General features: G+C 40.6%; 11 protein-coding genes, 1 long non-coding RNA gene and 1 pseudogene across 24 annotated transcripts; 11 read left to right on the top strand and 2 right to left on the bottom strand.

Moving 5' to 3' along the window:
• Positions 1-2,720: 2,720 nt before the first annotated feature.
• On the top strand, positions 2,721-26,971 carry smtnl2 (smoothelin like 2). Its single transcript, XM_084950569.1, has 10 exons — positions 2,721-2,824; positions 3,121-4,062; positions 20,127-20,208; positions 20,759-21,019; positions 21,105-21,167; positions 21,248-21,308; positions 21,393-21,515; positions 21,601-21,724; positions 24,246-24,397; positions 25,969-26,971. The coding sequence occupies exons 2-10, from the start codon at positions 3,385-3,387 to the stop codon at positions 26,093-26,095; spliced, it is 1,671 nt and encodes a 556-aa protein (XP_084806695.1). The 5' UTR covers positions 2,721-2,824; positions 3,121-3,384; the 3' UTR covers positions 26,096-26,971.
• A 1,238-nt stretch (positions 26,972-28,209) lies between these two features.
• LOC146374268 (homeobox protein SEBOX-like) lies at positions 28,210-32,240 on the top strand. Of its 2 annotated transcripts, XM_084951534.1 has the most exons (5): positions 28,210-28,439; positions 29,143-29,334; positions 29,415-29,475; positions 30,014-30,219; positions 31,295-32,240. In XM_084951534.1, exons 4-5 carry the CDS (start codon positions 30,070-30,072, stop codon positions 31,994-31,996), a joined length of 852 nt encoding a protein of 283 aa, XP_084807660.1. In that variant the 5' UTR covers positions 28,210-28,439; positions 29,143-29,334; positions 29,415-29,475; positions 30,014-30,069; the 3' UTR covers positions 31,997-32,240. The 2 variants fall into 2 exon arrangements, with proteins under 2 accessions (XP_084807660.1, XP_084807659.1); XM_084951533.1 differs by lacking the exons at positions 28,210-28,439; positions 29,143-29,334 and having other exon boundaries at positions 29,373-29,475.
• Positions 32,241-35,226: 2,986 nt separating this feature from the next.
• On the bottom strand, positions 35,227-38,057 carry vma12 (vacuolar ATPase assembly factor VMA12). The gene is made up of 6 exons (XM_084950872.1): positions 37,656-38,057; positions 37,428-37,501; positions 37,117-37,206; positions 36,038-36,080; positions 35,849-35,961; positions 35,227-35,741 (listed from the first exon to the last, which is right to left on the bottom strand). Exons 1-6 carry the CDS (start codon positions 37,837-37,839, stop codon positions 35,646-35,648), a joined length of 600 nt encoding a protein of 199 aa, XP_084806998.1. The 5' UTR covers positions 37,840-38,057; the 3' UTR covers positions 35,227-35,645.
• A 504-nt stretch (positions 38,058-38,561) lies between these two features.
• poldip2 (polymerase (DNA-directed), delta interacting protein 2) lies at positions 38,562-50,233 on the top strand. 2 transcript variants are annotated; one of them, XM_084950871.1, is made up of 11 exons: positions 38,562-38,783; positions 43,929-44,004; positions 44,921-45,018; positions 45,123-45,222; positions 45,443-45,518; positions 46,738-46,845; positions 47,235-47,371; positions 47,584-47,610; positions 47,700-47,825; positions 48,527-48,606; positions 48,699-50,233. In XM_084950871.1, exons 1-11 carry the CDS (start codon positions 38,599-38,601, stop codon positions 48,811-48,813), a joined length of 1,128 nt encoding a protein of 375 aa, XP_084806997.1. In that variant the 5' UTR covers positions 38,562-38,598; the 3' UTR covers positions 48,814-50,233. The 2 variants fall into 2 exon arrangements, with proteins under 2 accessions (XP_084806997.1, XP_084806996.1); XM_084950870.1 differs by having other exon boundaries at positions 43,923-44,004.
• Positions 50,234-51,265: 1,032 nt separating this feature from the next.
• Positions 51,266-118,461, top strand: lrrc75a (leucine rich repeat containing 75A). Its single transcript, XM_084950493.1, has 5 exons — positions 51,266-52,399; positions 63,866-63,994; positions 86,659-86,771; positions 110,358-110,631; positions 111,189-118,461. The coding sequence occupies exons 1-5, from the start codon at positions 52,148-52,150 to the stop codon at positions 111,786-111,788; spliced, it is 1,368 nt and encodes a 455-aa protein (XP_084806619.1). The 5' UTR covers positions 51,266-52,147; the 3' UTR covers positions 111,789-118,461.
• A 2,803-nt stretch (positions 118,462-121,264) lies between these two features.
• Positions 121,265-131,884, top strand: crk (CRK proto-oncogene, adaptor protein). Its single transcript, XM_084950221.1, has 3 exons — positions 121,265-121,826; positions 122,525-123,114; positions 128,948-131,884. Exons 1-3 carry the CDS (start codon positions 121,607-121,609, stop codon positions 129,083-129,085), a joined length of 948 nt encoding a protein of 315 aa, XP_084806347.1. The 5' UTR covers positions 121,265-121,606; the 3' UTR covers positions 129,086-131,884.
• Positions 131,885-132,803: 919 nt separating this feature from the next.
• On the top strand, positions 132,804-142,945 carry ywhae1 (tyrosine 3-monooxygenase/tryptophan 5-monooxygenase activation protein, epsilon polypeptide 1). The gene is made up of 6 exons (XM_084950222.1): positions 132,804-133,046; positions 134,434-134,633; positions 135,874-135,980; positions 136,151-136,357; positions 136,760-136,896; positions 141,735-142,945. Exons 1-6 carry the CDS (start codon positions 132,983-132,985, stop codon positions 141,785-141,787), a joined length of 768 nt encoding a protein of 255 aa, XP_084806348.1. The 5' UTR covers positions 132,804-132,982; the 3' UTR covers positions 141,788-142,945.
• Positions 142,946-147,653: 4,708 nt separating this feature from the next.
• On the bottom strand, positions 147,654-159,609 carry LOC146374261 (uncharacterized). The gene is made up of 4 exons (XR_014802255.1): positions 159,518-159,609; positions 152,382-152,465; positions 152,032-152,181; positions 147,654-148,224 (listed from the first exon to the last, which is right to left on the bottom strand). It is a non-coding gene; the product is annotated as an uncharacterized LOC146374261 (long non-coding RNA).
• On the top strand, positions 152,198-212,233 carry LOC146374260 (unconventional myosin-Ic-like). 3 transcript variants are annotated; one of them, XM_084951379.1, is made up of 33 exons: positions 152,198-152,291; positions 152,455-152,631; positions 191,311-191,466; positions 192,047-192,162; positions 193,718-193,916; positions 194,339-194,419; positions 194,683-194,862; positions 195,844-195,942; positions 196,475-196,585; positions 197,704-197,775; positions 197,973-198,092; positions 199,335-199,408; positions 199,590-199,695; positions 200,810-200,890; positions 201,612-201,703; positions 201,848-201,942; positions 203,029-203,075; positions 203,158-203,238; positions 203,751-203,856; positions 205,287-205,404; positions 206,260-206,373; positions 206,518-206,594; positions 206,694-206,762; positions 206,864-206,948; positions 207,514-207,673; positions 207,801-207,884; positions 207,971-208,064; positions 208,140-208,195; positions 208,273-208,408; positions 208,540-208,610; positions 208,711-208,808; positions 208,953-209,052; positions 209,843-212,233. In XM_084951379.1, exons 2-33 carry the CDS (start codon positions 152,542-152,544, stop codon positions 209,867-209,869), a joined length of 3,195 nt encoding a protein of 1,064 aa, XP_084807505.1. In that variant the 5' UTR covers positions 152,198-152,291; positions 152,455-152,541; the 3' UTR covers positions 209,870-212,233. The 3 variants fall into 3 exon arrangements, with proteins under 3 accessions (XP_084807505.1, XP_084807508.1, XP_084807507.1); XM_084951382.1 differs by lacking the exons at positions 152,198-152,291; positions 152,455-152,631 and adding an exon at positions 159,618-159,749; XM_084951381.1 differs by lacking the exons at positions 152,198-152,291; positions 152,455-152,631 and adding an exon at positions 180,504-180,618.
• LOC146374262 (uncharacterized) lies at positions 152,657-159,253 on the top strand (annotated as a pseudogene).
• Positions 212,234-216,206: 3,973 nt separating the features above from the next.
• LOC146374259 (large neutral amino acids transporter small subunit 4-like) lies at positions 216,207-244,394 on the top strand. 2 transcript variants are annotated; one of them, XM_084951383.1, is made up of 15 exons: positions 216,207-216,420; positions 218,428-218,650; positions 222,751-222,970; positions 223,061-223,116; positions 223,274-223,350; positions 234,094-234,186; positions 234,378-234,511; positions 234,925-235,136; positions 238,098-238,241; positions 238,351-238,368; positions 238,601-238,727; positions 238,809-238,941; positions 239,310-239,383; positions 240,840-240,963; positions 241,063-244,394. In XM_084951383.1, exons 2-15 carry the CDS (start codon positions 218,491-218,493, stop codon positions 241,222-241,224), a joined length of 1,734 nt encoding a protein of 577 aa, XP_084807509.1. In that variant the 5' UTR covers positions 216,207-216,420; positions 218,428-218,490; the 3' UTR covers positions 241,225-244,394. The 2 variants fall into 2 exon arrangements, with proteins under 2 accessions (XP_084807509.1, XP_084807510.1); XM_084951384.1 differs by lacking the exon at positions 238,351-238,368.
• Positions 244,395-245,630: 1,236 nt separating this feature from the next.
• LOC146374258 (phosphatidylinositol transfer protein alpha isoform-like) lies at positions 245,631-259,119 on the top strand. Its single transcript, XM_084950504.1, has 12 exons — positions 245,631-245,798; positions 248,257-248,287; positions 251,102-251,247; positions 251,599-251,690; positions 251,890-251,897; positions 252,009-252,083; positions 252,778-252,861; positions 255,452-255,529; positions 255,646-255,756; positions 255,867-255,989; positions 258,184-258,235; positions 258,328-259,119. The coding sequence occupies exons 1-11, from the start codon at positions 245,782-245,784 to the stop codon at positions 258,229-258,231; spliced, it is 813 nt and encodes a 270-aa protein (XP_084806630.1). The 5' UTR covers positions 245,631-245,781; the 3' UTR covers positions 258,232-258,235; positions 258,328-259,119.
• Positions 259,120-259,713: 594 nt separating this feature from the next.
• Positions 259,714-276,718, top strand: inpp5ka (inositol polyphosphate-5-phosphatase Ka). 8 transcript variants are annotated; one of them, XM_084950502.1, is made up of 14 exons: positions 259,727-259,936; positions 260,327-260,408; positions 265,573-265,677; positions 265,755-265,863; positions 265,958-266,074; positions 267,584-267,759; positions 267,918-268,029; positions 268,126-268,235; positions 268,345-268,371; positions 271,174-271,405; positions 273,300-273,437; positions 273,513-273,596; positions 273,698-273,802; positions 273,939-276,718. In XM_084950502.1, exons 2-14 carry the CDS (start codon positions 260,338-260,340, stop codon positions 274,026-274,028), a joined length of 1,476 nt encoding a protein of 491 aa, XP_084806628.1. In that variant the 5' UTR covers positions 259,727-259,936; positions 260,327-260,337; the 3' UTR covers positions 274,029-276,718. The 8 variants fall into 8 exon arrangements, with proteins under 8 accessions (XP_084806627.1, XP_084806628.1, XP_084806620.1 ...); XM_084950501.1 differs by having other exon boundaries at positions 259,714-259,936; positions 273,300-273,614; XM_084950498.1 differs by lacking the exons at positions 259,727-259,936; positions 260,327-260,408 and adding an exon at positions 263,610-264,010 and having other exon boundaries at positions 273,513-273,614.
• Positions 276,719-288,358: the final 11,640 nt, after the last annotated feature.

Below are 288,358 nucleotides of genomic sequence, written 5' to 3'. Positions count from 1 at the left end.
GGAGCTTTATCAACTTAACAGCTTCATGCTTGGCAGTACAAATAGTTTTCAGATCGTTCCTGTGTTGAAGGCATTTCAAAATAACAATGGCTTTCTTCTCTTTTTTACTCTTTACTTTTTTCCAGATGTTGGGCCCTTGACAAGTGTGATATATGTTAAACCATAAGTGTGCTATATATCGCAAACCTCAGATATCCTTCGGTCTGACCTAATCCACACTTAATCACTTGGGGCAACAGCACTGCATACGGGAAGAAGTATATGTGCAAATGTGTCTGTAATATCAACAGATAGTTACGCTGGCTGAAGACCAGATGAGAAGAAAATCAAAGCATATATCCTTCTCCCTTTAATAATCCCAGTGGACCTGTACAACCTCAGCTCTGTGGAGGCAGAGCCAGTCAAAAATGTTTGATGACTGTAAAACAATGAATAATCTCAAGCGAGTAAGTGAGTAAGACTACACTATGGTGACTACAGCTGAGGTTTTTGTATTTCATACCTTCTGATTAAACAGCGCATTACCTGCTCACTGATACTTCCAGTAACAATGAGTCAGGGCCCCACTTGGACCCCACAGGTTGGCTTCAGGGACTTTCAGTGTGCCCTGGGCAAAATGAACAACAGCTTGCCTTCATTACAACAAAGCTGAATTTAATTTTATAATGTAATGAGGCAATGATGTCACAAAATGAATGGTAGATGTTGCAAAGCCAGATTTTCTTTCTTTGAGCTTTCTGTAAATACAACACTAACAAGATATTATAAAGCGGATGAGGTGAAAGTGAGCCAAAATAAAAACAAAGCAATGAGCAGCCACATTTACTATATTCATACTCCTTTAATCAGTTGTTACAATTCACTGTTACATAGTAACAGTGCAGTTCAACTCAAACATGGATTAAGCATCAAACTGGCTTATTTGTAACTACTGTTACTTTAATAATTAACTAAAGATTTTGAAAGGACAGAATGCTGCATTAGTGCCGCCATCTGGCAAATGAGGTAAACAGTACAGGAATGTCAGAATCTTTTGTACAAAGCTCTGGTTGGAATTTAATCCATTTGTGTAATAATAAAACTCCACAAGATTAAAAACACATGGTAATTTAATCCAAATCGTGTTTTCTTGTTTGTTATCTTGTTTAAATGGGCAAAATCAGAAAGCACAAAGAGAAACAGGAATCTATTCTAGATGGTGATGTTCGCAGTGATTTTGGGTATTTTTGATTTTGGTATTCAATATTTATTTCTAACACTGGCAAAGAACTAATTCATTGATGAGCACGGCAGTTTTCATTAGATCAGAGATTTTGGCTTTCCATTCTTTTATTACATAATGAAGATAGTAAGCAGGAGGGTGGAGTAAAGTATTAGCCTGACTCTGTTTGTTGCACATGCACACACACACACACACACACACACACACACACTTGTTATCTTTTGTGGAATGTTTGCTGTGTTGGGGTCTAATTACAGGGTTGGGGGGGGGGGGGGGCTCAGCCTGTGTCCTCTGGCCATCAGGCACAAACTACAATAGGACAGATTTTCTTTTGAAAAGTGACAACATCTAGGGAAACAGTTACCTGGCTTCACTTAATCTCTAATCGTGATATAAAACCTAGTCTTCTACCTCGTAAAAAAACAGATTCCAGGGAATTTCATGTATAGTGGACACAAAGCAGCATAACAGCAAAATGCTATGTGATTGTGATGATTTGGTAATAAATGGCTAGCAGATAGTGTAGAGCAGCGGTCCCCAACCTTTTTTGCGCCACGGACCGGTTTATGCCTGACAATATTTTCACGGACTGGCCTTTAAGGTGTTGCGGATAAATACAACAAAATAAAACTAGTACCGGTACCGAAAAAAAGAAGATTTATTCATAACACACGTGAAAAGACCAAGGAAAACCGAGTTAACGATAAAAACGATAACAAAATAACGCTGAAAACCGATAAAAACCCTGAAAACTATACATTTCACGCCTGAGCCTCAACTCTCGCGGCCCGGTACCAAACGACTCACGGACCGGTACCGGTCCGAGGCCCGGGGGTTGGGGACCGCTGGTGTAGAGTATCTGTAGCAGAGCTTTTCACTGAAAACAGCTGCTTGCTGTTTTGATAAATGAGCCTGATGAGAGCCTTAGACTGGAAATTTGCAGACCACAGACTCAGTTTTATAAGTTGAAAGATGCTAAGGCTTTAGCACAGAGCTGAAGGGAATTGCAAGATTAGTGGAAAATTATTTGCGGGTTCTTCTCTATAAGTACAGCAGCACACATTTCAAGTATTTCAACCAGCTGTATGAAAAACAGAATCGTCAGTTCAGCTTAGGAGAATGTCAATGGTGTTTATAAAAGCAATTTGTTGTGAGTGGCCACTATATAATACGTGCAAAAAATACATTCAAGTTACAGGCTTTGATAAACACGAATACTCTATTTTACAGCAGTCATATTTCATTGTTTCTTCTTCCAATATCGTCTAACATGTATACATTTAAACAGGGAAAACTTGCTGTAACATAAAGGGTAGTAGGAGTAAGACAGTTTAGACAGTGTTAGGACATAAAATCTACCCACTGCACCGCCCCGCTTCCCCTCCCCTCACATTTACTACTCTTTGCATGCAAGTTCTCCACTCCACCACTACCCTCCTCCCTTATCCCTCCCTTTCTCCTCCCTCCCCAAGGCCAGAGGAGTGATCAACCTTTAAACAAACCAGAGAGCCAGCAGAGCAGAGCAGAGCTCGCACACCCTCACACACAGACATACAGCTGCCGAGGAAAGTCTGGTGAGCTGTAGCAAAGAGCAAAACCGAGGTAGGTTTTTTGCAGCTGTGGGTGAAGATGACCTCATCGTTGTGTTTCTCAGCAGCTGTAAATCAGATCTGGCTCAAAGAAATGAATGCTTTTATTCTGTTCTTCACAGTTCTTTGAAACAATGTAGCTTTTTTCAGTCTGAACTTTTGCTTAGAATCACGTTTGCTGTGTCAGTTTTTGTTAGATATTAAATTTTCCCCTAATTATCCTCCACAGACAGTCATCTCAAATGAGCTTCAGCAGATCTTTGAAGAGTTTAACAGTGTGTTTGCATTTTATTCACTTTGTATTTTCAGACAGAAGCTGGCGTGAAGTTGGTACCTGGAAAGCAGACCTTACTGAGCATCCTACTCGGGACGTAGCTGAAGGAGTGGTAATAACACAGACCAGTCCTTTGCAACCCCTTTCAAACTTTCACCTCTTAACTCCTGTCCATCAGTCCCCACCCCCTCCGGCAAAACTCTCAGATCACTGACTGAGGCAGACAGTCACCAGGGAGTCATTAACTTGCAGACTATCTGGCCTGTTCCCAAGGGTCAGCAGTGGTGGCATTTGTGCCAATGGAAGCCCCAGCGGTGGGTGACATGGGAGAAGTGTGCTGCCCACGATCTTGCTCTCCAGAGGGCGAGACTGTGTGTGCAGCACTAGCCCGTTATGAGAACACTCTAAGGGATGCCATCAGGGAGATCCATGTGGATGTGAGTACTTTTAAACTGGGTATGGAGCGTCGTCTGGAGGAGACGAACAACTTGAGTGGGCCCCTCGGACGAGCCGTGGTTCATCTCCAGCAGGAGAATCGGCAGCTCAGGAGTCAGCTGGATTCTCTGACTCGACAGGTGGAGCTACTCAGTGGCATCACATGTGACAGGAGCACCTTGCTGAACAACAACCACCACACACATGCCCAAAACCACAAGAACCACCTAGATGACATTGAGGAGAATCACCATGAGATAAAGGAGGTGATCTACGGAAAAGGTGAGGCTCACACGCAGAGTCAGGCTCATCTACACATGCAGACCTCCACCTTGGGAAGCCAAGCCCAGACCTACAGCAGCCTCAGCAATCAGACTATCCCTGCATCCCCCCCTGCCACTTTTTCATCCTCCTCCACCTCCAGTAGTCCTCCAGCTGGCTCCAGAGTTTCCTCCATGGTGACAAGCCCAGTGTCTGGGAGCAGCCCCTCCATCACCCGCTTCTCCAGCCGAGCCACTTTTGCTGTGTCCAGCAAGACCAATGTGAGTACTTCATAGAGCAGAAATCCATTCATGAAGAGTTCTTTAGTGGTTCAGAGGTTTTTGATGTCTAGAGTGAACAAATGTGCCGAATGAACAAATGTGAAAGTTCTTCAGTCAACCTTGCCATGTCGCATTTATTTTTATTTGCACTGATATTGAACTGGTTTTTATTGACAACAGTAACCATCAGCAACCTGTCAGGGAATATACATTTTTCCGTTTCTACCTGTCTTGGCCTAGGCCTATGTGCCTCTGTTACCTTAAAATGTTGTGCTAACTTAGCTAACTGCTAACTGCCATTAGCATATATTAGCAGATACATTTATATAGATGGTTATATATCTGTAGTTCACAATTTCAGTTTATCTGTTATATTATTGGTAATAACTGAAACTGTAGACACATTTAAATATCTCAGTTTTATAATTACATTTGGCTAAACATAGAGTTTTAATTTAGCTAGCAGTTAAATTGTTGTAATATTACTGCAATATATACTGTTTCTTTAACTTTTTAATTGTTCCTTAAAAAGTTTCTTGATTGTTCCCTGGCAGTAACCCGACTGAAAATCATTGCTTTAGCCTGCAAGGGAAGAAATGTTACACTCTTTCAAGGAATCTATTCCAAAAAAATGTACACTTGATGCCCTCCAGGGTTCTTGTAGAAGCTCTTCGCATATTTTTATCTACTCTCTAGTTTACAGTTCAGATTTGTCATGTACTTTGTAACATGAATGGAAATTTAATATAGTGCAACTGCAAAGTAGCAGTAGTTGCAATGGCCACAGTGGTAAAGACACAGATTTATGAGTTTAAATGAAGCAATGTTGCATTGTGGGTGTGTAGATGTGTCATACGAGGCACTGGCTATGTCACTGTGGTTGCACAATAGCCCTCTGCCAGGATGCTTAAGGATTTATGAAGTGCAGTAACATGAGTCAAGAAGGCTCCTGGGAGGTGAGGTTAGTGCGGTTGTGTGGTTTTTCAGACCTGTACCAAATATTTGAAGTCAGCATTGTGAAATGTCGGCTCTGGTTAGTCATTATTGCCTTAGTCCTGCATGTACCACGTTTATCCAGTTTTGGTTTGATTTTCATGTCTTAGCTTCACCTGAATGATTACATAGTTCTCCTTTGGTCTTGTGAAAGTCGTTTGAAACTCTAATGACTGCATCCAGAAACTGGTGGGTGAAGCTAACAAAACAAGCTTGTTCTCTTAGTTTCTGTAAAGCTGATATTTTTCCAGATGCCAAGAATGTTTTAGAGCTGGTTTCATGATGTGTCCATGTGGGTTACATCACAATACATCAATGAGTCTGTGAGTCAGAGTTTTAGTGTTTTGTGCTTTCTGAGCCATTCCCAGTTATTTTAAGTTCAACTTGGGATGCAGTTCATGAAAGTATGTCTTCTGTCTTATGACTGTTCTTAACCATTTACATCAGCTGGTTTTGTTTTCCTCCTTGGCTTGTTTAGCCTCTGATGAAACCAAAAGAGAATCTCCTGGCTTTTATCCATCCTGTGGTTTCTGCATCACTCAGCCGGTTGATGATGAGCGTGTGGTTTTCCTGGCCTTGTCCTCATGATAAATTTATGGGTTCCTTAGAGAAATAAGGAAACTTTCTAAATATTTAGGCTAGACAGCAGCTTAAGACGATCAAGATGCTTTTTAATGTCTTCCCGTTCCTAGGCGATTGAGTGGTTTGGAGTACTGATTATACCCTTCAAGTATTTGCAATTTCAGAGCGATAGAATTAAATGGAACTTGAGAATATTAAATGCATTTTTAAGGCATGCACCAATCTTACCTATGACCCCCAACTTATCCCAGCTGAGAGTGAGTGAGATACACAAGTTGCCCTATCAAAACCTAAACTTGTTCAATGTGCTTACATTTATGTGATTGTATAGTATATTATTAAAATCTTGGTTCTATTTTTTTTCATTTTCTATGCCAAAGATTTTTGCAGAGCAGATGTTCGCTTTGCTGAACTCAATGACCACCATTGTGAGTCCATCAACAGTAGATAATATGTGAAGTCACATGTCAAGCTGTTACTAGTACTTTAAAGTGACATTGGGAAACTTGTATGGCAGGAGGAGGTCCTGAGAAGACACACCATAAAGTTGTGGAAAGTGTGACAATCATGAGGTTAGTATTAAGTCTGCTTTTTATTCAGAGCAGGGCAGCTCCCAAATTGAGCCTTTCCTGTGCACTCAGCGCTGACACAAAGCTGGGAGATACACATACCATCATGGGAAGTAGTAAACACATTGTATGGAAACGGCTGACATAACTAGTCAGCGTTTTGAAAAAGTGGTTATTTACATCCAAGTAATTAGAATTCCAGGTTATGTCAACTGGACTGGCATTCAGATAGTTTGAATGACTCACTCAATGCAGTTACACTACACCACATTAACACACATGATCATAAAGTATTTATCTCACTCCTATGAACATATGAGAGGCAGTTTAGAACTCCTTAAACATAGACATGGACATGCAGCATCCAAAATGGTAGTCAGTGAAATTAAATATTTATATTATTATTTTATTAATGTCCAACAGAAGTTAGATGTTGGCTTTATCAATGGAGCCATCCACCACCAGCTGGCACCTTACTCCTTTGCTGGCTTCTTACTACTAGTACTTGAAAAGAAAGCTGCTGGTGCTACCTCTGCTAACTTTAACCACATTCAGCAAGTTAGCATTGCGCATGTGCCATCTGCTGCATGTTGAAAAGTGCCACACATACTGTAGCATTTAAAATACGATTTGGTTCACAAAGAATGTCATTGACAGCTTCAAAAATACACATGCACATCAATCAGAATGTAACTTTAGCATTTTAGACCAGCTGACTTGTCTGATCTTTTTTCTTCCTTTTAAATAGGCCAGAGCATCACTAATTTGAACCTCTCACATCTTTGGGGTCTGGTTTTCTCCTTGCTATTCTAGCGTGTCATCTTGCCAAGATCTAAAATGCTAGATAGAAAAGGTGGATGTAGAGTTTTTTATAAGTAAGGAAGGACTTGACCACCAAATTAAGAGTAAATAGTTTCTCCAAAAAGCCCCAGATTTCATTGTAGGATTTACATTGTGTTTCAATGGCTTTTAGTGTCAAAGAGCACTATATTTCTATATATTTATATCTCCTTACAAAACAAATAACTAATGAACAATTAGCTGGAGAGCAGGACTTTTGAAATAATTTAGTCTGTGTTGACAGACACACTGTGCAAATATTTTGTGAGAACCAAAGATAACTTTGGGTCCTCATACCAACTGTGATGCACAGTGGTCTTAAGAAGTCTTGCAAATCCACCACGGAATGTCTCAAAAGAAATGCAGCATTATGGAAGGAGCTCCATTGATATGTTGCTGGGGAAACAGGCAGTACATGCAAGACAAGCATCTTGCATTTTTACCTCGAAGGGTCATCAGAAATTACCTACAAGCAATTTATTTCTGCTAAATGGGCACTGCTAGCTTTTGAAGCCATGGGTACACCTATACATGATTACATCTGTTGATGATATGATATTCATGCAGAGTTACAAGTCTTACAAAAACGTTAAAAGCACTTGCACACTTTATGGTAATAGCTGTTGCTCCTGTATCCGTGATTACCAAACTATGTCGTGGATACAACAGAAGAATGTTATCTTCTGTGAAATCATGTGGTCAGAGCTAAACAACACAAGGGCACCTTTGTTTCTGTGTATCTCTGCTGTGGGAGATCCCCCACTGTCAGCCACACACAGCAGAATAATGCATGTGTTCACAGAGGTTGGCTGTGTGTGCTCTGTGTTGTGGTAATTAGCTTCATGGCTGCTGTTTGAAATCATAATTGCAGCTCGCTCAGGTGCCACATCCTCACCTGGCTGTCGAGGTGAGATGGGGAGGATACGGTGCATAGAGTTCAGTTTCTGTTCAAAAATATACAAAGACTGCAGGCATACTTAACAGCTCGTGTCCAGGCTGAAGCTATCTGCAGCCAGAGAGATGTGTACAGGCGTGTCGTCTTCCATCCTGCTGTTACTCCTCACCATCAATGTACATGCCAAGCGGTCACAAGCAGACACACGCACCTGTGTGCACACATTTCACCTTCTCTCTGGTAGTGAAGTGAAAGCACCTGCAGCATGTATCTGTGAGTGAGTTATGAGCGTCTTTATTCATGATCAGTCTCTTTTTTTTCGCTGCGGTCTCCCTTCTCTTTAAAGAAGAAGCTGAGTGGAAATTTATGTATTTTTATTTTCACTGAGGTTATTAGTCATGTCCATCTGCCTCATCAAGATGATCATAACTGTGTATATGAGAAGTTCTGTTTCATCTGATTAAGTTCAGTGAAATTCGTTTAAAATGGAAACACATTTGTGTGTGTATGTGTGTGTGTGTGTGCGTGCGTGCGTGCGTGCATGTGTGTGTGTGTGCATGTTTTGTTTTTTTTGTTTAGAGTGGTGGCTGTTACCAATGATGACCTCAGGTCGTCGTGCTCCAGGACCACTGTTGCAACTGATTGAGATGCTACAGCTTTGCAACTTGGTGATAGGGACAGTTAAATGTATTGGGAGATGTTTTCCTTCAGCCTTTAGAACGTCAGATGAGATACTGAAAAGCAACACAGTCCACAACACTCATTCTATGTTTGACCACAGGATCATTTTTGAAACCAAAAATCAATGTTGATCTACTAATTTCATTGGTTAGGTTTGCACAACAAAACTACTTCAACAAAAATTTGTGGTTTTGGATGAAACAGATTATTTTACATTGTTAACTATTTTAAAAAGAGTCAGCATTTTAGAAAGCCTTTCTCACAGAAAGAACAAATTCTCCACTGTCTTTCCCCAGTCACAAAGCAGCATTATTGGTCAGTGGCAATGCACAAACAACAACAGAGTTGTGTTTTTTCATTAGCTAGTGGCCTTTTCTTCTTAAAAATAAAATCATCCATTTACTGCTCTTAACTATAGACTTAAAGCCAAAACAGTCTTATATCAGACCATAAATAAGCTTACTAATGGTCAGTTTGGGCAGTATTTTGGTCATTTTAGATGGCAGTCTATGGAGACCACTACAGGAACTGAAGCTGATGTTTGCTTTGCCTTTATTTTTCATCCCTGGAGGCTCTCACTTGTTTTTAGTGTGTGGAAAATGGGTGTGCTTGATTTATGACTCACAATGGAAAAGCTGCATATTGGGCAGTTGCCGATGTGTTGTTTTCATGCACCATCTAAAACATCAATAAATCATTACCAGGCGCATTTTGAGGTATTTTTGTTCTTGTCAGCAGTCTGGTACAAATTCAACAAAGGATTTTATTGGTGGTGGCAGACCTAGCAGGAAGCAACGGGATTTATGGGAAATGTGGTTTTAATTTTAAAGAACATCTGCACTCTACCACTGCTTCAAGACAGAAGCTATCCACTGGCTCAACCCATGTCTTATTTTACAGCAATTATACCAAGCTCCTAAACTTCATATGACAGTAATAATATACTGGCAAGCTGAAGGGAAATCTTGTATATTTATTAGAGTTTCAAGCAGCTAAGCTGTGGTCTAATCTTTAGATTTGTTACACCCCCTCAGTCCCTCCCCATACACCCGTGATCTCCATCTCCCACTAACATTATAAAATCCAGCACTGATGCTATCTACACAGTTGAGCAACAGACCATTGTAGCAGTCAGCCTACACTCTTTTAGTTTAGTCACAGACTGAGAAGAAACTGATGATTGCATGTTCAGGGCATTTAAATGCACTGACCCAAGTCCAAACTGCAGTACACATCCTTTGCCAGGATTACTGCCTGCTGCTGCACTCATTTAGCAGTAAATTAGTAAAAACCGCAATAGTATCGTTCTCGCTTTGTATGCACACATATAAATTATGCATATATGGTGATACAATGTACACACACACCATGTTAGCCAACTTCATTTTTCTGGGTTCGTTGTAGTTTGATTTAAAAAGTAGATCTATCGTAGTATTCTTTATTTTCATGCCACTAATATAGCCAAAGTTTGCAATAATAACATTAGCAGATATTAGATGTGAGTCCATCTGCTTTACGCTCTCAGTTTGAGACAGTTTCAGGGATGGAGCTGCAAAGGGCAGTTTTCTAAAGGAAATGGAAAGAGAAACAAAAATGGCTTGTTTTAAATATCAGTTCAATGCATCCATCCATTTTCTGGGTGGCTGGGTCACAGAGGAAGCAGCATGAGCAAAGAATCTACCTTTCCCTACCCACCTCCTCCAGCTTATCTGGGGGGTACACCAAGGTGTTCCCAGGCTAGCCAAGAGATATAATCTCTCTGGCGTATCCTGGGTCTACCCCAGGGGCTTTTTATGCAGGGACATACCTTGAACACTCCACTTTAACTGGTTCCTTTCAATGTGGAGGAGCAGCAGTGCAACCCACAATTGCATTCCCACCTCTTACCAGATCAATTTACTTTTATGTATATAGCTCCAAATCACCAAAACCTCATGTGACTTTACATTGTAAGGTAAAACCCCTACAATAACAGAGAGAAAAGCCCAACAATCTGATGATCCCCTATGAAAAAAAAACACTTGGTGACAGGAGGAAGGAAAAACTCCCTTTTAAAAGGAAGAAACCTTTAGCAGTACCAGGCTCAAGGAGGGACAACTATCTCCTGGATTGTGGAGGTTAATGGAAGAAGACAGGACACAAGACACACTGTGAAAGAGATTAATAATAACTAACTTTACACAGAGGACAGGCTAACAGAGTTTTCCAAGACCCAGTCTAAGACCAACAGGGATTATTTGAAACTCTGAATTAGGCAACAGTGATTAACCCTCTTGAGGCAGGCGTTGCCGATTTGCAACAGTTAAAAACTAACAACCTGACTCCACATACATATTTTATGAGGTTTTTTTACTCAGAAGTACCACTGCAGGACTTTAATTTGAGCCTGAGAGGGTTGCATTGTCCAAGACTTAAAGTTAATCGGTTTGCTTAATTACTTTACTCAAATTTTGGTCAGATTTTAACAGACTGAAAATGTGTGTCTGGGTGCAGAAAGACAAATAAATGAGTTAGAAGGCTACACTGCAGGGTAAAGAGCATGGTGTTGTATACTTCTGTGATAAAGACAGCTGACATTTACACACCCGCCTGTGGCGACTCCCCACATTCTCTGATAGCCGTGACGAACAACTCCTGATATCTGTCTGCCATCCATACATGCATCCATCTATCTATTCTCTCTGTGTGGCTCTGTGGCCCCTTCCTCACCCTTTAACCTTCCCCCATATTCCCATCCGAGCTGGGCTGCACTTTAAGGCTGGATTCCTTGCACCAACACCCCATCCTCCTCTTTGTGGCTATTAATACAGTCATGAGTGAGACAGAAAACAGAGTTTAACCTTTTAACATCCACCAGGTCACTAGTCCCCTAAACACCACTTCATTTTTACAGGAAGGTATAGGGTTACTTATGTCCACACCTTAATATGGGATTTTCTCTTATGTAGTACAACTAAGTAGAAATCTTAGACCAGAAGCACTGTAAGGCCAGAATGACACTAGTGGTGGATGTTAAGAGATCATAACTCATATCTTGCAGTCAGTTATCAATACACAACATATTATAGAAGTATGTCTACCCTCGTGATTGGCTGTTATTAAGCAGGTTTAGAGGTACACACTGCTTATCAGAGTTATTTTGAACAATTATTCTCCTAAACTGAAGCTATTGAGTCTGAACCAATATGGAAATGCAGAACAAAAACTGAGGAACAGCTGAAAAGAAACCAAGTATTGTGTGCACACGTGTGTGTGTGTGTGTGTGTGTGTGTGTGTGTACACATGCTGGGGGTTTAACAGAGGTATGCAGCCACTCCCAGACTACCCCTGGCTCTCTTAATGACTTCCAGACAATAGGCCGTGTTCCCGTCATCATCTCTCTGGAAACAGGTTAATAACTGACCAACCAGCCTGTGGGACCACTCACTCTCACTGCCCTCTGGAAGTCAGCTTCAGGAGATGATAGATTTTAAGGTTGCCTCTTTGGCTATCTCAACTCAGTCCCATGCTGGGAATACTTTACAGATTTCATTTAGCAGCACTCTGGCTTTGTTGTCTTGGAGCAATGCGCAGAAGGTACTTTAAGGAAAACTGGTTTTAGGGGTTAGGTGACACTTTGACAAGGTCCTGGTGAGAGTGCACAAAAATTTACATGTTTTTTCAGAAGTACAGTCTTCCGGCACAGGCAGCTGAGCCTGATGTTTTAGCTGCTTTGGACATTTGGGAAATTAATAGATACATACTTGGTGCCACACATCCACTGAGTGTTAACTGGGCATAATTCATCACATATTGGCACTGGAATACTTAAGTGAGGTGATTAGTGAAGCGGCCTTCCTTTTTCACCTCGTTCTCTAAACATAACAACGCACCTGTCTGGTGTATTCAGCTGTATGCTACAAACGAGAGTGAAGGGAGAGGAGATCCAGACCGTTCATGTTCACCAACATAGTAGAGGTCAGCATGTCAAACTCCCCCGTTTATGCTGACATCCTCTGCCTCATTGCCTGGAAAAGAGGAGGATGGAGGAGGGGAGGTCTTTATTGCTTCCACATGTTGGAGCGAGATGTTACTGTGAGAAATGTCCATTTCCAAAAGCCCACCTGGACCCATTTGTCATCAATACTTGGCCTGAAAGACACAGAACCCACTGTGTTCTTATTCCATTATTCTTAAATCACAAATGAATCCGACGTAACCACCAACACACAAGGAAAAGCTTACAAATGTCCTTTTTTGAGATGCGGCAGGTAGTGGATTGTAAATTATACTCTTAACATAGCCTACATTCACCGAACAACAGGTAACTATTCACTACATTTAGCCACGTTTTATTCCTTTGTCTCTGAGAGACACAGGATTATCAGAAAATTCAGAAAAGTCTGAAAAGCACACGTGAAACCACATGCTGGCAGCAGCAGCTAAGACTGCATCTTGCATTCAGTGGTGCTATGTTAGTGAAGTAAACCTTTCCCTGTACAGTAATTCTCACCTGCAATTAGGTTTTTATATTGTCTCAGTTCAAAGGCTGTGCATATTTTCCACTCCCAACCCTAAGTGGTGTTCCCTGGGATTTTTCTTTAAGAAATTGCAGGCTGTGTGAATGTATTTGAAGAACAGGTGATGTGAGTGTGTCTATTTCCTTCAGAAAATGATTCCTCAGTAGACCCCAGTAAGGAAATTACAGAGTTGGAGTCCTGTGTAACTGTTTCCTCTGATAGCATCACAGTAGCTTCTGTACATGATAACATGCTTCTTGCTTCATATGTTTCTGGACAGTTTGCTGTTATCTGTATTCTGCTTTGACCTTTTTCTTGCTGCTATAGAAAAATGGAAGGTCACATTCACAGTGATGTATGATAATTTGCAAGCTCTGTAAAAATTTACAATATGTAGTTTATAGTCCTGTATCGCTACAAGCGCACAAGTCTTCACTCTGTAATCATGTGTGTATTCATGGAAATCTTTGCGTTTGGGCATTTGTTTTGCAAATAAGTAGCTACTAAAGTTAGGTAATGGGTAACACATACATACACACACACTTTCCTTCACACTAGCACTTGTTGGAAGGGCGCCAGCTTGCCTCCATTTTTTAATGGTTGTTCCTTTCCTCCAGCACTCAAAGGTCACTCTAAGAGAGTGAAGGACAGAGGACGGCTTACAAGATGGAAAGATGAAAGAACAACAGATATAAGAAAGACATTTAGCTATACACCTGGGCAGCCAACCACATTTTAAAAGCAACATTTTCTGAAGTACCAGGACACTGCATTAGCATAATTTTTCTCCTAGAGAACAAAGAAAGTCAAGTTAGGGTTGACTGTGATGGCTTGGAACTCAGAGAGGGCTAAAGCACAAGATGTCACCAAGCAGAGCAGTTTATCTTTGGCCTCAGAGACCCTGATGACTTCATTAATTGGAGATAAATTATCTGAAATTCAGGAGCGGGACCACGCCTCCAGACACGCACCTTGCAGGTCTTATCTATATATGAGTCCCCCCAGTTCTACAAGTTTTTCGTTCTTATCTTTATGCTCCACCCTCCCACCCTCCCCTTTTTCAATTCTTTCACTTCTTATTAGTACTCATTAGTACATCGGGATCTGCCAGGCCGGGGAGCCACCGCCAGTCCTCTTCAAGGCCTTCCCCAAAACCTGAAAACTTCCAAGAACAACTTAGAGACAAAAAAGAATTGATAGTAGATCAGTGTCAATTGATGAGTTGTAGTCATAATTTAGGTATCTAAATTATTTTATTTTTAGTTGACTAGATATCATAAAATTATAGCAGACTAAATCTAAAGTTGATTTGGTTGACTAAAATAGAAAGTGTAAAAGTCTTTACCGTTGAGAGTTGCTCCACACAGTTTCTTTGAAATCTAATGCAAAAAGTGTGTACCTATGTCTCCTCTTCTCTTCCTGTGTAGCGTTTGGACCACTTCCAAAAAAGATTTTCGCGAACATTTTCATCTTGTTTTATTTGTAGATACATTTCATCATCATTTTTGTCCTCATATCATCCTTAGATGATAAGTTGATACCATTCTCATGTTAGTATAGTTCACATAAAGCCAGAGAAAGCATGAGGTTGACTTAGCATAAATGACTAAGTATTGAATGTTAGCTAGTACAGCTACTGCTTGTAACGCTTCTGTAAAATTACACATTTGTGTTTACCACAAAGCCAAAACTACTTAGATGTAACATGTTCTTAGTCAAATTTAGGGCAGTTGAGGGGTGCTAAACTTTGCAACTACAGAGAGGGTCAGCTAAATGTTAAACTAGGTCAGCATGTTGGGTGAAAACTACGAAAAAAATTCCGAATTTCCATTTGTGGGTACATGAGGATGAAATAAAAGATGTTAGTGGCATTTAAAAGTACAATAAATGTGAACATCCAAACTGCTCCTTTCCTTTGATATCTAAGTTGGCTAAATATTAAGCAGACTATTCGCTTAAAGAAAATGGACTGGTGCTTTTCCACTCAAGCGAACGGTCATTTTTACTATAAGCTTCATTCACCCATCCACCCATTCCCATCCTCACCTCACCCCGCACCCTTTCAGAGTCTTTATTAAGGTGTCATTGATGAAGACGCTTCTGACAGCTAAACAATGTCTTGTGACTAAACACAGGATATGGCGCTCAACCATCACCCTCATACCTCGTCCTGTTTGAACAGACAGGTTTACATGCCGGGTGTGTTGTCCCAAAGCAACAGCTGACATTTGCAAATATTCTGGTATATACTTGCACTAGAGGAGGGATGGTAGCTGTCTTCAGTTTGAGCTAAATTGCAAAAAAAATTTACACAGTTGTAATCATTAGATGTGTGAGTTTTTCTGAAGGTTGACAAATAAAATATTTAACTGAGTACGCTGATTTCAAATCAGCTATTTGACTGGGGGTTAAACGAAATGATAGTGTTTTGTACAGTTTCCTTCAGTGGAGGTCGGACACTTATCCACGGGGTACCTCAGAGTGCAAAAATCTAATATGTTCTCCTTTTCCTCATATTTCCTCCTCTGTCTCTATTCTCACACTGGGGGCTTCATTACATTTTCTGCTCTGCTTTAACAGTTTGGTCCAGATATTTTTATAGTTCCTCACTCACGATGCAGTGACGCACTGGTGGATTTGTTGTACCTCTAAGAAAGAAAAAGGAGCTTTTATAAATGTGAATATACATGTGCGTTCATGCATATTCACATTTATGCTAATAGTTAGCAGTTACCTCTGAGCTTTAACATCATTAATGTAATTGTGCAAGACTAAAGCAAAACAAGAAAGCAGACAATGTAAGCTGACCTCCTTAAAGTCCATCCACTTTGGCTTTCTCTGTGTTTTTATGATTCCTGCTTACAGCTACTATTATACACGTGTCTGCCAGTACAGGGAGACGTGACTGTTGGATGTTAAAGGTTCATGAATCTGGAACCAGAGGAGGTGATGATGTCTTTAAAATGTGAGGCCTAATTAACAAGGATACTGGATTTCAAGCAGATGCTAATTCTTGGCATGGGTGTAGTTATGCTGAGTGTCATGGCACAAAAATACTGCATTTGTAGGTGGCCTGTCTAGCAATAATTTAATTGGCTGGAAGTGGTTAAGTCTAAATCTAAACATACAGTTTAAAGTTAGTTCAGGTGACTTTTAATGAAGATTTGGATTGGGAGCTAAACCATGCTCACAACACAGACTGTAACAGCATTTGCATTTTTATGTGAAATACAGGTTCAGCTCCTGAAACTACTTCAGGGGTTTCATGAAATCATGGAGCAATCTCGCAAAATCGTAGATTTTTACATAGCTGGGAGTAATGATGTCCTAGTGAGCTATGCTAATGCTAATCCTGCTCAGCAACTTGAAACTCTGTAATGTTTGCTTGACCTCATTGTCAGTGCTACATGCGTATTCACTCGTGTGTGTATAAATATTAGCTGTGTAGCAGCTGCTAACCTGAGTCTTGACCTTCGCTGGTCAAAAAAATACCCCTAAAGAATAGTACTAATATTTATCTACTGCACACTGACATTCGAAAGACTCATCACGTTACAGACGTTAAGAACATTTTAGTACTTCCAAATGTTAGGAGACACTGTCTGGCTGACATCCAGCTTTTGATAAAATATCAGCACATCAAGTGCAGAGTAATCCAACAGATATCAGCTGACTGATTTCCTACTCATGAGGCTCTTGTGCCAAAGTGTTTGTTTAACCAAATGCATGCAGAAATGTGATGAGTGCGGCCTGTCCTGTGGTCTCTGGTCAACCTTGTGCCACGTGAAGTGTGCAGAACACAGCGTTCAGCTGCGCGCTCTGCCAGCAAATAAACCTCGAGATACCAGAGAGTTTACAGGAACCTCAGCAGCTATGCTCTCATATTTCCCCCTCTGACCTAAAGTGGACATCTGATGATCTGAGTACTTAAGCCGGGGAAGCTCCCCTCCCCAAAGCCAGACATTCTGCAATTTGTCTCCCTCCTCCTGCTGGATAGCCAGCTGTTTCCACCTCACTACCCTTATTCCCAGCCCCTCTACACTATTTCCCATCATGGAATATAAAATCACTCCCTGTCTTTTGCTTTCCTCACTTTATCATACATTACCCTTATTGAGTGTGTCATCACAATTTAATAAAATAACACCACCCCTATCCGTGCACACATTCTCTCTTGTTGCCTTGCTTTCACACACATGACCCAGCAGCATTCCTATACGTTGAGCTCACTCTGTCTATCATGCACACATATACACGCCCCAAGATTTCCTCAACTGAGCACAGCGTGCTGTCTCACAGCCAGAGCAGCACATTGTATATACATGTATGTACAGAGGGGATGCAGAAGTTTCAAGTTTCTGTCTTCTGAGACGTTGCCTTGTGGCAGAAAATTGAGGTTGTTTCTTTATTCTTTAGGTGTTGTTGGGGTTTTGTTTATGGTTCCAACACCTAAACACATTATCCAGTGAATATACCTCCACTGTATTGGGTGGGTCGAGATCTCAGCAAACCGATGGCTCCAGACTGCTACAGTGAAGTAATAAGCCGTTTTATTCTATAATTTGGGTCATTTCACACTTGAAAATTCTTTCCAAGGTTTTAAAGTCTTGACAGTGTTTGCACTCTTATTTCCTTGTTTGAATGTTTATATTCACATCTGCTCAATTGCATGGCGACGTGCATATGTGCTACGCTTTTCTGGGTTTTCTAGACCAGCAAAGTGTTGATGACGCTTTCTAAACAGCGTTTGTGGCCTCAAGCTTTTGGCTTGTAAAGCACTGATTTAAGATAAGACCCTGGCTCCAGACCAGCTGCCAAACTGCCTGGGTGAAAAAAAGTTTTATCAGCGGGTAGATAGAGCTAGATATTTTGTCTAAGGAGTTTTGAAGTCTGAAACAAAGTTAAGCAAAAGTGAATTTTTAAATTCAGTACAGTTTGAATGTATAATGCCAGTTCACAGCAACAGTTGTAACAGAGAGCTTCATAGGTAAACACCCTAAAATATTAGAGAGAGAACCCAAAAGATGAGACAGGGAGTGAGAACTCTCTGGGGGATGCTGGGGGATTCCCAAGATGCAAATGAGTCTTTCTTCTTCAGTCACCTTCTTCACTCACTTTGTGTTTATACACCTTTCTGCATTTAATTATTGGTTATTACTAATCTATGGCCCTCTTCCATATGAATTCTTTGTCCTGTCTTCATCTGGTAACCCCCATCCCTCCCTGAGCCTGGTTTTGCTTGTGGTTTTTGTTAAAAGGGAGTTTTTTCCTTCCCACAGTCGCCAGTGCTTGCTTGTAGGGGTTCATGTGATTGCTGGGTTTTTCTCTGTTTTTCAGTAGTCTTTACCTTACAATCTAAACTGCCCTGAGGCAACTGATTTGGTGCTATATAAATACAATTGAATTGATTTAAATTGAAAATTAAAACATGGCAGAAAGTGGCAATTGTGGGAAGGAAGAACTTCCTTTGAACAGGAACAGGGAGCGACAGTCATCTTTTGTGAAAGATTAAGCTATCAGGGAAAAAAGGATTAAAAATTTAATGGAGTGAACAGAAACTGAAAAATGCTTCCAAGCACACTGATGTTATCTAAACACACAATTGGTGCATCAGATGCATCACTGAAGATATAATGTTTTCAGTCAAATGCTGTGCAGGAATCGGCCCTGTCTACTTAATTCCACTGTGACAGCCAAGTCTGAAGTACAACCAGCTGCTCAACAAGCTGTGGCTGCCCAACATGGCTGCCCGAAGGTGCGTTACGTCTGTGAAGAGCTCTTTCAGGATCACTTAGGGTAAAATTTGCACATCATATATAACATTTTACAAAAATATAAAATAATAGAATTTAACAAGGCCCGAGGGAATTTCTATACGATCGTCATAATAAAAGCTACAATAGTAGATTAAATTTGATATGATGCCATTTCAGACATTAACTATCTGAGGCAGTTGCTGACACAGGCGAACTAGAGACCTGTGACCTTGAGCAAATACTGTCAGTGCTGCACTGTTGACCTGAGCAGTGTTGCTCTGACGATAGTCACACTAAACTCTGCCTATCTATCTGACAAGGCTACATGGAAAGTACAGCAACTTTGGCCACAACCAATGTGGAACAGCAGCTCCATGCATTAAGCGTGTGAGATAGAGGTAAGGATGGTGATTAGTTGTCCCATGTGGCCGACAGGGTGTGGTGAGAGAGAAAGGACAGCCTCTCCTTAGCTACAAGACTGAACTGATTCCAGAGGCAGGAAGGAAAGTGGGGTCACGTAAATGCTGAAATATGAACTCTGGATACTGATGATGTTTGACATTAAAAACTTGATCCCAGTCACTTTAGCACTCAGAACCGGGTGGATTTTGGCTGTTCTCCCATCCCTGAGCACGTCGGTGACATGCAGCTCCCGATTTAAAACAAAGACTTTCCGAGTCTTATCAAAGGAGGGGGGAGACGAGCATGGAACAAAGCATCCCTCTGCCTCTCGCACTTGCAAGCTTCACTGAGGTCCATGTGCAAAATAAATGGCTTTGAAGTGCACTCAGTTGTGGCGTGCCAATTTGTTTTGTTTTGTCTGAAGCTGTGTCAAAAAAAGCCATATGTTGGAGAAAAAGTTGAAAACTTGAAAGGAGTGAAAGAGTCCAACAATGACTCAGTGAGCATCTGGATTTCTTTTCTTCTTTTTTTTTGTTCAAGCCAGAGGAACATGAATTGTCTACAATCCAAACATAACATATTGGTGTTTGAAAAGCTAAACGTGAAACTAAGAGGAGACTAAAAAGGTGACCAAGTGCAGTTTTTAGTCCACTTGGGAAGGCAATTCCAGTAGACAATCAGCTGATCAATCCTACAACGATTAAATGGCAAGAGTCTTAAGTTGCTGGTTTTCATCTTACGTGTATGACATTGTGTTGTGGCAGTGAAGAAAAATGGCCCTCCTGTTTGTCACAAATGAAGGTCAAACATAACTTCACGTCTGTTGTTGGCATGCCGTGTGTTTCAGAGCATTGAGCGAGAGGAGCCAATTGAAGTCGACCCAGCCCCGACACATTCTGGACAGGAAAATGGACACGCTGTTTCTAAAGGTAATCACACAGCTATGGTCTCACATCCTCGCAGTGCAGCTTGTCCCCGCAGTTAATGATAATACAGTCACAAAGCATTGTTTCAGGGAGTTTCCAGTTATTTTACCCAGCGTGCTTAGCCAAAGGAAACAGATTTATGATGTTTTGTGGCTATAGCGTTAGGAAGTGTATCATTTGTAGACCATAAAAATCAAAGCAGAACCATTTTTGGAACAGAGTGGGGGGAGTGGGGGAGTTATCAGCTAACACTAGCACCTTAAGTAATCTATATTTACAATGTAAGAAGGTAAGGTTAGGAAAGTCTATAATACAGTAAGAAGGAGACACAGTGTTTGTACTTTTTCTATAAGTCCCCAAATATTTACAGTTTAGTTTGTGTCTAATTTCTCATTTTTGAAGTCTCCTTTGTGTCCTTTCCAATTCAGAGGAATTCATGGTAAATGTTGGGGAATGACAGCAAGTTATTATGAAGTGCTGTCTGTCTTTCTTTGCTCCTAGATTGTATCTTTAGCATGCTTTATCAGCTTTTTATACCTTTTCATCCAATCAGAACATTCAGTGCTGGTACATGGAAAGATCTCTCCACCCACTGACTCTCCACATGAGCACGCTCCCATTGTCACCATGCGGATGCCCCACCTCCCCATTACTGCTACAACCAAGACAGCAGAAATCAAAAGCTCACCCATTGTTCCAAGTAGCCCTGCAAGTCCTCTGACCTCTCTGGCCTCCTCCGAGCCCTCACCTGGTGGCCAGCCAGCTTCTAGCACCACCCTGCCCGAGCCAATAGAGGAGTCTCCGATACAACCAGGTAGCTGACAGTTAAATCATGAAGTAATGTTATGACACATGAACGCAGCATAAATTGTAACTAAATTAGAATTTCCTTTGAGCAGCACCTTCTGTAAAATCCTGGACTCCTACACCTATCAGAGCTTTGGGATCTCCTTATCTTCAGGGTGAGTCATTGTTTCAGAAAGTTCTAGACATAAAAGTATTGCAGATATGCATAATTTACTTTTTGCCTTGTCTATTCCAGAGAAGGCAAATTCAGTTCCTGCTAAGTCTGTGACCTACTCAGGTCTACGGGAGTCTGACAGGTAATTGGATGGCAAACATCACACTCTCAGAACAGAGAAAGTATCTTTTGCTTTGTCTGACACTTGTGCATTGTCATCCTGCAGTGACGGCTCCTTTGGGCAGATGGGAGAAAGGAGGCGAGAGCTGGTGAGATCACAGACTCTGCCCCGTAACATCGGTGCTCAAGCCCGTCGAGCTATCTTTGAAAGACTGGATTCTGAGGCCAGGTGAGAGCATCGCAATGCTACCTTTGGCAGCACATCAACACAGCAGTCTTATTTATCTTTGTTTCCCCTTTCTTTCTGTGCGCAGTCGTCTTAAACCAGTGGAGTCGAAGCCCAAGCTGAAGCGCTCTCAGAGTTTCGGGGTGTCCACTGCCAGCAGCATCAAACAGATCCTTCTCGAGTGGTGTCGCTCCAAGACCATTGGCTACCAGGTAAAACACTCATTATCATTAGTCTCACCAGCCAATAAAGCCTGGAGGGGAACATGTCACACTTTTGTAAACGTATATGTTTTTTAAATGTATTAAATTATCTGTAGCTATTGAATATTTTGACAAATAGGCTTAAACACTGATTTTCTACTTTTCACCTTCTCCAGAACAGATGATGGTCAGTTACCTTCGTCAACTGTTTCCTGCTCTCCACACAGTCACTGACATCACTTCACTTCACCATAGCACAAAACAAACTTTCAGAGATGTGCACCACATAGATAATCCAGTGTGCCTGAGTATATTTCAGCCAGTTACTTTTTTCTTCTTTGTTTATTTTTTTTGTTGCACTCTAACGTAGTGGAAAATTGACAACATGTTCGTGTGCTGATTAGATGTTTGCAGCTGTGCTTTACAGTTGGAAGCGCAAGAACACAAGGCTGCTAATGGAAGACACAAGTACATTCATACTGTCCTCTCCATAATGTTTTACAGCTGTTGGTCTATCCAGTTTGACTTTGTGGTAGTTTGTAAGGTTGCTTCTCGAGCCCCACAAAATCCTACTAGCAAGTGAGCATACTACGTTACACAGCGGTATAAGGATAAGTAGATAATGGATTACTAAATGTCATCGGAATTTTTGCATCTAGGTTCTTGTGTTTTGTGTTTTTTGATCATCCTGGCATTTTCAGATTTTTTTTATAAATGACTTGACATAAGGAAGTCATTGAAGAACAAGGCAAATTCATAGGGTAGAAAACAGGCCTTGGTAAAATTAGCTTTCTCTACAAGAGTTAATAAATACAAGAAGGTAGATATTAACCTTACTTTTATGTGTTTCCAAATAAAATAGTCCTAATTAGCTCAACGTTTTGACAAATAGACTAATTAATTTTTTTCTGAGAGTGACATGGTGTCCAGTACAAAGCAGTGGGCAAAGCAGCAATTAGCCCAAATTAGCATATTAAGAAAAAAAAAGCTTCATGACCCTAAAAAATTACACACCAGACACATATAATATTTTGTGTGTTTATTTTATTCAGATCCAAATAAACAGATATAAACAATCAGACCTCTACATTTGAATACACAATGAGATGGAAATAGTAAAATAATCACACCCGCTGCTCCGGTCAGTCAGCTCTCTAAAATGATTACTCTGTCTCCTCAGATGTGATCCCAACTCTGCCAACATGAGGTCAAACTGTCCCACTGGCATCCTGAAATATGTATGAAAGTAGTCATGATACAACTTCAACTCCTGGATCAAACCGTGAAATCCTCCCTGCTGCTGCCTTCTTGCGAGAATTGGATAGATCCAGAAACTGTTTCTTCTTTTTCTTGTCATTTTTTCGCAGTGTGATGAGTGTGTAAGGGCATTTAGGAGCTTGAAAATACAAGTAAAGTCATTTGGAGGTGGTTTTAACCCCGGTGATGGTAATGACCCACACCTTTCCTGACGTAATGACTCACATGATCAATAGCGGGTCAGTAACCAAGTCCAAAGGGAACAACCTCTACTCAGGTTTAAATACCTGGGACTCTCCACCTTTTTTTTTAGACTGAAGAAGCCTCTTGGATGAGAGACACATCATAAACTTAAAGAAGTCCAGTCCCATTCTTTTTTTTCAAGCTCCCAAGACTACAATGACGTGTATGACTAACTTAAAAACTTTACAAACTAGTGGCTAATGTCACGCTAGCTATATCCATCTTTCATACACGTTGACACTGAACTAGAGCTCCTGGAGCTGCTGCTTGTTTATTGGACACACGTGACAGCAGTTCTACTGACTGACTTATAGGACTCTTGGAAGTGACACAAATAATTGTACTTCCCCAAATAAACTGGACAGGGTACATAATGTGTGTCAGAGATAGAAAACTATAAATTAGAATACTCGACCTAGATACATGCAGCTGTTTCATGCTGATTTACCCTGTTGGTACACAGAGGGACTGCTAATGTGCTTACTGTGTTCCTTTCAACTACAGTAGCAGTGAGCATCCTTGTGGTAAATAGGTGCATCTAATTGCACATGTGTGTTTTGCGGAGGTGTGGAGGCGTGGTTTATGCTGAGGTCCCAAAGTGCAAAGTGACACTTTGCTGCACTCTGAAAGCCTTTTTTCTTGACTGCAGCCTGAGCCAGCTGCTCCATGTGGTTTTGGTTACAGTCAAGCAAGCAAGACTCTTATTAACTTGTAGCAAACTCTTACATACACACACAAGAAGAAGAGGGAGACGTTCATTCGATTACGTGACGTGTTGCATTTCATTCAAGCCAAACTCCAGACCAATAAAGGGGTATCCTTGAAACAGCGTGATTTCAAGAGCACATCAGAGACTGAGAGAAGCAGAGCAGGGGGAAGTCTGTTTTAGCCATCATAATTATGGGCTAGACGCCGGATGGGGAGACGGCTTTATGAAGCTGCAACACGTCACGTGTCTATCTTTTACCTCTCACTGCTCTCCTAAATGCAGTATTCTCACACACTCATCATCACTTCTTCCTGTCCTCAGAACATCGACATCCAGAACTTCTCATCCAGTTGGAGTGATGGGATGGCTTTCTGTGCCCTGGTTCACTCCTTCTTTCCCACCGAGTTTGACTACACCTCTTTGTCACCGGCCAATCGCAGGCACAACTTTGAGCTGGCCTTTGGAACTGCAGAGTGAGTGATAACAATATGAAAATAGGCTGTGGATATTTTATTTTTGAAGATATGACACAGTGCTGCTTCACAAGCTTAAAAAATACACTTTCTGTCAATTCGTAGGTTTTACATATTATATGTAGAAGACATTATGTTTGTCATTCTTACCAGGTCTTAAATTATATTCTTAATGACATTCACGTATATTTTATTTTTAACAAGACACTACAAGAATGTTTTTTTTAATTTCATTTTAATGTTTATTATCTTCTCTCAAACATCATGTTTATTTTCATTCTGTTTTTTTATTTTATTTTATTTTTCATTTCAATATTTCATTTAGTTTTGTAAAACCAAAATATTTCCTTTCATTTTGCTTTGATGGAAGGTTAATTCACTAAAAAAAGATACGTTTTCACATGGCTCTTTGCAGTACTATAAAAAAAATTCCCTTCCACAGGAGGAGGAGGATAGATAGTAACCAATAACCAAATGCACTTGACTAACTGATCAGAGAGTGTGAGCGCATCTGTAAAAGCAGGTGTGTGTGTGTGTGTGTGAACACAATGTCACAACCTTCGCAGGATTAGATGTCCAACCAAATTCTCTCAAAGGTCCAGCACTCAGAGAAACTGCAAGAAACCCAAGAGCTCAATCTCAACATGTTAAATTGTACAGTAAGCTAATTGTGTTTGACATAAATTAGCCCAGATGTCACAGTTTTCCTTTAACTTCCTCCCACTCTCGTTGTGTTACAAACACAAACAGTTATTAGTTAGCTGGAGCTCAGTTGTGGTGTCTGGATTCTGCTAATATGGCTTTAAAAGATTTATGAGCCTTAACTCCATCAGCCATGCATGTCTGCTTTATTGTGGTTGGATGTTTCTGAATGGCTTTTCTCTCTTGGTTTGTTTTATAGCTCTCCACAAAGACCCAAATGCACGCGTTTTAAACGATCATTACTCCTGCAGATCCAGTCCTTTTTATTTCTCCATGCTTTTTTCCCCTCCCTTTTTCACATTTGATGAAAGGTGTGCATTCCTTTTCCCTGACCAAATGGCTTCATAAAGCCCAGCTTATTATCCCACTGCACTACACAGACCTACAGCGTGGACGTGCAATACTTGATTAAAGACAAGTTTATTTTGTGCCTGCAGCAGAATTAAGCTGTTTTGACTGAAAAGCATTATTCAATGGGTTCAGTGACCAGCTTTAGACTTGACCTCTTAAAGAGATCTGAGACTTACAGGACAGTGAATACACATATCAGGATGATTACATCCATCATGTCATTCTGTAACAAACTGTAACAAAACATGTCTGTTAAAAATCCATTTTCAGCAGCTTTACAGGTTCAGAACGCGACTGGCTGCTGTGTATTTTTTTGCATGATACAGTTCAGTCCTGTAACTCATAAAATCAATAATTAGGTAATAATTAGGTAAATAAATTAAGTATAAACTGAAGGAGTTTTTTTTTTAAAGAAAAACGTCAATCTTCTTCTTTAGAAAGTTAGAAAGTCCACTCTTTGATGCCACTTCTCTAGCCTTCCCTTTTCTTAACTTGTCTTCCTTTATCTCCACCTCCAGAACGAAGGCAGGCTGTGACCGGCTGATTGAGGTGGACGATATGATGATCATGGGCCGTAAGCCAGACCCCATGTGCGTCTTCACCTACGTGCAGTCCCTCTACAACCACCTGCGGAAGTTCGAGTGACGCTCAAAGACCTCTTTGAAAACATCAACATGCTATCAGCTAATTTCTGGTTTGCTGTCAGGCAGAGGCCTCTGCATGTAGGGCTGGTGGACAGAGCTGGCACTTTGGAAGGACTAGGTCACCCCCAAGTGGTGGATAAATAAACAATCCTCTACTGTGCAGCAGGAGAAGCAGCCCAGAGGGGAAGTGCTCACAGCTTGGGTCACTGACAGAGTGGACAGTGTTTCATCCATGCTGTGTATGAACAGTCATGAAGATGGATTAATACACAGTGGTCAGCAGTTTTTGTGTATGTTTGTGTGGTTTATATTTAGGTTTTTACTTTGTGTATGAGTATTTGTGTGTATGGCTGAGATATACTAGAGAGAGAGAAGAAATGTTGCTGTGTTCATTATTGTCACACATGCTTGTAGGTTAACCTCCATATTAATTTCAACCTGTGGAGAGGTATGTCTCAGAAATGTCACATTCCGTAAGGCTGTACGTCCGACTGTTTAGGGCATGTATGACGCAATGTTGTAGAAAATAAAATGATATTTTGATATGATGGTGAGCAATCTTTCAATCCACATATGCTGGATGACCCTTAGATGATGCTGAAATATGGAAAACAACATCAAGAAATTTTACTTCTCTGGGGAAACTTTTTTTTTCTTAATATCTACTTCTATATTATGACACAAGTGAAACGAATTTAAATAAACAGTGAAATTTATATGTTGCAGTTTTTTTTCTATCCTGGATTCATTGGGAACTAAGCAACGCTAAATTAATGGTCACTCAAGTTACAATGAAAGAGTAACATAAAACATAACAATTGCAAATAGTTGATCATGTGATCAGACTTTTGTAAATCCATAAAGTTGTGTGATTGTTTGGGTCTGTGTGGTTTTTAAGTGTCTCTTCCAGTTGTTGGAGCTGATTGCAGCAGGACAGCATCGGTTTCCAGACCATCTGCAATGTGTGGAGATTTTATACTATGTGTATGATATGATCTTAGGTTCCTCCACATCGTACAAGCTCAAATATATTACCTAAAGATCGATTCTGCTTGGAAGTTCCAGCTAACTGGATAGACTTTCAGTGTTACTTGGTCAGAAAGCCATAGTGCTGTGCTTCTGTCTCTCCTAAATTATAACAGCTGGCAGGTCAGGTTTGTTGTTATGACCATGATCTTCTTCAAAACCTAACCAAGTAGTTTTTAACCACATTAGCTTGACAGTTGAGTAGAAGATTAAGTATAAGTATTAAGCAAGAAAAAAAAAGAAAAGAAAGAAAAAACAGCAAGTGAGAAAAAGCAAGTGTAAAACACAAAGGGATGCCCAACTCATGAACAAACCATGATCCAACCTCATAATGTGGACTGTGCCTCACCTCTAGAATGTAAATTATCTCATGGGAACTGTAGGAGCAATGTAACGGCAGACGCAGAAGACAAAACCTACTATGTGACACCCCAGGATAGTTGGGATTCCTGCTTTTCTTGACCTGGTTGAACAAAATCAGCACAAGTTACTGAAAAAGACTGAATAATAAGATTATTTTTCCATTATTGTCTTTCCAATGTCCAACTAGTGTTGACACCAAACTGTGTAATGGAAAGGCATCTACATATATTGTGTTCTCACCTGAGAACAAGCTTTAAACAAAAACATGACCCTAACACCTGTACATTCTCAGAAATAGGGCTAAAGTGAAAAGTTCATTATTTTTCTTACATAACCAAACTCCCTACAGGGGGATTTAAAATTCAAATAAATATTTCCCATGGGCGCCGTCAGGGGGAGAAAAATTACGGATTCTAAGCGCCCGTAACTTTATTTTATTTTATTTTTTTAACAAAAATTATTAGCCCATCAATATGGCTTCCATACATGACCATAAATGCGGTTTGCTTCAAAGGTGTTTGTTTCCTAATATTGGTTTTGTTTTGTTTTTCGAAACAAAGAGTAAATCCAGTCAGTCTCTGACCCCACCTCCCCCGTCCTTATTTCGTGATTTGGTTTAGTCCAGGTGCACGCGCTGACGCTGAGCTTTGGAGCGGTAGGAAAAGAGACAGGTCGAAATATACTTGTACATGAAAGAAACTGCTTGACTTTCCTAGTGTTAGCTAGCTTACCTCATTTCTTATTTTATTATTTTTATTATTTTTATTATACTTTAGTCAACAAGTAATTGGTGCAGGCAGACCTTCTGTACATATGTAAACTAAATCACATATCTGCCGGCTTGCTGCAAGAACCAACAGATCAAACCTCTGGCTCAGGCTTGGCTGTCCCACTCATATCACCCCACACCCACACACCTGACACTGAACCAGCCTCACTGATATCTGAAGAAGCAGGTGAGTTATTTTATGTCAAACATGTGTCTAGTTGCAGCAGGCCTCTTGAGAATTTTTTTTCGGTAATAATAATACATTATCTTTATAAGCCACATAAACAGCATTTTTGAAGGAGTGTGACTGTTGCAGGTGGTGAGCGCTTTTAGTGAGCAAAAACAGATTAAACCTATTTGAGTTCCACTAGGTCTCAGGGCAGAGATATAGTTTAGTTCAATAAGGTACTTTATTTTCTGTGTGTGCTCACTAGTTTATTTCAGTGTTCAGATGTACTCTGCAAGTACAGCCACACTGTTTACTGGTGACATTTATCACATTAGCTGTTAGCTTGAGAAGGACGATGTGGCAGAACACAAAGATTATCAAGTGTCATAATCTTACATCACATGAGATGTTTTGTTTGGTGGGAGGGGGGGGGAAAGAGGTCATAAAGACTGCAGCAGATTAAATAGTCTAACGACCTACTTGGAAAAAATGCAGAATAATTTAATGTCCTGTGTACGATATTAAGATATATATATATATATATATATATATGTATATATATATATATATATGTATATGTGTGTGTGTGTGTGTGTGTGTGTGTGTGTGTGTGTGTGTTTCTGCAAGATGGACTTTAAAGAATATATGATCTGTATCATGATGACATTTGGCTGAGAAAAAAATAAATAAATGTAGGCTCATTTCTGAAATTTTCTCTCAGGACCTATAAAAATGACTCTATAAATGGTGCCTGAGCAGGTCCGGAGGACTTAAAGAGGCAGGAAAACAAGTCAGTAAGTAATTGGAGATTTAGTGGATGCAGAGGGCTGGGTGTCCCATCTGATCTGAACGCGGTATAAGAAGCTCCTGACTCCTCCTCAACTCTCAGCATCGGTGAAGGCGAGCGGCAGAGGTGTGTTTGTGTGTGTGTGTGTGTGTGTGTGTGGAGTTATGGCTCTGTTCATGGACTCAGACTTCTCTTTACTCAAGCAGAACCAGCAGAAAGACCTGGCAGATTTCAAGGCATTATTCGGAGAACAGGAACACTCAAAAGGTGAGTCACAGAGAGGAAAAAAGACTTTTGACTTTCTGACCGGCTGCTTCATAGAATCAGCTTTTCCCAACAAAACTCAATGAATGGTTGAATTATATTGTATATTACAATAAAATAATCTAATAGGATACAAGTAAACAAAAAGATGGCTGAGAAAATAAATCTGAAAGTTATTATTATAAAAAAAATTTATTCTTAACAGATACACATATTCCTAGGTTCAAGGCTATAATAAAATGTATTCTATAAAGTAAATAATTTCTAAATTACGAAATTATTTTTTTTGTTCTTTAATTTCTTGTTAATAAATAAGTGTAATAATTATTATTATTATAATATAATAATGATAACAATAGTTATTATTACAATCCACGGTCAAACACAAAAGAACCTAAATGTTGACAAGTTTATGGGTTGTGATATTTTCCATCACCACAACAAGATTTCCCTTTCTGAAAGGCTGTTTATTTATTTATTATAGACCATTATTTTTTCAACTGTTTGACATTTTTCTTGATATTTGCATTGTAATTGGAAGATGCCCGCAGTGGGAGTGCCGTATCCTCTCCGGAGCCGGACAGAGGCATCGGTTTGATGGAGGGTCAGAGGAAAAGGAAGAGGACCATCTTCAGCCGTGCGCAGCTGTCTGAGCTGGAGCAGGCCTTCGCTGTGACCCCCTACCCGGACATCACCCTGCGGGAAAGGCTGGCCGCGCACACACACCTGCCTGAGAGCAAGATACAGGTGAGGCTGCTGGTCGGATGTTCAGTCTGAAACTCCAAGTTTCTCCTAGCCTATTTAAAGTGGCTGTAATGAAACAACTTACTTATTTTAATTTAATTTACACTATCTTGACTGATTTGTTGTTGGTCACGATGAACCCACAGAGAATAGGTCTCCTTTAGACCACGGAGACAATAATTGGGACCACTACAGCAAAAAAAATATCTTCAGTACATATTTTATAGCTATTCTTTATAAATGATACTGTTCTTCTTTTTCTCAATTAAAGATCAAAATCATTAAAGAACTTAAAATAATAACAAATGAGCCCATATGACTATATATAGACTATATATATGACTCATATAAGGATAGTCATACCTGAAGTTAAGTCTGTTTTAGGCAGGCAGAGGATGATGTGATACCCGTTTTCTCTTTCTTTTATATTTACCAAGCATCTATCTGCCTTCTTTCCTTCTAAATATCTCTGTCCATGTTCTGTGTTCCTTTATGAAGTAAATGTTTATGTGTGATAAACGTTTTTGTCACACATGAAAACTCCAATCAAAGTCAGGAGACAGCTTAACCATGTCACATGTTAGCAAAGTCTCAATGTTACCCCAGCATAGGACCGGAGCTAACATGTCAAACAGCATTATAAAGTTTCCTCTACTCTTTACTGTTAATACTGTTAAATACTTCAGCATTATTATATCTGGCAGAGCTTGTATGCAGAGTCACAAAAGAGGGTAAAAGTGTGGAGAGGATGTAAGGAAATTAGGAACTAATCCCAAGTTGATCTAATGCTTTATTGGATTATGAACATTAGAAAGAAAGCATTTAGGTGCACAAAAAGTGTTTGTGTGAATGGCTGAATGTGGCATGTTGTTTAAGATGCTTTGAGTGCTCAAGTAGAGTAAAAAGGCTTTATATAAGAGTCAGTCCATTTACCAAGACAAGAAAATTACAACCCAAAGAATCTATCTAACCCCAGTATTTGTTTTGATGAACATGGTACCCTGAGCAGAATTTGGATGCATAAACTGAAATTGGCTATGTAAGACTAATTCATTATAAATATTGCCATTTCCCACAGGTGTGGTTCCAAAACAGAAGAGCTAGAAGTATTAAGACCGGTAGACTCTCCAAGTCCACCAAGTCTGTCCTTGGAGTTAGAGGTTTTGTGGATCCCTCCTCCGGCCCTGCGACTTCCACGTATTCAAACACTCTGGCAGACATGTTCAGGCCAGAGCAGAACCACTCCTGTGAGGAGGTCCCGCAGATCTACTCCGATTGGATGCAAATCTACAGTAACCCCATGTCATCGCCACCATGTTCCTCATCCCTCCATCAGCAGTCCACTCGTAGCTGCTCCAAACCCTCAGAGTCTCGTCTCTGGGAAGAGGAGTACCACGGGCAGCAGCAACAGCACTTAGGAGCCTCACTCACTGGTTTCATTCCTGGTTCGTTTCATCAGTCCATCACCAGGCAGCCTCACCACGCTGCATCTACATGCTCTTATCAGGCCTTCAGGAACTTCAAGTCCCGGAGCTTGGCTCCATCTGGACCTCATCAGGCACTGTGCAGCGGAGGCACTGGAACTGGAGGTCATGCCTCAGTAGATCAGGTTGTCCCTTCCCACCCTCAGCCAATGTACTGGGAAATCTCTCAAGGTCAGGGACAGCACCACCACCACCACCACCATCATCACCCACAACTGGGACCACAGACCTCGATGGGATATATCTCAGACCTGATCTATAACGCTGCTATTGTTACCAATTTTCTTGAATTCTGATGAATGTATCAAAATCTGTCCTGTGTTTTACCACAGCTGATAAATTTCAGACAAGGCTGTAATACTGTGAAGTAGAGTAGAATTGTTACAATGCTGATTTGTCCAGTTGTATATTTTATGTTTTGAATTATGTCTTGTATATTTTGGGGAATAAACTGAGGCAACTGATCAGTTTTGAATTTTACTGTTACTTGTCAAAAACAATTGTTCTTGTTTTTATTTTAATAGAATTTGTTATTGTTGTTGTTATTTTTAAAATCTAATACAAATTAATTAAAAATGTTTTTTTTTTAAAGTTAGTTTTTAAAAATTTCTGATAGTATAAACTGCATTTTGTGAAGCTGGAAGTAAGCACATATGACAGTGTAACATGAAGCTTGTTTCATGTTTTTCTATAATCAAATAATACAACCGCAAATCATATTTTCACATAACTGTTCAGTTGTGTAGTTTATTTTGTTCAGTAGCAATACAAAGGTATTATTACCAAAATATGCAGAAAATATCAGTTTATTGAAATTATTATTATTCATTATTGTTAACTGTATGTTGTGTTTTAATATTGTAGCTTGCAAGGCTGGAACTACTTTACAGTACTAATATTACCAAAAACCCCAAATTTTTTATCTAGTTTTGAAAATAAATAATATTTAGCGAGCATCATAGATTAAAGTGAAAAAGTTCCCATTAGTTAGTACCACTGTAGTTCCCAAACTTGAAGCCTCATAAACTTGTAACATGTACTTTTTGTCAGTATTTTTTATTAAATTTAAGTGTCAGTTTTTAAGTAAGTCAAGTTTTTATAATCAAGTCACTTATTATATCCTTTTCAACCACTATATGCTACAGCTAATGCTTTATCATGCAGTTTTATTTAACCAAGTAACAGTTTGCCTACTAACAGTAATGTATGAATATGAGCCAATGTGAATATATCATATCTGCTAGTTTTGCTTATTAAACAACTTTTGCAATCATTTATTCAACCCATTTATTAGTGTTTAACTGTTAGTGGGCTAAGTCTAGCTATGTTTACCAGTTACCTATTACTTTTAGGGGACAGCATGGCTTTAGGTAATATCAATTCTCTAACAATTAGCTATTAGGGTATTTTGGCTAATAGTTACCTAATTCCAACTAAGTGATTTTAACATTTACCCATTAGTTTTAGCAGCTCACCATAGCTTTTAGCTTATATTCTTTTTCTAGACATTTATCAAGTAGTTTTAGCATCTGTACTTTTTATTATTTGGGCTACTTTTGGCTAACTACTTGAAACTGATAGTTGTTATTAACTGTTTCATATCTTTGTCAGTGATGTCATAGACAGTATAAAGTCATCAGCCAAAGCAGTATCTTTTGTAATGTATTTAGTTCAAGCACAATCTTCAAGCCCCCCCCCCCCCCCCCCAAAAAAACAACTACTTGAATCACACAATTTGCCCTTTACCCACAGGGTATGTTGATGTCCTATCGGCATTTTTAATGAAACTTGTTCTTATTAACATTTTTTTAAAGAGCCAAATACACAAAGCTCATGACATTTTGAAAATGTATTAATAGCAGAAGTTGTATAACCTATGGTCAGATCTGAGAGATCTCTCCATCAGAGAGATACTGCTGTATATATCATGGTTTCTCCTCACGGAAGCCAGCTCCTGTTCTCCTACTGAACCAGGACATGTTTAATGCTGTGACCCCAAGAGTATTATTTTTCAAAACATCCAGATTAAAATGATTCCTTGTGGTAGGATACCACGACAGGAATAATTATTTTCTAAATCAAAATATATTTTTATCATATCTCTTTGTGCTGTAAGTATCACAGGGTTTACATGGCCTAAGGGGAAGGGGAAAAATGAAAGCAAAATAAGAACTAAATTAAAGTCAGAGCTCTGGGTCTATCAGCTTACCGCCTCTGTAATTTGACCTGGATTTAAGTTTTGAAATATTACATTAGAGGCATAATACAGAGGCAAATATGACAGACGGGAGTGCCCACTGTTTGTCCAGAGCTGGACAGAGATCTCTGCATATCATAATCATTTTTAATACCAAATAATCTTTCAATAAACCTTTAATCCTGGTGTCAAATCTCAGATCTTAGGAAGAGACTTTTTTTTTGGTATTCCAGGATGCAGTCACATCTTTTAATCCTTCCACTGATATGACAGAACTTGAGGGGGGGGGGCATAATTTATAGAACTATGAAACCTTATCTAGAGAAGGGATCAGTAAAAAAGGATCTTCTTCTGTGTTGTAGGATACATGGTGTTATTGTTCTCAGCATGATGATCTTAAAGCACAGCTACTGTACTGGACAGTAATCGGTTGTTTACGTGTTGTTCGGCTTGATATTTCACTTCAAACCAGATACAGTAAGCACAGATCAGGAGATTATTATTAGCACATCTGTCAGGTGGAAACCGTCCAGTAAACATTATGACTGACCATTATTACTGGCCACAGATGGTGACTTTTCCAGAAAAGTCAACACAAGGACATCCTCATGGCAAAACAACAAGCCAAATGACTTAAAGTCTGTATACTAGCTTCTTTTGATTGTTTAAAAAAAAACTTGCATTTGTCATTGTTGGTTAGTTTTCTCTGTATATGCATTGGATCTGCCAAATATATTAACCTTGTTGACTGGTTTTGACGTACTGGAAAATATGACTCTCTCAGTGTCAGGAGACAATGTTCATCTGTTGGGTCACATCACTTTTGTGCTGCCCAAGTTTTCATAGATGAAATAATAAAAAGCTAAAGGTGGTTATATATCTGAAAAGTTGTAAGTGCAACGAAGACTTCATGGTACCAACAACTTGTCCAAAGCATACAATTTGGCCTACACCATGTGAAATAGGCTATAGACCCCTCCAACATTGCAGGTTTTAAGAACTTGGAGTATCAATGTTTTCATCAAGGTAATACCACATTTAATGCGTGCAGGTGTCCAAGATACAAATCTCCCCACTTGGCAGCCCTCTTAAAACGCTTTGGGACATTTATTGTTATTTGTTACTGGACTGCATGATCTAAATTAAGCTATAGTTCACTGTTTATTGTGCATGTGCCAAATGTCACCCATAAGATTTTTTTTTTTTTTAAAGGTTGTCATCCGTTGCCACCTCAAGCTGCTCTTTTGTCTTCCCTGGGCTCCCCCCTTTGGTTGTGATCTACCAACAGCAACAGGCAGAAAATCCACAAATGGACATCTGAGATGAATGGACTGTTTTAGATGATTTATTTGATAAAAATAATATGAAATATGATTACATCTCAGAGCAGAAAAGAACCTCATCATTCATTTTACACAGCAGAGAGGAAAAAACTACGCTGTAGTTTTAGAGTAGAAACAAAAACCTGGGAAATAAATACAAAGTATTTTGAGTATTTTGATTTCACTAGAAAGGGATGCAGAATGTCAAAGAACAAATACTTTGGGGCTTGGAACCATTTCTATTTAGAAATTCTCAGGACGTTTTATTTTTTCATCAATAATTCCTGAAACAATTCAAAAAGAAAGAAAGAAAGACCACAGAGGTTTCAGAGTGAGCGTTCTGCTCTGAAACACGGGCTTGGCTGTGGCTGCCAGAGGCCTTACAGACTCCTGCCTACAAGGTGTTGATTCCAAAGGTAACAGCTGCTATGGTTCCCCTAGGTCTCCCTCCATGGTCCGGACCAGGACATACAGCTCAGCAAGCCCAACTACTGATGCGGCGATCACCGCTGAGATCACCCGCTGCAAAACAAATGTTGGAAACTATTTCAGTAAAGCAAAACAAGAACGTCACAAAATACAGAGAAGTTTTATAATGGGACGGACAGCAGCAGGACCGCTTCTCTTACCGCCGTAGTCTCAGTGAACAAGTACTGACTGCCCATGTAGGAACAGGCAAAAGCAGCAACTATTGTAACCAGGAAGTTGAATATGGTGACCACAACTGCTTTGACTGACCGCACTGCAGAGAGAGAAGGCACATAAGCTTAGGATGCACAATCCAGCCTCTATAATGAGATGCTCAATAGTACACTCACCCTGCTGTCCGAAATCTGACAGCACACCATGGCGGTTGATTTCCTGGAAAATCAAACAAAAAAAGAAAAGTGTTAAATATTTTAAATATATAACTTGTGTGTGAACCCCACAATCAATATCAGCACTTTGGAAAAAATGTGCACATTTTCTCTGTCTTTGGAAAAATGCATCATTTTAAAAAAAAATGAATGAGAACAATTTAAAAGACAGGGTTAAGACAACGGAAGAGAATTCCACAGCCTTGGTGCCTGAAAAGCCCAATCCCCATGTGTTTTGAAACTAGTACGTGGACCAATAGTACCTTCTGACCTGAAGACCTAAGTGCTTGGGAAGATGCATGAGGTTTCAACAGGTCAGAGATATACTGGGGAGCTTCACCATGTAGAGCTCTAAAAGTTAAAACTAAAATTTTAAAATGAAACCTAAAGTTTACTGGCAACCAATGAAGAGAAGCCAAAACTAGAGTAATATGTGACCTCTTCTTAGTGCCAGTTAAAAGTCTTGCCGCAGCATTCTGTAAAGTCTGAAGGCCATCCAAAGCTGATTTGTTGAAACAAGTAAAAAAGACCGTTAATACAATTCAAATGAGAAGAAATAAAAACATGAATAATCATCTCAAGTTCTGCCTTTGACACCAGTAGTCTGAGTTTAGACATGTTTCTTAGATGATAAAAACAGTTCAGAACCAGTTGTTTGGAGTGACTCTCTGGCAACATTGAACTGTCAAATATGACACCCAAATTTCTATATAATTTCTATAAGATTTGCAAAATATTCTGTTCTGGCATTTTTTTTTTATCATGTCGTTAAGTGAGAAAATAGACTTCTTCAGATGTACATTATGAACCTCAAGCTTGGAATCCATCCATAAACGTTCTAACTTGCATTCTATCTATATTTTTTTTATTTGCATTACATCACCATCCCATCGTTTTAAGAACTGGCATGGACGAGGATGGTTTGTACTCCTCACCATGAGAAAAAAAAACATCCAAACATTTCAACAGCACACCCAATACGTTCCAGTGTATTGACCCTGAAATGGCAAAGATGCTTTTAATATTAACAAAAAATGTACCTGAGCATTGACATTTCTTGTGATCCTTTTGTATTCTTCATTGGCTAGTTTAGCTTTAATCTTCTCAAGACGGGCGACCAGCTCAGGGTTCTGAAGTGAGAGGAAGAAGTCACAGTTTAGTTTTTCTCACTACACTGGCTGGGCCTCCTGTGAAAACACTCTAATTACACGGGGCCAAGTTGCAGAAATTACTACATGTTAACACTGCAGTAGATCTACAGATCTATGGTCTATCACTCACATGTGAATACAGTGTAACAGCAATGGATGCGCATGAGTGTACATCACAAAACGTGCAGGAATTTACTTACCCTAGGAGGCTTCACGATTTCAGGCAGGTGAAGCGAGCTATCCTCCAGCAACTCATGCAGGTAGAATGGATGCCCTGGATAAATGCAGCCACGGTAAAAAATGATATGAAATTGTACACACACACACACACACACACACACACACACACACACACACACACACACACACATACATACACACATATATATATATATATAATTCAGTATTTTGTTTTTTCTTTTTTTCACCATTGTCCTGAAGATACTTCTTGATCTTCCTCGCTGTACTGAATGGCAGGATTGTTGGTTCCGGTTTTTCAAGAACCTCCTCCAGCTCTTCTCCCAATGCTCGAGGAAGAGCTGACTCCGACTTTCCCAGTAAATGTGTCACTTTATTTCTGAATTTATCCCCCACCACAAATGCAGAAGCCATGATGCGATTGCACCAAAAATTAAACGAGTTTTTTCGAAGCAACTATTTAAATAACGTTTTCTATCAAACCTGGCCTCAATATAAACACGGGCTTTACTTTATATCTACTGAAATGTACCGTTTAAAAACGAAACCCAGCATCTGCTAAAAACAAATAAAAACCCTGGTACGCAGCCATATTGCTTGTCTTGTGACAGGCTGACGTAATCGCTCACGTGACCATCTTCCTGACGTTTTATTTATGGTTTTTTTTTCTTTCTTTTTTGTAAAACCTTAGTCATATATATATTATTGTGAAAAACGCCAAGACGCCAATACGCCAAGTTTATAATAATGATTTCTTTCATTTTTAACTTAAACGTTTGTCACTACATGACACCTTACCTTGTGGTGCCTTAAAGGACTCATCATAAACTCGTAAAACTTACCGTTTTTGCATTACTAAGCTTTGACACAAATTTAAGCAACAGTACTTTTGATGGGACACAACTTTCCAACACTAAATTGTCCCAAACTACCGGTTCGCAATCAGCATTTTAACCAATGAAATGGTGGAATGAAAATAAAGGAGTGTTAAACTTTTATTTTCAGACTACAATGAAGGTCATATTTGTTGTAAACGAAAATAATTAAAAGAAGGTTACTGAACATTAAGTGTTTGGTTCTGTTATTACAGTCGTTCCATGAAGGCAGCTCAGCTATGATTGGCTCTCAGCGCTGGAGGACAAACGAGTGTGTGACTGTGCTAGTATAGGAAAGATGGCGGCTAGTGCATTACGTCGAGGGTTGTTGAGTAGTGTCAGTAAATACAACAAGACGCATGCTCACAGAATACTGAGTGTCGTTGACACCAGCTGCGGGTTCGAGGCATACAGACCGCGGTTACTATGCCGAGCTTGCGGCCTGCCTGACGGTGTTCAGCAGAGGAGGTTTATGTCGTCACGGTAAGAATCCTCAACTGTCCTCATATGCCAGAGCTAGCATGCTAAAGACTTTAGCTAAGCACGAGCTCTTCAAAATGGCACCGTTAGTTAAAGACACTGGCCATGCTGCTATTAAGTGGACAGATGCCTGTAGGTAGATGATACCTGCATAGTGAGTCCGATGTGCAAATGAATTGGGACTCAGAACAAGGGTGATGTGCAGAGCTGTTGTAACCACAGAGGAAGAAAGCTGATGAGCCATACCATGAAGATATGTGAAGCAGTTGTTGAAGTTAGGTTATAAAGAGAGGTGGTGATCAGTGAGCAGCAGTGTGGCTTCAGAGCACTACAGATTTGATGTTTGCTTTAAGAGTGTTGATGGAGAAGTATAGAGAAGTTCATAAGGAGCTTCACTGTGTCTTTGTGGATCGGAGAAGACGTGATTGGGTGTTACTGGAACTGTGGTACTGCATGAGGAAGTCAGGAGTGTCAGAAGTATAGGAGGGTGGTGCAGGACATGTATGAGGGCAGCCAGACAGTGCTGAGGTGTGTGGTTGGAGTAAAAGGTGAGATTTACAACTGAGATCAGATCTGGGCTCCTTATTTGCAGTGATGATGACAGGCTGACAGTTGAGGTCAGGCAGGAGTCTCCGTGCCATGTTTGCAGACAACATTAGAAAGCGAGGTGTGATCTGTAGTGAGAGTAGGGAGCAGGTGGTAGAGAGCCTGGAGAGGTGGAGGTATGCTCTGGAGAGAAGAGACATGAAAGTTAATAGAAGCATGACAGAATGCATGTGTGTGAATAAGCAGAAGGCAGGTGTAAGAGTGATGCAGGCAGCAGAGGTAGTAAAGGGAGATGTTTTAAAATACATGGGGCCAGCTGTCCAAAAAAGGGGAAGGATTACATGGTAGTAACCGAGACCTGCTGTGATGTATAGTTTGGAGATGGTGGCACTAACATAAACACATTTGGCAGAGCTGAAGATGGTAAGATTTTCATTCGGAGTGACCAGGACGAAGACCTCAGGGGGACAGCTCAGTTTGAGCAGGTTGGAGGCAAAGCTAGAAAGGTGAGGCTGAGATGTTTGAACATGTGCATAAGAGAGAGAAAGCTGATTAACTGGCTAAAGTACATTGAATATGGAGCTGCCAGGCAGGAGGAAAAGTTGAATAACACATAAAAGATTCATGGATGTAGTGAGTGAAAGAGAACATGGTGTGACAGAGGAGAATGCTGGGATATGGTGAGATGGAGGCAGATGATCTGCTGTGGCGACCCATGGGTACCTCGAGTTTTTCCACGTACAATAGTTGAAATGTCTTTATTGTAACCATCGGGTATCAATTTGCAATAGCAATATTAAGCTGTCTGCATGTAATTCGCTGAAATGTTTTTTTTCTCCCACACGCTGCAAATGCATTTTTAATCTCCCCCTTCTTTTCTACCTGGCGCACTGCACTGAACATGCATGTTTATATTTTACCAGATAGGAAAACACTGCAAATAAAATGCTAAATAAACCAGCTGTGATTTCCTGTGACTGTTCTTGGTCAGTCGTTTTTGTAGTCACTATCTAGACTTTTGTTTCTGTAATTTGAGGTTATCACATTTTTTATTGTATAGATTTTATACGTTATAAGCATAAAAAGCACCCTTTTCATTTCGGTTGTTTTATATTGTCTTGTGAATTATTGCTTGATGTCCTTTTTTGTTGCTATGATCTTTTGTTAAAGGTCTAGTGTTGACCACAGAGAGACTTACTGTGACTGTAGAGTCATTTGTGAAAAATCTCTGTGTAGAACTAATGGTTAAAAAGTAGTTGAAATAAAACCTTTCATTTCATTCAGTTTTTTTTTTTTTTATTCAAAGTAGGGAAAAAAGAACATTGAATGGTCGATTTGAATGCGTATACCAGTGCAATTTTAGGCTCTATATGGATTTTGGAGGTTAAACATATCACAGTGTATATATGGTGATGTAGCCAAAAAAATATTGTGATTTTAGATTTTCCTCATATTGCCCAGCCCTACTTTAGGGTCCATCTGAAAGAGGAGGATTTACCAACAAGAAATGAAGAATGCACAGATATTGGCTGTTAAGTAGCTTGCCAGCATTAGTTGAGCAGCACTTGATGTTGTTACTGCTTCCAACCTATGGCGTCAATTCAGTACATGTTTAACTACACAGTAAACATTTGGGAAGATTCTTCTTCAGTGGTTTGGCAGTTTTAAAAGAATTTAGTAGCACAAATATAGGCATTGAAAAGTTATTCAGCAATATCTGCGTTATCCTGATAGTGTTTGTATTATTTCCTTATTATTAATGCTGGCACTGTCATTTTAGTGAAGAGAACAACTGAGAGACCCTTAACACATTTGGTGCTGCACAGGCTGCAGTTTGCAGGCTGCACAGAAGCACTGTCTTATTAACATCATTTAGACACCTGTTGGCTCCCTGTCAGTATCTCAGTTTCGTGTGTTAATGTTTGCCTCTCCTGTTATTTAGGACTTAAATCAACCCAATACTTAATCGTTGATGATTGGTGGACTGATCTTATACAGTCAGACCTGGTAATGGGAGAGTTACCTTGGTGTAAATGAAGTTAATTGTCTTACTGCTGACAGGCTTGTACCAAATATTATATACTGAAACTAAAAATGGAGTTGTATTAACCGCCGACAGCATTGCAGCAACCACAAAAGCAGTATTTCTTTAAGATTAACACTTCATCTAGTTATTCTTAATTTTAAAATTGGGCATATAATTCCCCAGGTCATTATCAGGCCTTAAAATTCAGTACAGGCTTGCAAGTATTAACTGTAAAGCTTGTATAATATTGTAAATTTATACATGACTTCAGCGATCTAATGTACAGTAAGACTGGCGAGAAGAGCCGTGAGCTGACATCCAAGCACTCTGCAATCTTTCCCTGTCTCTGCAAGACTGGGATGTATCAGGAAGACTCAGTAGCAAACACAGGCAGGATTCAGAGATGTGTGCTTGGAAGGAATCCAGGCATGGACTAGCTGATTAAAAATATAAATATATATGAACTGACATTGTTTGTGCTCAGGAAAAAAATGCTGAAAGGATGTGTGTAAACAGGAGTGCCAGTGAAGTTGATGTTAAACAGGTTAACGTGTCATCTCTAGTAGAAGCAACAGCAAAATTAAAGTTTCAGATTAACTGGATCAGTATGTATCTGTAGCTCAAATTTATAATGGAACTGCTCTGTAAACTGGGAAGTGCTGATATGACACAAGGAACAGAGCCGCAATGGAGACAATAGAAAAGAGAGCCAGCAGACAAGAAAGTACAGTTGTGTCAGCTGAAGGAGGAAGATGAAACACAACCTACTGTAAAAAAAAGACCTATAGTAAAGCTCCCAAGGAGTAGTGAAGATTTTAACTTTGCTTACTGCTCATGCTTTTATTGTACTGTAGCTCTGGCTTTCAGTCTTTTCCTAGATATTCTAAATGTTTATTAATTAGTTGTGTGGACAATGAAATGGTTAGCTCATTATTGATTTCTCAGCTTTGGTTTCACGTCCTCAATGGTCACCAGTGAAAGCCCAAAGATTGCAGGTGTGGACAGAAAGAGAGGCAGAGTGTGCTTGATTTATCTGTTCTGTGAGAGAGAGTAAAGGTGGGTGGACAGGTGGGTGAGTGCCCACACGCTGGTTGGAATAGCAGCGGTGAATCAGCACACTCTTGTATCGTTAAGATTTGTTTATGCAACCTTTTCCTTGTGTAATGATATCTGATGACATACTGATATTTTTATATTTTTACCAAGCTTTTCTGTGATATGTTGACTGCTCAATGGCACAAATCCCCAACCCAAATGAATGGATAGTGACATGGATAGTTTCTGTTCTTGGCAAGGCGTGTTGTTGACAAGGGCTAGCTGTTGGCTGAGGCTGGGTCCAGAGTTTGTAGCAGTGTGGCTAAATTTAGATTGTGGACAGTGTATCGACTTGTCTCAGATTGCTGCACAAGTAGAAAGTGAAGAGGAGCCCAGAGGGGTTAAAGAGTAACTTAGGCCAGTTGTGCATGTTTGCATAGGCTCATTCTTGTTCTCATCATTTGACATCTTTAAGTGTTCATCCATATTCTAAAGTCTTTGGGCTGGAGGCTATCCCAGCAGCACAGAGACTGCACCACCCTGACCTCAGGGCAAATACTGCATTCTCTTGTTTCTTATTAGTGGGACAACAACCCTAACCTGTTTTGATAAAACATTGTCACCAAGTGGTTACAGCTTTGCAGGTTCGTATTGCAGTTAGTTCCCTTTTTTTTTTTTCAAAAAGATCTGCACTCAGAACACTCTTTCACAATATGGTTTACCATCTCCACCTCAAGACAGATTTATCTGGTAAACTCTGGCATTTTAGCACTGAGTGGCCATTATACCCCCTGCAGTTTTTGGCACTTCCACGTTGACTCAATTTTCAGCCCTCTCTCGTCATGATTGACATTTCTGCCTGGATTGCATCTGAACTTGGTTTGTCTTTCAAGCAAAGTTGAGATGGTCACCCATCAGAACTGAGTACAGTATTGTCCTCCCGATCTTACCCAGAGGTATTCATTCAGAATCTGCATGTTCATTGTTTTGTAACCATATTTCTAATAAAAACAGCTTACCTTGTGATTATTCTTGTGCAATACAACTTGTCCAACTTGGTGTGTAATATTAAATCTCCCCATCCATATATCCACCTCATTAATCCCTGCTCTTCATTTCTGTTGTGAAGATTAGCTTTGCAGGAAGCACAGAATAAGAGTGTTATTTATATGAAGTGACCAGCTGTTGTTATCGGTGCCAACACGTATTGTTTGTTTTGTTCTGAAATAATGATGGGGGCATGGAGTTTGAGTCCAACTGTATTTGAACAAAACACCTCAACGGTCAAGTGTTAACAATATTCTCAAACTGTGATTGAGATCAGGGCTGAAGAGAGTCTGCAGGACCTGTCTTCCTATAGTGCTTAATGCATATTTTTCCATAGGATGGCAAATTCCAAATTGCTGTCGTTGCATCTCTGGAATTTCCCGACCCGGTGTGCTGTCCGATACATGATGATTTGTTGGTTCAATTTTTGTGCAGCATGCAGACCCACACAGAGTTCAGAGTGTAATGATGTTGCCTGTTTTTGGCAGGAACAGGCCTGAGGGGAAGATTCTAGAGACTGTGGGAATGTTTGAGGCTGTGAAGCAGCACGGCAAATATGAAACAGGACAGGTAAGACCTTCACAATTTCTTCATGCTTATACCGAAGCTGGTTTGATGATCTGGTTTCGCTCATGTTCCTTCTCTTGTATTAGACAGATTGACTAACATAAATTTCATAGGCCCTTCTACTGCACACGGACCATTACAGTGTTACAGAGTTAGATTACTCTGTAGCCTTGGTGAGTTTGGGCTAGTGGCTCATGAAGCAGTTCTCCGCCTGCTGCAGGTCACAGCAGACCTTCAAAGCAGTGCACTTGGAGTTTGAGAGTGGGAAGAGGCTCTGGACCAAAAAAAAAAGTTCCATATGAGAATATTACAAAAAAATGTTAAAATTGGGGGCAGAATATACATTTTAGAAGCCTGCCCAGGGAGGCTGCATGTGGAACTGCTTAGTTAAAATAACTCCCAGAGATGAATAAGAAATGCCCTTTGACTACCCTGTAAGTTTCTTTTTTCTACAGAGGTGTGGGTGTGTGTGTGTGTGTGTGTGTGTGTGGGGTTTTTTTTTGTTGTTGTTTGTTTTTGTTTTACTCCCTTGCATGACTTTCTTTCTTTGTTCTTTAATCTTATTACTTTAGTGGTCAGACTTTAATTCCCTGCTCTGGCACTGTATGGTGGATCTTAAGTAGTGCAGAACAAAGCAACAGTGTGGAGAGGATAGAAACAGCTCTGCTCCAGTGTTCAGCATTACTGCCCATACCTTTATCTATAGTTATACATGATGAACGACGCCAGAACAGTGAGTGAGAGAGAACAGGCCTTTTAGACTATGAAACAGTTTATGTAACTCAGTGTTGTCCATATAACCTGTTTGCATCATCTCTTCTAGTGACTGTAATCCCATACAACATTGTGTGTATTGAGCGTCCTACATGTATAATTTCTGAAAGCCTTATCTCGTTGTTGTTGTCGGGCTCTCCCCTAGCTGTTTCTCCACAGCGTGTTTGGCTACAGAGGCATCGTCTTGTTTCCATGGCACGCCCGCCTCTATGATCGAGACATCACCCCTCCCATGTCTGACAGGTAGGGTGGTCTGGGCTAAAATGCCCATCTCAGCTTGACTTTCTGGGCCTCTGCGTGGTTGTTTTGTGTGTTGTGTACTGAATTTGTAGTGCTTCTTCCTGCAGCAAACCTGAGCCCCCAGGGGCCCACGGCTCCAAGGAGGTGAAGGGGAAGACTCACACTTACTACCAAGTCCTCATTGACACCAGAGACTGCCCTCATATAGTAAGTATAACTTGTGCTTGTACTGAGATCAGGTAGTTATTCAGAGCGTCAACCACTGTCTTGAGCTCAATTGTGGATACAGTCTGTGTGATCTCAGGCAGTGCAGTGAGTGGAAATGTTGCTAGGTGACAAACCCTCCACTGTGGTGGACTCAAACTGTAGGTATTTATTAGTGTTGAGGTCTGCAGGTATGTAACTGTTGGTCTGTGCGCTGTGACAGTCTCAGAGGTCCCAGACGGAGGCAGTGACGTTTCTGGCCAACCACGATGACAGCAGGGCTCTGTACGCCATCCCAGGTATGCACACTGGTCAGGAGCCACTCACTCATACATCTGACTCACATTCTGATTGTTTTTCATTTATTTCTTATGGAGGCTTTTGTCATAATAAAAGACGGGAGATAGCTGGTGATGTCTATCTTGGGATCTTACAGTTGGCATTAGAAACTGGCGGTCATACTTTAAGCATTAAATTTGAGTCTGGCCAGAATAGAGCACACCTTATTTTTACACAGTCACATCCAACCTGCTGTCAGAGAGAAAAGGGCAAAAAAGCAGCTGGTGTTATTTTATCAGTGCTGAGGAAATTACGTAATTGACTCAAAATGTTCAAATATTGAATTCTGTGAAAAGAGCATTTTTGATAATGGTAGTTATTAGGGCTGGGCCATATCATACCGGTCACGGTAATACCGGTATAATGTTGGGCAACGACAAGAAAATGAAATATCCTGATAGAATACGGGTAAAACGCGCATGCGCTGTGCCTTTGTTTTCATACGCACATGGCGAAAAAGGCACGGCGGCGACGGAGAATGACAAGGGCGAAAGCGGATCGTTGAATGAAACGAATGAACCAGAATTGGTTTGTAAAAATGCTGCAACTTCAGTGGTGTGGAACTGGTTTAGCTTTCGTCCATCAGATACACAACAAAGCACAATTTTTGGTAGAGCATGCTAGCGGGCCGTCGTTATTACCGTGTTGTTTGGAAAATACGGCACACTTAAAATCAATCCTTTGATTTTTCTGAAAGTCGACAGTGACCCTAACCCTGGACATTGGCCGACATATCCTCAGCATAACAGTGTATAATATCCACAAAACTTAAAAAGAGCTTATACACACGCAATACGGTAATATTATGTTGAAGCACAGTACGTATCACTCCGCGAGGCTCCTCCCTACGATAGACGTAATGCTCCGACAACCCATCAAGTGGTGCAATGTCCACTGGAAATGCCTTTAGGTTAAACTGTCAGCAAGGAATTTGCATTTGCACTGTTACATTTTTATATAACTTTAATGCAAAAAACAGCTGCTTGTTTAAGTGAAAATACATTGATGGTTTATTTTGCACTAATAAAATTGTGGAGTTGTAAAGTATTTTGTCTAGTGTCAATTATATCGTCAGTTATATCGTTATCGCAAATTTTCAAATGTATATCGTGATAAATATTTTTGGTATCGCCCTGCTCTAGTAGTTATGATGGTTCTGTTTCTGGCTGTCCTCTTCAGGTCTGGACTATGTGAGCCATGAAGACATTCTGCCTTATAACTCCGCAGAGCAGGTCCCCATCCAGCATGAGCTGTTTGAGCGCTTCCTCATGTACAACCCTTCAAAAAGTAAACGCAGATCTTTTTTCAGCTCTGTGGTTTTGTATAAGTCCACCAGGTTTCTTCTATATCTAACAGATGTAGTCGACATGTTTCCTTCCATAGCATTGTTGTTTCATAAAGTTGTGACAGACCTACATATCTTATGTATGTAGGTCTTATCTTGTAAACATGACGATCCTCTGGGCAGTTTCATGAATAAAGGTGGTGGTAATTTCTGCAGGATTGAGTGCTTGAGTGGCAAGTTTTGTAATGTTAAAGTTTATGCCTCCTATGTGAAACTGTCATTTGTAGTTTGACTTTTGGTTCCGATCCTTATAAGACCCACTCAATGGCCACCTAGAATGCCTAAGAAGCAGACTATTTTTAATGTGACTGTTTTTTGTTTTTGTCTGTAGCTCCTCCATTCACAGCCAGAGACACCCTTAAAGCATGGCAAGAGAAGAACCACCCCTGGCTGGAGCTCTCAGACGTCCACAGAGAGACAACTGAGAACATCAGAGTCACTGTCATCCCCTTCTACATGGGAATGAGGGTAGCTGGATCTTTACGGATATTACTTGTATATTATTTGTTATTGCAGCACAGCCTGAGCCCCACCACCTCACAGCTCAAACACTTTTCATTGGTGTTATTAGGTGTGCTTCGCAAGATGTTGGCTTACAGCCTGTTTCTTTTTAATTTGTAGGCTTAAATGCTCCTCTGTAGTTTGCTTGAAATCTAAGGTTAATTCTTTGTTGTCCTTAGGAGGCCCAGAACTCTCATGTTTATTGGGTGAGTAGTTTTATATTTTATCATGTAAATTAAAGACAGTGAAACACAGAAATAAACAGCTCAAATCTGTTTGTGTTGTCTTCCTGCAGTGGCGCTACTGTATCCGTCTGGAGAACTTGGGCAACGAGGTGGTTCAGCTGAGAGAGAGACACTGGAGGATCTTCAGCCTATCAGGAACTCTGGAGACGGTCCGAGGACGAGGTGTCGTAGGCAGGGTGAGCATGCTTACAAACACGAGCAGAACCACAGACAGCAACGAGATGTGGAGTTGGACAAACGCAGCTGGCCACAGAACGACAGACACGATTAGCAATTAATCAATCCCTCTAAGATAATACTATTACATTAGTAATATTACACACCATATATGCATGCATGTCATATATTATATTATATTACTTGTTTTTGACACTGGGGTATGTAATAGACTATGTGCACGTTAGCATATGCTACTTCCGGTGCGGAAACTCCTGTGGGGAGCTTTGTTTACGGTCCAAAACAAGTTAAGCAAATGAATGAATCAAGCGGTGATTTACATTGGATTATAGAATTCTGATCTCATGCTTCATAAGACGTGTTTTTGGGGGGTCCTTTAACCAAACATAGTCCACTTAAAGGACATCTGAGATGTAATTTTTTTTAAATGTATTCTTTCATTACGTATCATAACATTGCATATTACATATCATATTAAAAATAAACATGCATGACTGCTGCAAAGGCCTCAACACCAGAGTATGAATGATGAATCTTTTCAAGCCCCCAGTTCTGATATGATACAGATGCCTTGGCTCCGCTTGTCTGTTAGTATTTTGGTCTGATTCCAGAGTTGAATGAACAGACTGTCGCCCTGGCTGTGAGGAGGAGACTGTCGCGTTTGTTTAGAAATGCTCAGCTCTTTGTACTTACCTAACAGGAGCCGGTGTTGTCTAAAGAACAGCCAGCCTTCCAATACAGCAGCCACGTGTCTCTACAAGCCCCAAGTGGTCATATGTGGTGAGTCTACATCTACCTCTTTCTTCACATGCTATAAAATCCAAAGTATCTTCAGCTTTTCTCACTTAATGTTTTTATTATTGTTGTTTTAGGGGAACGTTTCGCATCGAAAGAACTGATGGTTCCCACTTTGATGTCCGCATTCCTCCTTTCTCCCTGGAGAGCAACAAGGATGACAAAGCGCCTCCTGCTGGCTACACATTTTAAGTGTGTGCTACCACCGTCAAGCCCGGGATACGCTGCCAGTCCTGCTTGTGTCATTATCTAGAGTTGCCCCTGACTTGTAACATTGCTTCAGCCTTCAACCTGAGTCTAGCATCAGGAAAGCTAAGCAAAGGGGAAATTATTAGCAGTTTCTAGATTATCTAAATGCAAGCCCTCCTTGAACATTTTCTGCCCCCCCCCCGCAAGAAAATTCATTTAGGCTAGAAAATCAATCTGCAATCCTCTGCACTGGAGGAGATCTGCACAGTGAAGTGGAAGAGAGCTGAGAGTTTGGAAGGTGAATTAATGCTGCCAAGCTGGGCTGGTTCTGACATGCAGTAGCTGAAATATTGACCAGTTTATTTTTATACATGATGCAGTACTCTTGTCCTGAACCCTTTTTCGTTCTCCCCCAATTGTTGTTGTTTTGGGGTTTTTAGACACTTAAAGAGACAGAGAACGTGTCAAAGTGTGGGCCTGTTAGTGTAAAAGTACATAAGATTTACTGTGTCACAACAATGAAGCAAACTGGAAGTTTAAAAAATATCTCACCCTGAAATGTCAAAAATGAAACCACATCTCTATAAATCTAAAGTACAGAAAGTCAAAAATGGCAGCATAGCAGTATTTGGTAGTTTAGAAGTGGTCAGCAGTTACTATCTTGAGTTAGTGCAGAGTGGTCTGTCTGCTTTGCATATATTAATTTGCTGTTGGCTAAAACTTCCCCAGGACACCAAAACTCGAGTCATAGAGGAAAAACGTTAAACCTGACCCAGATTTGTTCTAATGCTGCTGTTTCTGCTTGGGGGGGGGGATGATGATGATGATGATGATGATGATAAAAATAAAAGCTGCCATAAACATTTCCAGATGAAGAATTTGGGTATCAAACTCTAGAATTCTTCACTTGTGTGATCATTTAGGTGTCAGTGATTGGATAAATGCCTATAACTAATGGTGTGTTATTGATGTAGATTTTTGGAGATCTGATTTCTAAATGTGCTTCAGACACTCTGAAATGCATCCACTTTTGTTCAGTGTTGTTAAGTAAAACTAAAAGTCACAAGGCTAAGACTTGTGAACCCTCCTCCTGCTGGTGGCAGGTCAGGTCCCCACTGACTGTGAACAGAAGCAGCTCTCTGTGGAGTCATCAGCGATGATGTTACCAGAAGAAGAGTTTTGTGTGCAAGATGTCCGCCTTCCTCTCCGCCGTCTGCGCCCTACAAAAACCAAACCGTCATCTTGATCCTGTGCACATGTGGATGACTGTGACTTTGTAAAAGAGTTATGAGCCTAAAAGTTGTAAAAGAGGAAAGAAACTAACTTGTTTTTTTTTTGCTTTGATAAAGTGATTTGATGGTTGAAATACTACTGTAAATACCGATGTAATTAGAAGCAAAATAAATACACCTTTTGAACAATATTCGGACTTTCTGCTGAGTTTGAGCTTGTGTGAAGCTATCAGACTTGCGTAATTGTTTCCTGTATGTGGGCAGGAAAATTGGCTTAAACCTGAGTCCCTAGTAACCGGTGGTTGCCAGGGGGTCACCAACCCATCTCTAGGGCTATTTGAGAGAGTCACTATCTAGCTCAAGAAAAGTAAGGCCTTACCACAATTATTAGGGATGCTAAATATAACCACATTGATGTAATGGTTCCACACAGCTGCCACCAGATGTCAGTGCAGGTCTTTCCCTGGAAGTATAAATAACTGACAGCTGTTTCAATTTGTTTTTTGGAGAAAACACTCATGTATGTGTTTTAGTTTATGCCAACTAACTAAAAAAACAAAGTCAATTAAAACTAGATTTCAAAAAAACTTGTAATTCCATATAAACTTTCAAAAAAAATGCTTTGATATGGAAATCATTTTGGCTGACACTTAAAATTCTAGCAACAGGTTTAAAAAAAAAAATGTGGGCAGAAAAATGTGATGCTAAGAACACCTGACAGTAGTTCACCACGATGAGCGTGGGTATAGAAAAGAGCACCCCTCCAATTATGTGTCAGGACTCAGGGAGGTGCATCCTTGAGCCTGGTTCTACCGAGGTTTCTTCCCCTTACAAGGGATTTTTTCTTTCCCACTGTCGCCAAGCGATTGTTGGGGTTTTTTCTGTGGGCTCTTTATTTTACAATTTAAAGCCCCTTTAGGTGTGATTTAAATAAAAGTGACTGCACAGAGCAGTGCACAAAGTAGATCTACTCTAATATTAACTTGTATTAACTTGTAAGTTGGTGTTGTGGTTGACAATTTCCGCAAAAAATAAATTTAAAAAAATTGTTAGATACAAAATGCTTAAATCAAGGTCCACTATTGGCCGATTTTCCTAGAAGACTACAGTTTAAAATGCATGACTCATCTCGACAGATACACCCTCTCCATTTCTGCCTGTGAGCAGTGCAGCTACAAACCGACACATTTTGAATGGACTCTGGTAGAAAAACCTCCCCCGCGGAGACGGAGCGTCAGCGCCGTGAAACTAGACACTTGGCAGTGCTCATACCCTCCCGGCCCTCCTCCTGCCTCTCCTCATCACCCCGCCAGGAGGAAGGAAGACTTGCGGTCACGTGCACTCGCTGCGCGCCCCCGTGCACTCGAACAGAGGGTGCGATACATAATTCGGTCCCGGGGAGGGGACACCTCAGTCCGGCCCCTTCTGTCAAAGCCCGCTGAGCCGCAGCCTGCACACAGCAGGACGAGGCGCGGATGCGACTTCTGCTTCCTGCCTGCGAATGATGGAGAGTGAGGCCGGGAGGAGGACCAGCGCTGCTTTTGTTGCAGGTACAGTGGGACTTCCAGCGGCCGAGGAGGGACAGGGCAGAACGAGGAGCACCGCAGACGTAAACACTGCCATGCCCTGCTTCATGCAGCAGCGATCCTCCGCCCGCTGCTCCTCCTCTGCTCCAGGACAGAGCGCTGTGTTCTAGAGGACAGCTCGGGAGGAGGAGGAGAGGGTAAATATTTGGTGCTGAAGTTGGGTCGGGGATAGGAGGCTGTCGCTGAGGCAGACTCACTGCTGGGGTTCCCCGGCAGCCTGACTCTGCTGAGTCCGCGCTCTGCGGCCATGCGGCAGGCAGCATCCAAAGACCTGTTCCCTACATGAGCTCCAGCTCCTGTGAGTAACAGCACAAAACTACCAGCGCTCCTTCTCAGCGTATCTGCAGTGTTGTGCTGTACTCTGGGAGCAGGCACACTTTCCACATTTCACAGAGACGTGATGAGCTGCTGACGTTTTACTGAAGCAGGTGTCTGACACGGGAATCAAAGCTGCCGCTGCATGACTGCTCTGTGGGACCAATCTCTTTGTTGCCACAGTTCACATTAAGAGGCAGCACCATGGGTGCCAAGCAGGCTAAAGGCCAGGAGCCTGCAGGAGCCAGTCCTCAGCACAGTTGGAAGCGGACACCCACCAAGGAGCGGGGAGACATCTTAGCCTCCCTCATGCTGAAGTCAGGGGACAGGCTGAGCCGTAGCGGGACGCCACCGCCACCCTACCAGCGCCGCATCGGCATGATCCAGGAGATGATGCTGATGGCCAAACAGGGCAAGCAGGATGAGGCCACGGAGATGCTGAAGACGCTCCGACAGGTAGCCGCTTAGTCTGCTGTGTGAATGATGCTTTTTCTTTCTGCACACTTCCTCTGTTCTTTCCTGTCGTGCTGTATTACCTTAAGTTAATGTCAACAGTGATGCTGAAAGAGAAGCCAGGCTCAGACTAACCGCTGATGCTCACTGACTGAAGCCATTCAGAGACTGACTTCCTGCATGCCTGATGAATTGACGTCCTCCCTGCAAGTATGCCTGGCAGTGCCTGACTCTGCTGCATGGGTACAGAGTGGAGAGAGTGCTGTGATTTACAACCTCTCTCAGTCTGGATGCTGCTGTTGCTACAGAGAGAAGAAAAAGCCCAACAACAGGCTGGGAGAATCTGGTGTGGCGAGAAACAAAAGGGAAGCAGGAGAAAGAAAATGCCACCAGTTGAATGGGATGATGTGGAGAGCGGCAGAGAAGGGAAGGGTCTGAGGATGACAGGGGTAAAATTCTGAGAAACAATCTGTGTGTTTATTACTGTGACAGTAAGGAAACTAAAAAGAGCAGATGAAAACAGTGAGGGAAGAAACTGATTTCGACACACTTCGCAGAGCCCATACACTGGCAGTGTTTATAGTTTATCCCCTCGTGACTCAAACTCAGGGAGCAGCACCTGAGGCTTATAGACACATAGCTTCCCCAGATTACTGTTTGGACTTTGGAGATTTTCATCAGAATTGTTCTGTTACTATTTACTGATCAAAGCTCTATGCACTGGTGGCAGATGGCAGTGATAAGCAAACGTTAACACAAAGGTCTGTCTCAGGGTGAGATCTAAAACCTGCAGGATACCGGCCCTCAAGGCCTGGAGTTGGGGACCCCTGCTCTAAAACCTGTGTATACCAGGGTTGTCCAACTCCAGGCCTCAAGGTTTTAGATCTCACCCTGGGTCAACACACCTGAATCAAATGATTAGTTGATTACCAGGTCTCTGGAGAACTTCAAGGCATGTTGAGGAGGTAAAATTTAGCCATATAAATCAGCTGTGTTGGCTCAAGGATACATCTAAAACCTGCAGGACACTGGCCCTTGAGGCCTGGAGTTGGACACCCCTGGTGTATACCTTTCCAGATGTGCTAGCTACCGTTTTGATAGGCAATAATGCACCCCAGTAGCACCAGAGATGCTGATAGCAAGGGCCCTCTCCTCTTTAGTTTGGAGGATACGCCGTCCATGTTTCCCACAAAGAATTTTAGATTTGGATTGATCTGAGCAGTTTTCTACTTTCAGTCCATTTTAAATGAGTTTTGGGTCAGAGAAGACAGCAGTGTTTCTGAATCATGTTCACATATGGCTTCTTCTCTGCATGACAGAGCTTTAACCTGCATACGTGGGTGTTCAGAGACAGTGATTTCTGGAAGTGTTCCTGATCACGTCTGTCAGTGCTGTCTGAAGGCCTGAAGGTCAAGGACATCCACTACAGGATTGGACTTGTCCCTTGCTTACAGAGATTCCTCCAGATTCTTTGAGTCTTTTTGATGATGTCATGTACTGGAGATGATGAGATATTCAAAATCTTTGCAAATTTAGAAGTCTGGACAGTCTGCAATTGTCTACACTTCTGAGAATCACTGGCTCTCTCAGATGATCTTTTAATACATTTTCAACTGATGTTTTACACAAGTAACCAATCAGTGTAAAAATGTTCCTGAACTTGTTTCTTGCTAATATTTTTTATGAAATAGTCAAATCTGTTCATTTAAATCTTCGATATGCCTTAGGTATCCCATTTCGAATCAAATATGGATATGTGAGATTTTTAAGGCGTTGCATTTTGTATTTATTTACACTTTACTCAGTGTCCCAACGTTTTCGTAACTGAGATTATACTTTATGTTTTCACATGCTGAAATAATAGTGACACAGTGTAATATGCAATGTTTTGTAGTTCATGTGAGGTTGTGTCTAGCTAATTTCAAGACGTGGAAAGAAACAATTTTTGTTTCCATGTAAACAAATTAACGTTAATACGCTGGTAATTTGGTCATCTAGTAAGTTTTCTCCAGGCTGTGATCCCTAGTGTGGGATCTAATGAGATAAGCACTTCCAAACAGACCTGAGACTTCCATCTAGAAAGACTCATAATTCATATTTTGTGCATAGCTTTTTCCCCACTTACACTCCAGTAACCACAAAAATGGGAAAATGAGGCATATAAGATGTTGAAATGAACCAGAATGCTTACTGGTTTACTATAGGTCCACAGAAAGTTTCAGGAAACTTAATTTTTCAAGAATTAATTTAATTGCTCAAGTTGATTTTTTTCCCAACAGGTACAAGTTCCTCCAGCACTTATTCTTTTATTTTGTTATTATTGGTTGTTTCTGTTTTCTGTTTGTTTGTTTTTAGAGATTTTCCACTTTAGAAGCAGCTTATATGGCTGCTTCAGGTACCTCTACCTAATGGCAATCAATTTAACCACTGTAACGGCCACTACTATATCTACAAGATCTCTATCAGCACCTTGTTCTTTCTCATGGTGTCAGTAACAATAATAATCAAATAATTATTATTTATGTTATTATTTATAATAATTTATTCATTATTTTATTTATAATAAAATGTATAGCCTAGCTTAGTGATGGAGGATTTAGGCCATTTGTTGTAATGCTGAGTGGTGGAAAGAAAACGTCCAACTAGCACTGAGTAATCAGTAAACAGTAATCTGGGGAAGCTGTATGTCTATAAGCCTGAGGTGCTGCTCCCTGTGCACCAAATAGTACCAAATAGGTACTCAGGGATGTTGGAGACTGAAGGATGTGGTCTGTATTTCTTTATCAGCAGGGTGTTCCAGCTTTAGAGGCCAAACGGAGAAGGCTGAAAACAAACTGGGTTGCCTTACATTTGCATTAACATAATAGAGATAATAACAGGTTTTGATGTTGGGTCATGAAGGCATAATTGGAGGAGTTCCAGTAATATAATGATGATATTTAGTTTCATGTTGCGGAGGGCCTGTGCTCTGCCGGAACAGTATGTGACGGACAGAAACAGGATGAATTGGATAAAGACAATTACTATGAATAAAGGGAAGCAGGAGGAGAGAAAAAAGAAAGACTACCATTAGTGTTCAGCTAAAGCAGAGGACAGACAAGAAGTGGTGGTGAGTGATTTCAGAGACAGTGAAAGACAGCACTTAGAGGGAAACATGACAGAGAGAGAGAGAAAGGAAAGGGAAACAAGGAGAGATGAAAGTGAAGCGCTGATTTTGAAGAGTGTGTTGGTTACGAGCGTCTCCTTATTGTTGCTTGGAAACAATGGCGATAAACTGGCGAGCTTGAATCAAGTAGACATTGATTAATGAAACAGGAGCTCTGTTAGGAGATAATGAGGAGGCTTTCTTCTCAATCACTGCTCTTCACTTAACTCGCAACCAAAAACTGGCATCTCTCTACACCGTTCGCCCCCGGGCCCCCTCACAGCTGATCGCTTAACTGTAAGAAAGAGCGCCGGAGCGTGCTTTACTGGCGCTAAATTTATCTGGCAGGGTTCCTTCAGGTGTTTCCACTCAGCTGCATGGGATTTTTTTGAAGCCATCACATGTGACCAGGGTTTCAGTAGTAGTAGCAGCAGTGGTGTAGCGTTGCGGTTGCCTCTAATGTCTGAAGATGCCAGTCAGCTGCTGAAAGCCTGTGGAGCTTAATGCAGGGAGTAAGTCTGGTTCACCAAACTCTGTTTCATCACAAACATGCGATGAAAGAATGGCACCTGCCTTGTGAGGAGGTATCCCATAGATCTGAATAGTGGCAGTGATGTTAGAAAACACAAATGAAATTCAAATCTACCGTTATGGATAAGGTTCGACTCTGACATGTGCTGCTAAAATTATTTTATTAGAAATGTGATGAGGGCTGAACAGAAAAATGGCAAAAATGATTAAAACAAGCATAGATTAAATCCACATCAAGGAGAAAGGGATATTAAGATGTTTCAACTCTGTGTATGACACTGAAAGAGTGGGAAAAAGAAAAAGTAAGGATGTAAAAACACAGGAAAACCTTCAAAATAACCAAGGAAGTGAACTGTAAAGGACACCAAGACAAAGACCGTGACTTCATGTTACAGCAGCATGATTTGTGTCCAGAGCCTCCAAAGATTTGCCGTTTTCCCAGAACTGCAGAAGTTCTCTGTGGAGTTTTGTGCTGTTTTGATAAAGCACGGCATAAAAGAGTGGATCTGTCTCCATACATTGCACTGTTGTTCGCTCAGACATCTTTTATTTTTGTCTAATCAGCACTTGAGGGGCAGTGTCTCAACGTGGTGCCATTTGATTGAATGATTCATATTGTCCGCGGCTCTTTGAATCACCATGGGTTGAGTCCTGCCGGCAGTGCTAATAAGCAAATTCAAGATCGGTCGTGCACCATTTCAATAGAGACAATGACATGGCAGTCAAAACGTCATGAAAGAAGCCCCAACAGTTACATTAGCTGCCCCTTGTTTTATAGATAGAAAAACAAGATTAAAAAAAAATAAAACTCTTTCCCTCATAATTGTCATAATAAACTAGCCAGTTAACCTGTTTATTAGAAGAACAGACTAGAACAGACTCGCCATTGGATTAATAAAAATATGATAAAATAAATCTAAATAACAAAAATTAGAAAAGAAAAAAAAGATATAGTCATGTGAGAATTTATTTTTAATGTCTGCATACATATAATAGTAAAAACTATCTGACTACCAATATATGATCAGCATATACTTTTATGCATAGATTGAATATAAAAGATGGCTGTGGTAATGCCAAAGTGTGTGAATCTTGCATTCTTTCAAATGGCCAGCAGGGGGGGACTCCTCAGGTTGTATGCATGCCTATGAGAAAATGGCCATCAACTTCCTCAGTGATTGGTTTATGGGCTCCATCGCTACCTTAGAGTTTTCTTCAATAACAGCATGATCTACATTTTATAAACGATGGTCCTCATTAGAGTCCACAAAGATAATACATCAGGACATGATTTAGGGTGAGCCTATGTTGTAATTAACAGGTTGATACTGTAGACTCATACGTGCTAGGTTAATGCTGCCTGTCTGGGCCCTGGACACTGTCTTAAAAGACAATCTTGTTCTCAAGAGTTTCATTTCCTGGGTGAATAAAGGTTCTGACTCTTAGCATTTGTTTCAATGTCTCACTATGGGATGCACCTCCCTGAGTATTCCTCAGAAGCATGTATCTCATTCTGCCAATCCTGATTGGGTGTTGATTGCCACAATCACATTGGGCAGAGCCACCCAACCTTTAAATAGCTTGCACTGTTACATAGTCGGTATTCAAAAACCTATTCTCATTTCAGGGCATATATCTCAAGCTAGCTAGCTTCTTAGGTAGCCTAAGAAGCTAGCTAGTTTCATAGGCTAGCTAGCTGTCCACAGACAGGAGTGTTGGCTATTTCGCGTTGCCGGATGGTAGCTAACTAACGGTCTCCAACAACGGCTAGCGCACCAAGCTGGCCTGTCGGAAACAGATCCCTTGTTGCCCTCAGCCAAAACTGCGGCTGATGGTTTCGACAGGGAGGGAGTCGCGGAAGCCGAACCACAGGCTGGCACCATGTTAATAATAAATAAATACATAATCGACAGTGTCTGTGAAGGTTCTCAGTCATCCAGGTCATCGTAGTCTAAGGAGCTTGGAAAGAAAAACGTCTGGACTTCTTTGAGTTGCTTGAAGATGTTTCACCTCTCATCCGAGAAGCTTCTTCAATTCTAACGTCAAATGCTGGAGAGTCCCAGATTTAAGTCTTAGGGGAGTGTCCCCCAAGAGGGTCATGAACCCCCTGTTGATACTCTACCTAATCACACTAGCCAAGGGGTGAAAACGGGTGTGGGTCACAATCAGCCAAGGTTTCAGGTGAACCCGCTGTGAAACCTAGCCCCACCCTATCATGTGATTTCCTGAGGTCAAATGGTCCAGGATGTGAGTGGGCATTAAGGTGTCTGGGAAAGGATCTCAAAACTGGATTATAGATGGCAGACGGTTGGTGTCGTAAGCTACCGCCTCTGTTCAAAGATGGTCGTTTACAGTGGACATAGATGGATTCTTTCACCCTTCTTTCAAACCGTGTCTTCTCTGTCCAAAATGTGAACATTGGCATCCTCGAAAGAGTGACCTTTGTCAGCCGAGTCTTGTCCTGTCGAGGTGGCTCTTCATCGACAGTGACAATCGACAGTGATTGCTCCACATGTCATTTCGTGTTTGTGCAAGGCTGTTAAATATGGCATTTATTTTCTTATTCTTTACCAAATGTGAGATCCCGGTCCAGATTCTCTTACAAAAATAACAAAATGGAGGCCTGTCTTGTCAGAGGTGGCGCATACTGTTTGGTCAGGATGTGATTTTTGATGAGGTTCAACATCTGCTTCATATATAGCTCCACCTGCCTCTGTTGCCATTTCCTTTTATTTAGCAAAGCGCTGCACTTGATCCATTGTGTTTGTGTTTGCCGCGTCTCTTCAGCTCCACCTTTGTTAATATTCAGCCGGGTTCCAACCACTGCTTTGATGTTGACCGATCCTAATTAGTGTGGACTTTGCTTTCACTTGAACTGTTCTCAGTATGCATGTGTGTGAGTGGCTATGCATTTGACACACAGAGGCCAGGATATTAGACTATGCATTTTTATGCTTTGTCATGTATATTTCATAAGAGGGTAACGTTAATAATGTAATACATTTCTGGAGTGAATATAAATGAACGCACACGATAACAATGATAGTGATTATTATTATTTATATGTTTTTTCCATAATGATTGTCGTAATAACGACAATGTAAAAAAAACCAATGTAAAAAAAAAAAATCTTTCTTCTCTCGAGCTGTTAACTAATAGAAGTATCACACACACATACAGTTTCTCCTATCACACGCTAAATGTTCCCGGTTATTACCACATCCTAATGAGTTATCCAACTATCTTTGGTTTTTTATTTTTCTGTAAGTGCACTGTTTGTCCCCGTCTTGTCCTTTTCCCCCCCTGTTCTATTGTTAGTGTGGTATTGAAACATGAAATTAGGCTCTTGGAGAAACTTGGAAGAATTCTAGAAATATAATCAGTGTCCTAAACCAAGTTCTGCTGACAGATTTTTTTTCTTCCAGTCACTTGTTAGCGTACTTCACAGATCAGACCTCATCGTTAGTCCAGAGGTTTGTAAGCCAGAAGTCAGACATTGTGGAAAGGTTTAACACTAGCCAATTATTTTCAGGCTACTGTCGCTGACCACTATAGCATACACCTGTTGATGAACTAATCATACGTTTCTCTTATGTGGTGATTATTAACTATTAATGCCACCGTTATCTGAAAACACAGCCGCTGATTAATGTCCCTGTGTGTGTGTGTGTATGTGTGTGTGTGTGTGTCAGTCGAAGCTGCTGTCATTATTTGCAGCCACTCCTACGCAGAACAATAAGCTGCATGGAAACCTCAGTGAGTCATAGCTTTCTCTAGGAGACTGAGCATCCATCAGTCTCGCTCTTACCTTTTCTCTCATTTCTAAAGGTCGGTCCTGATGCCACTCAGCTGGCAATAAACTGCCTGCAAAACAAATCCAAACACACATGAAAATATATCTGCACTTACCTACAGGCTAAAAAGTGTCTGGATTCTTGTTACACACATTCTTTCTCTCAGAGCGTCTTCCAAGCAGCACTCTAGCATCCACACAAATAATAATGGTCTAGATAAAAAAGTTAGTAGAGCAAATTACATACTGGATACAATATGCATCCTGTTACACGGGACATATACAGACCACACATATAATGAAAATATACAATTTCAACATTTTCTTTATGAAGCGCATAAATCACGACTATAAATCTGAGCTTGAAGTTTGATCTTGGGGAACGCTAACTTTACCCCAAAGTGAAATACATTTTGACAAAATCCCAAAGTGGCAAACTGTTTTTGCCCAATATTTTTTCCTGTATTTTATAATAAAACACCCCCCCAAAAAAAACAAAACAGAAATCCTGCCCTCACTATCAGTTGGTCTCACAAATGTTAACTTTGCAGTTCAAAAGAAAATATACCGAAACTATATTTCTTTGCAGTTATAAGTATATTAAATGGTAACTTTTTTTTTAGTAACTATGCACTGTGTGCACAATTATTAAAGTAAGAGTAATAAAACAACTCAGAATTTACATATAAACATTTCTGACATGTCAAAGAAAATCAGTGACCAATATAGCTACCCTCACAAGCCTTCCATTCATGGAGTCTGTCAGTTTCTTGATGTGTTGATGATCAACTTTTTGTGCAGCAGCAACCACAGCCTTCCAGACACTGTTCAGAGAGGTGTACTGTTTTCCTTTACTGTAAATCTCTTGTTTAAGCAGGGCACACAGGTTCTCAATAGGGTTTAGGTCAGATGAGGAAGGGGGGCCATGTCATTATTTTTTCATCCTTAAGGCCTTTACTGGCTAAGCATGCAGTGGAGTACTTTGATGCATGCGATGGAGCATTGTCCTGCATAAAAATACTAGTCTTCTTGAAAGATGCAGACTTTTTCCTGTACCACTGCTTGAAGAAAACTGGGAGTAAGTTTGATTATGAGGCCATCTTCAACCTGAAAAGGTCCAGCTAGCTCATCTTAATAAATACCAGCCCATACCAGTACCCCACCTCCACCTTGCTGGCGTCTGAGTCAAAGTGGAGCTCTGTGTCCTTTACTGATCCAGCCATAGGCCCAGCCATCTGGTCCATCAAGAGTCACTCTCATCTCATCTAGTGATGTGTCGTTCGCGAACGAAATGGCTCTTAGAGCCGGGTCTTTGACGTGAACGACGCGAGCCGGCTCCTTATCGCGAGCCATGTTTTTTTTTCTCTCTCTCTCTTTTTCTCTCCCTCTCTCGCACTTTTTTCCGCTTCACTCCGCATGCGAGCCTTGTGCTTTGCGCTGGGAAGAGGGGGGAGGGGTGGTAGTTACACTCACAGTAGCACAGGAACAGAGCTGGAGGGAAAGAGAGCCAGGGACAACAACATCACATTAGAAAGGTATAGTAATCATCCACAACTATTTTCAGTTGCAGATGATAAAGGATTCAGAAAGTTTATTCATGCAGGCCCATATGACAGAGAATGTGCATCTTCTTTTTGTTTTCATATTTTAATTTATATTTAATTGTGTTGTGGTTTGCAGTGTTTTGTGTTGTTTCACTTTAAATTTGTTTAAAAGGAAAAAGCTGAAAATTTAAATAGTTAAAAGTTGAACTGTGACAAGTTGTTTTTTTGTATTATATGATTTATTTATTACATTTTATGTGGAGTGAATAAATAAAAGTATATTTACGGTGGCCCCTAGAGACAAAGCACGTACAAACTCCAAAACACGTACAAACCCTGAAGCACGTAAAAACTCCAAAACACGTACAAAACACAACAGAAGTGCTCCAGAATGCTACGCCCAGTGTTGAGCTTTTGTTACCTAGTGGCTACACAAGCCAGCAAGTACCAACGACCGGATTTGGTGTGTGGTAGTAACAGGTAAATGAACTTTTTTTTTAAATTATTTGAATATATATGAGTGCTTGTGTAGAAATACACAAACAATACACATATGCTTTCAATTGTGTAATTTAAGTGATCTAGGTAGCTCTGTTTTGGAAGTTCAGTTAACGCTAGAAATGTGTTTTGGAGTTTGTATGCGTTTTCTCTCTAGGGGCCATTGTATATATTTATATATAAACATATATAAATAAAACCACTTTTTTTTTTTACATTAGTAATTCCTTTTGTGCATAATTTCATATTATTGTTAATAATAAATTAATTAAAGCAACAAAACAACCTGAAGAGCCGGTTCGGAGCCAAAAGAGCCAGCTCTTTTTAGTGAGCCGAGCCGAAAGAGCCGGATCTCTAAAAAGAGCCGGAAATCCCATCACTAATCTCATCAGTCCATAAAACCTTTGAAAATCTTCAGATATTTCTTGGCCCATTCTTGATGTTTCAACTTGTGTGTTTTGTTCAGTGGTGTTGGGGTTTCAGCCTTCCTTACCTTGGCCACGTCTCTAAGCACTGAACACCTTGTACTTCTGGACACTCTGGGTAGGCTGCAGTTCTGGAATATTTTTTTTCTCAATACATTTCTTGCGACCCTGTTTGCTGTTTGCAACAAAACATTTGATGTGGTTACACCCCAATATCTAGCTTAAAGCCTAAGCTTTAAGCATGGTCATTAGCTTTGAAAGTGTGATATTAGATAAATTAGTTGATCTGATGATGGAGCTTGAGGAGAAGTTGTTACTAAACCCTGAATATATGTAAAATATATAGGCTAATGCTTTGGATGGTAGCAGAAGGACATTACCATCCACAACGTCTTGCCAGCAGCACAGCTAAAAATGAGCACTCAAGCAGAAAAAACTCAGAGTCCTAGAGCTCACTCGTGGTCTGCAAAGCGTAAATGCAGAATATTTTGGTGTTCCAGCGTTTTCTGCTTTGACAGGATCAAGCAGGAAATAAATGTAGTATTTTAGAACTACAGTTATGTATTTGGGAGCTGGACCAGACGTTTACAGAACAAATTTGTGCCTAGATTAAACCTTTCCCCTGCACACTGCACGAGCTAGAGCAAAATGTCAGGATTTCTCACAATCTAATTGGCAGATTGCCATGAAATGAGCACATTCATGCTACCAAGAAAGTGACCTTTCCTTTACTCCCACACTCAGGACAAACTTTACAATTTTTGGTCCCGCTGTTAGTTAAGTTCTAAAAACATCAAGATTGACAGTAGTATTTGTGTTACATGGAGCACTCTCATACTCTTGTTGTACTTGTTAAAAACCCAAACATAAAGCTTTGCTAGTGTTTTAACCTTTTAATTTTGTTCCCAAACAAATCAACTTTTGGTTGCTTATAATGGAACATGATGGATAATGTAAATGATTAATGTCATCAGTGACTTGAGCTCGAACAAATAGCATAGCATGGTTGTTTTGCTCAGTTGTACTGCATCCAGCATAGTCAGTGACAGGAGCTTTTCCTCAAAATACTTTCAACTGTGGCAGTCTAATCCTCTCCTGCACACTTTCATGTGGCGTTGTCATTCATGTTGACTTTTGAAGTTTTAACAAGACTGCTGTTCATGCGTGAAGCTCTGCCAACAGGTTTATGCTTCATTGGCTTTGATGGGGCTTGAGATGTGACAAATTTTGTTTTTTGGCCTCCTCTCCAGAAACCAGACAGTCAGACAGCAGGAAGCAGTTCAGAGGGCTTTAATTCAATGCTTTAGGGGGTCAGGAAGTTTAAAAAGCTGCATTCAGAATGTAAACGTCTTTGACATACTCGCTCGGACTTACATATGAGGGAATGACTGAATTCGTAGCAGTCATGGAACCTGTATTCGTTTCTCTTTTTTCCCTGATTTTCTTTCCTTTTTTAATGTAGAGCCTGTTTATACGAAATGTGCTACATAAATATATTGCTAATACATATGGTCTTACTTAATGTGTGTGTAGGACCTAGGCATGGAATCAACATCACTGGATGACGTGTTGTACCGCTACGCCAGCTTCAGAAACCTGGTTGATCCCATCACGCATGATCTGATTATCAGTCTGGCGCGATACGTACACTGCCCCAAGACGGTAGGACAAACACACACACACACACACACACACACACACACACACACACACACACACACACACACACACACACACACACACACAGTGTAAATAAATGTTAATAAAACCTAGTACCTCCTACTGTAAAGGCTCCCGGGCATGCTAACATAAACACACACACTGTCACTGACTGATGCTATTTATTGCGTTGCTGCTATCAGATGATCTCCTGACTCATTTCTTTGATACTATTTGGTTACGGAAGTGCTCTAAAGTGGCTGTGTATTATATGTGCGTCCTTGAGGGAACTACTGCTGCTTGTGTTTGTTCACTCATGTAGTCCAGTGTGTCACTGAAGGACAGAAAAGGAGAGGGAAAGAGAGCATGGCAGCAGCGACGCACAATGAATAATGCGAGGAAGAAGGAGTGATGGAGATGAAGATAGGAATTCAGAGGCCTGATATGTCATTTCAGTACATTCTGTTGTGAAACACTGTTGCCCTGAAGCTGGCTGCGCTAAAAGTCTTTTTTCCAGCAAACACTGACTCCATTTCAATGTTCTCAGCCTACGATGATGCAGAAACATTACTGAAACGATTAACTAATTGGTATAATCTATATGTGTTGGTGCACTTTTGGAAAGATCAAATTAAGCTCAAAAGTAAAACTAGATTACACAACTAGACAACAAATGGATCAGACTCACTTTATAGACAGACTTCTTTAATGAAAACATTGTGTACAGTGATCTGTAGTCTGAGGGAAAAGGGTAAGGTATAAAATACTCACTTATATCACTGCAATAAGGTGCATTGTGGGAGAAATGCTTGACACACTGTGTATAATCAATAGGTTTCATCCATCTTTTATATACAGTTTATGAAACTGACTTGCTCTTTCCCCATTAAAGTGATTTTTTTTGCCTTGCTTGCTGCTTAGAAACAAAACATGAAAACTTGAAGATTAGCATTATTTTTTTTTTTTTAAAGTAAACTAATATTAGCATAGCATTGGATGTAATAGCACCCTTTCATATTGCTATTAGACAGCTATCTAAACCTTCCGACATGTAGTACAGAAATATACTGCAAATGTGTACCAACATGTACACAGTTTGCAGTTTTCTCTGCTTATCTCATGCTTAAATAAGCCAGGGAACTTTATTTTGAAGAATAGTTGGTGCACCTTTGGAAAGATCAAATTAAGCTCAAAAGTAAAACTAGATTACACAACTAGACAACAAATGGATCAGACTCACTTTATAATGAAAACATTGTGTACAGTGATCTGTAGTCTGAGGGAAAAGGGTAAGGTATAAAATACTCACTTATATCACTGCAATAAGGTGCATTGTGGGAGAAATGCTTGACACACAGCTACAGTCAAAAAGGAGGGTACTGTGTGTGGTTCATAACAGGGAAATGGATTTTGTCTGAGAAGAACAGAGCAGGAATGAGAAAGGGTGTTGTTCAGTGAAGAGAGAAACACAACATAGTGTACAGACAGAAGCACAGAGAGGTGTTATCTCACGTGTTTCACTCCGGCCATTCTTGTCTGACACATTGCATCGCTGTTCTTTTACTTTTCTGACCTGGTTGTCAATAACAGTGTTTATTCTTTTCTTTTTAAATTATTGAATAGATAGATTATCAGAGCAGGCAACATTTTTCCAGTCTTGGAAAAAAATGTTGTATAGCCAGGGATTCAGTTCTATTCACTTGCTTCAATGAGGCATTTTCACCAGAGAGCTGCTGCTCACTGGATATTTTCTTTTATTCAGACCATTTTCTGTAAACCCTAGATGATGGTTCTGTGGGAAAATCCAGTGTCTAACATATTGCAACCAGCCTTTCTTTCACCAAAAACCATGCTATGCTCAAAGTCACTTAAATCCCATTTCACCCCCATTCTGAGGCTCCAGGTTTGAACTTCAGCAGGTTGTCTTGACCATGTTTACATGCCTAACTGCATTACTGAGCTGCTGCAGTCTGACTAGCTGATTAGGTATTTGAGTTAATGAAGTGGGGCCAGTGAGTGTGTTATGTTTGTAAGGCTTGGATAAAACAGCCTCTCTGTATTCCCTTGTGTGACAGCTAATTATTTTTATTGAAAAACAATTTCACACCTTGTTAAGGATAAATGTTTTGTCTTTGGCTGCATGAAGATCTAATTTGAGCCTCTCAGTAAAACGTTATATGTTGTCAGATGCTCAGTCCTGTATATTCGACTGTTTCATTAAGCCTTCTTTCCTAAGGGCAGATGAACTGGTTCGGCATATATAAGGTGATATTTAATCTTGATGTTTTTATAGGCATTTGACAGGTACACGGCAAGAGTGTGAAAGTCAACTGAAACAGTAAAGTCTAGGTAGACTTGTAGCAAAACCAAAACTATGAACTACAAAAGCAGAGTAATATAATATTTGACAGATCTTTGACTGTGTGAATGCACTTTCTTTTATTCCGGCATTTGTCACTGCAGCCCTGAGAATCCGGGCAGTTCCACACACTGGTCCACAGCTTCCCCTACACAGGAAATTCCCATCAGGCAGCACCACAAAAGCAAAAAGCGAGAGAAACCAGAGACCCCTTCCACCCAGCACTCAACCTGCTCTTGCATAAAGCCGGCTGCTTTGAGGCGGACTGAGCATGTTTTCCTTAGCACAATGCGCACTGAGTGCTGCACTTCCACTTTATTTTATACTGTGGTGGTTGTGTGTATGGCTGCTGCTGCTGCTGCTGCTGCTGCTGCTGTTATATTGCCGGTTGCATTTTTTTTTCCAGTATCAAATTTCTTGATGAAGCTTGTCGGATAGTATAAAAAGCAGTAATGTCAGTGGAGTATTAATCACACTGTTTATAACTAAACAAAGGTCCTGAGAACCTTTTAGCTAAGGACAGGATTAGCAGATTAGTGCGTAAACACAAATGGAATTGTCGAGTGGATAATATTATCCAACATCCTCTATAAGTGAATGAAAGGGGAAACGGACCCTGAAATACATATCGAGCTTCTGTTTTTCAACTAACAAGGAAAACTAAACATCAGAAAGAAAGCACACTCCTGGATAATACTGCCACTATCGATAATAAAGCAACTCCCACACACGTAGATATGAACACATTACAGTCAATCCCAGATGAGCATGTATTGATTTTACAGTAAATATGAGATCAATCAAACTGCATCCTATTCATCAAGTCAAATGTGGAGCAAAGTGACCTTTCATTAAAGGTCCATCTAAAGAAGCAGGTATATATATTAATGTGCTGTGTTGTGTTACTAAATGTAGTTTCCCAGACAGACTGCATGAGCTATTATATTTCTGTTTAATAAAAGTTGCTGCATGTTTCATTTTATACAATTAAAGACCCACAAAGAAGAAAATGAGCATATTTTTTTTTACCTTTATGGTATAAATTCTATGAAATTATGAAAATGATTAATCACGGAGGCTGCACTGTCAACACCAGTGGTGGTGGAAGTTTAAGGTGGACTCTAGGGGAGGACCAGAAATCTACTGAAACTAGTTTATTGGTACTTGAGCCTGTAATTGCTTCCAAAGTATTGAGCAAAGGCTGTGAATACTATTAATACTATACAGGGAGTGCAGAATTATTAGGCAAGTTGTATTTTTGAGGAATAATTTTATTATTGAACAACAACCATGTTTTCAATGAACCCAAAAAACTCATTAATATCAAAGCTGAATGTTTTTGGAAGTAGTTTTTAGTTTGTTTTTAGTTTTAGCTATTTTAGGGGGATATCTGTGTGTGCAGGTGACTATTACTGTGCATAATTATTAGGCAACTTAACAAAAAACAAATATATACCCATTTCAATGATTTATTTTTACCAGTGAAACCAATATAACATCTCCACATTCACAAATATACATTTCTGACATTCAAAAACAAAACAAAAACAAATCAGCGACCAATATAGCCACCTTTCTTTGCAAGGACACTCAAAAGCCTGCCATCCATGGATTCTGTCAGTGTTTTGATCTGTTCACCATCAACATTGCGTGCAGCAGCAACCACAGCCTCCCAGACACTGTTCAGAGAGGTGTACTGTTTTCCCTCCTTGTAAATCTCACATTTGATGATGGACCACAGGTTCTCAATGGGGTCCAGATCAGGTGAACAAGGAGGCCATGTCATTAGTTTTTCTTCTTTTATACCCTTTCTTGCCAGCCACGCTGTGGAGTACTTGGACGCGTGTGATGGAGCATTGTCCTGCATGAAAATCATGTTTTTCTTGAAGGATGCAGACTTCTTCCTGTACCACTGCTTGAAGAAGGTGTCTTCCAGAAACTGGCAGTAGGACTGGGAGTTGAGCTTGACTCCATCCTCAACCCGAAAAGGCCCCACAAGCTCATCTTTGATGATACCAGCCCAAACCAGTACTCCACCTCCACCTTGCTGGCGTCTGAGTCGGACTGGAGCTCTCTGCCCTTTACCAATCCAGCCACAGGCCCATCCATCTGGCCCATCAAGACTCACTCTCATTTCATCAGTCCATAAAACCTTAGAAAAACCAGTCTTGAGATATTTCTTGGCCCAGTCTTGACGTTTCAGCTTGTGTGTCTTGTTCAGTGGTGGTCGTCTTTCAGCCTTTCTTACTTTGGCCATGTCTCTGAGTATTGCACACCTTGTGCTTTTGGGCACTCCAGTGATGTTGCAGCTCTGAAATATGGCCAAACTGGTGGCAAGTGGCATCTTGGCAGCTGCACGCTTGACTTTTCTCAGTTCATGGGCAGTTATTTTGCACCTTGGTTTTTCCACACGCTTCTTGCGACCCTGTTGACTATTTTGAATAAAATGCTTGATTGTTCGATGATCACGCTTCAGAAGCTTTGCAATTTTGAGACTGCTGCATCCCTCTGCAAGATATCTCACTATCTTTGACTTTTCTGTGCCTGTCAAGTCCTTCTTTTGACCCATTTTGCCAAAGGAAAGGAAGTTGCCTAATAATTATGCACACCTGATATAGGGTGTTGATGTCATTAGACCACACCCCTTCTCATTACAGAGATGCACATCACCTAATATGCTTAATTGGTAGTAGGCTTTCGAGCCTATACAGCTTGGAGTAAGACAACATGCATGAAGAGGATGATGTGGACAAAATACTCATTTGCCTAATAATTCTGCACTCCCTGTAGTATTTCTGTAGTCAGACAACAGAATGATTATGACACATAGCATATGCGTCATAATGTCATTTCATAGCTTCATTAATAGAAGTTTGTCTATTAAGTTGGAATGAAGTTTTAATTTCTGTTGGGTTAGTTGTTACAACTTCTAAAATTAGGCTACACCTTTTTGTCTTTGTAACTATTGTGGCATTTATTTTTGACATGTTAGCTGTAAGAATTCAAAATCAGAAAGAAAAAAAATATCCAAGTGACAAGAGTCCCAGTGACATTGCTATGCATTGGGTAATTGCTTATTAATCATGGCTGACTGTCAGATATCTGTTTCAGTGTTAATGGAAACTGCATGTGGTAATAAGGTCAACATAGATTTAATGAGAAAATGAACCATTTAGCATAAACTGTAAGGAAAACTAGTAGCTAAATTGTTAGCTTAGAGGTGTAGCCTGTCAAGGGTGTAAATATCCATCCGTTCTCTGCCGCTTATCCTTTTCAGTGTTGCGGAGCCTATCCCAGCTGTCTTAGAGCCAGAGGCAGGGTACACCCCAGACAGGTTGCCAATCTGTCGCAGGGCTAACACATAGACAGAGAACCATTCGCACCTATGGGTAGTTTAGAGTTTCCAATTAACCTATCCCCACTAACTGCATGTCTTTGGACTTTGGGAGCAAGCTGGAGTACCCAGACTATGCAAACACATTCCCATCAGGCAGCACCACAAAAGCAAAAAGTGTCTTCCCAAACTCCACACAGAAAGACCTGATGGTGGAATTGAGCTCAGCACCTCCTTGCTGTGAGGCAACAGTGCAAACCACTGTTCCACCATGCTGGTTTTAAATAGGTATTATAAATTTGATTATTTGAAGTAGTAATTTGAAATAATCAACTTGAACCAGAGTTGCCTTGAGGTGAAATATCGAAATAAAATTGATCGAAATTCATTGCAATGATATCAATTACCAGCAGCTGTCACTCCTCAGCGCTGCACATAATACAAAGCTGCGTTTCCACATGAAAAGATTAAGAGCTGCTGTGGGTGTAACAAAGAAGTATCCACTGTGTAGCACAGGCGCTGATGCATCTTTTACTGCTGTAGAAAAGACAGAGGAAGCAGTAAATTATGTAGCCTACCTTAAAGAGTGAACAGTGGGAACTGATACCAGCTGAACAATTGAACATGAAGATTTTAGGCTGATTCTTTTTTTTGTTGTTGACTTTGTAAAAAAAAAAAGTCTGTTTACTCTTCCTGTCTGTAAAAAGATATATTTTCTTTTGTAAAAAATAAAAAATAAAGTTGATGGTAACAGTAGGGTAAGTACCATAGAGATAAAGATGAGCATAGATGCTGTATTGTCAGTTTAGGTTGGGAAACAAATGTGTGTCCAGAGAAATGCCAGTTCATGCCTGTAACTCCAGTGTTTATCAGGTAAATAGAACCTCCAACCGCCCCGCTTCCCACAGAGTTGTTATGAAGTGAAGCCTGTCGTTTTTTATTTGAGGCTGTAAACATGCAGTTTAGTTGGAAGTTTTGACATGGGAGTCTTTAATGAATGACTCACTTGTGGAAGCGGCGGTAACCCTTGGCTTCATTTTTCTACCCAACAGGTTCATACTTGCTAATTATATTTATTAGCAAGCTCTACAGTTGTAGCTTGAGTCTTAGAAAAAAAACATATTTAAAAATAGGGAAATTGGGGAATTTCTATAGGGAAATTTAGGCCTGAAATAAATTAACAGTTGAGTTGGTTCGGGCATCTGACTATGATGCCTCTTGGACACCTATCAGGCATGTCCTACTGGGAAGGAAGCCTCAATACAGAGCCAGGACTCAATGAAGAGATTATGTCTCTTGGCTAACCTGGGAACGACTGTGTATCGCCCTGGATGACCTGGAAGAGGTGGCCGAGGTCAGGGAAGTCTGGGCTTCTCTGCTTAGACTGCTGTGACTCCAGATAAGCAGTAGAAGGCAGATAAATGGATGGATGGATGGAAATAAATAAATCAACAACAATAAAATGTTGTAATGATGTGAGAAAGTTCACAACCTGGAGCTCTACTTTGGATTTGATCAGTAGTTGATAAAACTTGTGAAACTGTACCAACTGAATTATAAATTGGCTAGTTGCACAGGCTCCATGCACCACTAGTCCCTGATTTGATTTGATTGATTAATTATTTATTAATATGTAGACATTTTAGGAGGTTTATGTTGAAATAAACCTGCCAGCACATATTTCTACCATATTCCAACCATACTTCTGCCACCTTTGACAGCTCTGCCACTGAAAGAGCCCCAAGCCAGCTGAGAGCTGATTTTCAGCACATTCTGATAACTCGCTAATCCTTCCTGCCACATACCCTGCACCTTTTTCTAAATACAAGCACACAACAGCTGCTGAAGACCAGCCGCAACATCCAAATGCACACATTCATATTTAAAGTTAAGAAACATCCATCATTAGCACACGTATATGCATGCTGATACAAGCCTGCAGATGTGCTAAAGGATTTGACTTGATTAACAAAAAAAGCGTATGCTTTAGATATATGTGCAGCCGCTCAAATGCTCACTTGCTCTCACACATTTGGTGTCACAAACAGCAGCACAGCAGCCTCCACAGAGTGTGTGAAAGGTCTATTCATTGCTGTGTGACTCCAGCTAAGTGGGGTGACTAGTGAATCTTTACTTAGAGCAGCGGAAAGCTTCGCTGCTTTATCACTGCAGCTGCTCCGATTCGCTCTCTTTCTGCTCTCAGTTCTTTTACCTCTTTATTCCTCCTGTTTCACACCTCTTCTGTCTGCTCTCTTAATTTCTAATTTGTCTATGTGTTGTTCCATCTATGCGTCTGTGTCTCTACTTTTCTCGAGCTGTGAATCGAACAGCTCAGCTTGACTTTGCTCATAATAACAGTATCTGTTCCTGGATGTGTGCGGGTTCATCTCTGCTCATATTGCGGTTAGTCAAATGTCAGATATTTGCCAGTCTGTCACCTCATCACATTATCAGATTTGAATTATTTCATTTACTTTTCAAAATGTCAGCTAGAGCCATTCTAATTCAAACACAGATAAAGGTGCTTTTTACAGCGTGGAGCTATTTGAAGAAGCTAGCAGCGAAGAGGCGATTCAGAGTGCACCAAGCATAAGAAAAAAGTGATTGATTTGTTTGGTTTAACCCATGACTAACCTTAAGACTTTCCATAGGAGTGCTTTTATCACCATGAAGGTTGTGTGGCTCAAATCCACCTATCCAAGCTGTTTATGCTCGAGAGTTAGAGCCACACCCCACGATCCTGTACCACACAGGTTGCGTAGTGAATGTAGCATAAGCGACTCGAATTTAGGAGACCAGCGTCACAGCCTAATAGGAAGTGTATATAGATAATCTAGATCTATATAAATGTAAGAACTAATCATTTGGATCACAGGGATTGGTAATTGTCGTTAATTGAATCATTTCTATTTCCCCTTTGTTAGTTAACATCCAGTCCATGTTATGTTATTCCATCAAATCAGTAATTTAATAACATAATATAAATTGTTCCAAAAGGCACCAATTACCTGTGTTGGTGCACCTGTCAATCAAAGTACCCGTGCTCCTAACTTTAGCATTGACAAAATCCACCTGAATGAAATCACCTGTATATAGTCGTGGCCAAGACTTTTGTTAGTGACATTTTGTCATTTCAGTTTAATTTAAATTTAATTTTTATTTATGTATTTTTTGACATATTTCTATAATATTGTGTGGAACAATTGCAAGGATTTCAAAACAGTTTATTGACAAATGAATAAAAATAGTTTTATCAGTGGTTTTATAGTTTAATAGTTGCCAAAATGTTTTTTTATGTAGGAGGCTAAAACAGTTTTATGGAACAAGCTTTCAAAGCTGTTAAGATGGGCATTTTAACATGGGTATTGATGGGGATTCTCATTATCTACTGTTTACGTTACTCATTCATTATATGTATGCACGTGGAAGATTTTCAATTAAATGCATGCAGACACCAGACTGTACAGACTGTCTGTAGTCACAACAAGATACCGTGTACTCAGCCACCATTAACTCTCTGTTCCTTCTTGCTGTTTCTAAAGCCTTCATAGAGTTTACCAGTCCATTCCCTTGAATTATTAAAACATTTGCTAATGCAGAGACCAAAGAGCAACCCACTGAGTCCAAGCGTAAAGAATTTATTTTACTTTAGCTGGCAGATTGGACTGGAAGGTGCAGATATGGGTTTGAGAGAGTTGGCAGCTGGGCAAAGCTGGATTATAGTTCTTAAACCAAGAATCAGGTACATTTATTGAAGTCTTGAGCCTTACAGTTCACTATCATGTGCATGTATCATGCAGATATGACAGATTGGCAAGGAGTGGAGGAGAAGCTGGGTTTGAAATGGTGCAGAGTCTGATTGAGGATGAAGACTGATCGGAGAGCAGGTGATTGTGTGCCACCTGCAGACACGCTCACAAAACAAAATGGCAACAACAAGGGACACGTGGAAAGGTTTACAGACCTCCCTGCCGGAGAAGGCATACACCTTGGACCATGACAAAATTATTACCACAGATCTCAGTTATTACCCAAACCAGGATATCATTTATGTCGCAGTGATGTGCTCATGAATGTAATTATATATTTCAGTAAAATGATAAATGTGAGCTTGACTTTTAGCACGATACAAGTAAAGACTCATCAGGTAAGGACTGTGTGTAAGTTTGATTAAATTCTGACCAGTACTCTAAGAGGTGTAGTAACTCTTAAAGTGAAATGTGGACAGACAATGGATGCCTCACTATGATATGAGCTCATCACTAAAAATGACTAAAAGCATGATGATGAAAGGTGATTTCATTGTGATTTAAAAGATCACACATAGTAGGTTTTACAGTGTTGCTAGTTCGCACATTCAAGCATGGATGTTCATCAGAACAAGCAAGAAACACACCCAAATGAACTCAGTCTCTGCATTCAGTCCTTTAGGCTATGTTCACACTGCAGGCGAAAGCGCATCAAATCCGACTTTTTTGACCCTATGCGACTCATATCCGATCATGGTATGACAGTGTGAACAGCACAAATCTGATATTTTCAAATCCGACCTGGGTCACTTTCGTATGTGGTACTGAATACGATACATATCTGACGTTTTAGAAAGCGACTGCTGTTTGAATGGTCATGTTGCATTAAATCCATCTTTTACGTCACTGACACAAGACAGACGCCATTTGTCAGCGCACAAAATATATTACTTTCTAAGAGATTATTAGTAATGGCCAAGGATATTATTGCTCAGCATGAAGTTTGTCTGACAAAGAATGACTCATAGCACGTAATGTCACAGTCAGTAGGAAATTATAGTTTCTAAAATAATAATTTCTGTGCTGAGCTTTTCATTTCAAGCGGAACTAATGTGCTTATTAGATGTGTTTTTACGAACTAAATGTGAAAAAGCAGTGAATGTCCAATTCTGCCTCCTTGAAAGCAAAATATAAAGAAATAAGTGGTGGCTCAAGACTTATGCACAGCACTGTAGGTAGCTCTGCAAGGACTTAATGAGTGATAACTCCCTGAGATCAAACCACTGTTCCGAATCAGCTATCTGCTAGGTCTTCCCCTGCACCTCCTGACCACTGAAACAAGAGCAATAAGATTGAATTATCCAAACAATTCATCTGCAGTACAGAGGAAATGGTCATTTGGCAGAGCATGAAAAATTGGACCAAAGTAATGGTTCCATTTGTACTGTGCAAACTAACCTCATCAGCTGCTAGCCTGCAGGGAAGAGGTAGAGATGAGGCAGACAGATAAATAAAAGGAGGTGGGGGTGGAGAGTAAAGGATGGAGAGGTCATTAGTTCTCTGGAGACTGGAAAGATTCACAGATGTGTTCTGTATCAATAATGTAACAAGGAAGAGGAGAGAGGGAAGCAGGACACCAGAGGATGAAGAAAGGAAAAAGAGGGGGAAAAACACAACACACAGAGGAAGTAGAGAGTGAAGGAGGGAACAGATGAAGGAATTGTGATAAGTGGATGCAGGAAAAGGTGGAAAGCATGCAGTGAGGCTGGAACACTGCTGCTGTTCCCAACAACACAGGCTCTCTCTCATTCTCTCATGCTTTATTGACACCATGAGACCACTCTTACAATAAATACCAAGAGTGCCAGTAAAAAAGACCACACAATAAAAACAAGGAGAAATTAGGGTCAAATATTTGCCTATAAATAATAATAGTTGGTTAGTATGAACGATGGTTCCATAGTGCAATGGTTAACATATTCAAAATCCCAGCTTGAGACTGGGAGGAGACCCCGGGGTGTGCGTTGAGTAGGGATGGGTATCGTTTAGGTTTTATCCGATACCGGTGCTCAAACCGGTGCTCAAACCGGTGCTTAAAGAATGGAGAACACAAAATTGGTCCAAAAACCTCTCATGTTCAGCTGTTTTTTTTTGTAAAAAGATAACAATGTTAGCTTTTTCTGCAGCTATAGGGGATTTATGGTATCACTCTTGGCTGGAAGCAGTGCTTAAACAATGGAAAAAACACAAACTTTGTCCAAAAACCTCTCATGTTTAACTGTTTCCCACTTTTTCTTTGGTCATTTTAGCCTTTTTGGCCAGGGTGAAGGGAGTACCTGCCATCAAACAAGAAGACAGCCGCATGTAGCTATGATGATGTTTGCTAGTTCACCTTACATGCATTAATGTAATAACGTGGTTAGCCTACTCAACGTAAATTCCACACGAACAACATTAAGCTACTCACGCAGAGAAGAACGGCTGCTGCTGCCATCGTCATCCGTCATCATTTCTGCTACACTGGCAGGGCTACGGGCCAGGACTCTACTCTTCGGGTTTTTGGGGGATGTTGCTAACTCCGGGTCCGATAACAGGCACCACACCCGCAGTAGATGTGCTCGGTGTGAGGTCTCGCAGCAAGCTATCAAATACGGTGCATTTCTCAGCTTTTAAAAAAAACGCTATGCGTCGCCAGGTGTTTCATCGGATTTGAGGTGTTACCTCTTTTGACAGTATCACAGTATCACCTTAAAGCACTTGTTGCAGGCTGCTGAGTTTGCATATTTTGCTGTGAAGTACAGCCAGACTTTGACCGCTTCGCCTTGGGCATTTTTAATCTGTAGCTCTGCTCTAAAAGAACGTACGTACCTGGACCCGCCTACTGTCCTCGGAAACGTAAAATGATTGGCTAGAATCTAAAGTGTATGACATCTCAGGAAAAAAAAGCACCGAAATGTGCGCTGCTTTTCGGTCTGGTTAATACCGTTTATGTCAGAACCGGTGCCATCATGGCACCGCATACCGGTACCCATCCCTAGCGTTGAGTGTAAAAATGTGTGTCTGATCAAAGATGTAGATCCATCTGCTGTGTGACCCTTTGTAAAAAGGGAGCAGCTGATAGAGGGTGCTTTGTTAGTATGAAACTTGAATTCAAACTTTTGCCTTTTTATTAGATCAAAAGTCACAGAGTGTATCTTACAGTCTGGAACAACAGAAAGCTAATAAGGTGTGCATTTGTTTCAGTTCAGGTATCAATAAAAGTTTTTTCCAAAAGAAAGCAAATCAAAAGAGCAACCTTGTAATTTCAACACTGCAACAACACCGAAACTCACTCAGAATATTTAAAACAAAAACCTGATGCTGCAATTAGTCCATCAGCTACAGCCCTGTGCAAAACGTTTTCACAGAACTCAATCATGTGAAAAACTACAGCCAGCTTGTCCTGGCTTGTAGAACCAGTTTAGCTATTTTGTATTAACATCTTTAACATCTGCACTTCATCTTGGATGAATTATAGCCCACGTTTATTTACAACATTGCTTATGTCACAAATGACGGAACAGACTCAGGTGCAGATTTGGAGTAAATGGCAAAGGTTTATTTACACACAAAAAACACCAAGTGACATATATGTATGTATACATGTATGTATGTATGTATACATGTATGTATGTATGTATGTATACATACATACCGAGCTATATATCCTTCAAGCTCGGGTCCTCTACCGGAGGCCTGGGAGCTTGAGGGTCCTGCGCAGTATCTTAGCTGTTCCTAGGACTGCGCTCTTCTGGACAGAGATCTCCGCTGTTGTTCCCGGGATCTGCTGGAGCCACTCGCCTAGCTTGGGAGTCACTGCAGCTAGTGCTCCGATTACCACTGGGACCACTTTCACCTTCACCCTCCACATCTTCTCGAGCTCTTCTCTGAGCCCTTGGTATTTCTCGAGGTTCTCGTGTTCCTTCTTCCTGATGTTGCTGTCATTCGGAACCGCTACATCGATCACTACAGCCGTCTTCTCATGTTTGTCTACCACCACTATGTCCGGTTGGTTAGCCACCACTATTTTGTCCATCTGTATCTGGAAGTCCCACAGGATCTTAGCTCGGTCATTCTCCATCACCCTTGGGGGCATCTCCCATTTTGACCCCGGGACTTCCAGGTTATACTCGGCACAGATGTTCCTGTACACTATGCCGGCCACTTGGTTATGGCGTTCCATGTATGCCTTGCCTGCTAGCATCTTACACCCTGCTGTTATGTGCTGGATTGTCTCTGGAGCATCTTTACACAGCCTGCACCTGGGGTCTTGCCTGGTGTGATAGACCCCAGCCTCAATGGATCTTGTGCTTAGTGCTTGTTCCTGTGCTGCCATGATTAGTGCTTCTGTGCTGTCTTTCAGTCCAGCTTTGTCCAGCCACTGGTAGGATTTCTGGATATCAGCCACCTTCTCTATCTGCCGTGCAGGGGCCTGTCCTTCCATGATGGTTCCTCGCCTTCCTCCACTTTCTTGGGTTTCTGCTGCCTGAGGTATTCACTGAGCATGCTGTCAGTTGGGGCCATCTTCGTGATGTATTCGTGGATGTTCCTTGTCTCATCCTGGACTGTGGTGCTGACACTCACCAGTCCCCGGCCCCCTTCCTTCCGCTTAGCGTATAGCCTCAGGGTGCTGGACTTGCGGTGAAACCCTCCAACCCTCCCCTCCGTTCTGACTACCTTCCCTCTCTTTGTTACCATCCGACTACACTTCTCCAGCCCGAACGACATTCAGATGTCATTGCTGTATATCCTGGTTGTGTGGATCAGTGAATCGATGTCTCGTTCACTCTTGGCATACAGCTTGATGTCATCCATGTACAGGAGGTGGCTGACAACTGCTCCATTCCGTAGTCGGTATCCGTAGCCAGTCTTGTCAATTATCTCACTGAGGGGGTTAAGGCCTATGCAGAACAGCAGTGGGGACAGAGCATCTCCTTGGTAGATCCCGCACTTGATGGTGACTTGTGCTATGGGCTTGAGGTTGGCCTCCAGTGTTGTCCGCCACATCCCCATTGAGTTCCTGATGAAGGCTCTCCGGGTCCTGTTGATCTTATATAGTTCTAGGCATTCCAGGATCCAGGTGTGGGGCATTGAGTCATAGGCCTTCTTGTAATCAATCCAGGCAGTGCACAGGTTGGTCTCGGCTGACTGCTCTGTCTGCCAGTAGCTGGTGTTTTGCGCCTCTGGTATTCTTGCCCATCCCTTTCTGTGCCCCGCTCATGTATTGACCCATGTGCCTGTTCATCTTAGCCGCTGTGATGCCTGACAGGAGCTTCCACTTGGTGCTGAGGCAGGTTATTGGTCGGTAGTTGGAGGGGACCGGTCCCTTCTGGGGGTCCTTGAGGATCAGGACTGTCCGGCCTTCGGGTAGCCATTCCGGGTGTCTCTCGTCAACTAGCAGCTGATTCATTTGTGCTGCCAGGCAGTGCAGTCAGCTTCTTCAGCCAGTAGGCGTGAACCATGTCAGGGCCTGGTGCTGTCCAACTCTTCATACTGGAGACCCTTTCTTGGATATCGGCCACTGATGGTTACTGGACCCTGTTCGGGGAGGTCGCTGTGGTCTGCCACTAGCCACTGAGCATTGCCGTTATGGGTTGCGTCCTTCTCCCATATGCTCTTCCAGTATTGTTCTGCCTCCAGCCTTGGTGGTGCTGTTCTCATATTGATCCCCTGCCACTGAGAGTACACCTTGGCTGGTTCCGTGGAGAACAGCTGGTTTATTCTCTTGCCTTCTATCTCTCTGGTGTACCTCCTCAAGCGACTGGCCAAGGCTGTGAGTCGTTGCTTGGCAGTTTCCAAGCCTCAGGTATGGACAGCTTCCTGTACATCTTAGGCACCTTCCTCATCGCGCCTTTCTGCAACTCCGATAGTTGGCTAACCTCCCTCCGTGCTACCTTGATCTTAGCCTCTAGCCTCCTTCTCCATGGAGGGTACTGCTCCTTGTGATCTCACTGATCACTGCTGCCGTATTTTAGATCAGCTTGTTAGTGTCGGTAATCGTGGCTGTAGGTATTGTCCGTAGTGCTGCATTAACATCATCTAGCAGACCTTCTGAGGGTACTTCATGTAATCTTGGTAACCGGCTACGGGGGGTCCAGGTTTCAAGCTTGGCCATAATCCTATCTTTCAGGTCAGTTCCTCTCGCACTCAACGATCCTTCTCCTATCGCACTTGGGGCTTAGTACCCAATCTCGGGTGGGGGTGATGATATCTCCCCCCTGACCTGGCGCCCTGGCTCCCCCTCCCCCATTTATGTTGTACCTCGTCAATCTCTAGCTGTGAGAGCAGTCCCTTCTTTCGAATGTTGGAACACTGAGCTACTAGTTGTTTCGCCGTCATTGTGGATGTTGGGTATCGAAGAATCCATAGGTCCCTCATCCTATTCATGTAACCCCTTCTGCCAGGGTTACTTGCATAGTAGCATTCCAACAATATATATATGTGTGTATATATACACACATATATATATATACATATATACTAGAGGTGCAACGATACACAAAATTCACGGTTCGGTTCGGTTCGATACTTTGGTGTCACGGTTCGATATTTTTTCGATACAAAAAAAATGTTCATGCCTTTTTAATTTGTCATTTATTAAAATTATAAATATATATTTTAACTCAAAAGTACAGTTTTTAAATTTAATGTTGCTGAAACAAAAAAGTAATAAAAAAAATAAATATATCCCAGGGCTCGCAAAATTTCAAAATCCCTGGTAGCCCTTCGGGCAGGGACTCTTCAGTTTTTGGTAGCACAAAATAAATTTAAGTAGCCTGAATTAAAAAGAGAGAAATTTTTTGATTGATGTTTTGTTTTCTGTTTTGTTTCCTTTACAATATTATACATTAAAGTATAATATTGTAAAGGAAACAAAACATTAATCAAAAAATTGTTGAAAAACAAATTACAACATTGTATAAAAATTACAATCATCAACTCAAATACTTCGTTCTAATTAAACAGAAATTTCTATGAACTTGTAAGAACTGTGTAGGACATGAATCAGTCTGTGTCAGATCCTGAATTTGAAATTTCCACTGGAGTCACGGGTAAGAGGCAAGTGGAGCCAAGATCTAAGCCATTTGCTTTTTGAAGTTTGCAAAGACTGCTAAATTTTGCCAGTGGTAGTTCACTCTTTGCAACATAGTACGCTGTTCTAAACAGATTTTCAGGTTTATTTTTAGTATGTTATTTGCAATTGGTGTTTGTTCTGGGAAAGATATTGCAGACTGAGCAATAATGCATTTCTTGCATTTCTCATGGGTTCTAATGGGGGCCTTTCTTAAAATGACTGGTCCCAGTAACAAAGGTGCAGAAATCGAGGGAAAACCAACAACACACCCGGCAGAACATTATGTTATTTTACACGGGTGCACATAAGTGGTCCGCATGTGCGCATTCGCTGTCAAAATAAAAGACGCGCACCAGATAAGAAGTTGCAACGCGCGTTTGCGTCCATATAAAAGGCACTGTTTTTGTCCGCTAGAGTGGGATTTTCACAGCACATTCTGCACCACATCTCTGTGCGTTCATCATTTGTTTGAAGCCAGCTCACCTCCTGCAACCACTTTTCCGAGAATACGTGCTTCTTTTGTGGTTCGGACTCCTTCTGACATTTCTTTGGAGGTGGAGGAACACCAAAGTAATTGCTTAAAGGAGCTTGCTTCTTCGACATCTTTAAGAGTTCTAAACAAATGTCTGTCCTCCTCCAGAAAATCTTATGTACGCAAACACGCGTTGCAACTTCTTATCTTGTGCGCCTTTTTTTATTTTGACAGCGAATGCGCACCTGCGGACCACTTATGTGCACCCCTGGTTATATAGCTCATCATATTGCAGCCACAGAAATTCTTTTGTCCATGAAACCATAAAGCTGCACTTTCTTTTTGCCTTATAGTCTGATTTGTCATAACTTTTCCGTTTTGTGGTAAGCTTTTCTTTGGCTGTCACTTCTTCACCCTGACCTGTCTTATTTGGCTCAGCAGAACTAAAATATATATCCTGCTGCTTTTACACACGCACTCACATAACGCTCAGCGATTCTCTGCGCGATCAACCTCTCACATGTTTAAGCTTGCTGCGGGAGATTTCACTTGTCATGTTTGCATAGTAAGCTAACGATTGATAAGACGATGTCAGAGGAATTGGTGCGCAAATTACGTCGGGCTAGCGATTTTGCGAGCCCTGTATCTGATTGAGGAATCACTCATCTTTGGAAAAGAGAGTTTATTACAGAGAAATGGCTCTTTCCAAAATAAAAGCTATACTATACGCTTCTTCTGGGCTATATTCTCAGCAGCATATTAAACATATCAGGTCCCCATAAGGAGAATCATGTGCTAACGGCTGTCTAAATGACTCGGGTAAAGTTTGTAGCATGCGTGCTTGTTGTTTTTGTCTGCTTCCACTTGTCTTTGCACTAGGATGATGTCGGAGTAAATGTGCAGTCATATTTGTTGTGTTCCCACTAGTGCTGTCAGCGTTAATCTCGTTGAAATGACGTTAACGCCACAACACGGCAAATCTCCGTTAACGAGCTACCGCAGATCGCCCCGTGCGTGGGGCTGGACGGCCAACACGTTAACGAGCTAACTGCGCTAACACACTAGTTCCCACCCATGTAATTGAGCATTGCGTGGCACATCCAACATACTGTTTTACTTTAGTCCATGACGCGCTTACCTTCAGGGTCATACGTCACATGAAAACCAAAATAATTCCAAACGCCTGATCTGAATGAGGGTGGGGGAGGTTCAATTTGCCATGTTGCAAGGAGAGCTTAACTTCTGTCTCGCTAGCTTGCCCTGCGCTCTTCCTTCTGACGATGCTGTCTGTGTTGAGCGCTCAGTGGATCTGGGCTCGACAGTGCAGCCTAGGCGGAGTAGTCGAACGCAGATTCACTGAGCGCTCAACACAGACAGCATCGTCAGAAGGAAAGTTGATAAAATAAATTACAAATTTTGTATCGTTCGATACATACGAGAGTAGGAGAAAACAGTAACAAATATCTGTAGCCTCACTGAGCCAGCCGGTTAAACACAGGGAATGTGACAGTTTAAGCACTTTGAGTTTTGCAGGATTCATTGTTGCACAGTTCAGCATTTCAGTCAGGTTGAGGTGCTAGCTGTTACACTCACTGTGGCTCAAGTAAAGCACAAGTTTAAACATGAGTGTTGATATGAATCAATGAATCAAAATCAAATGAGTCGAAACAAAACAAAAGATAAAAAAAAAAAAAGAAAAAAATACTATGGGTTACATTTATCATGCTGAATCTCGAAAATAAGAGCTTGTTCTGTCACAGCATGCGGGAATCAAAAAAATCTGAATTTACACAACAAAAATGCCATGTTTTTTTTGCCATGTTTGACCACACATACATTTGCAGAACATGTTCACAGTTTCTCAAAGGAAGTCATTATCACTTCATTTAATTTGAGAAATGAATTTTTCCATCAGCTCTCCTCTGGGCAGAGAGTCAGTAACTTTCAAAAGCAAGAACATAGTTTTTCTTTTTCTCCTTCCACTTTTTGCCCTTCGGCTTTTAACCTAGTCGCTCACAAACATCCATCCTCACCCCACAACAGGGGAACATAGAAGAGCTTTTTTTGACATCACCCTCAACCCTACCACCCCCACGCCCCCCTCCTCATCCCCCAACTCTCCACCATCTGTTTTGTACTGGATAACAGGGGACCTGACTAACCACCTGAATAAATGTATTTCAGTGTGGGTGGAAGTCTCACATACACACACAGCTACGATGTAGTGGAGGGTTTGGGTGACACCGTTTCTCAAATTGCTTCCTAGTTTCTATGATACAAACTAAGAAGCCATCTCTGGGATTATATTTATGAGTCACCATTATTTTGCGTCACAAGCAACAGATGTAATTTTACATGTCACTCATCCAAGGCCCTGGGAGGACTGTACCATTGTAAGAAAGTCATGAACATGCTTGGTACATGACATTTTTCTGTTTCATCAAAAAACATTTTAGAGTGCCACACTGAATGTAAAGGTGCAATTCAGACACTCAGACTTAATGACACAATGTGATTGTGATGCAGCGCACCAAATGGTTTGATTATGGGCAGCCAATGAGCACACCCTGTAGAGTTCTAGTCCCCAGACTTGTGTGTGTGTCTGTGCGTGTCCTGTCATATCAGAAACTTGACAGAAGGTGTGTTTAGTAATTCTTTGCTCCAGTGGTCCTTGTATCCTTGAATTATATCAGTTCCTGTTGGCTGCTGTAACACCTCACTGCCCTCTTTTATTCTGTGGTGATGCCATGTCAGACGTGACATTTCCTCTCTGTTCCTCATGTCAACTTAGCAACACCCGTAACTGACATCAAAATCATATACTTGTTGCATACAGTTTGAAATGTACATGCATATGTATCACTTGAGTTCATATGTGGAATAGCTTCATAAGTGATGACTGATGCACATACATTATAGAGAGGCCTATTAATGCCACACTGGCTGAGGGACCATTCGGTAGCTCCTTGGCAACCTAAAATCCTTGTGAGCTCCTGCAAATGAGACACAACTGAAATTCAGATTTTGATTTGCTAGGTGGCTGGTGTGTAGGTGGAACTGGTAACCTGTGTTGGTCTAGAATCAACACTGCAACTGACCAATCATGTTGTTGTGATGTCATGGCTTTGTAATGTGGGGGGGAAAGAAAAATGGGCCTTTGTTTATATAAAACTCTCTTTTGGGACAGAGGTAATCATTTCAAATGCTTTCTCTATTAATTTTACAATAAGTTTGCTGTTAGCCCAATTTACCTATGTTGATTTGTTTATTGTTTGTTCTTGGCTAATGCTAACTGGATTATCAGATGTCATTGGTCACTTGCAATAATGATCCTGGACGAATATTATTATGATGATGTGGGAAGAACACCGATACTGGGATATCAAATGTTATGGTTGTGGTCAGGGAAGAAACATGTACAGTCACCAACAGGCCTCTTGTCCTTTGTTAGCAAAGGGTTATATATTTCTTTCCTTTGACATACTAAGCATAAATTGCTGGCAATGTACAGAATGTACATTGCAGAATACAGAATATACAGAATATACAGAATGTATAGAATTCCCCAAGACCTGGCTCTCCCAAACATGGACAGTATATTAAACAAGGACATAACCTTTGTGACATCCATTGGTTAGTGAATCCATTTGTGAAGCTTAAAACTGAGTACTTTGCTGCTATCTTGGCATTTTGAAACCAGACATGATGAAAAATGGATCTGACTGAGAAAGCGAGGGACACTGCACATACATTGTCAAACTTGTGATTAATAAATCATTAGCTTATGAGCAAACCCTGATTTATCCTCTTTAAGACTCCCATAAGATCATCAAGGAAATGTTTGCAGAGGTCACAGAGCATGGAGCCCGAGGGTTGTTTTCACTTCTATACACCTGAAGCTCTTCGGCAGCAGATGCATCAACCCCTGCAGGTCATTAAATGGTATGCAGATTTAAGACACTTCCACATTGCCTCTTGCTTTTTAGACCCAGAAACTAAATCAACTCTTATATAAGGTCTATTATACTAACCTGTAAAGACCTGTTGACAAAAGAATGCAGGAAATTAACAGAAATGTTGTTAACCACGATAGATTGATAGCTATTGCTTTGTTTTGTTGGTAACACTCTTTATCTGATGCCATATCAATGCAGCATTAAATATCTTATGCTTCCAATTACTCTACACTGCATTTGAATTGTTTGTGAAATATATCACAACTTGTTTTTCTAGCAAAATCCAGTGATGGCAAAAAAGGCCACCAGTGATAGCGTGGGTCTAGATGTTTGTATCTGATACCACTCTGGTATCAGGGTACCTCAAAGACAGCACAGATACAGAAATTGTTACAGGCTGATGCAATGTTAAATCACAAATAAATATTCTAACGTGAGAGCATTTTTTTCCAGTGGTATGAAATGTATACATATTCAATTCAATTCAATTTTATTTATACAGCGCCAAATCACAACAACAGTGGCCTCAAGGCGCTTTATATTGTAAGGTAGACCCTACAATAGTACATAGAGAGAACCCCAACAATCATATGACCACTATGAGCAAGCACTTTGGTAACAGTGAGAAGGAAAAACTCCCTTTAAACAGGAAGAAACCTCTAGCAGAACCAGGTTCAGCGACCGGTTGGTGTAAGAAAAGGAAGACAGGATAAAAGACGTGCTGTGGAAGAGAGCCAGAGATTAATATTATAATATATTTATCTCTAATCTTGTATGTAGACAGTATAACCTATTTTTTTATGTTTATTCAACCAGTAAGTGACTAATCACAGTGTTAAATCTGCTTCACCACAAAATCATTACACTGTATCACTGACACGATCTCACAACCAGCAGACAAAGAAATGTTAGAACTCAAAAACTGTATATAAGCCAGGGGTCTCCAACTCCAGGCCTTGAGGGCCGGTGTCCTGCAGGTTTTAGATCTCACCCTGGGTCTACACACCTGAATCAAATGATTAGTTCATTACCAGGCCTCTGGAGAACTGCAAGACATGTTGAGGAGGTAATTTAGCCATTTGAATTAGCTGTGTTGGATCAAGGACACATCTAAAAACTGCAGGACACTGGCCCTCGAGGCCTGGAGTTGGGGACCCCTGATATAAACGATGGATGTAACCATTATAAAATCACTTATTCATATTGGGGCTGCTTTGTTTAAAGTAATTTCTCATTTAAACCAACAGGAGGATATTTTAAGGATAAATTAAAGGAGTTATGATGCTATATCAGCTAACAGTTTTGCACTTTCTACATGTTGATAATGCAGGCTGTCCTTCTAGCCTAAGCTGTTTTACAAAGCTTGGTTTAAAAAGCACCTCGGAAATATGTAAAACAAATTATGCAAGGAGCAGTGAAAAGTACAATTTCAACATTATACTATATACACACTAACAAGAAGGTGCAAAAACTACACTTTAAACATAAATATGCCGTTAGCTGGTTCCTCTGGTATGCTGACTTGCTAGCTCGTTCTTAATTTTTGTCATTGGCTGGGCATGTAAATACCAATAGAACTGATGTCTGTGAAAATAAAGCTACAAAGCAAAATTTTTCTTATTTTCTGGCTGCCGTCTGTAATTAAGCTGATATTTTGTGCCTCTGTCTGTGTGTGTCCAATAGGAGGGAGACTCTCTTGGGGCGATGGAAAAGGTTTGTCGTCAGCTGACCTACCATCTCAGCCCCCACTCTCGATGGAGGAGACAGGGCCTGCTCAAGAGGAAACCTCAGGCCTGGTGAGTGTGTGTCGTACAGCATGTATCTCTGTTTTTGTTAACATCCTAGTGTGTCACCAGTGTGTCATCATCTGCTGCCCCTTTGGATGCCAAAGAAAAGCTCTGTGATGTCTGTGTCTCTTTATTTTTTCACTCTCTCACAAACACAGTTGGAGATGAAATCTTTCCTCTCTGTGTCACCTTCACTGACTCACTTACCCTGTCGGCTTCAGAAGACCATTGTTTTTATTTATACATAATTCCTGAGCTGTGTTTTTGTGTATTGTTTTTCTGACTTTCAGTCCCAGTTAAAATTGGAAATATTGCTTTACGAGTCTGTATGTGTAGTAATTTATTTGATTCCCTTTGCATTTCAGCACTTAGCTTTCTCACCACTCTTCTTCATTGCACCTGCATCATGTGGAAAGTCTGTATTTACACTGCAGTGTTACAGAATATGCAAATCAGTTATCAACACCAAGTATAAACTACTAATCCATATGCTTCTTTGGCTCAGCTCCAGTACAGCCATTAAAGATTAAATTCTCTAAAGCAATTCTCAAAATGAAATTTCCAATATAAGCTGGGTCCTGCATTACCACAGCAGTTTCTCAGTAAATGTGCTATATATGAAACACTCAAGGTAATTCATGTACTGTATACAAAGCATATATATACTTCTCTGCTCTCTGGTGCACAACATGTAGTGATACTTGATCTGCAAAGTGCAGTTAAACATCAGCAAAATGCGTCAAAGAAGGAAATTAAAGGCTAAATCCTGTTGTGGACTGTTTTAATAAATCAAAGCCTGTTTACAGGTGTTTAGGGTGCACTGCTGCATATGTGGAAAAAAGGTTATTTGAATCCTCTGGTTTTGAAGGGTAAAGGGAGTATCTAGAACTTTCTTAAATGTCTGGTGAGTCTGACTTGGTTTATATAGGAGTCCAAGTCAAAGGCTAGAATCTTCTGAATCTAAACCTTATGGATATAAGAGCTATAAGAAATACTCCAACAACTCTTTCCTTTGAACCTCTGGCTGTGTCGCGACGTGTCACTATTTTATTGTTGAATCGTGAACTCAGTTAATATTTTTTTACTTGAATTGTCCCTTCTCAGCTCCTCTCTACACTCCACTTTAATCTTGGTTGTGCTGTCAGTAACTATTTTACCAATAAATACAATCTCTGTAAATTTTATAGAGCCTGCCAATATTCATTTAACACAGAGCTGTGTTAAATGACTGTCGGCAGCTGACGTATCTGATATCCCTGCAGCATCATAATGTGCTTTTTCAGGATCAACATTGTTGTGATGTCATAGCTTTGCAGGAATGTAGGAATATAAAAATTTCTTCTGGAAGAAATAATCGGCATTTCAAGTGTTTTCTTTATTCATTTATACATCATAATAAATATTTTTATCAAGTTAGGTTTGCTGTTAGCCAAATTTAGGTTACTCATGTTGGTTTTCTAGTAATAATTTTTTTTAAAGTATTAGCTAACTTCTTGGCTAATGTTAACTGTTAACATCACATTGGTCAGTTGCAATCTTGATCCTCGACCAAAGTTATGATGATGTTGGACCAACACTGGGATATCAGGTCATGTGTCAACAGGCCCGACCACGACCATAAGAGGACAGAGAGAGACAGCAGAGGTTACAATTAAACAATGAAAAGCATACATTAAAAGAGAGAGCTCAGCTTGATAACTACAGATTTAACTAAGAAGTGCATGTAACCAAGTGTATTACCACATCAGTTATATACTGACAGATGTACTGTAGGTTGTTTTTTAATTTTATGAATCAGGTCAACAAATTGTTGCCGCCACTGGGAGCTCTTGGCAGATTTGGAACATCGCAGCAGCCTCAGCTTCTGGAACTTTCTCTAATTTTGGCATCTTACCACTTTTAGTAAGCTGCACTATGTAAACCTGATGTTTCAGGTCAGTTTTTGTTCCAAAATTTACTGAAAAAACAAATGTTACAATAATAACTTTAAAATTTGGAATTCTGTATTCTTTATGGTTTTCTTTTCCATATTTCAGATAATCAAAGTGATGGATTTCTGAAAGCGTGATCATCTCCAGCCACCATGAGTGTGATCTAGTTTATGAATGTTCCAGCTGTGCCCTCAGAATCCTTTAGTAGGACAACCAGGATTTGACCTTGAAAAATCCTCTGGGTGCTTGGACAAACAAACTGACTTCTAACACTTTCACATAGTTCAGATGCTGGAAAAGTGTGGGAATAAGTCCCTCCCTCAAGTGACGGACCTCAGGGTATCTCAGGGTCTTGCTCATGAGTCGGGGGAGAGTGACACAAGAGACTGACAGATGAATCGTAGCAGTAATGTGGATGATGTAGCATTTCATTGCAGTAAAAAGAAAGCTGAGTTTCAAGGTCAAGCTATCAATTTCCTACCTTTACCTGTAACCTCAAAGTGTTGGTAGTGACCTACAGGATGAGCCTGCAGCCGAAGCGCCCAAAAAGAGTTGCCTCTATAGGCAAGGGCTTGTTAGAACCTCGGGGCATATGTTGTCTTTAGAGCACTCAGACTACTCAAGGCCTCTCTCATTTCAGCCCACAACATCCTTAAAGGCTAACACCTCAACTCCCATAGAGGGAAAAGAAGCAGCATTGTGCTGAGGCGTCTCAACTGCAGTGATGTCTGAATGTTTGTATAGCATTTAAGGGAGATTTAATCAGTAATAAATTTTATCCTGTGACCTGTAACCATGTTCGGTTTGCTATTTAGCCCTTTGCTTACTTTAGCTCAGTCAACATTGTTGTACCAGGGGGTGGCCGAGAAGGCAGAGGCCAGTCTTTAGACTGCAGCTCCCTTGGCCTGGATCTGCAAAGCAGTAGAAGGTAGATGGATGACTAAAAAGTTACTCTATAATCATATTTGTATCCATCATTGTATCATTGAATCGGGTTTTTTTATCCTAAAAACTTGGAAAGTTGTGTGTCTCTGTACTTTAGCCCTTCAGCTGCAAAGCTAATCTCTCTGTCATGTTGCACAACCTAAATTGAGACTTGCTATAAAATGTAGCCTGGTGGGAGCAGATGGTGGAAGACTGACGTTGTAGTGGGATGGTTTAGCAGAAAGGATCCCCACTGCTGTGAGAAAGGAGAATCAGCAGGAAATTGCAATCTCTTCTCTTCAGCTGTTAGCATAAATGCAAGGTGTCACCTCCTCTACCAAGCAGTTTGCACCACAGGAGTGGAGAGACGTAATTCAATATGGGCCATAAGATTGAACCCTTGGTGAGTGTCTTCAGGAGTGAGTGTGTCTATGTGTGTCATTGCCTTCACGGTCAGCTAAAATGATATGTTGCTCTCCTTTTATCTGAGCGAGCCCAAAAGTCACTGTGCCTCCGCTTTAATGCAACCAAGTGATAGCTGAAGATGAAAATTAAAATAAACTTGGTAATCACCCTAAATAATTCCTGACTGGTGGATTGGATTTAATAACACAGCGGTGCAGTCGGCACTTAAGGCTGTCATGAACTCCAGTCGGAGTGATTAGCCAGAGGAGAGGCAGGGTCCATTTACACTGAAGCTCAGGGCAAGGGCAGAGATTGAGTCATCCATTTGTACAGACCACAAAGCTTCCCCCCCTCCCTCACACACACAATACATCTCCATACTAATTCCATTCTAAGCTCCATTTTCTGTCAGGAACCAAAAAACAGTTCTTGGGTGACAACTAGGAGGAATGTCTCTTAAGACTCATTTGAATTTAAATCTCTAGAGAAGGGGACATTAATATTGGTCCAGGTGGTCAATAGTTATCTAATCAACACTGGATTGGATTATGGCTCAAAAGAAAAACATCTATTGTGAACTCTGATGACATTACACAATCTAGCCTTGGTGTTGATGTGGATTAAAACATCTGAATGTGAACCTTTTAGGAAGATATATATATATATATATATATATATATATATATATATATATATATATATATGTATGTATGTATGTATGTATATATATATATATATATATATATATATATATATGTATGTATGTATGTATGTATATATATATATATATATATATATATATATGTATGTATGTATGTATGTATATATGTATATATATATGTATGTATGTATGTATGTATATATGTATATATATATGTATGTATGTATGTATGTATGTATATTAATTTTTTTTACTAATGTTACTGTTATTTAATGCATTATCAGTTACAGTGACATAATCACAGATGAGCCAGCCAGTGTGGTTTCAACAAAGATAAATTACTCTTACTCATTTGCAGTAACCCACTGACAGACAGATAAGAGCTCTGTTTAGCTTCTTTCTCTAGTAAGAGTAAGAGCCACAAAGGAGCCAGCACTGGCAAAACATGAGACATGTTATGCTTTATGTATGTCAGGTAGCAAGCCAGCAAGCCACATTATCTGTCACATATTTCATTACAATACTGAGAAGCCCAGTTCTGTCATTTGAATTAGCAGAAGTGAGGCCTAGCATACAACAGTTAGCTAAATCTGCCTGTGCCCATACAAGTGTCAATCAAAGATGGCCCCTAACCTGAAAATATTAAAGGAATCTCTCTGTACAACTCCTCCATCAAATGCACTGTAAACACTGCAATAGTTACACCCTTTTTGCACACGCTCTTTTCTTACTCGGTAATGTTGCTGTCAATATTCTTGATATTTATTTATAATCACATCTGTCAATCCTTGATATTGAGTGACTTGTATATATTGTGCTATTTCTTAAATCTTAACATATTGTATTGTTAAATAGTCTAGTCTGTTTTTGTTACAGTACTGGAGCAACTGTAACCCACATCATTTCCGTAGGGATTATTAAGTATGCTGATTCTTATTCTGATTCTGAATTTGAATCCATACAGTTGGTATGAATTGGAAAGTTATAGACACCAAAACTATTTTTGTACACCACTGTAAACATGCTTTTTAATGCAGTGACGTTTTTTAACATTGGGTAATTGACTCACTTTCAAAGACATTCGTTACAAAGACTCAAGCAGTCACTCCAGGAAAGTGCAGTATTTTTCAGCCCTGCTTTGCTGTTCGCTCTTTGGTTTGAGCTGTTTTAAGTTGTTACATCATTTTTTGTTAGCTACATTTTAACGCTTTTAACATAATACTATCATGCTGTCATAATGCTGTGAAGCAAAGAGGGTCCTGTTATTCTACTTACCCAATATCCCTATAACAATCATCACTAATTGACTTTTGACAAGTGAAGCACACATGTCAACATGTCACAGCCGCAGTTTGACATTTTCCACTTTGTAAAATGTAAAAAACCCGTCACATTTGGAGGTTGGAGAAGTCTGCGACGGAACATATGATTTTTCCGTTCACACCGCAGACAGATGTTGAGTCATACAAGTCACAGATTTTTAAATACCATTTGTATTGGGACTGATACGTTCGCTTTACACATGAAAGATCCCTAGTTGGAATCCATGAGGAGACACAAGCTCAACCTCAGTGGGTCATAAAAGCTAGTATCAGGAAGGGAATCTCGTATAAAATCTGTACTAAATCAAACATGCAGACACATCCACTTTGGCGACCCCTTGGGAAGTAAGGCGGCAGCTGAAAGTACCTTTTATTTATGTTGTTTTTAAGTTATTCATTCATATTGTGTTCATCAGTTAGAGTTGGGCATTAAAAACAAATTGTTTGGAATTAGCATATTAGAAAGAGATGCTTAGGTTCAAGTATAAAAAGATTGTGGTTCAGATTACTACGCCTTTTAAAGCTGTGTTTTCTTGGTTACCATGGTGATGGCATGTTTTATGTAAAAAAACATATGGTCTGCATACTTCCTGTTTGAATAAATTAAAACAAACAAAAAAAAAACTAGTGCTGCCGTGGAAAAAAACATAACAAAATGTTGTGCATGAACACAAACAGATGGCTTTTCTGTGAAATTTTGTTCTCAGACCGGGCTGTTAATTCTGATGGTGCTGAAGAACACCTGTGTCTCTGTGTGTGATCCATGCAGCAGCTGTTTCCAGCTGTGTAAAAACCCTGGTCAGCTTGTGCTTTTACTCAGGTGTCCAGTTAAAAGGACAGCTATGCAACTGAAACTCTTTTTAGTGAATTTCCTAAAACTGAATTCTTACATGTTTTAAATTCCTACAGCAATTGGCTGTTAATGAGTTAGGGTGTGGGTGTGGTATGCTTTGCCAGTGTATTGTCTGAATCTTTCAGGTAGAACATGTAATGATAGAGTTCTGAGTATGTAGGTTGTACCCACGAACAACTCTCAGCAGGTCTCAGTAGCATGTGGAAGTGCCATACAACATGCCACAACGGCCTTGGCACCTCCTCCTCATGCTGGTCACCAGCTTCACACTCATCCCATTCTTCAACCAACATTTGTTGTTAGTCAGCCAATGTGGTTGTGTTGATTGTTTGGCATTGGCAGAGCTTTGGCAAGCAACCCATATACTCAACTTTGCTGCTGAACCCACAGATACATCGTGGCACCATTTAGGGACACAACTGTCCTCACTTTTTGTGCAAAGTTTAGAAGTAAGCTAAGCCGAGCTTTAGTATTTTCTTAGTGAAGAGATGGTTAAAACTCTCTACACTTGGAGTATCTTTAAATTATGAATTACACCTTACCCGTGTTTTTTTTTTTTTTTTTTTGCAGAGAAAACGCACTGACACCATGAGAATTACAGATCAGTGAATCTAGACAGATATCTGTCAAACAAACCACATGGACTCCATAATCATTCCCTGTTTTATTTTTAAATTAGCTTCCATGTTTTATTGCTGCAAGTTCTGCTTCCTTCTGTTTTTATTTTTCACACCAATTTTCTGCCGCGACTGTTTCCAGTCAGTTAATTGCTCACCCAGTACAATAGCAGCCATGTTTTCCTTTGTTCCTTTGTCAGACTGTCTCAGAATTTTGCCAAACTTCATTTTCCTATTTATGACCTGCTACCAGTTTTCTCCTCTGTTTTCACTTTATCCTCGTAAGGTTTTTACCATTTCTTTCTTTTTGGATGGGGCGTGGGACTTATTTTAGTCTCTTGCCTTACCTTGTGGTTTGGCCATGTGTGTTTCCTGTACTGTCTATCTGGGTATAGCCCATGGTTTGTGACCACTAAAACAGAGGTACAGACTTTTATTCTGCTTCTGTGTCTGCTGTATGGTTAGGCCATTAAACAGCCTCCTGACTCCAGAGGGATGAGTTATACATCAGTTAACTCACTGTGCAGCAGGCAGTGTTCAGCTACAGCTGCCCATGTCTGCACACCTGTCCATGAAGAAAACTTGCCTCCAATTTCAAATCACATCAGCTCTGTATAGTTTTGCACTGTCACATAAACACTGCTTTCACATCCACGTGGTGCGACTTTCCTGCTAATGCACAAATCTTTGCATTGAGAATATAATCAGTCCTTCTTATTTGCCTAAATTCAGCGCATCGAAAGGAGATAAAAAGAAAAACATAAAGAAAATCTGAAGAACTCCGAGAGCGCTAACCTCCATCAAAAGTCCATAGTGCTCCTCCTGGGAAAGCAAATAAATTTGGCACAACAAAACACTCAGACCGTGACTGCTGCTTGTTACAACTGCCGAACAGGACAGATGTTAAAGGTGATAATAATGCTATATTATCAATATCACTAAAAAAAAAAAAAGCAAAAACAATTCATTCCAAACTTTTCAAGCAATCATGTTTTATCTCTGCAGACAAATAATGTGAGGTCACCTGACCTTAGATCATCTCCTTGAAGCCAAAATATCCATCCATTGTACCTGCATGATGGATGTGAATAAAACTCGTAGCACTCAACGGCTGTGAGATTCCCCTCCTTTTCCCTTGTGACATTTTGTAAACACTGGAAAAACAATTGCACGAGGGAACAACATATCTTTTGTCCATCACGCTGACCGTTTCCCTGAATCCTCTGTTACTCTCCATGTTTATTGGGCACATATCTCTGGCTAAATGGAACGTGATTGATTGGTGATTGTCTTTGTGAGCTGGATGCATATGCAATGCATTGTACAGAACCACTTTTTATGGACATCTGAGTTCATGTTGGATAATTCACATAAGCATTGCTTTGTTTTTCTTGCCCTTCATGCGTTGGTTATGCTGCAGTTTGTGATGTGTTTTCAGACGGTTGATTAAGTTAGCTGTGATGCTCTCTGACGCAGGCAAAACTACAACATTGCCTGGAATTTGACCTTGGTTAACATTACATAAATGTAAAGTATTTTCAAACAGTGGATGATATTCCACTTTAAGGGACTAGCGCTCACATGCAGTCACATGATCAGGCGCTGATTTAGGAAGCGCTTGATTTGCTTTTTGTCTTGATTGTGTTAATTTAACTTATGGGAAGCTCGAAACTGTGATTAGAATCAAAATTCAATGGATTGTGCAGCCCTGAGCTATAGATACCAAAGCTGTGCTTTGACCAGGCTGTAAACATGCTTTTTAATGTCTGTTTACAGACATAGGAGCAGCCAACATGACTCAGAAGTGACTAACTCTTTCACACGTCTAACCTGTAAAGCCGAGCGTTTTTCATACGTAAAGGAAACTTTGAAAAGCTGGTGAGCCTCCAAGAAAACTACTTCTTCCTCTTGGATTGAAAAGTAGTTTTTTCTTATAGATGAAATATCATAAAAGTTATTAGACTCCTAGATTGGTGTCAGTGCTTGTATCTGACCCTGTATGTACTTGACATCGGATCGGTACCAAACTTGCTGTATTGCACAGCACTCCTTGCAGCTCTGTTTATCCGAGCTGATTAGAATTTTCTGTGAGATGACAGTAGTTAAAGACACTTCAGCAGTCATTGCTGCTATACAGAATGACTGCATATAAAATGTAAATCACGGCTGGCACTTTTTTTTATTGTCTATTCATCGAGAATAGTTGTGAAGGCTTACTGTTAGCTGTCTGGCTGCTTAACAACAGCTCCTTTCAGTGTCCTCAGTAAGTCCTCTCAGTGGCCTGAAACGAGGCAGCTGCACAGCTGAATGTGCGGAGCAGCCAGCAGACATCCTCTCTGCTTTACTCTGAGGTTTGAACCCCCGCAGAGAAAACTGTGAGGTAAACAATGTGACAGCGTATATTCTCGGGGTCTGCTTAATTTTTTAGCCACATTAGAACAAGACATCATGCCTCAAAAAGAGGCCTCTTCACATGCCTGTCAGCTGTGTTTGGTTGAAGTTGTGCTCTGGGTGGGAAGAATCAGCCAGGAGACAGAAAAGAAAAACTCAACAGCTCGCACTCGCCACAAATATCATCACTAAACATTAAGAGCTTTAGGCCAGATTACTAACACAGCTACTTCATTCTGTCAATGAAATCTTGTTTGTTTGCTTTTTAATTTTGGCCTTCATAACTACTAGTAGTAAACTTACGTTAAATTATGGGTAAATTAACCTCTCTCGGTAAAATAAAATAAATGGAACAGAAAATGAACACAGACCTCTGGTGTCAAATTTAAATGCCATACACAAAGGCTGTGTCCACACTAGCCCGGATAAATTTGAAAACGGCGTTTTCGTCTGAAAACGCTCCACGTCCACACTATCATTTTCAGTCGTTTTCACGACCGTTTCATGTGCGTCCACATTGAAACGGCCAAAAACGCTTATGTTCTAATACTGTGCATGCATAAAACACAAGCCGATTCGACCTGCCTCATTTCTGTCTGCCGTTTATTTACTTTCCGGCTCTTTGAAACGTCGAGGCAAAATGTTGAGGAAAAGCACAGAGTTTTTTAAATGGACTAACAATGAGGTGGAGTTGTTGCTGTGAGTAACACAAAAGTACAAAGTTGCAAAAGCGGAAGAGAATTGTACAAACTAATATTAATCTTTAATAGGGCTGTCAAAATTGAGCGCAAACAAAACAACTGTTGTGTAATGTCCTCTGCTATCTTAGTGTGGACGGAAGGCCAAAACGGAGAGAAAAAGATGCATTTTCAAATGAAAACGTATTAGTGTGGACATGGCCAAAGTCATGTCCTCATACTGTAATATGTTTGCTCATTTCTAACTGCATCAGTTAGGGTATTAGGTTAAAACACAGTAATCTTTTAGATAATACTGTATAGTGTCTGAGAGTGCTGTTAGTACAATATGTGTAACACACAGGTTAGTTTTGTTTTTTGTCTTGTTTTTTTCCCATCAGTGCGCCAAAATGTCAAACTTCATGAGTATCACTGCTGATACTGAGATAATATCATTGAGAGCAGTATTGTCATGATATCTGTTGGTTATTTGGAAAAGAAAAACGTAGTCATAAAGCTATTAGTCAAATTGTTGTGATTCATTTACAGGTTGCTTTGCTAGACTCTGATGGACATTGTAGATAGTTTTTTTAAACCGATGGTCCTCCGCTGATTTCAGCTCCTGAAAATGTGCATGCAGAAGATTGGAGTAGATATGCCATAAGAATGACATAAAATACTGTTAGATACTTTATCTAAAAATGTTGCTTTAATTATTAATCAGCATCAGAATCAGCATACTTTATTAATCCCTAATGAAATTATGTAGGTTACAGTTGCTCCAGTATAAATAACAGGTAACAGAAACAGACTAGACTATTTAATAATACAATATGCTACAGATTTAAGAAATTTAAGAAATAGAACAATATATACAAATCACTCAATAATAAATATCAAGAATGTTGACAGGAATATTACAGAGTAGAAAGAGCATGAGCAAAAAGGGTGTAACTATTGCAGTGTTTACAGTGTATTAGATGGAGGCGTTGTACAGGGAGATGGCCACGGGCAGTAATGATTTCCTGTGTCATTCAGTGGTGCTTTTTGGTAATCTCAGTCTCTCACTGAACGTGCTCCTGTGGCTAGCCAGCATGTCATGGAGTGGGTGGGAGGTATTATCCAAAATTGTCTTTATCTCGGACAGCATTCGACACCACATTAAGGGAATCCAGCTCCATCCTTACAACATTACTGGCCTTACGGATCAGTTTATTGAGTCTGTTGGCGTCTGCGACCCTCAGCCTGCTCCCCCAGCATGCAACAGCATAGAGGATAGCAGAACATGGACCACACTGGCTGCTCTTCGTCCTTTAGCTTACCTGCTAATCTGAAATGGTGTTATCTGGGGAGCTCTGTAGGATGCCGATAATTGTGCAATTTAACATGAGTAATTTATGCTGGGCATTTGTGCCATATGTCCATACCATGCAGCCTTCATTTTTAAAGTAATTTAAATAAACCAGGGTTCACAAAGTACTGCACATATACAAATAGCATAACTTATCTTTGCTATATTACATTTTTATTGTGTTGTATTTTTTTCTTTTTAGCAAACTGATTAAACTTAAAATACAAATGTATGGAGTAGGTCTGTAATCACAGCTGTACGAAAGCATAAAAACAACAGTTACAGGACGTGTTAAAATATTGGTACTATATCCATATTTCATTTCATATACCTCCACACCACAACACCTAGAGCTCATAATCAAAATTTTAAAATAACAATCTACTGTCATGACTTAGTGGAGTTGTGGTGTTAAGTTTCTGACCTGCAGCCTTGACTGGATCCAGGCAGGCTGCAAACACTATGCAACTATATATGAAAGGGATTGTTTTAGCACCTCATTTTTGGCAACGTACTCTTATTAGCTGAAGAAATTGCAATCACAGTGTTTCTCAGAAAGACACAAATTTTACCAATATAAATTGCACACTTTCAGAATGTGTTAGGCTTAGAGGATTAAAGTCACTGCTAGTAAAACTAGCATCTGGATACTTACTGCACTGCAGTCATATGGACTGTGTGGATCCCACAGTGATTTAGAAGCAGCTAGTCATAAAACTTTACCTGGCAAGACACTGACTAGTTACAGTAACCAGCGTGTAAACAACTTCCTGTATGCCAACCAATTGAACGCAGACCTGAGTTTCTTTCTGTCTTGTCTCCCTTGTGTCCTTTGTTGTGTTTTTTCCAAATGGCTCGTTTGGTTTTCATGATGTTGGAAGGGAAATAATGAGGTCTTGCAGAGGTTTTGCTTGACCAAAGCACTCTTTGCCATGGAAACACACACTAACCTGCCTGCACACACACACGCGCACACACACACAACCTCAGACAGTGGCACGCCCTGTACCTTGTCTTGCCATCTATTTTTCCTCAGTCTTCTCCTTTCTGTCCGGCTGTCTCTGTACCGGTCTCTCTGCCAGCCATGTGTCTGCCGCCTGCTGACTGGCTGGGTGTCGCTGCCCTGCCAACAGATTTATAGGCTGCCTCCCACCTGAGCTCTGACAGCCAGCCCAGAGAGAAGCTGAGTGTTGACTCAGGTTGTCTGTGCCTCACCCTGGCCTTTCTTGACTCTATATTTCCTTCGTCTGCTTCACATCACCAGGAGGCAAAACCAGACAGAGAGGGTGTTACCATTGCATATATTTAGATTTCTGTATGTCAAGGGAGATGTAAAAAATTAAGAAAGCTTCATTCATTGTTCAGCCAATCTGAACAATGAGTGGCAAACATGTGACATTCTGATATTTAAAGGTACACTCAGCAAGAGCAGATGATAAAGACACGAATGGCCAGCGTGACTTGACAGAATCACCTGTCAGACAGAGAAGAGGCAATTATTGGAAAATATCCGTTCTTGTTTCTAACCCATTTTCCCACCTGTAGGAAGTCATCGATTTGCCAGCTTGTATCCTTTCACGCTCCATCGATGTTGCTTTTGTTTAAAGCATTATATAGATGAGCTGGTGATGAAGACTGTGACTGTAGAGGAAGGTTAACAGAGTCTTACAAAGGCTTAAATAAGCCTTAAGTCTTAAATAAGGTCTAGTATGAATTTCTGAGGGAAATGTGTGTGTCTTTAGCTGCTAATGTGGCACTATGCTAAGCAGCAAGTTGCTAGCATTCCTCCAAACGAACGGCCATACTACGCTTTTGCGTGTTTTCCCTTTCTTTAGTCAAGTTTTCAAAGTTACAAATGGCAGAAGTCCCTTCTGTCTCACTCTGAGACTCCTACAAAAGTATTCATGAAGTGCCTGAAAAACCTTGTTACCAGTTGAGATACAGGGTTCCAGTTTCCCACAATAGTACCAATTGAAATAGTCTCTGTCCCTCTAGTGAGGATGGGTTTATGCAATAAAGATCAAAAAATAAAGATGCAACATGTGTTATTGGTAGTAACTGTTCCTTCTGTTATTCTTTATAAATAAGTTTTTGTGAAAATAGGGCCTTAAAAATCACAGTGTCTTATAAATATGCTTGTAAATGAGCAGAATAAGGGAGGCAAAAAGTGAGCACTGTATTGTGGGGTTTTTTGTATTTTTTTAAACATAGTTTAAATCTCCTCCTCCTCTTTCCTCGCGTCTTCCCAGCACGGGATCTGCTGCGTGACTCTGTCTTCTCCATTTGGATCGGTCTTGAGTGTCCTCTGGGGTGAGATCCACTGCGTGCATATCTTCGGTGATTGCGTCCATCCACCGGTTCTTCGGTCTTCCTCGCGGTCGGAGGGCTGTTCTTGACACCGAATCCTCCTTGCTGCGCATGACATGCCAAAATGTAGGCGCGTTTCCCTCATCTTCTTTTCAATCGTGGCAACTCCGACTCGTTTTCGAACATCTTCGTTTGTCACACGATCCAGGCGGGTTAAGCGCTCCATCCACCTGAGCATCTTTGTCTCCATAGCGTTGAGGATCTGCTCGTGTTTCTTGGTGGCTGGCCAGCATTCCGTTGCATATAGGGCCACCGGCCGTATGACTGTCATGTAGGTCTTGGCTTTAAGTTTAAATAGTTTAAATCTCCTCTCTTAGAAAAAGAGTCCTTGCTGGGTTTCTTGGTTGCATTTGCATAAACAGATGTGGTGAGCGAGGGGTGGATCTGTCTGTGAACAGCACGCTCACTGGTTGACAACTTCTTAATCACAAGTCATGAGGCAAAGGATATTTTACGCTTCTGACACTTAAAATGACCCAAATTTACAAAAATTGACTACATGTGTTTTTTGTTTTTGTTTTTTGTTTTTTTAAATCGTGACCTGCAATGAGTGACTGAGCCATAAACTGATTTATGGAACGGACTATAGAAGATGAAGATGACCATTAAGTATGCAGACGTAAGGCCTTTCCACATTAGCTTCACTTTTCAAGTCTATTTTTTATGCTGTCTTTTCTCATATTTAGTGAGTCAAGTTTGAAATGTTTAACTTCAGGTGAACTCACTTAGAAAAGCTAAGGTAGCTAAAACCTTAAGTGTGTTTATACAGTATAAGAACTTTTGAGTTGTATTCATTCTTCAGGGATGACCACAGCTTTGGCTTACTTTTTGGCCTTGCTCTGTTATCTATCCAGATACATATGAATGTCTACAGCTAATCTTTTATGGGCCAACTTTTATGGGCGCTGACTCAGGGTAAGTCTTTTTGTACCAGCTCAGGTCTACACTTTATAGACCAGATATCAGGTGTGTTGTGATATTTAGGAATCACACTGATGGCTAAAGAACCAAATGGGAGAGACACACACACACAAAAAAAAGGAATCACATCTGGCCTGAGTCAGCTTTTCTTAATGCAGCCATTCACACGACCACGTAATTTTGCTGGGCGAATTTGCAGCCCCTTTTTTCTTTTTTTTTTTTCAGACCACTGCATTTGGTAACAAGTGTGCTTCTAGCTCAAAACACACACAGTTACTGAATATACAGTGATATGAAAATAATAAAATAATCCTGTTTAACCTCAGACACACAGCTAGGTGCGGCTCTGGGTCAGTCGCCATCAAGAGCTCAAACTGTCCCACTAACATCCTGACATATGTATGAAAGTAGTTGTGATACAGCTTCAACTCCTGGATCAAACCATCAAATTCTCATTAGATACGGATGCATTTGTTATGGTCTTGGCCTAAAATTGAACAATAGTGGAGGAAGATTCATGGTTATATTGTTAATGTCATAAAAATGCTATTTTAGCTGTGCTTCTCAAATCTGCTTTTCTAAAATTTGAGCCGCTGGACAATGACTGCTATTATAGTTGGACAGCAAATCATCCTGAGGAACAAGATACAAGACTGAGTGAATCAGGTAAAGTAACAGCTTAATAAAGGCCTTAATATCCACACTAATGTAATGACCAGGTGGAAGTACCCCTAAACCCTTTTGTCTCATTTTCCTTTAATTGTAAGAAGTAGGCAATTGCAAATTTGGATTATTAAAAAACTTTAGTGCATGTATGCTGGATTGCTTTGGGTATGAAAAAAAATGCTTTAAAAATGTATTTTTTGAATCTGAACGTCCATTTGTTAATCAGAATAGCTCTGAAATATTAATGCCAGCTATAACGTACAATCGGGAGATAATGAAGTTTCAGAATTAATCTCAGCACTTCAAAAGCACTTGGATTTATTTCCTTTCTCCGCTTTAATCCTAATCTTTCCCCCCCCCCCCCCCCCCCCCGACTCGCCCTATGAATCATTCTCTTTGCCCTCTGTGGTTCTGAAATTGTACAGCACGGTCACCCAGAGACTGATCTGCCTTTTACAATGTCTGCTAATAGCACACGGAAAAGAAAAGAGGAAACAATGAAGCACCCATTTCTAAAAATATAGGAGATGAGCACACAACCAATGGCAATGCAGCAAGAGCAGGAGATCCAGGAGAAAAGGTGATTCAGGCTAATTTTAATGATGTGCTCTCAAAAAGCTCAGAAGAAACAGTGAATTTGTGCGGCCAAAACACTTACATCCCGGCACCTTCTTGTTGCTTCAGAAAAGAAAAGCGCCAAAGGGTCTGTCCACTCTCGTCTGCAAAGCACATACTGGTGGAAACATGATCAGCCCAGTCAGATAAAGCATTGTGGTGACGCCAGGAAATTCAAATGTAACCTTTGCTGTTTGTGTCTGTGAAGTAAAGCTGACAGCTGAACAGTGACATAAAGCCTCAGCAGTCACACTATAAACGCATTGGCATGGCTGAATATGCATACTTAAGTACACTGGAATCAGATAAAGCGGGACTAAGGCTTTGCTTTTTTTCCTCTGCAGCCCTGTCCTCCTCCACGATACAACACTGTCATCTGTTGTGACTCATATTTATTCGCAGTGGACCAATGACCTCTTGTAGCCGTGTGAATAATGGTATTACCCACTGAGCCCCACCACTGCTCGGCCCAGATAAAGACACTTTGTACAGAGCTGCTGTCAGTTGATCTCAGTGTATTTTCTAGATGCATCACTGAATCGAAACTATCTGCTGCAGTCACTGTTTGTTCTGGACATTATTAGGCTAAAAAAAATATCTCCGGTCTTTGATTATATCAAACTTTTTTTTTCCCTATAAGAGTGAAAATTGATTAGAGCTCAGAGTATCTGGCACTTAAAGATGCAGTAATCAGCAGTTGGCCATGAGAGGCCACAAAAACAAACATGTATGTATTTGCAGTTGTTGGTGCCCTTTAGTTGCTTGTTGTTTAGTTGCTATGTGGAAAAATTGGCTGTCAAGCCTACTGCCCATTCTGCTGACCTATCCTCTGGAGACAAAGGACAATTTTCTAACGCATATAGGACCTGTGACCAATAGGTGTCGATAGGCAATTAATCTTATTTAGTTTATAATTGGCTAATTTTCAAAGCTACTTTTCCTCAGATCACACTGTAGCTAGAGGCTATCCTTGGAGACAGTGGGTGGGAAGCAGGGAACACCCTGGACTGGTTGCCAGTCTTTTTCCCAAACTTCTCAAATAGATGTCCTATTGGCCTGGATCATAATTATTTATTTAGCATAAGTAAATAGTGAATTTATTTTATTACATCTAAAAAATAATTAAGAACTGAGGCTTTAAATTGATTCACCAGAGTGCAGACTTCATCATTAGACTCCAAAACACAGTGGAATAAATGTGGAAATTAGCAAATGTGCTTCAGTAAATTACAGTGAATTTATAGTTGAGTTAGGTCTTAGTTGAGTAAATATAAATCTTGTGGTTTTGCTGCTCACAAAACAAATTTAAAGTTTAAAAAAGCTGCTGCTTTTGAAAAATTGAATGGGTATGGTTTTGTGATTTTTGTAGACAGAACAGCTGTTTAACTGAGAACATTTTTAGTTTCAACATGCTGATTACGTCCAGATTCACATATGAAAGAAAATGAAGCCAAAAATTCCAAATAGTTTCTGATTATGCTGCAAGTCAGCTTTCAAAGTAATTTTCAAAATGCAAATACCCCACAAAGTGCCTTATTACAGTCTAAAGCGATATGTTTCATGGTGTCAGGGCCTTCGAATGGAATAAATGTCAGGACCACGTTGATAAGTCGAAGCAACAGAGATGTTGGGGTGGATGGATGGGTCAACAGCACTGACCAAACACTTGTGAAAAATATCGGTTCTGTTTTTCCAGCTACTAGTTGCTGTGTTAATTCATAAATGGTCCATAGAATACTTAAAAAAAAGACACTTCACTTCATAAAAATATAAATGTAAATATAACGTTGAATATCGGTGAAAGAATCCAAGGAAGCTGAGAGCTTTACATGAGTCACCGGGTGTTTGTGATTCAGCTACTTGAACACATACACCAGGGAGATACGCGTGTGCGTCACCTGAACAAGATGGAAAAACAGACATCACACTGTTTCATGAGAAATTGATGATCGGCCACAATATTAACACCAGTGACATGTGAATAACACCCATCATCATGCTGAAACGCAGCGATCTGCTGGAAAACTGAAGGCTTTGATTTGACACCTAGCACCCACCTAAACATCACTGCAAAGCAAAACTCCCATGGGTCCTGCGGCAGCTCAGAGCTGTTTTGGCAGACCTGCACAGCATCAGGTAGGTGTTTTAGTGTTTTGTCTAATAATACATACTTCCCCAGCTCACTTCTCTCTGGCTGAAATCATCCTAATCAAATGCTGTAGTGATTACTTGGAAAGTGACTCTGCATAAATGCGGCTCCTGATGGAGAATGATTGGATACAACTAGAGATCTAGGCATCTGGAGAGGAGTCAGTAACGACTCTTGAAATGTCTCACACGAACAAATCACAAAAGTTCTCTCTGCTCGATTGTGAGGTAACAGCAGAACTCAGAACTTCTATGCCTCATTCCACAGGAGCCAAAGAAGAGGGTTTGTGATCGTTACCTTCTCTGTCACAGCACAGAGCACACACACCAGCTGACGGGGTGATAAATGATCTGTGATGCGGACAGACACACAGGCAGGCAGGTAGAGCAGAAAAAAAGGTCAGGATTTGAATCTGTATTAAGAACATTGTCTAATATAGTATACATCCCAGCCTCCCCTGCTGGGTTTATATACATTTCCTGTCTGAAGAGGATGCCACAGCTTTACCTAGTTTCACCTTGTGAATCTTTTTTGGGAAAGAAGCGGGTGGTTTCAGATCTTTCAGCGGAAGTGATCATGCAGAGAAGACTGTGTGTGTGTGATGTGGGTTTACGGAGATATATATGTAGCTGGACAGATCGTATCGAGAGATGCAGTCAGAATGAGACAGACATGAAGAGGATGGTGCAGGGATGGAGGTGAAATGCAGCCCCACAGTGACGTACTGAAGATGCGCCAGGACAAAACTGGCACTTTCTGAGATGCGATATGAAATTCAGGCAATGATGAGGCCCCTGTTTTGGGGTTTTTTTCCATACAGACCACACATCAGGGGAAAAGTGGAGGAGTAACATACAGTGTTATAATTAGTCCGATGACCTGTGTAACCTCTATCAGCATGGGAACATTTGTTAATATAGGTCTTTGTAATGTGCTCCACTGGTGTTCTGATAAACAAAACAACAGTAGCTGTGACTCTCTAATGTAATACTTCCAAAGCAGTACTGTCAAAAGTCTACATTTCTGGTCTATATGCCTCAAATGACCTACCCTACCATCTTCCTGTTTGTTTTTCATCTGGGGGAGAGGGGATCTCAGCTTGATCGGGGGGTGTGTCTTTTTCTCTAAAGCGTGGGATTCTGATCTGAAGCCAAATGTATCATGAGCTCTCTCAGCATCTTATCTGTTTTGGGTACACTGCAAGGCTTGCAGGTTCTATTTATTATTTTAAACCGGGGAGGGCGGCAAACCATGGGAAAGTAGTCCAGAAACATTTGTCCAAGCTCATGACACATCAGACGGAGGGCTATGATTGAAGATAGCCCTCAGGCTGAGAAGTGTATAAATGTTTTCTACAATTGTGTGTGTGTGTGTGTGTGTGTGTGTGTGTGTGTGTGTGTGTGTGTGTGTGTGTGTGTGTGTGTGTGTGTGTGTGTGTGTTTGTCTGTTTCCTGTTCAGGGCAGAAAAACATTCCACACAGACAGAGCTGGGCTGGGGTGGAGCAGTGAGCATGGGAGGAGATTATGAGCTCTATCAATTAGATCAACGGTTTCAAACCACGTGTAATGGAGAGCTGAGGGCATTGCTGCACCAGCTGTGTTAACTAATTAGCACACTTTCACTTAGAAAGGAGGAAATGGGCTGCTGCGTTGAGCTGGGTTGCCGCACAAACCTCTTGGGCCAATGTGGGAGGAAGTCTGATACCCAGATTGTGAGGGGTGGCCACAATAGCCTGGCGATGTTTTTTTTCCACCCTATTTGCATTATTTCTAAGTTTGTTTCCTGTAAGGAATTATAAAGTACATATGTAAGTAGCTAGAGGTGGACTATTTTTCTCTCACTGTCAACAAACGGTGTGAGAAAATACAATTATTTGTACTTGCGTGCGCCATTATACAGGCTACTGCAATCCTAGGCCTTTCCATTAACCGCTTTCCAAAGACAGTTTTTTGTTTGTTTGTTTTTTAAATGGCCAAGCTTCCAGTTATATTAACTGCTGTACAAACCACATTTGGTCATATGCATTACCATTTTTTTTCCCATCAGAAAGACCACCACCATACTCAAGTGATTTACTTGACTCTTATTTTGACCAATTAAAAGTCATTGCTAGCCAGTTACAACAATCCATCCAGTCTGAAGGACCCTTTGAGAGCTGGTTCCTGCACACTTATGCAGAGACCGAAATTACATGGAGAAACACTGAAGAAGCAGCCTGGCAGCCGTGCTGAAGCTGGCCGGTGATGAGATGCAGGTGGTCAGGCTGAAGGGCGGAAACACTAGCCCTCCACCCAAGAGCGGAGAAACCTCTGCTCAGTTCCTCCTAGACCCAGAGTGTTACGGAGTCCGAAACACCATGAAACCAGTGCTGGACTACGACATGGACCTGCATTTGCCGTTGGAGCTGCAGCAGATGGAGCACTGCATAAAAATATGAAACTTTGACAGTTTTAAGGCCGGTTTCAGTTTTGATCCTGGTTTAGCAGTAAAAGATTCTGATATTTGAAATTCGTCAGACAGCAGCCTCAGAGGTCATGTGTCATCAGATCAAAAAAATTTATCCTTAGGGAACACCTCAGGGAATCTATTTCGGTCCAGCTCTCCACCCATGCCAGCAGTCGGTATCAGTATAATGAGCGGTTTCTGTGCAAGTGGAAATCTGAGTGAAACTTTGCACCTCACTGTGATGTCGCCAACATTATTGAATCTTTAATATCACTAATTCACATTTGATTGGTGATTATATAACTTATTAAGACTGCCATTTTCTAAAACTGCTCCTGTAGGTTTTAGCAAAGGTTACTCACACAAGTACCAGCATCAATGTTAGGGACTATTTGCAGCAGTGGATTAATACGCATACCAGAATATGGTGGCTTGATTTAAACAGACTCCAGTGGCTGGGCTTCTGTGTCAGGATTTAGCTGCTGCTAAAACAACCTTTTTCTACATTTAGTTTGCTACATCGCTAAAGTGTTGTACAATCCTACAATTTTCTTTTGTTCACATTTGACCCAAGTAACTGAGGAAAGAAATTGCACTGACATGCTAAGATCCCTTAAGATGTCAGGCTGCATACTTCTTCAGGGAATTCATCAAATCCCATCCCAGAAAGGCATATCCATTACAAATAGAGATAAAGGATGTGAAAGGGGCAGAAACCAGACGAGAGCTATCCAGGCTGTTAACATGCCGTCTGTCACATTGAGGCCAGAGGCTGAAATTGCAGCTGCACACTGTCGATTGGAGAACACAGCGTGCTGCAAGTCTGTTTGCATTTTCATTGGAATTTGTCCAAAAGTCTGTAAAGTTGTAATTTAATGGATGCTTGATGAAAGGATTTTACGGGCAGCTCTGCTCACATGACATATAGGTCTCACCGCAACACATATCCAGTGTTCAGTCATGTCGGTGTATGTGAACTATCAGTGATCTGCTTGTTTTGCTGCATAGCCGCTTCCACATCGCTCACTTGAATGCGGTGCTGCTTCTTGCTGCTGCTTTCAGCATGTCATTCACGCCAGCATCCACCGCATACTTTGGCCATAAGTGGGCTGGATAAGTGAAACTCCCCTTTCTGTCAGTGAAAAGAAGTCTAACTACACATTTAATAGCTGTGATTTAGACTCTTAGAGCTTAAAGTGTAAGAAATAAATGTGTAAAATGAAGATATGAATGTCCTGTAATTGTAAATTGGAAAATGTATTTTAATGACAGAGTATTTCTTCTTCTTTTTTTCCATTTTTTTACTTGAACCCACAGAGTAAAAAAACAGGAATGTCATTTATTGTTTATCTATTACTTTTTTACAGTCTTTATTGTGATGTAAAACTTATGAGTAAATTGTTAAAAGTCTTTACATTTTCCAAACTTGCTCAGTGGGTCAGATTGGAGTCTTTGGTGGGACACCCCTGACATAAAGGGACAACATGGAAAATCATGGCATAGCATACTGATGCTAATTAAAAGAGCTGTTTCTTGCTATATGTGTATGGCCTTCATTAGCCTCGGGTTGTATATGTGACAGATATGACCTTTTTAGAGCAAGACCCCCAGAAAAAAACCCCAGCGATAGGATGCTGGTTCTGCTGACCCCACCATCACTGTGACAAAGACGGATGAACACATCACTCCAATACCAGAGACAGACAGCAGGTTCCCCTCCCCCACACAAATCAAACTAAAAATACATTCTGGCGACAGAAGACTTTCTGGAATGTATGGGATAGTGAGGAAAACATTTTTGGAGGTCTAAATTTGACCCACTGCTTTGCTTTAGGCTGCTCTGCCTTTGATGCCTCTCATGTCCCTCTGGTATGTGAGTAGATAAGCATACTCAGCTGTTGATGATAACAATTAAATCTCACAGCTACTTGTTTCTCAGAAAACCTTTGGCAGGCTTTGTGCTGCTCAGAGCTGAAGGTCTCATGTTCCATCGATGTAAACGCTCGTGGCACAAAATTTTGGCAGTGGCACCACCATAGTGGCTGGTAGAAGCAGATTTACCTCCAGTGGGTTAATCCTCAATTAAATATCCTCCTTTGTGTGTGTCCCAGAACGTCACAACAATGTGTGTGTTATTTGCGAGCAATAATTGGTGCTGGCTGATGGCTTGTTTTCACTTGCAAGATGGCAAAATGAAACTTCTGATTAGTATTCTTCTTTCCTTTTCACCCGACCCCAGATGAATTCTTTGTGCTCCGTTCATTATGTAATTCTCGACCAGGCAACCCGCTGGGTTTATTTTTAGCTGCATCCGTGCGGTTGAAGAGTATAAAGCTTTGGGTGATTTGATGCTCAATTGCAATTTTTTTAATTCAGCGCACTTCAGTTTCTTAAGCCTTAAATCCCTTCAGTGTGTCTCTCTCTCTGCTTGTGTGCCCCCAGATATCCCTTTAACCACAGCCTGCTCTTTCTGTAGTTTCCATTAGCTTCCAATGTACAATGCGTACTTGACCTTATGCAGTGTGGCCATATTGTTTTCTAGTTTTGAAGCTTATTTCAGACGTCTGAGACAGACAAGTGTGAGTTGGATGGTGGTTGGCAGAGATCTTTGGATGGTTGGATCTCATTAAGTAGCCGTGATACGACTTATCATGACTGAATATTAAATACAGTTTTCTCTGTCAGGGACTGCACAAGGACTTATTAGTGTCACTGATAGTTCTGGCCTTATGTTACTTTACATTTCAATCCAATGAGTTCCACACAGTGAGCTGAACAGACTTTAAATCAGGCAGAAAGAGATTATAAGTGGAAAAAGTGGAATCTCAGTCAGTACCTGCACAGCCACAGACGATGTGAGTCACTGAGTTTAGAAATGAGGAAAGAAAGGTTTATCCACTTTTGCCTTCTTTTTTTTTATTCACACATTGCCATTCTGTTGTTGTAAAAATTGTGAAGCTGCAGCATTTCTATGACTAATGGAGTTGGCTGATATAATGCTACACAATAACAATTATTTGTGAATAAATGGTCAGAAAGTGAATTATTTACAGAGTAAAAGTACTCAGACACGACCCCTATTTAGAGACACTGTGTGAAATTTACCTTAAAATGCAATTATTTGTAAATGTTTCAGTGTAAACATTCTAAATGTTTTCTGTGCCCTATTGTGAATAAAATATGGACTCATGAGATTTGCAAATCATTAATTAATCGTTTCATTGTTTACATTTTGCAAAGCATCCAACGTTTTTGGAGTTCATAACTGACACAGAGCATCATTTTCTGTCTGTCTCCAGTCTGAAGGCAGTGCTGTCAGCCCCTCCATCCAGCGGGGCATTGGATCTTTCCGGCATCCCTCTGACAGCTCGGGACATGGAGCGTCTGTGTGCCCACCTGCAGCGCTACGCGTCTACTCTGATCAGCCTGGAGCTGGGCTTCACTGAGCTCACAGACGAGGCTTTCCTCCTGCTGCTCCCCACACTGGCCTCTCTCCCACACCTGGAGACTCTGGCACTGAACGGAAACAGGCTGACCAGAGCGATTCTGAAGGAGCTGACAGACGCCCTGAAGGTCAGAAAGTCATATATCAATGTTTTCATACAGTGCTTTTACTATTTTATATACTCAGATCCCTCAGATGTTAGGAGTGTCTGAAGCTGCGTACTATATACTTATATTTGATAAAGGAAACTCCAGAAAAGGGGAAACTGTTGCTTAAACCAAAATAAATTTAGTTTTGAGCCTTGATAGCCCTACAATATAAGTCACTAATAATCCTTTTTGCAAAGTATTTTTCACTAGTGTTCAGTGCTGAAATCAGTCTCCCAGTAGTTCCTGAATGATTCCAGGTTTCCACCTTAACAACTAAGGCTTTTTATCACTTAGCTAGAGCAGCTTGGTTTTTCTTTCTTCAAAAAATGGGTAAATAATATCTGAGAGAAAGTGACAAATCAAAAAATATTTTCTGTGATCTAATCTGGTGTTAGTTTTTATTTTTTTCTTTCTTTGAAATTTATACTAACAGACTGACCAGTTTGAGGATTTTAGCTTGATTTGTTGCATTTATGTTGAAAATACCTATTGAACATAGTGCTTATACTGCAACATGGGAATATTTTTTTCCTCAGGATCCGGGCAGTTTCCCAAGCGTGACATGGATTGACCTGGGCAACAATGTGGATATTTTCTCCCTGCCGCAGCCCTTCCTGGTCAGCCTGAGGAAGCGCTGTCCCAAGCAAGGCAACCTGCCCACCATCCAGGAGTTTGGGGAGAGCCAAGCCAGCGACCCCCCTGAAAGGCTACGGGGTCTTGGGGAAGAGGAGGAAACAGACGACACCAACCGGACTGAGAGCATGGGCGAGCTCCGTTCGGAAGTAGAGGAAGAGCTGGATGGAGAGATGGAGATAGAGGAGATGATGGAAGAGCTGCTGGACTTTGACAGGGAGGTACAAGGGAAGGAAGATGAGGAGGAGAGCATGTGGACAGTAGGGGAGCACAGGAAAGGAGGGGCGAGGAGGAGAGAGAGGGGAGGGGATGAGGAGGAGAAGAAGGAGAGGGTGGTGCAGAGGAGAGAGGAGCGCCCAAGGAGGAGGACAAGGGCAGTGATGGCAGAGTACGAGGATGACACACAGAGCTGTTCGAGCCAGTCGCAACACTCATCTGGGGCAGTGGAGCCAATGAGAGTCGAGGAAGACGAGTTTACCGACCAATCAGAACACTTTACCTGATCGGTCCCCACTGCTCGGTTTATGTTTTACTTACTGTGTCTACTTCTACATGGAAGGAGGCGAGAGAATTCTGTGGCTAAAAATGCTGCAGTGCTGCATAAATGTGCCACTCGATGTCCCTCCCCTGATCTGATTTGTGACCAATCACAGCTTCAGACGCTGACGAAGTGGCTGCTGAACTCAGACTGAAACTCAAGCCAATCCCCAGCAGGAAGTGTGTTTTACCTTAGCTGTCTGTTGTTTAAAGTACTAATAGACCACAGATGCTATTGCATAGTATAGACTGATAAATTATATCACACGAGGCTTTCATGTATAGAATGTTAATCTATATTCAGGTCCTTCCTCCTTGTAATCCCAGTAATACCTACATGTGCCTGTAACACGTCCCATTCCTGGTTAAAAGACAAAGTAATCAGGGCCTTTATAAGGAAATGTTTTTGCCAAAAACTACAAGTGGAACTGTGTAAAAGGCCCACGTGGGTCAAAGGCCAGCCTGATGGATCGGAAGATCTCCTTTGTAGAATCCGGTTGCTGCTTAAGAAAATGAACAGATGCACTGTGTTTCAGTAGAAGAAATGTGATGTGAAATTTGATGAAGGTGAAATTAGTAAGCTAAAAAACCACCCTGATAATAGCTAGAGCAATGAGTGACTCTGGAAGAAAAAGGTCCTGTTTCCAAGGCTATGCAAGGGAGAGCGGGTGACGATGAGCCAGCTTTTACTTTAGTCAACCTTTAGCTAAGAGGAGTAATAACTTCAGGAAATTATATCTTGCCTGAAAACTTATCAGACGTAGCTAACTCAACTAAACAACAAGATATTTCATCTCAAAATGTGGGAAGTTGAGCTTAAAACAGATGATGATCCATCTGAGAAAATAGTAACAAACCATTCTTCTAACCCTACGTGTAATTATTTAGAATTAGATCTCAACTGCCGGTTATTAAATAGACATTACAGCTTTTTTGTCTATAGTGCTAAAAGATGAAGATACTCCGCTGTCCCTCTTAAGTAAAAGCTTAAATTGGATGAAAGCTTTGTTGCTTTGAGGGTATTTTCATTGTTTTTCATTTTCACTGTCATGACAAAAAGCTTTGGAGGTGGCACAACAAATTTATTAAGTTTTTGAAACATATTAAACCTTTATAATGGTTCTTCACTGTATCAAAGAAAAATAAACTAAATAAAAAATGAAGCAAATGAAAACAAACCCAGATCGCCAGTTGGCCTCGACTGTACAATCTCAACTTTTGCATTAAAAGTTAACAACATTTAACATAAAACACCAATATAGTCAAAAATATAGTAAAAAAACAAACAAACAACTCTGTTTAAGATAAAATATTCCTGTGCCCCATACAGATAGTTATAGAATCACTGGTTTAATTAACACATATCTACACCAATCAAACTCTAAACACAGCATAACCGAAATAATGATCAAAACTCTGCTAAACTGAGGATTTGATCCATTACCTGCATCTTTATGATTGTTATTTCAGAAGTAATAGCTAAATGCATAACTCTTGGTATGCAGGATGAAGTAGAGTAAACTTAATCTAATGTAAGAAAACCTCAAAACTATAATAAATTAAGTTAAATTAACAAATTTTAAAGCTTTGCTGCTGTACCTGGAAAGCTTTGACAGACAATTATTTTGTGAAAAGATCTCCTAGCTACTTCATCTACCTTGTTCTCGAATGGAAAACTAAATTTAAGGTCACATGACTAACGCCTACCCAATTTATCAGTGGGCAAATACTATGGCAGATGTTAGCATCTACATTTATAACAGCACAAAAAGTTACTTTCAAAAGTTAAAATGATATAGAAATAATTCTAAATTCCTATATTGCTTGGGCTATACACATATAGGTGCTCAGATATAGGTGGAAGGCGACCTTACCTACTGGCTCATCTTATCCCTTTGTCCCCTGCAGTGGATAGAAGTGTTAACCTCATTGCCATGCGTCCCAAAGCCAAGTGCTGAAATATTTAGTAGCCTTTTTCCTCATAATCCAGGTCATGCTTCACACCGCGGCGCTGTACACTAGAGTGCATCACACGCTTACAGTGCTGTGTTTGTATATAGGTCGCTGCTATGCTGTACGCTGGGTTACAACACAATATCCTTATACAGTATGTAGCTCTCACCTGGCTTGTGCTTTCTCTCCATGTGTCACTTATAATCCCTGCAAAGCTTTAATAAACTGTATTTTTAGATGTACAGTACATATATATATATATATATATATATATATATACATAAACTAATCATTTTTATCTGACATATTTTTTAGATTGTAAATTAGCTACTTCACAAGTACTATCACTGAATTCAAGAATTTGTATATTTTAAGGGGTTTGCAGTAGCAGTATTCATGTTTGTGAATAACTCTTGAAGGAAGAGCTGACCCAGTTTAATGACTGCCTGATCACTGAAGAAAGACTCTGTCCAGGTAAAGAATATTACATTGGAGCAAAGTAAATGTCACCTTAAAACAGTCAAAATTGCAAACTTTTTTTTTCTCTCAGACCGTGGCCCTAGGTGCTAATACGCTCACCTTTGGAGCTGTTTATGTGTGTATCATAGCAAATGAAGGCTTTTTGTGATGTACTGCTTTGCAACATCATCATAAATTAGCATAAACACAGCTGGCTCCATTATAGCGCTATCTTGAATCACTAGCTAACAGCAGGGGGTCTGCATAATAACAAAGATATAGAACTGGCTGCGCTAGTCACAAAAAAAAACTCTATTGTAATTCTTTTTTTTATTATTATTTGTAGATTTGTTCAATTGAAAGGCTTTGAGAAGTGAGAGAGGCTAACACTGATGTTGTTATGAGACGGTGCTGAAGCTCTGATGAACAGAAAGCATGTGGACAGTAAAGCATGAAAGGAAAGGGCCTGATCCCAGTTTCCAAACTAATAACCTTTGAAGCCTGTCCCTCTAAGGGCGTGAGGCCTTAATGTAGACCTAATTGTTTTCCCCTAGTGTCCCTATTGCCTACATACAAGTTTTAAAGATGAGGTCAGAGTATGCAGACCCTTTCCAAAAAATTTGAATATCATGGAAAAGTTTATTTATTTCCATAATTCCATTCAAAACGTTAAACTTTCATAGATTATAGATTCAGAGCCCACAACTTAAATGATTTCAAGTGCTTAGTTGTTTATTTGTACGTTTGTAAATTTGGGCTGATGTCTTCATAGTATTCTAATTTTTTGAAATCATGTTTTCATGGATTTCATGAGCTGGAAGCCCAAATTATGTACAAATAAACAACTAAGTACTTGAAATTGTTTAAGTTGTGGGCCCTGAATCTATAATCTATGAAAGTTTAAAGTTTTGAATGGAATTATGGAAATAAATAAACTTTTCCATGATATTCTAAGTTTTTGGAAAGGGATTTACTCATATTTACAGACGTATATATGAGTAAATCCCTGACAACAGCTCACGTTTCACACTGCTTTAAACACTCAGTTTCAGATAAATTTTTCTACTCTTGGTTCTGTATGTGTATTAGAGTGGATACCCCTTGTATGGTCATCTCAGGCACAGTTCTGATGTGAGCACAAAGGTCCCACCTTGTTGTTTAGATCTTCTATTGTTATCTCAGACAAATGAACTGAGTAGCTACACCAAGACCCAGGATATTATGGCTTAGTCACACTGGTCATTTAGTGATTGTATGAAATCTTTTTGCATTCGGTGACCAGCTGCAAGTTACTTTGATCACCAGCTGGTCTCCCAGAGACTAAGCACACAACATCCTCAACATCTGGGTAAATGCTTTCGATCATAGGGCGACTGCACAGGTTGCCCGATGGGAGGCAACCTGTCTCCAAGTAATCAAAGTCCAATTCAGACTGGTTGCAAATAGACATCTATTTTTTAAATACAGGAAGAGAACACATTACAAGATTACGATCTGAGTCACTCTGGACCAATGAGTGAAACTCATGTGTAATGCATTTTGTTGCAATAAGGGACTTGACTCAGCTGGTTGCCAACTAGTAACCAGATATTACTGTGGTTGAACTGCTGTCCTGCAGCAACTGCATCTCTATCTGTTTCTGAATTTCTGGTTCAAACCTGTGAGGTTCTGGCTGAACTCTGAAGCTAATGTGAATTTCTGTTTAAGGTGAAGGTCTGTGTATGTAAACAGCAACAGAATTGACATTTTCACTAATCTATCACCGTTGTTTGCTGTATTATCACAAACAGATTGCATGTAATTGCCAACTTGACCCCATTCAGTCTCAATCTGATAACAGACTGACTCCATCTTATTGCTGTTTTATCGCAGCGCTAAAATAGGTGCAGGTTCAGGTGATTCTAACGTAAGAGTAAATTATATTTTTTCTCATCCAAAATGTTTTAGCAGATTAATTAATACTGATACAGATAAAAAAAAAAAAAGCAGTGCCAAATTTCGCCAAATGGATAGCATTTAGAGAATAGCCCACTGACACCTGAAACTGTGTCCAACTCAATATGAAGGCTTGATATGACCTGTGCAGCTTCCTTCTGGAAAAAAACAGAATCAAATCAGAACTGAATCAACAGCAGTTTCAACAATAAAAGATTTAGGTGTCTTATTAGAGACAAAAAAGAGGCTAATGTAGTCTTTAGAAGCTCATTCCCTCTGATTCTGCACCCCTAGTATTTCTTCTTTTTAAATCTTTAGCCTTCAGACCTAACAGGTGGCGACTCGAGGGGCATCACCTGAGGACACATATGCAAACCTTAGCAGTTGAAAATAGAAGCCAAAAACCGCATTTACCACATTTCCTGGAGTGACCACTGGTTCTAAACATAAATAAATCCCACTGCCCCCCATGTTAAACTTTACCTCAGAATTAACCATGTTTATAGCCTGGTATGGAAACATTTTGGTCTGTACAGATACTCATTTGGATCTGACTAAGGCTTAAAGTTGGTGGCTGCTAAATGTACTATAGTTGATAGCTTCCTGCTAATCATCACTTTAGCTAATTCCACTTCCTGAATTGGACCTCTTTACCATGTTTGTGCTGTTAATGTCTTTTCTGGAAGTTATTGAGTTGCTGTGTGGCGCAAAGAGTGGCATCCAAGACACGAATGCAGTTTGCCTATTATGTTAGCTACCATTGCTGATAACCGCCACCCGCTCGTCATTCCTGGCTCTAAAAATGTGGCACAGCTAGAGCCAAAATGCAAATGTTGAGGTTTTAAAATGCAGAGTGTGGAAACCAGTGGGTGAAGTCACCGGTGACCATGTCCATCTTTTATATAGAGGTCTATGGCCTTTATTACTGAAGCCAAATAAAAGCCCCAAGACCTGTACACAGATATAAGTGTATAAAACAAGTGCATCTTCCCTTTAATACTCACCAGGAGCTTTTACTGTAAGACAAGAAACTAATGAAAAGCATTGAAATAAGCAAATTCAGCCATTTAGCAATTTACCTCATACCATAGTGTGTTCAGCAGTAATAACGTGATACTTATAGGTAACCAACATGTCACACAAGCTGCTAGCTGCTCCCTTTTACTACATTAATACAACATAGGCTGTAAAAATTCAGTGGTGAATCAGTGGAATCTAATTACAAAGAGAAGCATCCCTTTAATGCATCTTTACAAGGAGCTAGTATTCCATTGTCCCTGTAAAACCACTTTAACCAACAGCACGTTAATACGAACCCTTTAAACAGAGGCAGATGTAAAGCATGTGACACTGAACTCACACTGTTGAAGTCCGTCCTTGAGAGCCACATTGAACTTATTTTTAGCAATTCTCTGTATAGAGTGTCAAATATTGATTGTTGCACAGTGAGTTCAGTTTGTGGTATGTAAAGCATCCACTGGCTTTGTGTACCACTCATGGTTTGGACTCCATTCTTGGGGTAAGAGTCTTGCTGAAGCTTGCGAATTTACATTGGCTGAAACATGTCTTTGACTGACTGCAGGAGAGGGATATGTACATCATTTTGTCTGCTTTTATGTTGAGGTCATGGGAAATCAAAGCAAAGGGAAATCAAATTAAGCTGATATGCTCATTTGAAGTATTTGAATATATACATATGTAAAGATTCTTCAAACTTGCTTGTCAGAAACTCTCATATTGTTCAGCTTTACTTTCTTCAGCCCTGAGTAAGCAAACTGGTTGAAATTGTGGCCATATGTCTATAGTTTGGTGATTTGTCCTTCCCTTCCTCTGTACAACTATCTACTCATTGCCAGGTGCAGAATGACCTGTCCTTTTGATGCAAACTGTGGTTTTCAGCTTGTGGAGCTATAAATGTTTCCAGTGACAAGAGGATGTGAAGTCCATGCGTACGTCTTGTCCAAGGACTCTCGCTGCTTTATTGTGAGTTGTAAAAAGAAACATGGAAATTTGAATTTGAAGGTATGGGTGTCTGTAGCCTTGAATCGTTTATGATTCTTTCCTCAGTATCAGTTTTTCTGTCTATAGCATATACCTCTATGATATTCTTCATGTTCCATTTGTCCCAAAGTTTCTTTGTTTTCATGCCACTTTATCACGGTGATCCTTTTAAAGGAAAACTCATTCATTTCATTCAAATTTAAGATGAAATTGTAAAACCTGATTGTCTGCTGTTTTGCCATGGATCTTATCAATAAATTCTCTGAAGGGAAAAACCCTGCCTTACTCTTACGTTTGTGTTTTCCTCATGTGTTCATGTGTTAGCTACAGCAAATATTTGTAGGACACATCATACATACATCTGACGCTATAATACTATAGCATATTAACATGTGGATAACTGTTATCTGTGCTTCTTAAAGTGATTTATATTATAAACAGTCATCAAATGATGTGCCAGCAGAACAACAGGAAAAACAATGGGCTTGTTATAAACTCTTTCTTGTTATCAAGTCATTAACAGCCAAGTCTTTACTAAATGGTCATGGCTTTTCTCCTGACAGATGAATTTATACATGCATATTAATAAATTCACAAAATACATGTTCTAATAACTCATTTGATATGCATCTATAATGATCCAAAAACACAGCATGGTGCAGTTGTAGACAAATGTATTCTATCATATGTCTGGGTTAGGGTTAGCAAGTGCACTGTGGTGGATTAAAAGGTAATAAATGACACTATAATAAAATCCATTTGTGTCAGCATCCTGAAATTGTTTTAACAAAGCTAGCGTTTTGCTTCCAAGGAGCAAAAAATAGCAAAAGGGAACAGATTTATAACATTCTGAAAGTGGTCTTGAGTAATAGTTCTCCAGGTTTTCTGGTGGTCTTTCAAATTTTCTTTGGACATTGACTGCTTTTTCACCCATTTTCAGTCCAGTCCTTGAAACTTACCATTCTCAGAGGAATGTGTTTTGTTCTTTAAACCACTTAACACTGACCTGTAAGTCATGCATAAAGAAAGCACCTGACTCTAGGAATGAACTAGTGCAGTGTCTACACCTTATTTGCTCTAATTTCTTTAGTTGACCCAATGAAAAAAGCCAAAATAATAACTCACTTTGACAGGCATAGTATTTTTGCACTAACGTGGAGATTTCCAAAATAGTATTAGCCAAAGACTTGGTGTATCTCGGTGTGTTGTGCAGTGTGACCTTAAAAATATGAGGAAACCTTACAAGTAGAAGACATAAGGAGAAGTGGCAAAACATTACTAAAGCAGTGTGGGATCATCTTAACATAGACCAGAACAAAAGGCATCCAGCATCCAAAGAAGAGCTTTGAATGTCCTTCAAGAAGCCTGGAGAATTGTTCCTGTGCTCATTTCCCATTTTCTTCACAAAACACAAAGAAACGGGAAGAGGTGGCTCAAGAGCTTTTGCACAGTAATGTACTGTAGCTTTAAATTATAACATTATATAAAAGTTGAAGAGACATTTGCTTTGCCAATCAATTATTTGTAAAAACAATGCCTATTTTGTATTTCATATCTTTTTGGCTGATAGTGGAGATAATTTCCCATGTGTCCAGGCGTCAGACACTAAGTGACACCACCAATCAGAGGTCCTGTGTCCATGTCCTAAGAGGCCAGAATTATACTGGTGGCATAAGTGGGATCTGTTGTCCATCTGCAGCCTGTTAGACTCAAACATCCAACCCAAAAGGCTGTTTGAACTATGTTTTGTGGACAGCTGAGAACAAGTTGAACTTTTTTTTGCATCACCACTAAATGTGAGGACATCTACCTCACATTTGAAACTGCCTTCTGTTCCAGCTCCTCTACCACCCCAACATCCCCCTTTAGGCATTAGGGGATGTTTCCTATCACTCCCCAATTTTACATTACATTATTGTAGGGGTGATGCACGTGGAGTCCAGATCCCAAATCCTCACTGTATTCTGCTAGGGTAATAAGTCAGTCATTTCAAAATGTGAGTCTTGTAATTCCCAGTAGAGTTGAGGCTCTGTGGACATGGAGATACTTATACATTTAGAGAGATTAAATGGTAAATGGTATAGTGGCAAACAAACAGTAGAGTATTTTTTTTCCAGTCCCCTCTCCTCTTCCTGTTAAAAGGCAGTTTTTTCTTCCCGCTGTCACCAACTGCTTACTCATAAGGGGTCATTTGATTATTAGGTTTTTTCTCTGTATTACTGTAGGGTTTGTTTGTTTGTTTTCTGTTTTATATAGCACCAAATCACAAAAACAGTTGCCTCAAGGTGCTTTATATTATAAGGTATAAAACATATATTCTGTACATTCCTGTGTTTCTTGAGGAGAAACACGGGAATATACATGGAATACACAGACAAAGGCTGTAATCAGCTTTTATTTTATCATTGTTTTCTGCGTGATGCAATACTCCAGATTTGCTTTACCTCAGTATTTACAGCGATCAAGTGTTTATGTTGGTGGTACACATAGAACACGACCTGCTTTCTTCTGTGGTTACATTTGGTTGCAGAATGAAGCTCTCTTATCCACAGAAAACTTAGCAGGTAGAATTTACTTTAACTAGTCTCACAGGAGTACCGAAGCTTGACATTTAACTGTGAGAACCGGTATATTGACAGGATTTTGAAGAGTCTTTGAGTGACACCTAGCGGCCAATATTACAAAATGCAGCTAATCTATTTTATGTTCACTTGGTTAAGATGAAAAGATATGAAGTTATTTACTTTACTGTGTGAGAATAAACTTAAGCGTTGGTTAGCATAACGCTCTGCGCTCGGTGAGGGTATAAGCTTTGGCTTTCACAACCCACCACCATAAAACACAAGACAAAGTTAGCCCGAGCAGGAAAAGCGCTTTCGTGACCATCGCCACAATACAACTTTAAAAATGTTTAATTTCTGTAAGAAAACACGCACGAATAAGCGACATGCCATCTTATGATATGCTCCTCTAAATGTTGTAAGTATTTTCGTGCTTGTTTTTCAAAAGACGTCGCTCGAAGCGAATGATGGACGAGACGACTAGCTGACGCTGTCACGCTGGCGCGTGCGCCTTAAGTGTGATACATCATATCCGGTGAGAAGGGTCTTTTTTTGTTTTCGCGTATCCGCCATTTCAGTTTTTGAAGTTAGTTGTCATCGGCGGCTGGATTGTAGCAGGATTTGTGGCGTTAAAACGTATAATAGGACGGACAGAGCTGACTTCTGAGCACAAACCGAGCCAGAGTCCCTTTTTATTAGGTGCTTGAGCTTCAGTGTCGGAGAATTGATGCCCAAACGGCCAGCTGCGGATGTCGCCTGTTTACTAAACGTGCTCTAGGCGCTAAAGTTTTTGTATGAGTTGAACGCTCTGCCTGTGGATAACGGGAGGGAGAGCAGGGAAGGCCCGGTGAAGCCTCGGCTTTGGAGTGGTTATCATGGCTGGAAATTTTGACGCGGAGGACCGTGGTAGTTGGTACTGGGGTCGGTTGAGCAGACAGGAGGCTGTGTCTCTGTTGCAGGGGCAGAGGCATGGCGTGTTTCTGGTTCGGGACTCCATCACCAGCCCCGGCGACTACGTGCTTTCGGTGTCAGAGAACTCCAAAGTCTCGCATTATATAATTAACAGCATCAGCAACAACCGACAATCTGGTCCAGGTAAGCTAGCAGAGCTGGGGGTACGGGGTGGGGGGAGGCTTGATATTAGGAGATGCTGATGTGACCATTCTTGCATGACTTGCACCAAAGAAGATGCGCAATAGTACATTTTCCTGGCAGGCCAGACACACTGAAACATGTTTCAGTTTGACGTTAGCTCAGACGGACAATTCTCTGTGCGTTATGCAACACACTGTTTTTAAGAAATCACAAATTGATGGTTTGTGTGTCTATAGGTTCCGGAGTGGGCGGTATGCGTTCTTAAATAGCGCACAGTATCAGTGCAAGTCAGGCCCGGTGTAACATTATATAAGCCAAATTGTTAAACTGGAAGCAAATCACCTTAAAAAAGAAGGGGGGGGTCTCTCATAGACTGATTTTGGCAGGCTTTGATCTGAAAAAAGCGTCTGCTTGGTTGTCTTCTCCCACAATAATTGTTGTATTCCCTCATGCATTTTCCAGAACACTTACTGGAAGAAACACGACATGTATGAGAAAAATGTAAAATAAGGAAACTGAAAGACTTCCTGGTCATGTTGGAAATCATCACCATCATACTTGTGTACATAAATAGGCTGCCTTTAGATTTCCCAGATGTGAACACTAATAGATAAGGAAAGGAGTGTTTCGGGTGAGTAATGATTTCATTTTTCTGCTTCTAACTTCACCTTTTACCTGCCCTCCCTCTTTTTCTCCAGGTTTGGCCCATCCAAGGTTCCGTATCGGTGACCAGGAGTTTGATGCACTACCTGCTTTGCTAGAGTTCTATAAAATCCACTACTTGGATACCACCACCTTAATAGAACCCATCAACAAATCTAAGCACCCCACTTTCATGAGTGCTGGCCCCGGTGGAGGCCCCCCACCACGCCTGGAGGATGAGTATGTTCGGGCACTTTTTGATTTCCCCGGCAACGACGACGAGGATCTCCCATTCAGGAAAGGTGATATCCTCCGAGTTCTTGAGAAACCAGAGGAGCAGTGGTGGAACGCCCAGAACTCGGAAGGTCGCACAGGGATGATCCCAGTGCCGTACGTGGAGAAGTACCGACCAGCATCCCCCAGTTCGGTGGCGGGGTCTAGCATGTCTGGTGCTGCACCTGGTGGGATGGGGATGCTGGGGAACTCTGACGGCTCTGCAGGACCGTCTGGCGCTCCACTGCTGGGAGACCCCAGCCAGTACGCCCAACCCACACCCCTCCCAAACCTCCAGAACGGACCTGTCTATGCCAGGGCAATACAGAAGAGGGTGCCTAATGCCTATGACAAGACAGCCCTGGCTCTAGAGGTAAATATGGCTGTATGAGTATTTTTTTTCTCCTTATAACATGCACTGGAAGCTAGGAGATAGTTAGGAAGACGGATGTAGATCCAGCCCTTTTAGCTTATCGAGATTGAACTCACATTCTTTGGCTCTCTTTCCCCATTGTGCTTTTGGCCAGTTCTTCCTCATTATTTGTTGAGCTGGGTGAAGAGTAATCAAGGTCAGAAAGTGATTAAGCAGCTCTCTTTTAGGTTCTGTAGTTAATCTGCTCTTTTAATTTCTCTGCTGAAATCAATCCAGCACCATTACAGACTGACCTGCAAGTCTCTACACAGTGGTTATTAATACCCTGGCTTCTTCCTTGTAGACTTGTGCTCTAGTCAGTTGACGAGTGTTTGCGCTTTCCCCCAGTTTTGAACCTAAATAGGAGACTCAAAGTATGACTGCCATTAAGTGCTGCTCGCTGCTCACGGCGGCTGGGCTGTTAAACTGTCCGGAAGTGAGAGCGGGGCTCCCACGGAGCATGTCATTTGGGGAAGGAAATAGTTTGTGTTTGGGAACAGGACCATTTCCTCTGGTCTCTGTGAAGCCAGGAGTCCAGCTGAGCCACAAATGGGACTAGGAGGTTAAACTGAGCGTGCTCTGTCTCCGCTCCTCTGCTGTTGGATGGCTAAAGACACCTCTACCCACATTTTGCTTTTCATTCTGATGAACAAGCTATTTCTCTGGCTTGTTCAGCAGCCAGAAAAATAGCTTCGATTTACTTGAAATTTGTTTTCGCATATGACAGAGACATCCTTTGTATGAACTGGATTCTGCCACTCCCACCTGTGGAGGACCTTTCTGGGTTAGGCCCATATGAGACAATGTGTTTTCGCCACTCTGTTTGGCCATCAGTTACTCATCATCGGCAGTACTGGACAGTTAATTATTAGCTTACATTTCCTTGATGGTAAAGATCACTGTTTATCTTGAGCAGTTAATTTGCAATATTTAAATCCTGCTTCATGTGACTCTGGTTATTCACTTGTTTTCTCAATTCCGAGGCACAAAACCTGTCAGCTTCACAGAGATGTTATTGTCGCTGGAGTTTATTATAGAAATGTACTTAAGCTTGAGTCATCATAAAGGTCGAAGTCCATATAGTTGGAGATAAAGGTAGTAGGTATGTTACCGAGAACATGTGTAATTCCAGTAGCCGTGGACTCAGTTCGGCGCTGCAGCTGCTAATTATTCCTATTATTCTTTAAATTAGCATGTCTCAATACTAATATTTAATATTTTACTACATTGTAATCAGTTCCTAAAGAATTTTCACCTCTCTTAAACACTAACCCTCATTTGCATAAAACTTTCATATCAGTTGAACTGTGAAATGTCACAGTGATAGTGAAAGCATTCGTTTTATTATTAAACACATCAAAGACAGCAGACAAGAGTCTGACTATATACAGCAGGTAAAATAAATATTGAACATGTCACCAATTTTCTATGTAAATATATTTCTTAAGGTGCTACTGACATGAAATTCCCACCAGATGTTGGTAACAACCCATCCAATCCACACATGCAAAGAAAACAAACCGTAGATGTCTATAAATTATGTTATGTTCAATAATGAGAAATGGAAACGGGGAAAAAGTATTGAACACATGAAGAAAGGGAAGTGCAGAAAGGCACGGAAAGTCATGACAGCTGCTGAAATCTATCAGTAATTAGAAAGCAATCCTCCCGCTTAATGGAAATTAATATCAGCTAGTTCAGTCCCAACTGATGCATTACAAAACGGTGTCACACAAGCACCATCTCATGATGGGTAAAACCAGCGAGCTCCCTCAAGACCTTCACAACATTATTCTTGCAAAACATATGAATGAAACAAGGGTGGATGTTTAAGGAAGAAAATGAAACACGGCCAATGAAACTCTCAGTTAGTTTCAGAAAATAAAGCTGCTAGAATGGCCCAGCCAATCACTTGAGCTCAACCCAACTACAAATCTATGGAAAGGCATGGCAGAGTTCATAGAAGAGGCTCACAGAACCTTCAGGATTTGAAGACAGAATCACACCTGAGAAATACATCTGACTAGTTTCTCCATACAGGAGGCTTCTAGAAGCTTTCATCACCAGCAAAGACTTTTGTATGAAGTTTGAAATAAATTCTAGTAAGCGTGTTTTACACTTATAATGTTTATGGATGTCCTCAGCTAAACCTCAGTTCAAATTTTACTGATACAGAGCCATTATATGTAAATGAAAGAAAACAAAAAGAATAATAAGGGGACTTGGTAATAAACTATTGCGAATCCATTGCTCAGCAGAATTTTTGGATAAACATTTACCTTTGCTCTGTTAAAACCCTGGAACCATTTCATAACGCAGCAGTGTTGTGAGCGAGTGACCTGCCAAGTAGTTTTAAATAATGACACCCACAAGCAACACTAAGTCATGCAAGCAGAGTCCCTTTGACTTTATGCTGTCTTTCTACATGACAAAGACAAAAGTATTTAAAGTTTTTTCAGGCACATGTTGGAAATAATCTCTAGCTTCCAGTTCTCAAAAGAGAATATATGTTGCTATTCTCTTATTAATGTGGACATGAACTATAAAATATATAGTGGGACAAATATAAAGTGGTTTGATGGAGAAGACCTGAAAAACATAAGAACCCAAGCTGTTCCTGATTTACAGTCCATGCATCATACTTGTGACTCGTTACGAATTATAGTGTATTGATTGTATTCATAAGATACAAAACATCCAGTGTCACTGTGCAGCCTCTGCTACAGCAGTCTGTGGGATTATATAATTTCTTAATACAAAGTTTCTTTCTTATTTTTGAAATGTCTTATAAATTGCAGATGTGACAAACTTGTTTTTAGGTCAGTTCCAGAGATCCAGACGAACATCCGACTGGCTGCACTGGTGCTATCAATTCAATTTGTTCAGACCAGAACGTGGATTATTTTATTTAGGTGTAATTTAGACAATAATGTCAATATCTTGCCTTAGATTTAAAATATTTATAATGTGCTGTTTTTAATTTTTTTAAATTATGAAGATTTAAAATATCTTTACCAGAAATACCAGAAATACCTTTTACCTCCTCCATTTGGCACTACTCTGTTTTAGGATCATTCAGGTATCTTACTGTTGTTGGATACCTTGAGCTTTTTGTGTTTGAAGTGTGTTGACCTAGTAACAAGGTTAGAGTTGTGTGCAGGGAGGCAGACTGATCATAATACTAAAACCTCATAGCATTCCCCTCCTACTACAACCGCAAGTACTTTGTTGGCCATTGTGGTTGAAAGCAGTAACTATTCTTCACCAGCTCAGCTAGTCTGCCGTTGCCTGCACCTGCTTTTACGTCATCAGTACATCATCATCGTCATTAACATAAAAAACAAAACAAGAAACTCTTGTAGTTGTAGTCCTTACTGCAGGGACTACACTGAATGTACACAGAACTCAAGTTAAAGCTTTAATATGTTTAAATGGATGGAATTGGCATTTAAATGTGCTCAGTAAAGTCCTTTTTATGTAAACACTAGTATTTTCAACTAATGAATGTTTTCATAACCAACCTTTGTCTTAGGAAGATAGGTAATCGTTTACCTATCTATTACATACTGGAAATAGTGATAATAAATGACATCATTAATCATTACTTTTGTAATGCTTTTATAGAGCGTGATAATCCACTTAAAAGTCAGTGTGAAGAGGATCATTCTGCAAACGATGGTGATCATAAACCCACTAAGCCACTGCACCCATAGTGCCACAGCCTCTACCATTAAGGGAAATAAAACGCAGCATAAGTAACTGAACTGTAAAGATAAAACGGCTCAGTATGAAATAACATGCAGAATATTCTAGCTAACATCAACTGCCATCCTAGAACTTGCCATGCACGCCCACACTGGATACTACAGGATTAGTGAACAAGTGCAAATATGGTGCACAACATTCAATAGAAATTAGTTCAGTAAAGTTACATTATTAAGTAAAAAGTAATCAGTTTAATTAACTGAAAAGGGAGAAAATCTAAATCTAAAAAAATCTAAAAGATTAAAATCTGTAAACCGTGTGCTACACCAGCGGTCCCCAACCTTTTTGCGCCAAGGACTAGTTTATGCCCGACAATATTTCCACGGACCGGCCTTTAAGGTGTTGCGGATAAATACAACAAAATAAAACTAGTACCGGTACCGAAAAAAAGATTTATTCATAACACACGTGAAAAGACCCAGGAAAACCGAGTTAATGATAAAAACGATAACAAAATAACGCTGAAAACTGATAAAAACCCTGAAAACTATACATTTCACACCTGAGCCTCAACTCTCGCCACCCGGTACTAAAAGACTCACGGACCGGTCCGAGGCCCGGGGGTTGGGGACCGCTGTGCTACACAGTCTTCAAACAGCTTAATGATCATCCAAGTAAAATTTTGATTAATTAATTTATTTGCAATACATGCACTAGATATAGCTAAAAGAAACTTTCCATCTGTAGTTCCTGGGTGCAGGCTTTTCATGATGCACCAGTATTGCTAAATGATAGCAATAACTTGTGGTAACTCAAAGCTAGCACATGGATTCACACAGTGAAACGCCCTTAATGGTTTTACAGCTAGAGCACAATGCCAAAAGCAAAGATAACAAGCATTTCATCACTGCAAGACATTTCTAACCACAAGTATCACTCTCACACAAGTTGATGGCAACAAGAATGAGAATCTTTTAACCACATTTGTAAGCCATACTTAAAATGCTAAAAAGTACTGCACCCACTGATGCTTTGTGGTACTTAATTCCACAACCCAGATGCCTTAACTAAATTTTTTTTTAAAAGATATCAGTATTACTCAAATGTTGTAGACCAGAATTTAACATGAATGCATGTTGTTACAAACCAGTTCAAGTAGTTGTGGTGCAGTAGTTGCTCACTGTAGGCATAAGCACACTTTTAAATGTCAAGAACTGTACTAATTGTCTGTTTTGCAGTAGTGATGATAGCTATTATATCCACTATTGCCAGTGTTTGCTCATGAAGAGTTGTGTGTAGTCTATTGATGCACTATTTGTCTGAGACCTGGTAATGGTACAGTATGAAAACTGTCTCCAGGAGTTCCTCTTCCTTTATTACTCATATCTTCCAACAGGCTCTGCATACTGCTGGTGGGACAAAACCAGCAACCTGAGTTTTTTTTCTTTCTTGTTTTTTTTAAACCCTCTTCTCACATTTTGTGGAACAAATAATGATCAAAAACAATGCCAGGTGTTCAATCGCCTTACTTCTGATACAAAAAAATAATAACTCGTGACAATTAATTGTAGAGACTTTTCAGCTACCTGGATAAATAAAACTGGCTAAACTGCATTACCTATTTGAAGCAGCAGTATTGGGTGCACAGAGCGCAATACCTCTCAGAGGCTTCACATCCGGGATATAAAAACCTGTCCTGCAAATTCTTTGACACAGCTGCACCTGTCTGGTAAATGTTATCAGATAGATCTTATGCCGTTAAGTCATCGCCTTCACAGACTTGAACTTTGGAACTGTCTGCTGCTCTTTGTTTGCGCAGGTTCAGTGACACAGGACACTCCCCTCCCTGTGCAGGTCACCTGTAATCATGCATTACTTCACCCAGCAGCAAGCCCTCGCCTACAGATCACTCGCATCTCTTGCTTGCTTCAAATGTTTTTCCAAGCATCTGAGTCAGTCTGGTTGTTCATCATTACAGTTACTGCTAAGAAACTCTAATGATGAATGCAACTGCATGTGACATGGTGGTTTTTGAGAGGACAGTTGGATTGAGCTTGTGTCTCATAGTTTCTCCTCTCTTCCTGTGCAGGTGGGGGACATGGTGAAGGTGACCAAAATCAACGTGAACGGCCAATGGGAGGGGGAATGCAAAGGCAAGCGCGGCCACTTTCCCTTCACGCATGTCAAACTGCTGGACCAGCACAATGCCGAGGACGAGCTCAGCTGAGAGCGGACCACCGGGCCTCTACCTGGACACTAGTGGTAGACCCTTCCTCGCCCCTCCTCCCCTCCCTACCTTTGCCTCATTCTACGTCCTCTCCCCACTTCACCTCACAGCTCCAGCTTTTATCTGCACCAAGTACAGTTTCAGAGAATCACTGAGAACAAAACTGGCCCTCACTAGACTTGTAATGCACATACCCTCCATTTCTAGCCTCTTACGTAGTCACAGTTACCCTGCGCATCCCCCACCTGCCCTCACTTACTGACAGACCGAATTCAGTCATCTACAGTGAAACAGATACAAAGTGACTCGCCTGTTCTGTGGATTAGGCGACACCCTTTAGAACCTTCCCTCCATCGTAGACACATTATCAACACTCACTCCTCGGGAGACTCCTCGGCGCAGAGTTCAACCACTTCCTCTTTCTGTGTCGGAGCCTGTAGATAACTGCTGTTGTTTCTTCATCTGTCATTGTGGAACACTGTGGGGTCACTTGTGCTGCATTGATGTCAGATGGGAATCCAGCAGCAATCCCGGTTTTGTATGTGCTTAGTCTTAGAGGACAGTAGGCAACCCTCTCATTTCCACACGGTGAATATGAAGGTGGAGATAGTTAGCTTAGCTAAATCAGCTGGTTGCAGTTAGCATGAAGGAGAAGGAAAACAGCTACACACTGATCAGGTTTCTTTGAAGTTTAGAATTAAACAAAGAAGACTGTGCACGTGCTAACCTTTGGACATCGCCTCTTCCATTTTCTGATCTTGATGCTAAGCCTGATCAGAGCAGCACAGTCAAACATGGCTCCATTATTTTCTTTTCTTCTACATTTTCCTTCATATTGGACATGAATGCAGCACTATTCTGTGTTACCCACAACTCCAGTGTGATCAAATACAGCAGCAACATTTTAGAAAAGAGATTTAACTGATCTCCGTGGGAAATGATTGAGCTCGGTTTTGGAGGCTTGCTGTTCTCGAGGAGAAGACCCAGTCCAACACTCACTTTACCCTCCTGCCTGGTGTCAAACGGAGAACTGAGTGAAGACCAGCCGCTCGGAGCAACTTCATGTAGCTATAGCCATAGTTCTAGCCCCAGCAGCCAAGCAGAGAAGCTGCGAGACTGTCAAGGAGGTGGAGGCGATAAAGGCAACACTACATTCTCTCACTTCAATTACCTATCCAGCAATCACCTATGACCAAGTACCACCAAGTAGTCTTTTTTTTGTAAGAAAAAATAAGAACATACTGTTATGAAATGACGTACTATGTGATTATCATTACATGATAAACATTGATTTATTTTTGTTTGTTTGTTTGTTTTTGTTATTTTGTAGTTCTCTTCATAGCTGGTTTAGTACCAAGGGGCGAAACACTTTTTACTGCTGCATGTTGGGAGGGAGTGAAGGGTGCAAAATGAACGAACTGACTTTTGGGGGAGGCACGTCTGCCCCCCACCCAAGCCCCTCACAAGGGCCAAGGTGTTCTCATTCTGCGTGTGATGTACATGATTGAACAGAGTGAATGTAGGCTGTCCACTATACTAGTTAGTACTGTCTTTACATGTTAGTGCTCTCCATTCAGCTCACAGGATTTACTGTAACAGAACTGACTGTGTTCAGATCTTGTCAAGTGTGTCCAAGAAAAGAGAAAGTGGTGGAAATATTTGATCCCTGGCCGTTTTTTGTTTTTAACCTTTTAACTATGTTGTTGCCATCTTCCACCAGTGTGCTCTTTTAATCCTCAGGCTTATGGGCCTTTGTTTCATTTGTGCTTCCTCAGTTAATCCTTTTTGTCAGTCTTTAATTTAAAGCCCTTTAAGTTACAATGCACAAGCCAAATCTGCTTTACTGCTTTATTCCTCTCTCTGTTTTCTTTATTTCCCACATTCTAAGTAGTGGTCTAGATTGCCTTTTCCCCCCTCTCTTTGTGAAATTGAATCGGTTTTACTTGTTGACACCTGACAATCATCCCCGTCATTTATCAAAATGCAGACTGGCTTGGATTGAAGCAGGCTGGGTGTGCGGCTTAAATCTTTACCAGAGTTAACCTGCTCAACTTTGAATTTGATCTGTGAGAACTTGATTTCTCTTCCATGTGAAGGGTTCCTCTCAGATGCCATGGTACAGTGTTTCTGGCCAGCTCCTTGAGCAGCCCTTAGGTGGCACTGTGACAGCATTCAGAAGGGGGCTCCATGCTGAAAGTGAAATCCTCCAGTGTTTGAGATTAAAGGAGATGAAATTAGATTTTATCTGATCCATTCTGCATTGATATTTGTGCTCTTTAGATTGACATTACTCTTTGCTTCTCTGTCCTCATAGTTCTGCCCAATATCTTCAGTCTCGCTTTCAGATTTCATTTTTGTGTCGGCCATATCCAGCTTCAATACTGTAATATTTCCTATTTAAAGATATTACTAAAAGATAATCCGGTCGATGAAATTGCATTCATCTTTGCTGCCAGCTTTCTGATATGGTTCATTTTTATCTGTAATTTTGATCAAATCTGACTTCTATGTCACTCATACTGCCTATGGCAGGTGCTTAGCTACATAAATCATTACCTTTATAAATTGTGTTGCCAATGAAACCACCAAGAAGTATTTTTTTAGTAGCCCTGCATGAAGTCATTCATTTCCTTTCATGCAAAGGAAGGGGTGGCAAAACAGCAGTGGTAATTGTGTTAATATCAAAATGTGCCATTTTATTATAACACTATATTCTTTCAAGACAAATTACCTTTTTATTTTCTGTAGCATGTAATGTGTTAATATACTAGTAAATAAAGTCAAACCCATGACAAATGACTCGTTTTGTGTGTTAGATTTGTATATGATGGTAAACTACCTACATCTTGAGTCAACCATCACTTCCAAAAAACGTGGAAGGAGACTAACCTGTATTTTAATGCTGGCTTTTCGAGCTATACCTTCAACTTTTTATTTACACTAGTGTGAATGGCAAACACTTAAAGCTAGAACACAGACTTTTAATCAATATGTACATTTCAGTTCGCACAAAAAAATGACAGTAATGACTGCTGCTCAAGACCAACTGTTGCTACTGACAATTAAAAAAACATTTTACAATAAAATGGAACATTACTTTGTAAGCAGTAGTGCTGTGCAATACTGCAAATTTTAGTATCGATCCAATACCAAGTAAATACATGGCGAGTATTACAAATACCTCTAGAAGACTTAGAAAACGCTAACAGAATATTGCTCTTGTCACGCTAGTATTGATCAGATAGTAATACCAGTGTTGGTATCGATACTGTTGATATTTTGGGATTGGTCTGCTCTAATGAGCACGGCTATTATTATCCCTTCTCAAACCTTACTTGAAATGTTAAAGTGTGTTAATATCTGTGAAAATGTTGAGGTAAAATAAAGGAGAAACATATTGTCTGTTACGTTGAGAATTTTCTGTGGCACACTTTGAGCTCCACAGTCTAATGATGCTGTCCTGTATTTTGGAGTACAAGCAACGTTTTGCATTATGTATGTAGTTCAAAAAATACAGAATTGCACCGCTATAAATATCATAGACCAGGAACAGAAACTGGTGGTGTTAACACACTATACCGTAGATGTGATTCAACGCCTGCATTTATCGTTATTACTCTTGCTTTTCTTGCTTTTCTCTTCAAAAAAAGAAAAAAAAAAACAATAGAGGAGGAAGCATCGGAGTCGGTGAGTCTTGTGCGTATGCGCAGTACCCGGATGAAGCTGGTCGCCATCTTTACTCCATCCCAGCGCTGCCGGTGGGGCGGAACAGCACTCATCGACCCAGTTGGTTTGAAGGAGCCACAGACAGGGCTGGCACATCACCACTGTGTTTTGCACTAACGATCTGTCACTTTGATTAGCCCTTTTGCTACGCTACCTGTATCTTGATACACAATGGGAGAGCGAGAGGATCTAGTTTATCAGGCGAAACTTGCCGAGCAGGCAGAGCGATATGACGGTAAGGCACCATCTCTGGGCCGGCTTGGAGTGGGACATGTTCGCCGATGGGATTTTTTTTTTTTTTTTTTACTGTGCTAGCTAACCTTAACCGAACACCGCTTTGCTGTGTAGCTCAACGCTAGCCGCGGCAGGCTACATGGCTAATGCGGCTACCATCGCAGATTTCCAACTGTTTATTGGCCAAGACATATGGCTTTTTGTCCGGTGACAGTACTACTGTATTAAAACAGTTCGCGAGCACGAAACCTGTTTGTTCTGAGGAAAGTGAGCGGATGTCACAGATATTGGTTAGCATTAGCGAAGGGGCTACAACAAAATGGCGGATTAGTGGAGCGTGAGCTGTCAGGAGTTGCCTCCCCTGCACCAGCTAGCTGTGTAACTTTACACATGAGCCAGTGCTTCTTTTCGGTATAAGCAGCACTCGTTGCTTATAACTGACTCCGTTTATTGACCTGGCAACTTTTACGCCATTCTGTTGCAGATACTAGGAGGATTGGCACCTTGAAACCAATGTGTATTAGCAGGGAGTGGGAGGTCAGATGTTCACTTCGTGGGGTGTTCCCATGCAAGCAAGCTGGACAGATCGATTGGCAGAAACGACCCCCTCTTCCTCTCCCCGGTGCACTCCTATAACACTGTCATACCATTACAGGCCGTGTACAGGCTGTTTTTAGACGACTGCCTTTGCCACCCGGTCACACGTTGCTCAGTAACGTTAAGTGAATGTACCATGACTCATTCACGGGATTTGAACCGAGTGTATTTGCAGAGAGATTTATGGTTTACTGGCTAAATGGTTTACTGGCTAATGCAAATCTATTCGATCACTCTTCAGCTTAATGAAATTTTAACATGTCAGGTAAAGGTTTCTTTTTTCTTCCTTTTTCTTTTTTCTTTGAAGGTTTCATATTTTAAGGTGAGGCGAGGAGGGGCGGGGAGTCAGATGTTTGCTAAATTACATCAGCCACTTTTCCATCCGTACTATCCGTTTAACCTACTTTCAAAGGGTTAAACCCCTCCCCAGCGGTAAATGATGGCACACAGCTTAAACTGAGAAGTGCATTGCTTATCGCTTAAGCTAGTAACCAGTTTATGTCTGTGTGTTTGTTGGATTGGTGCCAGAGATAGAAGAAACTGCCTCAGCATTTACTATTTAACACTGTCTGTCACCTCACATCAATGCCCTTTCTTGCATGTCATCTCTGGGCACGGTTTGCCAGGCGTCCGACTGTTTCATTTATTATGATTATCAGCCCGAAACCCATGAATTTGTGAAGCACGTCAGATTATGCCACTTAGGTTGACAATGTTGCCAATGAGGCATACTCTCAAGAGACATGACAAAAATAAAACTGTTGGCAAATCCTGGGCATTTCTTTTAACAGAGATGGTGGAGTCTATGAAGAAGGTGGCAGACATGGACGTGGAGCTCACAGTGGAGGAGAGGAACCTACTATCAGTGGCCTACAAGAATGTGATCGGAGCTCGGAGAGCCTCCTGGAGGATAATCAGCAGTATCGAACAGAGGGAAGAGAACAAGGGCGGAGAAGAGAAACTGAAGATGATCCGGGAATACAGGCAAAAGGTAAAGCACTCGAGAAAGGCTCAAGCTTAGATTTCTGTTTTAGATTGTTCTGTAATGTCTCAGTATCCAGAATGTGTTCTCATTATAAAGATCGGCTGTGTTAGTGCGAGATCACAAACACACATTAGTGATGCACACTCTGAGCAGCTACTGGACAGACTGCATCTGAGTCATAGTTGGCAAGTCCTCCACTCTTGCCTTTTTTATGAAGGGAAATAAGAGCTGCTGTTATAATGGGAGAGGCCAGAGAGTGTCAGAGATGGGAGAGGCACTTGGACTGCAGTCAATGACATAATTGGATTCAGGGAGAGTACACCTTGATTTTGTTAGTAGCTCTCTAAGTCCCTGGCAGACACATTTCTTATCACTGGCACGCCATTCGATAAGCTTTGAGCAACATCCTGATTGTTTAGTAAATATCAAATATTAAAGCTACTCTAAGTGGTCCATTAAAGAGGTTGTTAGGTTGGAGTTTAAATAAAGGTTGAAGGGAATCGGTTTACAAATATGGCAGTGTTTCCCACAGATTTAGTTTCTGTTTGTGGTGAAGAATGGGCTGCTATGTGCATGCACATGTGGGAATTATTAAATAATACCAGTTATAAGTTTCTCTGCAAATATTTTACAAACTAATTACTGTGTTACAAATAAATAGGAGATAAGTGTAGACTCCAGTTCCAAGCTGCAGTCCCAGAGGGTGGAGTTGGAGCCAGTTATTTGGTGGGATAAGAGACTCAGTGGAAAAGCGGTTGAGTAGTATTGATGGACAGTGAGACTGTTTGGTCAGCAGCAACAGAATAGGAGTACGGAGGCTGTCTGTGCAAGAAAAATGGCTGCTGATGGTGTCGCGTTTTTCAAAGGGATAAAAGAAAAGTCAAAAATGCTTGAGTGTACTTGGGTGGCCTGCTCGTGTGGGGAAACACTCTTGAGCTTCTGATAAGCGTTGAGCAACATCCTAATTGGATTAATAAATGTCAAATATTAAAGATATTACAAATGTTGTTAGCAGGGAGTTTAAAGGGAGTGATAAAGGTCCTAAAGAGACCACAGATATGTTTGTTGTCCCAAGTTATTGGATCCTTTTTTGATCTTGATGGATCTTGAACGTGAACCTTTGCAGAAACGGGCAGAATTTCTCATACTGGATTCTGAAATTACACAGGAGCAGGAATCCAAATTGATACTTGGAGATTGTGTCAGAGGAAGAGGATCACTGAATCAGTGTGTTTTTTATCAACAGGTGGAGAAGGAGCTGAAGAACATCTGTAATGAAATTCTGGAAGCACTTGAAAGGCACCTACTGCCATCTGCTAAGATAGGAGAGTCGAAGGTCTTCTACAACAAAATGTAAGAGTCTTGATGTTAATTATCAGATAAATACAGTAACTTCCTCTGGTTGGTCATCAAGTACAGCTATCTTTTTGGGCTGGGGTATTTATCGACACAGGAAACCGTTGTCAGGAACACTTCACAGGAAATAACATGTAAAATGTTTCTTTGTTTCCTTCCACTTGCAGGAAGGGTGACTACCACAGGTACCTGGCAGAGTTTGCCACTGGCAACGACAGAAAGGAGGCAGCAGAGAACAGTCTGGTGGCCTACAAAGCTGCTACTGACCTAGCTATGTCAGAGCTGCCACCCACACACCCCATCCGCCTCGGGCTCGCCCTCAACTTCTCCGTCTTCTACTATGAGATTCTCAACTCACCTGACCGCGCTTGCAGGTCACTGCTCCATCACTGCAGCAGCACTGTCACTGTAACGCAGGGCAGCTGTTTGGTTTTTTGTTTTTTGTCTGTATATTACATAACAGCAAGACTGTCCCTCACTGCTGAGTGGACTGTATGACGAACCCTGACTCAACTCCTGTTTGAGGTTGACCTTCGCCCTCCTCATGCCCATAGGTTGAGGATTAGACTTAGACTTTGCAGTAATGTTGTAGATTATAAGCCATTCTTGATTGTCTTTGACTTTATGTTCACATTTACCCAATACTGAGTTCCAGACACACAGTGATACATGATTTCGTACAGCTGGAATCATAATGCAGCTTAAAAATAATCAGTAAAAACATGATTTTTCTGTCTGAAGCATGATGTGATTTCAGCACACGTTTGTTTGCTCAGGTTGGCAAAGGCTGCGTTCGATGACGCCATCGCAGAACTGGACACACTGAGTGAAGAAAGCTACAAGGACTCCACACTTATCATGCAGTTGTTACGTGACAACCTGACACTATGGACTTCAGATATGCAGGGAGAAGGTAACAGTCCTGTAGTGTGTTTATTTCATCAGGTGTTTTTCTATGATGGTATTTCTACCTGTGTCTCAATGCAGATCTTTTTCCAGGACAAGGTGCTGACACTAACCCACTCATCTTCACCTAAACACTTTCTTACATTTGTTGTTATAATGTGTCTTTGTACTGTGAGCATCTTGATGGCTTTTTTGTCTCACTGACAGCTTGCGAAAAATAATAGAAAAAGGCTTGATAGAAAATCAACTGCCTAACAGTTCAATTCAGTTACAACTAATCAGACATGTTGCTACGTTTTGTTTTTGTTTACTTGAAAAGTTGAGTGGTATTCCTGCTCAAAGACTGTGCAGAATTTAAACACTAGACAGATAGAAAAAAAAAAAAGTTAGAGGTCTTCTCTAATCTGAAGGTGCTTTTCGATGGAAAGTTCTGGGAACTCGGATTTCCCAAGAACTAATATCTAGGAATTTTTCTAAGACCACGTGTTCCTCTAGCACACCAAGCCTTGTGCTTTAGCAGCATAGCCCGACAATCCCAAATGCAGGATCTGTAACTATGCTGCAGAAAACAATAACTCACTTGGTCAGTTTCCAGCAGTCAGCAATGAAATTCCCACCCTGAGAGTTGTTCCTCCAGTCAACACGTACATAGGTCTGAGGGTTTTTTCAGTGGTAATGCACCTTTTGTTAATAATTTGACACAAATGTCAATTTCAAAATAAAACAAGTCAACAGTAGCTGTCAGGACTGTGTCAGGTGCTCACAGTGTGCCTGTCGAGGTACAGAGAGTTTTTGTTTTTTGCGGGGGGGGCTAATTGCTGTGTTGACATGACGCTGAACTGGAGGGATCCCATCTAACCTGTGTTCCTGTGTCAGAATTAGATTCTCGTGCTGAGTGATTTAAGAAAAACTGTTTTCAACAGTCTAATCAAAATTTGAATGAATTTGTGTGAAGTAAATTCCACACAGAGAAAACTTCATCACTACAGATATAGTAGTGTGCCTGAGCCCAGTTTTGTAAAATTGCACATGTTTAGCTCACACATGTAATATGTGGAGCCACACGGACTGGTTCTCCAGCTGCTGCAGGTTCTGGTTTATGTAGTTTTCCAGACTGCAGCAGTGGTTGTCTGCAGTCCATGACAGTGCAGCTGAGATAGATCTGACAGATATGCTGGAAATGCAGCTGAATGATATTGAGGGTTCAAGCTACCTGGTCAGCTGGCCAAAAGGGCAAGTGTGAGAAGACTATCAGTTGTAGACAGTGTTGTTCGCTTTAGCTTTAAAAGGGAAAAAAAATAGCAGACAAAGTGAGTCACCACAACTTGGGTGGCTGTTAATATACCTAGATGGCCTCACTAAGTTAAAACACTGTGTTAATAAGCTCAAACATGGAGGTTGAGATTCCAATAGCTGTCTATTTGGCAAGCTACTGCCTAACTAGTGAGGTGTGGCTAGTTACCTGAAACCAACACCTGTGGTATTGGCACAACACTAGCTTGTTTTGGTCTCTAACCAGAACCTCAGAAATGATACAGAGGGATGTGCTGTCTTGTAAGGCGTAAAGAGCGCAGTCATCTGCATACAGATGACACATGAAGCTGATACAGCCAGCATTTGTCTTGGTTCACCAAGTCCCACAATGATTAATAAAGTGCAGCAGAGTAAATCTGTCATAGCCGATCTTCTTGTAGCTGTTCAGCTGTTACTAGCAACAACTTTTGGTGTAAGAAATTTACAAAAAATAAATCATTCAGCCCTTTTTGATTCATTTTTTCTATTCCTTTCATTCCAGCAGTATGCATCAGCTACGCTGCAGAGCATCCACCAAGACCTTTTTTTATTATTATTATTATTTCAGTGACTCATCACCTCTCTTGTCTTTTTCTCATTCCCTCTGCTGTAGAGTCCTAAAGGAAACAAACCTGTTCATTTCCCATGTTAACTGTACTTTGTAAGTGTTGCTCACCCACACATTTGCTCTGTGTGTGTTGTGTGTGGCTTGTTTTTACCTCTCTGCACTAGCTCACTCATGGTTTAATAATTCAGCCCACTCACTCACCCATTCACTTGGATCTTGTATTAACTTTTGGTGACATGCTCTAATCTTTGGTCTTCCCATCACAGTCTCATGTAACTGGCTCACTTGACTTAAGGTAGTTTGTATAGTGTGATGAGTAGTTCCCCGTTGTACCTGTGCACAAGCAGAGTGCTTTATATCATGTTATTTGCATGCTTTCACACCATGGACCAGTATAGCCAGTCAGTCATTTAAAGACATTCAGGTCCATTCAAGTGGTATGTTCACGTTTACGTTTAAAGTAGTGCTGCAGTATTTGGTGTTCTCTAACAAGAACAGGGTCATTATTAGTTTAATGGAAATGGCAGTGTTTGCCAAAACCATTGCCTTCTAGAGGTGCTTGTTAACCTAAGCTAAGCTAACACTGAAGGTGTTGAGTTTTATGTAAAACTTGCACCCCCACCACCAGCACACAGACACACACTTTGAGCTCTGTTTCTAAACTATGGAAATAAATGCACCATTTCACCCAACACCTGAAACTGTAGAAAATTAGCATCCAGCGTGCAGGTTTTCTTTACAGATTTCTGCTAGTTGCAAAATTCAAGTGTTTGGGGTTTTGTTTCTTTTCCCCCTTTATAAACAAGTCCCACACATAACAGTACAGTAATAAAAATTGATGGAACCTAAAGTGGACCCATTATGCTTTTCTTTATTTTATATTTTCATATTTTCAGTGGTGGATGGCTAAAGATTTAAAGAATCAGCTCAGTGTCAGTGCATGTAATCACATCTAAACACTTTTTTTTTTTTTCTACTCAACACTCTGTATGATGTCAGTGAGAGAGGATATCCCTAATATGGTCGTGTCAGGCACACAGCTTTGGCTGTGAGCACAGAGTTTGTGGGGGAAATCTAATCTGGAAACAGTTCTACATGCACTGTAGGGCTGGGCCATATCATACTGTTTATGGTAATACCGGTATAATGTTAGGCAATGATAAGAAAATGAAATATCACGATAGAATATGGGTAAAACGCGCATGCGCAGTGCCTTTGTTTTCATACGCACATGGCGGCGACAGAGAATGAGAAGGGCAAAAGCGGATCGTTGAATGAAACAGATGAACCAGAATTGGTTTGTAAAAATGCTGCAACTTCAGTGATGTGGAACTCGTTTGGCTTTCGTCCGTCAGATACACAACAAAGCACAATTTTTGGTTGAGCATGCTAGCGGGCCGTCGCTGTTACTGTGTTTTTTGGAAAATACAGCACACTTAAAATCAATCCTTCGATTTTCTGAAAAATCGACAGTGCCCCTTATAATCCAGTGTGCCTTATGTATGAATTCTGGTTGTGCTTACTGACCTCGAACCGATTTTATGTGGTACACGGCGCGCAGAAATCTGTCAAAAAATGTTTTAGTACGACTTTCGTAAGCTACGAAGCCGCACCGCTTGATGGATTGTCGGAGCATTACAGCTACCGTAGTCAGGAGCCTCGCGGAGTGATACGTACTGTGCTTCAACATAATATTACCGTATTGTGTGTGTGTATAACCTCTCTTTAAGTTTTGTGGATATTATACATGGTTATGCTCAGGATATGTTGGCCAATTTCCACTGGTTAAACTGTCAGCAAAGAATTTGCATTTGCACTGTTAAATTTTTTTATAGCTTCAATGCACATAAAAAACAGCTGCTCGTTTAAGTGAAAATACATTGATGGTTTTTTTTGGGGGGGGGGGTTTGCACTAATAAAGTTGTGGAGTTGTAAAGTATTTTGTCTGGCGTCAATTATATCATCAGTTATATCGTTATCGCAAATTTTCAAATATATATCGTGATAAATATTTCTGGCCACGTTGCCCTGCCCTAATACACTGTTCTGCATTCTAGATATTTAACTCTTTATTTACCAGTTTGTTTGTTTTTTGTCAGTCTTTAGTCCTTGTGAAATCATCTGTCTCTAAGAAAAATCTGCCTCAAAGTCCTCCAAGCAGATTTCAGTGGAGTTCAACTTGTTTCAGGCACTTTGGTAAAATCGGTTTCTGTAGCAGTAGCAGTGGTAGGCTAACTGCACTTTGTTTTTCATTGTATTCACAGGGTGCATGCAACCAATTAGTTCTAAAAACACTTTGGCTGATAAACGGGTCAGATTTAGCTGAAATGAGGGATTTGAAGATATGAGTGTTTTGCATATGCAGATTAAACCAACCAAGTAATTGCAGTCGGCTTGATTCGAACCCGCTGTTCCATGCACTGGTAATCATAATATCACTGTGCATGCATTTATTAGAAATTATTGGTACCACTACTACTTGGATGCTGCCGTAAAATGCAGACCTTCTGTTCATCTGAGTGTCTTGCCTGTAGTCCTCTAATAATTCTCATCCAGCCTGGTTCATATATCAGTGTGAACAAGGGCCTGTTGCAGGAAAGACTATTCAGAATATCTCTTCCATTATCATCATATATTTGGAGGGTGAAAAAGTTACATTAACAGGTTAGTGATTCAGTGTCATGAAGGTGACTCTCTTTACATCGCTTCGGTACTATGGTAACTTACGCCGAACACATAAAGGTGTCCAAAGGGGGCAGTGTCACCATTTCTGTTATTGCAGTGACAGGAAGCCAAATACTCAGAGAGAAGCTGCAAACTCTTAAGTGAAATAGCTACCACCATAATCTCCTCAGTTCCTCAAGGTTTTGGTTTGTGTTCAGTTTCACCTGTCACGTCAGACATGCCTGCCACTTGTGCACTACTGAAGGATGATATCTTGTGAGGTTTTTAAGAGGAGCTAACAGTAAATCTCTCTCCACCAGGTGAAGAACAGAACAAAGAGGCACTGCAAGACGCTGAGGACGAGGCCCAGTGAGACTATGCCACCAACAGCCAACAACTTGAGACCCTCACCCCACCCCCTGCACTCCCTCCACCTTCATCTCCCTCCTACTCTTCCTCCTCCTCAACCGCCCCACCCATCCATCTACAAGTCACTTTCCTCTTTGTCGTCCTTTTTCCTTTTCTTCCACCTCTGTAGCTCCAAGACCCAACAGGGCCACGGAGTTAACAAGTTAATTTTTCTCTTCTTTTTTTTATTTTTTATATTAGCCCTGACATCGTTCAAGTAAATACCACTTAATTGAGGCAGGAAATACAATGTTAGAAAGGCAAAGATAAAGAAAGCGGTCCCTGGATTGTTTCTTTTATTTTGTCCTGGTACAAGCAGTTCTGAAAATGTTATCTTTTGGTTTCATTATTGTATTTTTTGTTGTTTTTTGCTTCTTTTTTTTTTTTTTCCTCAATATTTTTATCAGTTGCTGGATGTATTGAGAATTTTTTTTTCTTAATGTAATTACAGAAATTAACTTTTATTACTGACAATGTTGACTATTAGTTGTGGGAGCTATTTTATCTGTTTTTAATGAAATGTCATGCAGATCATTTGACCGTTTTTAGGGGCAGTTTGGAAGAGTACAAGTGCCCTTTTTGTTAACTTAGTAGTTGAGAGGAAGTTGGCAATATTCGCGATATCCACGTGGGGCAAAGAAGTGCTTAACTTTTACACCATAGTGATTCTGTTGTCATGTTCATGTAGTTGTCTTTGGACTGTACTTTGTGCTGAAATACTGTAACTGTGCACACATTCTGGCTCTCTGAAGGTTTATCTCTTGCTGGTGGTTTGAAAAAAGAAAAACAAACTTGGGAGCTCTCTAACTTGTGTAAAAGAGTAGACTTAATTTGGCCCCATCCTTAAATGAAGAAGATCCGTACTTGCATGAGTTAAAAAGAATTAATATTCTATTTTTCTTTTCTGCTGCTTCCCCCTGCTTTTTATCGATGCTCCTCTGTCATTCAGAGGGTGTTTTTTCTTTTGCAGTTTCTTTTTGTGTTGCTTCATTATGTGTAACTTGGAGCTGATTTGTACTACTGGATATCTGACTGGAGCCACAGACAGGGAATCTGTATTGTTCTTACTGAAACACAGCATGGAATTAACATTAAACAATCTAAATTAAACATTATAAGCTGACATGTGGTGTTTATTTTGTTGCCAAGACTTCACCTTTAGGGACTTTATGTTAGGATATGGTCAAGTCTGTCAAGTCTTTGTCAAGACCCTGAATGAAAAATAATGGGAAAGAAGCGGGGATTCCTTACTGTTACTGGACAACAGACTTGGAGAGCTGTGTAGATGAATAATCTATGACCACAAAAAACGAAATCAATCTGACCCCATCCTTCATGGGTGGGTCCTACACTCTGAACCAGCCATGGACAGCACAAAATTCATTTACTATTAGTTGTGTAACGATTGGTTAAGATTTGTAGCATCACAAGTTGTGCTACAGAATATAATTGCTTTACCATTATCACTGAACTTGCTCATACTGAGATCCTACAAGAAGCATGATTGTTGAGTATTATGAGTCATTTCTTTATGATTACCAAGTGAAATATGTGCGATTCTATAACTGCAAGGATGCAGGAAGTGGAGCAGCCACAGTTTGCTTCAATAGTGCAACCAGACACCGTAACATGTCAATTACATTCATCAACTTTTGGGTGATGATGCAAAATAGACCCAGATAAAGTTTTTGTCAAATTGGGTAATGTTTGAAACGACTGCTGATGACATCAAAATATGACGGGGTGGTAAGTGCATTACAGGGTTAGCTAGGAAACTAGCTTGGAATGTCTGAGTGCAACTGATCTTCAGCATTAAGGGTCGTGTGTGATGAGCAAATTGCTTCCTGTGATGTTCATTCTTAAAATAAGGCTGGGATTATTTGCACTTCACACGTAGTCACTATGGACGAGTAGTCCTTCCCACTAGCTTTTTTCAGGACTACTTGGAGTCCGGCTGAAGGACCGTATGGAGTAGTGGATACTTCCAAATCTTCTGAGAGAATGAGACAAGAGCTGAACTTTTTTGGGAAGGTTTGTGTCCTGTTACATCTGGCATAACAGTAACACAGCTTTTTGTGAAAATAAAAAGCATTTCACCATACCAACAGTCAGACATGGTGGTGGTAGTGTAATGGTCTGGGGTTGCTTTGCTGCTTCGGGACCTGGATGCCTTGCTGGAATTTATGGAACCATGAATTCTGCTCTCTACCAGAAAGTCCTGACAATGATCCGAAACACACCAACAAGTCCACCTGTGAATGGCTCACAAAAAGGAAAAAAGTTTAGGGAGTGACCTACTCAAAGTCTGGGCTCAAATCGAATTGCTTCAACATGAACTTAAACAGGCCGTTCAGTGTGGCTGAATTAAACCAAAGAAGAGTAGGCCAAAATTCCTCCACAGTGATGTGAAAGACTCATTGTCAGTTATCACAAACGCTTGATTCTTGACAGTTCTTGCAAACAAGCAGGTATTAACTTGTTTTTTCCACACAGGGCAGGTAGGTTTTGATAGCTTTCTTTTGTTAACAAGTGAAATTGTTTAAGAACTTAATTTTGTATTTACTTGGGTTATCTTAGTCTATCTGAAATATGTGTAACACTTGGGTTTGTGTATAAAGTAATATTAACCCTGTTACACCAAGTGTATTATATTGAACACATCAGTTTTTGTGATCGTATGAGACTTCTGCATCATCAGTATGATTATTCCCTGAAAAAAAACCTTTAACAATACATACTGAATACAAACAATAAATCTGTTACATGTACCAAAAAGGAAACACAATAATGTAAAAACTATGAAAACATTCAGCAAAATATTAAATACTTCACTCTGTTGGAGGTAGACATGAATATTACTTTGTGTTGACCTTTGGTTAACCAGGAAGTGACTGATGATTTTTACTACTTCCTAATTGTTACGTTTTTTTTTGTTGTTGTTGTTGTTTTCAAAATCATAAAGTAAACACCAAGTACTGCATATAACAGTTAGTTGTCAAGTTTTTTGTTGCCTAGTAACTAATCACATGCAGGCATTTCAGATATGTGGTCAGTCTTGTTGTAATCAGCTGGCTACATTAGGCACACCTGCCCTCACAACTGAACATTGCACAGTGGATATTGACTTTCTAACCCCCCCCCCCCCCGGAGCTGTGTCGTCACTTTCACACACACTGAGCAGATGTTTCTACTGGAATCTGAGTTGGCAACTGTGAGCGTGATCATAAATTTATACGTGCTATTTATAGTGTGCGAGAGATAAATGCAATATTAATGCCCGTGCTTCTGCAGTGACAGGGTGACTGCTGCTAACACAGTTGATAGGGACATGTAGCACACAGCTAACAGCTAGTTTCTTGGGGCTGAAAACAAAAATGTTTAGTCATCGCCACCATATTTTATGACAGATTATGTAGTTAAATGTGTCAAAATACCCCGACCTTGTTTCTTTTATTAACATTTACATCACACATGGTGATTCTGAGAGGGCCCTCAGGCCTTAACCTTTTGCCTCCCTCATTTTGCTTGCTCGTAACCTCTGCAGCAGTTGGAGCCTGTTCTACTGTTACATCACCCATAATAACAGCTTGAACTCCATGCCGGGCCTAAATTTAGAGTCTCAGGTGAAAGTGGAGCAGCTTGTTAGACAGAAAGTGGCCAGAGCAGCCAGCAGTGTGGCATCCTTTCTCTAGCATGATGGGCTTCCTGGTGCTTCTTTGCATTTCCTCCCGATGAAAGGAGCTGAATAAAATGCCTGAACAGGATCCTTCTAGCTGATATCATTTTTCACCTACCATGTCTTTAAATGCTGAATGCTGTTGAAAAAATGCATAGTCCCCTGAAGTTTGGGCATAATATTTTGCTCTAGCCCCACTGGCCTTTAAACAAGAGTAACTACTCAAACAGAAACTGCAAAACCCAATGACCTTGCTCCTGTAGCACTAACCCTAGATTCTGTAAAAAGGCAAAACTTAGGGTTAGGGTTAGGTCTAAGCCATGAGTGAGGATGATTTAGACTCAGTGCCACACTGCACTGAAATGTACATACCACATTTGTGTCCCACAGAGGATGGGTCTTTTCCACACTGATGTCTTCAAGTTGTCCTTGATCTACCCATTGCCAAACTCTTTAACCCAGTGTTAGTGACATTAAAAGAAAGCATACTTGAAAGACTTTGCTAATACAGTTTTGACCCATCGGGCCCTGGCATGGGACTTCTGGAGGCATCCTGTGGTGTCTTGTTTCATGACACTGGCAGCAGATCCGATGGATCACGCAGATGTTCAGTTGGATGGGATCTGGGGAGTTTGGTAGCCCCGTCTGAGGTTTGGGCTCTTTGTCTTTTCCATTCCTGAGCAGTTTTTGTTTTGTGTTTGAGAGCAGCTGTTGCTGTCAGCGAATACTGTTGTCATGGGGGCGTGCTTCGTGTGCAATAAGGCTTAGGTGTCTGGTAACATTTATACGAATGCCAGGATTGTAACAGGATAATTAGCGTAATTTCACCTGCGGTTCTCTTGTTGTGGTTGATTGGCTTATATTTTCAAACAAAGGATGCAAGGAGATGAACCATAGGGTTGTAGGTTGGTCCACCACTTTGATCCAGACTGAAGCAGATCAATTATCCCTCCTAGATGGAAAATCGTGATAATCTAGCACCACCACATGGCTGAGATTCAAGATTTCCAAGAATGATCTTCATGAATCTAACAATTCCTTGACATTTGTGATTTTGAAAGAAATTTCTATCAGATTTGGTGCAGACACCCATCGTTAGTCATCCCCTGACTTTTAACCATACAGCACTGAAGTGGCTGTAGACGGGATTTTCTTTGAAACCCAGTCATTGTATTTGTTGTGTCTGCTTTTTCTCAAAACAACAGTGTGATTACAGTCATTTACAAGCAGGAAGCAGTTAACACCGACTGTCACAAGAATGAAAAGTCTAGCTTAGTTTTGTCAGATCACCTAAAACCTTCTAATTTTGTGTGTAATGTCGGGGATATACATCATATGCGCCTGAGGAGAGAGCTGACTGAAGAACCATCCAAGTCTGGCAGTGCAGCAGCTGCTCTAGAGCCCTCTACAGTTTGAATCCGGCACTCACAAGAGATTCTTTCAAATCACTTTCTAAATGACGTGTTTCAGAAGCACCGAGGATCAATCACAGAATGAAAAATAGACACACAGATATGGTGACATCTAGCTACAGAGGTTAAATCTGTTGTATTCCCAGCTGTTAGTTTATGCTTCAGGATACGCATTTTTAAAAAAAGGTGGGTTTTAGAAGCTATTTATACAACACTATGGTCAAGGAAACATCCACTTTCTGAACTACTTACCCAGCTTACGTTGAAGGGGATGGAGCAATTTGGGTGGACTACCTACCAGGCTACCCAGATAGGTAGGTATAAAGCTAAAAGTTGTGGATAAAAGAACTTTAAAAAAAGATGCGCCTAGTTAAAACTAGGATTAGCAACATGTTAAGAATGAAAAATTAGCGACATATAAAAAAAACCCTGGTAGATAAAACTGATTTATAAATTATTATCTGAAATAAATATTGTTCAGTTGTTAGATGTAATGGAAAAAAATGACTGAAGTAGATAAACGTACAAATACGCACATATTTTATACAATATACATATACAAGCTAAAACTAATGTAAAATGATTACTCAAAATAGAGGTTAAAACAAATGTATAAAATGATTAGGTACAAGTAAGCTATGGATTATAACTAGCAATAGCACTTTATTTTTTGCTAAAAGTAAATGGTGCAAATATTTTTGTTAAAAGTAACCGATTATGACTAAAATAATAGTGCTGGCTATATAGTTATAGCATATAAAATTAATCAATAAATTGTCAAACTAATAAACTAAACATAATGAAGAGATTGTTGAAACTGCTAACAGTAACAACATGTCCAAACACTGCCACAAGGTAGTATTTAATAAAAGACAAGTGGCATGTAGCATTCATTATTCAATTTTCTTATCCGAGTCACTGGGTGTGGTGTGGGTCATATAAGCCTTGACTGTCAGCTTCCAACAGCACCTTTTTATTTGTCTTTTAGAGATCTGCCTGCTGAAACATGAAACCTCAAGAGGGCAGCAACTTCCAGCTAATCTGACAATACATCACTCGTGCTAAAATAATTTCCATATTTACACAGGAGATGGAAGTGCTATAAAGGAAAAAAATGTCAGTAGTTTAACTTTCCAGTAATTATGTTTGAAGACAGTGTTCTCCAGAGGGAGTGTTTTGGCCGTCGTGTCAGTGGCTCCCTCTTCTACATCTGCAGCCTAATCGGCGTCCTCTAGCTTCCTCTGCCTTCCTGTGGAAACTGGAAACTGCCAGCGTTCTGTTGTCGGAGCAAGATTACTGCTCGCAGAGTGGGACCTGGGGAACAAACGTCAATGAAATATTATGAACTTCCTCTTCGACTGTAGAGACAGCTGTTATAAATAGCTAGGATTATTTTCAGACAACACTTGTGAGATTTACTCAGCCCTGGTCTGATCTGGTCTGGGCCGAGCCTCCGCGTGGGATCTGGTTACAGTGCTCAAATGCCCTTGATCCATGCAGCTGTAATACTGTACATTTACACATGTGTACACAACAACTTGCAGTGTCACAAGTAGGACTGAATGCAGGAAATGCATGTTGGCTAAAGTAATATAAAGTCCCATTATATAGAAAATCACAAATATAATAGATGTGATTCAGTTGCTAATGAAAAGAAAATGAAGACAAACAATGATGAGAAATGTAACCAGTCACAATAAAAAGGTGTAAGTTGAGAGACAACACATGAAAAGGTGCTGGGGGGATGTTTGAGCATGGTGAAGAAATATCATGGTTATGGGCCATAAAGAGGGGAATGTGAACAACATCAAAGGAATCTGAACAATAAATATTATTAAAGATTATATTCAACCTGCCATGCCAATGGAATCAAAGATGTGTAAGACTTTGGTATTTTTATATTTAGAATTTTTTGAAAACTCCAAACTACAAGAAAATCATAACCACCACCATCAACAAACATGGTCAAAGTCATCCAAGGATACTCTTGGATACTCCTCGGATCCAAGGATACTTGCAGGAGTTCTTGTTTTAAGTCAATTCTTGACTAAAAACACTGTAAATTATTTCAAAACACATTTATTTCATATAAAAGCAGATATATGATGCAATACATCTTCCCCAAAACTGAAATGTCATTTTTCAGGTTCAGAATTGTTACTTTAAAAAAAGTTAAACATTGTAACAAAGTTCCTTTTAGCTAACAGATAGTAGATGTTATTTGTATCCATTATGTTTCGCTATTGCTTTATACATAATACTAAAACTTTTGCTTCCTTTAATAAACTTATTTATAGCTATCAAAAGGTTGTGTTTCACATATTTAGCTCAGAGGCTTTAACACAGTTTTGAAGCTTTTATGTTAATGAAATGAATGAATGAATTTTATAACATACAAAGAAGCCAGTAAAAAAAGTAATATTAAACATTTTGCATAGCCTAACACAAACTTAAGCCCACTCATCAAATTCATTTTAACTTAACTCATCACTTAACTTATCACTAAATTAAAAGGATGCAGATTATTGGTTTTATCACAGCTGTAGGTGGGTTGAGTCAGAAGTCTTGGCCTGGAAAATCCCAATATTATACTCTTCGAGAGGAGTCACCTTTGTCATATGATGACTTACCTTCAGACTGTTGTAGCAAAGGAATCACACAGTGACACAAACACTACACACATATGTATAAAAAAGATAATACATCATTAATGTAAGACGGAAAAAGTGGCTTTGGATCCGCCTTACCTTTCGGTAACCACTGAGACACTTCTCCATGGCAATGGAAAGGAAAGCAAGGAAGTTTAGTCTCCACAGTGAGAAAACGGATATGATGATTTAAGCAGGAAAATAGGAAAACAAATAATTACAACCCTTTTGTGACCTAGACTTACAGTAACAGGTTTTTTAACTGCCGTGTCCTCATCAGTGAAGATCTAATTACAGTTGATGGAATGACAGGGATTAGTGTGTTATTCTACAGTTCTTACTTTACTACCAATAATCTGCATTTGTGGCCACTGTGCTCTGTCTTTTCCATTTTATTTTCCTTTTTAACAGTGTGTTTTCCTTGGAAGTCAATCACTTTGAAAGTATGTGTTCTTATTTTAAAATAGAGCTGGGCAGAGACGTCTCAACTCCAAGATTGTGTGTAGGAATGTTCGTGTGCGTGTGTGTGTGTGTATCAAGGCTACAGATTTCCTGTTGATGCCAAGCTGTCAGAAATGCCTCCAGCCAGGGTCAGAGGTCAAAGGATGTGTGTCTCTGTCACTTCCCCTCTCTTAACACCAATGTGCGATGCCCCTTTGCAAAACACAGGACATACAAATCCTGTGTGACGCTCATGCTGAAAGATATCCCTTTTTATGCTACTGCTCATTAATTATGTATCAAAAAAACCTTTTATAGCGCAGGATTAAGAGAGATAAAAGCTGAATACTCTCAAGACAGACCCCTCTATGTGCTCTAAAGCTATCTTTTCTGTGGCTTGGCCATTCACCAAACATATTATGATGTGCCCAAATAACTGGATGTGACCTGTGGTGATAACAGTGAACCAACAGGGTGTGAGGGGTCTGGAGTCATCAGACAGTTTAGGAAGGTTATGCGAATGATGCATGTTTATCTATCAGATTGAAGCTGTTTATATGCTTCTGTCTCACATGCACCAATGTTCGACTCCAGTGTCAAACATTACCCCTTTACCCCTGGAAGCATTCCTTCTGAGGAAGTGCACCACTATGAGAGCACAAGTCCCTTATTTGTTTTTAGAAAGCCAGCGATGCAAACGCCTGCCACTTGTGTACACTGTATATCCTTAGAGAAGCACAAGTAGGTTCCGTCATGCACACGCTCAAACAAAAATGCATCTCTCTCACACATATGTACACACTAAATCATCTGGGTGGGTGTTGTAAATGTCTGAAGCAGGATGCTGTTTCTAGAAGGAAACCATGTTTAGACCAACCCTGTATGTGTGTATGTGTGTGTGCATGCAATGATTAGTTATGTAACAGGAGCCAAAACCATAGGTAGCCATTTTGGGGTAAAATGTAGTTCATTTAAAATAAGAATTATAGCAAAAATAATGTTAACTTAAATTAATGAAGAAACAATCACATGTTGAGGTTGCAACACCTTACAAAGTATAAAGTATTGGCTAGATGGTAAAAATAGACAGCTCGTTTGTTATTGATGAGTAGTAAAAACGCCAGAAGTAGTGAACAATTGAAATTTTGGGGCATATTTAGTGCATAAATATATCAAGCTAAGTATAAAATAGCTTAAAATAATCGACAACCTGCTCCTAGCTAGCTAGATTGGTGAAATATTAGCTAAAAGCAATGGTTTAGTTGGCAGGCAAAAGCTAATTAAGCTAATTAAGCTAAGTTACCTCATTGCAAAAGGGAAAAGGTTAAATACCAGTAACAGAAAGGTTAAGAAAATGTTAGCTAAAAGTAGCTTTTATTTAGCTAAAAGAGAGAGAGGTTAAATCCTAGCTAAAAGTAAAAGGTAAATTACTGATAGTGTTCAAATAAATGCTAAAAGAAGATAAATGGTAAAAAGAGCAACATTTTTTAAACTAAAATGAAAAGATAAGTGAAAAGTTTAAACGGTTCAAATCATATAATAATATGTTAAATAAATAGTTTACTAGCTAGCTAAAATTAGGCCTAAACAATATGTGAAATATAGTTCCTTTAAGGTAAGAAATGAAAAAGACAAGCTAAATATATTGTGTAAAATAATGATTAAATAGTTTAAATATAAGTGGTGTATAAATCATAATGAAAGTAGATAATTTGATGAAGCATCTCTGAATTCTGTCACTCCAAGTAATGTCCTACAAGTGGAAACTTTGACCTGAATGGAAAAACAAAGAACAATTTCTGTCTTTTTAAATTAATGGCATTAAATAGTCTAACGTGTAAAATCTGCTTAAAATAGCAGGTTCAAGACAAGAGATAGGGCATTTCTGACTGAGGCAAAAAATGTTAAAAACCACTGATCTAGACTTTTATTAGCTAGACTTATTCATAGTTTATTTTATTGAAGATACGAATTGGTTTACCACTCGCTACGAGAGCACATATTTTTTATCTAACTAAAGACACATACTCACATGCACTTGTAAAACAAAAGACACATATCCTCTGTAAGTGGCATCCATCTTGAGTCAGGCTACGTACTATATCCTTCCCGTGAATCCAGCCAGAGAGGCAACATCCTCTGGCTGCAAGAGAGGAAGCTCGCCTCACTGTGACTCTCCGCTCTGCAACAGGTAACACCCCAACCTCAAATCTCTGTGCCAATGCTTGTAAACTACTATCACTACTGTATGTCTACTGATCCTCGTGCCATGAAATAACATTTCTCTAACAGGTAAGGGCTCCCACTGAAAGATACTGCATGTGGTTTCTTTTCATTTCAGAGAGAGATTTGTGATCTTGCATGCATTTCAAATGAACCTACTATCTCTGATAGCTGCATTTTAACTTCTCTTGGGATGATCTTCTACGCACGTTCTCTTTCTGCTCAATCTTAGGAGTTGCAATTCTTTGGGGAGGAACAAGAAACACACACACACAAAAACAGGATCACTTTAACAAAAGCTAAAGGAATAAAGAAAAAAATGATGGAACTGAAGATCCAGCTGATCCCAACAGGGGAGATCATCCTTTCTCCAGGGAAGAACGGAGAAAACCACTGCCACAACTGCAAGGTCAGTTTGCATACACACTGTGACCATGGCTGAGGCCAGCTCTGGAGTCAGATTTTTCCACTCATCTTTCATTCCAGAGGTTTTATGCGGCTCAGTGGGTAGACATAGGTGCTGACACAGCTGAGGTTATAGAGTTCATCTCCCACAGGGTTGACATTGAGAAACTTTTACATAATTTAAGAACTGTAAATTGCTTCAGAATCTGCTGTCTGTGGTGATAAATCAAATGATCTGTGGTTAGTAAATGCATTTAAATCTTGCTTGGCCCTGAGCAGCGCTCTCCGAATTATAAAATGCATTACTCAGAGGTAATTATGCATGTCAAACCAGGCTGCCTCTGTAATTTCTGGACACGTTAGAGACATCTGTACTGTGTTACAGAACAAGACTCATGATGCTAAGTGTTAATTAGAGTGAATAAGAACCCTCTTTAAAGAGGTCACGGTGCTTTAAGTAGCAATTTGACATTCATAGTGTCTTCCCTAAAACGTTCTTTGGTGATACAAAGGGCATTTTTGGATATTTTCAGTAAATACCAGCACAGTTATAATATTGTAGGAATGTGCAAAATTGAGTGTAAAAGGTTTAGTGTCAGCCCTCACATAATTAATTATAGAGAGGATGTTGTGAGTCAAGTAACCTCACTGCATATGATGCATTTGAAAGCTGCTACATCCAATGTTTATATGCTAACAGTAAATTGATTATAGAGCGGCTTATAGAGAATTTTCACCAGACTCCCAGTTCCCTTCAGCTCTGCACAGAATTCTTACCCTGTTTTGGTTTGAAGGCCAAATGTTTAATGTTCTCCCGTTGTGCTGCTCGAAAAGTCCAAAAGCAAAGTTACCAACTAGCTGGTGAGCACAGGCAGGTATTTCCAAGTAAAGGTGGTTGAGCACCCACAGCAGGGCTAAAACAAAGGCAAATATTGAACTTGTTTTTATCAGGTGGTACAAAACCATCCCCAACTTAATAATGACACTGGGTCATATCGTAGTATCTGGAGGAAGTGGAAATAAAGGCGCTTGGCTCTTTTAAAGGGACAGTACCTAACCACTGGTACAGATATGTTGATGACACCTGGGTCAAAACCAAAACCCAAGAAGTAGAATCCTTCACTGCTCACATCAACTCTGTGGATAAAAGCATAAAGTTCACCAGGGAAGACACAAAAGATAACAGTTTGCCATTCCTGGGCTGTGCCGTGCGCATCAAAGAGAATGCGAACCTCAACTAGTTTTAGCGGAAGCCCACACACATGGACCAGTACCTCCTCTTTGACTCCCACCACCATCTGGAACACAAACTTGGAGTAATCAGGACCCTACAACACTGGGCAGAAAATGTTCCCTCTTAGCCCAAAGGAAAAAAGAGAGAACACACACATGTAAAGGAAGCTCTTAAAACATGTTGTTATCCTAATTGGGCTTTCATCAAGTCAGCAAAGATGCACAGAAAAGAAGATCAGACACAAACTAGGGAGGATCAGAAAGATAAACGCAACAACACTGTCATCCCCAATGTAGCCGGTTTATCAAAAAACTCAGGAGAGTCTTCTCCAAGCACGACATCCAAGTGTACTTCAGACCCAGCCACACACTCAGACAAAAACTGGTTCATCCTAAAGACAAAACTCCTAAATACAAAATTAACAACGTAGTTTATGCTGTACAGCACAGCGGGGAATGCTCAGACCTCTACATTGGAGAGACCAAACAGTCACTTCATAAACGCATGGCACAACATAGAAGAGCCACCTCCACGGGAGAAGACTCGGTGGTCCATCTGCATCTAAAGGACAAAGGTCACTCTTTCCAGGATGCCACTGTTCACATTTTGGACAGAGAAGAGAGATGGTTTGAAAGAGTGAAAGAAGCCATCTGTGTCCACTGTGAATGACCATCTTTGAACAGAGGCTGTCCTGGCTTACAACACCAACTGTCTGCCATGTATAATCCAGTTTTGAGATTCCTTCCCAGATGCCTTAACGCCCACTCACATCCTGGGCCATTTGACCTCAATAAGTCACATGATAGGATGGGGCTAGGTTTCACCTGAAATCTTGGCTGATTGTTACACACACCCGTTTTCACACCTTGGCTCGTGTGATTAGGTAGAGGATCAATAGGGGGTCCATGAGCCTCTTGGGGCTCTTAGAACTGAAGAAGCTTCTTGGATGAGAGGTGACACGTCTTCAAGAAACTCAAAGAAGTCCAGACGCTTTTCTTTCCAGGCTTCTTAGACTATGATAAAATGAATGACTGAGAATCTTCAGACATTTTCCTAAAAACAACAGTACAGTAAAGTACAAATAAAATAAAGTACAGTAATGTAAAAAAAACAAAAAAACAAAACGTATATATATACAATCTGAACTAAGGCATAAAATGAAATATCCTGTCTTCTTGGAAAGCTTTCTTACATTAGTAGGAGACAAAAAAGAGTTTTTACAATATCATATCCCCTGGATGAGGTAGATTTGGTGTGTTTGTGTATATGTGTTCATGTGTAAGTGTTTTTGTGCATGTCTGTGCGTTTAAGTGTGCCTGAAAGCCTTTAAAGGACCATATGACAGGAAAGCGAGTGTATCAGCATTCTCTCAGATTTGGCCTGTGCTTTGATGCAACGTTTCCTGTTGTAGAAAACGGAAGTTATGATGGTGTAGATGTTAATAATGTCAATAATTAATGTTAATAATAATTCAGCGTCCAGCCTAACAGCTCCAGGTCAGTGGCTCTGACAGGTCAGTGGCCCATGTATATTTTTACTGGTCTGCGTAAAGGGAAAATTCTTATTTATCTTAAGTATTAAATATTAATATTAGTACACCCCATGCCCCCCTTTAGACTCACCCCTGCTTGGTGTAGGTATTACAAATAGAAAAATAGGATGGCTGCCATCAGCCTTCAGCAAGCTGTCTAATTTAAATCTCACATCGGAATAATTTAACAGTTCATCTTGTTTTTTATAATCAATTTATCCAAGTTAATCGGTGAATCTTTGTAGCTTTACTAGCAAGCCTAGTTAAAAATTGGTGCTAAATAACGAAGGAAGAATTTCAATCTCCAAAACTGAAGCAGAAACAGAAATAGTCTGTGCCGTAAAACAGGCCATAATGTTAGTCGGATAATCCTCTAGAACAAGCAAGAAAGAGGTCCAGTTCAGTGCCTTTAATTAGCAGAGAGGAGGCCAAGTAGACACAGATGTCGAGCAAAGCTTCTGTGCTCCTACGTTTAAGACTTATCGGTTTCCAAATGGAAGGAAGGGGAAAACTATCTATAGAGAGCAAAAACCTTTTCGTATTAGGGTGTAAACATGCCTTTAATGGTTTAAAATTTGGCATTTAAAATGGGAGTCTATTCCTTGCTTTTGAAGCCTGTCTCAAGTGGCCATTAGAGGAACCGCAGTTTTTGGCAGTAGCCATAGCTTTACATGTAGGTGAGCACAGACAGTATAAAGAAATATGCCCAGACTCTGAAATAGACTCTATATGACGTGACTAACACATTTCATTTACATTTCAGCAGTTCATACTGTATGTGCTAAGCTTATATGTAATATCTAAATATAGTTGTCTACAGATTGAATGGAATTAGCTTTTTTTTAAAGCAGTCCCTTTATGGGATAAGGTATCTTTTGGTAAAGTGTAAGCACTGGCAGACACAGGTTTCAGATTTCTAGAAAGAGAAATGTGGTGTGGTTAATGCAGCCTGCTGCGTGCTGGTTAGTAATGACTGGGGAGGACTGGAATGTACCGTAGCCTGGATGGGAGGAAACGACAAAGACATTCCAGTACATGGCTTCATTCGTTCCCCTTCCCACATTCCTTAAAGGTCAACTCACCCTGCGTCTGGGTACATGTGAAAAGTGTGCGTTCCCTGACCTATAATGTGCCTGTCTTTCGACATCAAAAATCGACACCTACAATCACAACACAGCACAGCAAAACTCAATTAGTCTGACGGTAAATTAATTCAGCATGAACAACTATGTACTGACTTTACTGATGAAGTGTGCAAAATTTTCAGAACATTTATACAGTTCAAACTTTCCAGAGATAATGCTTTTCCCCCTTTCTGAAAGTCTGGCAGCTGGTCAGTGAATGCTGGGATCACACTGAGTTTGTAGGCTAATGTAGGACCTTTTTGCTGAATTACAGCAGATAAGTCAAGTAAACCTTTTTGGTTTTTGTTAAGTGAAATCAGAACGATATGGTGTTAACTGATCCTGGGAGAAAAGGAAAGATCAAGTGTGCTGCTGTTTGTTGATTTTGGAAGGGAAGTGAAGAGGAGACAGGGCTGGGCCTGAAGGTTAGGGGCCAGTGTCATGACCAGCTCTTCTGCCCATCTACTCAACGCCAACAGGATACAACGTGCGTGTGTGTATGTGTCATTAGTAGCGGGTTGTTTGAGGCTGAATCGATCACTCCCTCCTCTGGCAGTGCAGTCACATTACAACTGAGCTCTTGCTTCGTCACCCAATTAAGACTGAGGTCACCTTCACATGAGCACAGTGCATAACTGCAGTAATATCTGATACAAAGTCCAGTGCAGGGGATTCAGACCTGGAGTGTTTAATTTATTAGAGAAACAGAGTACAGTTGGAGTTTATCATCTAGGCTCTGAGCTCATCACTGACTACACTTGTGACACACATAGAAAATGGGGAGTATTATGCTGTCAGAGCCTACAGGTGTATGGTGGGATGGTGCAGTTTTACTAGCAAGCCTAGTTAGGGGTTCACAGAGCAGGCAGCGATGGAGGGCAGCAGTGGCACTGGCAGGTCAGAGAGAGATGGAAAGTTTTGGTGCTTAAATCTTAAAGGGTATGATTATACTCACATCTAACCAATAATGTTCATTATTGGTCTCCTCTAGAGTATTGGCAGGCGAAAACAACCCTTATTTATCTTATACTTAGTGCAGGAGCTCCATTTATGTTATCTTTTTCTTATAAATGATTCAAATATTAAAAAATTGAGTCTGTCTTACCCTTGCATAATCAGCTAACCTTTTTTAATAACTAAAAGGCATGAAAAATGTGTTTTTATCTTATATCATTATCTGAGTTACAGGCCCTCACAGGGGTGGATGAACATTTAGCACTCTTTGGTTTGCATCAGATTTTCTAGAATTTCTGAGCCTCATAACTTTGTATTGTATGCACAGGAAAAAGCTTCAGTCTTTTCATGTTTATCAGGACTAGGGGAAGAGAGAACGTATGAGTGACACAAGATATGACAGCTGTGTCACGTCTGGACGATGCTCAATAAGGACAGTTATAAAAAAAACCCATAAAAAGTGCAAATGAAATATTTTCAAATATACATCATGACACTGACTTTCACTCATTCATAAGTACAATAATAAAAAAAAAATCATACTTTTTTAAAAACTCCCAGTAAACTGGGAGTTTACTGGGAGTTTACATTCTCTGCTTCAGCTACTCCCAGTGTTGTATCTTAAAACTTCAACAACATTTCAGTTATTGTAAATGAAAATTTTAGCAGCAAGGGTGGAAATTTCTAGTTCTTTTTTGTGGATTTCTTTCTTACCTGAAAAAACTCGGGACGATATGTAAAGTAAAAACAGAATGCAATGGTTTTAGAAACTCAGAAACCCATATTTTATTCACAAGGGAACATAGAAAACACGCCAAATGTTTGAACTGGGAGATTTGACTGTTTCATGGGAAATATTAGCTTATTTAGACTTTGATGGCAGCAGTACATCTCAAAAAGCTGGGACAGGTGGCAAGAATTGGCTGAAAAAGTAACTGGTAAGAACATGTGCTATTTAAGTATAGGGACACACCGGGGACCCTCAAACACAGTATTAAAATAGTATCTCTTACTGTATTTTTAATCAAAAACCTTAAACATAATGGATAACCAATAGGTTAATTTTAGTTATGTTATTTTTAGACTCATAAATCATCAGTAAAAACACAGCTGGGAAAATATAACTTCCGAATTGGTGAAATATGAAAAAACCCATTTGGGGTTGTTTCATTTATGAACTGCTCATAAAAAATAAGTGCTTAAAAGCTGGATCCAACTAACATGGAACTTGTTTTGGAGGAAGAGGCAGCAGACTTTGGAGTCTCCTGTCACGAGGTAGAGCTGCGAGTGATGGCGTGCAGGTGCAGTGACGCCTGTTTAGACAGCAGAGGGTACGAGAACCCCGTGAAAACGACGAGAGCCACTCAATGGAACCGCTGAGGTGCAGTTTGCCACTGAATGGCCGGCTGGAATGGCACTGGTTAGCGGTTCCTCCAGACTCAAATATCTAGCATTTTCACGTCTACTTTTATGTCTGCGCGCATTCGTTTTCTACCCCACCCGTTAGAGGTGCCGATGGATGAACTTTTAACCCGCTCAGAGCTCAGATGGGTGGACAGCAATAAATGGCTATGAGTGTAGTTTGCGATCTCCCAGAGAGTTTGGCTTTAAAATGAAGGGATCTGGTTATGATCTTCTAATTCACGAAAGCTGTCTGTGTATCATTCCTCATTTAAGCCTTTAGTCTCTGTCAGCTCACCTAGCACGCTGCCATTTATCAGGCTAGTAAAAGCAGACATTGTTTTGTTTTTTTAATTTCTAATGTCCCAGAGACAAGAAGATAACAATACCGCCTGAAGAGTATTAGCAGGCAAATCATAGTGCACGACCTGTCCGAAAGAAACTCATGACTCCTACGGGAGCTGTAGCAGGGTGGGTTTTTGGTTAACTTCCTGGTATTACGCGGCTGTGCTGTCCTTTGATGACAGAAAAATAAAGGAGAAATTACCACACCACTCCCATAGAGTTTAACCTCCGACAACTACGACACACTGGCAGTTTGTTTCATACTAGCATATCGGTTCACGAAGCATAGTGTAACTGATACCTGCAGTCCAGGAGAAGCCTCCGCGCTGAGGCAGAGCCCACGGTTGGAGAACTGGGAGTGGTGGTGGGAGGGTCAGGAGAAACCCGGCACACAGTACGTTACCTACTGACTAACAGTGACCAGTCAGTAAGTGGACTGACTGACACGGCGGTGAGACACAACTCCAAAACTCGAGCGGTGGAAGTGAGTGAAAGAAAAGCGGCATAGCGCGTTTGACCTCGGCTGTTGTAAGGTAAGCTTTCATCCAGTTTAAACACAGATTTTAAGCTAGGTTCCTCCCGCGCGCTCCTCGGCAGTTGCCCTACTGTGCTAACTGTTAACTTTGGCTCTTTCCAACCTCACGGCTGCTGTACTGGTTACAGCTGTGATACCGGCCAGTCTCTGCTCAGTAATTCGTGACAGTGCAGCATGTTTGAGTGAGTGGGCTGAAAGTCCCCGTGTGCACCATATGGAGAGAAGCTTTTCACCAAAACGCCATTGTAAAAAAAAAAATAATAATGTGGGGTTTAAACGCGACACAGCCTGTTTGTGACTCATTTTACTCAGTTAAACCATACATCAAGACTCGTAATACAGCAGCAGGAGTCGTATTAATGGACAGTGTGGTTAAAGCGGTTAAACTCTGTTATCTACCGCTGCTTCATTGTCTGTCATAAGTAATATATGAAATTGTGATGCATTTCAGCTAACCTAGCTAAGTGCTTAAGTTCAAAGTTTAAACATGCCCTGCTGGTGTGTTGCATATATACCGGTTTAAAGAATCAACATTGCATGTGATTATTTTAAGTGTCAAGTGAAATCCAATACGAGACCCTTTTTTTGTTTGAATGAAGTTTGGTCTGGCATTCTCTCCTCCGTCCTCCGTCATGCGTACACTTGTGTAGGCTTGTATTTTCTGGGAGCTGGCTCACTGGCGTTCATTGAAAAGCAGTGCTGTGGACTTTTAGCCACGTAGTGATTTGGCCTATAGCCCACAAAATCAAATCCTTCAGGTTGGGGTTGTCTTTTTATAGACGCGAGACAGACACGGATTAAGACAGCAACTACACGGCTCACGTCACAGGGTAGCACACCTGATGCAAGCAGAAGGTGCTGCGGTGTTAATCATTTTAAATGAACCATCTCTTAATGGAGCTTTAAGAGACCCTGTGTATGTGTCAGAAGACGCTGGACTTGTGCTGAGAGAGAGTGTCTGCAATTGAGGAAGGGCTTGGTCCACAAACCTGTCCACCTGTTAACCTGTGTGTGGTTTGGAAGAGGTAAACATAATGCAAGCAGCTGGCATGTAATGCAGCCCACAGGTGCTCATGGCTGTCACGGGATGAGAAATCTGACCAAAAATACTGAGGCAGTGTTATAAAACCATTATGCTGTTTTTATCTTTGAGGAAATTGTGTTTTGGCATCTGATCTGCTGAGCTTCATCTTGATTATAAGAGAAGTTGATTACCCACCCAGCAGAAAGGGGAACGCAAAATAGCCTGTGCTGTAAGTTAAATAAATGCATGTGTAGACAGAAACCAGAAGATAGAAGTTCAGACAAGTGAGCCAGAATGGGCGGGATAGTCCTCCAGGGGTCAAGCTGCAGCAAGACCAGCTGACCAGTTCCTTCAAGGTCACCTGAAGGGCAGGGCCTCCCTGTGCTGACTAGCATGCTGCAGCTGCTCCTCAGCGTCTTGTTAAAGTGCTCTAAGTTTGATACAAGCTCCTTTTTTTTAAATGGCAGCTTGTAACTGGAGACGATTAGCCCTGAAGCAGGGTTGTACTGATCTGCAGGGTGGTCTAATTTGGGTAGCTCTTTAAAGAAAGTGCACATGGTGGAATTTTCAGCGTGCACAGTCTGCACAATTATTCTACTTGGCACAATGCACATCAGCGTGCTGCAGTCAATACATTTTTCCAAAGCAGTTCCACCAGTTGTATACTCTGTGGTCAGTCACGTTTAGCTGCAGTTTCCATTGGGCTGATGTGGGCAGAGGCTTGAAGGCAGTTCTTCCCTTAGTGCTGTACTGCCGGCTTTATTTTATTTTAATGGGCTGGGCTTTCGGAGATATTTTGGTTCATGGCTGAGGCCGAGTTGTGGTGAGAGTGAAGTTTGGTAGTTTAGGGTGAGGTTGGGCTCTTCACTGGATGTATTCCTACTTCTGCATGGCTGGGTGTTTTCACTTTCCCACTTTAAGCACAAACACAATGCAAGGGTTTGTGAAATGGGTGCGTGTGTTTTTTAGATTATTAAGATAACGTTATGAGCTCAGTTTTTTTTCCCACACTCTCAGTTTTAATTTCACATCTAATTCTTACATGGATTCACATGAGAGGAAAAAGTTTACTGGTCCTGGCTTGTTCTTTGCCTGTTTATCTGATCAAATACTAGTCATGCTTCCCTCCACATTGTTATGGAAGTTAGTAGATTCCTTCATGCCAGATTTCTGCTGCCAGTTTCTGCAGTGCATTGCAGTGAGACCAGATGGGTTAGGGGATTGCCTGGAGCTGAATAAATATTGAATAAAAAAGAACACTGGGCGACTCCCACTTTGAGCATTTTGTTTTGGCAGATACAGGACCTGCTGTTGATGGGGTGAAGGTCTTCCCTGGCCTGTAGTTGCTCAGCTGCATGTCAGGTGGACTGCAAAGGGCACACCTGACAGCCTGGCTCTTAGCCAGATCACTACCATCCGCTATACAACAGGAAGAGAGAGGAACGCATGCATGTGTGAATGTGTGATGTGTGTTGATACACGCTAATGTACTTAAACTTTGCTTTAGGAAATACTCACTGGGAGGGGGGCGAGACGGAGAGGAATTTCCCTTCATTAACCTCATAATGTCAACTTGTCCTGTCAGACTTGTTGATGTCAGCAAATGGGATGTGTGTTAAAGTTACGGTTGTCATGGTAAAGGGAGTGTAAACTTGAATGAGAGAAATGTACAAAACATTGGGTTTGTGGGCGGGAATACTGTCAGGGCCCATGCACAAGTAATGCCTCCTAGGTGACTAAGCTGCCTGCATGTAATGAGGTTTGGGTTAAGTAAAAAAAAAAATGTAATTAAATTAAATTAACTGCCATTTTTGTACTGAAGAAATTATTAGTTGAACTGTTGACTGTATATAAAAGATGGATGTAGACACAGTGGCATCTCCCATTGTTTTCTAGACTCTGCCCTTTGAAGCCTCAGAGTTAGCTGGCACGTTATTTATTTCTCAACTATAAGTGACCATGTTTGCACAGGAGGGTGGAGTGCTTAGTTAACAACTAACGCTAGTGAGCTTGGTTGGTAAGCTGCGTCCATGAACAAATGCGATGTACTGACACATGATAATGATTAAAGTTAATGCTGCAGGTTAAAAAAACAAAACTGAAGCAGACACTTCATGCATGGGCTTTCACATACAGCATACCTAATATTTGTTAAATAATTTCATTAAAGATGCCAACACAGTCAAGAGACTCGATACTAATGGAAGTGAGCTCTAATAGACGTTGGCTGTGTTGGTCATAGTATTAAACTAACTTTGAAAAAAAAAAAAATTGTAAACACGTTACTTTCACCGCTGATGTTGGGCGTTTAGCTCACTGAAGGCAACATTGTGAATGCCCACACATGAAGTTTTTTTTTCTTACATAAAGATATTATGGAGTCATCAATAAGAGGCAGTGGTGGTATATGCTTTTTTTTGTCGTCTTGTGAGTAGTTATATAAGTCACAAGTCATGTGTTGTCTATGTATTGTGATAGAAAACTGAAGAATAAGATGTGACAAGTCACAGATCACGGTAAGTGATAATTAAATAGAATGAGACTGAGTTAGCAGTGCTCGCAGTGTCTGGAGGTTATTTAGATGACGACTACCACTTGTTTGCATGTGGGAAATGAAATCAGACCTTGAAATGGGAAGGTGTTGGAGATGCTGGAGGGGAGCGACTATTGATCTACCCTTGGGCAGATAGACTGTTGGAGACAGAGAGCACAATAACAGATTAACAACAGCCATCTGGGCTGGTACAATCGATTTCTATGGTTGTAGACTTTCTACATGCAGAATAAACTTTTTTGTTTCTCATCTCACCACGACTGATTTCTGGATAAACAATCTGTGAACAACTAGCAATGACTGTGTGTTTGTTTCTTAAAGGTTCAGATTTCAAAGATTTGAAATAACAGAATTGCTGTAAAAGCTGAAGTGACTGATTGATAGATTTATTTTTTGTTAATGCAGAAACTTTGTGTAGTTGAAGCACAGGATTAAAGAAAGTATTCAAAGGAATTCAGTTAAAGTTGAAGGACCAAAAGAAAGTGTAGATCAAAGTCATTTGAAATTTTTTCCCCAGTTGTTCCTGGTTTTTTTAATAAACTTAGAAAGCCGATGTCATTGTAAGCATCAAAAGCATTGCAAGTACAATTTTCATGAACACTGACATTTGCATGTTAGAACAGCTCAGGTTTTTCATGTCATTTACAGGTTAAGACCTTAAAGTCCCTGTGACGTTAAAGTTGACCTGTGATGCTATTCCTGGCATGGGTACTATAAAAGTACTAAATGCTCTTGTTAAACACAAACAGCATTTCAAACAATGAGGTCTGCATGTGCACAAGCATTACCTGTGGGCCCAAAGCATGAACTCGGACAGATTTCTTTCTACTCTTGGCTCTGTGTGATGAGAACAGGTATCCTTATATGGTCAAATGGCCTGTATTTGTATAGCGCTTTACTAGTCCCTAAGGACCCCAAAGTGCCTTACACATTCAGTCATCCACCCATTCACACACACATTCACACACTGGTGATGGCAAGCTACATTGTAGCCACAGCCACCCTGGGGCGCACTGACAGAGGCGAGGCTGCCGGACACTGGCACCACCGGGCCCTCTGACCACCACCAGTAGGCAACGGGTGAAGTGTCTTGCCCAAGGACACAACGACTGAGACTGTCCAAGCCAGGGCTCGAACCGGCAACCTTCCGATTACAAGACGAACTGCCAACTCTTGAGCCACAGTAAATGCCACTTGCTGTTAAAATGGACAAAAAAGAAGTTGTAATGTTTGTTCAAAAGAAAATTGGCTGAAAAACTGGATGTCTGCACACACCAAAGTTCTCCACTAAACATCTTATATCAGTGAAAGCACAGAATCACAGTTAATGTCATTTACCTTTGTCACAGAATGATCTCGATGAAAAGATGTCAAATAGACAGGTAAGACTGCAGTAATTCATGACTTTTGTCTAATTCTTCATCTCTTTAACAAAATCATTCACATAAAAGTGCTTAGACTCAGTAGTGGGGTAAACATCAGTGCCATTTCAGTGTAACACCAGTCAGTCACTATAGTTAGGGTTAATAGAATGAATCTGAAATAGTGAGCGACACTGCTCTCTTTATTGTTGCTGCACCACTTTACAGTTTGATGGTGTTTGTTAGTGTTAGGGTGCTGGAACCCTCTAGTTGAATGGAAGTAATAAGAGCTTGTCTCTGACAGTGAGTCAGAGTGTGTTACCTGTATGATGATGACTCACAGTCTCGTAGGGTATGTGAGTACAGTATGTGCGCCTGGTTAGTTTTAGCTGTGGGCAGCTGCTTTAGCATTTCCATGTAATTCTTTCCCACATCCCAAAGCTTGACGAGCGGTACAGCGAGCCCCGCCCTGCTGGGAAAAAATGCTATGAGTGACTGCATCCTGCTTCTCCTCAGTATTACAGCCTTGACTGGTGTGTGACTGGAAACCACCCTGGACATGAGTCAAAATCCACACCAGCTTCACTGCCATTTTTGTACATGCGGTGTGACTGTAGGAGATGGGAAGTCCTCAAAAGACTGAAAGTTGAATGCTTGAGTTTTATTTATTTATTTGTCACAGTTCAAGTGTATTTGATGTGATGAAACAGTAAAAAGAGACAGACTGATGCCTGCTAACAGCCCTCAGTCACATCTGACAGGTTGAATTCGACTAAGTAAAGAACTGCTCATTCATGTTTAGTTACACAGTGCTGACTAAGTTGCTTCCTAATTCTGTTCTGTTGTAAACAGCCTCACCTGCACACCTTTACTCAGATTAACCCGATGATACAAGCTAAAAAGGTAATCCAATTTCCTCTGCTCTTGCACTTGTTCAATGTGTACTGGCAGGCCAGAAGGAGAGGAGCTCTGTGGGTGTTTGGAGGATCTTCTGCTGTGTAGTTCTGTTGTAACATTTTGGGTCATTTTTCTTGGACTTTAAAGCGTAACTGTTTGGTTTTCAGAACCCTACTGGATTTGGCTCAAACGCTTACCTCCAGGTTAAACACAACAGTTATAAACGTACAATAATAGATTTGTACTCTGATTTGAATTGTACTCTGGCTCTGCCACCCACATAAGCAGTAGGTAGGTGGTCTGAGGAACAAGAACACTCTCCTTGTCCTTACACTGGGCAAGTCAAACTGTGTAAACCATCCCAAAATAGGCCTAGAACACCTGTACATTTACCTTTTTAGTCAGGTGCGTGCATGTGTGTGTGATCTGCCCTCCTTACTCTAACAACAGGCAACCAAAGCTCTTTGGATCCTGCTGGGAACTTGCATGTGATTATGTCCACTCCTCTCCTAGTTATGTAATGTTCAATATCATCTGTCATTGTAAAGGCACACCTACCTGCTCAGTGTTTGCTGTGACATAACACCAAAGGCAAATCTCGGTGTTTGTTGAAAAAGCGTTCATATTGCGTGTCAGTGATTGTGTATGCTGATGGGCATGGGAGCAAATATCAGAAAAATTTAAAGCTTTTCCCAGCTGTGCAGAATTCAGACAGGCTCAAATTTTATTCTTCAAATAAATTCCTCATTGTAGCCCCTCCCTACTCAGCACCCCTCTTAACTATGATAAGATTCAGGTTTACTATTCTTAGCTCACTGCATGACTCATTCAAGTCAGATGTGTTCACACTGAAATTTGAGAATGAGGCATGTTTGTGTCATGTGAAACTGGAAAGCAGATGGAAAAGAAAAAGTCTGAGAAAAAAGAACTTGATGAAATTCCTTCCCAACACAGTTGCTGCCCTTTGGTTTAGTAAGCTGCCTTATTAAGTACACTTGTGCCTAAGCGGTATTGGACATAACCCCGAAATTTAAACCTCATCGCAAAATGCATACTTTCTAAGATTCTTCTCCCTGGGTCCATATCTTATATCTGTCTCAAACTGTTAATTGACAGATTTTATTCCTTTGTTTTTTTATGGTTTTGTGACAGAATGAACTCATATCAAGTGTAAGAACCAAGAAGGACAGCTACATGTATCAGTATCAGTATTACCTGAGATCACTCTGTTTTTTTTTTTGCTTGGCTCCAGCCTTTATTAGTTTCTGTACGCTGTCATCATACAGTATCTGGTAATGGTAGTTCTTGCTCTGCTCTACAGCCCCATGAACCAGATCTCCACTTGCTTCACCCTTTGGTTGGAGTTGACTTCCAGCTCAGTTTTTTAGAGAAGGACTCTTGCCACCAATAGCAGTCGGAGATGGGGGAGTTGGAGTATGTCTGACCGTGAGGCAAGGTCCTTGCTGGGAAAGCAGCAGATCAGTGATCACCACAACATCAGCCTGGCCAGTGAACCAGCTAGTGAGTAAACTTAAGATAGGAAGAGTTGAGCCTAGTATATAATATTGTTCAACTGTGTAATGTGAGAATAGTGCGGGTAATTGTTTAGTAAATTCAAAGAGTGGGTGTGTGTCATTGAATGCGCTACCCTCGCCTAAACCAAACAGGGTAGTCCAAGTAGTTAGAATACCTCTGATGCCAGAGATTCCCCCTTGTTGAGCTGTTGAAAGAGAGCAACTGTCTGCCCTGATTCTCCCAACACTGCCCACAGTTCATGTGTGAAAGCAGGTTAACTGGAGAGCGTGTATAATAAGAGCCTATCCAAGTCTCCCTTGACTACCTAGATAGCTTATCATTAGTCAGTTCTCAAAGTTCTGGTATCAAAGTTCACCAATAAACCACATTCACTATAAAATTCAGTGATTGTTTTAGTATGCTCTCATATCTGTTGTACTAGCCACACAATAATTTATATAGTGGCTTTCATGAAAAACTAGTTTCAAATAAGTGTTGCAGGACTCTGAATAGGCAGCCCAACTTACAGGAAAGAAAGTGTGTGTTTGTTTTCATTTGCCTGGAGTGTGGTGATAATAGGCTGTCCTTGGGTAAGTCTTTGAAGGCTTCTCTCTCTCCACCTGCTTGTTAACCTTTAACCAAGTCTTTCCATGGAGCTTTGATAATGTCAGTACTAATATAGGCAGGGGTTGTCTTAATCTGAAAAGAGAGAAATTAAATTAAAGGGAAGAAAAGTTATGAAAGAAGTGTTGGGAAAGGAGGAGGTTGACTGCGTGAATTATAAGTGCACAAAAAAGAACCCTATTCTTTCTGTAGAAAACTCAATATGGCACGAAGGAAAAGGCAGATAGCAGCGGAAGCAAAGACGAAAATAAAGCAACCTATGGAGTCTGGAGGAATGCAAACAACAGCTGATGGATGAGATTAGAATGGCTGGCATGAACTAGGCTTTTTTGACAGTTTTTTCCCCCCCTGATGTCTTACATATGTACAGTGTCCTCATACAACCATGTAATGCACATTAGTGGCCAAAGGACACCAGGTTCTGGTGTAGTTGGGTTAGGTTACTGTTCATTAATTCTTCAGTCAGTCTGTAAAACCCTAACAGTGTGGGAGTGTTGGTACTGCTAAAGCCTAAAAATATTTGATTGTTTTTCCCAGGCACAGATTCAGTCCATTCTAATATGGGCTTTCTTGAATTTAGACGATTCATTGACAGACCTGTTGGTCGTGTAGGGTTAATGTGTAAATGTGTTTAATCCTCCTGTGTTTCACATGGTAAGGGGTTTATGTCATACTTTATACTAAAGCACTGTGCTACAACACTGTAAGAGCTTTCAGTCACCAGTTGCAATCCAGAAAGGTGGAATTGGAGGTGTGGGCGATTAAATCCTCAAAATTATATCACAGTATTTCAAAGAAGTTTGCAATAATGGTATTTCTGATGATGTAGAAAGAAAGTAGTGAATGTTTTATTGATGATTGCAGCTTTCAGGCAGCAGCCTTTAATAATGAAAATTAAATGAAGCGTATTTTTTCAGCCTTCCTTTCAATGGAGGGCTGTTACTGTTGATAGACTACTTCATTGGTGTCAACAAGGTGCCGGCTGCAGCATTATAATGCAAGAGCAGAGACCCAGTATAGGTCAAATGAAAGTTTTTATGACATAAAAATGTATACTGGCATGCATATTGGCATGCATTCGGTATACAGTGGATACAGGTTTTATAGTGGAAGGTATAATATTGCAATATGATGCTGGAATCTGTCCATCTGCGCACAGCTGGAAGATGGGAAGGTCCATGGTGCTAGACTTAGGGGATTGAATTGATGATGCAATTCTGATCAAAAAGTGCCACCAAACATACAAGATTATATGTTAACACAACGGGGCACCCTGCCAAACTACAGTGTGTATGAGAGACACTGTCAGATAACAGACTTGCTCTAGAATGACTTTCAGTTTTCCCTTCAGGCCCAAAAAGATCTTGTTGAAGTTTAAAAGAACAAAAAACAAAATTACAACATCAGCAGCGCCTTAAGCCCCAGACAACCAGGATTTCCTACTCCTGATTTATGTACAGCATATTTGCCAAATCATCACAGTTACCCTGAGCCACATTCGTGCTTTACAAACAGAAATTAGCAACTTTACTATCAAAATATCTACAGCCCTGCCCAGTCTGACTATGACAATTGGTTAAGACGTTGTTACATGTGTGTCTGCGTGCGTGTTTGTGTGAATTCTCTGCAGTACTAAAGTGAGACTTGGAACAGCTGCTCTTGTAGGTTCCCCAGCGGTATTGAATTATTATGGGTGTGGCAGTTGGTTGAACACATTCTTAAAAAGATATTTAATCACACTGACTAAATCTAAAATGGGGATTCTAGAGTTTTATACTAGTTTATATTAGTTTTAACAATCGGCAGCAAAGATTTTGTGTTTATCATTTTAACATCAGTATAGATGCCGGAAATGTTAAGCTGAGAAACATCACTGGGAGCCTCTATAAGCTTGTACAATACGTTTGTCCATATATATGTTTATGTTGATGTTGCGGGTTAAAGATTTCCATCTTGCGCATTGTTTATTTGTTTATCTATTTATTTATTTATTTTTACATTTGGTGGCTTCCACACATATTCTGCCCTTCTGTCTCCCACATATTACCACTCATCCCCATCTCCACCCTCATTCAGAAAATGCTTCTGTCTCTGTTTATTTCAGTCTCAGGATGCCAGTCGCATCTGGCAGTGCATTTCATCACTGAGAATGACCCATATGTAGCTGTCTAGTCACTACTTGCTGGCTAAAACCAAATGACCTGAACAAGAGGAGTGTGTGTGTGGGTCTGCACAGGGGCAATTGTCTTGCTTTGTGATATGTTTTTCACTAGAAGCCCACGTTGTGGTTGTAGGTGGATATGAATATTTAGATGAAAGTGGGAAATGAAGTGAAAGGTGATGTCTAGCTAAAGTTTGTTTAGTGTAGATTCTTTTAGTATAGTATGACAGATGTGCATTTCTCAGAAGCAGTTGCATATGTATGTGTCTGTATTTTCTGCCTCAGCAGCCCTACCCCAGTCTTAAATTTGAGAGGAGAGCGTTCAGAAGATGTTGCAGTTAAACTTTGTGTGACCAAACTGCAGAGCAGCTCCCTTGCATTGGGAGAGGGTCTGTGTTAAGTTACTGTCTCAGGAGATTGCTCTCATAGTTTAAGCTGTTCAAACAAGCCTTCGCAGTAATTTGTCAAGTTTAATGTAGGTTTGTGCTGACATGTCAAAAACACTGTAATGACAAACTGGATGGCCTTCTATTCAAACTTTCACTTTGTCAACTCCCCTTTTCTCCATATCCTTGCCTCCTGTACCACTCACGTGTAAATTTAACTGAACACTAATGACTTTATTGTATTCCTGTATGTGGATGCAGGCAAACACCAGCTAATTTGATTGCTATAGCACTCTTAATTGATCCTTTATAATTTAAAATTTTATAACCTGAAAAATAGAAAGTAGATAATAGGAGGGGGAAAAATAACACGGGCAGAGATAGAAGTCAGAAAAACGGCTCTGAAATGACATAACGAGAGGAAAGAGGCTTTAGTAGTTGGTACTATTTACACTGCTTTAACATTCTCAGTGACTGCACATGTGCAAGCTTCTTTGCAACCAAACTCCACCTATCATGCTGTGACTGTCTTCATCTGTTGTCATTTATACTGGCCTGGGGCATGCATATGGAAGGGAGGGGAGGTGCTTTACTCACATATGTGCATGGAAGGACAGAGCTATACCATGCAGAAAAAAATTTGACACTCTTTTGACTGTAATCTGGTTTTGTTTTGCCTCTCAGCTGAACTGTTATTAACATCTAATCAGCAAAGGGGAAGTGCTCAGAGTAAACAGGAAATTTGCTGTTTGGGAACATAGCAACTTAGTCCATTTAAATGCTACTGGACTGGATGCATGCCGATTTGCCCAATTTTTGTGTTGTTAGTCAAATCTGATGAAATACTTCCTTATTTATTTAGTGCAGTCTAAACAGTATTGTGTGCATTGTTTATCCTGTATTCGTGACCTCTGTAGCTCATAGCAATAGCAGCGTCCAGGATATGCAAATAGACACAACAAGGAAAACGTGTGTGCGTGTGTGTGGGTGAGGACCAAAAATTTGAATGCTACTATACTTGTGGGGACCAACAGCCTCTTATAGGGACAAAATGCCCATTTGGTTAGGCATTCATTTTTGATGGTTAAGGTTACTGTGCGTGTGTGTTGAGTATTCAGAAAAGATTTGTCTATAGGAGTAGTCAAAACTAAATGTGAGCAGTTAAAACATCTGGCTAGTCAGTGGAATTGGTATGAGTCTGTAGTGGTTTCTCAGAAGCTCCTCTCCATATAAGGCCTGCTGGGTATAAAAGGACTGAAAGGCTCTATCAATAGAAGAGCAGGAAAAATGTGGAGGAGAAAGACTAGAAAAGGTGAAGAGGGGTGGGAGAGGGAGTGAAAAAATGTAGGAGATATGAGAGGGACACAAAAGAGACTGAAGGAAAGACTTAAGGACTATTGGGACAGATTTGCACAACACAGAAAAAGGGGTGGGAATGGGGGTAGGACAGGCAGAATGTGTACTACGTTTTGAGTTGCACTTCGGCAAGTCAACACCTGCCTGATGTTGAAATGGTTTGCTGAATTATTTGTCTGTGTTTTTTAACCTCTGTACCTGCATATGACAGTCATACATACTTTGGGCATTCCTTTGGGTTTAGAGTTGACTAGGTGTTAACAATAGTTCCCTCTGTGTCATTAGGAGTTGACTATACAATTTCTCACCATCATTCTCATTGTTGTTATTATTATTGTTATTATTATTATTATTATTATGTAATCACCATATGTTGGCTGCATGGGTATACAGTGGTATACATAGTGTACAATATCAAGGATCGAGTAAGATATTGAAATCAAGTTTCTGTTAAGTTTGTCAAAGAAAAGAAATTTTGAAGACATTGCATACTTCATAACTATTGATCTGTAATGCTAAAGCTAAGAATCTACTATATGACCTGTGTTAATGAGATGCCAGTCAGCTTGACCTCTTCTCTTATGCACAACACTGGGTGTTATTGAATGGAAAGCCACACTGTGTTAATTGATTTTTTTTCCCAATTCTTTCCAGAATAGATTTTTTGGGGAGTCTTTATGAAAGCACAGAAGCATATATGGCTACATGGAAGCCCTTCTGCATTTCAGTGCATGCTGGCAGACTTGTTGTGAAGTATCACACCCATTGACCTCTGCTGGGCCTGTATCACATCAACATCACCAGCTGTAAAAACAGTTTAAAATAGGGTGTTAATTTAGGGTAGTGTTTTACGGTTAGAGAGCCGCCTCCCAGAAGTTCTCTTCAGTCTGAAAATGTAGTTGAAGAGCTGGAACTTTAGGTAGTAGTGGCTTAGATGAACAAACTGCCTCCCTCCATTCACACAGAAACCATCTCTGCAAAACTTGGCTGCCAGCTTAGCTCAGTCTAGGATTATGGCTTTGTGGAGGATGCTAGACAATCTAGGAAATGCCAGCATGACCAAAGTGCTGCTACAGTGGAAGTGTGGGGTGTGTATGTGTGTGAAGGGCAGGGAGTGTCCCGATATTTGGTGGGTGCAAACTGGCCTGCAGTTTTTATAAACCTAATTTGAAGCATGCGGCTCATCTTTTGTCACGTGGTTTCACACCTGATCTTACTGGCAACATCACACTTATGCTGTGCTATGGTCTAGTGCACATGGACACACACACACCAACACACCCACTCTGGTGATTCACTTAACCCAGAGGAGTCAGGCCAGTGAGAGAGTCACATTAAGTAGGTGGCAGAGAGAGAAACAGGAAGTGTCTGAGTGTATCTGAACCCTGGGATTCCCCCTTGTGTTAATATCGTGTTAGGCCACCATAAACTGACAGACCACCGGTTATGTCAGAAAACACACACACACACACACACACACACACACACACACACACACACACACACACACACACACACAGTAGTTTAATGTCTTAATTCCTCTTTAGTACAACACTTTCACCATCTGTCACCAACTTCCTGTCTCTCTCTCTCTCTCATATATGCCCTCTCCTCTCCTTTTCCCGACTCTTGTTTGCCGCCCACTTGGCCTGCATTCTTTCACTCTGACATCAGGGCCGCCCAGCACTGCCATTTATTTTTTCTCTCCTTTTTTTCTTTATTTTGTGTGTCTTACTCTGCTTGTTCTCTTGTCTCCTTTACTAGCCCTGGATCCCTCACTACCTTCCCTCCATCTTATGGAGCTGGAAATAAAGAATTACAGTTGTATTTCTCGAGATACGGTCTGAGATGACCTTATTAGAGAAATTTCCTCTGTGGCATCATAGAACTGAAAAAAGTCTGAAAGAGAGGGTTTAGTGCAGGTTGAAGTTTTGCTCTGTGATCACTTGAAGTTATTATTTGAAACTTTTTCCGTGTTTAATATAATCCATCCATCGTTCTAACTGTATGAGAGAAAGTGAGGAAATCCATCCACAGCATATATTTCTTAACTGAGTATCTAAAGGGACATACAGGCTGTTTGTGGTGTTGACCTCTATTTATATTATATGAGAAATGGGAAGAATAATAAATGTTGGTGTTAAAATTGCCTCAAAGGCTGATGATTTTACATCATTATTCAGAATAGAAAGTGTAAATAGAGTATGACGTATGTAGAAGGTTTATGAGAAGTGGGAGGAAGTATGTTGGAGAGAGAGTGAAAGAGAGAAAGTGAAATGTTGAGAGCATGAGAGGGTAGTGGAATGACTGTCTGTCTAATGTTAGGATCTTGTTAGTATTGATGTCTTGGTTGGGCAGCAACACACAGATTTACAGAGACTTGAAGCAGGAATTTAATGGTCCAATGGAGCACAGGGAGCAGCTTTAGATTTTCTTTATGATTTGTAGCCAGTAAACCAGGGTCTGATCCTCCTCTGGCTTTTGACTCACACTCCTATTCACTCCACAGCAAAGGAAGTCCAAGAGTTCATGCAATATTTATTGTTCAAACTATTGTGATGACTCGTATTAGCACTGATTACACGAACAGCTTTGTTATGTTGGAAGAACTTGTGGAGGAAAACCAGGCCCGACTGAAAGCTACAGTCCACAGAAGGAGCCAGTGAATGGACTTGCTGTGTGTGCGCGGTGATTTTTAACGCCGAGGATGCACTGAAAAACACGTCTTTACACTTGGCTTTAGTAATGATAATTCTCTTCCCTACTTTTTCATCAGTACTTACACTGACAGCTCTTCCTTACATGTAATTTAAATCTGGAAGTAATTATAATGGACATGAGTGGGGAATTTATAAGGGCATACGGATTGTACATATAAAAGAACATTAATGTAGAGTGTGTGTTTCAGTCGCATCCATTTTTTTTATTTCTTGCCTCAGTTCAAGCTTTAATGGTCTGTTTCGTAACCCTTATCGTTCAGGCCCAGTCTAATCTTTCTGGCACTAAAGCTGGTTTTGGTTTATGGTGCTATTTAACAGCAAGGGCCAATCCCAAGCTGTTTTGCTGATCTAGTCACATCATATATATCAACATGTTCAATGCCTGAGATGTGTCATTATGATGAAACTTTTAGAGCACAGGCTGAAATTGAACTATGCAACCCTTTCATCAAGGGTGTGCTCATCATGATGCAACGGTGGGGCGCTGATAAAGAAATGATCCTGAAAGCTTGGGAGGAATCTTAAAACTGTGACAATCATTATGATCTCACCGAAGCTGATACTACAGATTTGAAGTGCTCAGTTATATTTACTGTATGTCAAAACACTTCTTGGTTTGTTATTCACAACGACTTTAGATTCTTAGACAGCAGGATGCGTGCTTGCTTGCACACCATCTGCATCCTTTATGTGCACTATGCAAACAACGTAAAACGCAAGAAACACTGGCCAAAACTCCACAGGCAAGCTTTAAATAAACAAATGAAGTGTGATTGTGTGTGATAGATGCTTGAATCTGTGGAGTGTCATTCATTTTCTATGGTCTCTGGATGTCACGTTGCTTCCAGTCCACAGCTTTACTCTGTGGAGTTCAATGAAGTTGTCTTTATGTAAAATTACATGAGAGCAAGTGTTACATTTGTACTGAGAAAATAATGTTGGTCTGCTATAGCCATTGACTGTATATAAAAGATGGACACAGCCTCTGGAAGAACCTTAAACCAGGCGTGGGCCACGGCTATCTTATGATTACCAGGGCACTACTTTATGAGTGTGCAGTGTCCTCAGCTCGGTGAAGTCCATTTCCAATTCATGCCATCTGCCTTCAAATGAACAAGATGCCCCAAATTTTGAACTTGAGGTTTCCAGACAGAAATGACAACTCTGTCCATCTGCAATGTCTTTTTTTTTTTAAAGAGATATTAATACTTTTTTGGAAACCTTGTGTTGGAACTTGGCCAGCTGTCATCAACTCCATACCCCTCCCTTTCACACACACACACAGTGGCAACAACAGACTGAAGCAGGAGGGGACAGAAACTAGTGTGACCATAACTGCCTGCAAAATGCTGCAGAGGCTTTCACACTGCACTGACATGGAATAAGAGCCATAATCAGATTAAAAACTGTAGAAGTTATCTTGGTTTAATTATCATTTTCTCTTCACCATATTTCTCCTTTTATATTATTTAGTATCAAAACATGATTAGGCTTATGATTGGCTGAACACAGTATGCATATTTGGCACATATAGCATATTGATCATTAGTATGGTAATAGAGCATATGCAATTTGTTTTTAAAGAAGTGCATGGTACATACGTATCACAGTGTGAGAACAGACTGAATCAAACACATCGAGTTAGGCCTGTGTGGTAGCGGTTGTCTTTCACTTGCTGCTATGGCAGTCAATGATTGTGATTAGCTGTCACAATATGTATGTATATATGTATGTATATATGTATATATATATATATATATATATATATATATATATATATATATATATATATATATATATATATATATATATATATATATATATATATATATATATATATATATATGCCCGCCCCACATAATCCTGAAACTTTGAAGAGGAAGTGAGAGAGGGAAAAGAATTTGATTGGGGGGTGGGTGGGTGAGAGAGAGAGGGAGAGGGTAATTGAGGGGAAAGTCAAGTTCCCATTTCTGGTTTCCCACGGAGTCGAGCTCACACGCATTTCCCTGAAAGCAGTCAGTGGGATTTCAGTTGTTTTTAAAATCTTTCAGTCTAAACAACACCATGTGCAATATTCCCCTTACAATAAGAAGGAAAATCCCCACAGATAAATACATGCTTTTATTGAATAACCCTGTAATGATTAACTGTAACCGGTGACATGAGAGCTGGACGGTATGACTACAGTGCTGTAAAGTAAAAAAATATCAAATGATGGCCTTATGCTTTATGCTGGTGGCAATTACAGTTGTGATGGGCACAGAGGCTGTAACTGAGTAGCCCAATAGCAGGTATAACACACTGTTTGTATTGTCTCCATGGCTTTATGTTCTTCATAGTCCTTTTATACCACATCATTTATAGCTCCAGAGCCATAAAGGACAGCCTGGATATGGTGGTGATGTAGTGGGAGCAGGATGCTATTGTCAGGCAGTACGTCCCATCTGCTGCACTGATAACATTCTGTGAAGTGCATATTTTTGTCCCCGGCCTTTGGTGTTTACGAATCCTCCGCCGGGCCATGCAGGGTCCACTTAACTAGAACTTCAAGTGAAGTGGGGAAAATGGTTTGGATGGCGAAGAGTTAAATGTGTGACAGCTGAGCAAGACACTGGTGGTGAGATACAGCCCCTCCTCCTTCCAGCTCCTTCTAAATATGCTGCCTCAGCATGAGCCTGCAGAAGCACACACACAAACGCACACACAAGCAGAGGCGCACACCTCTACTCTCCCAGCACTTGCCAAAAGAAAATGTGAACCACAAACATTAGAGCTTAGGAGTAAGCTGAGTAAATCCATCCAGATATTTGGCATCTTCTGTCACATCGGTGCCTGTGTCCTGCCGACTGTCCGCTGTGTTCTTACACTAGTAAGAGAGCGAAGGACCACGTCTGGAAAACATTACTCAGATTCCTGCAGTACAGGCTTTGATTATACTGGCAATGAAACAAGAGGGAGGGGGAGAGTGAGAGAGGCATCAGATGAAGTGTGCATTGTGTAATTTCTGACACAGACACTACTACCTAAGCATTTGTTTAAAGCCTGCATTTGCAGAGAACCTACTAGTTTAATGTAAATTAAATGGAGGTGACCAGTAGAGGGCGGTCTGAAAGACAGCAAGTATATGCAAGAAGTATTCTGTTTTTTCCTACTTTATCACTGGAGTACTCTTTGATAAGACGCGCTGGTTAGACCCCTCACGCTACCAATCACTTAACAGTTTTTTATTTCTTTTCACACACACACACACACACACACACACACACACACACACACACATACACATATATATATATATATATATATATATATATATATATATATATATATATATATATATATATGAGAGAGAGAGATAGGTAGATATAATATAATGTGTCAAGGGATTTGTTCTCCAATGTGCAAACATGTAATTGTTTTTTTTAAATAACAGATTGCAGACCTCAGTTCTTCAGCACTGTGTGCAGCAGAGGAGCATACAGCTGAGCCGACTGTGTTGGAGAGTCATTAGGACCGCCATCATTTTTTTTTTCTTTACGTTATAACTCTAACATACTGTGGGGACATAAATGTATATACAAACAGGGATTTTTTTTACTTTGGGAAAATCTGTATCGACCTCAAAAATTCTGTATCTGTTAGGCTGTAATTGAAAACTCACATCTTTTTTTGACCTTCAAACTGTCCAGTATTCGTTTCTGAGTCCAGTGAGTGCAGTGGAAACTTGTTCTCAGCAACACGGTTGGGTCCTGACCAACCGCCCCCAACATGTCCGGCTGGATAACCACTGCTCATCTACCATCACAATGAACACCGGTGTACCACAAGGCTGTGTGATGAGCCCCTTCCTCTACTCCCTCTTCACCCACGACTGCAGACCTGCTGATGGTTCCAACGCCATCATTAAGTTTGCAGATGACACCACGGTGATTGGCCTCATCAGTGACAACGATGAGGCCGCCTACAGGGAGGAGGTGGATCGTCTGGCTGAGTGGTACGACACAAACAACCTGCTGCTTAACACCGAGAAGACCAAGGAGCTCATCGTGGACTACAGGAGGAATGCTGACCCACATCCACCCATCCACATTAAGGGGACGGCTGTGGAGCGTGTGAGCAGCTTCAAGTTCCTGGGAGTCCACATCTCCGAGGATCTCACCTGGACGACCAACTGCTCCAAGCTGGTCAAGAAGGCTCACCAGTGCCTCTTCTTCTTGAGGACTCTGAGGAAGAACCACCTGTCCTCAGACATCCTGGTGAACTTCTATCGTTGCACCATCGAGAGCATCCTGACCAACTGTATAACAGTCTGGCACGGGAACTGCTCTGCCTCGGACCGGAAGGCGTTGCAGAGGGTCGTGAAAACTGCCCAGCGCATCGCCGGAGCACCACTTCCTGCCATAAAAGACATCTACAGGAAGCGGTGTCTGAAAAGGGCTGGGAAAATCATCAGAGACCCCAGTCACCCATCACATGGACTCTTCACCCTCCTGCCCTCTGGGAGGCGCTACAGGAGCCTCCGGACTAAGACCACCAGGTACCGGAACAGCTTCTTCCCCACAGCTGTCAGACTCCTGAACTCTGCCTCCTGACATCTGACCCACGTTAACACATGGACTGAACATACACACACCCACAATGGACAACTGTACCCTCAAACACACAATAATAACATGGACTGAACCACCACTCACAACCACTAGCACTTTATATAGATACTGTAGAAATTATCCACATATCTAATTTATCTTAACTGCACTACTGTATAGCTCTGTAAATAATCATTCTGTACATACGATAATTTTTAACCCTACAACTGTTTACAACTTGCATAGTTCCCATTTCTGTATAACTGTATATCTCAGATTTCTGTAAAGTTATTTATTTCATATTCTGTATAGTTTTTCATATTTATATCCTGTTCATAGCCTGTAAATAGCTTGTACTCACTACAGCCTGTACATACCTATAGTTATAGAATATTCACAACATACTTCATACCGTGTACATTATAACATACCATAATAGACCCATTTCTGTAATATACTTACATATCTATATTATTGCTAATATATATTGTAATATATCTATATCACTAAAGCACTTCTGGATGGATGCAAACTGCATTTCGTTGCCCCGTACCTGTGCATGTGCAACGACAATAAAGTTGAATTCTATTCTATTCTATTCTATTCTGCTGCTTGTAACGTGTCAGTTGTTGTTAGTGTTAACAAGCAGATGCATTAAACTGCTGAGGCCTTTGATCTGTAGGCTGTGTATGTGTTTGTATGTGTGTATATACACACACACACACACACACACACACACACACACACACACACACACACACACACACACACACACACACACACACACACACACACACAGAGCTCTGGTCTGAAGTAATCACCCAGCCTATAATGACATTGGGCTAATGATGGTAAGTCCTTGTGCATGCATGCGTGTATCATTGTGTGTGTGTGTGTGTGTCAGCTCGATGCAGTGGGGGTCAGGAGCCATATTTCTGGCAGTCTGTCTGGTTTCCATTTCGGCCTGTAAATCTGAGAGTGGAGGACAGCAGGAAGTGAAGGATGAGAAAAGACGGGAGGAGGGGGAAGGAATAGGAAGCTCAACTAGATAATTATTTATGGGCAGTTACTACTAAAGAGTTTACAGTATTTTGCTCTGATGCACACAAACACTTCTTACCCATTTGGCAGCAGGACACATTTTTCCTTTCGGATCCTTTTTTCTCTCCAGGGGTGGTTCGGGCCGTGTGTGTGTGTGTGTGTGTGTGTGTGTGTGTGTGCGCATTGGATGAGGCATGTGTGGGCTCTCTTCTTTTTAATGGAGAAAGGCCAAACAAGTAATAGTATGTAGTGGATTACAGAGAAAGTGACCGGGACAAAAAAGTACATAGAGTGGGAGCAAATGTGGGGTGTTGTGTGTCACCCAGCACAGGGACTGTTTCTTCTGCTGGGGAGGGGGGAGAAGAAAAGTGTACAAATGAGTGGCGAGTGAGAGAGGACAGAATGAGGTGTGCGTCAAGCGTGTGCGAGCAGCAGTAAGAGGAGAAGCTATGGCAGCTGGCTCTCAGAATGGAGGGGAGAGCTTCTAAAAACAAACTCTCAGCTAAATAGTGGTTGTGACGCGGCGCTGGAGCCCACATTCGTATCGGAGTGGTGAGAAAAAGGATTGCGGGGGGGGGGGGGACACCCTGTCCACAACCAGTCGAGAGCAGTGCAGGAGCAATGAAGTACAGACCTCTGGTAAGGGACACATCCTTCATCCAGAAAAAAGTTCTCTGAAAATGTTTTGTTTTGTTTTTTTCTTGCCTGAGAGGTGGCGATGTTTTGACATGTAGATTTGCATTAAAGGCTGTTAGATTTCATTGTGGTCAGATGAAGTTAGTGTGGAAGTTTTTGGGGACTAGCTTTGGCTTGGGTAATAGTGTGAACTTGAAGGACACAGGTGAGAGCGAAATCCCTCAGCAATGAGGCAGGCCAGTTCTTCTGCGGACTTCATGCTCTCTCTGTTTCTCCTCGTTGATCTGCATCCTCTCACATCTCAACTCTGTATTTGTCATATCCACGTCAGGTCTATTTGATATCGGTAAAGGTGTGTCCTTAGCATTGTTTGTGTGTTTGCACTGCCCCAGGGCGAGGCTCTCGCATGGTGGTGTTGTGTGGCCGGGTGGCATTCTTTTGCTTCATTGAAACTATGAGGTAACATGTTAATGAATGACACTGAAGTACCTTGTCTGTACAATGTGGTGGATCTTCTCTGAGTTATAGAATGAGCTGACACTAAGTCTTTAAGGGAACTGCTGTATTTAGGCATATACCTCTATAAAGATTTGTGCATTTCTCCAGCCTTCTCTGTTATAGCACCGTGTGTACAATTAGATGTCAGGATAGTGCAATGCACTCAGAGATTCCTGACACAATCATTGTTGCCTGCAGTGCATCTGATCTTAGTTCAAGAAATTGTTTATGTAGGACTGGTCTCACTTGCTTCAGAAAGATTCTGAATTGCAAATCTAATGACTTAAAACCTGAGCTGTTTCTCAATGGAGGATCGCTGTAATATAGTAAGTTAGAATTACCTCATTGTCATACACTGACTGACCGATGGGTTGTAAATCATGACAAAAGGAACTTTAACCTCCTAGGACCTGGCGTCCACATATGTGGACATTTTGGGTTATTTAGACCAAAATACTCAATTTTGCTCTACAAGGGCCTGATATCCACTTACGAGGACATTATACTGCAACCGTTCTATCGAAATTTTAAACAAATATGCTCATATGTGGCTCTCATTTTTCTTAGAAACAAAAATTAGGTAAAAAAAAAAAAAATCTGGTAATTCTTTGTTTTTACATTCATTAGGTCCCAATCAGCCCAAATATCAAAGAGAAATTAAAAATGCATGCCATGGAAGAGTTCGGGTCTTAGGAGGTTAAAGTTGATATGCAGAGTTTCAGGGCTAACCTCCAAGCAGGAGAGGACCGTATGTGCCTAGTTTAATTTACAGAGGAAGAATCAGGAACCCAAATGAATTAATGTGAGAGGTCTTGTGTAATTAGTTTTGGGTATTTGAGTTTCTTCTTTGGATATGACATGAGAACATATACTTTCTTTAACTCTACATGAAACACAAACTTCAACTTTAATTTTTTTAGCAGTGCTGCACAGCAGTATTGCAGCCTACACAGGAATAAGTTTGTAACTTGGTCACAAAATGGTAGAAAATAGAGAATTAAGTGGAAAATGTTGTCCTTACACTGGGTCTCTGCCTGCTCTGGAAAGATCAAAGGTCATGGAGAGCTGTGGAAAGCCATAACTGGAGCTAATAGTAATGGGTTTGGAAGATGTGACATGAGTATGACAGAAAGTGTTATGCAGAGTAGCAAAGAAAAAAATGCTCTGGACTTGTGCTTTGGCCCCCATATCATCAGGTGCGCAGCTTCATTTTAGCAACCTGCAGTAGACTGTCACTAACCTGCTACACCTGTCGGACTGCTCTCTGATCTCACTCACTGTCTCTTAAATGGAAATTTAAAAAAGAGCCCTGACAAGCCTGCAGCGACACCATGGTGATAGCAATCAAAACTTTAATAAGCTTGGAGCCTTTACAGGTGAGCAGTGGGGAAATGTTGTTTTGAGTTTTACCTGCACAGGCTTGTGTTGACACAGGGTCTACCTCACCTCCCCTTGGTTTATATCCACATCTTCAAATTACAGTGAAAGAATAAGACTGAAAAATGTACCTGTGTTTTAATTTCATTGTTACGATCTGTTGGCTAGTGCAGTGGAAAGTCCTCTCGCTCTTATTTTGAAAGTTCAGTTAGTCCCATCCCTTTCCGTCTCTTATTTTACCTACAAGCTGGCTCATTGGTCTGGTTGATACTGTGACGGTACTCTGCCAGTTATCCCAAAAAACTAATCATTAGCTCTTGCCTGGCCACTGATGTTGTATATGGCATCATTACGGCTTGCTAGGATTTAACAAGAGCAACATCCACGACCACCTTTGACACAAAGGTGAATGAGTACTTCTTCTTCACTTCATGCCCCTCGTGTTTCCAGCAGCAAGTGCAGAGCAGATAAGGACAGATGGGCTATGTGTGCCAGAAAGCTGATTCATACTGTAAAAATGTAGGAAAGGGCAAAATAAACTGTGTGTCGCAAACTCCATCAGAACCACACCGAACCTCACTCATTTGGTTGTCATTGTAGAACTTTCGACAAATCATGTAAAACACAAGTCAGATGTTTTTTTACTCTAACAGAAGTGACGGCTACGCTCCTCTATTATCCCTTTCTTCTTTTTGCATATTTAACCTGAATCTTTTGCATGTGAAAATATTCGACTCCATTTGGCTTAAGTGTTTTGGTCCTGATTTGTTTAGTAGCTCTGTGAATGAAAAACATTAGAAAGACATCACACGCATACCTTAAACACGTGTCGGTGAGGAATGGTGTAGTTATTCTGTTTTACATGTAAAAACTACTTTTTGCATGTAAGTGATGTCATCTAATATAAGAAATAAGGCATGTTCTTGCAAAATGAAAACTTTACATTTTGTCTTAATTCAAATCTTTAAGGGGTTGCTCCACTGAAACCTACTCAAGTAGTCCAGTTTACTCATCTCAGCTTGACAAAACACTGTTTCCAAATGTATTAAAGTATTAATTTTGAATGAAAGAGGCCATTTGAGTGCATTATGGGAATGTAGGCTTATGAATTTGACCCTGAATAGTTACCAAAGAAGTGTGGATCTGGGCCTCTGCTGCTTGGATTTGGCCATTCTGTTCGACACCTGCGTTACTCAAACAGTGGAAGGTTCTTTTTAATTGAGTCATCCAAAATAATCCAGATAATTGAGTAGCTGTTTGTTGTAGAACTGCATCTAACACTTGTGCTCATTTAGAACTTATAGATTTTTATTGATTGTTGGTTTTTTTTATTAACGTGTTGACTGTTGTTTAGGACAAGTAATAAAAATTTTCTGACATTTGAGATTTTTTTTAAAGTACTTTTGACAGAATTCTCTAGGCTTTCAAGCTTTAAATGTTGTTAAATTTAGAAGTAAGAAATTATGGCTGCTTTTAAAAATGTTCAAATTTGATAACATCCATCAGGTTGCCAACCACCCGTTCAGTGTTAGATTTTTTTCAAGGCTACATTTCTACATTTTTATACTCATTTCGGTCTAATTCTGTGAGTTACCATTTGGGTATGCAAACTAGATTTCATTGAAAAACTGGGTGAATGGTTTCCTTTTCCCCTAAACCTAAAGAGGTAACTACTGATCCGATTAAGAAGTTGAGATGAGTTAAACATAGTTAATATCGGTGTAATCAGACATCTCTGCTGGATTCACAGGCAACTTTTTAACGGTTACCATGACAAAACATTTCAAAATGTTTCGTCATGGCAACCAGATACTAAATGGACCAAACACTAAGTGGAAAGCTGTTGCAACTGTATCAACAGTGATTAAGCTGCTCACACATAAGCCAACTGGATAGAAACACTCAAACTTGCCTTATTTCAAATTCGCGTTTGAAAAGTCTCGCTGTCTTAAAATCCTCTTCACCATCCATCTGTACTTCCACGACGTGCACTGTGCGGTGCATTAAAAGCAGCAGGTTAGATGAGGTTTACATAAACAGAGTGACATCTGAGCTCTGTGAGCGCGCCCGCAGCAATGTAAAGGTCAAGGAATGAGCTGCTATTGTTCACAGGCTGCCTGAGTGAACAAACCCCTCTGCTTTCTCCTTTCTCTGCTTCTCTTACATGTGGTTACTTTTGGTCATTTGAGAAAGGACAGTGATACAAATGATGGTACAGAAGATAAAATAAAGGAAATGAAATTTGTTAGTAAAAAAAAAAATCAACCCTAAACTATACTGATATTCTGGATTATTATAGGCTGAAATGAATACTTTTAATAAGGATAATCCTTACAGTGGATGTTTTAGAAACTTTTAGAATTTTTTTTTTGTTTGTTTTGTTTATGACAGTCCACACACATCATAGACTGTATATAAAAGATGGGTGTAGCCAATATGGTTTTACCCATTTGTTTCCTTATCATGCATTTTGCAGCTACATTAGCTTATTGGTTTGTATTTAAGCCAGAAGTGACCATATTGGGACAACAGGGTGGAGCATTGTCCTGTCAGATAATGCCAGCAAGCTTGGTTAGAAAGGTGCATCCATTCAATGCAAAGACACAAACACGTCTTTACACCACTCGCTTATTTGGAAGGTGTTGCCACTGTGGATATACCTGCATATTGAGTTTGGCACAGATTGTTTTTACAACAGATGACTTTCCTGCCACAACCCTCAGATATACCAATTTGTGCCAAGTGACCTAGAAACTAGAAAAGTAGAGCATAAACTGGTAGGTGAACTGGGATTCAAATTAAGAGGTCCAAGCAGCTATGGCCCGGAACATTAAACTGTACCTGTATCAATATGGATGGCTTTAAAAATATACTTGTAGGTAGATTACCTTAAATCAAGTAAGTGGTGCACATGCTATGTGTAGTAATAATAGCAAAAGTTTAATAGTTCAAGAAATATATTAATAGACAGCATTAATGTCAGTCTGTTTATGGAAACTCACTAACAGGTGAATACTTGAAATGTCAGTGTCACTGTGGGGTGGTGCTGGAGTAAGAGTAACAGGATCACCAAAGGAAAATGTATCATCAGAAAGTATTAAGTGTCTATACCAAACGTCCGGTAGATATTCAGATAATGAAGTCTGCACCGAAGCAGTGGACCAGCCAACCAGCAGTGCCAAACAACCAGAGGTGCACCATCTTGGCAGAGTGGTGCACCTCTCCAGGTTCCCTCCTGCTAACCTGGCTCCAGGCTGCCTTGTTTTGCAGCAAAGGCTCTGGAAAACATGACGACATGTAGGAACTGGGTTGGCACGTATTTGGTGTGTTCCTGAGACCGGGTGGAGGTCCGGTGTGGAGCATTACCCGGCAGCAGGAAAGCCAAACAGTGAATGAAGCGTTGCGAAACAATGAAGTAATGGAGAGAGAAGACGGGAGACCAAAACAAGGACAGAAAGTGAATGAGAGGTGACAATGTATAGAGGAGGAAGAGGAGGGGAGAGGTGAGGAAATAAGGCTCTGGTTTCTGTCCCAGGCATCACAATTATTGGACGCTGTTGTAATGAAACATGGCTCCTTTAATGTAAATGAATGTCAGTACTGCTGCTCTTAACAGTGATTTAAGCCATTCCCACATGGAATATTCCCCTGTGTTTGGTCTGAACACCCGCTGCCTGCTGAGTCTTTCCCAGGAAAAATCCTCCAAGCAGGAAGTTTGTCTCCAGCTGTAGTAACAGCAGTGTGTTTGGATGAAGAAAACTAAGAAGTTAATTGTTCATCATAACAGCAATCAGACAGTTTTATTTTTTTACCAGAAAACCCCAAACTGAGAACTCAAAGTACCATGCTTATTTGACGTTACAGGTGGGAAGTGCAGCATAAAACAACTCAGCAATGAGTCTGTGAAGGTTCTCAGTCATCCAGGTCATCGTAGTCAAAGGAGCTTGCAAAGAAAAGCGTCTGGACTTCTTTAAGTTTACTTGAAGACGTTTCACCTCTCATCCGAGAAGCTTCTTCAGTTCTAAGGTCAAATGGTGGAGAGTCCCAGATATAAACCTAGTGGGAGTATCCCCCCACAGAGGGACAAAAGGACCCCCTTTCACATTTTGGACAGAGAGGACAGATGGTTTGAAAGAGGAGTGAAAGAAGCCATCTATGTCCACTGTGAGCGACCATCTTTGAACAGAGGCGGGGGTTTACGACACCAACTCTCTGCCATCTATAATCCAGTTTTGAGATCCCTTCCCAGACGCCTTAACGCCCACTCACATCCTGGGCCATCTGACCTCAGGAATTCGCATGATAAGGTGGGGCCAGGTTTCACAATGAACACACCCGAAACTCTGGCTGATTGGGACCCACACCCAGTTTCACACCTTGGCTCAGGCGATTAGAAGATCATCAGGGGGTCCTTTTGTCCCTCTGTGGGGGGATACTCCCACTAGGTTTATATCTGGGACTCCCCACCATTTGACCTTAGAACTGAAGAAGCTTCTCGGATGAGAGGTGAAACGTCTTCAAGTAAACTTAAAGAAGTCCAGACGCTTTTCTTTGCAAGCTCCTTTGACAACTCAGCAATGACTGACAACAGAGAATGCCACAGTATATATGCACACTCACACACTCCCAGCTGCAGTTTCTTTGTTTTTTGAAAACAATAGGTCACCAGAGCTCAGGGATGTATAGGTTCCAGTTACCACACTCACAAGGTCACATATGTACACATGGTTGTGTCAATAAATCACAATGATACCCAGAGGTGTAGGCCAGAGTCACATGACCTGTCCTGGAATCATGACTTCTTGATCCATTAATGGACTTTACCTTCTGCAAAGAAAATTAAAGTGTTGTGTAAATCAGATCAAATGGATACACTTTGTCATATTGGCAAGCACAAGTAAAGTCGCAGGACACCATCACATTCAGACATGAGAAAAGTGCGTAAGGTTTAACTTTGCTCAGTTTAGACGATCCACTATATTTAACTTGTTCCTTTTTAATATCCTTAACTTGAAACCTGTTGGTTGGGGTGGGATTTGACTCTGCCCCTTAAGTTGAGAATAAACTTAGGACTGGTTGGTCTTGATTTGGGATTTTAATGTTTGTTATGATCTAAGATGTCTTGCTGTTAGACTAACTGGTCTTCATTTTGAAGTCTAATTTTGAGTCAAAACTTGAGAGGTGAAACTTGACGCTTATGGAAAAGCAATGTAGTACACGTAATCTAATCATGTTATACATGGCAGTTAACAAATATCTCTAAATTGGATATGTATCTCTTTTCCTTCTCTTCCTACATGCTTAAACACATCCATTTTCATTTGAATATTTCCCTCACTGTTGTTGTTCTGTCGGCATCTTTTCTCCACTCTTGAGGTTTGATTTGCCTTAAAGCTGCATTTACTATAGTGAGGCACAAAGACACAAAGGCTAAAGTGAACGTGATGCTTTTATTAATTTGATAGTGGGAGTTACTTGCCCTAAAATGTCCACGGGGATTTAACAAAATAGTTTTTCTTAATAATTATTAAACTAAAGGAGACGGGCAAGCTTCTATCAACTTTGAAAGAAAAGAAACACAAAAAAGGTGATCATCAACAAAAGTGAAAGTTAAAGGCCAAATCGCCAAAAATATCCTCGTCTCCACAAAGCAGGAGTTTACACACACACACACACACACACACACACACACACACACACACACACAGAGAGAGAGAGCTCGAAAGCTGCAAACCAAAAAGGCTATATGGCCCTGGAGCTCCCCTCTCCGGCCTAATTGTTGAGTAGAAACATCTGTACAGAAGGGCAGGACCTTAGATATTAGGACACACCCATACAGGCAAACATCAGAGCAGGTCTGGCTATATTATCCAATAGTAATAGTACACTCAGGATTTGTGCCATCATGGTGTCGTTATGAGCAGATATGTGCCCAATCGTTTATTTAATAGCTCGGAGAAGTAAAAGAGGTGAAAGCTTGAGTCACCATCATTACATAAACTTCTTAAGTGAATCGGCTATAACGGCCTGCCTCGTAGACTTTGTGAAAGGCTGTGAGGATAAAGTGCAGTGGTGGTTCACTTAATTAAAGAGCATACACATAACGGGCAATGCTCGCTAATGTTATTAATTTATAGAAACCTGCGTGGTGCTACTTGTGTTTACAGACTTGGAACAAGGTCCACACCAGCATCCCATGACTGAAGCTCCTGGGACATTACCACTCTGCTTTGAAAGCAGGGATCAAACATATTAATGCATACTTGTGTGAAATTCAAACTCTGTGTGCGTGTGTGCTGCAGTGATTTAATGGGTTGTTGAAATGTGTGGAATTTCAGGGAGGATTGCTAACTTTCCCTCACAGTTTAAATGGAGTGATGGAGAAGGACTGGAGTCATAACCTCGCATTTCTCATCTCCTCTCTCCTCGTTTTGTTTCTCTCCTCGGTGTTTTTCCCTCTGGTCTCACCTAGCACTAATTAATATATCCTCTCCTCCCTCCACCCTCAGCTTCCCTATCTGTCTCCAGTTCTTCTTTGTGATCTCCTGGGGGCTGAAGACTGCTGTGCTACATAACACAACAACAACACCTGCTGTACTGTGTGTGTGTGCGTGTGTGTGTGCGTGTGTGTGTGCGTGTGCGTGTGCGTGTGTGTGTGTGTTCTCTCATTGCGTTTGCACTGGCCACCTTTGCCTCTGCCCTAAGAAAGAAGTTATTCAGAGTTTGCTTCAGTCCGACTCAGTAAACATGGATCTCAGTAACTTTCGCAATCTTATGCGCAAAACTCAAACATCTATTTTAGAAAATGGCTTCCTGGTCAAAGGCGTTGATGAACTTAAACATGTAAGTGTTCAATTTAAATTCAGGTCTGACTCTTAAGTTTGCCTCCGTGTTTTTGAATATGTGAAACCTGGGTGTGACTTTGCCCACTTTGGTTAGAGTGATAACTTTGTACAGCCCTGCTCCTGGCGTTCTCTCTAGTTCTTTAGGGGTAGTTGAAGCTCTTTGAAGCTTTTCTACAGGAAGTTCTGGATGATGTACAAGCAGACACTTGGTTGTGTTTTGCAGCATGTGTTGGAATAAATTGGAGGTCTGTGAGTGGCTTGTAAACTTCAAACAGTGTTTCTCAGCATCGGCCTGAATGTTTTCTGCTGTAGGCTTCAAGCTGTGAGGGGGGCTTGGGATTTTCTCCTAGAGGTTGTAATGGTTAGAATTCTGCACCTGTTTCCACATGTTTGCTGCTCTTTATGTTGTATTATTATTATTATTATTATGTTTTTAAACATAATTTTTGACTGTTTCACAAAGAAAACCGTATATTTAGACGTCACACTTAAAAACTGATTCACTTGATTTTACTTTTTGTGGAATAAACAATAAATCAATCATAAAATAGCTGTTAGATTAAGGATTAATTTACATAATAACTCCTTCGTTTGTTTTGGAGAGCTAATCAGAGACCAGAAATGTCAGAGACTGCAGTACTGCAATCTTTTTTTTTATTACCTCTGCCATGGAGGTCCTTTTTTTGCTTGAGTGTCATTTTGTCTGTAAACACCATAGCTTGAGAAGTTGTGAATAAAACTTTGTATGGGTGGAGAGTGGGGTCGTGTTAACAATCCATTAAAATTTAGCTTGCATCCACCAACACCTTCTAGGTCAACCTAATAACAAAAAGCCTTATAACTTAGAAACTGATTCTTACAACTGTGCTGTGTAAGGTATAGAAGGTACTGTATAAAGATTTAAAATGTCATGTTATATTTGACCTCTGACTTCTCCTGCAAGATCAATAGATTAATCTGAAGGTCTACGTGACAGTAATGCTGTATAGAGATACTTATTATTTGGATAACAGGATTAACTTGTGTTTAAAAACATCTTACTTGATATTCATTACTAATAAACGCTGACCTGATTGTTACACATGTGGTATAGCCATACTCAGAATGATGTAGGGTATATTAAAATGGGCAAATAATAAAAGCCCACACTTGTTTTTACTGCACTGCAGATTTCTTAAAGTACCTTTTAAAAAATACAAAAGTCAATATATAGAAAATGCGATACTCTCCGCTTCAAAGTAAATCGTGCCCAGAGAGTGAGCTGGCTCGGTGAAGGTGTGCGCTCTCCCAATGCTTCTTGTTTTGTTTTATTTTTTAGATCTGCACAGTAACCTGGAACATCTCATTTTGAGATTCAAGTGGGAGTGTTAGCAGGACTTGTAATCTGCTGTCAATATAGAGAAAATGTGGAAGTTAATAACTATTTAAAATGTGTCATAAAACTGAATTTGAACAAAATTCATACCAGCAAATCAGACCTTTTAGAAATATGACAAATTGTTAGTGGATCTCTAATAATAAGCAGTGAGCTATAAATATCTGTTGAATGTGAGTAAGATTAGCCAGCACACCACAGAAGGCCAAGCCCAGTTGTACAAGGAAAACATCAAAGACTACTGAATGAAGAGTTTTATTTACTTCAGTAAATGGAGCCACAAGGAGTGGCTTCAAGGCCAGCCAGCATGCTGCAGTATTCAGCACTTCCATAAAACAAACACAATCTTTTGGATGCAACATGTTTGAGTTTCAGGAGGAATGTCATTGTGTCTTGGTGCTGCTCTACCTCGTGTTTTTGGTTGCTGCTTCCCTTCAGTCCTCTCAGTCCTCCCCTAATGAAGATGGATCGTGCTTGCGTGCTGTAGAGTTTCTGTTTCTCCTTGCGTGGGACTGGCAGATTGTGGTTTATGAAGTGTTACTCTGTTTCGGTATGTTCATTCACTAACCACACCTCCTCCCTTTTTCTCTGCTCCTGTAGGTGGTGGCTAGTGACGGGGTGCGGGCTATGATGGAGTCGGCCCTGACAGCCAGAGACCGGGTTGGCGTGCAGGACTTTGTCCTGCTGGAGAACTACACCAGTGAGGCAGCCTTCATAGAGAACCTACGCAAACGCTTCAAAGAGAACCTTATCTATGTGAGTGGGTGTGGGGGCATGGACATGTGTACTGCTATCATAAAGATAGTGACCTGTGTCCCAGCACTCTTCATAAGGATTTATTTACATTTTAAATTATGAGTTCCTGTAATATATTACTTATTTAAATATTTATTCTAAGCCTGATGTAACTGTGTGAAAATGACCTCACTGCTGTCAAACAGAGCAGTGAGCCATGAGCCTTGTTTCTCTTTAGTGTGGACCTCTGAGGTTTGTTTGTTTTTCTTTTTTCTTTTTCTTTTTTTTTTTTTAAAGCAGTATTATGTTGCACTTGGAAGAGGACAGACCTCTGAATGATGCAGAGATTATTTAGATTATTTATTTTTACCTGTCCACAAGCAGGCAAAGGAAAAATAATGTTGGGCATTGAGTTCTGAATTAAAAGCTCTCAGCATGCTTGCCCAGGGTAAGACATGCAGTTAAGATGTCTATGTGTCTCTGATAAAGCTATGGTGTGATTCTCATCACACAATACACACTCAGGATCCTACTAACAAAGTGGTAGTAGTAAAAGTCCATCATTTTCATGTAATGTGACCTCACGTTTCCTTTTCCTTAGACATACATTGGTTCAGTGCTGGTGTCGGTTAATCCCTACAAAGACCTGGAGATCTATACCAAGAACCACATGGAGCGATACCGTGGGGTCAACTTCTACGAGGTCTCACCACACATGTAAGCAATGTCAGCGTCGGTCGATCTCACAGTGCGCAGCTCAGACTGATTCAGCATGGGCTGGGTCTGAAGACTGCATTTGAGGTGCAATGTTGCATCCAAACTTTCATGGGTGCATTTTAGGCAGTCGGGGAGAAACGTGATGTTAGCTTACGACCTCCTCATTTTGAAACCTCAGGACCATAGTATTCAGTCTTCAATGGTAGTCACACTGTTGGAGGGCTACAGACTGAAATCAGAAAGCTTCCAGAAGTAGCACTCTTGTTCTTTGACTGCAGTTTTGTTGATAGTGACTTTACCATGGTTTGTTGTTGGCTTTGTTGTTTCAACTATTATGACATGGACAGTGCTGTCGGAATGAGGTGTTAACTTTATGACTGACTCTTAAGTAGCCCACGGCCTACCATCATAACAAATAGTGTTTTGCTCATCTTTGCTCCTGTGATGTGAAAGGCCTATGTTTGTGTGCCTGTCTGTAAATCCTGGATTATATAAATAATATCTTTGAGTGAAAGCTTGGGGGGAGGATTCCGTGCTGTTAGGTGAATCACATTTCTGTAACACTGACTGCACCATTCATGGTGGACAGTATGTTTACTGTGGTCATGTTTTTGCTCCTACAGCCTAAAAGAGGGAATTTGTTGAAGCTTTGTGAGGTTTTTTCCTGTCGATGACATAACGGCGTTCCAAATATTGCCGCAGAGCATGTGGGAATATTTTCTCTAAGTGCCAAACTTGCAGAGTCAACTAGCTTATAATGCTGTGAAAGCCTGTCTGTCCTTGTATCAGTTAAAGTTTGTTTGAAAGGTTGCCACAGAAATGGTCAGAGAAACAATGCCGAGCATTATAAAGGCTCCCAGTGGCATCATCGAAACATTTGGCAAGCTTTCTCTCTCTGCTGTAACCACTGCTAGTTTTTTCTTTTTTCTCCCAACTCTCTCACCTTAAACACTCGAGCATGTGGGTAAATGTTTTCTGGGCCCCTGAGTGGAAAGAAAGATGTGCTTTGGCAAAGAGTTGTGGAAAGAAAAGTAAGCAAATGATGGTACCAGAGAGAGGGAATTCCTCTGACCTGAAGCTGACCTCTACAGTATAACTCAACGTATGCATACAAAATGATGTAGCTAGTGTCACGGGGCTGTTTTCTTAATATTTCCAAATAAGCTGAAACAACATGGCAGTGGTGATAGCAGCACAGGGCTGACAGGCTATGCTGTAAGTGAAACAGGCTGTTTTCCACTCTGGCCTTTCTGCTTCACACGGATAGTCTGCTATCTTTCCATGCTCACATGCCATGAGGCGCTGTCATATGTCACATTCCTAACGCAAGTTTTCCAAGTTATCCCAGCACAGCATTTTTTTCATCATCATGACTGAACAGTAATCATGTGTTTAATTTTGTTTCCATTTCACCTCTTGATCTGCCCTCTTTTTTTTTTCTTTCTTTTTTTTTTAAGAGTAAAATGGTCTTTAAAAGTATTTATCATTGGTAATCATAACTATTGAAACTGTAATTTACAGTCATGATGAATTTATTTCTGCTCCACTCCTCCAGCTATGCAGTGGCAGACAACTCATACCGCTCCATGAGGACGGAGGGGAAGGACCAGTGCATTCTGATCTCAGGGGAGAGCGGTGCCGGGAAGACTGAGGCGTCCAAGAAGATCCTGCAGTACTATGCTGTCACCTGTCCAGCCAGCGAGCAGGTGCAGACGGTGAAGGACCGCCTGCTGCAGTCCAATCCTGTGCTCGAGGTGAGACATTGTGCCATTTTGGCTAAAAATAATGGCCAAAAATGTTTTTTCTTAATTTTGAATAACTTAATTAATGATGGTGTGTTTAGATAAAAACCTTTATTTTGGAGGATGAAGGCGGTCCACAAGCACCGGAGCTTTCATGAGCGCTTGTTTAGGTGTCTCTATGTCTCAGCCAGATGTGTTCCAGATGTCTTTAAGTGTGTGTGCATGCCCTGTACCCTGTAATCTGTGCTACTGTCCTAGACAGACACCGCAGGGAGTCTAATGGCTGTGGCTTTCTCCTTCCTTTCCTGCTTTTTCCTCGTCTGTCAACCCGTCCTTATCACACTTGTTCTCTCCATTTTTCTGTTATCTCTACCTCTTTAATCTATCAATCATTGCTCTGCTCCTTATCCCACTCCACTCTGTCCTCCTTCCAGGCTTTCGGCAATGCCAAGACGTTGCGTAATGACAACTCGAGCCGCTTTGGCAAGTACATGGACATTCAGTTTGACTTCAAGGTGAGCACAGCACGGTGATTTATACTGACAGCTACTTTAAGCAGTGCAGCAAGTAGAATCTCAAATGTAGCTGCTGTATTTCGACACTCGAGCATGAGAATCGATTAATGCATTATTTTTTAAAAGAAACATAAAATATGAAAATCCCCATGGAACCTGCATGTTAATATCAACCCCAAATCACACCTCAGTACCCCAGCCTCACCCTCTCCGCCTCCTCCCCTTCGTCCCCCCTCCCTCTCTGGCCTTTGTTCCGTCGGCAGGGAGCCCCAGTGGGAGGTCACATCATCAACTATCTGCTGGAGAAGTCGCGTGTGGTCCACCAGAACCATGGGGAGAGAAACTTCCACATTTTCTACCAGTTGATCGAAGGGGGAGAGGAAGACCTTCTCAGACACCTGGGCCTGGAGAGGAACCCGCAGCAGTACCAGTACCTGATCAAAGTAAGAACGTAGTACCTGAACTCGTGTTTGTGGTGCAGCTCATCTGAGTTTTTATTGAGCGTCTTATCATCATGGATGTGATCATAATCCTTAGTGTTAGCAGTGTTAGCACTGTCCATTCATGTATTCTAACTTGGTCTTTTTGGAAACTACAGTCAAAAAGAGTCCATCAGAAAAATTGCTATGCAGCTCCTCCTATGTGAAAATGCGTAAAAGCAGCTGCCACTGTGTCCTGTGTGTGTGTGTGTGTGTGTGTTGCTATTACAGAGATCATGAGGTAACCTAAGGTCCTCCTTGGATTATCTCATGACCAAACAGCACTAGCTTCAACGTAGCTTGGCTGCTTTAAAGCAGTGAGGACAGCAGAGGAATGACAAGTAGAGTTCCTAAACTGTGGGTTGGGGTTTTTATGAGGGGTGTCTAGGATAGTAATCAACATGTTAAAAAAGAAAGGTTGCTATTAATTATAAAATAGAAGTGTTTGGTTTAGCTAATAAGACTGCAGCATGCTGCCTGCTCAGGAGGAACTGCTTTCTCACAATTGGATGGGATTGGATGGGAAGAGAAACATTGCTGATGAATAACTGATTTGTAAAGATTCACTCTCTTTCTCTGTGACCTGCCAGAAACCACTGGCCTGCACTGTGTGCTTGTCCTAATGGGAGCTTGGCTAATAGCCTCACGGTACAAGGTGCGGAGGGGTCCTCAGGGGAGCGGTCTGCCTTTAAGGCACTAGCTGAACTCTCCCCCTCCCAGCAGCTACCGAGCAGAGCACCTCACATTTGTGTTTGTCTAAATAGGTGTTTAGCTCACATATAAGTAGGTGTTTACTTTACCTGTAAACAGCAATTTGCACATTAGCTGCTTTGTAGGGTTTGCTGGACATATTTAATAAAGGGGATGAAAAGCTAAAACTGACTGTAAATAAGCAGCATGTTTAAAGTGCTTTAGATCGTTCACATGTTTTTCTTCTTTCCACAGGGAAACTGTCCCAAAGTGAGCTCCATCAACGATCGCAGTGACTGGAAGGTAGTGAGGAAAGCCTTGACTGTGATTGGCTTCAGTGAGAACGAGGTGGAGGTGAGGACAAAGGCCACGCTGGCATGTATTTAGTTTTGTGGGAACATATAAGTTTAGCATGGATAATCCAGTGTGCATTAATGCCCATGGAACAGTTTTTACTACAGGCTGTGCTGCAAACACTGAACTGTGTGTGCCTGAGGGGGTTGTTTCTGCTACTCTGTGGGCGTTTGTTGCTGAGAGTGTTTGTGTGATTTGTGTGTGTGTGTGTGTGTGGCTGTTATTCTAAAGTGAGATGTTTCTTGAGCTCAGCGTGGGAGTCTTCCTACATGTTCGTGAGCCTGGGCTTGCCTCCAAAGCTCTTTGAGATCCCACACTGCTCATAAAGTGAAGAACAGGTGTGAGAGTGTGTGTGTGCAGCTCTGGTTTGATACTTGGATTCCTGTTCTCTCCGGATCTTAACTTTAATCAAAGCAGCTCGTATCAGTCTCATAAAGATAGCCTCGGTAGTAACTTCAGGTTAATCTTATCACGCCACAACCCTTTGTTCTTCTCCTTTTTTCTCACTCCTGTTCCCTCCGTCTCTGCGTAGGAGCTGCTGAACATAATCGCCAGCGTTCTCCATCTCGGCAATGTGCAGTACGGCGGAGAAGACAGCAATGCCTGCATCACCTCTGACATACAGATAAAGTACCTGGCCAGGGTAAGACAATGTTAGGATCACGAACACGCTCAGCGCCACATAAAAGCAACAGGGCTTTTAGTTTTCAGACAAGTCCCTCATGGAAAGCAGAAGAAAAGTGAAAACAGAAGGATTGAGTGTCACATATAAGGTATCCTGTATGAGGCAGACAAATTGCACATTTCTTTTCACTTCAAGCAAACTTTGACAAACATCTATTGAGCTGCTTTAGGTAATAATTTTCAGCAGTCTGCCGAGAACGTTAATAGCTATTCAAACTGTCCTATTCACTTGATAACTGCTTGTGCCTCCACACAGGCAGCAGTCAAGGCTGAATGCAGTCTGCTTCCAGACCATTCATCTGTCCCTTCTTCTTATGTTTAAGTTTAACATAAACCTTAACTTAGATTCAACGTTGTTTTGTTTTGTGTTATGGGGTCAAAGGTTAAAAGTCACTGTAACACGTCCGTCTCACTTTGTTAGTGCTGCTTTTTGGGGGTTTGAAAACATTCTGGGAAAAAGGTTGATTTGGACTGAGATGAGCTGGTTTGGTAACGGCGACCTGTCAAAACATTTTGTGCCATATAACGTACACGTGCATAATGAGGGAACATTTTCACACAAGGCGAGATTTTGGTTATAAAAGGTCAAACTTCACCTTTTGCCCCAAAAGGTTGATTCTGTTCATCTGGACGTGGCGTTTTCAGTGTGAGAAACGTTTCGTCACCCATCCAAGTGACTTTTTCAGACTCTACATGTTCCTAACATGTAGAGTTGAATTCAGTATTATTGTCTAAGTTGTGTCTAAATTCAGTGTTTCTCACAACTATATTTCTGCTACTTACTAAATGTTTTCTAATCGGGTATTGCCCAAAAAAAAGAAACTGCCCTCACTTCTGCTGGCAGGTTAGAGCTGACTTTGTGGAAATATGGGCCCCGCTCTTTAATTTGTCAAGCATGCGATATGATCCTATCATTACTTTCCACAGAAAAGGCTCTCATTCATGCCTTTAGTCTTCCAGTTAGACCAGGAGTCAGACCTAATGTGCAGGTACCAGAGCAGTGCGTCACTGCCGACCAGCATGATGTCTGTGTGTGTCACCGTAGAGCTTCCTAACGCTGCCGTGCTTTTTTTCCAGTTGTTAGGAGTGAATGTGTCGGTGCTGACGGAGGCGCTCACACACAAGAAGATCATTGCAAAGGGAGAGGAGGTGGGTTTGGATACACGCTCTCATTGTGCGATAAGCATTTGTTTACAAAGCCTTCCTGTGTGTGTAATGTCTGCTCTAATAGTACAGTGATTTGTCTAACTGTCCCCGCTTAGCCCCGTGTAACTCTGGTTTTGTCAGTCTTTGCTTGTCTGCACTTGTCTGTCACCTTCCTGTCTCTCTGTGTGTTTCATCATCAGCTGATGAGCCCGCTGAACCTCGAGCAGGCATCGTCAGCCCGGGACGCTTTAGCCAAAGCCGTGTATGGACGCACCTTCACCTGGCTAGTTAACAAGATCAACGCGTCGCTGACATACACGGTATACACACGCACACATACAGTTGGTAATGTTTTCAGTTCACCGTACTTTTCTGTTTAACCTGGAGTCAGTTACTACATCTGTCACACTGATTACTGTAGCACAGAGCACATCAGTGTCCCTGTATTGTTACGGCACAGCTCCACCTTGTGGGCACAGTCTTGTATCATGTCCTGTAGTACCTTACTGGTAACAACTTGAACACAAATAGATTCAAATTAAAAGAATTTATAAAATCTGTTTTTGTTCTTGTTTTTTGCCCAAAATGTTTCAACGAAGACCATGAAGCTTTAAAGTTTAAATCTTAACTTGTGATTTTCCTTAATAAAATGTGTTTATTGATAAATTTATAAAGCTACCCTTAGTTTAACTGTACCAAAAATTAAAAATGTATAGACAAAGTTTCAAGCCATATCAAAAAGCGCACTAATAACGGCCATCATACATGCTGGACGCTGCACATGTTCATATACATTGAGTGCATTTCTTATTTCTATAGTTTCACATTTGTCATGAATATACACTTTTTTTATATTATCACACCTGTTACGTGAAATAATCCCATTTTCAAAAAAGAAAGAACAGAAACTATACCAGTTTTAGCTTGTTTTCTATTTCCATAAATTTTACTTTTATATTTTCTTTAATTCTTTTATCCTCAAGAATTAATCCATCTAATATGAACCATTACCTTTAAATCTAGAGGCTTAAAAACAACCCTATTATAGTGCAGAAAACAAGAGGTAGACGTCTGGCTTACTTCCAGCAAACGTTTGCCTGAACCAGTCTTTATTTTTTTCTTGTTTTTTATTTTTTTTAGCCAGTGAAAGAGAGTAGCTAACATACTTGGTTTTAAATTAAGTTTAGAGTCTTCCTCTAAATTCATTACTTTACAAATTCTTTTCCAACCTCTCAGTACATTAATGCCATGGCAGTTATCAATCTTAATGTTTTATTTCTACAGAATATTATTCAATCCAGTTATTATATAAATGGTCTGATTTACTGATTTAATGGTCTGATTCACTGGTCTGATTTACTGTATTGCTCAACCTCATTGGTAGTATTGTTCTGAGCAGCATAACAGCAGTTTTTTTAGATGATGAAATGCCACTTCCCTCACCCAGTTGATTTTCAAATATTTAAAGTGTTATGATTTCAATCTTTTGATGTTTATTGTATGCTGGGACTTTCCTTTTCCTGTATATTACAAATGCGTTTTTTGTTTGTTTTTTCTAACAGGGCGACTCTTCCAAGAATTACAGTGTCATTGGTCTGCTGGATATCTATGGCTTTGAGGTCTTCCAGCACAACAGGTACAACTACCCCCAAATTAGCCAATGAATCCTTTTTCCCTGTGCTAAAAAACTTAGATGAACTCATTTGGATGTGTTCCACTTCCATTGTCGTCTACTCTGTGAACAGTGTGACATAATAAACTAGAATCAACAGGTCTCCTTGCTTTGTCTTATCTGTCTCGTTTGTTGCATGTGCCAGCTTTGAGCAGTTCTGCATCAACTATTGTAACGAGAAGCTGCAGCAGCTCTTCATCGAGCTCACCCTGAAGTCGGAGCAGGACGAGTACGAGGCCGAAGGCATCACGGTCAGACACTCCTCTCTGTCTCAGTGCCCATACACCTGCTGTGATCAACCTGTTGTCATATGTAGTTTCCAATTAAAAGTACCATGTGTTCCTCAGGTCTGGTTTCCGAAAGCTTAGATAGTGATGGCCGTGGACCTTTTCCATATGTAAAAAACCTGCTGTTTGCTTCTTCAGCTGCAGCAAATGTACATGTAGAATTTTTTTCTCTCTTTTTTTAAAAATTTTGTGCAGGGGTTTCCCTGCTCTGTGCACCGCTCTGCTCATGCTTTAAAGATTTCTTATTTACTTTTTCCACAGTTTGTTTTCATCAGTGGGTCAGTGAGAGTTCAGGCTCTGCAAAGAGCTCCTAATGCAATTGTGTCTGCAGTTTTCCAAAGTAAAGCCGATAATTGAGTTCACTGTTCTGCTTTTTTCCCCTCAGAGTCTAAACTCAAAGTAATTTAGAGAAAGTGCACATATTTTTAGAAGATGCAGACCCATTAGAAATGAAGCCCTCTTATTGGTTGAGGTGAGGGAGGTGGGGGCCTTATATTTACAGATTAAAAATTTCAACCTCTTAAGAAGATTACATGTCAAAACAGGTCTGCACTGAAAGATGTTTCAAGATGCTGACTGTTCTCCTCACTTACTCTTATTCTCCTCATTTATATTCATTGAATTTTGATTTTGTTTGGCCCTTCAGAACAAGAGCATCTTGTTTTCATTCTAATGTAAATGTCTATGTGGTCAGAGAGCAAACAAGTTGTGGGAGAAGCTTGGATTCTCTTCTCAAAGAGTCCATTCTTATCTGATATCAGAGCTGTAGGCTGCCCTCTCTCGCTCTCCCCCTCTCTCTCTGCCGTCTCAGTGGAAATAGTTTGACTGTGCTAACAGGTAACAGGACCTGCAACCACCACACTCAGCCTGGGGTGCACTGTGATTTTGATTCTTGTGCTTTCAAGTTGTTTTGTGTCTTGGTCTTATCAATTTCTGGTGGCAGCTCAGATTTTAATGAGAAAAAAATCTATTAATGATTTCTTTTTCCTATCTGTGCAGCAGATCGTTGAGCTGCTCAGCAATCAATGTCATTTTTTTCTCTTAATGATCTCTAACCATAACTTTTGTGCATTTCCAGTGGGAGCCAGTGCAGTACTTCAACAACAAGATAATCTGTGACCTGGTGGAGGAGAAGTTTAAAGGCATCATCTCCATTCTGGTGAGGAGATATGCTAGTCCCTCTCACTTATTGCTTATGTGGTCTATAAGCAGAAATATTTAAAGAATGTATGGGTAAGCATATTAAAAAGAATAGTCTTTAGTGGAACATATCAGACAAACAGGAATAATCCATGCATAGACAAGCACATAGACTTTTGTCTCCAGCTTCTTATTTAGTGCGTAGGCCTGAGAGTGACAGTCGAAGCAAAAACTAAAAATGTAAAATCGGGAAAAACAAACAAACAAAGATGTGGTGAATTTGGTTGAAAAGTGACAGAACACTTCAGTCTGCAAGCTCCTCAGACAACAGCAGATTCAAACCACAAACCTCTTCCTGCAAGGCGAGCGCTGCTAACCACTGCGCACTGTGGGTCCAACAAGTGTTGGCTGTTCAGTGACTGCTTTAAAGAAGCTCACCATGTATCATCTACATTTAGATATGTTACTGTATGAATGAATCAAACTTATTTTTTGTGTTTAGAGACATTTTAGGGGGGAAATTAAACATATACCCAAAGATTAAGAGGAAAGTTATGATTTTAAAATGTGAAAGGGAGATGTTCCTGCTTACCTCAGTGAAAATTACACCTTTTGTTAGACAAGTGAACAAGACCTTTTGTACCTGACCTTTAATACACAGGACACAACAGGCAAGTGTGACAGCCAAACTCTGAGAGTTTGTAGTCACAATATTTGACCTCTCTGTTCATGTGTCACAGGATGAGGAGTGTCTGAGGCCCGGAGATGCCAGTGACTTGACCTTCCTAGAGAAGCTGGAGGACACCGTGGGCGGACACGCACACTTTGTCACGTTAGTTTGATATTCTCTCTTCTCATCCACAACTTATACAGTGTGATCTCACATAAAGTTCAGCTTGTCAGACTTTGAACTATTAAATGTATCCAGTTTATTTCCTGGTAAATCCACGTTGTTTGTTTGTGTTCTTCCCTGCAGTCACAAACTGGCAGATGCAAAGACCCGGAAGGTAATGGGCCGTGATGAATTCAGACTGCTGCATTACGCTGGGGAGGTTAACTACAATGTCAACGGTGTGTGTGTATATATATATATGTATATGTGTGTGGTTGTGTTGATGTGAGAGTGTACTGCTGTGAACAGTGTCAACATCAAAGTAGTGCTTCTTTTTTCTAAGTGGAAAAAAACAGCCAAGGACAGCATGACCTCGTGCCGTTGCATGTTTGTTTTTGTGGTGAATTTGGCAAAGCAGTCAGGCATGTCAGACTCCTTTCCAGTACTAAATACCAGTACTGTTTGATAATACTCCCAGTAAATGGTAAAAGCTCTGAGCAGAGTTACAGAAGCTCTAATACTTCACATAACAAAATCACATACATCAGCCCTGTTCTTGCACAGTTTGTTTGTAGCCATTAGCAGTGATGTGATGGATTTTTTTATAAAGTTATATAAATAATCCAGTTTCTGACCATCTTCTTGACATTCAAACATAACAAGTAGCAATTTTGAACCCTTATTCTAACGTTGCCCTGGGTCAACATTTCAGAAGCAACAAGCTAGTTAGCCACAAATGCACTGTGTGAAAGTACTTCTTATGAAAATCCTGCTTACTTCTTATAAACCTTGCTTGAAAAAGGTTAATTCACCAATTTGGAAGGCTCACCTTAACAGAGAAAGCATACCTACACTGATCTTGAGCTGTTTGCCGTGGTTAAAATGAGCATTTACATTACATTACATTGTAACAGGGTCATATATGAAAGGAAATGAGGAAAAGTCACATAGATCCGCTTTAAGACCACTTTGAAAGATCCTCAATTGAAAACGGCTGTTAGCTAACTTGTTACAGCTGGAAAATCAGAAAATAAAATTTTTATTTAGTGTGGTATAAAATCAAATTCAGTATTAGAAAAGTCTTCAGTCTGTCTAAATTGAAAATGTACCACTGTTTGTTTGATTTTGTTTATTAGTGTTATTATTGTTTTAGCTTGCTTGCTGCATTGGGAGTTTTTCCCTTTGAAGGAAGACCAAGAAATAATCGGAGAATCTGGATTTTTTTTCTCTCACACATTTGAAGAAGAGAAAGTCAGAGCAGTGGGCCAGTGATGATTGTTAATGTGAGGTATTGCATTTTCACATCTGACTCTTTCTCCTTTCAGGATTTTTGGACAAGAACAACGACCTGCTCTTCAGGAACCTAAAAGAGGTGAAACAGAGTTTAAGCGAACAATTTTCTTTCCCAGAGTTGACGTTCAGGCTAAACGTACCCTGCGTGTGTGTGTCTGCAGGTCATGTGTATGTCAGAGAACAAGATCCTGACGCAGTGCTTTAATAGGGAAGAGCTGAGTGACAAGAAGCGTCCTGATACGGTGAGATACCTCAGTGTCCATCTGTGCCTCCCTGCTTCAATTTCTGAGGTTTCCTGAGGTCTGCCGTGTTTTTCCTTGTTTGCATCCCAGCATACTTTCCCACAGCAAAACAAACAGTGGTGTGTTTCCCCTCTCCAGTGCAGAGTGGGCGGTCTGATGGGGATTCTCTGTGGCTACCCACTCACTGAGGAATTCCCTGACACTTGTATGTCCTCCATGCACGCTCACTCACACAGGACCTGTCACAGGCTGGCGGGTTAAGAGTCCCAGTACTCCACACTGGGCCCAGTGTTCAGTGTCAGCTGGGCTTGCCGTCACATCGCCGCCCCCTGCTTACGTTGCTCTTCTTAGCTCATCCTCTCTGTCAGCAGGCTTCAGTTTGCCCTTCTCCTCGTCACTTTTTATCTTTTTAAGTCTTTGCTCCATTTGCCACCCAGCGTCCTCTTGCCTTCATCTCTCTATCCCCTGCTAACCACCTCTCATTCATCATATTTCTGTGTCTGCCCCTCCAGGCAGCCACCCAGTTCAAAGCCAGTCTGGCGAAACTCATGGAGATCCTGATGTCCAAGGAGCCGTCGTACGTGCGCTGTATCAAGCCCAATGACTCCAAGCAGTCAGGTATGATTTCAAGTCCTTTTTCTGTTAATGTAGTGCAGAACACGATAGAGGGCATTCTTTCAAATGTTGTTGTTAAATGTTTGAATCGATTGTTCGCCTCATTCGGTGACAGCTAGTGGATCACGATTTCATAATGATCTCATATCCATCATCAGTCTAAAGAGCTTGGAAAGAAAAGCGTCTGGACTTCTTTAAGTTGCTTGAAGACGTTTCACCTCTCATCTGTTCAGTTCAGTTCTGAACTGAAGAAGCTTCTCGGATGAGAGGTGATACGTCTTCAAGCAACTTAAAGAAGTCCAGACGCTTTTCTTTCCAAGCTCCTTAGACTACAATGAACCTTCACAGACATATCCATCATCAGTTTTTCCTTCTAGTCTTAGATTTTGCATTGAAAAAAAGCAAACTACGGAACAATACTTTCCTCACAAACACAACATAAATAATAAATCCAGGGCACAACAAAGAGTATAAGTGTGAGGCCAGGAAAGCGAGGAAGACAGTGAGGTGACACATAGGTGTCAGATGTTGAGTAAATTGGGAGCATTTATGTCCGTTTGTGTGTACCTGCATACGCCTGACCCTCTCTCACATATTATTGCCTCCTATTACCCCCTACAACAAAATGATGGTATTTTTGCTGTTATTACTACCAGCTGCCATCACCACTCTAAGTGATGATAATAAAAACAGTTGACAGATGTGAGCTTTCTACTCTCTTTAATCTGTTCAAACAAAACCAGTGACTTTACTGGACATTTACAAAGAAGCCTGTTGTTTTGGTGGAGACCTGTGCTAATACTGTTTTCCAATTGCAAAGCTTACATTTAGGTGTAGTTCATAAATTTAGATTTCAACAGCATTAAAATGTTTCAAGTGCATGTAGTAAGTTTTAATCAAAAACTGTGCTTTATTTGTCTCTGTTAATGTTTCACACTATATAAATTCAGATTTTCAAAATAAAATACTCCTGTAATAAAGTTGTTTTTTGTTGTCAGCTCGATTCAGATTGCTATGAGTGTTAGTATTTTTCAAAGGGTCAATGTCAGCTTTATGCAATACTTTTAGTAAAAGAAGCTTCAACAAGATAATAATTTCCCCACAAACCTCACATTCATTCTGATATTTCAAAAATTCTGACCAAAGCAGGTTGGATTTGGGGTTGTTGTTGTTTTTTTGTTTGTTTGTTTGTTTTGTTTTTTTTCTGCTCCATCAGTAGCTGCAGTGGACCTCTCCGTGTGGTCGTCAGTATATCGGACCAGCCCTTTGTTTCTCTCCACAGTTGGCCTTTTGTTGGTTTCACACTCTTTCTTTGTCCTGTGTCACTCCCACTCCTGCTGCTTAGCATTTACTGGTTTTCTCTGGTTCATTTTGCTCTGCTGCCTTTCACACTTTTCTCACTGAGCCTGCTCTCCCTCTGCTCTCTGTCACAGGTCGATTTGATGAAGTATTGATCCGTCACCAGGTCAAGTATCTGGGACTGATGGAGAATCTGCGGGTGAGGAGGGCAGGCTTTGCCTACAGACGCCGCTACGAGGTGTTCCTGCAGAGGTGATCTGCCACCACTAACATGTGTCCACAACATCTGCTGGTGTCATCGCAGCTATCGGTCACAAAGATTCTCACATAGAAACACATTAGTTTTAGTAATTCATTGAACATTATTAAGTAAAAATATTTAGATTCATTCATAACTATGGAACAACGTAGTATTGAGCTTTGCATTCCATTGGATACCTCAGTACACTATAGTAGCTTTTAACACCTACCAAAAGTCTCAAATACCTCCTCCTCATACCCCAAGTCATTGGCAGCAAAACAAGAAAAAAGTCCAAAGCTGCTCAACAGTGACTATTCCCAGTATTTAAACTCGATTTGAATGACAGTAAACCCATGCTGGTGTAGAGCTATTATTCTTCTCTCAGGTGAGTGGCCTTTTAAGCCAAAGTGTCTTAAATCACCTTCTGCTATCATTGCTAACTTTAGATTTGGAATAAAGGGTGAAAAAAAGAAGTTTCCTGAAGCAAAAAAGGGGAAACAGAAAATTCCTTGTTACTTCCTGTTACGTTAGGCAAAAGCACTAAATCCTCACAGGTCAGAGGCTGGAAAAAGGGATCATTTGGCAGTCTTACTACAGATAAATCAAACAAAGCTTACATATTGCACATTATTTCTCTGACTGGTTTGTGCTCGCCTGAGACATTTATTTACCTGTATGTCTTTATCTGTAAAAAAGCTTGTCTCTGATAATGATCAGGCAGAGGTGAGGCAAACAAATAAAGGCTGGCCTCCAAATAGAAACTATAGAAATAGCTGGCTAACCTGCTGTTTTATAAACAGCCAGACCCTTTTAGTTTTTGATTTAATTCAAATGATTACTTTGGTTTTTTTTCTTTTTATATTTAGATACAAGTCCCTGTGTCCAGGCACGTGGCCTAACTGGGATGGGAAGCTGTCAGATGGAGTTTCCACATTGGTCAAACACTTGGGATACAAGCCTGAGGAGTACAAAATGGGCAGGTCAGCCGCACTGTCTGATGAAGATGTCAAAACGAATCTGTCATATCTGGCAGCTGTCACAGATCCTGTAGAATAAGAAGCACTGTCCCATATTTTGACTTTCTTTATCATGTCTGTAATTCCATGTCTTTCATAACCACTTAGATCCAAAATCTTCATTCGCTTCCCAAAGACCTTGTTTGCCACAGAGGATGCACTGGAGACCAGGAAACACAGTCTCGGTAAGAGTTGGCAAGTCTCGATCTGACGCATCAATGCCGTTATATTGCTGACAGACAATGTGCTGCAGGTTTGAGCTTGTTGCCTCTGTCCCCACACAGCCACCAAGCTGCAGGCGGGGTGGAAAGGCTACAGCCAGAAGTGCAAATACCAGAAGCTCAGAAACTCAGGTAGGGAGGTTTATATAAAGTTTATACACGAGATACATGTGTATCTCATATTTACAGTAAATCTGAACCATTTATTTATGTGAATTTGCTGTATCTGGCAGCTATTGCAGTCCAGGCATGGTGGAGGGGGATCCTGGCCAGAAGAAGGGCCCAGCGCAGACGACAGGCAGCAAATACAATCCGCAGGTACAGATTATACTGGATCCAACCAGTAGATGGTGCCATATTTTAATGAAAACGTTTATCCATAGAGACCAAGTTTTTGTGTCAGAGGCTGTGGACCATTGGAGCAGCCTCAAGTGGAGATTAGAGGAACTGCAGTTTTTTGGCACTTTAGTATTGCCAAAGGACTGTGCTTACGCGTGACTGTGAAGTGTAAAGTATGGGAAGCTCTGTTTGGTTTCATTTAAACATATTTAATTACAACCTTATTACCTTACCTCATTTGCCTTAATTACTAACAGTCAGATTTCGTGTTTTACTCAACAGACTTGCTTTGAGGATCAGTCCTAATAATAATCATTTAAGTAAAGTGAAACAAAATTCAGAATAATTGTCAGGGAGACAATGAAGTAAATGAATTGGAAAAAACAAATCATTACATTCTGAAAGCTATGAAAGTTCCAATGAGTTCTTTTAAAAAAAATATAAGGGTGCTGTTTCATTCTAATGTTTCCCTTAGGATTACTGTGAAGAAACTTTATGTTGCTGGTTTTTGATGATTCCAGCTCCTTTCTTGTCTCTCCATCAGGTTCATCAAAGGCTTCATCTACCGTCACAAGGAGCGCTGTCCAGAGAACGAGTATTTCCTGGATTATGTGCGCTACTCTTTCCTCATGAACCTCTGCAAGAACCTGCCCAAAAATGTCCTGGACAAGAGCTGGCCCACTCCTCCAGCTGCTCTCACTGAGGTCAGAATTCAGATTTGACTGAAAAATGTTCATGTAAATGTTCTGTCTGGTAAGACCTTCTCATATAGAAAATGAGTGAAAATTGAAGCCAGTAGTCAAGTAATGTGAAACCTCTGTGTGTCTGTAGGCATCTGAGCATTTGCGTAAGATGTGCATGCAGAACATGGTGTGGAGTTACTGCAAGAAGATCAGTCCTGAGTGGAAACATCAGGTGATGACTGCCCCGTGCTCTCTATCACACTGTAAGTTTTCTGGTTTGCTGCTTGCTTCATTCACATCACTCTCGCCTTTGAATAGATGGAGCAGAAGATGATTGCCAGCGAGATCTTCAAAGACAAGAAGGACAACTACCCACAGAGCGTCCCCAAGCTGTTTGTCAGCACCAGACTCGGTAAGCCATTGCTCACTCTGCAGCCAACGAGCTACAAATGCTTTCAGATCAGTGAACGCGTCTGCTCTTATTCAGATGGCGAGAACATTAACCCCAAAGTTGTGCAGGCTCTGGGCAGTGAGAAGATGAAGGTTAGTGAAGCTTTAGACAGTTTTAACTACAAGCTCAGCATCAGCATGTACTGATCTTCCTGCGCTTTTGTCCCCAGTATGCAGTGCCGGTCACCAAGTACGACAGGAGGGGCTACAAGCCCCGCCCCCGGCAGCTGCTGCTCACTGCCAACAGTGCCGTTATTGCAGAGGAGGGCAAGCTCAAGCAGCGCATTGACTACGGCGCTCTGAAAGGTCAGAGGTCAAAAACAGACAGACGCTTCTCGTGTCTTCTTGTCTTTTAGCGGGTGTTTGTCACATGATTTGGAATAGTGATTGACATTTTGAAAAGAAAACAGCCACTAATTGTTGTGCTGTGTTTGCAGGCATCTCCGTCAGCTCTCTTAGCGATGGCGTGTTTGTTCTGCACGTGCCCAGTGAGGACAACAAGCAAAAGGTGAAGATGAGGACACCTAACTGCTTTGCTGCTGTTTAAATGAGGGGAAAAAAAGTCCCACAGAAAAAACTAATTTGCGTCTGCCTGTGTTTCCTCGCAGGGAGATGTGGTTCTGCAGAGCGACCATGTGATCGAGACCCTAACCAAGATCGCCATCTGCGCTGACAAAATCAACACCATCAACATCAACCAGGGCAGGTGAGAGGCAGAAACACACACACTGTTCCCCACAAAGCTGTGCACAGTCTGCACTGGTAATCGCAGGCTCCTTTCATGTTAATCATTCTGGAGTACTTTATGAGTGCCTTCATGATTCTCACTGCCCCTCTGTTGCTTCCCCAGTATAAAGTTTACAATGGGTCAGGGGAAGGAGGGGATAATAGATTTCACACCTGGATCAGAACTGCTGGTGGCCAAAGCTAAGAATGGACACTTGTCTGTGGTGAGTGTGCTTTATCATCTTCTGCATCATTATCAGTTCTATGTTTTTGTCAGCAAAGTGTTTACAGATGTTTGGGGGGGGGGGGTTGTCACTTTGTTGTATACTCGTTTTTCAGTCTGCATTGATGAGTGCTGGTGCAGCTTTAAAGGGTGTATCTACACATCATTCACAGTTCTAAAAAAGCATTTAAACCAGCTTTCTTTTAATTGGTTGCCCGACCACCTGCCCAACAGTGGGTGGGTGGAGCATCTGTGTTCAAAGCCAGAGCAGTGTGCGTGAGATGACCATATTAGGTTGTAGTAAACACACGGTAGACTGGTCCACATCTTAATGCTTTTCAGCATACTTTATTACTATCACACACACGGTTGCTGTACAAACCACAGCTACAGCTCAACATACCAACAATAACACTGACAGGAGCCAGTACAGACTTTAAAGCCAGAGAGGCGTGATTGCAGCTGCTGCTCAGGTGTGTCCACCTCCCCTGCAGTGGCACCGTAGACCATGCCCTGCTCTCAGTGATGTCATATAGATGCAAGAATAGAAAAACCTCTCCGAGCCTCTTAGCTTATTCAGTTCTAGTGTTTTTGTTCCTCTAAGAAAAAAAAAAGAAAGAAAAAAATGTTGCTAGTTACTACAGGAACAACTTTGCTGACTGATTTGAATCAATTTACTGATCCTGACTGTTGTATGCTGTTCAACTGCTGTGAATAAAGATTTTGGTGTAAAGCAGTACACAGTAGTTTCTGAGTTAAGGTGAAACGTTTCTCCTCCGGCTCCCTTTCAGACGGCTCCCAGGCTGAACTCCAGATGATGGCCACTCTGACCACACACACCAGGACCCATGTCCTCCTGACCTCTGCCATCCACCAATCACATGACTGCAGACTCCACTCTGCTTAAGCCAATCAGATGCAAACTGTCACTAGATGGGTGGCATGTGTTTCCGATTTAAACAAAAAACGATAAAAATCCAGCTAAACTAATTGATATATTTATGTTTATAGATAATATTTTTGGGATTAATACTGTTTAATGCTGTTTAAATATTCTGATTTTATATATGAGGCCAAGGGATAACAAATATATTTGGTGCAATTTTCTTGCACCAGCTGTTTATTGTGCTTTATATGGGAACATGACCAAGAAAACAATAAGGAAAGTGTTAGAATAGAAGACAGTGAGATGAAGGGGGCTGTTGTGGATCAAAGTCAGGGTCAGCTGTTGCCTCTTTTTTTCCCCTGTTTACTTTTTTATTTTTATTTTGCTCCTTGTCTGCCTGACACTGCTTCGTTAACTGGGCGAGTTATTAAAGCTGTATCTTGTTGCGGAGTGTTAAGAACAAGGTTTGACAGCATGTAGGACAGATGCTGGGAGGTTTGACGAGGAGGAACAGGAACTTTTCGAACATTCAGTAAAGATTTGAGGCCAAAAAAAACTTTTTAGTGTCAGATGTGGCTGAAAATGCCTTAAAGAGTTCAATTTACTACTGAATACTCTTCAAAATCTTTATTTGTACAGTGTTTGAGTAAGAAGAGAGGTAATTGTGAGAGAATCGCAGCAGCATGTTCCTTAAATGCTGCAAGAAAAGAACAAAGTAAGTGAGACGGGTTTGTGGTAAAGGCAAGAGAAAGACGGGGAGAGAGAAGTGAGGGTGCAGCAGTGGTTTGCCTTGATGCTAGGTGCTTGTGCCTTTCTCTCTGACTTTATTTACAACAGTTTTACAGCTCTTCACCGCCGTGTGAGAACCATGACGCTCCAATGAGTCGAGTTAAGTGCAGATGGGAACCTGCCATCCTCTCAGTGAACGTTGGATTAACACCAGCAGCAGCAGCAGCATGTACAGCACACACCAATTGTTCACCACCACAGAGTCCCTCCATCACTATGTCTGCCCTCCGCTCCACCCTCCACACTGCCTGTTACACTCAACTAACCAGGTGTAACTACACCTAAATAGGCTTTCACCAGTCTGACAGCTAACAGCATTTTGGCTTTTAAAAATAATAATAATAATAATAATAATAACTTTAGCCCTGTGAGACTAAATTTTAAAGCTGTATTTGGTTCAGCAATGATTGTACTTTAATATTGGGCTATGTTAAAAGGCCAAAAGATGCTATTAATTGATGAGAAGATGAATTGACAAGAGTCTCATGTCTTAATTGTAAATATGTAGCTACATCCAGCTTGATTTAGGAGAGAATAATGGCCCGGTTTGTGTGAAAGACTTTGGTTTGATTTATGGGAAATTTTCAGGAAATCTTGTTTGTTAAAAGCCCTCCTACACATTTGGTTTTGTAATCGTTAATGAAGACAGAATGTAACTCTGAGCTTTATATCTCCAATATAGCCTATTGGAAGGCTAACTCTTTTCTTTGCAATTATAATCAAGCTAACAGTTTCCTCGCTGTAGCCTCATGATGTTCATTCACTCATATGTGACAACAAAAGTAGACTTCTCAGAGCAGGACACCATCTGAAAGGCCAAGAAAATGCCATCTGACGCCAACTGTCACAGCAGAAGTTGTTCAGGTGTAACACATCCTGTAGTCCAGTTCAGACATTTCTGTTTAGCCCTGTCTTACCTCTGATTCTCCCTGAAGCCTGCAGCTGAGACCAAAGATGGGGGAAAGGTTTTGCTCTGGAAAACTTTTGAGAGCAGCTCCAAAATGTTTCCACTTGATGTCAGAACTTTGTCTCTGAGTGCTGCTGCTGCTGTGTGCATTAGCCAAAGGCCCTGTTGATTTCTAGTGATTATGTGTTGTATGACTAATATGACGTTATGGTGTCGTACTAAATGTTGTTGGAGATGTAAATGTCCATTTTTGTTGTGTTTTAAATGAGCGACTCAAGCCAAACGAGGTTTGGTGATGTGAAACGTTTTGGGGAAAAGAAGCTTTTTGGTGTTTGTTAACCCAAACTTGTCCATGTGCCTTTGTTAGTATAGCAATATAAGACGTGTCTGGGAAGAGGAAGACCTCTGTTAGCCTGCCTGGAGATGTTCCCTCTCTGTGTATAAGCTTTATTCAAACCAAGTCTGTCTGTTGATTCACAGATACACTCTTGTTATCACTCCTGAGTTACTGTATCCACCAAACCAATGTAGAATTCTGCCAACACACTAAACCATGACATAGAATTTGAAGAATGAATAAATTTGAAAATTAAAAACAAACTGGCTGTGTCTGCTGGGTGTTGCTTTTTATGTGTGTGTGACCTATCCTTTTTTCCAAAGGGGTTGTTAAGTAGCCCAGAGTTAATAAAATGGCAACAACATGCAACCCTCCTTTAGCAGGGTCCAGAAATGCCTGCTGATGTGTTCTGGTTTTTTTTCTAATATTTTCCAGGTTGCAAATGCAAATCTCAGAGTTAGGGTGTGTAACCAAGATTGTAATTTATTATTTTTTTAAGATACCTGAAAACATTCATATTTATAAACGATTAGCAACTGAAACTAAACACGAAACGCTTAAAGTGAACCGGTTATGCTAATCCATATAATAAACACTCATCTGCCACTTTATTAGGTGCTAGACCTGAGTTGGACCCCTTTTGTCTTCAAAGCTCTTTTTAATTCTTCGTGGCATCGATTCAGCAAGGTGCTGGAAACTTTCCTCACATATGGCTTTGTGGCATGATGTGTTATCCTGCTGGAAGCAGCCATCAGAAAATGCTACACTGATCATGAAGGGATGGACATGCTCCGCAAGAACACTCAGGTAGGCTGTGACATTTAAGAGATAAGATAAGATAAAACTTTATTAATCCCTCGGGTGGGTTCCTCTGGGAAATTCGGTTCCAAATAAGCACAGCACCGACAGAAGTTATAGAGTTACAGAATATTTTATATATATATATATATATATATATATATATATATATATATATATATATATATATATATATATATATATATATATATACATACACACACATATATAAATACAAAGACATATATAGATAAAAATATACAAAGGGGATAATAGAATTAATAGGAATAAAATAAAATAAAAATACAAGTGGATTGCACATTTCAAGTATGGAGTCTATTGCACCATTGACTATTAACAAAAAGTATTGCACAAAAGGTATTGCACAGTGAAGTGAAGAGGCACTACAGCTTAGTTGTTCCCCCCTCCTTTGTCCTCCTGTTTCCCCTCCCTCTCCCCTCCAGAGAGGAGTTAAACAGTCTGATGGCGTGTGGGACAAAGGAGTTTTTAAGTCTGTTGGTTCTTGTCTTGGGGAGAAGCAACCTGTCACTGAACAGGCTCTTCTGGTTGTTTATGGCCGTGTGCAGAGGATGCCCAGCATTGTCCATAATGTCCAGCAGTTTCTTTAGTGTCCTTTTCTCTGCCACTGTCACCAGAGTGTCCAGCTTCATGCCGACCACAGAGCCAGCCTTCCTGATCAGTTTAAGCAGTGTTCAGGATGTACTAAGGGCCTAAAGTGTGCCAAGAAAATAGCCCCCACACCATTAGGCCGCCACCTGCAGCCTGAACCATTGATACAAGGCAGGGTGGATCCATGGTTTCATGTTGCCTACACTAAATTATGACCCTACCACCCAAATGTGGCAGCAGAAATCGAGACTCATCAGACCACATCCACGTTTTTCCAGTCTTTTGCTGTGTGATTTGGTGAGTTGTAGTTTGTTTCCTATTCTAGCTGGAAGGAGTGGCACCCAGTGTGTTCTGCTGCTGCTGTAGCCCATCTGCTTTAAGTTTAGACATGTTGTGCATTCACAGATGCTCTTCTGCATATGTTGATTTAAATGAGTGGTTATTTCCTTTGGTCACACTGCTTTGAGCAGATACTAGTCTACTCTGACCTTTGGCATCAACGCTAGATATTCTCTTTGTAAACAGTAGAGATGGTTGTGTGGGGATATCTCAGTAGATCCATTTTTGAAACACTCAAACCAGCCTCACTGGCACCAACAATCAAAAATCAAGTCACTTAAATCACATCCTCTCCTCTTTCTGATGACTAGTTTGAGCGTCAGCAGGTTGGTTTGACAGATGTGTCCACGACCAAATACATTGAGTTGTTGCCATGTGATTGGCTGATTAGATATTTATGTTAAAGCGCGGTCGATACAGTGATCAGTGAGTGTAAAAGGTTTAGGTGATAAGCAAACTGATTGGTGAGTGTTTATACAGCGCGTTTCAGATAAACAGGTCACTATGTGCACAAATGACCCATGTGAGGCAAATGCTCCACCCACCTGCCATTCAAACTTTCTCTTTGGGAGGGACAGCCAATCAGGAGAAAATTAGCTTAAAGTAACATGAACCGAAATTACTACTTTCAGTGTTCAGTGGATGAACCGAGGAACCGCACCAGGCCTCGGTATATGATAAATAAGGATCGTTTTCAATGTTGAAACATGGTAGTAAAAGTAGTATAGAGGTAAAAACTGTCATTACAGGCCTATTTTAATTTTTAAAAAATCTATTAAAAATAAGAAATCTAATTAAACATCAAAATAATGGAACAGTAACAAGTTGTCTGAATGACTTGTTGGTGTTTTACGGCTTGATCTGTTTAAAGTTGCTTTCTTGAGTAGCAGTTTTCATACTTACTGGTTCCCTTCTTCACACTGTGGTGTTATGAGATGGACTGAGGATAGTTGGAGGTCCTGCAACAACAGGAGCCTGGAAAGTTACAAACCTCATGAGTGTCAACTAGTTCAGGCTGCTGAGGCACTGCTTTATAATCTGCAGCCTGTCGCCACGTCAGAATCCCATTTTGAGACTTTCACCACAACAGTGTTGTGCTTACAGACAACATCTTGCATAAATATTGCATTTATTAAAGTTATTGGGGGGAATTTTAGCCTATAATCAACACATGAAGCACACTGCTGGGGGAAACAAATATTGACAGGAAACAACAAAGCTTATAAAAACTGTCAAACACCTCCCTATACTTCATGGTGTAAGTGTATATGCTGTGCAGCTGCTCAAGTTCACCCTGTTGTATCAATCATTAACTAATTAAAAAAAAAAAAATCCAAGTTGGATGTTTTATAAAATACAGATCAACCTGATAGCATCAGAAAACTGTTTTCATGCACAAACTGCACTGCAGGCAGTGAGACGTCAGATCCACAACGGCTCATATCATATTCTTCATTTAAACCATGTGGGAATAGAACCACATGCAGGAGTCAAATATGATCCAAATTACCTCCTCAAAAGATCAGGAATGGTTGTGTCAGTGCTACAGAATACCTAACATGTCCCAAAAGCAATGATCTCCATCTCCAAAGTGTCTGTTGTTGTGGGGAGGATGAAATAGGAATGGAGCTATCTGAGTCCCACTGAAAATGCTATGTCCAGATTAACACAATCAACTTTTTGGAATTGAACGTGCATCAAGACTGTTATCTCGTGGTAATTTGTTTGAATCTGATTCAACAGACTCCTTTAAATGGCTCCACTGATCACGTGAGTGCTGATTATGTGATTCTGCTGTCAAACAGTTTAGAGGTCTGTGCTTTAGTGAACACTAGGTTTCCCGCTGAACCTTTGACAAGCACATTTTCAGTGGTTTAACTGTCTGTATAATCTCTGCACTGCGCTGTCATGGTTTGAAGCAGCCAGCAGGTGTCGCCCACTGAGAATACTCCCCTGGTGTTATTTGCCCTCCTCAGAGGAGCTTTTTCCTCTGGACCATGTAAACCCTCCTCTCCTGTAGTTCAAGGAATCCTGCATTTGGCACGAAGCTGAAAGTAAACAGGGTGTCACCTCATATTCTGGTGGATTTATGGGCAATTTGTGGCTTACATAAGCACACACACACACACACACACACCTCACGAGGCTTTTCAGAAGTTTCCTAGTTTACCGTAGTCCACTGACACCTTTAATGCAGATGCAGAACATTTTTTCCTCCACAGATCACAGCTGGACAGTCTGGGTTGTGCTGTCCTCTTTATGACACTGTTTTTGATTCACAGTGAGAGCTACATAATGACCAGCTGTTCAGTCCTTGTCCAAACAAGCCCCCACAGTATATTTCTTAATATATTGTGAAACAGTGCACATGTATAACATTGGAGCGCTCTGATTGGCTACGGCTGGTCTCTAGCTCAGCCAGTAGCCAATGGAGAGGCTCTGTTGTTTGTGTACCGCTGCTGCGCTCGTATAAAAGAGGAGGCGACGACCCCCGAGAAGGAAAACTGAGAACTGAAGAAAGCCAGGGGGCACCTGGCTGTGAGCTGTCACTGCTGCCCCGCGTCTCTTCCACCGACCGACGCTCTCACCCGCAGAGGCGAATCTGACTGCGAGGACCGAGCCGCTCAGCTGAACCCCCCCCACACCCACGCCACCTCCAAGACCCACACACGGCGCGCTTCAGGTGAGGTTCGCACCAGAGGATGCTCTGCAGACACTGCTCCCCGGGGAAGAGGCTGCACATACTCTGAGAGGACGTGATCTGTGACAGGCGGCGTGTTGCAGTGTCCTCCTTCACTCACAGTGTCTCCGCTTTGCTTAAAGGCTGCTGAGAGGAAGCTCGAGCTGCAACAGCCGTGACTCTCTCATCAACTTCATCCAGCCTCTCACTGTGTGTCAGTCATTTTCCATCCGCGCTTCGTTTTTTCAGCGCTTTTTTACAGCAAACTTACAACTGATAGATCACACAGTCCACATTTACACAGGCACCCACACACACGAACATACTTCATTTCCCTCTCTTTATTAATCATTAATAACCAAACTGTTATTAACCAAACTGAAGGTGCCTTTAAAGTACTGGTTCGATTTATGGTAAAAGTAATGTGACGGGAGCTGCTGTCAAGAAGCAAAGTGATAGCGGGGATACTTTGTTTTGGAGGCTGTTTGTGTCTAGTTAACTGTCTTTGTTTGGGCATGATTACGGCGGTTCCCCCTGAGCTGTTGTTGATACTGAACAGCTGAGAGCTTCTGGCTGAGATCGGCGTCAAGCGCTGAAGCCTAAAGTGTGCAGACCCGGAAAATCAGACGAAGTGGTTTTCAAAAATAAAAGCAGCAAGAATGCGTCGAGCGCTGAGAGCGCGCGGCTGAACGCGAACGCGTTTTATATTGAAATTCAAAACCGGAATAGGAATATAATGTTCTGTGTCGCGTGCAGGGGGCTAGAGATGTGGATCGAGGAAGATGGAGGGGGTGTTTTGTGCGGATGCTTTTAGTCCAGTTCAGACCAGTTCTAAGGCTTCTGCTTGTTCATCGCAGTGTTCTTTGTCTCATTGTTCAGTACGACAAAGCTGTTGCTGAGAAATGCACAAACTTCTAATGAACTCTGGTCCGTGTGTGTTCAAGCTATATTAGCGTATTTTCACGGTCGTTAGTGTTGGGGTCGTCGAGTTAGGCTATCTCAAGTTTATATTCACACAAAAATGCGGACAGTAGTTTTAAAACGGTCTTCTTTCAAAAGATGACTGTCTAAGATGAACAAAGTGGAGGGAACAGATAGGTTATGTGTTCCAGCCAGATGGAATTAAAACAAGTACAATTACACATAATGTCGCTCAGTATTATTAGATAAATGTTGGCTGGGTGTTCGTAATAAATTCATTTCTGGATGTTTGAATACATTTCCAGTGAGTATTTTTTGCGTTATGACGTTAGCCTCTGTAACGGTGCACACTGCACTAACAGCGAAGCCAGCTCCTGTTGAGAAGCGCTCGCGCTGAACACCAACCAGCAGCAGCTGAGTCTCGCGCCGCGCTGGTTCGAACCGGCTGAGCTTGCGCTGCATTCAGTGGAAGTGGGATTTTCGGACAACGTTTGTGACAAAGGGTTGCCACACAACCCCAAATAAAACGCCTCACGTTTCAGCACAAGCAGAGGAAAAGTCGTGTCCTGTAAAGGCATTTTTTATTTTAAAACTAAAATAAAATTTAAATCTGACAGTTTCCACGTCAAAACTTATACAAACAACATTTTCAAAAATGTAAACACCCTCTGCCGTGTCCTATTCGGGTGGAATACAACAGCAACCTCACGTGTAGCTGCTGTACAAACAACCAATAAGAGGAGACCTGTTGTACCCTGGAGCCAATCAGATATGTCAGGGTGAGACAGTTTAATATTTATAGGAGGGGTTTGCTGCTCAAATGTCTCAGCTGTTTTCAGATTGTGACTGTCTTCTCGATCACAACTGTCCTCAGTAGGTTAGAAAAAAAAGACCTGTACTGAATATGGATCCAGGAATCATCTAAAACACTTGCAAGAGGTCATATTGTTCAAATATTTCATAATGTTAAAGAACTACATGAACTAGACTTAACGAAAATATTTATAAATAAACCTGTAAGAAGAGCCCCACCATGGGTATAATTTCTGGTTGTCATCTTGTCTCTGCTGTCTCTATCTTATCTTCCAGGCTTAAGCAGCCCTCCTCATATTCGGTCAGGTCTAGCACATTGCTACCTCTGATCCATCCAAAATGGCTCCTACTCTGGCCATGGCCTTCTCCCGCCGCTGGTGGATGGCGGTTACAGCAGTCATTGAGAACCTGCTTTTCTCTGCTGTGCTTCTTGGCTGGTCGTCCCTGCTCATCATGCTCAAGTCAGAGGGCTTCTACTCTTACCTGTGCAAAGGACGAGGTGAGTCTACTTTACTGTAATTGGGTTATCATGTGTGGTTTTGGTGAGGGGGGTTGTTTACTTGGAGTCCTTGAGCAAATGAGTATCTGCTGAGGGCCCTTTTGACCTGTTTTAACAAAAACACATCAAATTCATTCATTTTCCATCCTTTCTTCCTTTCTGCATGACGATCCCCTGAGCTGGTAAAAAACTGAAAGCCTCAAGACATTGATCTGAACACTCAGGTGTACTTGCTGTTCCTCCGCTGTGGAATTATGCAGAACACATAAGCAAGTGTGCAAACCTTTTTGTAGAAAGTACCCATGTTTTATCTTACTTTGGCACCTCATCCTCAGTGCAGTGTGTTACCTCTCTCAGCAGGAGCAGGACCTTTGAGAAAAGTGCCTGCCTGCATATTGGCAAACAAGAGCTTCTCATTGATCCAACAGTTGGCTTCTCCTTGTGGAAAACGGGGCATTATGGCGACAGCAGCCTAGGTCTGAAAAACCCTTGAAAGCATCCATAAAGTGCTCCTGCACAACAATGCCACAGATGCATCAGAGATGGTCATTTTGTTGTTATTTGATTCTGTCTCCTACTCTGTGATCAAAGATGATGCAGTGAGCTGCTGTACTCAGAGGGTTATTATTTGGTTATGAAAGATTGCCCTGTTTCAAAAGCAAAAAAACCCAACCAGATGAGGACAGTGGTTCCTCCATCCTAGCATTCGGTAATCAGTGCTGTCCACAGAAACAGTGTAGAGGAGGTGAAATGTAACAGCATGCTGAAGAGAACTGGCTCCTTCATCTTCATCATCAGGGATTGAGTTTTTATCCATTGCAGCCCGCCTGTGAAGGAGACCATTCATCCCTTCATTCTCCACAGTGATCATCAGACAGGCTGCTCCCTGTCTTTGTCTCTTTGATCCTCTGATTGTATCTTCCTCTGTGTATTTCTCTCTTTGTATCCTACAAAGCAGCAGCTGCGAAAGCCTTGCAGGGTTAATTTGTGCATATAAAGCCTTTTTTAAATCAATTTAGCTCTGATAATTCTCTTTCTCTGACTGTTTTGCTCGGGTCATTTCCTTATCTGTTTGCTCTGATTAAGCTTTAGGTATCTCTTACTGTTGACTCAGCTCCTTCCACAGTGACCTGACCTCTGGCACATCACTGTAGCCCCACACTTTTAAAAACCACCCATTATTGTGTTAAATCTGCATTTTGTTTTTGTTTTTTTACATTTCACTTCAATTGTGAGAAGTCTGTGAGTGAAATTAGGAGGAGCAGGCATTTTCCTGCAAACAGACGCCCTGATGAGGGAGGAAAGGGGTGCTTTAGAGACTTAAATATGAAGGCACAGTGTGAATATATCATTCTTTGTGTGACTGATATTCTATTTGAATGAGCTGTTTGTTCAGTTTGCGCATATATCTCACATCAAATCATAAAAATAGACAGTTTGTGTTCCTAACCTTTGGTGTTTCTATGGTGTGAAGTGACCAAAACAGCTTTTTTATAGTTTTATTGTTTTACTCCAAAGGAAATCATGATGTCAGTACTTGAAGTAGAGTGCTGCTGCTCTGTTTGTATTTTACCTGTTGAGGCTACATGGGTAGGTGTACAGACTTGTAACAATCACTTGACCTTTGCATAATAACCACATCCTTACACGAGCCAGTGATCACAAGAAGCACAGCCTTCCTAAGAGGTCACTTCTCTGTTTTTGTGTTAATACAGCTGCTGTAGCATGGTTGTGGTTTGTGGGCTCTAGAGCGATGTTTCTCTTCATGCTGTCCTGTCAGTTGACTCTTTTAGTGATAAACTACATTTCTTGGTAATCAGTCAAGCCAAAAGAACGGTGCTCTTGGCACATTGCAGTAATGATGAAACCAAATCACTTTGTTGGAGATGAGACTGTCTGACATCCTTTGTATCCACAGGAGGAGTTTATTAAACAAAAGGCCATGTTGAGAATCTTAGAAGGTTCCTGTGGTGTTGAAAAGAACACTGAAGAGCGGTGGACATATGTGACTTATCAGAAAGACGTTTTCAGAGAAGGGGAGTTGGAACTTTATGCCTCAGTGTGTTTGCGTGGACAGGTTTCTTCCATTATTGACTCATGTTTGCTGTGGCCATTTGATTAGTCAGCAGTAGTTGGGGCTACTGGAGGACAGATGCTGCTATCTTCTTTCACAGTCAGCACTTAATGCTCTTGTCTAGTTGATGTGAAATACCTGCCTGGGAGGCAGAGCACATAATCTATAATTGACAATAATATTAGATGAAAAAAAATAATTTTCAGATGTGGTGCCCATATGAAAGACTCTATTGACTGTTGTGATCACCTTACTTTACTAACCAGATGTGTTTCTTGCTACCAGGCAAGGCCAGCAACAAACGTTAAACTGCAGCAGTGGCAATGTGCAGAGTCATCTGACTTCCCCACCTGACTTCACCCTGTCGGGTTGTTAGCATAGCTAGCAGGCTGAACGTTCATAGACAACTGGATCTTGTGCATTGTTATCAAAATAAAAATGATCTCTTTCATTTTATAGGACTGTTGTTGTTGGTTATAACATAATCAGAATCAGGTAAACTTTATTAATCCCAGAGGGAAATTGAGTTGTCACAGCAGCAAATATACAACAAACATCAAGAAGATTACTTCGGGGGTGCCTCTTGTGAATCTTTGCCCAGGGTCTCAACAAATTTAAGAACCGCCACTGTTATTAACACTATAGGTGCCATTTAAAATGTATTCAATGTAATATCTTGGAGTTATTCGTGGTTCCCAATGGATGAATCAGTGTGGCTTTTAATTTCACATATGTGTACTGGCTCTTTTTTTAAAGAAAAATTTTAAGATTTTGAGATTGGAAGCTTAATCCCAAACTGTAGAAACAGCAACCAAGGAAATGCACTGCTGAATTTATCCATTTACTCTAAATCAGTATGATGATGATGCACCCTACCTTGTGGGAAGATCCTACTGTGTGTTTCATTAATTCAATCTATATTGAGGATGCATTTGAATAAAATGTATCACATTAGAGGTGGAAGACATTTAATAACATCCCACAGATCATTCCATGTTTGTGCCCTCGTGCATAATCGAGCTCTTCTGCATGTGTTTAGCTAAAAGCAGCCTCTGGAGCTCAAGTGTCCTTGTGTTCCTCAGTGAATGAATGCACCAGCATTAGAATGACCCTGCAGTCATCAGATATTCATTAAGCCACGTTACCTTTCACCTCCTCTCATCACAGGGTGCATGCCAGTTTTTTCTGCACCACTCTGCCTTAAATATGAAATAACAGCTTTCTGTTGGTCTCAAACCAATGCCTAAGGGGTTTGAGACCAACAACAACAACACATCCGTCCTCCCATCCTCACTTTTCCCTTGAGTAGAGCTCAGTGACACACAGATTTCCAGTTCTGTTTACACTGAGTGTGCAGAGGCTTCAGCTGCTGTTGCAAACTTGCCCGCAGGACTCAAATAAAGAAAACACTCAGATGACTTTCTTTAAAGCTCCCTCCTCCACATATGAAGTATGTGGTAACTGCTGATTTGACTTGTATTGTTTTCCTTGCCTAATCAAAGATGAGTTGCTTTCCTCAATCAGTGCTCCTCTGTGTCCTCTGTCTATCTGTCTGACAACAGCAGAGTTTACCCAACAGCAGCGGTCTTATCGAGCACAAGGACAAAAATAGACTCCACATGAACTCAGTGGACTGTGTTTACCAGTAATTCACCAGAGGAGGCAGACTGATTAAAACTGTTACAGAGTTGCCCTGCACCATGCAGGGGGTTCAGTTTGGGTCTATTTCTGGTACTTGTTTACCCTGTATTGGGTTGTTTACTTGACCTTTGAATGAGTTTCCTGGCTTTTTTGATCAGAAGCTCAGCTCTGAGAGGGGAGGGGTGGCTGTAAAAGCTCAGTATTCCAAGAACAATATCAGAAATAAGCTCTGAAAAAGCAAGCAAGTGTTCATTTCAGATCTCACCTCTAGAAATGTCTAGAAAACTGTGTCATCAGGACCTTAGCCTTGTTAGTCTTATGTTGCAAAATGGAAATACTGGAAAAAAAAGTACATAAAATTCTGTCTGCTCTTATTTCCAACCAGAAAACAGCTCCAGCTTCAACTTCTCCAACACATCCACCCCTGCAGCCAAAGGTGCAGAAGAAGAGTACTTGGAAATGAACAACTGGCCCATCTGCAAAGACCAGGATGAGATGCTGAACCTGGCCTTTACTGTGGGTTCCTTCTTGCTGTCAGCCATAACTCTGCCCCTGGGTATTATCATGGATAAATACGGGCCGCGGAAGCTGCGACTGTTGGGGAGGTGAGCCCGTGAATCCTGCTGTCTGTTGGATAGTGATGGTTCTTTTCTTGTCCAACCTATTTTTCATAGCCAACTGCTTTGTCTTTCCAGTGCCTGCTTTGCCTTCTCCTGTCTTCTCATCGCCTATGGTGCCAGCGACCCCAACAGTACGTACTTCTACCTGTGTCACATACATCTCATTACATTATCATTGCTCATGTGATGTATTAATGCTAATTAATCAGATACAGTATGTGAGATTCGTCATGTGTTGGCCTAGTAAGTCGGTCTAGTAACATCTGCGTGTGTTGCTTTCTCCGGTAGATCTGTCCATCCTGATCTTCTTTGCATTGGCATTGAATGGGTTTGGAGGCATGTGCATGACCTTCACTTCACTGACGGTAAGAGATGCTTTACGAAGCTCACATATTGGGACATACTTAGCTTTGGTCTGAAGCGCTGCTTCATTCCTACTTCTCCACAAGTCTTGTTTTTTACTGGGCGGTGACTCTCATGATTGGGACATAAAACTGCATGTATAGAATCAGCAATCAAACAACAACAACAACAACAAAAAATAACTACATTTGCCCCAAAATAAGCTTTTGAGAACCCTTTTTCCACTGGACCTTTAGCTTTCACTTCATTGCTGGGGAATTCTTCCTTGGTATGGTTTCAGCATTTGTTCACTGTTGAGTCTCTCTCTTATTTGACTTGGTAGTTGCCTGCTGAGGCTGTAATCTGTGCAGGCCAGTGTGGTTATAATATATTCTGTGAATGAAATGTTATGATTTGAACAGTGCATAGAGTTTGAAACATGAAACCTTCGGTCACGTTATCAGGATATCCTTCATAACTCATCGAGGCACGCTGAAGAATCCCTTCACCCTGCGAAATGTCTCATAGCTCTACAAATAAAGTGTTGTGGAATACCTCAGTGCTTTTCATTTATTAGGACAACAACCTCATTTTTCAAGGAAAGGTAGTGCCGCCAGCTTCTCCGCAATCCGACACTAAAATCTCCACTTCGTTGGCAATTACATGTAGTTTGTTTCCTCTCTGAATGACAGCCTGTACTAAATATCAGCGAGCCACAACATTGTGATATCTGGAGAAATGAAAAGGTATTAAAAGGGGAGATGGAGGAAGAGAGTGAAGTGATGGCTTCAGACGTGCATACAAAGAAGTGAGGGGCAGAAAGATGGATGCATTCGACAGAGGAAACCTTTAAAAAAGATGGCTGAAGGAAGAGCTGGAGAGAGACGGCTGACAACAGACTGCTTGGAGGAGAGGGATAAGAGGTGGTGTGCAGATAGGAGAAGGGTGGTGAGGGATGCAGTGACTGAGGATAGCCAGTGGTCAGGATGACCTCATCAGAGAAAGTGCTGCATCACAGGAGAGGACACGTGAGCAAGAGAGTTGTTACAAGGCAGAGAGCAGTGATCTATTATTCACTCCTGCTCTGGCTACGAGCCAAATAAAGACCTCTCCTCATTATTATTTCATCCACACAAGGACATGTGTGTGTGTGTGTGTGTGTGTGTGTGTGCACGCGCGTGTATCACTTTGTTGCTTCATGGTAGCTACAGTATTTCTCTTCCTGCCTGAACAGCCGAGGTGGACTCTCTCAGAAAGGGCTCAAACAGGAAGTAGCAACAGGAGGGTAGTGTGTGTGTGTGTGTGTGTGTGTGTGTGTGTATGTGTGTCTGTCTTCTCCACCCATGCTTTTCCATTTCCTTTCCAGGCTGTGTATTAGGACCCTGACGGATACATGCACTAGCTGTTCAGCTGGTTTTATCTTGCTGTCTGAGCCCGGCTGTTTTCGTCTTCTCCTGTTTCAGTTTTAGCTGCTCTCACACGACCATCAAAACTATGTGTGTGTATGTGTGTGTGTGTGTATGTTATTTTAGCTGAGTTACCGCTCCCTGCAGGTCCAGACAAACATTTCAGTTATACTGCCACTTCTGTGTGTGTGAGTGTGTCTGTGTCAGGGTGTTTGCAGAGCTTAAAAAGCACATAATCGATAGATTCAGAAGGTCGTAGAAGATTTTTAAAACTTCTAAATTTAACCTTTTTAAAATTTTTATTGTTCCATGTTGCTAAGAAGTATTGAAAAATAAAACCTAATCATAAAAAAGTGGAGCCCCCGTAATTTAAATTGGTCAAATGCTGGGGAAACTGAGAACGAGGCAAATAAAAAGTGCTGCTGTGTGAATGCTTATCTGTTTCCATTCTCTTTTTCCTGAAGGTCTGTGTGAAGGGTTGTGAGAGGAAAACTATAACCTTATTTTTCAGGGCGTGGAAAGCTCTCAAGCTGCATTTGGACTATCATAGGTCACCAAAACTCCTCAGGTCACCGTGACCTGTGCCATTTTCCCACTGTGTGTCTGTGCATGTTCCCAAAATCATCCCCTTCCTCTACTGTTTTACGTTTCTTTTTAGTCTCTGTTCATTTGGCTTCTCCCCTTTTTACTCTTTGTCTTTGCCTCAATTCTACATTCTACCCAAACTCTTTGTCCCAAGCTGTCGATGAAAACAGGCAGTGAAGGATGAGCACAGGAGACAATAGAGAGGAAGGGAGCTGTGGTTAATAATGACTTTCTCTCTGCTTACAGTCTTGACTTGTAAGCAGTTTCATGTTACAAACCCCTCTACATACATATACATATACATACTGTAAAACCACACCTACAGGCACACTCCAAGCTCCACCTCTTGTTTTTGTCTGGCTGGTGGGACATTTCGTAGCCCACCCTGTTTGCTAAGTTTCAATCTGAAGCTCTGCTCAAAAATCTGCTTTTTGTCCAATGTCTTGAATGCATAGACTGTTTCTCTATCTGAAAACACATTTATTTACCAGCAAGCTCTCTGACTTGTGGTCATAGCTGCGAAATGTAAATGTTCTCTTCACTGAGTCACTTTCCAACTTTGAGATGTGGCTAAAGGAGAAACGGCGAGTGATTTCTTCTCAGTTGGACAATGTGTAAAGTGCGCACACAGCACTTCATTCCACCCGCTGGGAGTGATGGGAGTTGTAACAAAAAGCAGTAAGATCAGGCTGGAGTGAGATGGAGGAAGCACAGTATACTATATAAATTGTTTACAACACAAAACGTAGGGGAACAATGTTGGAGTGAAAAAGGTCAGGAGTTATTCAGTAATGTGAGATGGAAGCTGGCCAGACAGAGCAGCAATCGCTAATATCGAGTGTTGCGTAGCGACATGAATGGTCTGATCGGGGTGGCTGAGGGGCTGGAATGACCGCAATGTTGGATCTTAATGTTAGCTCAGAGACATCCCCACCCTTCCAAAGTCATATTTCTGGTGGAAACATTGCTGGCTTTGTTGTTTGCTGGTTTCACCCCTAAATATGTTTAGAAAAAGAAATTGACTTCTAATAAGCGAGAGAGTGAGATGACGTCAGGTTGAATGAAGTATGCCTTTTGGTGTTTGTCATCTGGTGTTTGCTGTTCTTATGGCCCACTTGGCTGCTCTTTATGACTATCCTGTGTTTCAGGACAGGACCAGTCAGAGCTGGTTCTCAATGGTCAAGCAGCATCAGGGTGCTGAAGTTTCCACTTGCTGCAGCAAAACTCTCTTCCTCCTTTCATTTCTCTGTTCTTTCCTCTCAGAGGGCTGAATCGAATTTTCTCTTCTTTTTTTTCTGCACGAAAGACTCAGCATATTTTCCCACTCCTCACCCAGACGTCTTTGTCACTTCACACTGCCTTTTTCATTTCAGTTTTAAACACTCAGCGCAAACAGACACACACTCCTGGTGGCGTACAAACTATGCGCAAAAGTGTGCCGTGGCCAAAAAATTGCAATGACAGAATGTTTGCACAGTCCAGTGATAAGACAGTAGATGCAGACTGTAGTCTTACTCCGTTGCCTGAGTCAGTCTTGCCCGAAGCCCCTCTGATATATAATCAACAAACACGTAGAGTCTACTTATTATGTATAAGTGGGTCACAGCTCCTCTGTTTGCACTCACTACATTCAGCACTGTCACCAAATAACAATGAGTGAGCGCTATCCAGGTTACAGCGCGCCTGTGCGTTTGTTTGAAGCAAACATTATTAAAAAAAAAGTTTTACAGTATTGACTCACACAGGTATGCTAGCAAATCTGTACTGTTGTCATAAGGTAGAGCTGAATGCTAATGTTAATATTTGCCAATAAACAAGTAGAGTTAAAGTGCGTTTAAAATTTAACAGCTGAAGCACATCGAGCATTATGGTCGGGTTTTTTTTCGGGCAATTTTTCTAAAGATTTATGATGTTACATGCCTAACATAAAATTATTTTGGCAATACTGTTTTTTCTATTTAAACCTTTTCCATTTGGATGTGTTATTAAAAAAATGGTTTTAAATCACTGATGATGGCAGATTGTTTATTTAAAATGTTAAACGTTATATTTTTCTACAGGACACAGACTGAAATGTATCCATCTAACTTGACTCTGTTTCATTACCTTTGCTTACATTATCCATTGCAAACTCCTTCAACTTTGCTCAGATCTGTTTGCTGGTCTTTTAAGTGCTGTACTAAATTGGAAAGCTCAGTAACATTGTTTGCACATTGCCTTTTGCAAATCAAATCAGGATGCCCCCCTGGTCATAAAACACTTCTTAGCCCATTCCGCCTGCCTTATCAACAAAATAGGGCAATGCTAACGTGGCCGCTGCATAGGTCCCCAACTTCCATGTGTAGTTTTTGCTATACTTCAGGATGCAGGGCTCGCAAAATCGCTAGCCCGACGTCCCGGGGCTAGCGATTTTTCCAGTCGGGCTACCAAAATCTGTCTCTGCCCTGCCCGTCGGGCTATCATAGGAAAATATATTTCAATGCTTTTGCATTCTTTCGGAAATGTAGCTGGGTAATTATGTCATTGGCATCGGTGAGCCACTGTCAATATGTGACATATTGAAATCGTGTTTGAATTTGCGCTTGTTTTTTGCTTTCACTTTGCAATCGCGCGAACTGTTTTATAGAGAGCGACAGCACTGATTGGTGAGTGATGATAATTTGCGCACCAATTCCTCTGACATCGTCTTATCAATCGTTAGCTTACTACGCAAACATGACAAGTGAAATCTCCCGCAGCAAGCTTAAACATGTGAGAGGTTGATCGCGCAGAGAATCGCTGAGCGTTATGTGAGTGCGTGTGTAAAAGCAGCAGGATATATATTTTAGTTCTGCTGAGCCAAATAAGACAGGTCAGCGTGAAGAAGTGACAGCCAAAGAAAAGCTTACCACAAAACGGAAAAGTTATGACAAATCAGACTATAAGGCAAAAAGAAAGTGCAGCTTTATGGTTTCATGGACAAAAGAATTTCTGTGGCTGCGATATGATGAGCTAAATAACCAGGGCTGCACATAAGTGGTCCGCAGGTGCGCATTCGCTGTCAAAATAAAAAACGCGCACAAGATAAGAAGTTGCACCGCGTGTTTGCGTACATAAGATTTTCTGGAGGAGGACAGACATTTGTTTAGAACTCTTAAAGATGTCGAAGAAGCTCCTTTAAGCAATTACTTTGGTTTTCCTCGACATCCAAAGAAATGTCAGAAGGAGTCCGAACCACAAAAGAAGCACGTATTCTCGGAAAAGTGGTTGCAGGAGGTGAGCTGGCTTCAAACAAATGATGAACGCACAGAGATGTGGTGCAGAATGTGCCGTGAAAATCCCACTCTAGCGGACAAAAACAGTGCCTTTTATATGGACGCAAACGCGCGTTGCAACTTCTTATCTGGTGCGCGTCTTTTATTTTGACAGCGAATGCGCACATGCGGACCACTTATGTGCACCCGTGTAAATAACATAATGTTCTGCCGGGTGTGTTGTTGCTTTTCCCTCGATTTCTGAGTCGACAAGCGCCTTTGTTACTGGGACCAGTCATTTTAAGAAAGGCCCCCATTAGAACCCATGAGAAATGCAAGAAATGCATTATTGCTCAGTCTGCAATATCTTTCCCAGAACAAACACCAATTGCAAATAACATACTAAAAATAAACCTGAAAAATCTGTTTAGAACAGCGTACTATGTTGCAAAGAGTGAACTACCACTGGCAAAATTTAGCAGTCTTTGCAAACTTCAAAAAGCAAATGGCCTCGATCTTGGTTCCACTTGCCTCTTTCCTGTGACTTCAGTGGAAATTTCAAATTCAGGATCTGACACAGACTGATTCATGTCCTACACAGTTCTTACAAGTTCATAGAAATTTCTGTTCAATTAGAACCAAGTATTTGAGTTGATGATTGTAATTTTTATACAATGTTGTAATTTGTGTTTAAAGAATTTTTTGATTAATGTTTTGTTTCCGTTACAATATTATACTTTAATGTATAATATTGTAACGGAAACAAAACAGGAAACAAAACATCAATCAAAAAATTGCTCTCTTTTTTATTCGGGCTACTTAAATTTATTTTGGGCTACCAAAAACTGAAGAGTCCCTGCCCGAAGGGCTACCAGGGATTTTGAAATTTTGCGAGCCCTGGGATGTAAGGATAGACAAGAACACTTGCCAAAGGTAGCTACTATACTAAAAAAACACAAGAATCAAGAACCAGTTCCAGTTATCCAACTGATTTAAACTCTATGCTTCTAGCCCATGCAATTTCTTTCATCAGTGCTAGCCTGTGTTGTTGAAGTTGTGCATGGCTTAACAGTGATGCTAAGCTGTTAGCATGCCTTTAAATAATCCACCTGTTTGTATCAAGCCTCAGTGATAAAAGAGTTGTTCTGATGCAAAAAAAAAAACCAACCTCTGTAGTCCTTGAGGCTAGCCAAAAAGGAGCATTTGTCAAAGAAACATTTCTTTTCACTCATTTACATAAATCACACTGATGATATTGACAGCTTGCTGAAATGATAAGTGAAATGATAAGTTATATGGATACCCTTCAAACAAAAACCCAAGCGCCCACTCTTTGCTTTCATATTTGTGTCTCTAGATATATTGGCGTTTTATAGTTGTCTTTATGTTTAACACCATTTATTAAGCACGTGCATTACCAAAAAAAAAAAAAAACAACCCACACACCTGCTGAACCCAATAACCAGTCCCTGATCTCTTATCTCCAGGTCACTGCTCTGAAGATAAAATAGACCTTCAGTGGCTGTTCAAATACAGGGCCCATCATCTATGTGTGTACTTTGTGCAGGGATACACTGTGACCATAGAGCTAACAAAAGGGCTATTCAGGGACGAAGCAACAAGAGCGGTTAGTGATGGGTGTTATTACCTTCAGAGAGGTATAAGGTTGCTCTCAGTCTGTTCCTGCACCACTCACAACAGAAATGAACACAGCAAGTGTGATATTTGTGATGACGTGGAGATTAGAAAACTAATAGAAGTAGTAAGGGATTAGCAAAACCTGTATTTAGTGAAGCAGAAAGGTGAGGACAGAGGTGAAATTTCCAGAGCAAACACTGGGAAGGTGTTGGATCAAGAACTACGTGATCACATACTGTACCTTGAAGGCTGAGAAACATAGGCAACACATTCCTCTGATGATTAGAAAAAGCACCAAAACAAGCGGCTGTTCTCTGAAGTCAGGTCTTACAGGGACTGGGACTGAAAAACACACACAGATTTTTAGCTAGCTTAACAAACATCTGTTGGATGGATTGCCAAAAAGTGTTCGGCAGATATACTATATCCTATGGCTGACATTTAAGAGTATGAATAAAATTTTCAAGCCATTATCTATCATAATTAGGTTGTAAATATTATCTGCTAAGTTGGAATTGCAACTAAAACATTTTTATGAAAACTCTCATGTCATCTGACTTGGTGTTAAAAAGTACAGAAGAGCACAGTACAGAACAGTGTATATTCTCATGGCACTACAATATTATCATATGTCCAACAAAGTGTAAGGGTACATTAATAATATGGTTAATGTACAAGCACATAACAGGGGAAAAGATTTAACTGCATGCACACTGCAGAGTTCCAGATTTACCTGTTTATTGCACCAGGAAAAACATGATGTTTCAAGACCACCTAGATTTATATTCACGATGGATATAAATCTAGGACAAATAAGAAATGAGCAGATATAAAAATTAAAGATTTAATCTTACTTGCGGCAGAAATGGGCTAAAATCTATTGTATTTAAAAACATTCATCTGAAGCTAGTGGCTAATTTAAATCTGCAGTCCTTTAGCAGATAGACACGAAACACTAGTACAGCTCATGTAAACAGTATTACAAAATACAAGGTGTTACCTATTCTTATCATGTTATGTTATGTGTATTTGCAGTTGTGAAGCTGTGCACAGAGCTTCACAGAGCAGTGAGCCTGCATGAAGAGTCAGCTGCTTTTTTATCACTTTCATGATCAAGAGCTGGTTCATATATACAGACTTAATGAATCCCCTTTGAGAAAAATGTGTGTTTATACTGCGTCACAAATTTGTGATCACAGGAGCATACTTTTGTCTGTTGTTGAGAGGCCATTTACAGTTACAGTGTGTCTGTTAGCACGTGAGGCCACAGCTGATTCTTTGGTCAGTCTGCCTGACTTAAGTGTTATTGACTGCAGTTACGGAAACTCTGCTATCTCTTCCTCATCGAGCCCGACAGCTGCTTCTCCCATCGACGCACCCGCCCACACTTTGTCCTCACGCTGCTGAACCCATTAATCCCTACTTCTCCTTTCATGATTAGCAGACCAAACCAGTTTGTGACATGTTTTTGGAAAAGAGTGGTCTCAGCAGCTGACTCTGACTAAGAACTAGAGTCAGTCACAGAAACTCCCAGTGTGACGTAAGCTTGTTTTGCTCAGCAGTATCACAAGCACTAGATCTGTTATGTTTCTTTTTTCTTTTTTTCCCACTGCTTCGGGCTTGCTACCATTCACTCACGTGATTTTGTTTTCTCCCACTTTCCAGTGTGCTCACCGAAGTTAATGCCAATGATAACAGTTCCGTTCACCAGACAAAAAAGGTGAATGGCAGAAAAGTCAGGGACTGACTTATCAACACTGCAGTGGGCTTGTTCCTTTTTTAACTGTACTGAATATTTGGTAACTGAATGGGGAGCTATTTATTTGAACTAGGGATTAAGGGCCTGGATTAAAATGATTTATTAGAGAATCTGCCCCCCAGAGTGATTTCTGTTGTCCTTAAACACCCTGCTTATAATGAAATAATGGAGGATTACATTGAATTACTTTTTCCTTGATAATTTCCATTCAGTTGCTTAAATCAAAGCTCTTCCCATGATTTACAATATAATAACAGAACTCTTGCAAAAGTCTGGCATAAAAAGAGCCATCATCACAGGCCAGAGTGAGGAAGTGCTGCAGCGTCAGCAGGGAAATCTGAACCTGTTGACTGCATAGATTTGTGAGCGGGCCGCCATCATCGTGACACAGAATCTGCTGAGACGGGGATCTACGTGTCCTCTGTCTCCTCTTCACCAAGCGAGCCAAAGGTCAGCCAACTTGCCCCCTTGTAGCGCAGGAATTTGGGGGGGGCTTGTTGTTTTGGATGACCTGGCTGGGGTGTAGTGATTTTTTTTTTTGTAGCTCACCTTTGCTCCAATTAGTGCAGGGAGTAACATCCATATGGGGTGAGGGGGTTCGAGCAGCTGGCTAACAAGCTTCGCCCCTGTGGCGAGCACAGCGCCTCGATGGACGGGTGGATGGACAGATGAGGACAATGAGAGGGGAGCTGGAGGGAAGCGCCTCCGCTATTTATGACCCATAATAACGCTTTCAGTGATGAGTTACAGTCAAATTTTGAACTCCCTGCCCATGCTTGTTCACTGCGGGAGCTTCTTTTCAATGCTTTTGACTCTAGAGTTTGACTTCCTCTCTCCTATATAGCACTTTGAATCCAGATGGCACAGATGAACTCTGACCTACATCAGACCAGTAAGCCACATGGTGCTCTCATGTTCACACTGTTTTTCACTTCCTCAAGACGGCTGTTTACACTCTGAAGTTACCTAGTAAAGGAACAGGGCGTACACTTATCTCTCGTCAAGAGCTGAGTGTCATTATGCAAGACCCGAGCTTTTTTTTGTCTCTGCTCTTCTGCAGATCTCGGAACAAAAACTCATCAATGCAGGCAGTACAGATTGTGCAAATACTTGGTGGGGACAAGACTATCACCAGTCAATATTTGTGAGCAGCAGATTAAACTATTCGCCATTTGTATGCAGTGTGCTGCATTCTTTCACAGTCAGTGGCCATTTGCAGGTCTAAGTGGATTGAAGGACAAAATATGACAACAAAGACTATTGCGCAACCTAATATGCTGCCCACAGAGCAGAAATGAAGCTAATCCAATTATAGATGGGTAATAGATGTCATTTTGGCTGCAGCAGCTCCACTGCTGTAGGTTAATGGGCTTTGATACATGTGAGTTTAGTTCAATGCTGTAACTTTTCCTGAACAGTACAGCCTGTTTCCTCAGGCACCAATTCAAGTATAAAGTAGCAAATGCTAAAATGTAGCATAGCATAGCGGTTTGCTGAGATTAGCCCACATGAGCTAATATTACTCACAGTGAAAACAGATTCATGGTGTGCTGTCATTAAAACCTTTCATTTGCAGCAGAAGACATGAACAGTTCAGCATTTTAATCATCTGTCTTTACAAACTGAACGTGGACGACAGGGCTGAGCACGAGCTCTATAGAAACAAGTATTATATTGCTGTAAAGAGACATGCCTGCCTGAATGTACTTGAGTGGTGGATCACGGGGAATAGTTCAGGGCTTTGCACACGCATGTAGTAGTTACTAGTCACAGGGTAGTCACACCTTACTCTGCTTTATCTTCTGTTTTGCTTTAGATCCGGACTCGTTTTTGCAATGAGAGGAGTCGCCTCCTACTGGGCACTTTTCACACTCGAAAGCCTTCATCTATAACACAGCTAACGAGAAAGCTGTTTTATCTTTGTTTTTGTTTCGCAGTTTCTGCATGCTATGGATTATTGATTATTTTTTGTCCTCCTTTAAGCCCCTGGCCACTAGTTTTTGATAATGTAAATCATAGTTAGGTGACATAAAGAGGTCAAGCTTGACTGCTTTGCTTCTTATGAGTCTGTGGACATTTTGTGCATTTAAATGAACTTGGTCTTGCAGTTAAATGTGTAAACTGATCTGTCTGCTCTCTTCACAGCTGCCCAACATGTTTGGAGATCTGAGGTCGACCTTCATTGCCCTGATGATTGGATCCTATGCTTCCTCTGCTGTCACTTTCCCTGGCATCAAGGTAACTTACAGTCACTCACTTACTGTGGCTGATTCTTGATTTACTTTAAACATCCACGTGTCCTCATCCACGACTGAAAGATTTTCCTAAAGGGCAATATTAACTCAGAAGGAATAACCCTGCAACTGGAGAGTGTGTTATTGATTCTCCATTATGATGTTTTTGTGTGCGTCCCATCTTCCTGCCTGTAGGTGATCTATGATCTGGGTGCCACATTCATCTCCATCCTTCTGGTTTGGGCCGGCTGTGCCTGCCTCGTCTTCTTGAACTGCTTCATCAACTGGCCTTTGGAGCCCTTCCCTGGCCCAGAAGACATGGACTTCACGTAAGACAAACAGGCATACTTAGTCTGGCGTGCACACAAAGCCGCATGAACATATGTGTAGCTTCCAGCTATTGTTTTTAAGCAGCCACTGCAGTATTATTAGCTAAGCTCGAGTTATACCTGCTTGAAAAAGGATTCTGACTGAGCCTAGGCATTCTGGATTTTCCACAGAGATCACTGCTTTACCTCATACACACTGCAAGATTGTATACACGTACAAGCGCACACAGTTATGTGCAGTAAATCCCAAAATAATGCAGTGGAGACCAAGTGAGCCCTAAAGGGGAAAGACCATAAAACCAGATGATCGGCCTACTTTGCTCTCATTCACCTGGATCTTTTAATGTTTCCTTAGCCTGTTTTCCTCTTTCTTTCAGTGTCTGCTTACATTTCCCCTTCTTTCTTACTTTCAGGGTGAAAATCAAATTCAGCTGGCTGGGATTTGACCATAAGATCACCGGAAAGCAGTTTTATCGGCAGGTGACCACAGTGGGACGCCGTCTGAGCGTAGGCCATGCCATAAAGCAGCAGGAGGCACCCTCCAAAGAGCTGTCCACACAAGAGGCCAACAAGCTGTGCCTGTCCACCGTTGACCTGGAGGTGAATTGCAAGAGTCAGGAGGAAAGTAAGTCTGAATAAGCTCTAACATCTAAAGTCTGTTATATAAAGACAGGATGAACTTAAAATAGAAACTAGTTGAATTGGAGCAACAGTTATGTTTCTTGAAAGACTGTAAAAGCCCATTCACAGTTTTTAGCAGTGGCTTTCTTTGCCATCTGGTCGTCAAAACTGGAATCTAAGCAAGCTGCCGACAGAATATATATAAGAGGAAGAAATCCAAAAACATGCACAAGTCAGCACAAGTGTAACTTGTGATCAAATTAGTCATTCTTGAGTAGATACTAGCTTATGAATATTCTCACAACTCAAAAGTCAGTCAGTTGGTGCAGTTAGACTTAAAACGAACTGAGCAAAAGAGGTGCTAAGTGTGTTAGGTTTGCCAGTAATCAAGTCATAAAAGTGTATCTCTTCTCTTTGAAAGGACTGATGCCAAGTAGAATCCCACATAAATAAAATAAATCCCACTGATATGAAAAGTAAAGACTTGAATTCCATTGTTATAGTGTAGGCTCCGTAAGTGCAAAGTGTTATATAACTTTTAAAAATTAACTTAATGTCCTTACTGTGTGCTTTGAATCATAAATCCAAGTTAAAATATAGACAATAGACTTATTAATATACTTAAAATTTTGTAATTTATTTTGGCAATGAATGTTATTTACATAGAATATTTAACAATAATGTATTTCAGATGAAGTTTAAAAGTGTGAAATTTTTAAAAAAGGCTAACACTTCTGTTAGTTTTTACATTTTTAAAATGTGATAACACTGTATGTAGTGTTTTAGGTTGGTTGGCAAAAAAATATCACATCCATGCTAAGGTAACCTCTGTTACCCATGCACTTTTTCAGTCCCTCCTGGCTTTCCTAACAGGGTCAGGGACTCCCAGTGGGTTAGTCTTGTCACACCTCTCTCGGTCTCTTTGGTACCAAACGGACCGTGGAATCGGTTCAGACCCTGTTCCTAGAAAGGGGCTCAGCAGGTGTGTGTCGCGCTGGCAGGGAGCCCTAGAGAAGCACTGCGGTGGACTGTATCAGCCATTACAGTGAATTTCTGACTGTGTGTGTGTGTTTGGAGTGCATTCAGGATGCCCGTGGCTGGTTTCATAACAGCTGGACATGTCGGGATGTTTAAAGAGGCCCATATTACACCCTCGCACACAAACTTGTTCCTCTCTCTGTTTGCTGTAAGTTGAAGCAGCTGTGAGGGTTGCAGAGTACATGCATCTTAGGCCTTGGCCTATTCCTCCTGCCTCCTCAGATATAAGGATCAAGGTCGGATTCAAATGTTTGTGTTTTCTGTTAGGAATGCACTTAAATCATGTATCTGGACCAGCACAGTCAGCACTTGTTTGGTATGTTAAGTACACTTTGTACTAGAGCTGTAGACAGAGAATGAAGGCCAAAGAACTTTTTGTAAATATATTGGTAGATTTTGTAAATGTTGAAATTAAATATAAGCTAGTTTTACATTAACAGCTGTATTCTCTTATAAATTATTTTAGTGCTCTATGAGCATTTTCAAACAATTAAGTCCAGGATAGATACCTGTTGTTGAAGACAATGAACCCATCTGTTTCATCTGGGTACCCATCATTAGTTGGTGTGTCCGGGGTTTCTCTGTATGGACAGCTGTCCATTTTCCACTTCTATCCACAGCATTCATTAATGATCAACGTTTCCTAGAACCCGCTTTCCTTTGAATCCTCCAGACGTTCATTCACATTAAGATGTCACCATAACACCTGGGTGCCAGTGGGAAAATTTACATGTCAGTCTCATCCGTTCCTCTCAGCCAGTGGAGTTTTCCATCTGTTTAGAAAGTGAAAAGAGACTCTGCATGTTTGACCATCTGTACTTTAGATGAAAGTTTGTTGGTGCTGATAGTGGAGGGTTCAAACAAGGTCATCATCATGTAGGTTGTTTGTCAGGATGCTATGAATACACTCGTATGTTGCTATTTTTATTGAAATGAGCAATCTTTTTTTCTTTAAAAAAAATCAGTTTCCTGGAAATGTTGTTGTAAACATCACAATCGCTGTTACAGCAGTCTGACATCTTCGGCTGCAGTGAATTACCTACTCATCCATTGTAGTGATTGTCATGAAATTTGGCAGATGTCATAGTCTTGCCAGGATGAATTGTAAAGACTTGTAAAAACAGGCCAACATATCAGTCAGTCCGGTACATTCAGAACTAATGAACATCACATCAGCCTCAGCTGTGCTCCTGTTTGATTAGCAAACATTTGAATGCTAACATTAACACTCAGAGAACCAGCAATGAACTTAGAGCCTGATATAGGTTGATATTGACTGATACTGGCCTAGTTGACTGATATGATATGAATAGCAATGAGAAAAGAAACAAATATGGTAAATACATCTGTTGGTATTGGCTCAGGATTTTAGTGCATCCCTGCTAGCGCAGTAAATTATTTTCATAAAGTGGTAAACAGTACAACTTTATGCTGACTCATTATGCAAATTAGCACAGTCATGTTGGACTTTTATCTCAAAGCACTGCTGTGCCTAAAGTCATCCTCAGTGTACCACAACTTAGGCCTCATATATTTTATGATTTTTTTTTTTTACCACTGAACACTTGAAAACTGATTATCATGTCCCACAAGCAACGAACAGTTGATCTTAGTCCTTACATTGACTTTTGCTCTTAGTGTTCCCTACATCGTGCACAGATAAAGTTGATTTTGCAAACATCTTCTGATGCAGGCAGTGTCATAAAAGCAGATTATAGAACTTTCTGCTCCATAAAAGGATTTGGATGTTTCCCTAAAGGCCTGTGAAGCTTTTTGGTTTTTCCACTGAATAATTCCCCTACCACGAGATTTCAACTGTGTACAGAAAGAAATAAAATCTCCTTATCCAATATTTTTGGTTAATATCTTTGTGGTATATTAACACAGTGATTTGATCTCACCCTGACTTCTCTCATTTCCTCTGCAGCTCAGAGCTTCATGAAGAGTATCTTCAGTCCCATCTTCTTGCTGAGCCTTATCACCATGTGTGTGACTCAGCTGCGCCTCATATTCTACATGGGAGCCATGAACACTATCCTGGAGTCCCTAACAGGCAGAGACCTCAGCACAGGTGTGTGTGGTTGTTAGTGTGTCAAGCTATACATGTTTTGAGAGTGGTTGTGTTTTTATCTTTAACACCTCTTTGACATCTCTGTCATGCTGGCTTCCTGCTGTTGCAGTGGAGAGGATGGAAGTGGGTAAGAGACCTGAGGCCACACTAGCAACCCTCTGCCCCCCTCCCTACCCTAAACTGTTTGTCCACTTTTTTGTCTAGAGCATGACCCCCCCCCCTCCAATAACTCTATGACATCTGCAAACTGTTTTTCCATTCCTGTCAGTGTGCACCACCCTCTGATGTCTTCATACTGTTTACCGGATGTTCACCCTGAAACTGTAATAACGCTGCCTCTTCCGCTGTTTGTCTCCTAGTGAGCGTGTACACCTCCATCTTTGGCGTGCTCCAGCTCCTGTGTCTGGTCACCTCTCCTGTCATTGGCTACGTCATGGACTGGAAGCTTAAAGACTGTGAGGATGAAAACGACAAGAGCACCAAGAGGTCAGCGTGCATGCTAAGGAGGAACAAATAATTCTATTTTTCTCAATTTTTTTTTAATGTTTTCTTCTTTTGTTCTATCAGAGACCCTGGGCAGCCCCGTCGCCCTGACAAACGGATCCAGAAGATCGTCAATGCCACCAGAGCTTTTATCTTCACCAACATACTCCTTGTTGGCTTTGGAGTCACCTGCATCATCCCCAACCTCCCACTTCAGGTATGCAGTAGGAGGCTGGGGGAGCCATTTTATTAAAGTGTTTAGGTGGTGTGGGTTCACGCTCCTCTGCATGTGCTGCTGCTGTACGTCTCCCCTAGAGGGAGACTAAACACTGCAGAGAGAGAGAGAGAGAGAGAGTGATGTACATGATATTCAAACCACTCACATGGCAATGCAGCTGCTGATATTTCTAAGTGATGTGGAGCCACCTAATGGACAAAAATGTTGTTGCAGTTTATTTTGTTCTCTCTTGAATCTCATTTGTCAAAGACAAACCCTTTTGTTTTTCAGTGAAAACCCAGCAGGTCGGCCCTGAGCATGTATTTACTGTAAAAATCTTTCTTTTCCTCTTTTCTCTCCTACTTCAGGTTGTCTCATTTGTCCTGCACACTATTGTGAGAGGCTTCATCCACTCTGCAGTTGGCGGGCTTTATGCTGCTGTGTAAGTGTGTGACACGTTTAAAAGATGATGGCAAACCAGTAAGGAATCATGCAGCCTAATGCTGTCCTACACTAGATACAGAAAGTGACTAAAAATAAGTGGATTTTAGGCATTTCTTCTTCTTTCCTTCTGTGCCAATCACTCTTTTTGGACAACTTTCCACAAGATTCTGCTCATGTTCTAGAGCAGGAGTGTCAAACATAAAGCCTGTGGGCCAGAATTGGTCCAGCAAAGACAAAATGAAGGAGGGCATAAATTTTGTCCCGCTTTTCCTATTAATAAAGACCCCCTCCCCCATTGCCATTCATACTACTCCAGATAAACAAGTGATAGAAAATTTGTCTACTATAAAAAGATGTCTTCTTTTTTAACACTTTTTTCCACTGTTAAAAAAAACATTTTATGCAAATTAACAAAAACTTTATAAAACTGTATATTTTATATTTACTGGGCATTCTGGGCAGTGTGCTATGGGATTTTTTTTTGTAATTTTACATTTTACCATTTTTGATAATTTCTCTGATTCTGCCACTTAAGATTAAAGTAGGCTGTATATAGCCCACAATGCAACATGTTTTTGACATCCCTGTATTAGAGCAAAAAAAGAAGTCCACCACTGCTGTTAAGCGATGAAGTCTGGCTCGCAGTCACATGTTCTTAGTATTTAACACTAAACTTTCACACTACAGTTACTTTGGTCAAAAAAAAACCCAACTATCATCTAATGTTTGAAATTATAAACAAAAAATGTATTCTGAAAAATGTAAAACAAAAGCTGTCAAGCTAACCAAATCTGATGTGAAAAAAAAAAAAGAATAAAACTGTCTTCACCTAAAATGGATTCTGTTTATAAATCTGTTAAAACTGGAAAAACAGTTTCTTCCGTATAGATATTATATTTGCAGTAAATAGCACTCCACGCAATTAAAAATGGACTATAAGCATGTAAAAGAAGTGACTATATATATGTATAGACATTGCATATTTATTATGGAGATATGCAAATGGCTATTATAATTACGTAGTTGAGGTGAGGTGTTCTCACACTTTGACCTGTAGCAGCCACATGTTCTTGCCTGTTGACCTGCGACTGTGCAGGGTGATAAGAGCTCAAAAATATTATGAAAAATTTCCAAATGACTGCAGCTGGAGATTAGCTGACACTGCCGCATTTAGAGAAAATGATGATTGGGAATTTTTCTTGGAATGAAATAAAATACCTTCCAAAACATTTCCTCTGAGTTGCAAGAACAGTATTATTCAAAATGAGCCTACACAGGATGTGAATATTACATAACAGTGTGTCTGGGGGCATGCGATATATAACTGGCTGTGAATTTGTTTTTAATTTGACTCACTGTAAATTGATTTAATGGGCCTGATAGTTCACTCAGGTTAGTTATGTGACAAATGTGTTCAAATTTCCCATATGACTCATGCTGTTTATCCCCTGCAGGTATCCATCCTCTCAGTTTGGCAGCCTGACAGGCATGCAGTCTCTGATCAGCGCTCTGTTCGCCCTGCTCCAGCAACCTCTCTTCATGGCCATGGTGGGACCCCTGGAGGAAGACCCCCTATGGGTAAGATGATGCACATATAGAGATACTGGCTTTAAAGAGTGTAGTATTCAAAGTTTACCATATCATTCTATCTAACTGCTTTACTCACGCGGTGCCCAGGTGAACGTGGGTCTCCTGGTGCTGAGCATGCTGGGTTTCTGCCTGCCTTTCTACCTGCTGTACCACAGCCGCCAGCTCCAGCGCCTCCGAGACGAACGTGACAAAGATCCCAAGATCTATGTTAAGATGAACAACGGCAGCACGCCCGAGGCCTGCGTGTAGACGGGCATGAAGACGATTTTTACAAAGTAGATGAGCTACACTAAAGATCGAGGGGACTGAGGTCACGTTACTGTGGGACATGTGACGAACGAATTCACTCTCAGACCGCCGCACCTCCTCATCACAAATCTTACATTCCGCATGCTCACACAGATGCACACACTTCCACCATCATACTGACACCCATATGTGACTGAACACCACTGTGACATCGCCTTCACCCTCTCTGTGAAGAACCCCTAACACACACACACACACACACACACACACACACACATTCTTTCCACATGGAGAGCTTTCAGTTCCTTGACTTCGCCCGTGAACTGAGGAGAAAACTGACTAAAGGGAGAGAAAAGAAGCAGCTGCTTCAACCTCCCCAAAGGTTCCTCCTCTCTCACTTTTTTCTTCATGTCTGCCATTTTGTATTTCATGCTGGTTTAGCTTCTCCTAGTCCTACTTAAGAGACCACAGGAGAAGAAGATGCCAAAACAAATGTTAGTGGCAGTGTTCAAAGGTTTTAGACATTTGCTTTATGATTGCCCAGGATGGTCTGGTTTTTGTTTCGGTGAGAAGAAGCACACATACTCAGACCCACTCAGCACGCTGGGCCACGGCATCTCCGTGCTCTCTTGTGCACAAGGGCATTAACTCAATAAGAACTCACAGACAGCAGCACTGGTAGCAGTTTAGATGGAAACCTGGACAGGTTTGAGCTCAGCGCACGATACATAGCCTCAGTGTGTGCGTGACTGGGTTAGACACACACTGCATGATGCCAGCGATGGTGCTGGTCCTTTATTACTGTTGCCATTATTTTCTTTTGTTTTGTTTCTTTGTCCATATGTTTGAAATATGTAACCTTTTTTTGTATTTACTTGCAATATGATCTTGGATGTGTTAGGTGTTTATTTCTTTTGCATGATCTCAAGCTATTAAGGTGGAAATGATTTTAGACATATTGTGTTTTCAAAGGTTGGTGTGGTTGCCAGGTGAATTTTAGGATCTTGATTGGTTGTAGCAATAAGTCTTCAGCGAGGTATAACATGCTGAAATCCAGACAGACAGGACATTCAGTGGACTGCATTTCCAAATCACAAAAAGGTGCTAGTTTAATCACAGAAATGTGTCCGTTGCATTTGCTTTAAGGCACTGTTAAGGTCATCAGATTAGCAATTTAAGGCATGTTCCAAAGAATCAGTCAGATTATGTTTTGCTTGGTATCACTTCTGCTTGGTCACACAAACGCTGGGATTCTTGAATTCACCTCTTACAGACAAAGGGAGATTTAGCTTGATGGTAGCAGAGTGAAACAGACACAATCTTCCAGCTTCTGAGAAAAGACACCAGCGTTCTGAGACTAAGAACAGACAATAAAGCAGTCTTTGTCTTTCAAGCAGAAGCCCAGAACAGAAGCATGGCGTGTGTAGACGATGGAGCAGGGAGATAATAATTCAGTCTGCTGTCCTCAAATGTCATACAGAGAAGCTCCTCTGACACGCCCCGCCCCCAACTTGCAGTACGGTGACAGAGGCACATCCAAAGACAGCCTCATGACCCTCAGAGTTCCTCACTGTGATAGGGGTAGTGGATCTGGGTAGCATTTAGCCCCGCTCTTCCTCCCATCTAGCCATCATCCATTCATCTATCCTTTCATCTGTGCTACTTACTCAAGCACACCTTAAAATGTTTACTGACAGAACTGAGAGACAAAGCTCTGCAGCCATCATATGCTCCCAGCGAATGACTTCATTAAGACAAGAACGGCACACGATGCACTTTAGAGCCTCTAAAACGGACCTGCCTGCCCATGTATCTATCACACAGTGCATGGCTGCTTATGGATGGTGCATGATGCAAAGAATGTAGACTCTGAACTTAAAATCTAGATTTGTAATTTACAATTCAGTTATTTTTGTATAATGCCCTTGCTTCACACGTTCCTTTTATTGCCTTTTTGTGCTTGGACAGTGGGGCAGAGACTCGTCTTTCAGTTCTGCAACCTTCACAGGACGAACCAGTCGCAACAATCTCATCCTTGATGAACTAATTAAGGTTTAAAGAATCAGTAGAAGACTGTATGCGTTAAAGTTGGTGCAGAAATGATTTTAGTTGGATGATAGGGAAAAAGTGTGCATTTGTAATTAAAGGTGTTTGCATCTCTTTATCTAACTGAATGGTGGCCTTTTTGGTCATATATTACAATCCTGACTGACTGTATTTCCATAAATGCAGATCTTATTTCATACATCCACATGTCTTGTTGTTTGGAGCAGTTAGCTAGCACAAAAGGTATTGGATATATCAGACCTGAACAGATCTAAATATTTATCATTCTGCCATCTTTATTTGTATTTTGTAAATTCAGATCCACACAAAGACAACCTCTCAATAACAGTTTTGTGCTTGTGGGATACAACACAATGGATTTTTTTTTTAAATGGAAATGTAAAGAATGTAAAGTCAGTGCTCATATCTTCACTTACAAATGTACAGTTTTATTTGTGGTACAGTTGTCCTTCATATGATTAAAGCCCTATCTGGACTCCATAGAGAGTGCCTCTGGTAGCATGCTGGTGTTTCCTGTAACTTAAAGAAGTGTCCTCTGAGTACAAGCTTGTGCAGGAATAACATCACATGTAAATGTCATGTGAAGACAGACACTTTGTGGACGAGTGAGTTTATTTTTTTCACAAACTGTAAACCAATCAGCACTTTTCCTTCATCGGTGTACCTGAAACACCTCACCCCATCCTCCCGGCATCCTCACCTTCATAGCTTAACCCGAACCTCTGATAATTGGAATTGGTTTATTGATCGATGTATTGATGACTTATTTGTTTTTTTTCTCATGATGAATTCCCAGACAACATTTCTGTGTGTTGTGTTTTATGTCACTCTGTACTGATAGAAAATCTAAATTGGAGCTGAAACTCTGACATTTTTTTTATCTACCTACCATGCTTAATTTTAGTTTTTCTGTCTTTTATTACGCTTCTTTGCCTCTGATGTTTACAAGAATGTCTTTGTATTGTCTTACAGTGTATGTTGGTTTTTCTTTTGTCTTGTACCACAGTATAGCCATTGTCTTGGACTTTCCAACAGATGCTGTTTCAACTAAAAAAAAAAAAAAAAAAAATCAATATATGAAGCAAAATAAACAATAATTTGTACTGCTGTGTCTCTTATTTCCAGTGGCAGAGATGTGCAGATAGAGCTGGTAGAGGTACTACAATATGGAAGCTTGTGGTATCTGCAGTTAAATAGCATAGCAGGACAGAAACCACCCGATTTCGAAGTAAAGCAACAGAGAGTCCAGTCTGAAAGCAAACCTGTTGAGCAGCAACAGTGAAAACAGTTCATTCACAACAGGTTCAACCTGAGTTAACTGTTCCTCTCTGTACTGGTTAGACCACACTGGGCGTTGACACACACTCCACCCACTAAGAAGACAAGGAAATGTACATTATTATCGGATACTTGGTGAGCTAGGATCACAGATGTAAATGAAATAAACATACAGGCAATCATGAGACTCACTAGAAAATGTTTCAATTATGCACCATCTATTTGCTATTAACACATGCGGACACATCTGTTAAGTTCACAGAAATCAGTGTGCCATGCATAGACAGTAAAAGATGAGCTTTAAAGTGTGTGAAAACGTCCGTTTTGTGGTTTCTGCTTCCCACCAGAGCTATTAAACTGATACCTACCCCATTATTTTACAAATTATTATTTGACTGGTTTTGATACTGGAACAGAAGCATTGACAGTAGCAGAATAGTTACAACAACAGACATTCAACCTATAAGCGTGCACCGCTGCAAAGTGCGTAAGAAAGTAAACGTGTTAGATGTTGACAGTTTTGTCACATTCACTAATCTAATCTCTGTTTATATAATGCTCAGTGACCTTGTGGTTCCTTGGAGAGCTCTGTGTTCAGTATAGTGTGGAGCATCCACTGGAAATTGAAAGGTGTCTCAATGGAAATTTTCATTTCTGTTCTTTGCCTTCAGGAGTTGAGCATTTTTAACATTAAACTGAAACACTTATTAAAAATGAACCAGTCATACAGACATGAATAAGCTGCTGTTTTGCTATGATGTTATATTATACTGCAGTCTCTGTTTTTGTTGTGTTTGATTTTTGTGTTTTAATGTGTGTTTAATTCGTGTTTTAAAGGCCCCAACTAGGGTCATTGCAGATTAGCTCAGGCTATAAACGATGCGGTGTGTTGGCTGTGAGAATAAACTAAATTAATGACACTGTGAGAAGATATTTAAAGGAAAGTGATAACAAGAAAAGGCAACTTAAACGTTCACTTAAAGACTGGTCGAAGGTTTCACGACTGCACGTGAACGTCACACGGAGGCACCTGAGCTAAAGGTGTGTGCCGCCTCCTTCCTTCCCGCCGCGCCCCTTCGCTCACACACAGGAAGGAAAGCCGGAGTTTCCCGGAGTGAACCCCAGCGGCAGGCAGTGAATGAAGTGCTCCTGTCACAGTTAGAGAAGAAGTTTTCTATCTCGTATGCAGCATTTTGTACGGACACGACCGACATGCTGATTAAAGAGTTGTGAGTATCTGAACTTTGTCGCCTTCCACCCGACAAAGGAGCGAGCCGGGACGCGTTTGTGTCGAAATATGGACCATTACAGCAAGATGAATGTATTTGTTTGCTCTTTGAAGTCAGCTGAGCTTTTAGCAGTTTAAAGTGTTATTGAGTCGTTAGCAGGATTACAGAGATAACGGACCACTCAGGAAATAATTTAGTCACAGGGTGTAAAGTTTCAAACGGCAGAACTCCGGACACCGTCAAACTTTAGGTTAGGCTAGGCGCTGTCAGCAGAGGTAAATCCACTGCTGACATCACATTTCAGATTAGTAGGAAGGAGTGCCGCGAGAAAACTCGAAAATTTTAACTTTCTTTGACTTAAAGAGTTTATTACAGTATGTAATATAAACCGAAGTGTAACATTTCAACGAGATGTTGTAAATGTAAAATATAGTAATTCATACTTGCTTAGCCTCGAACTTGTCAGGAAAACCATAAGAATTGGGGAGGAGTTTGAGAACGTTTAACAAGATCTGGAGCTCATAATGCCAGTTTATCACATGTGCCTCAAATGGGAAGAATCAGCTGCGGGGTGCTTTTACCGCTATAGTGTCATGTGCCAATCATGGCTGGCTGACACCTCTGACTTGGCTGTCATTTGACCACAGTGCAAAGTACAATAAGAGGCTCAGGCGTTAAAGAGGATTGCCCAGTGCTGCTGCTTCTTTCAGTTTATGGTCACAGAAACGTAACCTCATGTTCTGTCACCTTCATGCCTGCAAATACTCAGGCTAAAGCAGGTGGGGATTGTGTTATGACATAGGAGAGGAGGCTACGCACACAGAGCACATGCGCACACACGTAGAGTTTCCTCTAAAAGCGTCTGCATTGTTTGTTTGGGTTCTGCAGCGGTCTTGATTACAGCTTCATAATTTCCGCTTCCTCATTTCTAGGTTCCTGTGGTTGCAGAGAACTGACTGCCGTGTTACTTCCTAGTGATAATGATTCATTCCTATAAATCATGATGTTGTTGTGCAGGGTCTGAACAAGCTGGAGCTTCTGGAAGAGGGAGCATTGTATGTGATATTTGCTATCTTTATGGCTGCGCCTCCAGGTTCTGGGTACTCAGACTCTGCTTTCTTTAGTTCTCTGTTAAACTGCCACATCTAAACTGCCTGTCACTGTCACCCTTACACATCAGCTGTTGGACATTGAAAGAGTGTGTCTGCCCTTTCAAATTTTTTTATTGTCATTTATTCATTTTTTAAAATGTGGAAATTATATCAGTTCCGTAGCTCTCAGTTAAAGGAATGTGCCACAAGTATTCCAGTAAGTCGCTCCTGAAGGTGTAGAAATAGCCAACACCACCCAAAAAAAAAAAAAATCAAATTGGTGGACAAAGACTGTATAGAAAAGATGGGTGTAGCCAACATGATGACATCAGAGGTGTGGCACTTGAAGAATCTAACACTGATTCTATAGGAGAGTTCACCAACAGCAAACATTGTGGTAGAAGGTACCTTCTATGAATTTACTTATTAAAACCTCTATTTTAGGGCAAATTCAGCAAATGTAAATTCAAAAAATAATTAAATATTGTCCTGGTTGCCATTGAATTAAAGTAATTTAGATAATAATACAACAAAAACTAAAATACACCCAACAAGATAAATGCACATAATTTGTATTGATTATTAAAATGTTTAACTGACAGCCTGTTTGTGGATGCAACTTGGTAACCAAGTTTGCTATTGTTAACAAGTAGCACATCACTAAAGCCTCTAATACTGGCCACTTACTGACAGTGGCTGCAGGCAAAGCAAGAACAATTGGTATAGAAACCAAAAGGGGACGTCCCAATGGTAATTTCCATCTTTTATATCCAGTCTCTGGAATCTGTGCAAAATGCAGACACCAATATTCACTAATTAGTGCAGTACCAGACTATTAAAAATACTGAAGCAAACCAGAATAATAGTATTTATCAGATCATTATATGACAATGCTCCAAAAAGCATCAAAAACACGGTCAAGAGGTCCAGTCCGTTCTCAGAAGATATCCTGACCACAAACGCACTGAGGTGAGGCCTGGGTGCAGTGACCTGCCAGAGCTGCTGTTGTTGGCGGATCTGCCAAAGTGACACTAATTCCCATCTTAACCAAATTCAAATGGTAAAGTGTTATGAAGAGCAGTTGAGCATTGAGACTAAAGCTGCTTCTTCTAGCAGTTGGTAAATGCGCTGATTTCATCTCTGCAACTTTACATGGAAGTTTGTGGAATCAGCATTTATTAGAGGAACTTTTGGTCCTCTTCCTGCCTCAATATTCAGCTGTGGATGTTGCCACCTAGTCTGGAAGCAGTTTTTGATCAGTTCATCAATAAGCTGGCATCATGTGAATGGGCAGCTGGTGTTAGATGTAAAATGATTTGCAGATTTGGGCAGAGGTTTCTGACTGTGATGTGTTCTTTCTCTTACAGCCGAGTTGTTCTGCCTGTTTCAGTGGAGGAGGTAAGGACTTACTCATTTACTTTAATACCATCAGTGATGGACACTGTAACCATCGGCATCTTCCACTTGCTGGCTCCTGTATACCCTTGTCATTGATTCACACAGTTACTGCATTATTTCTTTCTTTTTGAAATGGCTATTTTAAGCAACATTTGACAGCTCTGTGAAACTGTTTTATGCCCTTCACCGATTCACTACTGTCTCTTTTCTCTAGTGATGGTTGTCATTGCTGTGACAGTACCTAGTCTTCATTTTTCCCAGATAAAGTACTTTTACAAATTTCCAGCCTGTTGATCAGCAAATTTTATTTATCAATGCATGGACTTTATTAAATGTAAGCGGTTTCACTAGCATATTGTGTTCTTGTAGTTGGTCTGTACTACATGCCAGGTCCAGGATTCATTAAGCTGTGTTTAATTTGCCTTAGCAGCGGATGGCCTCAAACCTTCAAGAGAGCAGCTTCTGTAACTTTAGACATCTGCCTTACAGATTTTCACGTTATGAAACCTTTATTTCCCTGGCTCATTCTACCTCTTAATCCTCATGTTCCATACAACAGTTTGCTTTGTTTTTCTTTTGCTTTACAGAGAGCAGAAGCCAGTATTTCACTAAGCAACATAATCACAGCTATGCAACCGGCTTGCTCTGTGATCCGATTCAGTGTGAAAGTTTGCAGGTTTAATCCTCAATTGCCTTGGTTGAGGTGTGACTGTGTGTGACTGTATGGGGAGGGGGCTGCTCCATTTTGTGTAGTTCATTTATTTGTGCAGTAAATGTGAGACAGCTGTAGTGTTTAGAAGTAATGTTGGGTGGGTTACAGGTTAGAAACTACAGTTGTGCAGTGGGAATACTAATTAATATTTCCTCTTTTTTGTTGTCTCTATGTTTAATATAAACATAAACGGTAATTAATTATATTGAGTTGAAATGCTGGCAGGTATAGTTTGACAATTTGTGATTGGTAATCGCTCTCTTTTTTTTTTTTTTTTTTTTAAGCTGAAAGACCAGTGGCGCGTCGTTTCACTCCACAGTGCAAGGTGTGATTGTAACATTCAGGGATATAAAACAAAAACCCAATCTCCTCCACTGTGTCTACTCTGAGTCTCAGGGAAGCAGATTTGCAAGTTGTGAGGGGTGTGAGTGAAGACTGTTGGTGTGGCAACACAACAGATCAGCTCTGCACTGATGTGCTGAACCTGCAGTAGGACTTGTGTTTGGTCTCATAGCCACAGACCCGTTCAGTTTGCTGATATTTTTTTGATGCAATCCTGAATCGCTTTGAGCAATAGCGACATACTTGTGATGAGGATGCTTAATGTGGTCCTAAAAAGAAAATGGAAACTCTGGAATATACTTTCAGAAAGACTGAAAAATACGTTTACAATCAGATTCTTATAAAACATGAAATTGCTTATTCAATTTTTTTTTCATTTGAATTTCTAATCCTATTACAAAACTTAAATGTCAAAGCACAGCATAGCAAATTCTGAAGGTGTGGCATGTTAAGGTGTTTCAACGAGCAACCATTTGAGTCATTCTAACAGTTGTCCTCTTAAATGAATGCCGAGTAAGACTTTAATCCAGTGATTCCTGCTCTCATTAAACCAGTAAACCATTCAGTCACATTCTGCACCTTGTTTTTGTTTGGAGATCGTATGATGCAAGCTGGCAGGTTCACTTTTTCCCCTGACTAATAGTTTGAGCTCTTTGCCCAAACCACATGGTTCCTGCCCCCTGACTGCTTCTGAAAGACTGTAAGACATCAGCGGCAATGACGAGGCACACTGGTTACACATGGCAAACCACATTCCTGACTTTCTATTCATGGCAGCAAAACTGAGCATCCACAGCAAGAAAAATGGGTCACCAACTTCTTTGGTTTAAGGAGTGGAGGGCAGGGCTAGATTGTACTTGTCCAGCTAAACTACAGGAGGCAGTAGATGTGGCAACACCTCTGCAACTTTAACCGAAATCCACAAAGAGTAAGAAGAGCCAATCATAAAAAAATAGCAGTCATTTGTTTGTCTGGTTCCTCTGGAACCAGGTTTTACAGCTCTGGGTGACGTGTGTGTGGCTGACACCACCAGTGAAGTGAGTCACACACTTTTGCCTGACTCAGGAAACGTTAGGGAGAGGGAAGATGCGGGGAAGAACAAGTCATGGAAATGCTTTCTCTGCTCTGCTTTACACTGCTGAAGTCTGTGTGTAGGGACATATTGGAAAATGGTTAACTCAGGCTCATTTTACATAAATGGTTAACTCAGGTCATGACAGGCTTTTTAAAGAGAGGTTTTTTTAACCTGCCTTTTAAATGCTCTCCTGTCTGTTTTTCTTTTGACGAATTGAACTAAAAATCACAAACCTTGCTTGAATTTACGTTTGGCTGATCTCCCATATAACATCGTTTCATTCACCACTGGAATGTTTGGGTCTCTCAGCAGAGAGACCCTTACACTGTATCCGGATCTCCTACAGTGTCTCAGCTTGATTTTCATCTTTGGAAAGTGAGTTACAGGGAAGCAGACAGTGTAGGTGGTGAGTGAAGATGTGTTTATATATCCAAAAGCTCCTGAATGTGCCAGCGCTGGCACACTAGCACAAACCACAGTTTATCCTGTCTGATGGATGTTCTCCCTCAGAACCTCAGGCAATGTTGGCATGGTGACGAGCATGCTCTCAGTATCACTCTTGACATGACGTGCTGTCTGCACACTTGGAAACTCTTGGTCAATAGAGACAGATTTTATCACAAATGATGATCTTTCACATAGTTCATTGTAGTTTCAATCCTCCTTTCTACTTTTGTCCTTCCAGTACCAAGTGGGTCAGCTCTACACAGTAGCAGAGGCCAGTAAGAATGAGACGGGTGGAGGGGACGGTGTGGAGGTGCTGAAGAACGAGCCCTATGAAAAAGATGGAGAGAAGGGACAGTACACCCACAAGATCTACCACCTGCAGACGTAAGCAGCGCAGCTCAGCTTCAAACACGCTGTACTATATTGAAAGCGGTTGAAATACTACACAAAAAGTTGTAAAAACACTGATTATTCTTACTATTTCCCCTAATTGCAAATGAAATCATTTTGCAGACAGCACTGGAAAAACTTTGCCCTGTGGAGACCCCAACTTTGACCTCACCTGCTTTTTGCTCAGCTTAACAGAGATGAGAATGATTCCCATCTCTTTTGCTCTGTAATAGAAATGTTTTTCCAGAAACCAGAGTGGGATGTAAAGAAAGCTTGATGATAATCTGTCTTATTATATTACAGTTTTATGTGGCTACATTAACATTTGCCTGTTTCTCTCTGCAGTAAAGTGTCAGGTTTCATCGCTAAAATTGCTCCAAAAGGTTCTCTGACTGTTCACGAGAAGGCCTGGAATGCATATCCATACTGTCGAACCAGTGAGTACACACACACACTCACTCACTCACTCACTGATGGTCATGCTTACAATGCCTCACCTCACATGTGTGAGGTGAGACACCAAAAACTTGTTTGTGTGAAATTACACAAAAAACTGAAGTTTAAAATCTGACTTATCTAAAATCTTTCCCTCTCTGCATTATCTTTCCAACTTGGTCCACTTTTCTTCTGCTGCAGTCCTCACAGTATGTATTATTTTCTTTTGATGGTTCGGATAAAAGTTCAATTTAAACTTCACAGGAACTGCATTGCCCTTAGTGTTAATTAACCTGATCGTGTCTCACTCATTCTTACAGAATGAATACATGAAAGACAATTTCATGATCAAGATCGAGACGTGGCACAAGCCTGATATGGGGGATCAGGAGAATGTAAGTGCACACAGTACTTGACCACTTAGTTTGACTTTATCTACCATATGTTTTCAAAATGACATTGGATCTTGATAAATGAGGTATTCAAGTTCAAAATATTGCGATGTACATTGTGAAATTCCTGGATTTAAAATCGCACCAGAAGTCAAAGTTAATAATTGAAATCGTAGGAGGACCCAATCTGTGTGACTGTAAGGACTTCTGAGCATGCTCCCGATGAGTCAGCAGATGGTGTCCAAGGACATCTGCACACAGATGTGGAGCAGGGCAGCGTATCTTAAGTTGAAAGTATACACTGCTCAAAGACTTGATCATCTCATTATAACACAAAGCTGGACTTTAGGGATATCGTCAGAAAGTTTAAACCGTTGTGAGTTTATTTCACCTGCTGTGGTGCAACGGAATGTGACAAGAAGGCACAACCTTTGGCGTGTTATGCATCTGTCCAACACCTCAAAATTTATCTTGATTGTGTCATACCTGCATATTGATTACTCATCAATCTTCATATTTATGGAAAAGACAGCTAAAGCACTGCTGCAGTTTTATATCTTTGAATTAAGGGCCAGCAGTTATGTTTGTCATTAACCATTATTATGTAGCTTTTCATTTTAAGTCTGACCTGTTCCCTGTATTTATCAGGCAACCAACCAAATACGAAGATATTATTATTGTTTTTCCTTGTCTGCAGGTGCATGGACTAGATCCAGACACATGGAAGAATGTTGAAGTTGTTTACATTGACATTGCTGACAAAAGACAAATAGATTCAAAGGTATGTGGGTTGAAAAAAACAGTCTTTAGGTATGATCCTTTTTTTTTTTTAAACCTGTGATGGTTGAGTTAGCACACCTGTTTTCTTAAACATTGAGTACATCAGTTTACTGTTTGTTACGCTTTATATGAGAGATGCTGAACTTGATTTGTGCTGAAGGTCACTTGTAAAAAATGGGGCAGCCATTTGTCTTACTCCTGCACTTGCAAGTACATTTTAATGTCTTCATTGAAGGAAAAAAAAGTCAGTAAATAAATCAAAGTAATATATCCTAGGAGTCATATTTTAGTCACTGAGTCTTGAACACACTCTTAGGTTTGTATATTGTTTATATGTCTTAAAGGTAAAGAATAAACATTTGTGCTTTTGTGCCATACACATAAAACTAGAACTCCCAGCATGGGACATTTAATGTTAGTTAATTTGTTAGTTTTTCATCAAATTTTAAGTAAGATTTGACAAAACTGGTATTTAAGATGATTTTGGGGGTGTTTTATCAATCTTTAACATTAGATATCAGATTATTTCATTAAAAAATACATTTTTAGTAATGTGGTATTATTTGCGCTAAAAGAAAGACTGTTTAAGAAAACCAAACAAAACAAAAAAAAAAAACAGCTCGCTGTGAAACATGAACAGGTGATTGTCTACATTTTAAAACTCTCCTAATGGTGGTCTCCAAAATGTAAGAAACGCATAAAGGAAAAAAATGTACAAATAAAACAGTCTAAATTACTCATCCACATCTGCCCCCGATCACCAAACGTGCTGCATCCACACTGCTCCGCGTCATCTGCAACTTCACCTACTCAGCTCTCCGGTCAGGGCTGAAACCTGTGTGGCTGCTGTGCTCTTTTCTCTTCATTCTTTTGGATGAATTCTCTACACTCTGGACTGTCGGCTTAGTTTAGCTACAGGTCCCCTGCTGCTAAGAACAGCCAACAACCAGCCCGGTTGTCCACATGTTCAGTTTCACTCACCACCCCGCCAGTCATTACTAATCTTTTTTCTAGCTACAGTCTAGGGCTGCCACAATTAGTCGACTAGTCACGATTACGTCGACTATCAAAGTCGTCGACGACTGATTTAATAGTCGACGCGTCGTTTGAAGCTTTGTAAGATCACAAAAGACGCAGGAATAAGTAGAATTTAAGAGTGTAATAACGGACTGAAACAGAAGATGGCAGCACACTGCATGTACAAGGATGCCAGCTGCCGTTAAACTCCGAAGAAGAAGAAGAAGCTCTGTCCCAGAATTCATAGCGCGGCCCAGCTCAGTTTCCAACAATGGCAGCAGCTAGTTAGTTTTAATATTATTCTTTCTGGGTCACAAAATAAACGTTTAACATATTTTCAAGCGAGAATGTAACTGTGTAAACCTCAAATATCTGCTCAGTTTATCAAGACACCACATATTTTCAGAAGCGCTCTGACGTTTTCGGAGACGTCTGTTACCCACTAGCTCGATAGCTAGCCGGGGGCAAGGCTCACTACAGCCCAGGAGAACACCGGACTCCGGCAAATCGTTTTCAAACCCACCCCCGTCTTTCGCTACTCAGGTTAAACATATATAAGTCACTTAGATAACTTAAAAATGTTATTGTTTGGCTTTTTTTTTTGTATTTTATTTGTTCCTGAGTAAATCGGTTTGGCTGAGATTAAAGTTATAGTTTTTACACAGCTAAATAAACGTCAAGCAGACAACTGATTATCAGAAGTGTGAGATGCTCGAGAATATACTCCGGTGTCCCGTTATATTTTAGATTGCAAGGAGTTTATTAAACTTCATCGAAACAATCTGCAAATTTCATTAAAATTTAATAAACTATCATCTTGTCTTTATTTTTAGTTAGCACAGACCTTAAACACTTAAAGCTGTAAGCTAATGATAGTTATATAAGAGCAGATGCATGCTGGTGCAATAAGCTGTATGCTGTACATCCAATGGATGCATGATGTGATTAGTCGACTAATCGCAAAAATAATCGGTGACTAGTCGACTATCAAAATAATCGTTTGTGGCAGCCCTACTACAGTCCTCTATATATTTATTTATCAATCAGCTCTAGCTAGCTCTGGCTCATGCAATATTAGCCTTCATGTCAGAATGTGTGTAAACAATAGTGTTGCTTAAAAAAACCCTGGTGTTTTGCAGTAACACATTCAATTCATTTCTTTGGGGTCAAAATGATGTCGGTGGTTCTAGAATAGAATAGAATAATCCTTTAATTTAATTTACAACATTTGGTTGTAACAGCAGCAAGAAACACAATAACAACAAAGAAAAAGATAAAAGGACTCGGTCAGGTTGGAGCTGCTGATACTAGCCGGAAGCTACAAGTGTTTTTTTGTTTTGTTTTGTTTTTTCTTGTCCTTTTGATCCCACATACTCCAAAATGCAGTATTTAACAAATGAGCTAATGTTTAAGGAAAGTCAGGAAATATGAGATGATGGGCGGTTTAATTTAAGAGTTACTGGATTTTATGATGGCAAGGGGTTGAAATGACCCCCTTGGTTCTAGTGTTAATATTATAAATGATGAATGTGGCCTGTTACAAGCTACATTGTATTGCTTGTATTCATTTTTAGGATTACAAAGAAGATGAGGATCCAGCCATGTTTAGGTCGGAGAAGACGGGCAGAGGGCCTCTGGGACCTGACTGGAAGGTACGCTCCCTCCTTCTCTTCACTGTGGTTCACTTCATTAAAGCTCTGAATTGACTGTGTTTACAGGTCTGGAGACTTTGTGTATTTATGTTGTGTATACCTCTGTGTGTTTTCAGAAGGAGCTGCCAAACAAAAGTGACTGTCCACACATGTGTGCCTACAAGCTAGTCACTGTTAACTTTAAGTGGTTTGGACTGCAGAACAAAGTAGAAAACTTCATTCAGAAGGTATGAAATAAAAAGTGCAGAATAAATATAACCTAATGCACATATTTCTGCACAAAAAACAATAAATTCTAGTGTGTCCTGACTGTCTTTCACACGTCCCCTCTGTTCAGCAAGAGAAGCGTTTGTTCACCAAATTCCACAGACAGGTGTTCTGCTGGTTAGACAAATGGATTGATCTGACGATGGATGACATACGACGTATGGAGGAGGAAACGCAGAAGGAGCTTGATGAGGTGACTGAGGACTGTATATTAGACCTGCTGGAGGGTGGAGCAGTATTTCTTTGTTGCCCTTCACATTTATTGAGATCTCTTATGTAGAAAAAAAAAAAGGCAGTTTTAATGTCTGAATTTTAGTTCATGAAAACAGAGCTCATTGGCTCACTGTGGTGTGTTACAGCAGCATGTTTGTGTTGTCTTTGTCAGTAAAATCAATGATCTGATGAAATTAACAGTTCAACTGCTCATGTTATCAATTCTTGGTGACTGGTAACAGTGAGTTGCAATATGCAGTGAAGTATCTAAAAGTTTGATCTCACTGCTCCAATGTGCTGCAATGGTGTATGTCACTGGAGGATCTGTTCGGGTGTTGAGCTGCTCCCTTTGTTTCTGCTTGAAAACACTTGTTATAAAAGCAGAAACGGCCCTAAACACTGTTCATGTGTTTGCCTGTAATAAGATCAAAGTACAGGGTGGACCATTTATATGGATACACTGTAATAACATGGGAATGGTTGGTGATATTAAAGTCCTGTTTGTGGCACATTAGTATATGTGAGGGGGCAAACTCCTCAAGATGGGTGGTGACCATGGTGGCCATTTAGAAGTCGGCCATCTTGGATACAACTTTTGTTTTTTCAATAGGAAGAGGGCCATGTGACACATCAAACTTATTGGTAATGTCACAAGAAAAACAATGGTGTGCTTGGTTTCAACGTAACTTTATTCTTTCATGAGTTACTTACAAGTGACCACTTATAAAATGTGTTCAATGTGCTGCCCATTGTGTTGGATTGTCAATGCAACCCTCTTCTCCCACTCTTCACACACTGATAGCAACACCGCAGGAGAAATGCCAGCACAGGCATCCAGTATCCGTAGTTTCAGGTGCTGCACATCTCGTATCTTCACACCATAGACAATTGCCTTCAGATGACCCCAGAGATACAAGTCTAAGGGGGTCAGATCGGGAGACCTTGGGGGCCATTCAACTGGCCCACGATGACCAATCCACTTTCCAGGAAACTGTTCATCTAGGAATGCTCGGACCTGGCACCCATGATGTGGTGGTGCACCAGCTTGCTGGAAAAACTCAGGGAACGTGCCAGCTTCAGTGCATAAAGAGGGAAACACATCATGTAGCAATTTCAAATATCCAGTGGCCTTGAGATTTCCATTGATGAAGAATGGACCCACTATCGTTGTACCCCATATACCACACCAAACCATCACTTTTGTTGTTCCAACAGTCTTGGAGGGATCCATCCAATGTGGGTTAGTGTCAGACCAATAGCGGTGGTTTTGTTTGTTAACTTCACCATTCACATAAACGTTTGCCTCATCGCTGAACAAAATCTTCTGCGTGAACTGAGGGTCCTGTTCCAATTTTTGTTTTGCCCATTCTGCAAATTCTGTGCGCCGATCTGGGTCATCCTCGTTGAGATGCTGCAGTAGCTGGAGTTTGTAAGGGTGCCATTTGTGAGTAGCTAATATCCACCGAAGGGATGTTCGACTCATGCCACTCTCCAGTGACATGCGGCGAGTGCTACGCTGTGGGCTCTTGCTGAATGAAGCTAGACAGCCACTGATGTTTCTTCATTAGTGACAGTTTTCTTGCGTCCATATTTTGGCAAATCCAACACTGAACCAGTTTCACGAAACTTAGCAAGCAGTTTGCTAACTGTAGCATGGGAGATGGGTGGTCTCGTAGGGTGTCTTGCATTGAAATCTGCTCCAATGACTCGGTTACTGCATTCACCAGATATCAATACAATTTCGATCCGCTCCTCACGTGTTAACCTCTTCGACATCTCAATGGCTGTGAACAAAGAGAAACTTGTAAATAACTCGTGAAAGAATAAAGTTACGTTGAAACCTTGTGACATTACCAATAAGTTTGATATGTCACATGGCCCTCCTATTGAAAAAAACAAAAGTTGTATCCAAGATGGCCGACTTCTCACCACCCATCTTGAGGAGTTTGCCCCCTCACATATACTAATGTGCCACAAACAGGACTTTAATATCACCAACCATTCCCATTTTATTACGGTGTATCCATATAAATGGCCCACCCTGTATTTTGGGTCAATGTGAAGAAGGATCTTTCTAAAACAAGAACTGGGAGCTGAGCAGTATTTCACATCACTTTCTTTAGTGCACTAATCCGGTTTTCTATCCTTCTAAATAACGTGTCTCCATGTCACAGATGAGGGTCAAAGATCCAGTTAAAGGCAGTACGGCTGCTGAAGACTAGCTCAGTGAGTATTTAACTGGTGCTCTGAAGAATTTTCAATCTGAACATAAATGTTCAATCGCTCTTCAGTTGTGTTTGTTCTCTTATCCTCTTCAGCTCATTTTGATACTGGAAGACTTGACTCCACTCCCTGACTGGTGCCGCTGAAACTGGACTGCTATAAACAAGAAAAGCATTTACGTCCCAATAAAAATCTTGTCTTAATAAGATCTCATTGTTGTGAAGCTGTTGTGTATATTTATGTACTATGCTGAAATACAAGTACAGCAGCTTTTAGTGCTTTTAAAGAAGTGGGTTGCAGGTTGAGGGAGAATTCTTATTTATGCTTTTGGTCATTAGATCTTAAACCACTGGGGGGACAGTGCAGGTTATCTCTGAAACAACATTCCACATTACTGTAATCTTGTGGTTTTTTTTGTTTGTTTTTTTTTCTTTTTCCCCTTCTCCTCGTCTCAGTGACTTATTGTTTACGTACCTGCAACTGCAAAATCTCCAGTGTTAATAAGATTTTATATTTTTCTTATCTATAAATTGTCTTGTTGTGTCTTAACTATAAGTGGGCATAAATGCTTTCAAAATCTCCAAATTTCTTGATTTCATAAAGGGCTCAGACTGGATAATCCTCCACCTTCCTCTGCCTCAAATGATTTCTTGTAATCAGATAGATATTGGTGGGGGGGGGTTTTGTATTTCATTGGGTTGATGATTTGTTGATATGTGTTGAAGATGTGTTGCTGATAATGTGCAAGAAGACCCTGAACTCTAAGCAGATTTCAAAATAATTGACACTACAGGCACATCTGTCTTGGTGATTGTTCAGATGTCTGTAAGTCTTCTATGTACTGAATGAAATGAAATAACCTGGATATAAATATGAGTTATAACATTGTTCATTGCATTTTGTGCATTTGTACATATGTATTTGTATCTCTGCTGTAAGTGTCTCAGTGATCTTTTAAACCTTCAGCAACACCCCCCCACCAAAGACCCTTTCTGTGATATAGCTGAATGTCTTTAGACCATGCAGATCATACAATATCCAGATTAATTCATAACATTTATTGTGATTTTTGACCTTTATTTTCTGTGACACATTTGGGTGCCACAAAAAAGGAAATGGGCTGTCAGTGCCCTGGAGAAAAATATTCACATGTGCGTTTTGAAACTAATTTGTTTTGTTTTTTTTTGTTTTTGTTTTTTTTTTAAAAAAGCTTTAAAATACTTGGCAGAAGTCAAAAGTATTGATTACTGGCATTTAATATTGTTGAAGTCAGGAGTCTGATTCCTCATGCTTTAACAGAAATAGTGTTTAGTTATTTTTTTTTTTTTTAGCATTATTAATTTGTGTTCTTTGCAGAACTATTTTTTTGAGTAAACTTGCAATTTTACTCGCGTATGATTTTATTATATATTATATACTGGCAGTTTAGATTGAAATAGATTTGGTGTACAAACAATTAACTCTAGCGTTTTTCTTTTAAACTAGTCAACTTCCAGTCTCAATTAACAGGCATTTTCCCGGTTTTGTGTGCCAGTCGTGTGTCTTACTTGTAACAAAGTCCTTATGCCTTATCTTGTTCGTGCTTTTATTTTGAAAGTAATCAACTTCCCTATTAGTGAACCCGCAGGCTGGATTATTGATGTACTGTACAGCTTCCTGCAAATAGATAAAACAACATTCACAAGTACTACTAACGCATAAAAGGTAGTGTACGATAAATCATTATCGGGCATAATTATTGATTAAAGTGTTTGCTTTTGAATGTGAAAAAACAAGACGCTTGGTTTCGCTAACTGCGCAGTGTAGCTAGCGCTGTGTTTATCAGCTGCAGCACCACTGTAGTGAATGGCTGTAAGATGTTAGCTGGGTGTAAATAAATGCTACAAACTTGGTAGAAAAGAATATGCACAAGCCGGGGGTGGAAAATGTGCCCTACTCAGGTTAGTTAAACCCCAGTCCTTACATGAAAACTTTGTGAGTTAGCGTTGTCAGCTAACAACTATGCATTAGAGTTGTACTTTTACTTTAGTTTGTCCTTTCATTTCGTGGCGACGTGAGCTTAATGAAGTTGATTTGACTGGATTTGCCTGCCAGGTGTGGACCCGATGGAGGACACTGAAGAGCCACTGGAAAGTCAGCAGTTAGACCTCGGGGAGAAGGAGGAGGAAAGCTTCAGGTTGGTGCATGGATGTGAAAGATGAACAGAGTCACTGTGACCGGGTCGGTGTTAGCTTTGTGTTTCTCTGGGAGCCAGAAGTGACTGTATTAGAAAAGGCTTTAAGTTATCAGGTAACTAGCAAGCTTTGCCGGTAATTTGAATTTATAAAGTGTTGGGGTGAGACACTTAGACATACGCTAGTGCAAATTAACACAGTTATAAAACAGAGGTTCACGCAACATAATGGAGTACAGGCTTGCGTATCAAAAAAATCCTTTTAAAAAGCTCCTAATGTCACAGTCGGCATATTTAAAAAAAAAAAAAAAAAAAAAAAATCAGGGGTCTAGTTAAGTGAAGCGTGGGCAGTAATTTAGAAAATTAAATCAGTATGACTTGAAAGTAGAGCGCGGATGAGGTGCATATAGACAGATGAAGCCGGGTACATAAACTCCAGTTCCTGGCTTCAAAAGCTAATGTCTCAATTCATACCAACTGCTCACGGGATAAAGGTAATTGTAATTCAGCTGTTTGGATGGTTTAAGCTTTACTGGGAATTTATGCTTTAGCTGTAAATTTGCACTGTAGCTACATCATAACTGGAAACCCCTGTGAAACCATACAAAGTAAACTGGACAGTTAAACAACAATTCTCTAGAAAATGTAACTACACGTGGGGTCCATGGTGTCCACAGCTATGGTGATTGATCTTAAAGTTAGGGAGTATCTCACCTCAGCTGATGTACTCAGCTAAACCTCTCCATCATGTCTGTGGTGTATTTTTAGTGGAATTTTCCACACAGACCTTTTATTAATGGTCTGTACGATTTACTCAACTCATGTCTCAGTACAGGAAGTACTTGTGGTTTGTTTGTTTTTTTTCTTACTTGCTTGATTTTTCTAGCCCTGTGGTTTTTAGTCAGTTTTGGTGAAAAGTCTTTAACATTAGATATCAGACATCCAAAAACAAACAAATAGAGAAGAAATATTTCACCTTTCAACTTGAATAATTTGAAAGCAGGAAAATGCTGTTGTGCTGCAACAGCAGTGATCTACTTTTTGTAAAGGAACTCAGTCTTGCAGTGCCCAAGTTGCTTGGCTTATTTATAGACAGACATATTGGCTTATTTATATTAAGAAACAACAGAACATTTTCTTGCTGTTCTCACTATATTGTACTTCAGCTCCAGCCCTTTTCCCACATGTCTTCTTTGTGGTGTTTCCACTGATAAGGCATTTCTGTCTTGTGTGTTGTGGTGTTGTTTTAGCCAGTTGAGCTTCTCCTTTTGTTGCACCAACATGACATCACCAAGTTTAGTGGTAAAGCTGGTTAAAAGACGTATTCCTTTCCTTTCCTCCCCGCTGAGCTGTTTGTCCTGCCTTTCTTACTGTGTGATGCATTTCCACTAGAGATGGCACGATACCACTTTTTTATGTCCGATACCGATATCATAAATTTGGATATCTGCCGATGCCGATATGAATCCGATATAGTGTGTTTTTTAATCAATAAAACGTTTTTTTTAATATCTTGCTGCATTTTGTATAAGTTTATACTCAAGTTTAAATAAATAACAACACTAAAGCTATTCTGTTATACCTGTATGTAAAAAATACACTGCGTCCAAAATATTTCATAGTTCAGCAACACTGATCAGTCTAATAAACTTAAACCTACTCCATCCTCCCTATTCTGGTATTTTAAAGAGTACTTAGGTTGCTTAATATTTCTGCTAACTAATAGGGTTGCAAGCTCCCAGCAAAAAAAAATAGGGAACCACCCCCCACCCTCCACCTCATGATGCTTAATCGATGTAATCAAATTTAATTTGATGCAGTGTGGAAAAATGCACAGAAATAAATTATTTTTCAAGAATAATTAAATAGATTCAACATCTTTCTTCAACAGAACTGCAGAATTCACAGATGGTACTTTCCTAAAGGAAAAAGTAGTATAGCTTACTAGGGTATATTAGACTTAACAGTTACTATATACAGTAATGGACTTCTATATATTTTACATCAGATTAAGGGTGTAAGAGTCGGATAATTATTTATTAAAAGCTAGACATTTTAAATGAGAATAAGAAAGAAAAGTATGTCTTTGTGCCCCCTTTTCCCTGTTCATGCCCTATCGGTCCCCCTGGCTAAACTTTGCTAGATCCGCCCCTGCACAGTTACCAGCCGTCAGCTACGTAGAAAAAGATCCTGGTGTAGAAAGTAATCTTAAATAAATTCTAACAACAGCTTATCAAGCTTAATAGTGCTGCTGTTGTTCAGCCGCTGGTTTCCTCTTTCTGGTGAGACGTGGGCCAAAAACAAAGAAGAGAGACGGACTCACGACAGAAAAGCCGATCAGCTGATCATTAAGCAGTTTCACGATTGAAGTAGCAGTAGGGGAGAGAGAGAGAGGGGCAGTCGCTCCATATATCGGTTGTTAAGCTTAACGTGGGAATGCTTTACAAACATTCAGAGATGAACTTACACACTTGCTTTACTTCTCTCTGGGAAAACTTCCTCGGGGATGAAATGCTGGATTGCTAGCAAGGCTACAAATACACACAGCCGCTCTATCACGTGATGCATACTGCTGCAACGTGCTACGGTTATGAGCCGAGTTACGCCGTGTAGCAAGTTTTGTGGGGTGCTTTTTTGATATTTAATGGATCGCATTACATTTTTTATTTCTCGCCGATATCCGATCCAGTAATTTGGGTCAGTATCGGACCGATACCGATACGTAATATCGGATCGGTCCATCTCTAATTTCCACATTAGCTAATGTAAGGCTTGTGATATTCTGGCTGCCTAGTGTAGCTCTCAGGACTTTCAGCCTTTTCTAGAAGCACGTATGTTTGTCCCATTTGGGTTAAATGTGCTCCAAGACCAGACACAGTCCGCTGTTTGCCAGTGAACAAATGTCACTGCATTCTGGCAGGTGGATTAGGTTGCCCAACAATACATACCTAATGCGGATTTGAGGGGAAAAAAAGCAATGTGTTGCTGGTGTTCTGCCCAAGGAAAGGACAGCCTGACGGCTTGCTGAATGAAAAGGGACGTGTTTCCAATCACCCATGCAAGTTGATTTCCCAATGTTTAATAGGACTAACCTTTAGACATTTAACAATGAGATTATAAACAGTTTTCAGAACACAAAGACAAATTGTGGGCAAATGAACCAATTCTCTAATCACTCTGTTCAACTCTGGAGCACCTAAACCCCTGAGCCGGGGGTTTAGATGCCACTTCATTCAGTGGTTTGATTTTACAGAAGGAGGACTGTGGCTCATTTGATTCCCTTTTTACATTTCTATTTTGTTACTTCCAACATCTTCCATCACCAATCGAGACCACAGCCGGCTCAAGCAGGCCTCGCAGTTTTGGACCAGGATGGATGAAATTACTCGGCTGTTGGGCAGCATAGAGCGTAAACGCACCGAAAGTGTTTCCACACAGTCAACGGGCAGCAAACTGGCCCTGCTCCATCGGTTTCACCAGCTGATGACCTGCGTCGAGGACTTGAACCCCAAAAACGAGCTGCACGAGAAGGTGGTCAAGACCCTGGATTACGCCTTCCTCGTCTGCGGCAAGAGAGCCAACAAGCCGAAGAAGGACAGCTTCAGGTGGAGACTGATGCTGACTGCTCAGCCGCCTCTGTTGATGTTTGAAGCTGGAGATTTTATCACTTTAATGAGTTTGTACTTGTTGCAGTAGTGTAGCTTGTATTGTTCTTACCTTGTCTTTCCCTGTGTGCGTCAGTATGCTAAAATGTGGTTTTAGAGACAGCTGCTGAATTGAAACTCAGCAGTCATTTTGAAATGCCTCCATGGATTTATCTGAGCATTTAACTTTAAATTATCTAAATTTCTGTGGGATTTATCTGGGATATGAGAAGAGCATCAAAGTCAAATATGTTGTTGTTGTTTTTTAAACTGCTTAATAAGTTTGTGACCAATTAGAGTATTAGAAATCATTAACATTACTTGATTTTTGTGTTTATATTTCTACATCTTCTACCAAAACATCCTCATATATTGTAATTCAGGAGTGTTCCCTCGCTGTCCTTTAATGCTTCTGAACAGAGAGGACTTTTTTGTCTCACTGTGGACACATTTTAGTATTGCAGAAAGCAACACTGAGAACTCATTGTGGCTGGTGTGATCCCATTGCAACATGACCTGTAGTTGTTGTCTGGCTTCAGGCAGTGACCAGAGACCAACACAAGACCCTTGCTGAGTGAAACCATCCAAGAAAATGCAGTCTTTTAAATTTAATTCATATGCTTTTATTACTTACACTTAAGTGTGAAAATATTATTCCATACTATGAATGTTGCAAGTTTGGGTTCAAGGATGACTGATCTGATTATGTGTCAACTGCATCAGCCTGGCCTGCTTACGGTAATTGCACAATGGTGCTATTGTGACAGCTTTTAAACCTGTGTTACGGGCTCGTCTTTGGTTCGAGATAAGCTGAAAGGACTTCTTTGATTGTGAAGCTTAAATGATATGCTGCAGCTGAATGCGTGTACATCATGGACGCAGCCATCCCAAGTCCCATCTGTGAAGCCTTGGGCTGAGTGTTTAGCTGCTGAAGCCACATGTATTTGTATCATCTAGTGTCACATGTTTTATTGTAGTGACCTGTCAATTACATGGTATATTTTAGGATGCAGTCTCGCCCCAAAGTATATAATGCTTTAGTGCTCCTGTGACTCTAATGGGGAGCATAATAAACAAAGTGAACATTGTGTTGTCTTAAAGAAGATTTGAAATTTGTTATTGAGACCCAAAAGGGACCAGGAAAGAGTTTATTGAGGTTATAATTCAGGTCATCTGATTTTCATACCTGGAAAAATTAAGCCATAATTTAAGATGGTCTCGTTTGTTTTAAAGGTTGAATGTTGTACCTGATATCTAGTTCAGGGGTAGGCAACTCCAGGCCTCAAGTGCCGGTGTCCTGCAGGTTTTCAATATCACCCTGGGTCAAATTATGATTTTATTACCAGGCCTCTGGAGAACTTCAAGACATGTTGAGGAGGTAATTTAGCAATTTGAATCAGCTGTGTTGGATCAAGGACACATCTAAAACCTGCAGGACACTGGCACTTGAGGCTTGGTGTTGCCTACCTCTGATCTAGTTGTTTACTTCAGACTGTTTGTAATTTCCTCTTCTGTGCCCACAGGTTGCACATGGTAACGTGGAATGTGGCTACAGCTGATCCTCCAGACGATGTGACCACACTTCTCCACCTGAACTCTCCAAAGAGCCCTGACCTTTACGTCATTGGGTAGGTGATGTGATGCACAATGCATCTGTATAAGTGGATAAGGGGCCGACTTACAATCAGAGTTGTGTGTGTGTTAGTCTGCAGGAAGTGTACTCTGGCCCGTTGAGGTTTGTGTCAGATGCTGTGTTCGATGACCCGTGGAGTTATCTATTTATGTCGCTTTTAGCGCCACAGAAGTACATCAAGGTAAAAAATCTTAGAAAACTCCCACACATGCAATACAGTGGATGCACACTTTCACAGGGTCAGGAGAACACAGTTTGTGCTGTGTGTGTTTCAGGTGTCGTCCATAAGAATGCAGGGCCTGCTGCTGCTCTTCTTCTCCAAGCTGGAGCACGTCCCCTTCATCAGAGACGTCCAGGCGACGTACACACGCACAGGCCTCTTTGGTTACTGGGTGAGAAATGCTGAACTGCTTTATTATTTCACTTTTAGAAAAAATTCAGATGTGGGGGGGGAAAAAAAAAAAAAAAGGGGGGGTGGGTGATCTAAATCAATCAGATGTGTTAGGGTTGTGCGATATGACCAAAATCTCATTTCCCGATATAAACATTTCTTATCCCAATAACGATATATATCGCAAAATAGTGCATTTTCTTTGTGAGTATTTAGTACATGGCGTGCTGCGGGGAAAAGCCTGTTCTAACGTTTGAGTCTAACGTTTATTTTGAGCACCTGACAGCTCTTTTTTGCTTCTCATCCGTAAACTCTCTCTGCACTCTTTCACGGGATTCTTGTGTAGTTGGCCGTAGATGTTAGAAGAGGATTGTCGTGTTTGAGTCTGTGGTGGGGACTGGTTTGCAGCATAATTTTTCATAATACAGTTTTCTGGTCTGTGTCATAACCAAACCCTGTCCATGCTACAGAGGTAGCCCTTGTTTTGGAATAAGGTCCTCGACTAGTCCTTCTGTTTGGAGCTAACTGGTTATGCCTCATCTTCACTGGCCATGCTGGTATTCTCTGTGCCTGCATCCATGTGGTGACTGTAAGCGCCATTTATAGTTACTTCATGTTTTTATTTGAGGTAATTTGTTGGATGCATATTCGGAAATTAGATGTTTGAGAATAATGCATATCATTTCAGTTATTTTGAAAAGTCTCAACAGGATCTTGAGCTTTATTGTGAAAGGTTTATGTGGAAAATAAACAAGCAGACAGTGGAGCTACACAATGGTTTTACCGTCGTTGTTGCTAACGAAAGTACACGTAAAAACAGTTGCTTGTCTGTCTGTAATGTGGTTATTTTAAATAAAAGAGAAAGAGATAACTTTAAGAAATTAATATAGCCACTACAGTGACCATGAAAACGATGAGAAAACATTGCCGTAAACAGCTTATTTTGCGACACCACGAAACAAACGATAGCATAATATGAAACGATAGATGTATATTGTCATCCAATATCGAACAGCTAAGGGCTGTTCGATATTGCAAAAAAAAAAAGCGCCCCTCCGACAGCCAAACCCATCTGTTCTCTGATTGGATTGTTACATTTGTGATTGACATGACATTGACCAATCAGATGAAAGGAAGAAAAATAGGGTCAAAATTCGTACTTGTAACTTGCAGGGGTTTTTTTGGGCTAAGTCCACACACAAATCTTTTTTACACACACACAAATCTTTTTTACACATACAAATCTTTTTTACAAGTACAAAATATTTATGACCACATTTTGAGCACACAGGAATGGAGTAACATGTCATGTAACATGTCAAACCAGATCCCACTTTGTGAAGTCCAGTATTTTTGTTTGGTTTTCAAGAGGGCTTCTGCATTTATTACATGAGGGTCACCAGCTGATGGAGGAGTTGTGTCTCTCGCAGCTTAAAAACTGAACAGAGTATGGAGTCTAGTTCAACACATTCACTGTTTTTCTCTTTTCTCAACCCTGTTTCACTCTCAGGGTAATAAAGGCGGCGTCTCCATCCGATTATCTTTCTATGGCCACACGCTCTGCTTCCTTAACTGCCACTTGGCTGCTCATATGAACTATGCCTCAGAGAGGGTGGATGAGTTTGAGTATATCATGGACATGCAGAGCTTTGACTGTAAAAGAGCTCCAACTATTGTTGATCACAGGTGAGAAGACGCACATGATACAAACTGTGATTCACCTGAATGTTTGGGATAAGAAATGATGTTGAAGCTTCACATATCTCACCAAAGTCACTTCTTCATTATTCTTTCATGTGTCACCGTCCTCCTTCTCTGTCTCTTTTGCCCCTCTCCTGGTCAAGATTGGTTTTCTGGTTTGGAGATCTCAACTTCCGAATTCAGGACCACGGCATGCACTTTGTCCGCACCTGCATCGACAAGCAGAACTACAGCCTGCTGTGGAGCAAAGACCAGGTGTGGCCCTTTAAAGAGTCTCACAGCTCCTGATCCTCCATCCCACATAGCAGCCTCAGTAATGTGACTATGAAACATGTGTGTTGTTGTTTTCAGCTGATCATGATGAAGCAGAAGGAGCAGGTGTTGCAGGAGTTTGAGGAGGGGCCTCTGGACTTTCAGCCCACATATAAATTTGACCGTAGCTCTGATACTTATGACACCAGGTAACACACAAGAAAACATCACCATAAAAACCATGAATCATACTCACTCTTCTCTTTGCTCACAGTATGCGGTATATGTTTTTATCTGTACCTCTTTCCAACTTTACAGACTCTACAACACATGGTTTGGCTTTAAGTAAGAGTTCAGAATCCATTTGTCCACATTTCCCTCTTTCTTCTTAATACATGTCATTATCTAGCACGTAGTTCACCTAACCGAGCTTCACTATGTGTGTACACGCTACTTTTAACACGGCAGTAAAAGTAGTGTCATGTTTTTTTGTTTTTTAATGTGGTAAGTTAAAATGTCACTCATGTGTTCAAAGGCTTACTGACGATTATGTTTATCTGTAACATGCTGCACATTAAACAAACACACAGGTGTTCAGGCTCCTTTCAGACATGTGCTCCTTTCCTGCGCTTCATGTCTTAAAGAGCACACTGCCCATGTTTCTCTAAAAGTTGGGACAGCGATCTGACGATGTGGGTCATGAATGCAGTCACATCAGCTGGATGGGCTTGCAAAGAAATTTCTGTTGCACGTGTTTGTCCGGCATCTCCACTTCCTCAGTACACTAAAAGCCATGATTATTCTGGTGAAAGTCCCGATCAGCAATAACACAAGAAAAACAAAACAAAACGGTTTGACACGCCTGCTTGTAGTTTCTAGCTCATGATCTTTGGACAAACTAATATCACAGACAGCTTAATATGCTCCTGTGTATCAAAACAGCAATACACAGTAAACATTTCAATGCAAGCACTGGCCAATAATTAAATCAGAGTGTGAAACACATTGTTAGTATAGCTCTGGTTTTTGGAGAGGCACACAGACCTCTCCAAAAAACACGAAATACATTTCATCTGCAGTCAGTTCTCCCTCATTTACTTTTCTCTACATTTAGTATTTATTACACATCAAATACAGTGGGAAAGTCTTCACTGTGACTAAGTTTATGAGTCAACGACAGATCAGATTTGTAATGTGTGTAGCTTGTTGAGGTAATTGTGGGAGGCTTTCTTCTGATTTTATCACATACCTGGAGTGTCACACAGCACCAGAAACCATCACCAACTTATCCAAAGCAGGACAGTTGGATGTGTTTTTCTTAGGCAACACTTCATTAATTACTGTTAATTAATGCTGTGTACTTCAGTTCAGCTTTAGCTGTTTTTAAAGGGTACATTTTATTAAAGTTTATAAAGTGTGGAGGGATTCTTAATACTACATGCAGGATGTGACATTTGCAAGTGTCCAAGTGTCTACCAAAGTATAAGCACCTTGGTCAGAAATCGAGAAATGACGTCCGTTGATGTACTGCCCGATGTTGGATATAGCACAGCTGAATAAGTGTTATTAGACCACTTAATTAAAGTCTAATGAGTAACATTAATGTAAGAGTTACTCCTGTGTGAAAGAGAGCCGTCACTTTAACGGATGTATCAGCCAGCAGTGTGTCTGAAAGGGGCTGAACAGTCTAAGAAAGACAAACCTGGGGTTGTGTTTGCAAATCAAAGACCGAAATGCTTGTTGGTGCTACAGATTTTCATCTGCGCTCACATTAGGGCAGCTGTTAAAGGTACACTGTGGATGCTTTGATCTCTACGGGCACATCAGAGCAAAGTTTTAGTTGTAGTTTTAGCTAGCATAAGCATAAGTTCCTGTTTGTCAAATGAGATATATATTAAAAAAAAAAAAGAATCTCCACAGGGTACCTTTATGTATCATGTCTACACTGATGCAAATTTAACCTACAGCATTAGCTTTCAGAATGTGTTATATAAATATGATGTGCCTAACATGGATGGCTGTAAATGCATGTCATGCTAATACGGTACTACCATTGTGGATAATAGAGTGTGTTTGATTATAACAGGGTTCCAGTCAGAGCTGGCACTAAATAATGTGGGGGGGGGGGGGGGGGGTTCTGGGTGATGGCCAGAGGTGTGTGTTTGGTAAGGGAGGAGGGTGGAGGATGAGGGGTAAAAATAGCCATTTTCAAACTGATACCTGGCGGTCCTTTGGTGACAGTGATCGCCTTAAACATTGTACTGTAAATAAAAGGTAAATGGACTGATTCTTATATAGCGCTTTCTACTCTCCCGGAGTACTCAAAGTGCTGTATACAACATCCCACATTCACCCAATTACACCCATTCTCACAAGCACTGACACTAAACAGAGTGCTTTTTTTTCTAACAACATTCACACTCCGATGGATGCATCAGAGAGCAACTTGGGGTTAGTATCTTGCCCAAGGATACTTGGCATGCAGACTGGAGGCGCCAGGGATCGAACCACCAACCTTCCGATCAGTAGGTGACCTGCTCTACCTCCTGAGCTACAGCCACCCCACAGGTTCCATGTGACCTGAAAAAAAAAAAAAAAAAAGGTGCTGCCAAGACAGATTTGTTTCCAGCTATGAAGAAGAATTTGAAGGAGAAAATGAGTGAGGAGGATTTTGATATTTCTGTCATTTCTGACATTATTCTTTGGTTTCATATATGTGCACAAACATGAACGGTAAAATATTTCTAGTGCCCAAAACTGCAGCTCCTCCAACAACCTTTTGGAGGCTTGCTCCAAAAGTAAGTCAGTCTCCATAGAGACTCTTGGGTCCCGTCCCAACTTTATAGCATTATAAAACAGGTTTTCCAAGTATTCTTAACAAACAGCGGTTCAAAGAAAACATCAGTGTGCTGGTTTTCTTGTACCTGTGAAATACTTTCCAGTTACCCCGTCACTGAGGTCCTGGCATGTCATTTGCTGCCTGAACCTTTTATTCTCCCCAGCCCCACATCATATTGGTATAAGGCACTTCAGCCAGGCATGTGCCTCATACCAACGCAGGTTCTTGCTTTAAACACTTGACTTTGTCTGATAACTCAAACCGGCCTCTGCTCTCTGTCCATCTGTCATCTATAACTACCTGTCCAGTGCTAAGAAGCGTAAACCTGCCTGGACTGACAGGATTCTGTGGCGACTCCGACCCAAAGCCCTGCCCCCGGATGAGGAAAATGAAAACAAAGTTGGGCTAGATGCAAAGAAGCTCAAGCAGCTGGAAGAGGACATGGAGTACCCCCTGAAAATCAGACAGGACATGTACACCAGCATCATGGAGTACAGCATCAGTGACCACAAGCCTGTCATTGGTATCTTCACACTGGAGGTGAGAAACTGGAAACTGTGACTATCCAGATGCAGTTAGTCACCTTTCAGTCATTTGTTTATGACCTGAATTATTGATGCAGGTCATCAGTTGATTGTGTTGTGTATTTATTGTCGACACTTTTGGAGATGATGTAAATCATCATCCTTATCATAGTGTCCCACTAAAAGTGAGCATGCAGGATGTGATGGGAAACATCACTTACTGCTCAGTGTGGAGGTAGCTGCAGTTATAACGGGGACATTAAGCTGATATTTTGAAATATCAAACTCATTTCACTGTACAAATAAGTTTTGACAACCCATTCTAAAAACAAAAATTCATTTTTAAAGGACCAGTAACGGAATACATGTACCGGCGTTGTGTATTTAAAATACAAAATATGAGTAACTGTATTCCATTACAGGTACCGTTTCAAAGGGTGGTGTTCAGAATACAGTTTGTTGAAATAAATGGATTATACGGCGGTCTTTTTCTGTTTCATCTTAGGTTATGCCCTCTCTATTTGTGGTCATTCCACTCCGGTGGAAACCCAAACAAATCACGCATTAAGAGGCTCTAATGCCTGTGTCTTAATCTCTCGGCATGTGTCACCTGTACTTGCGGTTCACATAATGACGTGAAGAAATATATGTAAAATTTATTATTCAAAAAAATTATTTAATATGAAGGCAATAGGCAGAGTGTTACAGGTATAGCTCTAAAGAATGTAGCCTCATGGGCAGTGTAGTCCATGCTGCAGGGGGAATGGACTGTTGTACCCGTTATGTGTCTGTGAGCGCGAGGAGGGAGAAAAAGGAGAGTTGAAGAGTGCGAGTTCTCACCAACCAGAAGCCGGAAATGGAAGCATCTAAATATAATAATAATAATAATAATAATAATAATAACCACTGCAGCCAAAAAGAGTGCCCGAGTGCCTAGTTGTAAGTAGGCTATTAAGACTCGACTGTACACTGTGTTTTCCTCCAAAACAATAAGTTCCTTTGGAGCAGCCTTTCAACGGCTCTCTCTGTCTCTCGCTAGCAAAGTTGACCCAGACTACAAAGTAAAACTAGTTTTCGGTTACGAGCCCGACAAGAACCCGACGTATTAGCCAGAGGTCCCTTTACTACGGTTCAGAGCCGCGCACCTGTTTTATAAATGCGCGGAATAGTTTTCTATACAAGATCGCTGCAAAAAAGTGCAGCCTTACCTAATGTCCACCCTACTGTTACTCATTTTATATTAAGATTTAAAAATCTAGTTGGTATTGGTACGGCGAGTATCCTTCAGTAGTAATAATAAATCACACAGCAATAGCACATTCATGTAGTTGTAAAAAGCATGATAATATATTAAGTAATCCAAAGTATTCTGAATACGTTACTCTCATTGAGTAACGTAACGGAATACATTACAAAATACATTTTGGAGCATGTAATCTGTAATCTGTATTGGAATACATTTTAAAAGTAACCTTCCCAACACTGGAAATGAATATGGTTCCGTAGCAGTCCTCTTTTTTTGGGAGTTCTAATGATTACCGTGGAATATATTGTAACTGAAAGCACTTGAGACTATAAACTTATCTGAAAATTCTTTATTGTACTTGTAACTTAACTTGACAGGTCATTTTTCCCATAGACATTCGTACAACTGAAAAAGTGTTTTTGTATGCAGAAGAGTCGCCCCCTGCTTAGATGCAAAACAGGTTTTAGATGCTTTGGCTTCACACTCTTCTGACAAAGTGAATGTGACTTCAATATTGATGCAATCTCCTCTAACTATCCATCATAGATTTCGTCATGATAGTGTGACTCTCTTATCCCTCATTTGAAAGTCTCCATAGCTGTGTGGTTCCTCTTGTACAGAATGTGGTTTCTAACTTGGACTGTTGATTTGTGCGTGCCTACAGCTGAGGAAGATGTACGAGACTCCTCTGGTGCGTCTGTGGGCAGAGGGCGACTGGAGCGCAGATATTGATGCCATGGTGGTCTACAGCCCTCTGCAGCCATTCCCCTCCAGTACTTGGGACTGGATCGGCCTCTATAAGGTTGACAACACGTGTTTTACTGCTGGGTGGTTCAGTGTGCTAGTTGAAAGTCTTCATGTTTGTGTGAATTTTCAGGTTGGTTTCAGCAGCGTGTCAGACTACATCACCTACACGTGGGTCAAAGACGACGAGGTGGCCTTCAACGAGGAGGTTATACAGGTGGTAACTCTTGTCTCAGTGAGTGGGACTTCAGTTTGAACACGAGCCGGAGCAAAAGTGCATGTAAGCCTCAGGTGATGGAAATGTTCTTGTTTCTGTAGGTTTATGTAAGTAAGGAGGAAATCCCCGTGCAGGGAGGAGACTGCGTGCTGTGCTACTACTGTAACGCTCTGAAGTGCATCATTGGAATAAGTGAACCATTCCAGGTAATGAATTGGAAATAATACATGAAAAGATATTATTGTCTTTTATTTGGAATTACACCTTAAAAGGATTTTCTGCAGTACTGTTCTCGTGTGGATGGAGGTCAGCATCAGTGTTATCTGCTCATCTGTCTTTTAGGTCCAAGCATCCAAGGTAGCCATTGCGGAAGGCATGCTGCCTGAAAGGATCAATGGACTTGACAAAGCTGTGTCTGGTGATGACTTTTAGAACTGAAGTGTCAAAAGTCATAGATTTGGGAAACTGTAAGGTTTTCTGTCGCATTTCTTAACCTGCAGCTGAAAAAGCAACTTAGGAACTGTTCTCTCTTTTCCCCATCTGCACCACTGATCTCTCTAATGCTACCAGTGAGGCTGTTTTGTTATTTACTCCTCAGCAGTCAAACGCATTAAAATGGAAGCTCACATTTAAATTGGCATCATGTTGAGCAAAGAAATTTTACTCTTCTTTTACTCTTTATGAGTAAAAATAAATAAGATGGAATGCTTAGATTTTACCAAATATGTTTGTGTCACGATGGATGGGTGAAGAATATTTTAGGGTTTGTGATACTCAAGGAAATGGTTAAGGCCTGATTATCCACAAACCACTGCAGATACAATTACTCATTCTTGTACTGTTTTTTTTTTTTTACCACACTGATCTACGCATTCACTCCACGATGACCAAAGTTATATCACTGAGTCCACCCAGTGGACCCCCCTCCACACTTACAGTAACTACAGTGGTGTTCAGAGCTATTGCGAACCAAAGTTTCATGTCACACCACTGTTTTTGAACTATTTTGCAACCCACAAATATTGACCTCCAGTGGTTTTCAATTTGAAGGTGTTTTCAAGACTTAACAGCTGCTCTGGGTTTATGCTTTATGGCTTTTGCCACAAAGCATAAAAACAACAACTTTTCACTGAAATTAAAATATCTGACACTTCTGTTCCTATCTCCTGATGTGAAGAATATCACAAGTCAAGTCTTGCATAGTCCAAATGGAGGCACATGAAAGCTTGGCTTTGTACTTGGTCTGAACACACTATAATGCTGTGGGAGGAAAAATACTCACACCTACTCTTAAGAATAGGTTCGGCTCCAACTTCACTTTACTGCTACTGTAATGAAAAGGAAAAGGGAACATGAGTTAGCAAAACCCACGGGCCGTGTTTGTTTGAAGGGCACCATGGTCACGTTCAGACTGAGTAGTTATTCTGTGAAAAATGAGCTGTCAGCCTGCACTGCTTACTACTTGGAGTCGAGTATCCTCGATGCCAGTGTGCGAACCTACACTGCTAAGTTTTTATTTCAATGGCAAAACCGGTGTGATGCCAGACCAGCTGCTTACACATTAAAAATGTCTTAATTTATGGTTAGATAATGGCTAGTTAGAGCAACCCCTCAGATGACAGTAGTCAAAAGAAGCTCTACGTCCACAGTCACTGCATGTGACTGTGTAGAGGTCTGCAGGACCAGACAACTTAAATTTCCTTTCCACTCTTCTTTAAAACAGTACAGCCTTAAAAGGAGTTCCTCCTTTTAAAATAGACACAGAGTTTTTAGCTGTAAGGTAATGATCTTAGTCCGTACTGTCCTGAAAGCATCGCTGAGGTACGTAAGCTGGATCTAGTCATGATTTTAAATGTTTCCTGTGTTATTTAAAATATTAACTTGGCTTTTGGAATATCCAGCCCTGTGACTGTGAGTGCTACTGGGAGGTGAGATGATTTCGTAGCTTTGATTTCTCTCTTCTCAGTGTTTTAATGAACTTCAGTTGCTCCTGGAGGACCTGAAAGAAAAGCTGTATAATACAACCTTTTTTTTTTGTTTGTTTTTGGGGGTTTTTAAGCTGTCGCTGATTTTTTATTTTTTTTTGCTTTCTGCCATCCACCTTCTGGAAGGTTCCAGTTTTATATAAGAAAAACAATGATTCCTATCAAGGTTGATTGTGACGTCACAGCAAAAACCTTCAAGAAATGTTGCACTGTTTACTGTATTTGTAGGCTCTCATGGTATTGTTAGTGTGATTAAATACTATATATAAATGTGTAGTTTTGATTGAACCATGTGGATTCAACAAGTGCCTCTGACACACCGCTTTGCATTTACTGTACTGTACTATGCTGCTTAACTTTGATACATGTATCGTAACATTGACTTGATTACTTAAAACATGGCAAAATGTTTGTGCCCCTTTGGAGATCTTTTTGAAATGTACATATTTTGCTTTGGTCTGTAGAAACATTTCCTGATCTGGATTATCAGCTGTAGAGGTGTCTCCCCCTTCTCTTGAATTTAAAGAAACTAAATGGCATTTGACTTGTGATGCTCAAAGCACCAGTAAAAAAAAAAAGGAATATTTACTACATGTACTTCCTTTAATTGGCAGATGTAGAGAAGAAGGAAAATAATTCCTGCTCACTGCTTGCAGTGACGTTTGTGGATTGTTGTAAGGAACCGGGTTATGGTTTATGAAAAGAGATGCTGCTGCTGAGTGTTAATACCAAATTAACTTTTTGAGATTCCAGGTTCCACTGTATTCTCAGTAATGTTACATTTCTAAAACTTGGAAACCCACACCAAAATAATCTAGATGACTGCTACAGTCCAGGTTAAATATGTGAAAATATGCACACTTGATTTTTAGAGGGGACTGTCCCTTTAAATATTGCTGTTTTAAACTTTGAGCTATAGAAATATTTGTTGTGAATGTTGCCGTTATTGACTTGTTGGAATCAGTTATACTTGCACACACATGCACACATATACATATATCAATAAATATACATATATGTTTTAACTGAAGGCTGACTTATTTTCTGAAATGCCAATGAAACATACTGTAACAGAATGCAAATAAATTTATAGCTCTGAATATGCAAGATTAAACCAGTGTGTTTGTTCTTGGTTCAGTGGGTTTCACTTGTCTTTTCAGTTTCAAAGTGCATCTGCTGTCCTCATTTCCAGGAGCATACTTGTATTCTTGGACTCTGCTAAAGTAAAAAAAAAATAAATAAAATAAAATAAAGAAAATAAAAAAATCAGCTCCTCAGCTTTAAAGGTAGTTTTGGCTCACAGGGATTACTGACAAACACTGAGCTCATTAACAGAAAAGTTAGCATTTGTTTAATATGGGCACTTACAATTGTCATCTAAAACGTAATATTATTTTGCTACGTAGCATTTTTGGAATCTTTAATGTTCAGTTACATTTTTATACTATCACCGTTTAATATTTCTACTTTAAATGATTATACTTCTGCATTAAATTTCTTGCTAGTGGTTCTGAATTTCCTTTATTAAAGTGTATGCTTTGACTGACAGGCTGGCTGACAGCCATCTGCAAGGCCTCACTGAGTCACTGAACTGAATCACTCAACTGTGTTCTGTCAGTCTGTCTTGAATTTTTAATGAAATTAATTGACAATGGCTTGCTGTGTGGTACAGCCCACCGAAGAAGTTTAGGCCTCCATTTTTCTGAGTATATTGTCCATCACTTAGCACTAATTAACAGATATACAGTGCTTAGCATAAATGAGTACACCCCACTACATTTGTCAGAAAACCTTTGGTTTCCTTTCACAATCAACATTTTCTATGAGATACTATACTACAAAATTCTCCCACAAATGTGGGCCATTGAATGCGAACAAGATTTGTGAATTTGCGCACACACAAAAAAGTGATTTTCCTAACAAATTAATTCAAGCCCATGTGGCAAAAATGAGCACACCCCAATTAGTCTTAGTAGAAAAGCCACACTTCAGACTACAAAATTCGAATGAACAGGCATTCAACCACAGGTGAGTCTAATGATTCATTTAAGAGGTGCCCAGCAAACAGGTGATGATAAAAGGGAATTACTTAACAAAGAAAAGCCCATCGTGCAGTTTTCCAACACAACAATGATTCAAAACACACATCCAAAGCTTCTGTTGCATTTCTGAGGAAGAACAGGGTGAAGGTGATTGAATGGCCAAGTATGTCTCCTGATCTGAACCCAATCGAACACCTGTGGGAAATTCTGAAGCGACAAGTTGAGCATCACTCTCCATCCAGCATCCACTCTCTAAAAGAGGTTATTCTTGAAGAATCGAAAAAGATAATGTTGCAATATGTCGCCAACTTGTTCACTCCATGCCTAGAAGACTTGGTGCTGTCCTTGAAAATCACGATGGTAATACAAAATACTAGATGTAGTAGTTTTCTGTTGTGGGGTGTATTCATTTTTGCTTCAACCAATTTGAGTAAAACTGAAGATTTTGTGATCTAAGTTATATTATTAACCTCAATTTCATGTTATGGAGTTAAACAAGTGTTCAATCAAATTTTTGGAAAGTGTTCTTTTGTTCATTGAGCTACTGATTAAATTTCGACTTTTTAAAGGGGGTGTACTCATTTATGCTGAGCACTGTATGTCTGTACGTGGGAGATGTGCGGTTTGCTTCCTAACCAAGCTTTCTAGCCTTAGCTGCCAAGTTCAAACTGACTTGACTCATTCGAATCTAGTAACCCTCACAAAGATGAGGCCTGAAAGACTCATTTGCAAGCAGAATATGAAACCATTGGTTGATGTTACAGTTCATGCATTAAATTAAAAAATGAAAAAAAAAATACCTTTATGGATTTTTCAAATAAAAAATATTTATTTGTGTGTTTTTTTTTTTAATACAGTCAAAATAAGAGATTAGGCTATATCTTTCTTTTCACTGTTAGTCTGTTAAATACAGAGCACCAGGAGAATCATGCGCATTAAAATATACATTAGTTATTAATGTCATTTACAAAATAATTTAATTCCTTTAATTTATTTTATTTATCCCTTTATATGTTTAAATTATAAAATTCATTTCTTGATCATTCAATGTACAATAAGAAGATACTTCTGCCCTTAGCTGAATGTCTCTATCCGGCTTATACAGAGAGCTAAACATTAAATGGCTTTAATGAACACTCCGGAGACTGTGTTGCATTCTTCAGAGCTTTACTGATTTGCGCCATTTGAAAATACTTTCGTTCTTTTTAAAAAAAGATTATGACTTTTCAAGAGCAACCGATGCAGTAATTGTTAGAGACAGAGAAATGGACCTTCCCTGACGAGTGCTGGGAGAAAAACTCTGGCGCTTCCCCATTAACACACTAGATGGCAGACCTATACATTGATCCCATTACTTACAGAACAAATGACCTGACCCGTCATATAACAAACTTAAAACATACCCATGGGACAGAATAATAATTTATAAATAAATAATTCAAAATTAACTATTAATCTATTCATAAATACTTCAAATGAAAAGGATTTTAAGAAAAGGGGATTAAACTCAATAACAATGTGATTTCACAAAACAAAATAAAATGATTCAAAAGTCTAATATTAATAGAGATTTATTTCCAAAATGGCAATTCCAGTCTTCTGTTTTAAATGTATTTCTATTTCCTGTTAGCTATGGGAACAACTAGCATAGTAGCTCATGCATTAGATTTGGTATTAACGATGGGTTGAGCTAACAGATTAACTATTGGATTAGCTTTACCATGTTTCTTGTGTCATTTAAAATATTAACTGGACTTTGTTGTTTTTCTTTTTTAGCTGTGGCTGATTTCTAGCTTTCTGCCATCCACCTTCTGGAAGGTTCCAGTTTTATATAAGAAAAACAATGAATCGTAACATTGACTTAAATACTTAAAACATGGCAAAATGTTGGAGATCTTTTTGAAATGTACATATTTTTGCTTTGGTCTGTAGAAGCATTTCCTGATTTAGCATTTTTGTGATTACTTTGGTCCTTGGAAAAAAAAAAATCAACATAAACTAGCCATGTGGTCAGATGTAAGGAGCTATCTGATTGGTTGGACAGGCTGGGCTGTCTGGACTTTTCTATGCTAAGAAGAGTGTGTTCTTGTATATAGGGCATATGCTTTCTTGACAAAAAGCTAAAGGGATTAATCATCCACGTGTCTGGTGTCATTATACAGGAGCATATGTTTGTTTTTTATGAAAACTGCTGATCTCAGACCTGCACAGCTTCTGATTTCAACCCTGCATATCTGCAGTCACCTGCATCAAGAACATGATATTTTCTCTGACAGCTTTAAACCCAATGTAAGATAAAAGGTCTTCACTTGTATGTTGAAGTAAAAAACCTGCAATTCTCTCACTGTGTTAAATGTATTTAATCTGAAGTAGTAGGAGCTCTGTAGGGGGAATGTATGAAAAGAATGCATTTCTGAAAATCATTGTCAGTAAATCGTCAGCAGTAATATTGATTTATGTAGTGTAAAATGCTGATGGGGAATGTTTTACCTCCAGAATAAATCCTTAAACGTTCTGTGCAGTTTGTCAGTAATAACATTTGGCACATGTCTGACCTATCTTAAGACACAAGATATGTAAGAATGTAAAAACTCTAATAATAGTCATCAGCTTTAATGTCTGTTATTTATCAACATATCTGAAACCAGGGGCGATTCTAGAATCAGAGCTTTGGGGGTGCTGAGTACCCAGAGAGATGCCCAGCCAGGCAAGAAAAACTTTACTTGTAACGATGAGACTTCTTCCCTGTCTCTGTCAGTCCCTGCATCCTTAAATGTCTCCAGTTGTCCCGAGTTCTCTCTGACTGTCTCCTTGGTGCATTTAAACCCCTGTTCCTCCCTGTCCTCGTCATCTGTTGTTCATCTCCGTTATCAGTCATCATAATTTTACCATCTCTGTGCAAGTCTGCAAATTTCTTTATTAAATCATATGATTCTTAAATTCATCAAGTGCCTGGGTCCTCGTCACAAAACATGACATCACTGTTTGGTACATTTTAACACAATTTAATCCCCACATTTGTGAAAGAAAAGCAAAACACTTTTTTGAAAAGTCTGTAACAAAACCATCAAATCTGAAAAAAGGTTATTTAAGTGCTGCTAAAGACTACTACTGCAAAAGAAGAATGGATTGGAATAGAGCAGGGCGATATGACCAAAAATATTTAGTGAGTAGTGAGTAAAAAGTAAACTGAGTGCATTTTTTGGACAGAGATTCACTTTTAATATGTATGTATAATAAAATACAGATACATAAAAAATACACTCCAAAAATAGAAGAGTCCTTGAAATGTATAATTGTACAAAGTATTAATAAAGAAATTATAAAAATTAAGACACTGTGGCCTATGGTACAATGTATACAATGTATAAAAAGATGTTTACTGCAGATACTCCTATGGCTTTGCAGATTTTTTCTTTTATTTTAACCTATGTCGCCTCAAGTTGGCAAATCTGTCTATCACATTTTGGTGGTCAAGTCTCTCAAGCATCTCTTTCTCAACTGACATCACAGCCAGGTGCTGAAGTCTGCTATGACCCATGGTCCTTCTCAGCCAGGTATGGAGCTGACAAAAGACACTAAAACACCTCTCACAGCTACAGCTGCAAACTGGGATTGTTAGGGCAACCTGAATAACAGTTTTCAGTCTGGGGAAGATCTGATTATCCAGAAGATTGTACAATGTTAACATATCTGGAATGGCACCAGCCTCACTCTTGAGCTTCAAAAAGTTTTTGGCAACCGTGACTTCCTCTAAATGAAGTTCAATATGGTAATGCAGTGCCAGGGCTGACAACCCAGTTTGTTTTGCAGATTCTGTATAGCAGCTTTAATATAGGGAGAACACAAAATCCAGATTTTATGAGTAAAATTTGTTTTTTTTTCTTTGTCAGTTTAACAGTTTCTGTTTTGCCTGTTAGTATTCCCTGTCTGTTTTCTTATCTGGTTCTTCCTGACCTCGTACTTTCTCCTCTTTCCTCTCTCCCTCTTTGGACTGACAATCATACACAAATAGATTGTATTCAATTAGATTAAAAAAATTACATTAATATGAAAAAAATACTATTAATATCACTAATAAAAAAAGTCCTCACTCGGTGTACTTTCAACCAAAAGGCAAATAACCAAACCACATGTACATCCAATAAAAGATGTAAATATTGAAACACTGATCCAACATTATCCTTTATTGACGGATCATTTGATCTTACACTTTTACCTGAATGTGGCTCCTTTTTTTTGAAAAAACTTCCTTATATCCATTATGAGCCTGGCTGTCTCTCTGTACAGGTACACACACACACACACACACACACACACAAGGAGTTATAAGGTTAATGGGCATCCCGTCAGTTAGCTAGTTAGTACCTTGGGTTTAAATTTGGCACATGCACATATGACAAAACAACCAGCTTCTCTGTTTCCACTTCAGACAGGACAGTGGTAACAACAGCAGGTTACAGACAATTTAAAGTTTCAGACGTTAAATAGGCTGTATAAATTTCAATGGAGAAACAGGACGGTCAAATGTCGCTGATTTTACTACTGAGTAGGACAGATTGTAGGGTAGCAAACATAGTCGGAAAACACGTTTTCAACACAGCAGGTTACCTGGGTGTAATGTTTTACAGCTAAAACGAAACATTGTCAGACTCCTACCTAACTATATAGAGAGTAACTGAAGGTTAAATGCAGCTAACATGCCCTGTTTTTAGCCTGCGCTCCCCTGCGTCTCAGCCACCATCGCTCTGGCAGAAAGCGATGGTGCGCTAAAACCAGAGTAGAGGCGAGCTGGAAAAGACCATGGTTGTTTTTTTGGTTTTTTTTGGTTTTTTTTGGGGGGGGGGGGTGTTGAGACGTAAAATATTACGTCTCAACCAAGTACTGTATGGGTTTTATATTTTTAGTAGTATGTCGCACAAAAAAGCAAATATTGACAAAAAAAGTAAGAAAACATGGCTTTGATTCAATATCGGCTAAAAACAAAATGGGCTAAAAACGCCCCTGTCTGAAACATGCAAAATGAATAAATGAAAATAAAACTAGAAAGTGCATTTTCTGAAGAAACTGCAGTGTGAATGCTGATATCTGAATCTATGCAGTGAAATGAATTAATTGCCGAATTTAAGTTAAAAACTTTGAATTAGATGAAAAATACAGAAATTTTCGCCTGAAAACAAAAGTGCTGAACTGCTAAAAGCTGACATTCACACAAAAGAAGTTGGAAAATAGCTGAAAATGTTTTAAATGTAAATTTTAAAAAACTAAGAAATGAGAAAAGAAAATTTAGAGTCAGAAAACATCTGAATGAATATTAAAAGTTCATATTCTTTGAATCACTGAATGACTAAATTGTGATCCCTCCACTTGGATCCACACAGTTTACAAAGTTTACATCTCTGAGCTTTCAAAGACACTGTGTTGGAAAGAGAACAACGATGGCGACGTTTTGAGGGTAAAATGATGGCTGTAGAGCAAACACTGTGGACACAGCAGCAGTTGAAAGAGAAGTGTTTAAGATGAATCTTGGCAGAGTGAGAGAGAGCTAAGCAGGCAGGTGTGAGCCTGGTTGCTATAGTGACTGCACCCAATGGCTCCATACACACGCACACAGACATGCACCTCACTTCTGCTGCTTAAAATGAACAGAAACGTCAGCCTGAAACAAATCAAATTGAAATGAAAAGTACAAGTCGTATTGACAAAATTCTTTCACCGTGAGTGGCAGCAATGTCTAGTCTACTGAATTCTCAGTTTTCATGCCTGTGGAGTTTATTATATGGACGTGGTGACAGTGTAAAGACAGCCTGCTCTTCTGATTTTCAAACGAACCTTCTGAGCCATTTTAACATTAGAGTCTATGGAAGAGTTGGAGGGAGGAGGCTGTGCATTGGTGACATTTATGACAGAACCATAACACCTATTACAATAATAAACACATTGGATGAAAGAGGACAGCGATGGCTACGTTTTGAGGGTAAAATCATACCTGTAGAGCAAACGCTGCAGACACAGCAGCAGTTTTAAGAAAAGATTTTAAGATTAATTCCCCCCCCCCCCTCACTCTAGCAGTTGAGCTGTCTCACTCTAGCGCCAACATTCCGTCCCATACACACCCATTATAAACTCTGAAACGGCTGAAAAAAAGGATGAAACTTAAACTGGAACTGAAGAAAAAGTATAATAGATATTGAAAAGATAAATACAAGTTGAATAGTTGAATGTCTTGTCTGCGTTTTAAAGTTTGAATGGTGGCTCTACGTCAATGTATGTGGAAGTAGTTAGAGTTGAAAGAGGAGTGAGTTGAAGGAGAATTTGAAGGGTCTCCCCATTGAAATACATGGGAAATTTTTGTTGAATAAAGTTGAATAAATTTAAAAATATAAATGTTAAAAATGAGAAAAATACGAGCAGTCATGTCCAAAAGAAGAGGAATCTAACGGTGTTTGAATGCTTTTACAGCATTCACACTAATTAAGAACAGAAGAGCAAAAAGGACACTTACCATAAGAGTCAAGACAAACAGCATTAATGTTTTTCTTCTTCAAAGCCATTTGTGACATCACAGAATTGCCTTTGAAGATAGCTGTAGGGGGTGGAGTCAGGTTTCAAGAAAACCTATAAATGCACCCCATGTAGACAGAAACTGTAAGCACTACACTAGCTTTTTAGTTTGAGTTTCCATTTGGAACCCACATTACCTAGTTGAGTAGATAACTGGTTGCACTTGATAACTTTGCGCAAACAATATAAATACAAATTAAATACATTCATTTAAAAATGGCTGCCACACTAGAATTACAGCATAAAAAAATTGAAAAATTAAGAAAAAGAGAAAAACACCTCATGGCTTTAAACAAGGAACAGCAGAAGACAATATCAGAATTTGTTAAGGTGTGTAGAGAACGTGTGGATGACATTTCGAGCCTTAAACAGGAAGCCCGCGCCCATCTCTCACAAGTAGACCAACTAAGAAAACGTATGGCTCAATGTGAGATGAAGGCTGCAGGATCAGAGAAATATGAGAAAAAAATCCTGGACCTTCAAAAGAAATGCAAAGACTTGGAAAGGAAACATGCCACTGAAAAAAAGAGACGGGAGCAGAAAGAAAAAGATGTGGAATTTCTGTCTCGTCTTCAAGGCAAAGTCAATAGATTGAGCAAAGAAAATGAGGCCCTGAAGCAAGAATTAAAGCAAGTGACCACTGAAAAAAACCTAAAAGTAAAAGAACTGAAGGAAAAAGAAGAACAGATAAAAAATGAGCTTAGAGTCCAGGACCAGCTCAAAGAAGAGATGGTCAACTTTGAAAAAAGGACATCAGAATATCTTGTAGAGGCTAGCCCGCTGTTTCAATGTAGAGACAGACTTAAAACAGTGGAGGCACTAGAAGAGAAATTAAAAGCTGAAATTAAAACATGGCAAAAAAAAGCAGAGGATTTTGAAGAGCAAAAGGACAGGGTCATTATGGAGAAAAACGCATTGATAATGAAAAATAATGAACTGTCAGATTTGCTTTTGAGAAAGGACTTCGACAATAACAAACTAGTAAAAGAGTTAAAAGAAAAACGAGAGGAAATAGAAAGTCAGACAAAGGAAACCTCAAAGCAGCTTTCTAACACGCAACACCTGGAGAAAGTCCTGCAGATGAAAAATGAACAAATAACCAAACTTGAAAGTGAGAGGCGGGAATCCTTCAAGAAAATGACATCCCAAGATCATGAGATTGTCAGTCTGAGAAATGCTCTGAAAGAAACAGAACACAGACTAAAAATACAGATGACGCACGATGAGTTTTTGAATGAAAAACTTAATAAGGAGTTATCTGAGGCTAAGACCGTGATCAGTCAATTTAAGGACACCATAGAGTCACTGACAAAAGACACAGAACAAAAGAATAGTGAACGAGAAATGATTCAAGCACAGCTATCCAAGTCTCAGACCAGGTATTTTGCTGTGAAAAATCAACTGGAGCTCATCAAACAAAAGCAGGCAGAAGCGCAGACGGCACAGGCCAAACAACTTGCCTGTGTCAACAAGGAGCGCAACGTAGTTAAGAAAAGGCTGGTCCAGATTTTGGCAGACAAAGAAAAGGTGGACAAAGAGCTCACACACTACAAAGAAATTGTGTTTCAGCAACAACAAAACATAAAAGAGCTGGAAACTGAAATTCAAATGAGTTAAATTCAAAGACAAACGATTGAAGGACAAAAACAGGAAATTGACCGTCTGACGGAGCAGGTAAAGGACCTGCGTGAGGAGAATTCCTTAAAGGTTGCCATTGAACTGCACAAATACGATGCAAAAACGCAGGAAAAAATCTTCTCGCAGTGGCGAACAAACAGACTTAACGCTAAAAGAAAAATGCACATGTCCAGTCACGCATTAGTATTTGAAAAGCGCCGCCGGGACCGCCTGTTATGCAAATATAAACAACTGGTCACAGAAAAGGACAAAGAAATTAAAGAACTGCGGTCAGCGCTGAATCAGGAGGCTGCACTTCAAAACAAAGATGCCATACAGAAACTCCACAGATGTGAGTGGGAAAATCGCAACCTCAAAAAGCAGTTAGTAACAACACAGCGAATCCTTTCTGTATATGAGGCTAAGAACAGCAGCCTTGTAGAAGAAAATAAACAACTGACACTTGAAGTCAGCGCAAAGCACGTCCTGCTACCTCAGATTTCCACCAAGGCCAAGTCAAACTCTATGGCGAAATCATATCAGCAGTCTGAGGTTGGGCGCTCAACCAGATTCACCTCAAGCATTCCTCAAAAGACAGAAAAAAAGGTTTATTTCCTCCCTCCTCTCGTAGGCAAAACGTTGGCATTGCAGAATGTAAGCAGTAGACCCTCCAGATTAACCAACACACCCCTATAATTAAGTAACAGACCCCATCAGCCGGGTCATCACACCAGTAAGAAACCTGCTGCCCTGTTCCCACACCAGAAAGAACAATTTTAAACAATAATTCCCATTCATACATTGAAAGAAATAATCAGTTTTTAGACTGGTCAACAAACATAAACTGACTTTTTTAAAAATTAAAACTCAATCACTAACGGATATGGCTAAAAACAATACTAAAAATACACTGAGGCAATTACATCTCTAACCCAGGAGGACCTGTATTTCCCTTAACACCAAAAATAGTAGACAACAATAAATAATAACATCGGTTTGCTGTGAGGAAGTGACATGAACACATTCCATCTGTGTCACTACCTCACCCCCAACCAGTCGCGGCAGATGACTGCCCCTTTCTGAGCCTGGTTCTGCCGGAGGTCTCTGCCTGTTAACAGGCAGTTTTTCCTCCCCACTGTCGCCAAGTGCTTGCTCATAGGGGGTCCTCGGATTGTTGGGGTTTCTGTAATATTGTAGGGTCTTTACCTTACAATATATAGTGCCTTGAAGCAGCTTCTTGTGAACTGGCACTATATATTGTAGGGTCTTTACCTTACAATATAAAGTGCCTTGAAGCATCTTCTTGTGAACTGGCACTATGCAAATAAAAAATTATTGGACTGAACTGATTTTCCTTTTGTTTATTAAGTCTGAGTGGTTGTATTTTAGCACTTTTGATCTACTTCTATACATTGTATTAGTTCCTTAAAACGAAGTAATAATTTTAAACTTTCCACTGTGATTCTAAAACCTTAGCAGAGAGCAGAGGCAGGAAGTACCAAAGTAAAAATACTTAGTTGCTGTATTTAAGTTAATTTTCAGGTATCTGTATTTTCAGAATCAGAATACTTTACTCAGAATACAAAATATTTTTATACTTACAGTATACTTAAATATAGTATACAAGTATAAAGTAAAGTAAAGTATAAAATATTCTTGTGTCTGAGGGGGTGGGGGGTAATCTAACGATCCTGATTTAAAAAATGTAGTGAGTAGAAAGTTCAGGCACTCAGAAGTAAAAGTAAAAAGTGGGCACAAGATAGTAGTGAAGTAAAGTACAGATAACTGGAAATTCTACTTCAGTTACAAAATATTTCTACTTTGTTACTTTCCATCTCTGATACCAACAATAAATCATATTTCAATGCAAAATGTGGTTTAGAGACTATTTTTTGTCATGTCACCCACAGAAGCCCTTAATCCAGCTCCCTTACTTAAACCAGGGCCAGGAAGGAAACATATCCGTGTTTCTCTGCCATGCAGCACGATAAAAAGTAGAAGTTTAAAAATGATACACTTGCGCGGCTTCCACGCAGGTCGCCTGTTTCTACCTACTGTGGCGGTGACGTGTCTCTGCCTACTGTGGAGCTCCACAGAGGCTGCGTCCGGACCCTTCTTATCACCGCCACCACAGCACAGGAACTCAGAAGTTTGTTTGTTTTAAAAAAATATCATTAATGAACAATAGCAAAACAAACAGACAAGTAAGTTACAGTTTTCATCAAATAAAATCATGTGTAAAAAAAGTTATAAACTACCAGAAAGCAGGAATTTGTCTCAAATTAAATTTAAATGGTCAGGTAAAGCAACTAAAGTAAGGGCCTTCCTATCACTTGCAAGCTTTAGTAATTTACTCAAGAATGGAGATTTATTAAGCAATCAGTTTTCCACTGTTTGGTTTTAAAATATCTACATTTGTGGATACAGTATTCCCTGACAACAACAGAGTTGTAATAACAAAGTCCAGACAAATATCCCATACTTGACTGCTTTATTGAATCCCGGTGGACTGTAACTAGCTCCACCTATGATTTCATTACATCTGGAGTAATTA

Source organism: Perissodus microlepis, chromosome 14 (genome assembly GCF_051167445.1).
Source record: "Perissodus microlepis isolate ML-2025 ecotype Zambia chromosome 14, ASM5116744v1, whole genome shotgun sequence".
Lineage (NCBI taxonomy): Eukaryota > Metazoa > Chordata > Actinopteri > Cichliformes > Cichlidae > Perissodus > Perissodus microlepis.
Note: the sequence above shows the minus strand (reverse complement) of the source record. Positions and strands in the feature narration are given on the sequence as shown.

Bases quoted from the DNA above. Each gene is read 5' to 3' on its own strand.
- LOC146374259 (XM_084951383.1), top strand. From the start codon at position 218,491: ATGGCTCCTACTCTGGCCATGGCCTTCTCCCGCCGCTGGTGGATGGCG. The intron at 218,651-222,750 runs GTGAGTCTACTT...ATTTCCAACCAG, and splicing joins TTACCTGTGCAAAGGACGAG to AAAACAGCTCCAGCTTCAAC. The intron at 238,942-239,309 runs GTATGCAGTAGG...CTCCTACTTCAG, and splicing joins TCCCCAACCTCCCACTTCAG to GTTGTCTCATTTGTCCTGCA.
- LOC146374260 (XM_084951379.1), top strand. From the start codon at position 152,542: ATGATGGAACTGAAGATCCAGCTGATCCCAACAGGGGAGATCATCCTT. The intron at 197,776-197,972 runs GTGGGTTTGGAT...TTTCATCATCAG, and splicing joins TCATTGCAAAGGGAGAGGAG to CTGATGAGCCCGCTGAACCT. The intron at 203,857-205,286 runs GTATGATTTCAA...TCTCTGTCACAG, and splicing joins CAATGACTCCAAGCAGTCAG to GTCGATTTGATGAAGTATTG.
- smtnl2 (XM_084950569.1), top strand. From the start codon at position 3,385: ATGGAAGCCCCAGCGGTGGGTGACATGGGAGAAGTGTGCTGCCCACGA. The intron at 21,168-21,247 runs GTGAGTCATTGT...TGTCTATTCCAG, and splicing joins GGGATCTCCTTATCTTCAGG to AGAAGGCAAATTCAGTTCCT. The intron at 21,516-21,600 runs GTGAGAGCATCG...TTCTGTGCGCAG, and splicing joins AGACTGGATTCTGAGGCCAG to TCGTCTTAAACCAGTGGAGT.
- inpp5ka (XM_084950494.1), top strand. From the start codon at position 263,778: ATGGATGAAATTACTCGGCTGTTGGGCAGCATAGAGCGTAAACGCACC. The intron at 264,011-265,572 runs GTGGAGACTGAT...CTGTGCCCACAG, and splicing joins CCGAAGAAGGACAGCTTCAG to GTTGCACATGGTAACGTGGA. The intron at 273,615-273,697 runs GTGAGTGGGACT...TTGTTTCTGTAG, and splicing joins AGGTGGTAACTCTTGTCTCA to GTTTATGTAAGTAAGGAGGA.
- lrrc75a (XM_084950493.1), top strand. From the start codon at position 52,148: ATGGGTGCCAAGCAGGCTAAAGGCCAGGAGCCTGCAGGAGCCAGTCCT. The intron at 86,772-110,357 runs GTGAGTGTGTGT...GTCTGTCTCCAG, and splicing joins AAGAGGAAACCTCAGGCCTG to TCTGAAGGCAGTGCTGTCAG. The intron at 110,632-111,188 runs GTCAGAAAGTCA...TTTTTTCCTCAG, and splicing joins AGCTGACAGACGCCCTGAAG to GATCCGGGCAGTTTCCCAAG.
- crk (XM_084950221.1), top strand. From the start codon at position 121,607: ATGGCTGGAAATTTTGACGCGGAGGACCGTGGTAGTTGGTACTGGGGT. The intron at 121,827-122,524 runs GTAAGCTAGCAG...CTTTTTCTCCAG, and splicing joins CAACCGACAATCTGGTCCAG to GTTTGGCCCATCCAAGGTTC. The intron at 123,115-128,947 runs GTAAATATGGCT...CTTCCTGTGCAG, and splicing joins AGACAGCCCTGGCTCTAGAG to GTGGGGGACATGGTGAAGGT.
- vma12 (XM_084950872.1), bottom strand. From the start codon at position 37,839: ATGGCTTCTGCATTTGTGGTGGGGGATAAATTCAGAAATAAAGTGACA. The intron at 37,502-37,655 runs GTGAAAAAAAGA...GCATTTATCCAG, and splicing joins GAAGTATCTTCAGGACAATG to GGCATCCATTCTACCTGCAT. The intron at 35,962-36,037 runs GTGAGTGTACTA...CTCTCTCTGCAG, and splicing joins GTCAGATTTCGGACAGCAGG to TGCGGTCAGTCAAAGCAGTT.
- LOC146374268 (XM_084951533.1), top strand. From the start codon at position 29,373: ATGGCTCTGTTCATGGACTCAGACTTCTCTTTACTCAAGCAGAACCAG. The intron at 29,476-30,013 runs GTGAGTCACAGA...TGTAATTGGAAG, and splicing joins AGAACAGGAACACTCAAAAG to ATGCCCGCAGTGGGAGTGCC. The intron at 30,220-31,294 runs GTGAGGCTGCTG...CATTTCCCACAG, and splicing joins TGCCTGAGAGCAAGATACAG to GTGTGGTTCCAAAACAGAAG.
- ywhae1 (XM_084950222.1), top strand. From the start codon at position 132,983: ATGGGAGAGCGAGAGGATCTAGTTTATCAGGCGAAACTTGCCGAGCAG. The intron at 133,047-134,433 runs GTAAGGCACCAT...TTCTTTTAACAG, and splicing joins GCAGGCAGAGCGATATGACG to AGATGGTGGAGTCTATGAAG. The intron at 136,897-141,734 runs GTAACAGTCCTG...TCTCTCCACCAG, and splicing joins TTCAGATATGCAGGGAGAAG to GTGAAGAACAGAACAAAGAG.
- poldip2 (XM_084950870.1), top strand. From the start codon at position 38,599: ATGGCGGCTAGTGCATTACGTCGAGGGTTGTTGAGTAGTGTCAGTAAA. The intron at 46,846-47,234 runs GTAAACGCAGAT...TTTTGTCTGTAG, and splicing joins CATGTACAACCCTTCAAAAA to CTCCTCCATTCACAGCCAGA. The intron at 47,611-47,699 runs GTGAGTAGTTTT...GTCTTCCTGCAG, and splicing joins AGAACTCTCATGTTTATTGG to TGGCGCTACTGTATCCGTCT.
- LOC146374258 (XM_084950504.1), top strand. The intron at 251,248-251,598 runs GTAAGCAGCGCA...TTCTCTCTGCAG, and splicing joins AAGATCTACCACCTGCAGAC to TAAAGTGTCAGGTTTCATCG. The intron at 255,530-255,645 runs GTACGCTCCCTC...GTGTGTTTTCAG, and splicing joins CTCTGGGACCTGACTGGAAG to AAGGAGCTGCCAAACAAAAG.